The 250,834-nt window shown below is 38.8% G+C and overlaps 6 protein-coding genes across 22 annotated transcripts; 5 read left to right on the forward strand and 1 right to left on the reverse strand.

Moving 5' to 3' along the window:
• The first annotated feature begins 17,924 nt into the window (after window positions 1-17,924).
• plekha6 (pleckstrin homology domain containing, family A member 6) lies at window positions 17,925-172,631 on the forward strand. Of its 15 annotated transcripts, XR_008809379.1 has the most exons (28): window positions 33,154-33,495; window positions 54,899-54,982; window positions 56,927-57,059; window positions 57,880-57,984; window positions 58,171-58,243; window positions 67,046-67,146; window positions 77,649-77,845; window positions 78,948-79,394; window positions 80,254-80,752; window positions 81,238-81,327; window positions 81,637-81,690; window positions 82,968-83,048; window positions 84,478-84,546; window positions 84,661-84,741; window positions 84,830-84,979; window positions 85,121-85,216; window positions 85,732-85,843; window positions 88,821-88,960; window positions 90,311-90,493; window positions 91,460-91,535; window positions 91,926-92,029; window positions 92,267-92,443; window positions 93,262-93,411; window positions 93,552-93,685; window positions 94,042-94,184; window positions 94,931-95,027; window positions 98,812-98,873; window positions 172,622-172,631. XR_008809379.1 is itself a non-coding variant. In XM_056269844.1 (27 exons), the coding sequence occupies exons 3-26, from the start codon at window positions 56,943-56,945 to the stop codon at window positions 95,023-95,025; spliced, it is 3,474 nt and encodes a 1,157-aa protein (XP_056125819.1). In that variant the 5' UTR covers window positions 17,925-18,402; window positions 54,899-54,982; window positions 56,927-56,942; the 3' UTR covers window positions 95,026-95,027; window positions 98,812-100,301. The 15 variants fall into 15 exon arrangements, 14 of the variants coding, with proteins under 14 accessions (XP_056125819.1, XP_056125816.1, XP_056125815.1 ...); XM_056269844.1 differs by lacking the exons at window positions 33,154-33,495; window positions 172,622-172,631 and adding an exon at window positions 17,925-18,402 and having other exon boundaries at window positions 98,812-100,301; XM_056269841.1 differs by lacking the exon at window positions 94,931-95,027 and having other exon boundaries at window positions 33,153-33,495.
• On the forward strand, window positions 103,039-146,689 carry golt1a (golgi transport 1A). Of its 2 annotated transcripts, XR_008809381.1 has the most exons (6): window positions 103,039-103,158; window positions 103,364-103,455; window positions 104,117-104,295; window positions 104,522-104,585; window positions 104,700-104,809; window positions 146,674-146,689. XR_008809381.1 is itself a non-coding variant. In XM_056269854.1 (5 exons), exons 1-5 carry the CDS (start codon window positions 103,134-103,136, stop codon window positions 104,739-104,741), a joined length of 402 nt encoding a protein of 133 aa, XP_056125829.1. In that variant the 5' UTR covers window positions 103,039-103,133; the 3' UTR covers window positions 104,742-104,815. The 2 variants fall into 2 exon arrangements, 1 of the variants encoding a protein (XP_056125829.1); XM_056269854.1 differs by lacking the exon at window positions 146,674-146,689 and having other exon boundaries at window positions 104,700-104,815.
• kiss1 (KiSS-1 metastasis suppressor) lies at window positions 107,818-109,377 on the forward strand. Its single transcript, XM_056269855.1, has 3 exons — window positions 107,818-108,108; window positions 108,432-109,107; window positions 109,311-109,377. Exons 1-2 carry the CDS (start codon window positions 108,021-108,023, stop codon window positions 108,692-108,694), a joined length of 351 nt encoding a protein of 116 aa, XP_056125830.1. The 5' UTR covers window positions 107,818-108,020; the 3' UTR covers window positions 108,695-109,107; window positions 109,311-109,377.
• On the forward strand, window positions 109,727-113,840 carry LOC130103580 (uncharacterized). 2 transcript variants are annotated; one of them, XM_056269852.1, is made up of 6 exons: window positions 109,727-110,041; window positions 110,656-110,704; window positions 110,935-111,038; window positions 111,168-111,266; window positions 111,344-111,390; window positions 113,419-113,840. In XM_056269852.1, the coding sequence occupies exons 1-6, from the start codon at window positions 109,975-109,977 to the stop codon at window positions 113,692-113,694; spliced, it is 642 nt and encodes a 213-aa protein (XP_056125827.1). In that variant the 5' UTR covers window positions 109,727-109,974; the 3' UTR covers window positions 113,695-113,840. The 2 variants fall into 2 exon arrangements, with proteins under 2 accessions (XP_056125827.1, XP_056125828.1); XM_056269853.1 differs by having other exon boundaries at window positions 109,728-110,041; window positions 110,668-110,704.
• csf1a (colony stimulating factor 1a (macrophage)) lies at window positions 126,757-143,906 on the reverse strand. The gene is made up of 7 exons (XM_056269851.1): window positions 143,675-143,906; window positions 138,762-138,875; window positions 138,302-138,364; window positions 133,042-133,212; window positions 130,426-130,615; window positions 128,186-129,016; window positions 126,757-127,584 (listed from the first exon to the last, which is right to left on the reverse strand). The coding sequence occupies exons 1-7, from the start codon at window positions 143,705-143,707 to the stop codon at window positions 127,352-127,354; spliced, it is 1,635 nt and encodes a 544-aa protein (XP_056125826.1). The 5' UTR covers window positions 143,708-143,906; the 3' UTR covers window positions 126,757-127,351.
• optc (opticin) lies at window positions 164,948-169,563 on the forward strand. Its single transcript, XM_056269856.1, has 7 exons — window positions 164,948-165,378; window positions 166,193-166,321; window positions 166,934-167,099; window positions 167,222-167,380; window positions 167,565-167,767; window positions 168,475-168,570; window positions 168,670-169,563. The coding sequence occupies exons 1-7, from the start codon at window positions 165,352-165,354 to the stop codon at window positions 168,838-168,840; spliced, it is 951 nt and encodes a 316-aa protein (XP_056125831.1). The 5' UTR covers window positions 164,948-165,351; the 3' UTR covers window positions 168,841-169,563.
• Window positions 172,632-250,834: the final 78,203 nt, after the last annotated feature.

The raw sequence follows: 250,834 nt of genomic DNA on the forward strand, positions 1-250,834 counted from the left end.
AAAAAACCTTGGGAGAAACCAGACTCAGTCGGGGGGCCAGTTCTCCTCTGGCCAACGGAAGAACAGTGCATGATTCGGGCAGCATTACAAGTCAGATTGGATCGGAACATTTAGAGTATTTTTTTGGAAGTCCAAGTATGCACGCCGGTCTTAAGACGAGTTGTTGAGGATCAGTGCCGTCCACCATAGAGAGTCCATATCGCCCGTGTTGAGTCGTCACTTCATAGGCTTTGTGAAGCTCCTAATTAAGCCTATTGTTACAGTATATCAACGCTAATGTAATGCTAATCTCGAAAAGGATCCCAGGTCCTTTTCTGGCACGCAGTGAGTGATCTATTGGATGTGAGTCCAAGCTCTGCAGACAGTATTACCAGTCACACAGGATATAGACCCATTAGGATTTGAATGGCATTACAAATCCTCCTTCCTCTGTAGATTGGTTGAGCATTGTGGGACTAAACCAGACTCTGAGACGCTCTCCCTCTTCTCCCTAGGTACTAATTAAAAAGTTCTTTTAGTCTTGATTCTTTCCTCGTGATGACACACCATAGTATTACCCAAAATGCACTGGCAGTTGTCACAATACACCTACTTTTCTTATGTGTTTGAACACGTGTAAGAGTGTTTACATAATTAGCTGGAAGTCTCTTATCCGTTTTGAAGTCTCTTGAGTTATGACGGAAGTATTGCAGCTCAACTTTACTGAGATGTCGCATCTTACTCCGTCAGCTCATGACTGCTGAGTCTCTGAGGCCTGCGGTAATGTTGCTCACACGCTTCTGGAACATCATATTCTTTCACTGCTGAAGTGCAGTGACCCCAAAACATTAATGCAGACTTAATTGGACAGGCTGGCATTTGCAAGTACAGGGATGTGTTTGGAGGGTCAGTAACTAGAAAATCAGGTCACCTTTGTAGAATCTCAGCAACCTCTGAAGCCTTTTCTTCCCTGGTAGAAATTAGCTCAAAGTTGAACAGATCAAACAACAGACCTATTTTAAGGACAACAGGGTATTCACGAGAAAACCATAAAACTGTGTGTGTGTGTAAAATATATAGATTATGCCATCACTATTGGTTACATTTTAAATGCACAATGGAATACATTTTCCAACATTCATCTTTGTACCATCTTGCAAGTTTCATGTCATAAAGGGGTAGTTGTCATCACTATACTCACCCTCAAGGTGTTCCAAACTTGGATGAGTTTCTTTCTTCTGTTGAACACAAAAGAAGATATTTGGAAGAATGTTGATTGACGGTAGCCATTAACTTCCATAGTATATATTTTTTTTAGTCAATGGCTACAGTCAACTGTTTGATTCCCAACATTCTTTAAAATATCTTCTTTTGTGTTCAACAGAATAAAGAAACTCATACAGGTTTGGAACAATTTGAGGGTGAGTAAATGTCATTGTTTGGGTAAACTTAACTATCCCTCTAACTTCCTCCTAAGCTCCAAAAACAGCTCATTTTGAGATTGCGGGATCTGCGACGTCACATGAGCAAATTTCTTTGCGTATTTCTGCCTCCAGAACAAGACATCGGACAAACAGTCCTACTGGCATTCAGCTGCTTAACGGCTGATATTTGCCTACAGTGGATGTGAGTGTCGCGTCACTTTAAAAGCAAATAGAACCCATTATAATTCCTGACACTGTCTACACTGGATACAGTATACAGTGCACATTCAGTTTCTGACTCCACGCACTTGAGTCTGTCGACAAAGGACAAATGGGAGAGTGAAATGACATTTGCTTTGACGCGTCCAGTTTAAACGTCTCCTTTGCCTCTCTGTGCAGACTTCAGAAGGATCACCGTGTCGGAAATACGTTTATTTTAATGCCGTCCCGGATCGCGTCTGGGGACTATATGTTTGTTCGGAGCATTTTATTTTATAAACGAGGTCTTTTGTTGAAAGATGAAGCAGTCAACTGTATTGGATATGGGCAGACGTCCATGGAACAACTTATTGGAACAATTTATGTCAAGTTTAGGGTTTCAACCAGGGTAAGGTGCTTCTACATCAGTGTTATTCACCTATAATTTCATCTTGATTTTAGGGATACGTTATCGGTAGGGTTAGATTTAGGGGTAGGGATAGGGATAGGGCTAGGACTAAATTTTCAGACAGGAATGTTGTTCCTGGATCAAAAAAATATGTTGATCCAGGAACATGACTTACTTGGCAAAATCACAGTGACCATCAGTGATCTGACAGCAGCTGCATCACAAACCAAAAGTACATGATTTCATAATGCATTGTCTCTAAATGACAGTTTTATGGATAATGTTTTCAAAACACTTACTCACATGCAATAGCGAGTGGGCGTTGATGAGGTTTCCTATTCAATGACGTTAGCCAATCATAACAGTGGCCGTTTACTGACAAGCCTTAAAGGAGCCGTCCCTTAAAAACAGATCATTTTAGACAGAGGGTCAAAATGAGGGTTGAAAATAGTCTTTTTATTCACATATATTTTTGTTTTGGGTTTTTTTGTGCAAAAAACTTTATTAACAACATACGTGAACCTCAAGGAACATATTAAAATAATAATCCATATCATGGCCCATTTAAGTGGAAATAAAAGGAAAACTTTTTTGCAGGATACATGCTTGATGGATGTGTTAATTATAGACAATAACAGGCTTTGTTAATGTGTTAAATGTGTAATAAGAGCCTGATTTTGGTGTTGAGGTCTTCAGGTTAACCCAAAGACCCACATTTGTAATTAGCGTTGAATAGTAGGAGGAGCGTCCTGATCTGCTCTATGCTTTCATGCTTTTCAGATGTACAGCATCATGTAATTATCTCTGCTTACTGCATCATTATTTGGTGCTCTGGTTCACTTCTGGCTCTATCAGTCCTTACCATATGTTTTAGGAAGCCTGCTTTATGCCTCCACAACCTTCTGTTGCTGATTCTGTTTGTTGGGTAATTTCCAAAAGTGTGTGAGATCAAGAATATTTCAAAACCGAAAGTCCACGCCTGGTCAACCTAAAACCAGTAAGATTGTGTAAAGACCCAGTGGACCATTTTAAAACCATGTTATTACTGAGATTTGCTTTATCAACTGTAGTGAGGACTTGGCGAACAAAAACACACTTAAATGTTTTTCTCATTTCTTTTTTCAGGTCATGTTTGCGTGACCCGATTTATGGGCACTGTACTATTTCCTGCTTTCATTAAAGTGAGCATAGATAGAGTTTAATCTCATTGTTTAATCCTTCCTTGGAACATTTCCTCTGAATTGTTTCTGGCAAAACCTGGACAGAAAGCTTAAGGAGGCCAAAACTTAAGACTTATTTGCTATGAATGTTTTCCTTTGGACGGCAGGCTGCTTTTTTAAGTGCAGATTTGGTCTCAGTTAAGATAAATAGATTTTTAGCTCTGTAGCATTTTTACACCCAGTAGCAATTTTTTTTTTTTTTCAATGTCATGGCGAATAGTTGGATGCTGAAAATAAAAGTCTGAGTAACTTAATAAAAGACTTAATCAAAATTCAGTAGTTGAGTAAAGAAAGTAAACCAAAGTAAATTAAAGTAAATTAAAGTAAAGAAAGTAATCACTACGCCTATCTAATTGAGTAAAGAAAGAAAACCAATCTCAAAATCAAATTTTATGATCCCATCACTACGCCTATCTAATTGAATACACAATGGAACATTTTTCAGTGTTCATCTTAAATAAATATAAAAGCATTGTATGAAGCAGATGTGCCCACATTTTTCTACGAAGGGCCAAAATTTTTAAAGATTGAGGGTCATGGGCTAAAAGTAAATATTGCATTATAAACTATATTATATATTAAAGCTATATATATATAAATATATTTTATACCTATAATATATTCAAATTTACATTTTAAAAACCATTAAAATTCACTTAGATCAGTTACATTTAAAATGTCAAAATAAACTAGAGTTGAAGAAATATTCTTCAGTGACAGGTCATCACTGGTATGCGTGCCAAAAATAGATGCTTATAGCGACAGCTTGTCCCTTTACTAACAGCTTGTGCCAGCGCAAACCCTCTTTTGGTGTTTTGGTGTCAGGATTTTCTAAAGATTAAAAAATTAGTGCTCAAAAGGCGTGTGGACGGTTATTTTTGTGGCTGACATTATTGCATATGCATTTGCTAGGTGATTTACTATGCGCTAGTCAATTTACTGGTATTTTTACCATTATTTACCACCCCAAAAAAGCATGTCTTAAAACAGACACTAATTTGTTCTGCTCTTGGTAGATTGCGTTGGTCATTATGGAAATGATTCGTCTGCATCTGTGTTCTTTAATTTGTGTATCGTCAGTAGATCACGCGCAGAAGTTTCCACTCTCATCGGCGCGGTTTTGGAATTGCGCTCACGCTAATTTGCACTGTTTAGTATATCTGGCCCTTAATGTGTGGCTTTGGGCTGAATTCGTTGCTGAATGTGTCTACATCAAACCCTGTTCAGAATGTTTGATTAATATCAATTGACTGCACTGTAATTAACCAGAACAGATGTAAACAGTGATGTTAAGAACAAAAACAGGTAATATGATCATGAATTAGTTTACCCTTCCCTCAAGTTTTACAATTTGACAGTGACTGTACTGATTGTCTTCTGTCAAACACACTTGTGGGCCCCGTTCACAGATAAAACACAAAGCCTCGCCAATCCTTTTCATATAATTTAATCCTAATCCCTATGATCTTCACAGACAAAAATCACATCATGGGACCAAGTCTGAGGGAATTATAGCAGGGCGTCAAGTAAAGTCCTCAAATGGCAGCATTAGCCTCTATAGCTGTTATGAAGGTAATGGATGAACCCAAGCGCAGACAGTATGTAACACTCTCAACATTAATTTATTGACAAAAACAGGGAAAACAAAACCCACGAAGGGGGAAAAACAAGACTGGAACAGGAATCACTTAACTAGACTGAGACTTGACAAATAACTAGATGATAAACAAAACAGCAAACATAGAATCAGGATTTCTCTCTGGACAATACTCTTGACAAATACTCACAGGGACTCTCACAAAGTTTCACACGCAGATAAGAATCACAATGAACCAGCACAGGACAGCAAACACAAGAGGATAATAAAGGGAACACTAATGACAAAGACTGGTGAAGCTGACTAGACAAGGACAGGTGAAACTGACTAGACAACATACCTGTCAAGTATCCCGTTTTGGCCGGGAAAGTCCCGTATTTTACCCTTCTTTCCCGCCGTCCTCCCGTATTAGTGTTTTCCCGTAAATCTCCCGTATTTTAACCTGCGTTATTGAAAAATAATAATACCCCGGGCGGAGTAAAAAAAAAAAAAAAACATTCCCACTCGGAGCTCTGTCACTAGCCTCGCGATAACTACAGGTACTGTAGGTGGCAGTGTCGCGAGGTTAGTGCTCAGATGATGAGTGACAACGCGGAAAAAAACAAAAAAAACAAAAAAAAAAACAGAGTCGGATGATCTACGCTATGATATGACAGAGCAAGGCACTCCTGCCAAAAAAACAAAACCCTCATGTACTAAATACCGCGATCAATGGGATAGCGAATTTACTTTTCTGAAGAGGAGCAGGGTGGGGGACAGTCACGGTCACGGTTAGCATCTCACACGGGGAAGGAGCATGGTACGAAAGATTGTTACAGAGAATAGGATGACGTTAGACAACAGAACTGTTTGCTACTCTCATGTAAAATTAACCACTCTGGCCCAGCCCACAAATACACTCCTTCCAAAACAGTTAATACAAAGTCTGCAACAAATTTGTTCAATAACTCACTAAAAGAGTAAAGAAAAGTTATGTGAAATGAAAAGAAAAACTGCAAATGAAAAGCAATGTGAAATGAAAATAATGTGTGGAATGAAAATAAAATGTAAATGTAAAGACAAGCAATGTTAAATGAACAGAAAATATGCAAATAAGCCTTTAAATAATGCTCTTAATATATATATACCATATATATATGTGTGTGTGTGTGTTTTAATTAACACCTGTCTTAAAATGTAAGGGATACTGGAGCTTGGTTGGGGTGGTGGGACTGATCGAGGTGGGCGCCGGAAAATTTCCCTTATTTTCAAATCCAAAACTTGACAGGTATGCTAGACAATAATGACGAGACAAGGATAACAAGGGGGCGGGGTTACATAACGAGACAACACAAGCACATGGCCAAACAGCTGGCCATGCGCTTGCACACAAAACATGATTCTGTCATGATCCTGCCCTACGACCAGGGAAAATAAAGAACACGAAGGCAGAACCATGACAATAGCACCCTTCAGAGTTCTCTGAGTGGACTTTCTTTAATGTCTACTAATTGTTATAAAGCAGCTGGTTTTTGCGGACTTCATGTGCATTGTCCGATATTTTTCAGTGACTCACATATTTAGACTGCGATAAGCCAAATGATTTCCTGTTTTTCTCACGGTCTCTCCCTCAATCCTGTGTAGTTTTTCTTCATTCATCTGGCCGCCCACAATCTCATGGAGAGAAGGATTTCTGTTGAATGGATGAGAGATTCAACACATTCTTTGTGAGTCATCAGGCTCTGCTTTTAAAAAGTCTCTCTCAAGGATTCAGTTTATTGAGAAATTGTAGTGCATTGTGGGAAAATGCAACAGCCAATACCCAGTGAGTTGGGTATGGCGTTAGCATGTTGCTACGCTAAAGCAACAATATCTTAAGCATAGAAATACATCAATATACACTTAACTTTTTTTAATTGATACATGTCAGTATTAAATCTTTACCCGCCATTGGCGGAAATTTCCGTCAGTTGTGAGACAACGCTTCTCCGCCATTAACGGAAATTTCCGGATTTCCGTGTTTTCACTGTTATACAGTATGGGGCGTTATTAGGCATCTTCTGAAAGAGTACTGAATCTCCTGATTAAAACAGCTAGCATACCACTGACAGCTAGCGTAATATAGCATAATAAAAAACAATCGGTTTCAGTTACAGGTGGCACTGCAGAAACTGACTATTTGCAGTCATCATTCATTTCATGAGCAAACATGTCCAAATAGCAGGAGATTTTAAATATATTTTTTCTAGACTGTTCATTTCTTTAACTGTTAAACTCTTTAATGAGGGGAAATGATTTACAATTGGAGGGTATTAATAAATAAGATCCCAACAGGGCTTTTAAATTGAAGTTTGGAGTGTGAAAGGTCAGTTGAATAGCATGAGAAGGTTGTCAAATGACATAATAGCACATTTATTTGTCAGACAGTTGAAGCATGTAAAGGTGTGGTCTCCTTCAAGACATAAGAGACAAAAGAGTTGAAGAGCAAATATTCTTGTTTTCCAGAACTCCCTTGATTATTCACAGATAAGGCATAGAAGGGTGTAAGTGTGCATTTGCACGGAAGATGGAACAAACTGGACATAAAACTTTCAGATGATGTACCTTTGATCTATACATGATCTATAGTCTTGTAGGACATGAACTGACTGATAACTTGCTGACTCAGCACACTGCTAAAGCTGATAGCTAACACTTATCTAACCCGCAATGATTATTTAAAACTTTCAGAAATTTAGCCACCAGGATCCAGCTTCCGGATATTCTGTTTTATGCGGAATAACAACGATTCCTTTTAATCGCAGACTTTATGTATACAAGGTAAGGAACTTCCTGTTACTGATAAAAGTTTCATTTTCATCATATTCGTATCTCACTCTGATATTTTAATAGCCTGACTTCGTCATACTCATATTCTAGTCAGAATGTGAGTCTGATACTGCTTCATAGGGCTTTGATTATGAGGCGTGTCTTAACCGAACCAGGAAAAAAAAAACTCTGCACTCAATTGGATAGACCTACAACCAATGAGAGCAACGCAGTAAGTCAACTACTTTGCATAGCACAGTTGTCAACTACAGAACTCAAATGCACGCACGCTGGAAGAAGTAAAATAACGAGTGTTGCTTCTTTTACTTGGCCCTCTATGAGTGCGACCAAAGGAGAAACTACAACGACCACAGGGTTTTCATTGCGTCCCATATCTTAGTTACCATCGGAGCCAGCTGATAAATTAAACTTTTGCCGAATCCCGTAGGAAGGACGGCAAACACATCTTTCCGATCGACAAATGCCTTGATTGCAGTTCTCTGTTCGTCTTTTAAAATGAATGCGCTGTCGATTTCTTTTACAACAGACGCGATAGCGGAATCTCTACAGTTCTCCAGCTGCAGTCATCTGTGAGGGAAACCAGTTCAACCCAAGCGCTCTTTGATAACGTGACGTGAGGATTACGTCCCTGCAGATCATCTGTCCATCATCGTATAAAGCCCGCCCTGGCAATTTGATTGGCCCGACGATTTCTGAACCGATCATAATTACTCCTCAATGGAGCGAGTCCAGACCGAACTTCCCGATCAAAACATGTTGTGGGCGGGGTTCGGGCTGGCATCCAGGCTAATATTTTAATGATCACTCACGTAAAATGTATTTATGGAAAGTAGATTTTGTTTCAAATTCATAAAGGTGCATATTTAAACCTATCTGACAAGTGTTTTAGAATAATGTTTTGTTTAAAAAAAAAGTGTTTAAAATCAAGTTTAAAAAAAAACAAGTTTTTAGATTTGTCCTAATTGGCACTTTTATTGACAGGAACTGTGGATAGATCAGGAAATTATGGTAAGAAGAGTGGACTTTTGCTTATCTACATTGCTATCAGAGGCTTTCCTCCAAATATATTTTTTGCAGGACAAAGGTCTAAATAATTTCATTTAGGCTTCTGAAATTGCAGCTACAGGGTTGTTTAGAAGAATTTTAATCTGAAAGCCATGTGTCTCATTTACATGCACTGCAAATGACAAGCATGTCCCAAAGCTGCTCATTTGAAAAGCAGAACTGAACAGATAGTCAGCATAATATCCTCGTGGGGGTGTGATTTACTGTGAAATGACTAGCTGTCTGTGTCAGCAGAGAATGATGGGATGTGGATTCATGATGCCCTACTGGTTGAGCTGGAGCCAGTTAATCCGCTCCCTCAAATGAATGATGCAGACAGGCAGCGAACAGGAAGAATCTGTTAGTTACAAGATGCTGGAGTCTAAACTGCACAATCTGGTAGCCGTAGTAGCCTACAGTCGCATACAGTTGTGTTGTCTGCTCATGTCCTGTAGTAGAGAATGTTTTCAAATGAGTTACTTCTTGTTACTGCTTGTAATGTCATATGATTAGATTACATTTTGTAGCCTTGTCTTTAATTCTGACTGCATCAAAAAGGCTTTTTTATTTTTTTTAAATATATTTTCATTTATTTTATTTTATTTTTATTTATTTATTATTTATTTATTATTATTATTTTTTTTTTTAAATAAATAATTAATTTCTTTAAACAAATTGTTTTTATTATTTATTATTATTATTTATTTATTTTATTTTACCAGCTGGTATAGCATGGCAAAGCCAATGGCATGGGTTCAATTCTTAGGCACAAATAATAGCAAAAAAAAAAAAAAAAACTTTGAATGGATGTAAATAATTTTGTATTAAAATTTTGGCTATTTTATTTTTTAGCATATTTTATTTTATTTTCGCCAAGGTCATCTGTTGGTGCAAAATGCATACCTTAAATTCACTGTAATGCAATTTTGATTAAAATGACTGCATGCATTTATTATTTTATTATAATTTCCTCATCTACAGTTGTGTGATTAAGCAAGTGTGTCAACCACTATATCCAAGGCTTTTAGCAATTGCATGAAAATATATCAATTTTACAATTATAGCATGTTGTGCTAAAATAATTAACAATTACACATGAATGGGAATGAAGCATCCTTTCTTTGTCCTCTGTGTCTCTCCCTTTTGTGTTCAGTTGATAAGTGGGTGGGGCAAAGAGATTTGGGAGTGGCTGTCATTAGAGGACGGCACCAATAGCAGCCGCTAAAACATAATTGACTTGAATAGAAGCGCCTTCCCTTCCTCCACTTCCACACAAAGCCCCATGCTGTGATTGCCTCCTTTTGTTAAGCTCTTTTTTTCTCTGTGGCAGCCTCCTTGCCACGTGCCAAGTGTTTTCGTCACGGCAGATGTCTGACACAATCTGCTCTAATCTCTGCCTTGCTTCCTTGACGTAACTAGCATGTAGTGACTTTGCAATGACTCGAAACCTGTTTTGAGTTTGATGTGCACAGAAGGGAAGATTATGTATTTGCTTAATTTCATTTTAATCTAAAGACTATTGATTGAGCTAATGACCCGAAAAAATAAATTCTGTTTAATTAAAAGTGACAGGCAGGGAACACATCTCGAAATGGATCTTTCCGTAACGTTAAGACGCTGCTCACAGCAAGGACAAGGGCGAGTATAGTCAATAGACAGGGTGTGTATTTGCTACGGTCCTCGCTAATGAATTTAGAAGCCCTCTTTGATAAGGGCCAGCATGAGGTCTAATCATCAAAGATCCCTGAAAACACGCTGGCTAATTAGATTAGCTTTTTCATCCGCTGCATAAAACAGTTGCCTGTCTTTACTGATGAAACTGTGAAAGCAAGAAAAGGCTTCCGCTTTATTTTAACACCCTGTTCTACTTTGTTGTAGGAAAGCTGAAAACTGATGCTTCTTGAATGTTTCTTGAGGCTTTTGGAGAGGTTTGGTCTTGCATGCTAAACTACGGATATAGAGCAGGATGAACCATCGGATCGTATCAGATTTGTGTGTTTAAGGTTGTGAAATTGTGCACCCTCGCTCCCGACCTCCCACCTTTTCTGTCTGACACCGTCCTTCGTGGCTGTTCATCCTCACTGCGGGACTGTTATATAACTGTGACTCTCTGACTGATGATTCAGTAGATTTGGTCTCTGGTTATCTTTCCCAGAGGGATTTAGCCAGTGACAGTATCTAAGGCTATAGATTCGGGCCATACTACTACTATTTCAGCGGTATGTAGTATGTATACTCTGCAGTGTGTGAATGTCCTGTTTGCATGTATATTTGCCAAAATGTCCAGTGTAAACCATGCTAGTGTGTGTGTGTGTGTGTGAGTGAGTGAGTCTTCCACTATTATGAGCCAATCTTAAGCCTTTTTTCAGTCAACACTCCAAGTTTGAGGAGCAGTCTGTGGCCCAAGGAGGATTTAGATGGACTTTAACGGAAAAGAGGACATGTGTCTTTCATGTATTACTGCTGGCCTACTTTCGATAGTTCTTTAATTGCTCCAGGAAAATGTGCCCTTACTGTCGTTTGTCATTTAATAGAAGGAATTAACTGAAGGAACTGAAGGAAATGAAACGCATGAGAAGTGTGAGTCATACCCACTTATATGTTACTGTATATGGAGAAGATAATTGTTGCATGTCATTGGGAGGATTCTGGGAAATGGAGTTCATAAATGAGGATATGTGCACTCCTCAGGGAGGGTAGCCAGTACACAGTGATGGAGAGAATGATAAACAAGAGTCATCCTCACTGTTTCACAGCCCAAAGCGGAAGGAAAGAGGGAGGGGGAGGGGGAGGGGGAGGGGGAGGGGGAGGGGGGGGGGGGGAATAGCGAGGCAGTGCTAAGTATAGAACTGGAACCACTGGAGCTTCATCCCATTGGGCACAACCACAGCCAAACAGCCTCCCATGATGGCATCCTCTGGGGGAAAGAATGGGTCATAGGTTCAAACCGGGTGTATACTGTACGGTTTAAGACACAATTTTGCTGTGTGAAACAAATTTAAGGACCCATAAGAGATTTCATGTGTCGTTTAGGGCAGTGTTTTTTAACTGGGGTTCAGAATCCCACAGGGGGACGCAAAAGGGGTGATGGGGGATTTAAAAAAATAAATAAATTTGATGTAATGATGTTTTTTTCACACAATAATATTATTTATAATTTTATTCTACTTCTAAAGAATGGTGAGAAATGATGGCACGAATTTTTTGCAATAGTTTTTAATCCCTAGTGTTTTACAATAGGAAATTTGGTAACACTTTAGTTTAGGGTCCAATTCTCACATCTAGTTGCTTACATCCCTTAATCCTACCCAATACCTAAACTTAACCACTACCTTACTAACTATTAATAAGCAGTAATTATGAGTTTATTGAGGCAAAAGTCCTAGTTAATAGTGAGAATTGGACCCTAATCTAAAGTGTGACAGGAAATGTTTTGCTTTTGTAAAAAGCAAACTTAATATAAAGGTATTTTTAACATTTTGCAACGATAATATGAAAGCCAATTATTTACTTTCGAAAACAAATTTGTTGTCATGATATTATGCAAAAATATTTTTTACACACACTATCAATGGTATTTACTATGTAACGAGTTAGCTCAAAGGGGAAATATTAATAATAACTCATAACTTGTTATGATTAATTATAAATATTTGGGTCAGTTAACTGGATTAACTTGATGTAGCTAAAATAATATTGCAATCAATTAATCAGTTCGTCCAACGAACTCTTTTGATTATTCATTTATTCTAAGAAAAGGGTATTTTTCATGGCCACAGAAAAATAATTATTTCTTAGCATGTACAGCGCTTAGAGCGTGTAACAAGATCAAGATCGTAAAATTTACTTTGATACATGCCCACCTTTCAGGGTTGGCTCCACCAATAAGAAAGGGAGGATGGGAGGATTTGTGACTGTCTCAAGTGTGGTTAGACATAGGCCTTGCCGTTTTTGTCCATTTATACTCAGATAGATTCAACAAACACAGACTGCATTCTAAGAGAAGGTGATGTACACTAAAGTGTGAGTCACTAAATGAGGATTAATTAGATAGAAGACACGATATAGGTGGGGTTACATTGACCGTTGGTTGTATCATAAAATAAATACTGTAGTATCAAAGACATAATAGTACACAAGACAGTAAATTATTCACACAGTGTCCTGGGGTGCATGATCATTTATAGATCAGTTCGTCCATAAATGAATGCAGGAAAGTCTATGTTAAGGGATGTGGGTCTTTTCTATGGCCTCTGCTTTTTTTCATGTGACCACATTTTTAACAGTAATAAAACCAACTTATCTGATCGTAGTCATGGTAACCAAGACCCTTCTTACCCTTGTTGGGGGGATGGGACCATAGATCCCAGAGTGAGTTTTAAAGATTATTTGTTAAATATAACAAATAATTCTGTCTGATTTGTCTCAGTCGTTACAACTACCTGCTGTCATATTTTAAAAAGGGGGTTCCTCGTAGAAGATTATAATTGTCACAGTTAGTTCAGATGGAGATGATGAAATGGGTTTAAATAGGTTTTCTACAAACAAAAGTTATTTAATAAAACTAACTCAGGTAATCCAAAGGCAAGCATGCGACGTAACAGAGTTTCTACACAAACAATACCAGACAACAACTGAATGAAAAGGAGGAACTTAAATACACAGGGTGATTGAACTGAAATGATGAACAGGTGGTGACTCGTTAATCAGAAACCATAGTTACAAATGAGGAGCGGGAAACTGGAACAGAGAAAAACAGGTGACCGATAAAAACAAATAGAAAGTTCATGAAAATGCAACAAAAACAGGCAGTTTGTGACAGTAATATTTGGTGGTCCTTAGTATTAAAATATTTTAAAACACCAGGACATTATCATAAGTTTTGGATAGTTTTCCCTTTTGTGCAAGATCTCATCTGGCTAATATCGTACAATTTGAAAAGCAACAATCGTAAAGGACAGAAAAAATCACTCAGTGTGTATTTGCCTTCAACTGGAAATAACCAGACTATCCAAATGTCTGAGGCGGCGGTGAACTGAAGAACTATTTCAAGAGCTAATTTGCTTAATCATTCTTTGCTTTGGCCTCCAGATGCATCTGTCCTCATTTGCACAGTTGTTTACTTCTTCTGTGGCATATATGACTTCCATTGCTAATATGGCTCCCCGGTTGGGTATTATGTTGTTGTAAAAAATCTGACACTAAGAGAAATCAGCAATGAGATATCTGTACTGACTGCTGGTTATGCTTTTTGCTTTTTACTCCCCGTTTAGTTTTTTTATATGTCAGTGTTTTCTGTCCACTCCGAGATCTCTTGCCCTTGACGTTGCCCTCATCCCTGCGGCCAGCAGTAGTCATGGCACTGCAGTCCAGTGACGGACGTTGACGCTCAGCTTTATTAGCATGCAGTTAGCACATGTCCTGCAGCCCATGTCCTCCTCGCTTACAGACTCATCTCTGTCAGGCACTGAATGGTCTCTGCTCATCTGTCCTGATTTAGCACAGCTCTGCTGATAGGGCATGGGAAAAGAGCCTGCTCTCATGTCTTCAGAGACATTAAAGTCTATGGATGGCTTCCTAATATGGACAAATTTCCAACGTAATGTCAATGCCTCTGTATTTTTCCAACGAAACCCCTCTCTCTTATCTAGATTAACATTGTATTTTAAATATAATTGTTGATAGTTGATATAATTGATAGATATCCCACCGCCTTTTTTATAAACAAAGCCTTCCCTTTCAAATGAGTGGTGATGTGAATTCTCTGGTACTTTAATATTTACAATGGAAATGAATGATTTCCTTATTGATACATTCTATTTTCGCTAAGGAGACATAGTTTCTATCCAAAACAACTATTTGCTTTTGCATTTTTTCCCACTTTAAATCTGTTGATGCACATTCATTTTCATGCTAAATAAATAATAAAATCATTAGTATTATTATTATTATTTTTTTTTTTAGATTCTGTCTTCTCAATACAGTACTAAGTATCAATGTTTCCCATAAAATAAATTTGCTTAGACTACAGTGGGCATTTAATTTGAAAATGCATTAAAAAATAATTTAAAAAAAGGTTATATACAACCTTTCAAATGTTTAGAGTCAGTTAGATTTTAGACATTCATACTTTTTTTCAGCAAGAATGCAAAAAAGTGACTGTAAAGACATTTATCATTTTATGAGAAGTTGTTTTGAATTTTGAATGATATTAGAATGATTTCTGAAGGATCATGCGACACTGAACAGGGGAGTAATGATTCTTAAAGTTCAGTTTCGCATCACAGGAATAAATTACATTTTAAAATGTATTAAATATAAATAAGTATATTAAAATTTTATAATAATATCTTACAATATTTCAGTTTTTACTGAATTTCAAGTACATGCATGCAGCCTTGGTGAGCATAAGAGACTTCAAAATCATATCAACCCTACACTTTTGGGAAAAATAAATACTGTAATAAATATTTAATTGTTTAATTTCCTAAGTATGTTCATAAAGCTAAATTTCAGCTTTACACTTGAGAAAAAAGAAGAAAGAAATGGAGGTGGTAATATTAATTCTGTGTCTCTAAGAGTTTTGTGTCTCTGTCAGGTCAAGACTATAAGCCGTTTTGATTGATAAACTTTTAAACTTTGCCATGTTGCAATGTTGATCATGGCCATGTACAGCCTGTTCCCTGTATGACCTAGTTAATGATCACTGGACAATCCAAAAGGTCAGTTTTTTAACCTCTCTGGATCACGTGTGCTGTAAGTGACAGCATCTGGACACTGTCTAAACTTTATGGGTCATAATACTGTCAAAGCAGAGGACACCATAATCTCTCTTGCTCTGTTTTCTCTCCAACTAGAGACACGTGGTTGTTTTAATGTTAACTTCTACACCCTCGTAAGGGTGCTAAATGTCAACACTCTGTGGTACGGTTGACCTGGTCATCTGCTGTGGGAGAAAGAGGTCTTTCTTGTGTCTTTTTGTTCTGTTAAACCAGGTAAAAAGCAGATGAGAAAGAGAGAATTAGAGGAGCGGCAGCTGGGGGAACGCGCAACCTCCACAGAGCCGCGAAGATGCAGTAACAATAGACTTGTTTTACTTGAACAAAGAAGTTGTCATGGTATTTTCCCACCATTCTCTCTTGGGCAGAACACACTGATTTAGTTACAAAGCAGAGTAATACCATATACAGATGTGTTGTGTAGGTGAAGCTTTGTTTGTTCCCAATGGTAGCAAACTGTATTCAGAGCAGCAATATCCTTTTTACACAAAAAACAGCAAAAGCCAAAGCCCAGTTTATTGCAACAGAGAAATAGATGAGAGGTTTTTGTCGTAGCTTCATATATTGTGCCATTTGCCACAGTGTTCTGAAAAACAGCTTCATAAAATATGAAAAAGTGTTACGGCACTCCCAGCTGGCCTGCAGTAGCTCGTTGTGTATGTTGGCCATTAGAGACACTTTCCCGCAAACACGGCTACTCTACAGTAGTGGGTCCGACAACACTTAACCTCCGACCTTGCCGAAAACCGTAACGTTAAACACGAAGACAAGCGTGGAGAGTGTCGGCAAGTCTTGTGGGTGTTTGTGATTATAGGGAAATATAAAGACTCCAGCACTCCAGTAATTACTCACAGGCGCACTGACACATATGCTGATTTTTTTTAAGGGACAATTTCGGAAAAACAAATAGGACGGCTACTGATAATTTTATATAAGACTTTGTAATATTAGAGATGGTCCTCACTGCAGAACACGAAATCCAGGGGGAGGAGTTGGACCCAGATCCAACTCCTCCCACCTTGCATATACCTAAACCTACCCATATCCGCCCCCTGATCCCTAACCCCACCCCTAAACCTACCCATCTCCGCCCCCTGATCCCTAACCCCACCCCTAAACCTACCCATCTCCACCCCCTGATCCCTAACCCCACCCCTAAACCTACCCATCTCCGCCCCCTGATCCCTAACCCCACCCCTAAACCTACCCATCTCCGCCCCCTGATCCCTAACCCCACCCCGAAACCTACCCATCTCCACCCCCTGATCCCTAACCCCACCCCTAAACCTACCCATCTCCGCCCCCTGATCCCTAACCCCACCCCGAAACCTACCCATCTCCACCCCCTGATCCCTAACCCCACCCCTAAACCTACCCATCTCCACCCCCTGATCCCTAACCCCACCCCTAAACCTACCCATCTCCGCCCCCTGATCCCTAACCCCACCCCGAAACCTACCCATCTCCACCCCCTGATCCCTAACCCCACCCCTAATCCTACCCATCTCCACCCCTTAGATCTGGATCCAACTCCGCACCCTGGATCTCGTGTATTGCAATGAGGTGCTACTGTAATATTAGGCATACAATGAAAAAAAAAAAGTTGTTGAAAAGATAAAAAATAAAAGCAATGTGATGTACAGATGTATATGAAATATATATTTTCTATCTATCTATCTATCTATCTATCTATCTATCTATCTATCTATCTATCTATCTATCTATCTATCTATCTATCTATCTATCTATCTATCTATCTATCTATCTATCTATCTTTCAATCGGTCTGTCTGTCGGTCTGTCTGTCATTTTGTCTGTTATACCTAAACTCACTTGTTGCATTTAAAATGACTGATTTAAAAAAAAAAAATTGTTGAAATTTTACAAAATGGAATAGAATTTTTATTTTAATATCAGACATTTATCAGTTATTGGCTGTAACATTAAAATAATTGCCAGCTTATCATTATCAGTCAGAATTTAAATACTGCATTTATTTCTAAATGTAGATTTAAAATTTCCCTGTATTTGGGATTCCCTTTATGCTGGATAAAACAACATAGCTTTTTTTCTGTGATATTTTGGCTGTGCACATTCTCACTGCACGCACACACAGATCTGATTGGGTGTTTCACAGGGGCCTGTATGACATCATGTGTCTGTGTAATCAGTACATGTCTTTGTGTACGTGCACAGGCACGTGAGGAACAATGAAAAGCACGCTGGGAGAGCAATAAGAAGATGATGAAAAGTGTCCAGTGCAGTGTAATCACCTATCCCATAGTCCTCCATGCCTCTCAGGAGACCGCTGTCTCTAGTACGGTAGTTAGCCTTCCCCAAATGCTCAGTCAGACACTCTCATGGCCGGCCACAGTGCACCTGACCTCAGCCCTTTCCCTTTATTAGAAAATGTTGCCATGGCTTCTCCTCTCTGGAAGAAAAATACTTTTAAGAGCTGAACCCGAGTGTGGGAAAATGAAAACCGCTGCATTTCTGTATGCGAGTGTGTGGTTTAAAGAAGGAAGTCGAGTGACAGGTTATATTTTTACGTACGGCCCAGCTGGATGTACAATTCTCCTATTCATTTTCTTTATTGAATCTGGATTGGAGGGAAAAAATAGCTGTTCTTACGCACCAGGAAGGGATTTACTTCGAGGTTGATGAGTGGAGTAGAGAGAAAGGAGAGGGGGAAATGATTGTCTGAGAACCACCGGTGGTTTCAAGTTTCGCCGTCTTTACCCTGGAGCTTTTGATTCTTTGCTCTCCCTTTCTCTCTCACTCACTCACCCTCTCCCTTTCTTTCTCTTCACCAGCCACCCCCCTTCATACCACACCACCACGCTTCAGGAGCACAGTAACAGAGAGAAGAGAGGAAGGCAGTGAAGGAAGCGCATCGCGAGGACTTAACCGAGACCATTCTCAGACACTAAACCACTCTCAGCAAGGTAGGATCACTTCTTTCCATTGGGGAATCTAGATGGGTGTGAAAAGAGAAGGAAAGTCCTCCTTTCTACATCCAAACCGCTGGTTTCTGTTCTGTCATTTCTCTGTTGCTAGCTCCAGGACAGATGTGAAGTAATCAATGAGCTTGTGTGTGTGTGTGTGTTTTCGATATGTGATACAAGGTGTCTAGACAGAGAAGGGGGTTTTGATACATTGTCTAAAGACCAGAAGATGCTAGACCAAATGTTTCCTGTCTTAGAGATAGCATATCTTGCAGATTTAGGGTAAATATGAAAGATGTGGGGTCATTTTAGGAGTGATCTGAATGATTTAGATCAAGTGTAAATGAGAACACGAAATTGACTTAATCTAGTCTTCTGAAGTGTTCGAAAAGATCCAACATACCACGATTTCAAAGATTTTGAATTGGCATTTATTGTTATATTTTCATTTTCATTTTAGTTACATTGGTAACACTTTACAATAAGGTTTCATATGTTAACATTAGTTAATACTACATTAGTCAACATGAACTAACGATAAACAATACATATGATTTATTAATCTTAGATAATGTTAATTCCTACATTTAGTAATACATTATTAAAATCAGAATTTGTATGTTAACATTAGTTAATGCACTGTGAACTAACATGAACAAACAATGAACAATTAGATGTTTATTAACTAACATCAACGAAGGTTAATACATGCTTTAAAAATATATTGTTCATACACTTAGTTAGTTTATGTTAACCAATGTATTAATTTTTAACATTTGTTTTAAATGTGCTTTTGTAATTTTTAACATATTTTTTCAAACGTATATTTCATTTTAGTTTTAGTTTTTGTTCAGTTTTAGTTTTTTATTAATTTCCGGTTAGTCATTTTATTGCTTCAACTTTTGTTTAGTTTAAGTTTTTTAATCTAATGTTTACATTTGATTAAATTTTTACTTTATTTCTCATAACAACAAAAAGTTTTAGTGAACGATAATAACCCTCCGACACACATGAGTAGATAACTGACGAAGTTATGATTCATCACGTTAGCTTAAAGGCAGCAAAACAGATGAACACACGCTAAGACAGATGTTGTCTGAGGTTATCCAGTTGCCCAGGTGTATAGCATTCAACAGGAATATGCCCTCATCACCTCAAACCAAGCAAAAACAGATAATTACAGACGTGGATCATTCCTGAAGGGTGTTTCACCATCCCCTGCTTCTTGATTTACTCTTTCTGGCGAGGACAGAGTACCTGTAAACCTGCGCCTCTGGTATATGCCGGAATCTGGAAAACAAACTGATTTGAAGACTGCAGTTGGTTGAAGCTGCTGTAGGCTGTTGATATACAGTACATCCCGCCATTCTGAGTTTAAACCTCTGATTAGCATAAGCCATGAGGCAGCTTAAAAATTTTAATGGGAGACCGTAAACTCCTGGGCTTAATTTTAGAGAGTTTAAAATCTGGAGCTTAGTGGCATGCGGTGGAACTGCGGTGCTGGTGCGAATTTCAGACTTGCTCATTTCTACGCTATATTTGGATTTCAGGGGAAATGCAAAGATGCTCATTTGTGATCAGCAGGCTGCCATCATCTGCAGAAAAGACATAGATTAAACATTGAGAACGGTGCTACAAGTTATGAAACATCCCGCAAACCAGTTGCAATGCAGTGTGGGTTATAATTCCTAGTTTTTGCATCCAGATTCAATGAAAAGCTAAACAACAGCATACATTTCAAAGATCCACCCTTTTTGCATGTTAATATATGATTTTTTTAGCGTTGTTGCTATGGCAGAAGTCAGTTGGCAGAAGTTGGTTTGGCAGTCGTCAGATTGGCCGCTCTCTGGACCAGGCTGGCGTCCCTCGACGTGACTAGCACAGGGTGAATAGTTGCCTCGGTGTCTGGATGGACAGACTTGGCATTGGCCGACGGATCAGGAGAGGTGAACAAAAAGCTGGAAGATGACAGACGGGAGAGGGGAAGAATACCCCACTTGTGTCCCGTGTCTAAGGAGCTCTTCAGTGTTCAGTGTGGGAGTGTGATGTTTATCTGAGTTTGTGCCGAGATAAAAACCTCATTTAGACACACCTTTCCCCAAAATACCCTTGCAGCACATAATGTTTGAGGATAGTATCTACATTTTAGGAAAAGGCTTTCCCCCTAATTTGGTGTACATAAAAATAAAAAACCTGTCAAAGAAATTTCCATGTTTAGGCATATCAAGCTGGCAAGAAAATATAAATAACAAAGTAAAGGAAAACAATTGTTAAATAACTGTATGAATCTCATAAAAAGAAATATCTTGGTCATATTCCATAAAAAAGTAATAAGCAATTATTTCTTGCATAAATCATTTTTTAAAGGTTTTTTTAAAACTATTAACTAAGATTATTTTTGCATGGTGGCATTATTTTTATGACAGTCATAGACATTTAACTCCCTTTGCTCAATTTTAAGCTTACTGGATAATTACTGCATTAATGCAAAAAAAATAAATGTTGAAATTAAAAGTACTTAAGTTTTTTGTTGTGCTGAATTTATTGCGGTTTTAAAAATGCATTATGGTAATAACATTTTTGACAGAAATGCATCCTAAAAATTATTTTAAAATGCAATTTATTTAAGAATAATTTTTTAACAAACCTACACAAATTTAAATTATTCATTATTTCCATAACATAATACAGTAAGAATAATGATAAATATACTAAAGTAATAGAATAAATTATTCATAATAATAATGGTAATATTAATAATCATATTTTTTATTATTTTTTATTTTGAGGTGACATTTAGTAATATATTTATTATAATTATTATTATATATTTAAACAATTATTATTATAAAACATTTATTCATGAAATCTACAGATATTTAACAACTGTTGATTGATATTCTTACAAATTAAGGAGGAGAATGTTGGTGGAAAAATACCATAGAATTTTTTGAAGTACCATGTAATGCCATAGTAGATGAATGAACACATGCAGTACATTTAAAAGTAACCAAGTATCACCATTACTTTTCCAATGTACCACTACCACAGTATTTGTTTGCAAGGGTTATGAGTCATAAAGATTCCAGACAGAGATCCTTTGAAAAAGCCAGGACTAAATAACAAGGCAAAATTAATTTTTTTAACAAAGAACACAATCCCGATAAAGGGCTGACGCTGTGAGATGAAACCACAATTTGTATTGTCTGTTCTTGATTTACTGTGCAAGGCCATCTGGGGTCTTAATTAGCCACAGCATTATTAGCAATAGCCAGTTTCCATATAGCATACCCCCCCCGTCCCCCCCCCCCCCCCAAACACACACACACACACACACACACACACACACACACACACACCTAGTGTAAATTAGAGGCTTTAGTATCTATGCGCTGACTGCACAAGTCACTTCCACCCACCTCTGTCTCTGGAGTATCATTTAGATGGCTAATATGAGAGAGAGAGAGAGCAAAGACGAGGTGGGGCACAGGAAGTCATATCAGACATGGATTCAGGAGAGCGGGTTGACATGGTGCTTTAGTGATATGGTTCCTTTGTTCTCTGAACCACTTTGGCCAATTTAATTGCTCTTTGAGTGGTCCTGCACTCCTTCTCTGCTGGGCTGCTCTTCTGGCATGGAGATATTTTTGGCTGGTGTCCAGTGGGGGAGCTGTTATGACTATTATGCTACACAGAGCGTTGCTGTAAATGAATGCTTGTTCATAGTACACTAACCCTGACAAGTTTTATTTTAGGTTTTATAAATTGAACTTTAAGTTGCAGTAAAAAACATGCCTCATTAACTGAAAATGCTAATATACAAACGTACTGAAGTACTAAAATATGTTTTGTACCTTTTATAATACTGACAACCACCATAAAACAGGTAGTAAAGAATCAAAGCTCATCTAAAGTAGCTTTTCTTCAAGCTGATGTAAATACTAATATATAGAAGGTGCACGGTTTCATACACACAAATACACAAACACCATTATGGTAACAAACATGACATTAAAATAATGCAATAATTATTAAAAGTATAGTTTTGTCACTCCATTGACAGTGTACGCAACTCTACTTTCAAGCTCCAGAAAGTTAGTAAAGACATCATGAAAGTAATCCATGTGACTCCAGTGGTTTAACCTCAATTTTATGAAGCGATACGACATGCAAGTGCTTTGTTTACGCAAAAACAAAACATAATTTACCACTTAATTTATAAAATATTTATATCCAAGGCGTGTTCACGAGAGCACCACTACGCATGCGTGTTGTGTTGACGCAAGAGCAGACGTTGCATGAACGTGTGTTGGAGATTAATAATTTGTAAATAAAGTGGTCAGTTATGGGTTGTTGTTTTTTTGCGCAAACAAAGCACTTGCGCTTCATAAAATTGAGGTTAAACCACTTGGGTCACATGGATTACTTTTTGTTTTTGTTACACAAGGAGGAAACTTACTGTTTTTACTGTAGCATTTTTAGTCTTTTACCATAATTGTACAATTTTACAATAATTTTACAGTGCTGAATCCGAATATTCATACTTCCCTACTATAAAGTAGGCAAATTAAACAGTGTGAGAAAAGAGTAATTATGTCCAAATTTATAGTATTCATAAAACAGGCAAAAAAAGTATCCAGATGACAAATACAACTGTATACTGTTTTCTTTTCTGGATTACTGAAAGTAATTTTATGTGTCTGGCCAACTTGGAGCCAATCATTTCCACTGATCTGAAGTCAGCTCTTTAATTAGAGGTTACAGTAACGTTTAGTGTGGAACCTGGTCCTAAATCAGAAAACAAAGATGACATGTTTCTGGAAGAATATAGTTGTTGCTTGTAGAGACCTGTTCATCACACCTCCAGTATTTCGCCTCAGGCAAGAGGAGGAACAGGACAGAGTTAAATACCTCTCTGATGAGACGTCAGGCACATAGAATGCACCTTTGTCTAAACATGGTCGGATGTCATCAGGAGAGAGGTGTTGACATCTTTTTAAATTGCACACAGGACTCATACAAGCCACTAATACACACAGACAAACACGCGCTTGCCAAAACAAACCTACACCCCGAGATGGAACCTCATCCATCTGGACATGACTGTTTGTAACCATTTTCCAGTCCATAAAGAAATCCTTTTAATCATTTCCTATGACCTGCTACTAACCTGATCTGGTCACTGTAAAGGGTTCTGGATTAAAAGTTACAGAGAGCTCATTATTTTTTATTTTTTTTATCTCACCACTTGTTGTTACTGAATCGTTGCCAAGGAATGGTTTTCCCTCATGAAAACAGAATGTAATTAATGTGATCCCTATTTATCAAGAGAGACAGTTGAGTTATTCTTGCAAGATGGCCACAGGGTGTCGATGTTAAGCGTAATGAGCAAGTGTACATTCATAGAGTTTAAAAAAGAAACTGTTTGTAGAAATGCATTTGAAACCAGGTGGATAAATTATTAATTTTATTTTATTTTAAAATATATATCATTCAGAATATATATATATATATATATATATATATATATATATATATATATATATATATATATATATATATATATACCCTTTAATTTAATAATAATAAAAACAAATATTGTATTTTATATGATTTATTTTTAAAAGGAATTTAGGTTCTATTCCTGGGATGCTTTTAGAATATTATTGTTGGAGTTTCTATGCAGACTGGTCACTTGATGGCCGTTTGTGTGTCCAAACTAAGACTGATTTAAAACTAGAGGAGCTGAAAATAACCAATATGAAATTTTATTGTAGGTCAGTAACATTCTGTTCTCTCATGCTCTTTAAATCTCTAGCTGGTTATCGCCATTTAAACGCAAGCTCGCACCTCACTAGGGATTCCAAAATTAGCACCACCATCGACAAGATAAAAGGTTTAATGTTCTTTGCCTAGTGGTTTAGTCCACTCAGGGTAAGTGGCATACAGCCACAAATAACCTAAATTCTTCTTGTTCATGGAACCTGCCAGTACCTGTTCCATCTTAGTCTTGCTTAGGCTAGGAATAATGGGTCTTTCTGTGGCCCGTTTCATCCCTCCATCCTATCAAAGTGCGGTCTCAAATGGTTAATAAGAACCAAACTTGTCACAAGTGGCTTTAGACCGTTCTTGTTTTCTGTTTGTCAACAACCATAACTGAAAAAGAGCAGGTGTTTTTTTTTGTTTTTGTTTTTATTTAGTTCCCTACGGTTTGAGAAGAGATGCTTGTGGTCGTGTTGGTTTACAGATTAGTGGTGAATTACAAGTTAATAGTCTTCAATGAAAACAAGGGATTGTGCTGCTGGAATGTTTTAATTGGCCCAAGAAGGGGGAGATTTGTGGGTCTTACGAGACATTGGACCCCAGGCAATGAATCAAGCTGCTGTGTGGTCGGACAAATAGCGATAAATAACATTCCCCAACGGACCTCGCCCGAGCATGCGTGTGCCTCAGATTATCTCATGTGTTGAAAGGACTCAACGTGTGTGTGATTGTCTGTGTGTCCGTGAGTAGGTTCGATAGGCCGGCCATCTGTGTTAACTCGCTCTTGATAAAGGCGCTGGATTTTATGTCCAAGAGCCATGCCAGGTTGAAGGCTGACCTTGGTTAGTGTCGAAGTTGAAAGCATTCTAGACTCCTCCATCTGAGACATCGCAGACAAGAAGTGGACTGGAATACCAGATCACATCAATTCAGTGAAACCTCCCCCTGCTGTCCTCAAATATTTGCCTCTGGTTGTACTGTAGATAAAATATTCTGCAGGGTTTTAGTTGTACGCTTGAGCCAATTCAAGTCCTTTGTGTTTGATCCTGTCCAGCTACTTTTCTTCCTTATGAGCAGATTGTATGTTGACTGTGTGTGTGGACATTTGCATGTGGTTATGCTTATGTAACCAGAGCAAACAAAGTGTCCTCGCAGTGTTGCTCTGTCCCTCTGTTGGTTTCCCTCGCACCCCTTATCCACCCACACACACACACTGTCCATTTCCAGTATAAATGTGTGTGTTTGTGCAAGGCTAGAGAGCTGGCACTAACTCCATGGTGACCAGGGAAGCATAAAAAAGCCACCTGTCTAAAAGCTCTGCAGAGCATGTGACAGAGTGCACGTTTTGAAGCCAGTCTGTGTGGACTCTCACATGTAGAGAAAAAGACAGTTCACACAACAACAACAACAACAACAAAAGTTATGTCATTATTTACTCATCCTCATGTTGGTCCAAACCCATATTACTCTATTTCTTCTGTGGAACACAAAAGGAGATATTTTAAGGACTGTGCTGGTTGCTCTTTTCCTTGTGATTATAATAAATAGAGAAGTGAAGCTTTTTGAGCTCTTTAAAATTATGCTAAAGCACCATACAAAATGAACCATATGGCATGTGAACTATATTCCGGTTGTTGTAAAGTAAAGTTGCTTTTTTATTGTAAATCGTCCACATCTGTGATAATATGTGAGATTGGGTTATTAAACCAGTTAGAATTTTTGAACTGGAACAACTGATTAATTGCAAGAATCCAATTCAAAGCAATGATTTGTTCACAAATTGGACTGTCATATGGTATCATTCAATTCATATGGACAATTGTATGATATTTCTTATGGTACTTTTTTGTCATATTGAAGCTTAACATTCTTATTCACTTTTATTAATATTGAAAAGACTGGTCTGGATATTCTTAAAAGTTTTTGTGTTTCTCTTTCTCAGAAGTCTTAAGGCCTGTTCACACCGGGACGAATTTCGCGCGCGTTATTCGCCGACGTTTAACGCCTCGTGACTAAACAAAGGGCGCCTATGCGAGTGTGCACACCGACGCGTAAAACGCCACGCGTAAAAGCGTCATTTTTTAAAAAACGCCTCGGGTTCGTTTTTTTGGTTTGACGCGCCACGTCAAAAACTATCCGACCAATGAGATTGGCGCTTTTGCTCACGTGTCTGGAGCTTCTGAAGTTACAGTAAAACACAACTTGGGGGCGCTCAAACACAAAACGGTCTTGCTGAGCACACATACGTAATGGCGAAGAAGATATACAGCGTCTATACTCTGCCGGGAAGAAATAAGACGAGGAAGATGCAAGGCTAGATGAATGTAGAGCTGCTGGTCTTGTTGGTGTCTTTATAAAGAGACACCAACGACAATAAAGAAATATATGACAAACGCGACAAACTTGCTCTCTTCTTCTGAGTGACAAGCGAGTGTCAGAAGCGTAGTTGCGCAGCGCCACTTTGTGGACCGGGGTATTTCTGTTTTACATTAAGCGCCATCTAATGTCAGGGAATGAATTTGCGTGTTCACTCGGCTCATCGTCAGCAAAAATCGCTTGGGTGTGAACACAAAAAACGCGTTGAAAAACGCTGACGAATAACGCGAGCCGATATTCGTCCCGGTGTGTACAGGCCTTTAGAGGTTCGGAACAATATAAGTAAGGGTGCTCCGATTGATCGGTCGCCGATCATAATCGGCCGATAATTGCTTTGGGATGTGTGATCGGCGGTCTCTATAAAGGCCGATCCAGAAAAGCCGATCAGATGACGCAAAACTCGCGAGACAATTTTTTTACGCACTGGTAAAAATAGCTTCACCGGTCTGGCAATTCTACAACATGGCTCTCAAGTGTCAAGCATTGAGCGTGACAGTCACTCATTTCGGTCTTTTGTCACGCTCTCCCGCCACACATTGTATTTCTCACGCTGAAAAACTATTTGTAATATATTTAATATGCCGCAGCGGCCAAAACTCTGGCCGCGCCGCTCTCACTGTGGAACCGGCATGAATCAAGCGCGTTTCCTCTGGTGTTGTTCGTCGAGCTACACAATAGCCAATCAGAAAATAGCACTATTGTATCTGGGTAAGATTTAACGCAACAACCAATGACAAAAATGTATCCAACCCCCGTGCGTCCGTCAAATCACTCGTACATATTTTCTCTCATCAAAACTGAATATGTTCATCAGCGGTTACAGTTATATCAAGCAAGGATACGTTTGTGTTTTATTTTGTGATTACACCGGAATGAATAAGAGTCCGCAACGGCGATAGTTTGAAGCGCGCGTCCGAGTGAAGACTGCGCTAGACACAGAGCACTGTATCCATGCAACTGATCGCCGCGGCAACGAGCGCGCAGCTTGAGTTCAAAAACACATTTTAGCGCTAGATTTCTTATTTAATAGCGAACTAAATGAATGATCTGCTAGTTAACTGAAGATGTTTTATTTATTTATATTAGGTACATGGTGGGACAGACTTCACTGGATCTAAAAAAAAAAAATCTAACCATAGATATGACCAGTAGTGGTGGCTTTCTTAATCTGTTTAAAATAATTTTGCAAGGGTTCTTCACACACACACACACACACACACACACACACACACACACACACACACACACACACACAAAAGGTTTCTCTACCTCTCTCTTCCTCTCTAAATGCCCACAAAATCTGACAAAGCATCCCAGAAAAAAGCAAAGTTATAGATACAGATATGGAAGTTGTTATTTTTTTTAATTATTAATTTTTTTTTTTTGCTGTGCACTTTACTACCTGTGGTCCTTTAAGTGTATTAGAAAAACTGATGGCTGACTGACTCTAAACTAAAAACAGCAACAAAAAAAGGCTATAGTCAAAATAATGTTTAGTCTAAAGCTAAATTTAAAGACTCAGATGTTCTGTCTTTTATTCATTTTATTTTATATTCTACAGGAAAGTTGTATGTCAAGCCCTAAGCTGCTCCCAATAACCAAGCTGCTATGTTAATACATGTTGCTTGCAAATAAATACACAGGTGTCAATTCATTATGCATTGTCTTCTCTTAAATGTAATACTTAATGTACATTGTTGTTAAATATAGTTTAATAAGTAATGCTACATGATAAAAAGAAGTCTTCAAATAGACCCTGTAATCGGTGATCGGTATCGGTATCGGGTGATACAGCTTCCAGTAATCGGTGATCGGCCCCAAAAATCCTGATCGGAGCACCCCTAAATATAAGAGTAAGTTATGATGAATGTTTATTTTTAAATTATTTGCATTAGGTCTGTGCTTTGTGTATCACTGTGGTTCCATTTGGGCATCCATTTGTTGCCATTGCATTTACTATATTTAAATGCTGTTACATTATTAAGATTCCAATTCTCTAAGCCATAAATTTGAAGATAATTTTTAACATGAAAGTGGAACCATCTGTAAGTGGAACCATCTGCATGTATGGAAAAAGGTGTTTGTGCCAGAACTCCAGAGCACACTTTACCCATGGGTCCATTTGTGTACTACCAGTCTGGTTTTCAATGATGTGTGAATGAGGTGGTAATGGAACAGGAAATGGATATAACCTTGCATCATGTCACCACTTGATATATTACTAAGATTTTAAGGGGGTTTGAATAAATGCTTAATATCTTACTGAGAAGCTTTCGAACCCCATGGGCATAAAGGTAGATCAAGCCAGTAAACAGGTATTTTACACATTGTTTTGTACATTTTCATATCTTGTTTCATGTCTATATTATTATTGAGTAGTATATTTGCCTACCTCAAGTGTAAACCCTGACAATTTAAAAATACAGAATCAATATTATTTGTTTATTTATTGTTTATTTCCATTTTTTTCCAAAAATGACATAAGTCAGATGTTTTTTCATGAGACAAGAATCCATTAAAAAACAAAATCCGCATTTATACTCATCCTGTTGAGAGCCAGCTGGGTTTTGGGATGTTTTGGTGTTATGCCTGTCTCCCAGGTCTTGAACCTGAAGTGTTTGTGAGAAGGCAGCCAGAGTGTCTGATAAGAGGGAAGGAGCATCACTGAAGAATGTGCAATGATACGGCATGGACACTGGTAGAGCTTTGTCTGTAGATCAGTGTTAGAATTTTGGAAAACAAGTGGCCGCATTGCAAGCAGGACTAATAGGACATGCATGGCCATCAGACGCCAGGATAAGTTATGAGAACAGTCTTCATTAGAAGTTTGTTTTGGCAGTGAATAGCTGGGACAGAGGCCTTGTTGTATGTGAAAGTTGCAACCACTTATTGGAATCAGAGATGGACTTAAAGTGACAGTTCACCTAAAAATCCTCATGTTGTTCCAAATCCAAATGATTTTGTAGAACTCGTAGCATAGAGATAATAGACAGGATGTTCAGGATGCTCTTTTCCATATTATAAAAGTGAATGCTAACATGGGGCTGTCAAGCTTCAAAAGCAACCAAAAACACCATAAAAGTTGTCCATAAGACTCCTGAGGATGAGTAAATGATGACAAAATGTTCATTTTGGGGAGAAATATCTCTTTAACTAGGGCTGAGTATGTTAGGAACAGGGGAAGATACATTTTGTAGAACTGCTTTGTACACAGCTGATAAACCAATAGAAGACGAATAAAATCGTAACATCAACTAATGTAGCGATCTACACGGCTTTGACCTTGGAATTCTTGAAAGGCCAGAATGCTTGTTGCCAAAAGCCCTCATTAGTTTATAAACTGTAGCTGGTAATGGCTTGAAGTTATGGAGCAATCCTCAAGAACATTACATCCTGTTACGCACAAATCAGCCCATTTTGGTCCTGTAATTACAAATTAATGAAATAACCATTATAGGATTATAACTGAACCTTGCAGGCCAAAAAATAGAAATAACATTACCAATAATCCCTATGTCATTCCACATACTTTTTTCTCTGGCATTATCATTGATATTCTACTCTGACTACAAAGATCTCAATGCACATGACAACAATGTGGCTTGTCTCACTTTGCAGAAAGCACAGAGATGGAAGCTATTATAGAGGCTAAAAGCTGTCATTAAGCAAAGTTGAATTAGGGGAAAATCCCTAAAAATTAATTGTGCTCATTTATAGCACTGTTTGTTTGTATGATCTGTCTGCGTTTTTGCATGTACTAATGCAAAATCAGGAACAATGGAACAAGCGATTTGGAATATAGTGCACATTATTTAGACTACTTTTATGCTTTTTGTCATTTTTGGTACTTAACAGCTCCTACTCACAATTCACTTTTATTGTAAGGAAAAGAACATTCTGTCATCTCCCTTTTTGCTCCACAGAAGAAAAAGTCTTGCGGACTTGGAACGAGTTGAAGTGAGTTGATATTAATTTGGCAGACTTTTTTATTTTCATTAGTAAACAATCGTTTTAACTAGGGCTGATACATGTATGGAATTATAGAAAATAAGGTAATGGTGTAAACACGGCAAAAAAAATTTTTAAAGCAACTTGTGCAGGCTGGTTCTGAGCACTAGGTTGTGGAGGAAAAGTAGATACCGCATTTTGCCATAATTTGGGATTGTATCGCATATGCAAAACTGCTTGTAGACAAAAAATGTTTTACCGTTGATTAGTGTGACATTTCACTCGATAAATAGTACTGTGTTTGTGTCGTTTAGTGTGACATTAATTGCACAAAGCAAAAGTAAAAAAAAAAAGTTAACTGTTATTTAGTGCAGACAGTGTTAATTTCATTAGGGAAAAATTGTTGCATTTACTGCAGCAGGCAAATAGCGCTGCTTTTAAATGCAATTTAATTTACTGTCATTTAGTGTGGTGTTAATTTCAGGCAAATAGCACTGAGATTGCATGTTTGCACTAAAAATAATGAGAATTATTTCAATTATATATTGTACGCTGCCAGGGGCGTCACTAGGCCCTTTTTAGGGGGGCTTCAGCCCCCCTAAACTTCTGCCTAGCCCCTCTAAAAATGTGAGATTAATGTAGGCTACACAAATTCGTGTTCGCTTCAGTCTTGTTATAATCAGATTCAGCGCGTTCTTCATCTTCAATCCGCAGCGGCGCCAAGCAGAGAGCACGTCAGAAACAGAGGACAGGGTGTGTGTGTGTGTGTGTGTGTTCATGTGTGTGTTTATCTGAGCCTCATTGGTCTGTCACTGCTCGTCAATGTCAGAATATTTGAGATGACCAATCAAATCAAAGTAGGCGGGCTTTATGTTCACAGACGCAGCTGAGCACGAATTTTAACAGTGCGACTCGACGCGTACGGTCAAGTGCGAGATAAGATGTAAGTAGCTAAACTTAACATTTCATATTTTACTTTTTTTATGTCATAAATGTTAAACGAATGACAAAAAATAATCAGGCAAACTAATATAGTTGTGTCTAATTTCGCCATTTTGAGCTGAAAATAGGCCTTTGTAACGTGACTCATGTAATGTAATAATTAGTTTACAAGAAACATTAACAAAGCCGTTTTCATCATGTTAGGCACAAGATTAATACTGAATGTGTACATATTGAGAATATAATACAAATTGTAGCCTTTAGTAAATTAAAAAAGCTCAGCTTTAGGAGAGGAAGAGGGATGAAGAGACTGAGAAAAAAAGAAAGAGTGATGGAGATGAGAAGAGAGCAGCAGGTATTGACAAAAAATAATCTGCCCACTGACATGGTTTTAAAGCTATTTCTTATCCTTTTTTTTTTTTGGTCTTCAAACGTCTTGAAATGCACATATCAGAGAAATAAAAAATTTGAACCCCCTACCAACCTCAAATTTAGGACCTCTGTGATTACAAAGCCCTGTCTACGGCCCTGTATTAGGCATAAGATCAATAATAAATGTGTAGCCTACATATTGTGAATGCATTTAATAAACTTAATTACCTTTAGTTGCTTTCAGTAAATAAACGCGTCTGAGAAAATGATTCATAGGCAAAATCACCCTATCAGTTGACCCTAAGTTTACTTTCTTCACTGACAGACAAAAATGAAAAGCCTATATCAGTCAAAGCTCAGCTTTAGGAGGGGAAGAGACAGGGCAAGATAAAAACAAAGAGAAAAAGAGTGTGATGCTGATGAGGAGAGAAAAATAATCAGCTGCCCACTATCCAAGTTTTTTGGCCTTCAGAACATCTTAAAATGCACATATGTAGATCAGAGAAATCAAGATTTTCTCGGGGAGACCCCGAACCCCCGTATTTGCCCTGCCTCACATTTGGGACCACAGTTATTATAAAACCGTGCCTTTGCATCGGAATGAAAATGGTTAATAGTGAGCTTTAGATCCTAAATTAAAGTGTTACATTTTTTTATATTTTTTTTAAAAATCATATTGGGGGCTTAGCCCCCCTAAAATGAAAATCCTAGTGACGCCCCTGTACGCTGCACATCTCTGCACAATTTTTTTTGTGCTGAAAGTGGTGCAACTGTAACATCAAAACTAGCAAAAGTTAGTGTGTCTAATCGCTTGTTCCCTTCAACCTTTTGCGGACAGTCTGAGCAGTTTGGACAGGACATGATTACACTCCCACAAACCCATGACAACAGATTACAGGGAAGCCCTAGCATGATAGTCCATCCAAACCTCAGATGAATTGCCCTACTTCACCATGTTATGTAACATTCTTCAGCCCATTAGCACTGAATCAGTGGCCCTCATGTTCACTTCCACTATCCTAGTTGATGTTACAAAGTATTCCAGGAGTAAGAACAGTCTTTGTTTTTATAACCCATTAGGAATGAGTGGCAGGAGGCCACCGAAAGGGTTAAAGGACGTAGTGCCGCCCCAATCAGAGTTAATGATTAGAGTAGAAACAGCACCGCAGAAATGAGGGAGCGGACAGGGGCTGTGCTGTGGGGGGATTCGTAGGGGAGTATGAGAGAGAGAGAGAGAGAGAGAGAGAGAGAGAGAGAGAGAGAGAGAGAGAGAGAGAGAGAGAGAGAGAGAGAGAGAGAGAGAGAGAGAGAGAGAGAGAGAGAGAGAGAGAGAGAGAGAGAGAGAGAGAGAGAGAGAGAGAAAGCCACTGTGCTTAAATCCAGCTAGCTGCCTCCCTGGGAATGTAATCCATATGTGAGCGCGAGTTCAGCTGCAGGAGAAAGAAAAGATATTACCCGCAAAGAAGCGATTGTTTCTGCTTTTCTTGTTTAAATTCCACTCATTCTGGACCCTGGCTCTGGTTCAACAGCCGACACAAAAAGAGAGATATAGTGTGGAGAAGGACAAAGTGAGAGTTGAGAGAAAGTTGGAGAGGATAAAAACGAAGGCAAAAGGAACCGTAGAGAACAATATACAGATTAGGAACCCGAAAGAAGAATGAAAGAGGACACACAGGAGGAAGGCGTAGAGAGGTAGGTCATCTAAAGTTTTGTTTTTGTTTTTTAGTTAATGCTGGTTTAGGTGCAGAGGTAGTACTTTGTGCTGGGCTGTTTGGACTACTTCTGGATAGGAAGCAAGAGGAGACCATGAGTTATGTATGTGTTTGTATCGATGGATAGATGGGGGCGTGGGGCTTCTGTAGGATCCAGAAGCCTGGAATATAGCACCACAACAAAGATCGTACGATCTTACAGCATATTGGTACATGGCATTTTCTGTAAAGTTTGAACTCTTTTGATTCTTGTAAACTTCTTTCATATGTGTGCTTTACATCCGTGACTTCCTTCACTTTTCATTCAGGAGTAAACTTAGCATTGGTCTCTCTGTTATTGGATAACCAGTTAAATTCTGAATGTGCCCCATGGTTTATTTGCTAAGCGAATTTGTTTTTTTTAATCCTAGCTCAAGCGTTGAATTACCTGAATAGCTTTTTTTAAAATAGCTTTTCTTTTACTGTGGTCATTTTTTACTGTGGAGATTATTTGTGTTGCCTGGACACTCCCTTTGGCCATCTTGGACCTGGAACAAACCAGCTCATCAGTCATCATGCCACCTTGAGCTATTTAAGGTGGTTTTTGGAACATGGTGGCTGGTCAACCGGCCTCAACCAACTAATAACCAGCTTGGACCAGCTACCATGCTTTTAAAACACAGCTACCAGCTTAAGCCTTATATTTATACTAAAACTGGTAGAAGTTGTACACTCACAATGAGTTTCTAGTGTTTCATACCAGGAAGGTTATCAGGTTTAAGAACCACCTCCTATCCTTAACCCTTCACCTTCTTGTAAAACATTATCACTAATGGCTCAACTCTATGTTTACTAAAGGTGTATCTTCAATAAAATGTCTGGTTGCAAGGATTAGTAAACAAAGTGGGAATGGAGTTTTTCCTTATTGTTCCCAGATGGGAAATTTGTGTAAAGTGTGAGTTTGCTTGCAGACGTGAAGGTGAACCTCCAAGTCTTGATTACTCTTGGGAAACACAGGGCAGGCCTGAGTATTTTGACTAGAAGAACTTCTCTCACTTAAACAGTTCGCTTGCAGTAAAGTTCAAAGCGCGAAAGTGCTGTCAGGCAAGAACAATAACTTGCAGCATAAAACAATCAGTCTGGTGGTGTAGAAATAAAACCAAGTACTTGGTGTTCAGTAGCTTGCAAGGTTCAGAATGCTAAACAAGGGGTGTCCAATCTTCCTCCTTGAGGGTCAATGTCCTGCAGAGTTTAGCTTCAACCTGCTCAAAACACACTTGCCTGGAAGTTTCAAGCAACCCCAAAGACCTTGATTAGCTGGCTCAGGTGTGTTTGATTTGGATTAGAGATGAAATGTACAGGATAGTAGCCCTCCAGCAGCAGCATTGGACACCCCTGTGCTATAACTATCCCGAGGTATCTGTATCTGCTAAACGTGATTTTCCCATCATCCCATGAGTGGAACCCATCGATTGACAACTACCCAGGTTACCAGTTCTCTTATAGTTGAATAAAACTATGCTGACAGTGTTTGTAAGGGTGGAAAGACCAGCATTCCCTGAGGCTCAGTGTTCGGCAAGACTTAAGAGGTATTGTCGGGAATTTGTGTTGATTTGAAATTATCTAGTGTTAGCACAAGTCATCCTATTTGTTGAAAGATTGGAGCCTGCTAGCCTGTTTTCTGTCCTCAACCCTCACCAACGAGCAAGTATCCAAGGAAAGAAGTGTGTTTTGCCCACTGGAGGTGGTATTGTGCTCTGGAATGTTCTGGGAACGCCTCTCTCCAGCTGGTGTGAGTGTGTGCGAGTGACTAGGTCTCATCCTTCAATAAGGATTTGTCAGTGGAAAAAACAAGGGCACATTCAGGTGGTTTAAAGTGCTGCTTGAGGCTTCAGGAGTGTCAGGAACGTATCATTTCAATGTATCGTACGTGTCTGAAAGCCATTACCCACTAGGTGCATGACAGGCATTGCAGTCTTATCAACATATCTCACGTGAAATGTGGACATGCACGTCCTTACCCAGTTTAAAACAAAAGTAAGGCATATTTGTTGAGTACAAGTGTGTCATCATCTCTCATGTTCCACTGCAATCTTACTATAGTAGGTTATCTAGGAGGGGCATCTGTTGTCTCTGTTGTAGCTTGGCCTATTTCTTCTCTGACCTGACAAGGGAACAGATGCACAAATAGGACTTCTGCTGTATGGCCCAAGACCAATCTCATTGGGCTGTGAGTGATCTAGGCTGCCATGTCACTTGCCTGTTTCAGTTTTCCTCATCCAGTTCTTCTAAACCCCTTCTACTATGTAATTAAATGACAATACTGATCTCAAATCTGCAGAAAAAGAAAAATCTTATACCAACAGATTGTAGTCACAATGTGAGGGTCGACTAAATTTATCCCCTTTAAAACATCACCGCTGACTGACATATTAAAACTTAAAATTGGTTCACTGTTTTTAAATGCAATAATGCATCTTTTGTAAATGTCTCTTGAGAAACATTTTTGTTCAGGGTAAGGTGAACCCGAAACCAGCCTAATTATACAGGGACTCCTTAGCTGACTAGTCATTCAGGCAACCCACCAACTAGTCGTTTCATTGCAAGTGTCCTCTAAGAAGCACTTACAACTCTGTCATATCTTATTTCACGCAGGTCCCAATAGGCTTCCTCTGATAGCTAATTGAATTCTTGTTTTTTCAATGTTTGATATGTGCTATACACTGGGAGCATGTTAATTACTTAGCTTAGTCCAGAATTGCAAGTAATTGAATGAAAAAGTTGTTCAAACCAAAAATACATCTATGTGTTAATTTATTCGTGCTTAGGTAATGGAAACTTTTAATTATCACTTGTTTCCAGTATTAGCTTCGTTTGATTGATGTCATCACCCAGGGAGTTTTGAACATTAGTTTGTGAATAGAATCTGGTGCTATGTTTTTGCAACTCACTTATCGCACTTTAACTTGCATAGAAAAATGTACCATGGTAAACATAGTTTCTTTCACAATATTGTACTGCAGTAAATCTGTGGTAACTTGTTCTTAGCCAGCAAGATTCTGAAAGCTTCATACACTGTTTGAAGGAGATCCCATTTTAATGTGTTATGGTTCCACCGTAGTAAACAGTAGTAACTTCACGATTTTGGCAGCTACCATGGTAAATATTTTGTAAGAGATGTCTTGTGTGCTTGTATTCACATGATTTATTAAGCTTTTTCAAACATTGTCATAAACCCTAGCTAACCTGGAATTATTTTTTTTCTAGTATTGACTTGAGCTAATTAGTGTTGTTGCACTGCATTGAATTTATTTCCACACAGTTTCTGGAAAGTTAAATTAATTTTCCACATGTTATCAGCAGTTTCAATTTGGCCTCGACTCTATAGAGTGAGAATGCTTTGTGTTAGCGCAAGGAGGACATTAGATGAAATAATTATCGAGGCCGTGGGTGTATTTGAATCCTTTTTAAGCAAATTCCACAGCACATATCCTACTCTTATCTGTGAGTTATTATAGTTGTGTTTACATAAAACCCACCATAGCATAAAGAGCTCTGGAAACATTTTGAGTGTATGTCATTTGGATTAAAGCACGTGTGCAAATTTGGATCTGAATAAATTAAGAAAAACTATAATTTCTCTAGTATCCATCAGTAGTGAGATTATTATATTGCTAAACTGTATTCTCAGGCACAGCGTCATGCAAAGTGCAAAATTATTCAAAACGCTTTCTACAGGCCATATGTGTAGTTTTTGAACTCTATAACTTTATGATACTTGTGTCGTAATATATATTCTGGTCAAGCTCAAACACTTTATTAATTATAACAGAGTATTTACACAGTGTCAAGAAAAATATAAAGAAATTATGTGATATAAATAATAAGTAAATGTAAGTAAAATACTTTTTTTTTAAACAATTTTTTATTTAGATTAGGAAGGAGAAAAATACCTGGATTTTCTCTTAATGAATCATAATTTTTTTAGTGTTAGTTTATGGATTCTTTCGCCTATGATTTTCATCTTTACATTTTTTAAATATTGAATCTATTATGTTACGATACTGTATATTGTACTGTCACACCGACAGATGAAAGTTTTTTTTTTTTAAAGCAACAGTGGGCAGTTACTTGCAATCAAAGTTTGGAAGGAAATGGACTTTTTATAAACCTAATAAACTGTCGCTTTACTACATGTGGTCCCAAACGCATTTTAAAAACTGCACTCAACCACATAGCTGTCACCTTGGGGAACAGGAACCGTGCACTTTCCAACAATATTATTTGATTGAACTGAATTGTTTTTTATTGATCGCCTGCCTTTGTGGAAGTATGTTTCAGGTTTACAAATCTAATGTAAACCTGGTATTAACTAGCTTGTTTAGCTCTTTATATGTTCACTTCGGACTCCCCATGTAGTGCACTGTTGTTTTGCAGATAGAAAAATTGTGATGTTGAAATCTGGATTTGTCTGAAGTTGTAATTGTGTTTGTCTCTCTGAGATGCAGGTCAAAGGACACATTCTTTGTATGAAGTTGTGTTGGCGTGTGTGTACTTACATTTTTTGCTTTAACCACAGTCTCAGTCTTAAGCCATGTCTTGTGGTTGGGGATTTGCTAACTCCCTTGTGTTCCTAAAAGGATATTGCCTCATTCTTAATCTCTTGTCTCAAGTGGACGAGGTCCTTGATGGACCCTGGTTAAGTTGAAGGATCCTGCAACTCACAAGAGGTTACGAGTGCATTTTTCCAAAACAAATATGTTACATTAGCTTAACACCAATGTCCTATACTATTTCCTCTAACCTTACAGTATGCTATTCATTTTTATTTTTCAATTTGTTTCAATATTATTAATTATAACGTTACAGTTTTATTTTGACTCTTTTTTTTATAAAATGCCTATTGGACATTACTCTCAACTTAATACTTAATTCTGATTATACAACATTTTTCTCGAAATGTTAATTTTTTAACAATACGGTGTTAAAATGTTGCTTGTGTTTGATGAATTACAAATTCAACAAATTCAATTAGTTGAATTACAAACAATAACTACAAATTTGAAAACTTTTGTAATTGAATTACAAACTTGCTAAGATTTATAGGATAATGCTGTAAATTGTTTTAAGCCGATATTATTGTAAATAGACAACAAGGAGACATGGAAGTAATATTGAGACAGGCAAGTTATACTTTCACGTTTTGTCTTCAACACCGTCATTGTTTTGGCCTAATGCACACCTCAATATTCAGGTATGCTATTATTCAGCAAAGTGACAGTAAAGGTGTTTATAATCTTACAGAAGATTTGAAATAAATTCTGTTATTTTGTACTTTCAATTCATCAAAAAATCCTGGCGGTAAAAAAATAACAACTGGACAAATGTTTTCAACATTCATAGAAATAGGAAATCTATTTTGAGCACCAAATCAGCATATTAAAATGATTTCTGAAGAATCATGTTACACTGAAGACTGGAATAATGATGCTGAAATAAAATTTTACAATATTACTGTTTTACTGTATTTTTCCTCAAATAAATGCAGCCTTGGTGAGCATAAGAGACTTCTTTCAAAAACTGTTAAAACATCTTACAGATCCCAAACTTTTAAATGGTAGTGTATGTTACAAAAGGAATAACCTATGGACATAGTAAGTCTACACACATGATAGTATTCTCTCATATAGCAGTGATAAAAGCGGAGTTGAATTTTTGCCAACAGAGGGATTCAATTACCCATATCTCCTGATTTTACTGTAGCACCTGCACCTCCATCAACACTTGACTGATTTCTGCTTCAGTCAGGGCAGCGAATGCCAACTTTATTCATTCTGTCAAATCTAACTTTACTCACAGACCTTTTTAAGGTGTATGTGAGCCTCTGTGTCTTCCTATGATCCTCCTTTTGTAATGAAGCTCCTATTGTTTGTTTAAATGAAGCAGCAGGATGTGGCACAATAATCTGGCTAAAATCATAAATTACATAATGATCAGTGTTATCATAAAGCAACGTGTTTTATTGGAACCATAAATGCGCATATATCAGTGTAGAGTCTGAACGTTTGCCAGGTCTCTTCTTACGTAAACATACACAGTTCCACCTGAAATTACAGGAATATCGTAAGCACTGCTGAGCAATGAATCTCACAGAAGAAAGCAAGCACAGCTCAGCAATGTTCTGGAAAGTATTGTTTGACTTGGTCAGGGAGAGCACAGTGCCCGTCTGTGTTTATATCTCCAATAGAAAGAGAGAGAGAGAGAGAGAGAGAGAGAGAGAGAGAGAGAGAGAGAGAGAGAGAGAGAGAGAGAGAGAGAGAGAGAGAGAGAGAGAGAGAGAGAGGATTGAGCTTCGGCCAGCAAACCTGACAGTGGGCACTAAACACTCTCCACTGCTGTGATGTCATCTGGGCGTGTCTAACAGATTTACCGTCTGCTGGACGGCTAGAGGGATATTCGTCCCGTCCTGGAAGATCAATCTGTGAATCATTTTACCAAATGGTCATGTAAGCTTTGTGTTTTTGTGGCTCGGAGCAAGTTTCACCCATGTGATGTATCCCGCCATTGGGTGTACGTTAAATATTTCATCATTTATTGAGTCTGTGGCAGGCAGGCTGTGTGAAACTACTTACAATCAAACTAATAAACAAAATAGACAGTGGTGATAAAGCCTGAGTGATGAGTTTATTGTAAATTTTATAGCTTTAAGATTTCATTACTTTAGAGCTTACAGCGTAAACCTTTTCATTGCAACAGGGCTACCTGAGCAATTAAAGAGATGTATCACCTAAATATGAAAAATGTGGTCATTTATTTAGCCTCATGTCATTCCAAACTTGTATGCAAGTACTTTTTTCTGGAATTAAGAGTCAATCTCAAAATGAAAATGAAAAGTGAACAAAAAATGAAAAAAAAAAAACAACATAAATGCACGAAAAAAGTGGTCTGTATGATGTGTGCGCCAAGTGATTGTTTTGTGTGAGAAACAAACCAAAATTGTAATCTTATTCTCTGTTTTTTGGAATTCGACAGGTATGGTCAGTATGGAAAGAGTTGCGTAAATATCAATCAGAAAGTTTTACTTTCGTGTTCCACAGAAAACAAACTGCATATGGGTTTGTCACGACATGAGGGTGAGTAAATAATGACAGAGAGTGAGTAAATAATGACTGATTTTCAGGTGTATTCTTTTCCTTTAAAGTCAGGAATTAAATGCTTTTACGTTAGGTGAAAAGCAGTTTAATGGACGGCCTCATGCCACACTGAGCGCAGTACTCAATGGGATAGTCTTGAGAGAAAGCTTTGTCAGCAGCCCTTTTCCACATTGTGCATTGATCCATTTGGGTGAGTCTTAACAATCAATACTCACCGCAGCCCCATCATTAATTAGACACAGGTAAATTTCCCCACCTCTGCTCTTTTCCTTTTAGTACTGCTGCTTTCCTCCCTCTCTGTCTCTCTCCCTCGTTCTCTCACCGTCTTTTTTCCTCTTTCTCTCTACTATGAGATTAAACTCGTTGAAGGCAGGGAGCCCTGGGCAGCTCTTGGCAGTCAGAAAATGTAACCTTAGCTTTGAAGAACATGAAGGGAAGTAGTGGGAAACTCCCTTCAGTTCCCATGATGCATCCCCCTAAGGACAGCCCACTGAGAGCAACTGTATAAGCTGCTCTAGAATCACCCACTCTTGTTCACTGCAAAAAAAGACAAGAACAAATATTTAGTCTTGTTTTCCTATTCTTAAACCAAGATAAATTTACTTGAGGAGTATCCCTTTTTTTCTTTTGTACCCAACAGCCCCTGGCTTTAATATCCCAACCTTGAAAGGAAACATGTTCCTTTCAACTCATATAAGAGCTGTATTCAAAGAATGTGTTTTGAATTGAAGTTGAATTGAATATCCTCACTTAATTTTGTTATACACTATACTATTCAAAAGTTTGATGTCAGTACTTTAAAAAATAAAGTGAAGTAATACCAGTGGCGTAACATTGTTTTAAAAAGTGGGTGGGACACGGGGTGTCTGCTAATACAAGACTATCAGAAATGTACAATAACAAATGCACATAAAATAACATTATGATGTCCAGAAATCAATTTCAATAGTACATTAATTTTAATTTATCAACATATAGAAGATTTAGTTTTAGTTTCATCCTTACATCTACTATAGTATATAAGTATTTAATACAATATATGATTAGTCTCGAGTCTTTAAGTCAGTGAATATATATATATGTATATATATATACACTCACCGGCCACTTTATTAGGTACACCTGTCCAACTGCTCGTTAACACTTAATTTCTAAGCAGCCAATCACATGGCGGCAACTCAGTGCATTTAGGCATGTAGACATGGTCAAGACAATCTCCTGCAGTTCAAACCGAGCATCAGTATGGGGAAGAAAGGTGATTTGAGTGACTTTGAACGTGGCATGATTGTTGGTGCCAGAAGGGCTGGTCTGAGTATTTCAGAAACTGCTAATCTACTGGGATTTTCACGCACAACCATCTCTAGGGTTTACAGAGAATGGTCCGAAAAAGAAAAAACATCCAGTGAGCGGCAGTTCTGTGGGCGGAAATGCCTTGTTGATGCCAGAGGTCAGAGGAGAATGGCCAGACTGGTTCGAGCTGATAGAAGGGCAACAGTGACTGAAATAACCACTCGTTACAACCGAGGTATGCAGCAAAGCATTTGTGAAGCCACAACACGCACAACCTTGAGGCGGATGGGCTACAACAGCAGAAGACTCCACCGGGTACCACTCATCTCCACTACAAATAGGAAAAAGAGGCTACAATTTGCAAGAGCTCACCAAAATTGAACAGTTGAAGACTGGAAAAATGTTGCCTGGTCTGATGAGTCTCGATTTCTGTTGAGACATTCAGATGTTAGAGTCAGAATTTGGCGTAAACAGAATGAGAACATGGAACCATCATGCCTTGTTACCACTGTGCAGGCTGGTGGTGGTGGTGTAATGGTGTGGGGGATGTTTTCCTGGCACACTTTAGGCCCCTTAGTGCCAATTGGGCATCGTTTAAATGCCACGGCCTACCTGAGCATTGTTTCTGACCATGTCCATCCCTTTATGGCCACCATGTACCCATCCTCTGATGGCTACTTCCACCATGTCACAAAGCTCTAATCATTTCAAATTGGTTTCTTGAACATGACAATGAGTTCACTGTACTAAAATGGCCTCCACAGTCACCAGATCTCAACCCAATAGAGCATCTTTGGGATGTGGTGGAACGGGAGATTCGCATCATGGATGTGCAGCCGACAAATCTGCGGCAACTGTGTGATGCCATCATGTCAATATGGACCAAACTCCCTGAGGAATGCTTCCAGCACCTTGTTGAATCTATGCCACGAAGAATTGAGGCAGTTCTGAAGGCAAAAGGGGGTCCAACCCGTTACTAGCATGGGGTACCTAATAAAGTGGCCGGTGAGTGTATATCCACAGTTAGTGTTCGTGTGTCCTAATGGAGTGGTGGTAGATCTTTTGTTAAAGGTAAGGTAGGTATTTTTCAGAGAGCCTAGCAATAGCGAGCTAGCATTGAAAGCATAAGATCCCACCCTCCCTTCAGAGCGTCTCATAAACCACGCCTTCTCCAAAACACATGAATGTGTACAGCCAGAGCGAACAAAAGCATCATGAGAGACGGCGTTAAACTACCTCATGTCTAAAAGCAAGTAACATTACAATAATAATGACCATAAACAACTTAAAGAGCACTGACCTGTACCACCTGACTGCTACAGTTAATTTTGGGGTTGATAGTGTTGCAGTTGAAACGCATAAATTCGGTTTCTATATCTTCCAAATTACGGCAGTTATGGTGTGAACGCAGCAGAAGCTCATTGTTTTGGTTCAGGAGGAACTGTAAAAGGTGGCTGCTGTTTGTTTGTGGTGCTCGGTGACTGATGTCTGTGTAACTGCACGTCCAACACAACTTTCATCCTGTGCCACACGTTGTACTTACGTTTAAGGGCTCTGTCTCTGACATCCTCAGTGCGGGATGAGTCATTGCATGTGAGTGTGAACACGTGTGTGCAATCTCAGGATTGCTGTTGCTAGGTAAACAGCTGAAAAACCACATCTGCTCTTTCTCACTTCTCCAAGAAAACAAATTGAGTTTTAAATGACCATGAGTGATTTAAAGCAGTAATTGACATTGTCATATCATTATTATCCATTATACATTTAGTCTATGACATCAGTCTGTTTCTATTCACGTACATATTCTCTCTACAGACATTAGGATGCCATTAGCTCCATCTTTATCGTTGAAATAGACTCAGCGGAAATGTTGCTGTTGTGAGCTTCAGAAAACTGCCAGTGATCAGCGCATCGCTTTGTGGTTCGCTGTGCGATTCTGCCACTGCAAGCTCATTGGAGGCAGCACTCAAGTGTAATTATTCATCCCCCATCCCTCCCTCCTTTCCTCCCATCGTCCCTCCAACCCACTCTCGTCTTTCTTCCCACTCATCCTCTGGCAAGCGGGCTGGCGGTGAGGATGTGGTCGCTGTGATGTGGCAATTGTGATGTTGCTCGCCGCCACCATCTTGGTGGTGCTGAGGTCAGAGGTTTGGCTTGCGATTGCATCATCTCGTAGCGATGACAGAAAGAATGAAACCACACGTGCGCACATTTATATGCACAGGCACGTACACGCACATCCCACTCAGCACTGTCCTCTGTCTAATTAGCATCTTTTTAACAATGTGCATTAGAATGACATCACAGATACATTTAACGGTGTAATTGTTCCTTCCTTTGTGGTTTAATGGTAGTCCACGAGCCAGTGTGAGGCAGTTCTTTACACTCCTTTTTTTGCTTTATCTGACTTGTCTGATGCAATGACAGGGAGATGAGAAGCTTAATCCTGCTGTGCCATGCTTCTCGTTTCTCTCTATATGGCAGGGGAACAAGAGACTGTCAGGTTTAATGCTGGATTTTGTTCTCAGCTGAAACCTGAAAACCTGTCTATGTGCTGAACACCAGTAGCCAAAATACGGTGGTTCCTTTTACAGGAGCACTGTAGAACTGACATCATGAAATACTAGCAGTGATGTTCATGGGTATCTTGTCAAATATGTAGTTGGGTGTGTTTTAATGGTCTCAAGCACACAAAAATATAATAAATACTCAAATATGATAAAAATACAGTGGCACCCGACAGCTAAGTCTTCTATTTTGCATGTTTTTAATTTGATACAATGTTTTTCATTGCAAATTATGTTATCAGCTGGACAATTTGAGTGAAACATTGACATTTACATTAATTTCAGAGCTTTTTTTGTATTTGGTTTGAACCTTATTTGCTTTAATGATGTGTAAAAATCTGCATGGTTTGAGATGCATTTTTTGCTTCAGTGGAACCAAGAACATCTGACTGTCAATGATCAATGTCCAAATTTTAATTAGTGGCCTAGAAATTGTAACGTGCATGTTCAGTTTTAGTTTCGTTTTTCAGTCTGTTTGCACTGTTCCTGTTTGACTGAGTTCCTTTTTAGATTCCCTGTTTGTTAATTTGTTTCCATAGGTCATGAATCTATCACACCAGGGGCCTGTACCATGAAGCCGGTTTAGGTGGCTAGCCAGCTATGTTTCAGCTTAGTTTCCGCCAACCCTGAGTTTTAGGTACTATGAAAGTAGCTCGGCTTTAATCGGTGTTCGTTGCCATGGTATCTTACGCTGCACGGCTAACCTGCTCCGGGGCAGGTTAAGTTCTGGATTCGAGATCTCAGACTGAAGTTTGACCAATCAGCTGTGAGCAAAGAAACATATAGGTGACGTAACTAATTCCCAGTGTTTGTTGCAATGGCTTTACATTTTCTTTCAAATCCTGTGGACATCTCAGCGCAAATTTGTTAGACAAGCACATCGTAGAGAATGAGTTTTTAGCCGGACAAAATCCCCTTGCCTTTCCTGATAATTACTTGTATGAAAGATACAGATTTTCTGCGGAAGGAATTTCTTATCTTTGCGAACTTCCTGAGCCGCACATAAATAATTTAACACGTCGAATTCATGCATTTACTGTACCACAAATGGTATTGCGTTGCGTTTTTTTTTTTTGCAAGTGGTAGCCTACATACTTGCACGATCGGTGATGCACAGAATCTAGGGGAAAACACGGTTTGTCGAACCATTCGCAAGGTGGTCCTCGCTCTGCAGGAGTACATTAATAGTTTAATAGTGTTCCCCAGACATTTATTGACCATGTCCATAAGAGACATAATAAATTCCCAGTAAGATAATATATTGATAGGGTGACATCACGTTTTTTTTTCTTTCAAAAAGCAAATTTCAGAAATGTACTATACAATACAGTACATGTTAAGCATTATTTTAAATCTTTTTTTATTTTATTCGGTTAATCTTATGATAGGATTCCCTATAGAGTCATTGGAGCAATAGCCTGCACACATGTTGCAATCTCCACTTCTCTAGGAGAACATGAGGCAGATTATGTTAATAGAAAGTCATTTCACAGCCTTAATGTTCAGGTAGAGATTATGTGAACATGTGAAATTATTATTTTCTGTGAGATTAATCTTTAAATTAATAGTAAAATTAATAGATAACAATCTACTTTCCGTGAGTATGTTGTGTCAGCGCTTTGAGGAAAGCTAGTTAAATTTGGTACAGTACAAAACACTGTTAATTTGAATTGGGACAGCAAAACCTACACAATAACCCCCTATCATGACCCTCATGTGTCAGTAAAACCATAGTACAAGTTCTTTGGCATCCTAAAGGCACGTTTCAACTGTCTTCGGCGCTTAAGAGTCACCAGAGTGGGCATCACAGATAGTGTCTTGTACCATTCTCCACAATATAGCCACCATAGAAAGGAGCCAGAACACCACAGAAAGCTTCTCCCCGATGAAACTGACCCGAACACACTTGACCACCCAGCTGGTGCACATGTAGTTGCAATCACCATACAATATTACACTTAATAAAAGCACATTGAAACTGCAGACAGGTCTCAAACTGTTTTATTGGTTTTGTGGGATGGGGGGGAGAAAGAGAGCAATAGAAAGTTGCATTAATAAATATTCATGTTAAAGTGTTCTTGGTTAAATAAGTTCACATACTGAGATCAGTTTAATCCAGCTGTTGCATTTATTTTTTAAATGTGGAGCCTCCTCAGCTCACAGTCAGGCTCCTTTAGTGTGCAGTCTAGCTCTATAGGCTCCTTTAGTGTGCAGTCTAGCTCTATAGGCTCCTTTAGTGTGCAGTCTAGCTCCATAGGCTCCTTTAGTGTGCAGTCTAACTCCATAGGCTCCTTTAGTGTGCAGTCTAGCTCTATAGGCTCCTTTAGTGTGCAGTCTAACTCCATAGGCTCCTTTAGTGTGCAGTCTAGCTCTATAGGCTCCTTTAGTGTGCAGTCTAACTCCATAGGCTCCTTTAGTGTGCAGTCTAGCTCTATAGGCTCCTTTAGTGTGCAGTCTAGCTCCATAGGCTCCTTTAGTGTGCAGTCTAGCTCCATAGGCTCCTTTAGTGTGCAGTCTAGCTCTATAGGCTCCTTTAGTGTGCAGTCTAGCTCCATAGGCTCCTTTAGTGTGCAGTCTAGCTCTATAGGCTCCTTTAGTGTGCAGTCTAGCTCCATAGGCTCCTTTAGTGTGCAGTCTAGCTCTATAGGCCCTTGTTTAGTGTGCAGTCTAGCTCCATAGGCTCCTTTAGTGTGCAGTCTAGCTCTATAGGCTCCTTTAGTGTGCAGTCTAGCTCCATAGGCTCCTTTAGTGTGCAGTCTAGCTCCATAGGCTCCTTTAGTGTGCAGTCTAGCTCTATAGGCTCCTTTAGTGTGCAGTCTAGCTCCATAGGCTCCTTAGTGTGCAGTCTAGCTCCCAGGGTTCTCAAGTCTCACGCATTGGCCGTGAGACACACGCAATTCAACCAGTTCACACGCTCACACGCCACACCGTGTATATCTCACGCTGAAAAGGCAATGCCAACCAAGTTGTCCTGCAAGCTTTATATATAACGTTGTATACGAGGCGCATGCCATGCACACAAAGATAAGTTTCCTGCCGCCGGCGCGTCCGCATCTCGGCCAGATTGCGTTCGTTACTAGGCAACTTAGACCCGCGAACACACACGGAAGTTCGGCCACCGCGACATCGCGCGAACACACGTCGTGATGGAGAAAGTAAGTTGGAAGAAAGCTCGCCTAACATTTTTAGACTAGAACATTTAATATATAGCCCATCGTATACATTATTGATGCAGTCAAAAACTCTACAACTGCTTTGCAACCAGGCCAAAAGCTTTGGCTCAGTTTGGCTCAGGAAATGTTATTGGGTATGGGAAGGAATGAAGATGTATTTCTTCAGTTTATTTTAAATTCTATATTATACTGTATTAGTATTTCTAGTTACATTAAGGCTAAAGCAGAGTGCTCTTGGTAATATTGTATATCCTGTCAAAACATACATTAGCCTAATCATTGCCATTGCATTTGTATTTTTCAAAGATGTCAGGGAAAAATGCAAAAAATATTGTTTTTCCAAACATTTTGGAGCAATTTGTTATATATTTGTAGCCTAATTTTGAAATATAACATTAAAGAGTAGGCCTATATTTGATGTGATGAATTGCTCTGTCATTTATCAGATTTACCAATTGCTATAATTTCAATTTTTGCTGGTTAATTATGAACAATGGGTAAAATTGGGGGCGGGGATAGGCGGGGGCGGGGCTCCATTTAGGCTCCTCCCCTAACCGCATGTGATCTCACTCCAAGCTTTTGATAAAACTTGAGAACCCTGCTAGCTCCATAGGCTCATTTTGTAAAGGGCCCTGACTGAGTCTGTTTCCACCTGAAACATAATTCCACCACAAACATGATCATTACAAGTTTTTGGGAGGCTAATCAACTCACAAAAAGTTCCTTGACAAACACCTGTAATATATGTCAAGGTTTTTAAATCCTTACCTTGTTCACATTTCTTTTTAAGCCTGTTGAGGTAGAGGCTTCAGTTTCTGGGACAGGTTGTGAAAAATCCTACAATAAAAGAGATGTGTAACTTGGGCCAGTCCCTGTTTTATGCCACACATTCAAATGTTTGCCTTAATAAAAAGCCCAGTGCACTCACCTGAGCAACTGTCCCAGAACACAGACAGAGTGTCTTCATCATTTCCTCCTCCCTGATAAATAAAAGTAGGCCAATATGTTTCTGGTGTTCTGTCTGCTGCATACTGACCTCTGTGTGGGAGACTGTGTGTGTGTGCTGGCTTCAACAGGGACACTGCATTTCCCTCTACTACAGAACATACAGTCAGCCATATTTAAAACTTAAAATAGTAATGTATCACACACGTACCCAGTGTTACTTGCTTAGAGGAGCCAGCACCAGGGTCAGATTGTACAGCACCTGTAATCCCATCCATAATCGGCCGTCCCTTATTCCTATCAGAGCCAACTCAGTGTATTCTGGAGGAGTGGCCCTCCACTGGTTTTCTGAATTTCACTCTTTTTTCGGTTTGCCTCAAACAAGTGTTAATAATAAAATAATAAAAGGTTGTGTGTAAATACTTACTAGGCTACTTTGAATTATATTTTTATATTTTGTCTTTATCAGCTGCCAAGAACGTTTGGAGTTGCATCTAAAAATCAATGAATATTAATCTTTATTAGTATATGCAATTTTTTTTATATATTATAAAATATAGGCTATATTTCACACACACATACATTCATAGCCTATATATACATCATTTTACATGAATAAAGAACGTATTTATTTAGCTTACACATTAACGCAATCAGCAATCTTTCTCCAACAGTCTTCTCTTGCTTTGGCAGCAGAGACCGTATTGTTTCGAGCTTGTAATACATATTTAAATTCATCGTAATTCTGAATGATTATCTCTTGCTCCTCCGCGTAAAGAATATATCGCTCTCGCTCTATCCATATCGAACGCGATTGGTTGTTCGGTGCCAACGTCACTTTGGTATGTGCACGCGCTCGTGGAGTAATCATAGCTTAAGATCAAAGCCTGAGTTGACAGAGAAAGTTGATGAGCTGCGTCATGGTACCAATAAAGCCTGATTGCATCGGTTTGGTTTTGTCAACTCAAAACTAATCCTGTAACTCCGAGTTTGTTCAGCTACCTTCATGGTACAGGCCCCTGGTCTGTTTCACACTAATTACTTCTCATGTATTTAAGCCCTGAGTTTTCCTTAGTTCTTTGTCTGTTATCATCAAGGTTGTTGTGGTTGTGTTTAAGTTTATCTCCTGATATGTGCATTTCCATTGTGCATTTTTTTTAAATACAGTTTTTGTTCCTGTACTCCTTCGTCGTGCACATTCTCTACATCCACGCGTGACAGAAATAGCATAAAATCTTTAATATTATTTTTAAAAATACTTCAAAACTGTTTAGAGAACTATTTATGTATATTAGATTTTAAATATTATTTTCATATTTTTTATTCAGTTCAATAATATTTTAAATTCAGTATTTAAGTATTTTAATGATTCTTTGTTTTAGATTTTTCAAACCCGTTTTCTTTTTATCATTTATTATTTTAAATTAGATTTTAAATTCCACATTTTCATAAATTACATGTTCTCACCCCACAGTATTTTTTATTTTATTTATTTATTTACATGTTCAAACCTTAGTGTGACAGCAAAGATTATGCTATGACTCATAATTGACAAAAATAACACTTGCCAATCTGGAAATGAGTAGACATTATCATTCTTAACTGTAATCATAATTCCACCCCTGCACAAAACATAAACCGCATATTGTCTGCGGTGTTCCCAGATGATCTCTGAGTGGGTGCTGTTAGTGGAGACCACGTCATACGAACCATTTGGGTCCCGCAAGCGCAGATGACAAACTGGCTCTCTGGCTGACCTTCACTCTTCCACCGCGAGGACGCTTTTAGTTCGAGTGTGTTGCTCTCAATACTAAGCACAGCACTGAAGGACTTTTTTTTTACAGCACTAACGCAGCAGGTAAATTGTTAGCAAATGGATGTGCTGGTTAGACTCAGCATGCCACGTTTCATCCTGTACAGCAAAAATCAGACACATTACAGGCTTGTATGATACATTCCATACCAGCTCTGTGTCTTAGTGTTAAATTAATACTTGCTCTTTATATCCAAGGTTTAAGGAGGGATGGCAAAGGAACGAATGCTGAAGTCTTTCAAATCACAATATGGATTAGCAGGAATGCAAATAAGCTGTAGGCTTAGTTTAAATATTCAAGAGTTAAATTAAAACATTAAAAACTCATGGTTTAAAGAAAGCAAGAGATGGAGATTGGGTTTGAAATCCAGGGTAAAAAGAGGGTATCAATATGTAGGTAATCCCCTCAGAGGGGCAGGTAAGCTGCCGCCTTCTCTTTGTATGTGTCCCTGTCATATCTGTGTACAGTGGGGGATGTGGTACGGAGACCATCTGGTGAGACCACATATAATGGAAGCCCACTGATAGAAGAACTGGGATGACCGCCATGTGTTTTCAGCAGACTTGACAGCTCTGACATACCTCGATGAGGTAAAGCGTGAGACTGACCTCAGCAGTCAAGTGAAAAAGGGTGGGATTATTCTGGTCTCTAGATATGGCTTAAGTCCAACCCTCACTCTATGGGATTTATTAAAATCCGCCAACATATGAAAAACATCTGATCATTTAGGACAGTAAAGTGTCATTCATGATGAGATACAAGTCAAAGTTCAATACTTGAGGTAAGGGTCCTGCAGTAGTAATAGTGATACTTGCCTCATTTCCAATTAAACATCCTTGCTGTAGTTACCCAGGAATCCTGCTTTACTCAGAGATAAATGATTGAGTCATTAGAGTGGAGGGAATATCACCGGGTATATCCATAGACAATATTAAAGGGGATCTGACGTGAATATATGACAAAATTACATTTTAATATGCCAGACTCTTGCTTGGTGCTTTTAATGTTGAGCTTGTCTCAGTGTGAAATACAGATCTAATGATTTGGTGTGGGAGTGATCTGTGTGTCTCTGGGTAAGGCTCTGCAGGGGGCGGCTGCAGCTGTAAAGCCGTCTACCTGAGTGGGTAGCGACTTTTATTTTTTACCTCGGCCACTCCCCTTCACCACATCCAAGGCTGTCATGGCCGTCCCAGGGGAGTTCTGGTCATAATTTCTCCTCGGGTAGGCTTGGGGGTAGCATCTACATCTCAATCTGATCTGTGATAGGAGGCCCCACGTGTGTGAGGGAGAGAGAGAGAGAGTCCGACAAAACCAGTAACCAAATAAGCTGAGCTGAGCAGATCTAGAAGGCAAGAGAGCCAGAATGAGATATAGAGGTTGAGCAAGTGAGAGAGAGAGAGAGAGAGAGAGAGAGAGAGAGAGAGAGAGAGAGAGAGAGAGAGAGAGAGAGAGAGAGAGAGAGAGAGAGAGAGAGAGAGAGAGAGTGAAGCTGGCTGGCAACAGCACACATGCTCAAGGAGAGAAAAGAGGACAGCAATTATTGTATCCAACACCCTACAGCTCCTGCAATAAAGGCTCGCTGTTGTCGGCATCACAAACCTGCTATTCTCTCCACCTGGCCTCATCCCACTGATTTATATGATTGATCCGGGGGAAAATGCTGAAGTTCCGCGCGGACCGGCGAGTGAGGTAGGTAAGGCAGGATGATGTTGGGAGAGAGTTTATAGCGGCAGCCAGCAGTGTGAGGGGAAACTCTGAGCTGGAGGTCAGGCAGGACTGCAATGCAGTGCTTGCTTTCTCATGGACCATCTTTACAAGATATTGAGGTTTATTTGTGTAAAGTTTGCGTGTTTTGTTACCAGTGCATGCGTTGGCACCTCATTTGTGTCCTTGCTGGATTCCAGCGTGGTTCCGTTTACATGCTCCATTCCGATGCTGCTAAATAATTTCTTGTTTGCTAACAACTCAATCATTGATTAGTGGTCATATTAGCAACGCTTATGAGCAGATGAATGTCTTGTGCCTCTATGTAGGTTTATAGGTTACACACGAGCGAGCGTGCTCAGTGGCAGGACCACATTGGAGCGCGCACACGTGCACTCACACACCTCAACCTGATTTCAGTGGCTAAGCTGTTATGCTAGATTTGTTTAAACGTTTGTCCTCTGGTGTTATATGGAGCACAGAGCTCTGGTGTGTGTACCTTTTTGGTGTCAAGAGGTGGATGCCTTCAGCATGAGTGTATTCTTGGCTTATGCTTCTTGTCCCCGACCTATCAGGCCGCATGCGTTGTGTGTCAGTGTATACAGAGGCTACACAGACTTTGAGTTCTTGTGTTATCCTTAAGTGGTTGAATTTGGCATATTGTTCAAGTGCACAGTGCAACAACACTGAAGAGGTGAGTCTGCTGTATGTAGGAAAAACATCAAACTGAAGAGATAGGACAAGAGGAAGATGAATATAAGGACCTTAAGTCTAGTGTTTTTACAGTAGATCCAAGAAACAGGCTTTACACACTTGAAATAGTTAAACAAGGTTGATTTTTAGCCCATGTTTAATGCTGGGTTATCTTGTGCCATCATAATGCATGAATTGGTTCTGCGCAGTCAGGTTTTCATATTCCTCATTGTAAATGCGTTAGCGTAGGAGTTAAATTTCTTTTTTTCATATTTACAAGGTTTATGCCATTAGACAAGTGAAGCATGTGACTTGTACACTTGTGGAAATGTCGCCGCATAAATTCGCTAATACTGCTGGCAATGTTTTTAACTTTTTCTCTCAGACAGTGAAACTAAACAGAGTATGAACATTTGTGAAACTACACAGCATGAATATATTATGTAGCAAGAATTGTTTAGTTTAAGATTAGTTGTTGGTTGCTATCTGACACGGCGTAACATGTTAGCACCCTCACAATTTAGTCTGTGGCTCAAACAGTAGATAGCAACTGCAATAATTGATGTAAGTGTAAGTTGTTATGGACAAAAACATCTCCCAATTGTGTAAATGTAGATATTTAGCACTTTGGATCAAGTTAGCACAACATTTAACAGGGCTTCCTAATCTAGGGTTAAAAGCGGTGCTAACACCCTTTCAGTGTGAAGTATTAACTCAAGGTTGAAAGTATCCTTAACCCTGGGTTAACTTCTATTTAACACCGGGTTAAGCATAGTGTGAAAAGCCTTGTAGAGGTCATTGGTTCATGTTAGCTTAGCGATCATGTCTGGTTTAAATGTGGATTTAACTCTAGCTAGTTGATAGTTATCTTCGTGTGAAACTCACTACATTTCACAAGCAAAACAATAAATGCATTAAATTAATTGTCTTTACTTATTTACATTTACCATTGCAGACAGGCAAAATCAATACTAAATGCAAATAATGAAATACAATTAGCCATATACTGTGATTAAGCATAGGTAAATAGACTTATAATAATAGGCAAAATAAATAGGAAATATTTTCCTCTCCCTTTTAAAAGTTTATAAGCCTATGTATTTTACTGTTGGTGTCAAAGGCTGCGAATCCAATACTTTTAGCTTTTTGGTACTGTGTTGTTGGGTCACCATTTAATCAGTGTTATTTTATTATTATTATTATTATTATATATTATAGTATTAATTTGAGCTTTTATTTTTATATTTTCAGTTTTCATTTTATTTTAAGTTTAAGTAGCTAATTTTGTTATGTGGTTCCTAAAGCAAAACAAGTCTAAATTTGACCCTCACTGTAGCATGCCTAAAATTATACCTTATGGCCTGGATCTTTTCTAAATGCTAGTTTTGATTTGATGTCTGTGTATCCATGGTTCTCTGAGAGAAACCCAGAGAAAATGTATTTGCTTGTTCCCTCTTCTGCAGTTATAAAATCAATAGACAGAAAAATGACACGCAGCAATGAAAACACTTGTAGGATACACCCGAGAGACAAGCTTCAAGCGCACATCCACAGGGAGAACACACGAGCCGAGGTCAGAGAAAGTGTGACAGGAAGTTGAACTCCAGGCTTCATGGGGTTTTATATGGACAAAAGACATGTCTTTTCTGAATATAGACTGAATATAATAGGTGTGTATGAACTCTGACATGTTCTTAAAAACGGTTCTTGTTGATATTTTGGCATTGAGCGCAAATCTGTCCACACTTAACATGCTCTTTCACAAGCTCTGACAGCCATTAATTTCCACAGCAGTTGTCTCATGTGGACTTACAAAGAAAGTGGCCCTGTATTGATCGGACATGATGTTGTAATGCTGAATTATTAATAAAGAAGGGATGTGCCTGCTGTGAAACAGGTTTGAAGCCATAAGAACGAGTTTGGGAGCACCTTAAACAAATGGAAAATCAGTTCCAGCTGCTTTTGGCTTGACATTCTTCTAGACAGTTTTTGAAAGATTGTTTTGGCTGGTTTATAAGTGTTTGTCAATCAGTCTGAAGTGTGTCTTTTTTTTCTTATTTTCAGTCAAAATGACCCTAACGGAACAGTTGGACACCAGCAAGTGATCCAGACGCACCTGGAAGAGAACGGACCTTTGAAACCCTTGCTGTGAGTGATCTTTTGTTTATTCTTTTGTAAATATGCTGTTAGTTTTATACTGCCTTTGCTGAACCTGTGACATGTTGAATAAGAGTTTGTATTGTGATAATACATACCTTATTATTTCTGACAACAAGCTAACCAAGGGTCGTCTTTCAAAAGAGACCGCAACTATTCCTTCAGTCCAAAGGGCTCACAAACTCATTCATGTAATCATTTTTGTCTGGCTGTATTTTTTTCTTTTCTTTTATAATGCACAGTGGTAGCCATCCCCATGATATATTGTAAATGCAACATCAAAAAAATTTAGGGTCAGAGAAATTTCTTTTTTTAAGAAATTAGTACTTGTATTCATCAAAGACACATTCAATTGATCAAAATGTGTTACTTTTTTTCGTAGTAATGCTGCTATTTTTTAACTTTCTATTCATCAAAAGAATCCACAAAAAATATTTGAACGCAAAACTGGTTTCAACATTGATTATAATAAGAAATGTTTCTTGGGAGCACCAAATCAGCATATTAGAATGATTTTTGAAGGATCATGTGACACTGAAGACTGGAGTAATGATGCTGAAAATTCAGCTTTGACATCATAGGAATAAATGACATTTTAAAATATATTAAAACAGTTATTTTAAATTGTAAAAATATTGTATAATAAAAAAAATATTTTGAGAAGTGAGTTTACTTAAAACATGGTGTTCCCAACAGTCACTGTCAGTGTCACTCATGTAATACTAGTGTAAATAATCAACTCTCATTGAAAATGAATAACATCCGGCTCGTTGTTTCTGAAAATGTCAGTGTGAACGCCCCTAAGGAGATGAGGAGACAGAAAAACAGTTACTTGTCAGACCAGCCCTGTTCTGTCTGGCTTTTTGTATAATAGTCACTATACAATAATTGTGCACTTGCGGAAACACAAATACAAACAAATGGCGATGTCAGGATAAATTACGCTGAGAGCATTTTATTAATTAGTTTTAAGCTGCATCAGATAACAGGTGGAGGATAAACGTGTCAGAATTTCCTTGATTTCCTCTATAAATTTAGTAAAACGTTTCTCCAGGACAATGAGAATGCACTTACCTCTTGTTCTCCTCTGGATCAATATAATGAGTCGAGAGCCAATAGCACATTAATAAGAGGCGATGCCATTAAAGCTGAGATCCATCCAGGATTTAATTTGATTAATTTCCATTTACGAAGCAGGAAGCTGCTGGAACATTACCGCTGTTTGCAACGGTAGCTAAATAAAGCCTAGATAATTAGCACAAAGATGTTTCTATCGTGCCCTAATGTAGTAATTGTTACTGTCGTGTGCGTGTTCCCACTTTGCGCTAATGATTGTGTGTGTTTTTATGTCCTTATTTGATCTGTATGTGCATGCTCTGTTCCATATGTGTTTATGTAATGTTCTTTGCTTCAGAGACTCATAATGACTTGCGTATGGCTATAAACTGACTGCGGATGTTAGCATGCACTACAGTGAGCTTTCCAAGATGGAAGCTTCAGCCACCGGGCGGCTCAAGGGGATTGTAAATTCATCTTGCTGGTCGGTGGATCGAAGGCTGTTGGAGAGGGCCTGGGCGGCCCAGTAAGGAGATCAATACGATTGACCTGAGACTGCAGGCCTGCATCCACCAACTCTTTCTCTCTTTCTTTCCTCTATTCGCCACTCCAATCACATTCTTTGTGAACCATCGCCTGTTTTTAAACTGCAACCTCAGGGGTGCGGCCTTACGACGGTGCCAGTTGGGAATAAAAATAGCTGCTCCCAAATGCCTGTGTGCTTCCTTCCCATAATCCCTCAGTTTTCCACCAGTTCGAGTCAGTGTATTAGTTTGAAAATGATTTCTCTGCATTGGTGCGTTGAACGCCGGCAGATGAGAAGTTTGTTACGGGATCAAAGGCTGGGATGGTTCAATGGCTTTGTGTGTGTGCTCACAGGAGCTCTGATTCGGAAATGAACGGCAAGGCGGGTGGCAGGGGGCCCGTGAACAAAGCCAGCGAAGCAAACTGCAACGCCAACAATATCAGCATGGTTTCTGAGATGCCCCCGGACTCCCAAAACCACACACGGGTCAGTACAGCTGCTATAGATTAACTAGTTTCTAGAAATAGAATTATTATTATTATATTAATAATATATATTTTTTATTATTAAATATGAGTTTTAAAACAAATATTATATATTTTATATTGTTTTATTATTATATTACTTTATATTATATTTTATGTTATTTTTATTATATATTATATTATATTAATTATGAAGATACAAAGAGACAATTTTATTTAAACTTGTTATAAACAACAAGTCTTTATTTTAATATTATTTATATGCTATTATACAATTTTTGAATTAGAACATTTGAATTAATATTTTAAATTAGCTTTTATTTTTCTAATTTTATGTGCTTTAATCATTTTTATTAGTTGTTTAATGTTTCTGAGATTAGCTTTAAATGAAACTTGCCTTAGCATCTTACTAAAATAAAAATAAAAAGTTTATATTTAATTTTACTTTGGTTGCACTTTATTTTACAGTGCATGCACTTAAATTGTACTTACAGTGTAGTTACCCAAGAAAGTACTGTAATAAAAGGTAACTACATGGGTTAAGGTTAGGTTTAGCGGTAGGTTCAGGGTTAGTACTTAGTTATTACTCAGTTAGTGTCATTACTACAATAAGTACATAGTATGTTCATGCGAAACAGGACTGTAAAATAAAATGCTACCTTTATTTTTATTTTTAATGGTTTTATTTTTTGTTAACAATGGTCTGGCTGCGGTGGATGTCTTTCCTTTGTAATTCATTCACACTGTCATTCATTACCCAGATTGTGTGCGTTTGCCGTTGGTGTTATTGTTTTAACACTCCTCTGTGACTCTCCCACCAGGGCACGCGCACACCCAAGAGAACCGCCACGTTTGGGAAGCGTTCCAACTCTATGCGGCGCAACCCCAATGCTGAGGTGGCCCGGCAGGGTTGGCTTCACAAGCAGGTACTGTTGCTCATCCTTAAACCTCACCATCATCCACACAGACACAAACAAACACTCTCTCACAGCCTAAAGACATAACTCTATAATCCATACTTAAGCCACTCTCTTTCAAAAACGTCTAGGCACTTAGATGCAGTTTCAAGGCCTTGATTTTTTTCTTCTTCTTTTTTTTTTTCTGTAATGTAGGCAAGCAGTGGTGTGAAACAGTGGAACAAGCGCTGGTTTGTGCTGACAGATCGATGTCTTTTCTACTACAAAGGTAGGTTGTGTATGTAAATGCTGGTTTATGCATAAGTTCAGGCCTCGTTTATTTGGTTAAACATATTTTAGTGAGCTCCCCAGAGGCTCAAAAGTTGTATGATTTGAATGTATTTTTTAAAACCAGTTTTAGAAAACATTATTTGAATTTGTCCCATGGCATTGTTTCAGCACGCAGACTGTGTGCTGCCAGTAGCGAAGAAGAGAAGTATAAAAGTAGATCTATAATGACAGTCTAGCACAAGCACACTACAGTATGAAGCCTCTATGAAGGCCTTAGAAAACTGTATTATCTATGTTGTGTCAACAGAAAACGTACCATGGTACATATTTTGAAGCACTGTAAATCAATGGTATTTTTTTAAGAACCATAAAATACCATAGAAATACTACAGTACTGTTCAAAAGTTTGGGGTCATAACAGTGAAATTAACACTTTTATTCAGCAAGGATGCATTCAAGGGTTAGTTCACCCAAAAATTCATTTTCATTTCAATTTTAGTTTTTAGAAATTGTTATACTTGAACTTAAAAAACTTTCATGAGGATTTCATGTTTAGACATGTTTGTTTTGTTGTGTGTTATCTCTCATGAACTAGCTTGTGATGTTGTCTTGACAGCCACACTGGCTGATGTTGTCATGGTTTTACATACTGTAAACCTAAAGCATCTAACTTGTGGTTCCCTTCCAACCGAGGCATATACAAGACATTAGTAATTATCTTTAATTTGCTTTGGGGTAATTACACGTTTTTATAATGACATTTCAATTTGCACATATATTCAGCTAGTTTTCCCCATATTGGAAAGAAACTACTGAAGTGTAGCTGGATTCCTAAAGAGTGTGTAATGTTGGAGATTAAGGAAATAGGTTTTATATGAAGCCTAAATGTATTTTAAATGTTTACATAAATATACATAATGTGTTTGAGATTTAGCGTTAGTTAAAATACCCTGAATTAAATAGTAAAATCTAGCGCACTGAACATTGTTCTGCATCCCGACATTTGCTCAACCAGCTGTGAGTTTGGGATGTGATTTTCCACTGCCTATCTGTTTGTCTGGCCAATGGAAGACATTTTAGCAATTCAGTTTGGTACGAGAATGACACATTACAAAATTAAGTGTGACGCAAATTTGTAGTGAGTTGTTCCCACACATCAATCACGCACTCTCAGAAAGCGGCGTCTGTGATCTGCGTGACGAGAATATATGACCGTCTCCTTTAGACCAGCCGTGAAGGTCAGTCACAGCTCATGCGTGGAGAATCAACATCACCCAGAGGCATTGTGGGATAGAGGAGGGTGTTAAGATATTTGGTATGAAGCTTCGGCCAGATGTTCCTTCATGTTCTTCTCTCATCTTTTTTTTTTCTTTAGACACTGGTCACATCTGTAGTTTCAACCCTTTCAGACCTAATTTATATTTCAGAGACACCAACATTATATCTATGCTTTATTTGTACTCTAAATGATAAATTATTATGAATTATTATTATAAAAATACGTTTTTGTTTATTTAATTTTTTTAATTGTTAGGCTACTTATTTTTTAAGAAACTAAAAATATATATAGCATGGTCTGAAAGGGTTGAAGCTTTTTACCAAGGTACAAATTGTCAGCATTTTAAAGAATGAATTGTTTCGTTCAGAATAATCTTGAAATCTTGAAATATCAACCTACTAATCATTTCCTAGAAAAGACTGTCAAATATTCTATTTTTGGGTTTGCAAGATACTGGAACACTTCAAACCTCTCTGTCACCTAAGCCCCACCCACACTTTAATGGTTAAATTTAGACTCCATAGGCAGATAGTATTCTCTCTAAGATGAGTGGGTTTGCATTGGACACATCAGCATATGAGCGGTTGCCTGCAGGTGTGGATGATGCACATCAGCTGACCTCATGTCCAGCATGTGTCCTGCCCCCTTCCCTCCAGCCGCAGCAACACACTACCCCACTGCCATTTTTTCCAGTAAAAACATTCTTAAAAAAAGATAATTTGCTTATATACTCTTCAGAGAATGTCTTGAATGGGGTATCTTTTGAGTTTTTTTAATGCATGAACCTCACAAATAGTTTTTTCTTTACACAATTTGCTAAATTAGGATACTTTTTATGTTATTTTAGCATGTTTTTTCAAAACTTAGAGCTTCATTCTCCATTAATTGTAAATTCATGGAAAAGAATGACCACATTATATCTACTTTTGTGTTCTACGGTATAAGGAAGTCTTCTGAAAGGAATGAAGACAAGTAAATGATTAAATATTTTGAGTGAATTATTCCTTTAAGGTCTTAAAGGGTCATTTAAGGTGTATATGACTTTCTTCTTTCAGCCGAACACAATCAGACTTATTTTATTAAATAATATACTGGCTCTTCCAAGCTTTTTAATGGCATTGAGTAGTGCCCGAGTTTTCTTAAAACTTTAAACTATAATCACTGGCTTCCAGCAATGGCCATACGCACGTTGGATTACTTTTATGATGGATGGATGCGCTTTTTGGAGCTTCAAAAACTCGGGCACTATTCAATGCCATAGCAAAGCTGAGAAGAGCCAGGATATTTTAATATAACTCTGATTGTGTTCGGCTGAAAGAAGAAAGTCATATACACCTAGGATGGCTTGAGGGTGAGTAAATTATGGGATCATTTTAATTTTTGGGTGAAATTTTTGCAGTAAATTTATCTTCAGAATATTTGAAAACAAGACAAAAATACTGAAGAAAATGTATTTTTCATTGCACTCCTTTTTAACACTCTCTTTCTTACTTATTTATCTGCATATTTTCCTCTGTGTCCCTCATTACTTTCCTAAAGTGATTTAAAATCCACATACTTTACTGTCTGGGAATATCAGTCAGTGATTTGTCTTCATATTTGCTAAAGAATGTATAACTAGTCCATCCTTAAGAAGAATATAAATCAAAACATATTAAGTTATGTAATCATAGTGGGGGTTTTCTCCGCATCTTATTACGTAATCTTGTGGCAATACTCTTGTCAGTGATTCATTGTGCATTGTTTTAAAAGCAAACAACATTGATGGTGCTACTATTCAGACACATAGTTTTGATTTTAGATCCATTGACTATTTTTGTGTTTATGTGTGCACATGACCTTAGTTGACAGTGATACTGTCTGAGGTAATGCACATATGAGTCTCTCAACGTCTCCAAACATGTCAGACTTCCTGTAAAGTTCACTCTTCACTTGCTGTCAGTGTTGTTCTTAGTTGGTTCTCAGTTTTCAGACACTGGCTTCTTGTTGCTGTGTATCTGAACACTTGCGTGCTGTGTCAGAAACAAACTTGTTCTGTGAGGTTGCATATACCAATCATCCGTGTAAAAACAGCAAGGTTTTCTTGCACTGTGTTTGCTCAGAAGCATCATGCCAGTTGAAAGTGACGGGCCACGTGCCACTTCAGTTGTTGAGCCAAAATGGATTTAAAATTTCAACTTTGAAAGATTAATTGAAATGATATATAAAAATGCATGATTATTGGCTGTCATGTTTTGTGTATTTTTATGCAGTTCATTTAAAGGATAGTTTACCCAACAAGGAAAATGTCATGTTGAACACAAAGAAAAATATTTTTCTTCTTCATCCAAACAATGGAAATCATTGGGGTCCAATGTTGTTTTGGACCCCATTGACTTTCATTGTATGGATGAAATCAATCGAAACATTCTTCAAAATATATTTTGTGGTCCACAGAAGAAAGTAAGTAACACAGGTTTGGACGTAAACGATGACAGAATTTTCATTTTGGATGTACTTTAATCTCTTTAAGTAGGGATTTGAACAAATTCCATGCCAAACTAAATTGTACCACTAGACCTACACGTCTTTTCACTTTCACAAATATCCTCTGAAGATCATTCCTCTCCTTGAAGACTTCCTCATCCCTTCAGTCTTCCAGGCCTGTGTTATGGGCTGTGGTGCTTCCTTCTTTAAACTACTACCTTACTGTCTTCATACAAGCATCCTCCTTTGACAGGACTCCCATGCATTTGATCTCAGATTTTCTAAGGGAGTGTAGACGCTAGACGTCCTCCCGGCTCTGCTCAGATACGCATGTCATGGGGTTTGTTTGGGCTAGAATAAGTAAAGCTTTAAAGGCTGTTGTCTTCTTCCACAAAGCCTTTGGAGGATAAAGCTGTCCACACACATCCAACCTCCCTACGTTTTATATGTGGATTCACACATGTGCTTTCTGATCAGAGACAGTGTTTGGTGATTGATTGATTTAGCCCTGCTGATCAGATGAGCAAACCCTGATTTCTCACTGGTCTCCCTAATGCCTATTTGTTGTGTAAATTTGAGACCCATTAGAGCTCCATTACCCTATCACATTAGATCATAAAATGTTCCCAGCTCAGGCTGCAATTTAATCATAAACTTGAAGAACATCTGTGCATGCGTCTACCCTGAGGAGGAGGTCTACAGTAATGGTTCTTGGCTGGATCAAGCTTTCTGTGTGCAGCAGGTTTAATTATATCGGTGAATGCAGCAAGGCCTGTGGGGCTACGGCTGCATGATTCAACCCTGTTGACTTTGCCCATGTCTCTCTGGCTAATTACTTCACACTGCCTCTCCATTACCCTCATATACTGAAGGCAACATCAAAACGCAAAAAGTCCCCCTGTAGTCAATAGTTTTATCCCTTAAAACTCATCTTTGATCACCAAAATGACATATTTAAATATACAAAAAATATATCCATGCCTTAAAATAGCTTGAATGTAACTACACCCTTGCCTCAGTTAGTATACGCGGTTCTATGAAAATGCAAATTACCCCTGCCTCCAATCACTCACACCAGCTAAGAGATCCACACGTTGACGTGATTGGTTACAAGGTAGTTTGTGACGTTAGAAACACCAGCGATTTCAAACTGCATTTTGGTTCACAACAGTTTTAAGCAGAAAATATTCAGCAATGGTGTAGACTTAAAACATATTAAAAACACCACATACATAAACAACATTAAAAGCTTAATTTTCTCCACAGGGGGACTTTAAGGCATTATATGAGCACTCCTTGCATCCTTCATAGAGAAGACATTCCCAGAATGCATTGCGGCAGCTCAGTGAAAAAATAATAATAATCTGGGACGAAGTGGAGAGATCAAGAGAAATTGATTATTAATAAACTTTCAGTACTGAAAAATATCAATAAAAAAATTCTGTGATTTTATTATATAAAATGATTTAATATACACTACTCTAAGTTTGGTGTCAATAAGATTTTTTTTGTGAATAAATACATTTCTTTTTCAAATAAATGCTGCTCTAAAATTCAGCTTTGCCATCACAGGAATAAAGTATATTTGAAAAAATATTCAAATAGATTACATTTCAGTAATGTTTTACAATATTACTGTTTTTACTATATTTTTACTGGCCCCAGATTTTTGAACGGTAATGTTTATTTTTTACCAAATCTTAGTTTTTTATTCTGTCATTTTATGCCATTCTGAGAATTGTGTTGTTACCTTGTTAAACTCTAACTAAAAACTAAAACTAAAAAATCCAAGATGGCAGATGAGCTGATTATGAATAATCTTGAATATCATCAATAACAATAGCTCCGTGTAATTTAATTGAAATGTAATTTATGGATTATTTTACCCAATGGTTATTAGGTTTGTGCTTTAATTATTATTGTATAATATTATTATTAGTGTGGCATGTTGTTAGCTTAGCAACATGCTAACTATTGAAATGAATAGTAAGTCTCCTTGCCAATGTAGTGAGCAAGGAAGTGCATTCGGATACATTTTTTTTAATAGACCTATTCCTACTTTTGACCTCAATGTCTGTAGAAATCTGATATTAGATGCAAGGTCAAAACGATATTCGTGTTTCAGTATGCCGACAAACACAATGTCATCCCACTTGCATTGTAATAAACTTTGCAACTACTTTACACAAAGACCATTGTATATTCAAAAATGTAACGCATAACAACATAACAATATGAATGAGAGTCACTGCCAGAGGCATAACAAACACACTCCAGGAACACCAGGAAGTTTCTTTCCTTCCTTGATTTGCTCACTGGGGTGAGAGGGTCATTTATTTAAAAATCACAATCAGCAACACTCAGAAACTGGCTGTGTCCCATACGTCTCCACGGCTGCCCTTAATATCTTGGCGACGGCACTGTGTTTGGAGGCACTACACCCTACGTCCCCTTATCACCCCGCATCCATCTACCCAACTGTGCTGTGCAAAAGAGTTGGAGAACGTGTGACAGAGCAATTTAATGCCTCAATTGGTATTCTGAACGTGGGGGGACATTGAAAAATGGCTCTCTGTTGTTGTCACTGCAGATATAAGAGCTGTACAGTATGCCAAATAACAAGAAGAGAACTTGGATGAAATGATTGTTTACCCCTTAAAGGGATAGTTCACCCAAATATGGAAATTTTGTCAGTACTTACTCACCCTCAAAACCTGTATGAGTTGTCCACCATGAAATGTCACCATGAAATCAAAATCGATAATTCTTGTTTTTCTATGAAATATTGCAGAATATATTATAAATGATTTATCTGTGAATATCATTATTCTTTTCAAACGTCATATGCCTTTTTAATCTTTATTAATCAAAATAACTTCCCCTCCCACTTGCAACGAGATCACAGCGATAGCAAGCCACAATCTATTCAATCTAATCAATTCCCGATACACAAAATCAAGTCCCGCCCTACAATTTTTCTTGTTCGAGAAGCAGTTTCACTCAGTACTTCACACTAGGGAGGAAAATACCATTGCAACTTCATGTGTTTGATGCCGACTTTTAGGTGCGCTCATGTTAGTGAAATAGTTCGAGCCAAAAAGCTCCATTATCCATTGCGATGTAGCGTCACTTTCAAACCAAGCATCTTTCTGATGGCCAACATACAGTAGCAAATCTGCATTACCAACTTCAAGCTGTTGCGCAATCTTTCACTCCTCAGGCAAAATTCCTATTAAAATGACTGAATTTTGCATGCGAAAATCCACCAAACAACAGTAAATGCGACTGCACCTTTTGTCAAGGCTTTTACTATAAACTGTTTGAAAAGAGAAATAAGGATCTTCTCGAGCCTGTGATATCAAGAATTATTTTGAAAAGACAAACAACAGATTCTGAGAGAATTTGTAAATTAATATTGTTACATAAACAGTATCAAGACTCACCCCAATGTAAATATTGTCTCCGCTTTTGTATTGACATGTACCTGCCATTATGTAGTCAGTGATTTTGTGTGTGATTGATATGTCAGCCCACATTTTGTGTAACAGTTCTTGTGTAAAATTACCTATTAAAGTAGCCTATACAAAAGCATGTCAAAGCACTTGGACACAGTTAAGATGAGTTTCACAGTTTCAGAGTGATAAAAATAGGTGACTGCCAAAATAAAATCTTCCTTTATAGTGATCTAAAAATACATTGTCAGACAGTAAGACTTGAATATATCTTATGTTTCTCACTTATTTAATTTAATTATTATTATTATTATATCATGTTCTTGTTTTAAACAAAATTTTCTTAGAGATATGCTTAACACAATATATAGCAATATGCCAACAGGGTAAGAAAAATATCATTTATTCCCTGACACCATGTCTTATGCAATTTTACTTCTCATGTAGATTTATCTTGTTTTAAAGATATTTAGACATTTTTACTGGAAAATAAGACACAAATGCTGTATGTAGGGGGTGAATGAGTAAAGTAAGGATAGATGTTATGCAGACAACTAGTTTTTAGGATTGGAGAGGACTAAGGCTAATAAATGAAAGAATCAACCAATGAAAAAGCCTCACATCTAAACACACAAATCTTGGAGAGTGACATTTCTTGTCAATATCTGTAATGGTTACAACCCTGACAGACAGGTTTAGATTGTGTTTGTTGTTGTTGTGGTTGTTGTTGTTTTGTAACCCTCATTTATACAGTGTTCATATTTCATTGTGTTTTTAGGTTTGTCGTGGAGATCATGTTTTTCCGTATCAGTATACGGTTCTTATTCAGAATTGTTTTGCCTGGCCTTTTTGTTGACATAATACACTCTGATTGGTTGTTCAGTGCAGGTACAGCTGGTCGAGAGCCAGAATACCTGCAGCACTGAGTCACTGAGGGATGATAGCTATCTTTTGCTCTCTCTCTCTCTCTCTCTCTCTCTCTCTCTCTCTCTCTCTCTCTCTCTCTCTCTCTCTCTCTCTCCTATACAGCACAAACACAATCTTCTCCACCCCTCCTTTGCTTCCGCCCCTCCCTGTCTCTCTCATTCACACAAACACGCACACACAGTGCTGTCAGAACACACACACATGCGCGCGGGTGGGTTCACTGCATTTCCCCGGCAGCAGCTCTCAGTACGGGAGATCGAGAGCAAGAACACAGGATCTCCGTTGCCCTCCTCGCGCTGAAAATTTAACGATGTGCTCCATTATTTAACCAGCCCGAGCGCTTCTCTCCCAGGCTGTGCGCCGCTGCTTGCTTCAGTGTCATTAGCGTTGGTTTGCGCTGGGATAAAAATGGATATCTATTATGGGATTCACCTGCCGTTTACCTGCTTTTCCATTACCGCTGCCTATCATCACCAGTGTAGCGGCACACAACAGAAAGTTGGACTTTTCTGATTTAGAACAGAATTGTTTCTCATCTAATTTCTCATCAGCTTTTCTTTTTCTTTTTTTAAAATCCAGGTTGGAATGGTCTAATACAGATGTTTTATTTTATTTTTTTGTTTATGTTTGTCTTTAACATAATTTTTTGTTTCTTTTTAATTTTTATTCCATCCAGACGATAAAGAAGAAGGAGTCTTGGGCAGCCTTCCTCTTCTCAGCTTCAAGATTGGACCAGTTCAGGCATTGGACAACATCACCCGCAAGTTTGCCTTTAAGGTTGGTGATCTCTTTGCATTTTTAATAAATGTTTTGAATGCTGTCGGGACGAGGGATGGGAGGGGTGACAGGTAAACATGGTATTCGGTGTCAGTGTAGGTCATATGATGATAGGAAACTTTAAGCGATGTTTCTGAATTAATCATGATTAAATGACCTGTATCTGTTTTTAGTCAAAACCACGGACTCTATATTTACCCTGATTGCACACCCACACATGCAGTGGACTTTGCATCTTTGCATGCGTTCCCGAATATGTTTGCACACCATGTGCCAGAAGGACAAACATAATGCCAGATTATATTTTCATCAGGGTCCCAGGCGACTGGCTTTGAGTACATAGACCTTTAGAGCATACATATATGACAGATCACAGTATTTCTGAGTGTATGCGCCCCTGGTTGCACTGTGAGAGAACATTGTTGTGGTGAGTTATCATAATTTAGTGAGTTATCATAATTTAGTGAATAAGATTGTGGTTAGCCTGTGTGTGAGGCTCTATTAGATTAGACAGGGTGCATGCTGGGTAGCATGTGAAGATGTGTTTTGAGCTGTGTTTATAGCATACGGTTGTACTGTAGGTGTGCTCGTTCCACTTGTGGAGAATGTGAGACCGTTATGTGTTTGGTAACTGTGTTTATGTCTCTTGCCTCTGGCTCCACGGGGCCCCTAAGGGCTGGGCTGGAGATGTTCAAGAATCTGATGTCGTGTCTCTGCAGGTTTTGTTAGGTTTCTAGTAAAACTGCTTTTTTTTATATATAGCACCTGGCTTTTAAACTGACCAATTGTAAATAAGCAAGCAACAAACGTGGCACAGCTGAGGAGTTGATGACCTTTTGAATTTTTTTTTTTTATAATCAGGAAGGATGAATAAGCTTTGCTTCTGTCGGAGCTGTATTAAGAATAATTTTTGATTTAAGCTTTTTTAATATAATACTTTTGTTATTCAGTTGTACTCGTGTACATATATATATAAATATATAAATGTAAGTTAATATTTTGTATTTGATAAATGCTTTAATTATATTTATATTTTAAACATATTTTATTTAGTGCTTATTTGACTTGAATAAAAATGTTATTTATATACACTACCATTCAGAAGTTTAGGGTTGGTAAGAAGTTTTTGAAAGAAGCCTTTTATGCTAAGAAACGCTGCATTATTTTTGATCAGAAATACAGTAAAAACAGTAATATTGTGAAAAATTATTTCAATGACATATAACCGTTTCCTATTTGAATATATTTTAAAAGGTCATTTATTTTTGATGGCAAAGCTGAATTTTCAGCATCATTACTTAAGTCTAATCATTCTAATATTCTGATTTGCTACTCAAGAATTTTTTTTATTATTATAAATGTTGAAAACAGTTGTGCTGCTTAATATCTTTTCAGGATTCTTTGATTAACAGAAAAATTAAAAACTAAAACTAAAAAAGAACAGCATTTATTTTGAAAAATAAATATTTTATTGCATCATGAAAGTCTTTATTGTCACTTTTGATAATTTTGTTTATTTACAATATATTATTTGTGTTTAATATAAATAAATAATATTGTAAATATAATGACTTAAAGGGATAGTTCTCCCAAAAAATATTGTCATCATTTGCTTAAATTGCAGGTTTGGAACAAAATGTGGGTCTTTCTTCTGTTGAACACAAAATAAGATATTTTGAAGAATGTTGGTAGCCAGACAGTTGACGGCACCCATTGACTTCCATAATATATATATTTTTCCTACTATGGAAGTCAATGGTTAACATCAACTGTCTGGTACCAACATTCTTCAAAAATCTTCTTTGTTTTCATTTTTGGGTGAACTATCCCTTTAAATATGATTTATCTAGACATTATTTTATATTTGCCCCATTCTATTTGGATTAAATTCTATAATCTTAGACTTAAATTCCTTTCTGATATATGTAACATGTCTGTTGTATAATATTGTTATTGTCCATTAAATAATATTTTTTAAGAAGCAGGGGGTTTAACAGTAATTTGACTGTAAGATCACATTTACTTTAAAGCCTTCTTTATAGTTCTCAAATATCTCTTTTTGTATTTTACTTTGGTTTCTGCATCACACTTATACTTCTAATGTTCATCCCCTGTGGAAATGGCAGGTTTAGACACACCGCCACCACAGCTTTACTAAAACCCATGTCTGCCTATCCACGTGTTTTTGAAAACATATCCAAAGCTGTTCAGTCTTCTACAAAAGAGAGACTATTTTATACTCCAGAGATATGTTTGCAGAACAAAGCAAACCAACAGTCAGAGGGATCCAGTAGCCTCTTACAACTGCACCCGTAGGCAAAGGTGTGCAGTGTTTCTTTTTCATATCACAGAGACCCCTATAGTGTAGTTTCGGCGGGAGCCACGTCAGCGCAGATCAGGTTCATTTTTATGGCAGCCATAATAAAAATCATGACACCATCATATATGTCACACTATGTCTCTAAAAATACCTGTGTGTGTTTTGAACTTATAACCTAGCTTGGTGTTAATAATTAACCAGGAGATATTGAAATGTATTTGTCATGTGTGTGTGAGAGAGAGAAAGGAAGGTGTGTTTAGTCAACCATTCTTCATCATGCTCGGTGACAGTGAATGGTTACATGTATCATGTTGCCTTCACAAAAGAACCTGAAACATGTCCGATGCAGTGCATCTTGCCCTGGGTCTTTTTATTCAGACTCTTCTCCTGGAAGTGTTGCCAATTCTTTTATGAAATTCTTCTCCTGTTTGCAAGGATCAAAACTGGTGTTTGGCCTTTGGGCACAGGATATTCTTCAGTTTCACATAGGGGAGTTTAATACTCTCTTGCTCTGTGTGGCTTCAGGCCTTACGGCGCGCACACACACACACACGCAAGTATGTGTGGACACTTGGATAAACTTTGTGGACAAAACTGACCCCAGAAGTACACTAAAACTGACAAAATTCCATTTAAATTTGGAGTTGGGGGCCTGTTCACACCAAGAACGATAACTATAAATATATAGATAATAATAAATATATCGTCCATACCAATGGACGGTAACGTGTTTGTTTTAAGTGCACACTGCAGTTTCTTTAAAAGCTTGAGTTATGTGGATTCTAATTGGCTGCATCTGAAATCGCATTCTTGGCTGTCAGTTATTTTATTGTTCATCACCTGGAAAAAATATAGTATAACAATATTGTTCCAAAGATGAACGAAAGTTTTGAAAAGACATGGGGGTGAGTAATTGATGACAATTTTTTTCATTTTTGGGTGAACTAGCCCTTTAATGCTTTGGTCTGCAACAGTAATATCATTTCTTTCTCAGCCCATTTTTATTTTAGATGGCTACATAAATGTGTATGTGTGTTTGCTACTATGTTCTCTTTGAAGAGAGTTATTTTTCTTTCACTCCCTCTCTCTCATTCTTATGTCCCAGTATAGAGCCGCTGCAATATTAATGAGTGCTGGTTGTGTAACTGCTGTGTGCTTGGAACATTTTTAGCCTAAGATTCATCTTTTCTCTGAGGGATGAACGGCAGAAACATGAAAGATCATGAGGTGAGTCTGCCGACTCACGCCATCAGACTTCGAGATGAGAAATCTTTTCTGGAGGGAAAAGTCCTCAGCGGCTGAACCACTGGCATGTGGGATGCACAGATATGGCCAGACAGCTTTCATATAATTTGTAATAGATTCATGATAGACATATTTTCCCTATAGTAGCCATGAAAACAGGGTTTGCAGCCAATCTGGAAAAGCTATTGATGGCAATTTGGATGAAACCTCCTGTTCTCACCTGTCTCTGCAGTCGGTGTCGTCTGTCCTGAGTTCACTTTGTTCTTCCCAGCAGCCCTGAGCTGGTTACCTTGTCCTAGCGTGCTGGGCTGAGGTGTTTCTCTTATCAGACATGTGAACTCTGTCTGTTTGCTGTGTATGAAGTACACATCAGAGCGTTCAGAACAGACACACGGCATCCAGAGAGTGTGTTTGTAAAGTACGGTGGTAGACGGAACACACACACACGAGGAGCCATCCAGCCCTGTGTGACGCCTAGTCATTAAAGGTTGCTGCAATCATTCATTTTGCAGTTCTCCCCCATATTTTTGCTGTTGTTTGAGCTCGTGCTGTTAACTAGTTTGTCAACATGGAGAGCATCACACTACTGCTGTGGCTTTAACCTTCCTGCAATGTTGCATGTGCGCTGTTTCCAGCTGTTTGCCTTCACCCAGCTGTGTTGCCGAGTATAGTACGGTTGATTATTATAATATTATTAACTTAAAGGAATGCAAACTTATTGCAAAATACCTGAAAGGCTACATTACTTAAAAATATAGTAAACAAAAATATACATATGAACCAATTACTTTTTATATTTATATTTACACTACCAGTCAAAAGTTTTGTTGTTCAAATGTTTTTAAAAGAAGTCTCTTCTGCTCACCAAGGCTGCATTTATTTGATGAAAAAAAGTAATATTGTGAAATATTATTGCAATTTAAAACAGCTGTTTTCTATGTAAATATATAGTAAAGTGTAATTTAATCCTGTGATCAAAGCTGAATTTCCAGCATCATTACTCCAGTCTTCAGTGTCACATGATCCTTCAGAAACCATTCTAATATGCTGATTTGGTGCTCAAGAAACATTTCTCATTATTTTTAATGTTGAAAACAGTTATTTACATTTTTATTTCAGCATTCTTTGATGAATAGAAAGTTCAAAAGAACAGCCTTTATCTGGAATAGAAAGCTTGGGGAAAGAAATAAAAGAAATCAATACTTTTATTCAACAAGGATGAATTAAATTGATCAAAATTTACAGTAAAGACATTTATAATGTTACAAAAGATTCTATTTCAAATAAATGCTGTTCTTCTATTCATCCTGAAAAAAATTGTACACAACTGTTTTCAACATTGATAATAATAATGAATGTTTTTTGTGCATCAAATCCGCATATTAGAATGATTTCTGAAGGATCATGTGACACTGAAGACTGGAGTAATGATGCTGAAAATTCAGCTTTGATCATAGGAATAAATTACATTTTAATTAGAATAGAAAATAGTCATTTTAAATGGTCATAATATTTAACAATATTACTGTTGTGTTTTTTCGGTTTTTTATCAAATAAATGCAGCCTTGGTGAGCAGAAGAGACTTCTTTTAAAAACATTAAAAATCTTACAGATCTAAAACTTTTGACTGGTAGTGTAGGCTACATTACATTTATGTTGTTGTTGTCAACTGACATTTTTGGTATTTTGACAACCCTATTTGGTCTCATAGTTTTCTGAAAGCATGTTTGTCTACACTAGCATGTCTACATGCCCCTGCCCCCTGAACTCCAGGATCAGCAAACATAAGGATCAAAAACAAGCCAGTTCAGCCTAGCTCCGCATGACTGAGAGTGTACAACTACCTGTGTCAGAGGCTCAGAAGGAGAGAGACGGGCAGAATGACAGAAGCAGGGAGACTGGGAAGCAGAGGGCTGTCATTTCCATATCCGCTGAAGCTTGACTGTCTGCTTCCACTTCCGTCTGGCACTTCAAAAAATAAGGCAGGATTGCCCTGTTCCTTTGTTTTTACATTGAGCTGCTCTGGGCATCGGCACCTGCTGTAATTTGTGTAGACAGGTGAACTGCTCATTCTCTGAGCGTTTTTCTCCCAGATAAATCATATTTTATTTTATTTTATTTGGTAGCACTTTCATTTAAGGTGACGTTAATTACACATTACAACATGTACTTACTATAGTAATAACAGTAGATTATGCATAATTACAAGTAACTAACCCTAAACCAAAACCTAACCCTAACTGTAACTCTATAGTAAGTACATGTAGGTAATTAAAGCTGCAGTATGTATCTTTTTTGTGTTCAAAATTTACAACATTCATATGAGCGAGTAAATCATGAATCCATTTTCCAAACTGTTTTTGTCTTATCCTGAATAACTACGGTACACCTATAACAATTACTAGTACTTATTCATTAGTTACTAGTACTTATTATTAGATACTAGTACTTATGCATTAGATACTAGTACCTATTCGTTAGTTACTAGTACTTATTATAAGATACTAGTACTTATGCATTAGATACTAGTACCTATTCGTTAGTTACTAGTACTTATTATTAGATACTAGTACTTATGCATTAGATACTAGTACCTATTAAATAGATACTAGTACTTATTCATTAGATACTAGTACTTATTTCGATAGTGACTAGTAACTATTCTTTTGTTACTAGTAACAAATAAAAATGTTTGCCATTGACTTCTATGGGGATCTGTCATTCAGCATTCATCAACTATTCAGTTCTGACTAGTATCATATGTATTCCAATTGTGACTAGTACATATATATTAGATACTGGTAGTTATTCATTAGGTACTAGTACTTATTTTTTAGATACTAGTAAATATTCTCTTACACCCCTTCAGCCTGATCAACCTGTCGGGGTTGTATTCGCTATAACAACCGCCTCGCTCTACATTATCCCTTACATATCTAAAAATAAATAGCAACTGAATTGAATAGTTTGAGCTCTGTTGTTAATTGTAACCTTTAATATTATAGTAATGTGTAAGGGCTCCCTATACATAGTTTACAGCATTAGCAGAGATAGATTTTTTTATCCTTAAGAAAATTGTAATTATATTTAAATTTATTTATAGACAGAGATACAATTTGTTCAGTAAACCACTGTTTAATAATAAAAAAGAAGCTTTTTTATGTTTAGTTTTCTCATGTTTGTACCGAACCGTGACTTCAAAACCGAGGTATATACTGAACCTACCGTCACACCCCAGGAAACACGGTTCTCAGGTCGCACCTCTGTGCCAGTGCCATAGGAGACGGAGAGAGACATCAAAGCACACTCCGATTACAACAAGACTATCTAGCTTGACCTTCTTTCATTTGCAATAAAAGGGTCAAATGTATGTCATTCTTATCAGATCACCTGCTAGTCCAGTGTATTGCCTTCACTTGCATCAGCAAATGCACAAAAAGAGGGCGTCATTATTATATGAAATCCTACACAGATCAGGATACTAATACATACTTTCCGATTTTCACATGCGTAGGCTTATTTCCTCAGGCTAGCTGCAATAGAAGTGATCTTGTGCTAGTTCTTGTCTGTGGTCTGACTGAGCCTGTGGAATTCCTGAGGATGAGATTGAGCTCTCATGTTTCTCTTCACAGACCAATGATGACAAACCTTTTCAATTAGGACATAGTTAAGCTTTGACTAAATATAGTCTTGCACTGACATACTATGTGATGGGAAGTTCTTCTTTCTGATTTGTGAAGAAGAAAAGAAGGCCCCTGTGATTATTTGGGTAGAAGAGTACCTGGTAGTTAAGAGGAGGTCTGTAAAGATAGATCAGTCTGACATGTGATGCCACTCTAAACTCAAATGTCTCATCTGGAACATAAATATGTCTGCAGGATGCACCTTGGAGGAAGTGATTTACAAGCAATGAAGCATCACTAAAACCTGTTTAGGTTTATGTAAAGCGATAGTTGTGTTATTATTTACTAACCCTCGTGTCATGCCAAACCTGTATTACTACTTTTTCTTCTGTGTAACAAAAGGAGACATTTTTATTGTTAGTATTTTATTGTTTTATATATATATATATTTTTTTTTTTATTAAGAACATTTCATCTTTTTTGTGCATCCAATGAAAGTCAATGGGGTCCAAAACAACATTGAATGCCATATTATTCAACACCATATAACTAACTGCTCATCTGGGAAACCTACAGTATGAACTTTACATTGCCTCTTCACATTATAATATTACACTTGAATCATCATGTTAGCGACAACTTGTCAAATTAGTTCCAGATAAATCATGTCACTTCAGTTTAACATGGTTCATTTGTCATGCGTCGTCACAAAGCAATATCAAATATCTTTTACACACATACAAATTGCCAAACACCTCTTACTCCTGCACTTGTTTACCTTACATAAAGATGTGCTAGAAGGTTGGTTATGCTATAATGAAGGTTTAAACAAAGGCCAATGGCTCCCCTGTAAAAATAAAATGCGAACAGTAATCACAGAATTTGCCAACCCCTGAAATCAATCAATAGTGCGGGAGTGTTTGACGGTTTCCTCAGGGAGAGGTTCAATCAAAGGAAACGAGGCATTCTTTTGGCAGGTACAAAGGTAAGCGAAGGATTGGGACAGCATTACTGGTTTCTGTGCCAGATTTCTAAAGTTGAGCAACCTCCGCAATGCGAACAGCAGAACTTAAGGCAAACTTTTGTTTTGATACTCCACTTCCTGTGAAACAAATGACTGTCTCAGTTTCAAGAGAATTTTAGGCATGCAAACAACATCCAGCTTATTGAGAGACTGAACAAGAAAATAAATGATTACTTTAGTTTAGTCCAGGTCTGTTATTCTGGTTGATTGAAATCATGTAAGCTCAGGGGTCTCCCTGGGTTTTTATCCTTACTAGACATTTCACAGTACAGTATATGACTATAATTTGTTTGTGGATGTACAACAAATCTTGTTCATCAGGTGTTGTCTATTCAGAAATACAATTAGTTCCCTAATGATCTCTAGTGTCAATTAGCTAACTGTCCTGTAGAGCAGTTAACTATTAGTTTGTATGAAACTGATGGTAGCAGTAGCACACCCTTGGATGACTAAAAGTTCAGGTGTTTGTTTTAAGCAAGACTAATCGAGAGGATTGGCAATGAGATGCTGAATTACATCATTATATTTTTATGGTAAGATTATTGTAGCTTCCAGTGATTGTCAGGTTTCATCAGTGGTGACACACCCTCTCCATTCATTTAATGTGCTGTGTTTCCTGAAACTGTCATGTATGTTATAGAAATATGAGGTTGTGTCACAGGCTTCTTGCATCATAAATTGACCAAAAATGCCACTGAAAGTAAAAAAAAAAAAAAAGACCCTCGAGTCGATATTTACAATGTGTACAAAAAATACCCCCATAGTAATAGTTATTATATCCTGTACATTTTACAGTTATATTTGTTATTAATTTTGTTACAACAGATAGAATTCATTTGAATTTTTTTTTTTTCTCAATTGACTTGAATGAAGTATTTGGCATAAATGGACTAACACACTGTGTTTTTGTGTGGTTAGAAAAAAAATATTCCTGGGCAAATAGTGTCTCTTAATAAGAAAACTTAATTACAGAGACTAGATATAAGTTCAATCAGAGGCATTTTGTATATGCTTGTAGATTCTGAGCTTTGTTGAGCTCTTTTGAGATATTATAGATATAATAGCTTCAGTATTTTTGGTTTTAGGTGTGTAGTTGTGTACTACATTTTAAATCAAACTAATATATTCAGTTATCTTTTCTTTTTCTTTTTTCTTTGCTCTTTGCCACTTTAACAACCACTGAATGCATATTGTCCACAATTAACTCTGTAGTGCCCTCATGTGGTGAAGTTGTCTACTGCAGTGTTTTGGACAAGTTAAACTAGTCTTACTTTTTAAAGGTAGCCTAATCATTTATGCTATACTTACACATTCACACAAAGGTTTTACATTGTCAGGTGTCTATGTGTTTCATATAGCTGATGTTTTGTGTCTGAAATAACACAACAAAGCCCCATTCTACTAACCGCCATCTCTTTCAGGATATTAGTGCACACTATATCCACTCCATTATGATAAACCTAGCCACACCTAGCCCACATCTAACCTGCTCCTAAAGTTGATTTGTATACTTGATCTAGTCATCCTTATGTAGTCTTTTCTCCTCTGCCCCATCTCTGAGGACCCCTGAGTGAGTTTTCTCCAATGTGTCGATGATCCCCATTTAGTAGGTATTTCAGAACACCTATTTTTGCTCTATAACTGCATGACAAGTGACAAGATCAGATTCACATGCTTATGTTCTTAACATGAGCTAACAGTAATGATAGTCATGACAAAACTTTATAAGAATCTTCAAACTTCTATATTCAGTAGTCTAAATCAAATGTCGGTCATTAAATGGACAAATTAAACCGGACTAAATTGCTCACCTGTCAGCCTTCATTTACTATATTTGTGAGTCTGATCTGCATGTCCTATCTGCTATTTTCTCCCATGGTCTGCTGCATATTAAATAACAACAAATTTGGCCCTCTTAAATTCGAGGATATGAATTTACATGAAAATGTACAAAGTCGTTGCACGACTGATTTGTTTGTTTGCATGCACTGCAACCTCACCTACCCACATCTCTCCAGCTCTGAAAGGCCTTAAGCCAAATATTACTCCAAATAATAGTTCTGTGTTTATGCTTATAACTTTAACCATGTCCTTCATTTGCAGGCTGTTAGTTGTATACCTGTTCACATATGAGCAATTGAATGCACTATTTTGCATGAGCTGTGTTGAGTCTTTTTTTGCATGCTCTGTTGTTCCTGTGGTATCAGGTTTACAGTTAAGTTCTTGCGAAATGGGAGTGGCTATAGGACAGTGCAATAATATTCTCTCTTTCTTTCTCTTTCTGCTGCAGGTGTGGCGTGAAACAGAGGAAGAGGAGGAGGAGGAAGAGGGAAGTGAGGATTTAAAGGGCAGTATTGCGTTCTGTTTGCAGGTTGAGCACGCAGGAACTCGTACATATTACTTCAGTGCCGACAGCCAGAAGGAGCAAGAGGAGTGGATCCAAGTCATGAGTGAGGCTGCCAGGGTCCACATCCTAGCCACATCCAGGTACACACACACACACACACACACATATCTATAATACACACTAATTCACACAGAATTTGGTCCTGCATTCAAAAACAGCTTGACAAAGTGAAAAACTGGTTAATTCTGAGATAGAGATAATTCTGGCATTTACTCACCCTCCTGTCATTACAAACCCTTATGACTCTCTTTCTTCTGTGTAACACAAAAGGAGAAATGCTTTTTCCATATAAAGTGAATGAGAACGAAAATGCACTACATGGCCCTGTTTACACCTTGTATTAAGATGCGTTTTGGCAAAATATGTAGAATAAACACGTTTATACTTTAGATAGCAAATGCTTGATTCTGTAATCATATTATGGCCTTTTCAAAAATAAAGACATTTTTAAAAACATCACTAAATATAACACTGTAACCAATAAAACTTACCAGTAATCTGGTACTGTAAATCTGTGTGCAATGGGAATTTTAAAAAAAGCCCTCAAAGACCAGGAAATGCTATTTTTACGCACACTACAAAGTGAATATGACATAAGTAATATGACCACATAGTGGTCAACTAGATATATAGTGCACCATTATTTGAAGTTGCTCACTTGTGTGTATCTAGTGACAGCCAAACTCAATTCACTTGGATAGTTTGCACAGACAGACCGTCACGCACAGTACATGCATTTTTCCTGTGTGTCTGCACTTTGTCAAACTAAAAGTCCCACATACGACACTTCACGGCCTTGATGATATATCGGTCAACCACTACTTGAAATAAAGTACATGAGTCATATAGACTACGTAGAGTACAATAGAGTTGACTATAGAGTACAAAGAGTACATTCTTCAAGATTTCCACTTTTTGGGTTTCACAGAAGGAAAAAAAGTTATGGGTTTGGACAGCGTCTTAAAAACATGATTCGTGTGGAACGAAAACAGCAGATGCCAAAAAATAGCAGAGATGGAATGCAAGAGTGCGTCCTTAGCACTGCTACCCTGATACTCTGAAACAAACAGTCATGTGCACTCCTTATAAAACAACAGTGCATAAAGAAGATCAAAGGCATCACTCTGTTTTATGACAGTGTCTCACAGATGTTTTGTCTTTCTCTCTCCTGCTGTCCTGCAGAAATAAATCTGAGCCCATCCCTACAGCTGACCAAAATGACATGGTAGCTAAACGACTGGATCCCAACTCTCATGCGGAGAACAACGGGCAGAGGCCAGACTTTCACGAGCCTGTCAAACATGAGCCAAATGGAGTAGAGTCCAGAGACACCACACCCAGCACCCCAGTAACCCCTAATATAGAGGGCAGGATGGGGGAGAAAGGAGGCCTGGTACCCCATCACCCCAACGGCTGGGGTAACTATGGTCCTCCCAACGGTTCAAGATACCAGTCCCAAGAGAATGTGAGGGACTTGCGAGAGCCGCACGAGGAGAATGTGGTGTTGCGGAGGGGCTTTGTGCCCAGGACGGCACCAGAGAGACTCGCCCAGAGGAAAAGCTCCATGACGCAGCTGCAGCAGTGGGTCAACCAGCGCCGGGCCATGGTGCCTCAGGACGACGGGCGCAGGTGAGGCGTCACTACCTCGTCCTTTTCTTCTCAGCAGGGTTATTATAGTTGGGGTATTTATTTTATTTTCAATGAAGGATTTTGATTTAGTCTTTGTTATTTTTCTTTTCAATCTATCTTTGTTAGATCTACTTTAGGTTTGTAATTTTCAGTTTTTTTTTTAGTATTTAAGTATTTAATATTAATATGTTAAGCGTAACTTAATCACACTGGTACAATTACTAAACTGATTTAATTTCTCTGCTATTTTTCTCTGACATTTTTGTTTATAATGCAAGAACTAAAATTAGATTGCAAAAACTGAAATTAATGGGAATTGGAGTTCTTTTTGGAATTGTAAACAAATTATTTTAGTTTAGTTTCAGTTTTTTTTAAGTAATGCTAGTATATATACACTACTACTGTTCAAAAGTTTGGGGTCAATAAATTTTTTTTAAAAGAAATTAATACTTTTATTCTCCAAGGATGCATTAAATTATTCATAATGTTGCAAAATATTTCTATTTCCAATAAATCCTGTTCTTTTGAACTGTTTATTAATCAAATAATCCTTAAAAAATGTTTAAAGGTTTCCACAAAGATATTAAGCAGCACAACTATTTTCAACATTGATAATAATAAGAAATGTTTCTTAAGCACCAAATCAGCATATGAGAATGATTTCTGAAAGATCATGTGATGCTGAAGACTGGAGTAATGACTGCTGAAAAATAATGAATAAATGACTTAGAATAATTGACATATATTAACATAGAAACAGTTATAGTAATAGACTTTGACCCCAAACTTCTGACCTGTAGTCTATTTTTATTTAAATTGTCATTAATTTGTTATTAATTATAATCACTCTGCTTCTCAGTCCATCCAGGTACTACACAGTGAACCGCGGTATGCCAGCAGACTGTTACGGCGTGTACGGCGGGCCTCCGTTTATGGATGAATATCCCCTCTACCCACCCGGTGTCCGACCCGAGAGCATCTGCTCCATGTCGGCTGCGTACAACCGACCATCTCCTCGCTGGACCGTGGAAGAGAGACGGCGGTCATTGCGAGATGGACCCGTATACGGTCAACCTCGAGACCCTCAGTGGATGATGGGACCCCAAGGTCCTGCCTATTACCCCCAGCTGGACTCAGCACAGAACTCTATGAGACGGCTTTCCATACAGCCGCGCTCACGGTCAGTCCCTCGCTCGCCTTCTTCCTCATCGGGAGGACCCTACTCTCCGCACAGCTTCGCCTCTCCTGCCCGATCGCCCAGCGCCAGGTTTGATCGGGGACCCAGCCGAATAAGAGAGGAGGGTATTTATGCTGACCCCTCGGTCTACGGACTCCGCAGGTCACTGAGCTCACCTAAGGTAAAGCACCTGTCAACCAACTAAGCATACATATAGTGACAACAATAACCAGAGCACCTTAATTGAATGATTTTGACTGCCAACTTTCTTAAACTTTTTAATTCTTTATGTGAGTGTGCTGTCAAACTACTGTTAGGTTTCCATAGCCATACTTTGCATTGCACTTAAACTGCCCACTTGCACTACAAAATATATAATTTAAGATAACATATTAGCCAAACAATCCTGCAGTCAAAATTCAGCAGGCGTTTCAGTGTCACATGATCCTTCAGAAATCATAAATGTTGAAAACAGTTGTGCTGCTTAATATTCATTAATGTTATTTAGGAAACCGTGATGCAGTTTTTCAGGAATCTTTTGTAGCATTTAAAAAAAAAATTACTGTCACTTTTGATCAATTTAATGCATCCTTAGTGAAAAAGATAGTGTATTTTAAAATGTATATACAGCATACACTAAATTACCATATTTAATTCTTATTTTAGTATGATTTTCCTGGAGATCGTCGCTCTTACAGCCAAGGAATGTACCACTATAACTACCCAGCATCCCCAGCATCGCTCCACAGTAAAATGGTAAGTCAACACTTTTTAAGCATTTGTGAATGTATTTAGCATGGTGCAAGCCAATTACAGCCTTGTCAATTGAGAATCAGCAAATCATGTGATCATGTGACTGATCATTTGAATGTGCAATAGCTTGTAATTGAGGGCATGTACTTGTCTGTTCTTATGAGTATGAGCGTGATGCACCACGCTGTGTTGTGATTAGCAACGCCGTGATCAGCATGTGTGTGTCCTCTCCTGTGTCTCGGTCTCCATCTCTCCATCTGATGCTTTTGCGTGCTGTATGCTGCTGCTGCTGCTGGGTTTGACACACATCAGGAGGACATTTTAGACGTGCAGCTTCAGAGGAACCTGGAGTACCTAGATCAGCAGGTAGGAGGCTTGATCCAAAAACCACAACTTAGTTTCAATGCTGACAGCACATGCTCTGTTCCAAAACCGAGCGAGCTAGAGCTACCCACCGTGGCAACATTTTTTGTTCATGTGCTCTCATAATCTTTAGTCAAAATAGCTTTCCCTCCCTCTTTCAAACAACATCTCTTCTCTTCTCTGACAACCCGTTTACTGTCGTGAGGGCGGGACAACCTGTCACTCACATGACATCACAGCAATAGCAAACTGCAAAAATCCAATCAATTCTCGAATGACAAAATTAAGTCCCGCCCTACTTTTTTTTGTTTGAAAAGCCGTTTCTCTCTGATATACGTCACAATAGGGAAGAAAAGACTATCACAACTTCCATTTCACGTTGACGTTTTTTGACCACAAACATTTTGACCACATTAGAAATCTGGTTTTCAGACTTAGACATAAACTGAAGGTTTTCAAATGTTTGGATGCCCACTTCAAGATAACATAAACAACCACGTCGTAAATGTAGTCAAGGTCCTTTCAAACATTTCGTAAAGCACCACCTTCCGCTCTCACTGTCTTCTCCTCCCTTTCTCCCCTGTGTTAGTTCTCACACTGATCTGAAAGTGTTTTCTAATTTCATTACAGTTGCATGTTACGTTCACAGCAGCAACTGCTATATATAGCTCCTTCGTAGTTTTCACATGGGAAAGCTGTAACAAGGTTGTAAGGTTTCGAGTCAAGAGTTCAACTATACAAATATGCGTTTACTCTAGCAGTGGTTTTTAATTGTCTTTAATTGTTATTTTTTTGTCAGTTCTGGAAATTATTATTTTTAATGCCAGGTTAGGGAAGGATGCCACATTTTCATTGAGGCACATTGTCACACCTACTGTGAAATGTTTCTTAAATGTTTCTTCGATAAATGGTTGGCTGGTTACCACTGATTTATCTCCAAGAAGATGTAGTCGTGGAACTAAAGAACATTTCCAAATCTTTACTCTATTTTGAATCAAATGAATGCAGCCCTAGTGAGACTTCTTTCAAAAACATTTCAAAAAATCCTACCGACCTAAACTGTAGTGTAAAAACATTTGAACGGTAGTGTACCTAAAATAGAAAAGGACGTAATAGGAAAAAAAATCCAACTTGAGAAATATTCACTGGAGTACAAAAAATGTGACAACTAGCCCCGGTCTCTCTTCTACCTGCTGTGAAGTATAAGTTAGGTTCCATCGAAGTCGCCATATTCAAAGTCAGGTGTATAGCCAGATGAATGATGGTTTGTTCTGCCCTAGATGACAGATGGTGATCACCTAATCGGCATGGTCACCAGAATGGTTGAGCGTTCCTCTCCTCGAACAAAGCTATTCTCACAAGTAAGAGAGTCGAGAGTCCTCTAGAGAGGCAGGCTGCTGATCTACCTGGTATTCCTGCACCACCAAACCTCATTTCAGTCTCTTTCCGGCAAAGTTAGGCTCAAACGAGGCTGTTCTGAGGCTGTAATGGAGCCTGCCTCTCTCTATGCTTCCTGGTCGATGTGGCATGTTGGATGTTTTGATAGTGCTTTAGGTTTAAGTGATAGTTTTCAAGTTCAGTGATACAAGTTAAGCCACAATCTTCAGTTTGTCTTTGGTTTTCGATTGGTTTTCAACCTTTTTGCTTTATTTGTGTGCCAGAATCCCATCATTTCCAGTGCTTGTTTGCCCAATATCACTCCCTCCATTGTGTAGTCATTGTGTATCGTGTCGTCTTGCTGTTGTCCTCTGTGTATATGTCTTATCCATTCACATGATCCAGCAAGGAAGCCATTGTTCAGTATTTAGCCTTCACACAGTGGGGCTTATCATTGACACAGCATTTGGGATGGTTTTTGTTGCTGAATAATGCAAACAGCACGTTGCAATGGCTAATAGATAATGTATCTATCTATTTATTTATTTATTTATTTAAAAAGTGTTGGTAATAATAAGTGTAATTTATTCCTGTGATCAAAGCTGAATTTTCAGCATCATTACTCCAGTCTTCAGTGTCAAATGATTCTTCAGAAATCATGCTAATATGATGATTTGATGCTCAAAAAACATTCATTATTAATATCAATGTTGAAAACATTGTGTACAATTTTTTTCAGGATTCTTTGAATAGAAAGTTCTAAAGAACAGCATTTATTTGAAATATAATCTTTTGCAACATTATAAATGTCTTTTACTGTAACCTTTGATCAATTTAATTCATCCTTGATGAATAAAAGTATTGATTTATTTGATTTATTTCCCCCAAAAAATACAATACAAATTCTTACTGACCCCAAACTTTTGAACGGTAGTGTTTAATGTTATATTTCTGTTCTATTTCAGATAAATGCTGTTCTTTTGAACTTTCTATTCATCAAAGAATCCTGAAATAAAAATGTAAATAATTACACTGTTTTCAACATTGATAATAATGAAAAGTGTTTCTTGAGCATCAAATCAGCATATTAGAATGATTTCTGAAGGATCATGTGACACTGAAGACTGGAGTAATGATGCTGAAAATTCAGCTTTGAACACAGAAATAAATTACACCACCTTATTATATATTCACATAGAAAAAGAAGATGTTTTTAAATTGTAATAATATTTCCCAATATTACAGTTTTTATTTTTTTTATCAAATAAATGATGAACAGCCTTGGTGAACAGAAGTTACTTTTTTTAAAAACATAAAAAAATCTTAACGATCCAAATCTTTTGACTGGTAGTGTATATATATTCAGAAGACTAATTTTCACTAATATTTCCATTTTATTTTATCTGGTTATAGGTGCCTCAATTTCATGATGTGTACGGTGACCTACATCCCACACTGAAGCTTAATGAGATTGAAACCAGTGTAAGTCAATTTGTATGATCAAAGACATCATTTTTGGTGCATACATTTATAACTTTATAAATCATTGTCATTCACATAAACAGACCCTTGAACTTTCATTTGGTCTCTCTAAAGAAACTACTTGGCCGCTTGTGTGAGCAGAATCGTCTTGTGAAAGAGCAGGAGACTGTAGTTCATCGTTTGCGAATGGAAAAGGTAATTTCTGATTAAATGATAGTACTTAAACCATAAAATGTAAAAATACTAAACCAAACATTACTTGAATGTCTTCTGCAATCTCCAGGATAGTCTAGAGGGGGTGCTGGTGGCCACACATCAGGAGATGGAGCTGTACAGGAACCAGCCGCTGGCTATGGAGAAACTTCAGCTGAAGAAGGAGAGTCTACAAAACAAGCTGATAAACATCAGAGGAGAGCTGTCTCAGGCCTCCAGTGTAAGAAAACAGACAATTTAACAGTTTCATGAAAACACATTAGCACATTATCAAAGCTAGTGTTGTTGATTAAATAAATGTTAAATTGTATGAATTTGAAAATAGATCTTTTTTAAATATTCTTTGCATGTTTCTTTACAGGCCCTGACCACCACCCGAATGGAGTTCGAGGCACTAGAGGATGATGTGAACAGCATCCATGGTGACCTTTGGGAGCAGCTGAACGCTGGAGGGCAGGTATATTGATTTCCACGTTTGTCATCATCATCATTAGCGGCGTTCATGTTTTCAACATCATTATTAGTTACTTGAAAACCTTGAATTCTTACACTACAAACCCTTAATGACTTCTGCCGTCTTTTCATTTAGACAAATCATTTATTCATGGGCACATGCAATTACTCATTTGCATCATGCATTCAGCATGATCATTTTCACATGATTGATTTACCTTTATCCATCATGGGTGGTGTGATATGGGCATTATCATAGTAAAAAATGTGACCTTGATGATACAGAATTAATTAGTATACTAAATTTATTGGCTAGTAATGCAAATGCAAGGACTGCTCACATTTATTTAAATGGAAATGAATTGTGCAATCAATAATTGAATGGCTTGTGATTCTTATTAATTATTAATGAGAATAAAAATGCATTTGTATAATGATCCTGGCGGCACTATTCAATAATGCATGTGTCTTTCCGGTTTCAATGAATAGCTTGTCTAACAGAATCTCTTCTCCTCCCAGAGTGAGCTGGTACACAGGCACATTCAGAAAGAGTTCTGGAGGGTTCAGGATGTCTTGGAGGGGCTGCACAAAAACAACCCGTCTCGTGGAACGGACACGGCCAAACACAGAGGTCAGATGATCTCCATACTGGGTGGCGTCACACATAAACACTGCATATTTATTTCTGCTCTCAGCAACATTAATAACAGCAAAAAATTGGTCAGAAAGAAGAAGAATATTATAGTTGGCATGAGATGAAAATTCACCCTGTTGTTATTTTTCTAAATGCGTCCATGAATACGTTTCATTTAGTAAAACTGGCTTGTAATTGAATCAAAATGTCATAACTGGATTTTCCGGTGAAACGTCAGACCTCTCTCTGGTGACGTACGCCGGACTTCTCCAATCATTTAGTCAGTTTAAACCCCAAACCTTTCTTACAATTAACTGAAAGTTCACATTCAGATCGTCCTCCTTCCAATCAACAATCAATGGATAGAACCAAGTCCCTGCCCTCCATTTTCTTATCTGAAGTCATTTTTGCTTATTAGTATGGTTCAATGGGATCATTGAAGGTCAGCAGCAAAGACATTGGGCAATAAAGTGAGATTAAATACATAAAGTATATTTGTATTATTTAACATATTTAATTATTTCAGGTTTGTTTCATATTCTGAGTTTTACTGTTTTTATTTATTTTAAGGAATACTGAATCTTTGTGCATCTCACTTCAGTTTTTGTGCAAGTGAGATAAGTAAATGCATGTTCGCATTTAGTCTAGAACTACAATAACCATCATGTTTACACAGCGCACACAACACCTCTACACCTTTATTCCCAATTTCTCTCAACATGGGGACAAGAGAGTTGTCAGTCAATAAATGGAAAAACAAACTAACTTGTGTTACTTATTTGAGTAAGTAATGCGTTACTTTACTAGTTACTTGAAAAAAGTAATCTTATTACTTATCTCACGTTACTTTTAACCTGTTAAGCTTCAAGCCCATTTTTGAAAAATCCCCAGATATGGCATTCCCAAACTGAAACAGATACAGTTCATGAACCCTTTGTACTAAAAGCACAAGTAAGATCTCATTTGAAAGCTGACACCTGGAAGTTTATTGTAAATGTAGAATTAATTATTGTCATAATGAAAAAAAATAGTTATAAATAGCTTCAAAGTTTTGTAAAGTTATTATACATTTATTTTTATGAAACATCTTCATGAAAATAAAATTGAAGTTGGCATTGTAGCAATCTAGAAATGCACTGCAGCTAAAGCCACATGTCTAACCATGTTATATTTAAAATCTGAAGATGATAAGTCTAAAACTCTGTATTTAGTTCAATGTTTTTCAAGATCATGTCATATGACTTTATTTTGATTAGACTGGTGTTTATTGTTTTCTTATAAGCATCTATTCAGTCTATTGCCTCTATTGTTTTGTGATGCAAAAACGAGCCCCATTCAGTCTCAGTCTCCCCTGCACATATTCATACCTCTCCAGCCAGTTTATTGCTCTAAATATGCTTTTCTTTTGTCTGCATTATAATCACTAACGACTAGCAATTCACACTGTTTCAATCCCTCATTTATTTTATAAAAGTTCTCACTTCACAGTGAAACTGTATCAAATGCCCTTTTTGAAAAACGAAACATTTCAGTAAGCATTCTTATTTAGAAAAAAATCATAAAAATTACACCGAAGTAAGGTAGCAGGTGCTCAGTACTAGCTAGCATGTTAGCTTAGCACACCATCAATACACGACAATTTATGAGAATAAAACTATGTTTGTTCTCCAAACTTACTTTATAGCGCAAGTCGAGTGTTTTAAATAACTTTCTGTAATCTGATTTGGCTTCAGATAAAAAAATCAGATAGAAAATATATTATTTTATTGTATTCTGCACAATTTGAAAGTCTATCTCGATTAGCATTACATTATACATATAATCAATTATTATGAAAATACCTGACATGACTCGAAGAACACAGGTAAATCAAATATCATTGCAATCATGTTTATTGTCTTCAAAACATCTTTATCTGCACTTTACAGCGATCTCGGATAGCTTTGTTGTGGCAGGACTTCCTGAATGTCACATGATTATGGCTCTTCTTCATGTGATCCATATATGGACTTTATGTGCAAACAGCGCCCTCACTTTCAGGATGAATTGATAACACAGTACAGAGTATACAGCGCTCAAAATGATTACATCGACGCATTTGGGTATAAATTCAATAAATATTATTCCTGTCTATAGAAGTCTGATGTAAAGCTATGAGAATCTATCAATATTTCTCCAAATCTGCACATGTTTGAGCTAAAAGCCCTGAGGGACGTTGTTTTGTCAAGCGCTGTCATGACGATCGCACGGGAGTTTTTTTCTGAATGAGACCAGCTGACGCTCATAATTCATATTAAAGGTAACGACTCATTTTTTAATTTCATAACTCCTGACACAAATTAAGACATAACTGTCACTATAAGTTTCTCAGAATACAATAGTGGTCAAATACTGAATCTTGAGTCTTATATCTTTTTAATGATGTATAGTTTGTCAAGGTATAACATTAAATCTGATAGTATATTTGAACTAAATAAAAAAAAAACGCTTCAGTGCGCCGACGCTCTGGAGACGGTTAAGAGGTTAATGCTTGCCTCACAAAACTGCCTGAGACAACCTGTAACGATTCAATCAATTCCTGATGGAGCAAAATCTAGTCCCTTCCTACTTTTTTTTCTTGTTCGAGAAGCCGTTTCACTCGGATATACGTCACAAAAGAGAAGAAAAAAACTATTGCTACTTCCGTTTCATGACGACTTAAAAGGAAATTCTCAATACAATAAATCAGACATTTTTGATTAGAAATCTTTATTTTCCATTTTTATCCTGCGGCCCTTTCATACCTTTTGTGCATATATTGTGAAACAGGCTAAGTAATTGGGAAACACAGAAAAACATCATTAGTTTTATGATTTGATTATGTTTTCTTGTAATACAACAGCAGCAAAGTGGAGCACATTACAGGGAAGAATATTAGGTTAGTTTTGACGTCCTGACATAGGTCCTTAACTCTATTATCTGTCTCTGTCTCCAGCAGCCAGTGGAGCATCCGGCTCCTTCAGCACAAACAGTCCTGCAAGTCCCTTGAGTTCAGTGAGTCTGACGAGTCCTCTCAGCCCCTTCTCTCCCGTCCCTGGCTCTCACGCCTCTCCCACTAAACAGCTGGCCACAGAGGTATTTCACACACCATTATTCCTCAATGAAAGACATTGAAGACAAAACATTTCATTTAAATGAAGAAGGGGATATTCAATTATTCTGTTTCCCCTAATTAAATCAAGGCTGATCATAGGACTTAGCTTTTACATTAGAAGGATTTGCTATTTTTGTTTATTCAGGACAGCATGATTTGTTCCTTATTCACAATAATTAATATTTGCTGTACTGGGCTCATTTAAAGAAAACCCCTAACCATAGTCGAATGCCATGGAGGTAATAATTTCAAAAGACTTTTATTTTTAAAAGATTCCATAATAGAGTGCAACAGTGGGTTTACTGAAGTAAAAAATCCCATTTATTTTGTCCATTGGGAAGTTTGTAAATAAACGGTATATGTTTTTGTTGAAGCCATCAGCCTGCATTATTTCAATGTATTTTTTAAATGATCACGCTCAATAGTGGAATTCCTAGTGAAAAACAGAAACATTGTCCGCATTTTCAGCAGCCTTGGTTCCAAGAAGTTTTTCGTTTAGGAGTTATAAGCCATGGACCAAACCAACCAGCTATGGCAACGGTACAGCCGGTTGGTTTGGTCCATGGCTTATAACTCCTAAACGAAAAACTTCTTGGAACCAAGGCTGCTGAAAATGTGGACGGGCACTGTTGCACTCTATTAGCTTGTTAGCATAAGATAAAGCACAATGAGCTTAATCAGGAATTGAATTAATGTAATTGAATAATGATTAAATGGCCTGAAATGGGATTCAAAAACTATTTCTGTGTCTAATACCTGTTTTCTGGCTGTATGATTCTGTTTTTTGTTGTTACTTAGCTGTAGTCACTCTCAAACGTTTGGTTGTGCGTGTTTGCTAGTATTCATAGGCGAACCACTCCTACAGTGATACGTTACCAAAATATACCCAGAGTTTTATGCCTTTTCTGGCTTCTAGCACATACCATTTATTCAGAAAAATCAGCCCCTGACTGAACTGCACATTTTCAGACTTTAAATTGTAGGTCACAAAGGATTTCCATGTTAAAACAAATGACCTAAACCTTTTAAACTCACTCAAGTTGCCTTTGCTAGCAGTGATTTATCAAAATGCAAAGTACATGTGTGGGTCGTGTGCAGGTCAGTGTTGCTTAGCGTTTGTGGTGAGGGATCCATGCCTATATGCTTCCCATGATTCTCTCCGCCCTCCACCTGGCTTAGTCGCTCTTGATGCAGTGGTCTCTCTCTCCATTCCTTCTCTTCTCTCCTCCTCCCTGCCTTTCTTTCCCTTCTGCTTACTACCTTTTCTCTGTAAACTTTACTCTCTTTTCCCAACTTCCCTGTTTTTTTTTCCTCCTGCCTTTCCACTACAGGAGGTTGGTCCTCCGAGACCTCCACTTCCTAAATCTTACCAGCCCCTGGAGTCCTCCCAGTCCTTCCCCCCCTCCGTCCCTCCCCTCCCCTTAGACAGCAATGCCTGGCTGCGCAGTATGGGCCCCCATTCAGGCATCCAGCAGGAAGGCTACAAGAACGAGGAAGAATTCCGCAGCAGAAAGGTACCTCGGGAAGGCGGCCGCACTACGAGAACAAGGAATCATACTTCCACTGTGTCCATTTCCATCATCATTATTGCAACCTCAACAACATCTCCTTTTCACGCTCACTCATTAACTTGATAACTTCCCTTTCCTTCTGCTGTACTATTTAACTTAATATCATCTCTGTTTGCTTTTACTATTTATCATTTTGTCGTTTATCACTTTATCTCAAACCAAACGCCATCACAAATATAACATCTGTTGTAATATATAGAACATATTGGAATAAATGAATCAGATAGAGTAGCTTGTCTTCCATAAAAGTTCCCATTTTGCCCTCTAATGTGTGTGTGTGTGTGTGTGTGTGCTGGCAGACAGCTCAAGTTCCCTCATATACAGACTTGTGTAGTTGCACCATTTTTGTCTTTAGTAACCATTAGTGCTTGCTTGTGACAGTTCTAGTGTTGCGTTTATCAGTGCTGTGGTTTGTAAAAATGCTTCCATTGCTTTTACGTATAGTCATATTCGCCCAAACAGCTTCATCCATTTACAGGATGCTATCCATCACGCTACTGAGCAACCTGTAGAAGCCCCCACTGTGCACCATGCTGACTGTTTTTTTTCTTTCATACTTTTTTCCTCTATGCTAAGAAAACTGTTAGGATAATGAATTGCTAAAAGCTGTGCTAAATGGGGGGCGGTTTTGTGGGAAATGGTTCCCTAGTTGATAAATGTAGGTATGGGAAGGCATTTTTTAAATCAAAATCTGAATCTAATCTAACTGGATCAGATTAAGCATCTGCTAAGAATCAAATAAGATTGAACAACTAGATTCTCAATATGATTCTTAGAGGATTTTTTTTTTTTTTTTATCCTGTCAGGATCCTTTGGGGTGGCTGGTTTCAATTATGACAGAAATTCCATTAGCAATTATTCCTTTAGGATATTTTTATCAGGGTTTATATTTGCTATGTTCTGTTTCAGCACAACTACAACTCACAGGGAGAAAAGACCTGCGACTTTGAGACAGAGCAAGACCGGCTATCCAACCAGAATAAAGGTAAGAAGAATGACTGTCATTTTTAATCTTGACCTTTCTTGAGCATGTGAAGTTGGGGATAAATTTGGAATATTAGTATTATTGTTCATTGACCTTAGCATTATTACAGTTTCCTAAAACAGTTGAATTATTTTGCTGTTACAATGAAACATCAGTACTAAATAATTTAAGGACAATTTAAACAAAAAAATGGACCAATATTTAAAATATACACATTACTAATCTAACATCTTGTATTACAAAGCTAAATTCTAAAATCCCCAAATTCTAGGATGAATTCTAAAATGCTTATAGAATGGCCAACTGATAAACCTAGGAACCAACTAAATGTTATTGCCTTACAATGGCGCCTGTCTAAAATATAGTGTATAACTGACTTTTTCCTCGCAGTTGGAATTGTTCCACCTAGGACCAAGTCGCCTTCAGAAGAAAAAAACAACTCTGATGCCGTCCAACGGAGAAATGGGAAGGTGTCCAACGGTCACATTTCCAGGGTAGGTTAAATCTGTAAATTGTTTATGTTAAATGTAAAAGTTCTTCAACAATAGATATACATTTTATGATAAAGTATAATGCACTATAAAATATATTGCAGGTCCCATTAGTTTTATCAACATAAATTGGTTACAGATCCAAATTATATGTTTAGATTCAGTATGAATGGGACTATGTGGCATTACAAGTAGTCTTTTGTAAATACAGCCTATAATGGTGTTTGATGTGTGTCCCAGGAGAGGCCAAAGAGTGCGGTGTTCCCCGCAGAAGTGAAGTCGAAAATGAGCGTGGAGGAACAGAACGAGAGGATACGAAGAAATCAGAGCAGCTCCGTCAGAGACAAGAGGCGCAGCCTCAACCTCTCCAGCAACCAGCACATCGATGGCTTCAGAACCTCAACTAACTACAGAGTGGTTAGTCATACTCTTTAACGAGTTAATGCAAGGCTAGCTGGTTACCAGTGCATCTTATTACCAGTAGCTCATGCTTTTGAGTTGAATTCTTACCCCCACTTTTTATAAGGGTCAGATTTATTACATATTGAATTGTGTTAATTTAGACACTTCACCACTTGAAATAAAATGACTTTACTATACACTTACAAATAAAGGTTCCAAAAGTAGCAATGGCATACCATTTTTGGTTCCCCAAAGAACCTTTCAGTGAACAGTTGTTAAAAGAACCATTTTGTGTCTTAGTGTGAAGAACATTTTAAAAATCTAAAGAAACTTTTTGCGCTAAGAACCTTTTGAGCAATGGAAAGGTTCCATGGATGTTGAAGGTTCTTCATGGAACCATAGATGCCATTAAAGAACCTTTATTTTTAAGAGTGTAGTAAATTAAGTAAATTGATATATTACATATCTAATAATAATTGGGTTCCATAAAGCAGTGTTTCCCAACCCTGCTCCTTGAGGCACACCAACAGTGCACATTTTGGATGTCTCCCTTTTCTGACCCATATATTTCTGGTCTTGGAGTCTCTATTAACGAGCTGATGAGTTGATTCAGGTGTGATCGATTAGGAAGAGTTGGAAAATGTGTAGTGTTGGTGTGCCTCCAGGAACAGGGTTGGGAAACACTGCCATAAAGTATATGCTTAAAACATGAAATGATTTCCCACTGGTGTAAGACAAATAAAATTATTTCAAGATATGAAAACAATTGATTTTTTTGCAGTGTACTTTAAGTCATGCTAAGCATTGAGCCACTTGTTGTTCCTGTTTTCCAGGTGCGGAGGAGAGTAACAGCTGATGAGGTGGATATTAAGGATCTCGAGGCGGCCGTGAGGGGAGGTGGTGTGGAGTCACCCAGGCAAGAAATTGCTCGCCTGCGACGACACGTGGAGCCTGAACACTACGACCTGGATCTCAACAAAGAGGTTAGACTAGAGGACACATGGCAGCACTGATTTGCACTTGAACAACAATGTTTTTTTTACATAATCCAGCAATTTTACAGTTGTTTATTAATGGCTGATGTGAAGGATATGCAAGTACTTTTGTGTCATTGTTTCTCCAGTTGTCAATGCCAAATAAAGTCCTGATCCCTGAACGATACTTGGACATCGAGCCCAGTACACCGCTCAGCCCAGAAGAGCAGCGGGAAAAACAGAAGAAAGTTGAAAGAATCAAGACGCTGATTGCCAAATCAAAGTATGATACACATCATGTCCTAATCCACTGCACACCCAGTAACCTTCGTTTTGTTTTTGTTCTGTCTGGTCCAAACCCATTTGTTGTAATGCCATAAACCATACGCAGCACTTGCCAAACAACATGGGACTGTCAAATTTTTAAAATAAGGTCAAGCTGTGAAAATACAAGTACAAGAACACACCATGTAGAATTTTTTTACTTTTTTTTTTTTTACTTTTGTGTTCTTTGGAAAATATAACAGGTAATAGGTTTGGAACAACATTGAGAAAATCATGATAGTATTTCCTCTTAGGAAAACTTGAAATATATCTTCTTTATTGTATATATTAATGGATGATCTGTCTTTTCTCCAGCCTGCAAAATGTGGTGCCAGTTTTGGACGGGCCGGTGGAGGGATCCAGTAACCCGGAGCAGCAGCTTCATGAGCAGGAGAAACGCATCGAGATTTCCTGCGCGCTGGCCGCCGAGGCGTCCCGCCGTAGCCGGCTGCTCTCCGGTGAGGAAGCCTGCCGCCCTGAGGAGCCTGGCGAACTGTGACCCCTACTGTCTGATCACTGTCTGACCCTCATGCCCTTCTAATGTCACATGCTCCTCAATGTCCTCAATGCACACTTCACCACACTTCAGTGCTGAGGTTGCACTTTAATTAGAGCTATTTTTTGAACTATGAAATGATAATGTGATTTATTTTTATTATCACAATCTGCATTTGCAATATATTAATGAAGCTTTTAGATAACATCTAGATGTGTGACCTCTGTACTGAAGCACACTGTCTAATCCCATTTCGATTCACTGGGAAACTGCTCTAGAATTTAATGACTATGAATATATTCAGGTCTGTTACCTTCACTAAATCGTTAAACATCAGAACACATATGAATTGACAAAGGCAGAGAGGACAAACATAATTTATATAATCAATTTAACATGCCTTTGATCTCAATTGCTAGATTAAGATTTTTAAAAGCAGCCAAAATGCACAAATTCATGCTAATTTTAGGATCATGCATTGGACATTCCTTCATAGCTTTCTTTCATTTTATTCCATATTGTTTTCATTTTATTCTATATTGTTTTAAGTCAGAAATACAATTAGCATGTATTCATTTTACCTTCTGTGTTGTGGCTCCATGAGAGGACCGTATATGATCACCTCTCTGTCCCACAAATCCTTTTTCAGTTGCTTCATGGCATACATTCCTTTTGATATTTTCCCCCCATGATTCCACTGCATTGCAGCCCAGTGCGTCCCCAGTTCCCCTGCCTCCCCAACCAGCCTGGTCCCTCCCCCTTCTGCTGACTACTCTGACTCCTCCCACATCATGAGTGTGTGAAGGTGAGTCCCGCCCACTGCACAACAATCCCCGCCCCTTCCTTTCACTGCCAGTTCCTTACACAAACTCTCTTCCTGGGTCCTACTCATTACTGTCTTTGCTTTATTTTACTTTCAATAGAGCTAGAAATACAAACGCGCTTACACCATGCTGTTTTGGTATTTTTCTAAAAGAAAATAATTGATTAACTGCATATTTATTCCAGGATTTATGCCTACTCCACAAACACATCCTGCAATCGTGTGGACTGGCTTTCATTCAGTTTTGTCACCAAGTTTTGACACCAAGAGTAAACAGACTAACAGTAAACCTAAAAGCTGCAACTAGCTCATGACATTAGCCAGTGATGATAAAAACCATGTGACAAGAATTTTGAAAGGCCTGGGGCCTCATGTACAAAGACTTGCGTTGAATTCATACTAAAACATTGCGTACGGACAAAGCTGTAAATGCTGTAAAAAAAAATGCAGATGTATGAATCTCTGCGTACGAAGGATCCCACGCATATTCTCTTTGTACATCCCAATTAACGTAAAATTGAGCTCACATGCACGAGCACAACGCCCCACCCAGTCTCCTACCCCAATTAAATTAATTTAAATATGGTAATTAGTCCAATTTGGCAAAAGAAACCTGCAAGAACATGGCTAAAGCAAGCAAGAAACGAAATTTCACTGAAAATGTCTTCTATGTGAATATATAGTAAAGTGTAATTTATTCCTGTGATCAAAGCTGATTTTCAGCATCATTTCTCCAGTCTTCAGTGTCACATGATCCTTCAGAAATCATTCTAATATGATGATTTGATGATCAAGAAACATTTATGATTATTATCAGTGTTGAAAACAGCTGTGCTTCTGCTTCATATTTTCGTGGAAACCATGATATAGTATTTTCAGGATTCTTTAATGAATAAAAACTTACATCAAACAGATGTCGAAATCGTATAATCTTTTGTAACATTATAAATGCATTTACTGTCACTTTTACTTGTCACTTCAATGTGTCCTTGCTGAATAAAAATATTACTTTCTTTTTTTTTTATCTTTACTGACCGAATTAATGAAGTTTATTTTTTATTCCTAGTTAAGCCAACGCTGCCATTGCTAGACGGGTTGTATCAATTTGGACATGCTTTATATATGTTCTTACTTAATTGCATAATATAATATTTTAATAAAACTGGTGTGACAATATGTCAAATAATTTATCAATTACAAATTATAAGCAATATCTGACAGCTGGTGGTGCGATAGAACAATTCGTAGTGTAATGTTTCCCACTTCACTTTATTGCCTCTATGAGTCGCCAACGGACAAAAATCACGACAAATATACGTACGCCAGACATGAAGTTTACTTGGAGGAACGCACATTCTTACGTTAATTTCACTGTTAGTACATCTGGCCATGAACGTGAAAGCTGGCGTACGCAGTGTTGACACATGAGGCCCTTGGTGTTTGAAATTGCACATTTGAACCGTGTTGATCATATGATCTACAGTGGACTGTCTTTCGCAAAGTTTCATTAAGGAGCATTTTTATCTGCTATAACCACATGGAAACCAGATTCAGAATTGTATTAACTGCTAGGCCAGAAACATACTCAACACAAGTGTGCGAACGCAGATGCGAATGTTTAACCAGATGCATTGCAAAAGTGTAATCCCTTTGAATGTATTTAACTTGATTTCTCTGATGGTAGCAAACCTCACAGCTCAAAAGACAAAAAAAAAAGTGCCATTAAGCCAGACCTTATTATTCAAGTAGCTATCTATAAACAAAAGTCAATTTTAACTATACAGGCCCTGCCATAAACAGTGTGTTTAATGTAACTCAGTGGTTCTCAACCAAGAGAGCAACAGTGAGAAAACTTCAAGAGCAAACTTCAAGATGACTAAACGTGATTTAAGACAAAAGTAGTATTACAATAAGAAATATCTTTCTTTTTTTTTTTTGCTTTTTTTTAATTCCTACCCTAAACAACTTTTTTTGTCACGTGAATAAATGAAGGATCCAAAAGCAGAGATGACAGGTATAACAGTCTTTAATGAAGTAATAAACAAAGGCAGTCTGTCGTTAATGCACACAGAACTGGAGAGAATAACTAAAGAGAGAGCAGACTCCGGTCACGATGAAAAACAGAACAGGACTCCCTTGGAGCAGACTTGATGAACAGGAGTAGAAGTCTCAGTCAGGGAGAGAGAACCAATGAGGGTGACATGCAGCAGCAACAGCAGGGCACAGAAAATACTTTGATGCTAGACTGTTCAGATAAACAAGACAAGACAGGGTAAGCATATAACTGTTCAGACATGAAGGTCGCAGAAGACGTAACGTGTGACATGCAATAATGATCCGACAAAGATTTTACCAGAACAAACACCAGATAAAGGGTGAACACTTAGGGAAAAGTAGAAACAGGTGTCAAAGCAAATCAGCGCGAACGTGTGTGTGTGTGAGAATCAAAAAGGAAAAAAAACCTGACACATGACATTTTTTTTTCTCAAATACATTAATAATATCTTATAACTCACATGGGCATTTTTATAATAAATACAATACATTATACATTTTTCTAGTTAAGCCAAGCTCTAAAATCTTAGAGTAAAGAGTAAAATATAGTTTTAAAAATCCTTATCCTTTATCACGAAAAACTGGAAAAGTCATGGGGCCTTCAGAGATTGTTGTGGACAACAGGGGACCTTGGAGTCAAAAAGGTTGAGAACCACTGATGTAATTTGTCATTTTTGCAGTCGCTATACATCGTCAATATGCATTTTTTCCCCAAACCTACACTGTGTGGCCAAGTGTAGACAGCATTGGATGAGGTTGCATGTAAGACTGACTCATTCTTTTCAAATAGTTTCTCCAACATTACGGTAACTGACATGAAAAATTGTCCGTATAAGAAGAGTACACTCGTGTACACTAATGTCCCCCTAGTGGCAGCACATACTTGTGCTGCATTTTAAATTGTTGTTTGATACATTTTGACAAATTTCTAAGTATTTTCTTACCAAAAACTGAAAATTCTCATTGACTTTCTTTGGCGTAACACAAAATTGTCCATACAATGAAAGCCAACGGGGTTTAGTGTTATTTTGGACTCTTTTATTGTATGGAAAAAAACAGTTATAAACAAATATATTCTTTTGTGTTCTGCAGAAGAAAGTAAAGCCTCATTCAGACTCATTCCAAATCCTTTTTTTTGTGTGTGCATATCCGATTGAAATCCGATCAGATTTAGCAAGTGTGAATGGCAAAAATAATCCGATGAAATCTGTTTCGAGCTACATTTATATGTGGTTTGAAATCCTATTCAAATCGCATTTCTGGAAATCTGTTTCAGTCCAACTGCTCTGATTGGATTTCGCGTGGTTTATGTGACTTTCTCACACCACGTAAACTGTAAATGTCAGACGTTGTTATAGGAAACATGCGTTGTTGCAAAGAGTCGGACGAGCAGAAAATGACAATATTACGGAGACATGTTTTGAAACCGCTGGACAAATAATAGGATTTGGACTGAGAGTGTGAACGTAGCCTAAATCATACAGGTTTGGACCAATGAGTAAATGATGACAGAATTTCCATTTTTTTGGTGAACTATCCGTGTAAATCTAGCTAGATGCATTCACATACTTCCACAGAGTGTGTTTTTGGCCTTAGCATCATTTTTGTGTTTGAAAAACGTTCAGCTGAAGTTCTTTGAAATATGACCGTTTCTGACAATAAATTTATTCTCCTCTTCTCTTTTTCTCTCTCGCATCTCACATTTTCCCAGCTCAAGCTCTTGCAGCTGTCAAATTTGACGGTGAGCCCTTCTGAGTGTCCAGCAGACAAAGAAAAGATGGAAAAACCCCACTGAACACCGAGAACATATGTTTTGCCTTCGTCAAACATTGTATTTCTTTTGATTACTTACGCAATACCAAGCAGAGAAATATTTCAAAATGTTTGGATGTCTGCGGAGGGCTGTTCACGAGGTTATCCGCCTCCACATCTCCGCGCACTCCGCATTCAGAGTGCGTAACCCACGGCAGAACTACGTAATTGAATTAATCAACTGTTTTGACTTGGTTTCGGAGGATGGCAGTCATATTACAAAAAGCTACAAACTAGCCAGGAAGTGGACGATGTTTACAGATTCATATCTGCTCTCGGTCACATTAAGTGATTGGAGTACACACAGCAAATTCATGCTACAGCTGCTCAGGGCGGATTCTGCAGACACAAGCACGTTCGTGACAGGAAAGAGCGCGACGGAGAACGAGATGCGACCAGAGGAAAATAGCCATGCTTGAGGAAGTTGTAAAAACCAGACCAAGGACTACAGCAAAGTTGTCAAAGCCCAGTTTATCAGCAAGTCATTATGAGAGAGATTTGGAACCGCTGGTTTGATCATTATTTGTGTTCAAAACACTATAGCCTCGATCGGAACTTGGAACCATGGCAGACCGTGGACGAATCCGTTGTTGTTTTGATCCAAAGGATGTTGTTGATTCAAGAAGACTTTTAGCATTGGGCACTTCCCCTCCATCAATTTTTAGGCCAGACTCACTGTGACTCCTCCTGGCCTCCTTCTTTCCCACAATCCTCTCCGGTTTCACTATAGGGTTTGAGAACCCTCTTTCCGTCAACATTGCAGTCTCTCAAACCATTGTCAGGCCTTTAAGTACCGTGTGTATCTATAAAGAAAGCATATATATTGATATGACTATTACTCTAATCTTTGCATCAAAGCCATGTGGACTCATCATAGTGCTTTTACTGCTAGGACAGTTGTTACCAAATAATGGTACCTAAATACTTGTGAGCGTGTATGTTAGATTAATGAGAAAAGAAGCCCAAACATTGGAAGTGTCCTTAGAGTTGTAAGTCTGCTTGTTGAAACGATGCGTGTTCATGCGGGGCCAGCAACTTGCATTACAGCCTGTAAATACAGTACTGACATTAAATTATGTAACCTGTTGCCCCAACAGAATATCAAAGCCCTTATTTGTGGATCAGTGTGCCATTTAGAGATTCATCTGGCTTTCTTTTTCTGCTGTGGCACAGTTTTTGTGTAAATATATAGATTGACATGGAATTAAATGGAACAATATTTTGGATTATTTTTCTATCACTGGTTATTACCTCTGTAATCAAGCAGTTTGATTATAATGTATCGTAAAGTAAAGAACAATTTGCCAAACAATATAAATCTCCTGTTTTGTACTTCGATCTTTCACCATATCGAAACCTCTGAAATGCCATGCAAGTTGTTAGCCCATACTGTGCTTTCTGCTTGTTTTTTTTATTTTTATTTTTATGAAATCAGTCTGTCTTAGGTCTAACTCTTGAGCCTTCGCTCGTGTATGAGATATTTGATGAAAAATTGTTTGAAAAAATGTCATTTTTATTTCTCCCGTCGGGTAAAGTCATGGATTTTGTTCTTATTTCCCCCAAACCTGAATCAAGCTAAAAACACAGTATGAGATCTGGAAATGAAAGTCAAATTTCAGAGAAGTAGATTACTCATCATCACTTTTAAGCAAAAACAGCCCTGAACGGGAAGACAGAGATCTATTTTTATTATTTTTCAGAAAGAGAAAAACAAGAACAATGCATTGCATATTTTTCTATGATGTATAAATAAGGGTTTGATTGGTTACATTTATAAAATGATTAAAGAGAGTTTTGATCAGATATATTATGGGGAATTAAGGCTGATATATTTTTAATTTATTGACCGAAACTTTACAGCATCCTTTTGAAGGCCTTGTTTAAGTGTTATTTTGTATGTAATTGGACAAAATGGTCAAAAGTCGCAGTTGGACAGTCAAAGCAGATATGTCTAATATTTGATAAAATATGTAGCGTATAAAGTGGGAATATCTATAATTCAAAATAAGCACATTGTTCTGTGTAAATATTTTTAAATCAAAACACTGTATGTCTTCATATTTACTGCTATTTTAAGGGGGAAAAAAACAAGACTGCTTGAGCTATGCAAATCAAACAAATTAATACTTCATGTGCTTGCTTTAGAAGTACCCTCATGCAATAAAGCGAATGTATTTAAAACCTTCATTTGTAATTAAAACTCTTCATTTGTTCATATCACTTTTTGAACCTTAAACATAGAACAACCATCCTTTAAACATTACACTTTTCTTCATTCATACTTTCACAAACATGCAAATCTTTCTAGAGGTAGAAAGTTGCTGCAACTTGTGAGGTAAATGAATTGCACTCCCATTGAAAATAATTGGGAAAATACGCCACCCACGTGAACAAACGCTTTGCTGGACACAGGGCCTTAAGGTGATGATACACAGGGCAACTTTTTGAGCAATGTTGCCATCAACAGGCAACCAGATGAGACACAGGAGACCAATCTAAATGATCCAGTTGGAAATGTATTGCCCATTTTCAATGGGAAAGTGGCCAAGCAACAATCGCTCTGCAAGATTGCCCAGCAACATTGCTCAAAAAGTTGCCCTGTGTATCATCACCTTTAGTCTTGTTTTGGCAGTTGGAAATGGAATACTCCACAACGAACCTCATATTGAGCCAGACGCCAGTCAATGCATCTTTCCAACATGTGTTTTATTTCTCATAGAAATCCCATCATATTTATGACCACAATCATTCCTGCGCCACTTGTTACAGTTGTAAGTAATGAAGCTTAGTGCTGAACATTTTGCTGAAGATCCCAAGATCTTGGTAACACTTTACAATAAGGTTTCGTTTGTTAACAATAAACAATAGCATTTATTAATATTAGTCAATGTTAATTTCAAAATTGACAAATACATTTTTAAAATCAAATGTTGTATTTGTTAGCATTAGTTAACGCACTGTGAACTGGACAAACAATTAACAATTCAATATGTGACATTAATAAATGCTTCAAAAAGCTCATTGTTAATTCATGTTAGCAACACTTTATTCACTTAATTCATGTTGCTAACACTTTATTGTAAAGTGTTAGCAAAATGCATCTGAGCATTTGTTCCCACTTCCACAAGAGATGATGCTGAGTCAATAGAGATGTGAAAATTCAATAATCGAATTAAAAACGATGGAGAAATATAAAACAAATGTTGATTATATATATAAAAACAATATTTTAAGTTTATTGCAATATATATATATATATATATATATATATATATATATATATTGAATGGTGGAGCTAAACAGCTATTTTGGCTAGTGTTGCTTTTTTCGACTCACTGATTGGAGTAATTTTCACTACAGCATCATGGGTAATGGAGTTTTTCCACTAAGAATTCTGCTGTTAATAGGCCTGTCTTTAAAGGTTTAAAGTTACTGTTCAAAATCAATTTTCCTATAGAGAAAATGAATGGAGAAACAATGTCATTTAGCATTGCATTCTGGGTAGTCGCCGACATTTTTTAGGAAAACGTATGAAAAAAGTCAAAACTGCGAGTTTATATCTTGTAAGAATTGTTAGACATAAACTCAGTCACATTTGTAAGATAGTCACATTTACCTTTTTTTTTTTTTATTCTGTGGCAGAAACAAGGTTCCATACACGGGCAAAGGGGAATATTAATAAAATATCTGACCTTTGAATGCTGCTAGACAAGTCAGAATCAAGTAGGTCTATGCCAGAATTTTGTTTAACTATAGTTACCAAAAGGGTCTCTTATAAAATGACTATTTTTACACATGTTGTTTTGCACTATTTTCTTCTGAACACAGCTAATATGAATATACAATTATTTGTCATGCCAATAAAGCACATTACATACTCCAATTATTTAGATTGGGGGACAGGGGATATTACCAAATTGTGAAAAGGTGTCAGGGCGTACTTTTGGCAGCGTCAGCTCTCATATTAAAGATTAATTAAATTTTTTTTGTGGGATGTCAGGTTAGGAAATAAGGGCAGAGGTTGAGTGGACACATGCATGAGTGAATGGACTGTGATAAAGTGTAAAAGAGATAAAGTGATCATCATTCTAATACGCTTGGTTAATGTTCACCCTACGGTAGGGTTCAAAGTCAAGTATTTATGGGAAACATTCAAATCAGTAAGAACCAAGGAACCAAAACCGGGACATCTGAGCCAAGAAAGACAACAGAGGGGAAACCATGATCACAATCACTGAGTTTCAGAGTGAGTGTCTTGTCTTTCTTTCACTGAATATAAATGAACCGCAGTTACAACTGAACACAGAGACAGTGGTATATTCATTCTGACTTTGAATGTAAATTAATAAACAGAATGAGAATATGTTCTCCCTTTTAAATGACTACAGTAATAATTGCTTGATTAACTAACTAAAAATATAGCTAAACAATCTGTTCTAACTGGATTCTAGAAATCGGTGTGGGTCTGTCAGGATTCGGCATGTTCTTTGTGCTGTTTGGAATACTGCTGTACTTTGACTCGGTCCTGTTGGCGTTTGGTAATGTAAGTGCAAAAGCATGAGCTGTTTAGATATGACACAAACTAGATCTTTGGTCATGGGAAATGTTTTTTAAAGGGGTAGTTCTAAAAATTGGAGATCTGACCAACCATATGTCACTTTTACCAAATATGAAGCTTTTTTTTTTTTTTTGCTAAGCACAGCTAATCTATTCCATAAACTTTAAATCCAGAAATGGTAATAAGCGAGAAAGGGCTAAATACATGAATCTTGGGTGAGCAATCACTTTAAGTGTGTCAGAAAATGACATACAATACCATTCTAAAGTTTGGGTTGTTTTTTCTTTAATTCTGCAAGAATGCATTAAATTGATCAGTCAGAGTAAAGATTTTTTAACATTGTTACATAAACCTGTATTACAAATAAAAGCTATATTTCAAACTAAAATATTGAGCTGCACAATTTTTTTTAAACATTGATAATCAGAAGTCAGCATATTAGAATGATTTCTTAAGGATCATGTGGTACTGAAGTAATGATAAAAATATATTTTTTAATAATAAAATAGACAACAGTCATTTAAATTGTAATAAATGCAACCTAAATGTTTCTTTCAAAAGCATTAAAAAATCGGTATAGTGCACATACATAAGTTTATTTCTTTGTTTTGTGTACTTTCCGAACATTTTCCTTCTCTTGTATTAGATTCTGTTTCTGTCTGGTCTGGCCTTCATCATTGGCTTGAGGAGGACAGTCCACTTCTTTTTCCAGAGAGAGAAGCTCAGAAGCTCCGCCTTCTTTCTAGGAGGCGTGGCTTTAGTTCTACTAAGATGGCCTCGTATCGGCATGCTAGTGGAGACCTATGGCTTTGTGCTTCTATTTAAGTGAGTAAACAGTTGAATCACGCCCTGTCCATGTGTGCGGGGCAGGAGCCTCATTTGGTTAAGATATTCTTACTTTAAACCAACCAAGATGCATTTTGCCTAATCTCATTTTGAAACCTTTTATATTTTTTACTAAATACATGCTATTTGTCTGCTTGAATTGGCATCATTCTTGGATCGTTCCTCTCCTAAACTGACAAATAACACATATCTGTATTGTGTGTAGGTCATTCTTTCCAATGGCTTTTGGATTTCTCTCAACAGTCTTGAACATTCCCTTTTTAAATACGGTATGGAACAAAAGTTGGATCAAAACAAGCACAACCAAAGTATTTCTTTTTACAATACAAATAAACATTAAGGGTTGACTAAACATTCCTCATTGTTTCTTTGCTCTCTTTCAGATTTTAAACAAGTTATCTGGAAGTAGTTCCTCAATGGTGTGATGGCAGATGTTGGACATCTGGATGTGCTGCTGCAGTGCACTGTTCAAATTTTAGATTTTTTTCATATAGTATATATATATGGACTAAGGTATATGATTTATAGTTGTGTGGTTTATTTTATTTTTAATATTTTAGTAAATTTTTATAACAACATGTCCTATTAACTTAAGAAACTACTATATCATAACTTAAGAATGTTATTTTTGTGTTCAAAACATATCTTTTTCCATTTAAAAAAAATATAATATGCTGCAATATCAGGGTTTGATGAGCGCAAGACATACGTTGATCTGTACTTTTTACATTTCCCTCTTGAGATGAACACAAGCAAAAATAAAATGCTGGTGATCTTGTAAAGCTTCTTGGCCTGCTTATGAAAGTTATGAATATATATACAGGTCCTTCTAAAAAAATTAGCATATTGTGATAAAGTTAATTATTTTCCATAATGTAATGATAAAAATTAAACTTTCATATATTTTAGATTCATTGCACACCAACTGAAATATTTCAGGTCTTTTATTGTTTTAATACTGATGATTTTGGCATACAGCTCATGAAAACCCAAAATTCCTGTCTCAAAAAATTAGCATATTTCATCCGACCAATAAAAAAGTGTTTTTAATACAAAAAAAAAGTCAACCTTCAAATAATTATGTTCAGATATGCACTCAATAGTCAATACTTGGTCGGGAATCCTTTTGCAGAAATGACTGCTTCAATGCGGCGTGGCATGGAGGCAATCAGCCTGTGGCACTGCTGAGGTGTTATGGAGGCCCAGGATGCTTCGATAGCGGCCTTAAGCTCATCCAGAGTGTTGGGTCTTGCGTCTCTCAACTTTCTCTTCACAATATCCCACAGATTCTCTATGGGGTTCAGGTCAGGAGAGCTGGCAGGCCAATTGAGCACAGTAATACCATGGTCAGTAAACCATTTACCAGTGGTTTTGGCACTGTGAGCAGGTGCCAGGTCGTGCTGAAAAGCTTTTCAGCAGATGGAAGCATGAAGTGCTCCAAAATCTCCTGATAGCTAGCTGCATTGACCCTGCCCTTGATAAAACACAGTGCACCAACACCAGCAGCTGACATGGCACCCCAGACCATCACTGACTGTGGGTACTTGACACTGGACTTCAGGCATTTTGGCATTTCCTTCTCCCCAGTCTTCCTCCAGACTCTGGCACCTTGATTTCCGATTGACATTCAAAACTGAGCAACAGTCCAGTGCTGCTTCTCTGTAGCCCAGGTCAGGCGCTTCTGCCGCTGTTTCTGGTTCAAAAGTGGCTTGACCTGGGGAATGCGGCACCTGTAGCCCATTTCCTGCACACGCCTGTGCACGGTGGCTCTGGATGTTTCTACTCCAGACTCAGTCCCCTGCTTCCGCAGGTCCCCCAAGGTCTGGAATCGGTCCTTCTCCACAATCTTCCTCAGGGTCCGGTCACCTCTTCTCGTTGTGCTGCGTTTTTTGCCACACTTTTTCCTTCCCACAGACTTCCCACTGAGGTGCCTTGATACAGCACTCTGGGAACAGCCTATTTGTTCAGAAATTTCTTTCTGTCTTACCCTCTTGCTTGAGGGTGTCAATGATGGCCTTCTGGACAGCAGTCAGGTCGGCAGTCTTACCCATGATTGCGTTTTTGAGTAATGAAACAGGCTGGGAGTTTTTAAAAGCCTCAGGAATCTTTTGCAGGTGTTTAGAGTTATTTGGTGATTCAGATGATAAGGTTAATAGCTCGTTTAGAGACCCTTTTCATGATATGCTAATTTTTTGAGACATGAATTTTGGGTTTTCATGAGCTGTATGCCAAAATCATCAGTATTAAAACAATAAAAGACCTGAAATATTTCAGTTGGTGTGCAATGAATCTAAAATATATGAAAGTTTAATTTTTATCATTACATTATGGAAAATAATTAACTTTATCACAATATGCTAATTTTTTTAGAAGGACCTGTATATATTTTAGAGGAGTGTTTTTCCAATCATCTCATTTCTATTCCATCTGTCTGCTCCCCCCAACTTCAATGAACTGCCCTCAAATAGAAAATCAAATGATATCGAGTTCAAATATAAAGGCTTTGTGGTTCTGGAATGTTCCGGTGAAATGGATGGGTGGTGGACCCACCCCGGGGCAAAAAGACAAGATCAGAGGGAAAGAGGGGAAGCTTATGCAGGTCTCCCACCCACCGGGGAGGCTATGACGCAGGTGATGTTGTATGAAAAAGATAAATTGTGTCTGAAGATTGTATGAACCAAACACAACCTCCATACCAGCAGGTGTAAAGGTAAGCCATTTACTTTATTCTCCCACTGCCATGAAATGTTCATGTTTGCATTGAGTTTCATACATGTTAGTGTACGTGTGTAAGCACACATTTCTGTGTGATGGTCCATTTGAAGTCTTTAGGGTGTGTAAGCACACATTTATACATTTTGTGTGATGGTCCATTTGAAGTCTAGGGTTTGATTGATGGTTTTACATTTACATATGCATTTGACATATTTTTCAATGTGATTACAGATTACAGTAAGTTTCTTTCTTTTTTAATCAGGTCTGCGTTCACTGGAAATATGCATTTTTGCAATGTTTTTGTATAGGAAGGTAAAACCAACCCAAAAGGGTCTGAATGAAGAATCCACTTTTTTGTAGTTTCTATGCTTTTCAAAATGTTAACCAATCCACATTTTGATATCGCTAATTCCATGTTCAATTTGAGCCTGTGTGGTTTTGCAGAATGATTTTCATTTTTCTTACGCACCTTTTACATTGCTATTTTATCCTTGCTCAGCAGTTGATATTATTGTATTACTTTTTTTTAATCATTTACATCTATAAACAGAATAGGAATAGGGGTGAAAGGCTGATTTCTGATGCTTTTGATAACTTAAATTCTCTTTGAAGTGTGTGTCTGAGTTTGCGGTGTGTGTGTGTGTGTGTGTGTGTGTGTGCCCGCGCGCTGTGTTTGGTCCTTGTAAACCCTACTACAATACATTATGTATGCACAAGAATGGCAATACAATGATGGGACACTTTTTTTTTCTTTTTTTCCAGTAAGGAAAAAAGCTTATCATACTGAATTATGTGGTTTTGATTATTTAAAAATGCAATGTGTGTGTCTGAGCTCAAGAGTACGAAAAGATGCAGATAAATGTCGCTGAAACGTGTGATCTCTTAATGAGTCTTCTTGGTACCCATGATTCAGAAAATAACTATGTGTACTGGTTTCTAATTACATTTCTTTCTTACAGAAACTCATTTTGGTTCAAAACACATTCAAAATGATGCTACTTACCATCATTTTGATGATGTCAGTGGCGATTCAAGACACGTACTCTTCTTCAGTCCATTTTCAATATTACTTAAAAGGTAAGTTTAATGTTGTGTTAACTGGAATTAACTTCTAATAAATATATAAAAAATATAGCAAATATTAAAATGTGTTAAACAGTCTTAAGGCAACAAATGACAATGCAACTGAAAAGAAAATAGCCATCTAAGATTCTAGATGCATTGTAGAGGTTTTAAAATCTGTGTCTTACAACATTTACTATTGTCATAACAGTTATGTTATGTTTATAGTTATATGGAAAAACTTCATAATGTTGATCAAATATATCAAAAGCCTGTATTGGACATGTAAATACTGTAAAGCATAGTTTCACTTTTCTGAATGAAACACCTATCTCTAGATGAAACTCCTGAAGGAGCATCACTCCGGGTTCTCAGGAGAACTGATCCTCGTCCCACAGCTGGATCTCCTTCTCCCAAACTCTCGCACTTCTCCATGGGTGCAGATCCTCAGCGGAGGATGTGGTGGGTGTCTCCAGAAAAGCCTTACACAAAAAGAAGGCAGCATGTTGCATACTACAACCTCAATTCCTTCGGTCTCCGCTATGGGAAGAGAGAACAGAACATGCTTGCAGGATTTAAACAGAAGATTCATGTAAAGTGAGGTCCAGTAGACCTTTTTTTTTCAATTGTATATTGTTCTTTGTGTATTCTTTGTGATCCTTTAATCATCGGCATGTGATTGATTGTACTATTGGATGGATATGTGGACATAACATCTCAGACAGCAACATAGTGTCAGCCCAGATCCAAGCCCACATCTGGTACACGTTGATTCCACACGGCCCAGACGTGGGCTGCGTCTGGGCCAACACTATGTTGCTGTCTGGGATTAGTGGGATAGTTCATAATCTTCACTATAAAGAGGTGTATTGATAACTTTGAGGCCCCATTTTACTAGTAATTAAAACATTATCAAACAACCTGAATAAAGGGACTTTATTTGGTGACATTTAAAATAAATGGTAAAAATGTTATTTAAAATTACTGAATCGTAAACTAGGTTCAATACATTAGGTCAGTGTTTCCCAACCCTGTTCCTGGAGGCACACCAACACTACACATTTTCCAACTCTTCCTAATCGATCACACCTGAATCAACTCATCAGCTCGATAGTAGAGACTCCAAGACCAGAAATATATGGGTCAGAAAAGGGAGACATCCAAAATGTGCACTGTTGGTGTGCCTTAAGGAGCAGGGTTGGGAAACACTGCATTAGGTTACACCCCTGAAAGTGATTTGATTTTTGCGTGTGTATACTATATGTAATGTACTTCCTTTTCACACACTCTGATGATAAAAAAACGAACATGTTTTTTTTGTTTTGTACAAATAAACTGTGATAATACTTCATGTTGCCACATCCAGCAGAATCTGTAAGTTGTTAAAAAGTTCTCTGATTATTTCCGTATGCATAAACTGTTGCACTTACAACCAAAGTGAACTGCTCACTATTAAAATATACTATCTGTTAGTTTTGTTTCTGATCATCAAAATGGCACAAAGTTTGATCATTTAAAGACTGGAGTTAAAATACTATCTTTTCTACTGTATGTGATCTATACTAGGATTGTACATCAATAATAATACAATTAGAAATAATCTGTAAAATTGTATTTTTTTATTTTCAAGTACAAATTGTAACATTCAAAGCATCTCTTTCAATGAGCAAGATATTTTGGTGCTGTATCTTCAGTGTTTAACCTTATTTAAAACTGGTGACGCTCAACCACAACTTTCCACTGACTCTAGATGGTAATCGCTGAGCGTTTCCGTGGTTGTGCTTTTGAGAGGGAACTTGATCAGCACTTTGAAACAAATATTAAAGACCATTATCAGAAACAATTTGAAAAACGAAATAATTAGTGCGAGTGTCTGAAGTCATGATGTGGATCATACACCCTGTGTTCATTTTTACACTCTGCATGTTTCTCTTCAATGTGCTGGCAGGTAAGACACGTGGCACAAACTTTATTTTTTTCAGATATATTTTTTAATAATGCTCAATAGGATGATTGTTTAAAACCAGAAATGTAGGGTATCTAGCTTAATATAAAATGATATAATAATAATAATAACAATAAAGTAAGATAATGACTGTAAAATTCTTAAAGAAAATGTGCAGTGTGCAAAATACAAAATGATTATGAAATTAATAGAAACGTTTAATTATATACCATATGTATCACTATAATACAGTTGTTATTTAAACAGTTAACCCCCTTGTTTAAGATCTGAAAGTTGTGATCAAGTAAAACTTTTTTTGTGTGTGTGTGTGTGTGTGTGTAAATGATGAAGAGGCAAGCACAAACGTGTACATATATCATCTGGAATGGAAAAAAAAGATACAAAATATTTCTTATGTGCCAGAGAATGATTTCGAGTCAACAAATAGTATGCAATATATTGATGTAAATTATGTTGAAATGAATCTGTGATATGCAATTTGTAACTTTGTAACATATGAAACTGAATCTAGAATAATACAAAATCAGCACACATTGCCTAGTTGATCACCTGTATCAGTTTGTTTGAATCCAAATGAACTGTATTGATTCCCACAGATAATCACACAGTTCCAGCTAACAATTCAAGCACAGAAGACAGAGTTTGGTAATTCTGCAAACATAACAAACATTTTTGGTAGATTTACAATGCAACACATTATTGTATACTTTTAGCCTTTGAGTTGTACAGTAGCTATTTTGACTTCTGTGAGAAGTGACACGTTGATGTCGTACAAATCGGCTAAATGACTTGAAATAGTTTTTGTAATTGTGTAATTACACAACTTAATCTTGTGATGATTCCAGTTATCAACATTTATGTATGCATTGTTTTAGTGATGTTCCTCATCCGTTATTGTACGGCATCATCTGCTTCCTCGTTTTCTTGGTTGTCTTTCTCCTGATTCTTCTCTTTAAAATAGTCATCTTGATGCAAAGTGGTGAGTGCATTACAGTAGCTACTACGTTTCATTGCTTATTTATTCCTTAACATCATAGGAAACCATGATTAATTCAAAAGATGTAGCTTTATTTAGTATAGTATGTGTGTGATTTTTGTTTTAACTCAGGCTTTAGAAGAGACACTATCCACATAGCCAGCGACACAGGAGAATCAACCGCTTTGCGTCAGAATAATACATTAAGTGTTTCCCTTCCTTCAGGCGATGGTAAAAACACGTTTTACAATTCGTCTTACCGTTCATCCACTGAGGCTTTCACGCTAAACTTTGGCCTTGTCAATTAGGTGGAGATAATTCATCCTCTACTAGTTCTGGGACCCCTGAAGGCTCGGTAAGTCATTTGAAAACCATTCTCCTTGAAATACCATCCATTATGTATTCCAGATGCATCACGTGCCATTTTAATGGTGTTGCCATTCTTGGTAACACTTTAGAATACCGTATCTTACTTACTGCATAACTAATAAGGAATTATTAAAGAACTAGTAGGTAATTCTTCATTAACTACTTCTTCACTGCTGTTAACTACTATGTGTTAACTAATCAGTATGTAATAGAATTTTATGATTGTGTTAAGTTACAGTTATCAATAACTAATGAATTCTGTCATACCTCCTGAAGAACTACTAATTATCTACTAATTAAGGTTCAAGAAAAATAACTATGAATGAAGTAACTACTAATGAACAGTCATACACAGTAGTCACTACAATAATCCATTTTTTTTATAGCATTGTAGTGGTGGAAGAAGTACACAAATCAAGTGCTTGAGTAAAAATACAGATTATACCACAATAAAATATTACTCCAGTAAAGTTATAATTAGGCCATTTTCAAAATGACCTTAAAAGTACAAAGGTAATTAATTTTAAAGTACTTAAAAAGTAAAAAGCATATTATTATACTTAGTTCTTATACATTTTAAACTTATTTTGCACCATTCAAGTTCCGGCAATATCACGGTAGCCCACATTTTACAGTGATTTGGTGATGCAAGAGCGCGGGCATTTGCATCCTCTTCTGGAGAGTTCTCAGCACCGCGATTTGTTGCATTTCTTCTGCCAAATACAGGTTTGTGTGCATTTTATTTAACCTATAAAATCATTACTGTGCTGTAAATCATTTTATTTTTTTTATACAAGGATGCGATGTCAGTTAGCCTACCTAGCTAAGGAGTCGGTCTTTTTTGCGTGATGGAAACGCCTGATCCCTTGCAAAAAACAAATTATTTTATTCATAAAGATAGTAAATCTATTTACATCAGATGTTAAAATATGTTCTTAGAGCTGTGCACTGTTTGTTTATGGGCATTTGGGCAGGTTATGGAGTCAGTCACAGCATATTTCAGCTATGAGTGAAACGCAGGGCCGCTGCGGTCTGAAGTTAAGCAGTTTCCCTGCCGAACACGAGCCCAGCTCCCGCAGGAGATCCAGCAATCACTACCGTGGAAACGAGACCAGTTGATTGACGTTACTTGAATTACTTTTAAAGGTTTAACTTTTGATTTTAAAATGTTTGTTAAATGAGTTTAAATATAGACTGTTAAAACACATGTCATTAAAACAAAATATCATCTGAAATAAAGGAAGATAGTGTATTTTACAAAGGTTATAGATGATTACGTTAATAGTGTTTTTTTTTTACAGTAAGTTTTATTTGAGTCAGAAGTATGTGGTAATTCTTTATTAATTACTAATAATAAGTTCCCTATATTTTCACTTTAGAATACTGTTTCAGGTTATAAGTAGCCTAATTCCTGGATAGTTATTTGATAATTCTTTATTAATTACTAATGGGTTCCCTGTATTTTCACTTTAGAATACTGTTCCAGGTTATAAATAATTCCTGAAGAATTATCTAATAATTCTTTATTAATTACTAATAAGTTCCCTATATTTTCAGTTCCCCTCAGTTGTTGCCTAAAATACATGAATTTACTCAATGGCATTCTATGCTGAGGAAAACAGACACAGACAGTACTGTATATAAAATATATAAAAACTAATCTGAGGTTAGTTTTGTATGACTGTCATTAGTTACTTCTTAGTTATTTTTCTTGAACCTTAATTAGTAGATAATTAGTAGTAGTTCTTCAGGAGGTATGACAGAATTCATTAGTTATTGATAAACTAACAGTAACTTAACACAATCATAAAATTCTATTACATACTGATTAGCTAACACATCTTCCTTAGTAGTTAACAGCAGCGAAGAAGTAGTTAATGAAGAATTACCTACTAGTTCTTTAATAATTCCTTATTAGTTATGCAGTAAGTAAGACACGGTATTCTAAAGTGTTACCCGATTCTTTATTAACATTTTTGTTTAATATGGGATTTTGTTTTTGTTTGGGTGTCAGCTGGCAGATCTCTCTCAGCGGTATGCAAGCCTTCAAGACCGTTCTAAGACTTCTGACTACATAAATGTTGCAGAGAGTGCTTCACCTGCACGCGGGGACTTTCATAATAAAAAAATGGATATAGACTATGTGAATGTTAAAGAGTCCCAACGGAAGAAGTTCGACAGAAAAGGCCAAGCGAGCTGTGATGACGGTACTAAAAGTGTTAGCAGCGATGCTAGCGAGGAGTCTGCTGTGAATTACTCCAAGGTTGTCTTTACTAAGACGAACAGATAGGCCTAAGTAAAAGATGTGATTAGCTTTTGTAAAAAAAATTGGCTTAAACGAATCACTCACCCACCCAGAAATGAGAATTATCATCATTTACTCACCCTCAAATCCGTATGACAAGAATGTTTCAGTAGTTTTTGCCCATACAATAAAAAAAACTCCAAAGTAACATTGCTTGGCTCCAAAGTAACACTGCTTGGCTTGACATTTCATTTTATGGACAAAGAAATAGCCTAAAAAGTCTACTTTTGTGTTTCACAGAAGAAATTGGTTTGGAACAGCATGAGGGTGAGTAAATGATGACGGTGGTTTCATGTTACAGTTTAATAGTCCTTTTAACATTCTGTAAAAAGGAGTGCGCAAAAAGTTACAAATGTTCATATTTTCAGAATGAAAACATACCATTTTAAACATGGTTACCTACGCATAAGAGATGGGAGGCAATTTTCTTTTTTCCTGTGAATTCTCAGCCGCACTTTTTAGTGAATTTTTCAGATCATAAAACACCACATCCTGACAGGAAGGAACCAGACATGCATCTGTGAACAGTAATAAATAACTCATTTAAATGTGCAACCTGATAACAAACATGCCCCTTTCTTCACTATTGGCACTTGCTTTTCCACCGTCATGCATCATTTTTCATTTAGGGCCTGTGGGAGACCATAAAAATCTCACGATTCACCAGGAGTGCATCTTTCTTTGACATTGTTATAAGGACAATTTTTAAGTATAACTTTGATATTTCCCAATACCACCACACATTTGAAGCATTTTTGAATAATTGATATTTACAGGTTTAATATTTGATGTGCCGCACATCAAAATGTCAATGTTATGGGTGGTGGATCGCATCAGCTTGCACTGACACTGTCCCACCACTTCGTGGTAAGGCCAAATTTTAAGGCCAAAACATTTTAAGGCCAAAACATTTTTATGCGATAGCCTATAAACAACCCTAACCACACATGTGGATATCTGATAAACACAAACCCTCAAAGGAACCCAAAAGGACTTTAAAAGTCACCCTATTCTGATAAGACACAGATGTTTAAATAATTAAATAATTAGAAGAGACATCCAGGTTCCTAGAAACGCTTCTATTTTGAGTTCACATTCGAATTGAATTTATTACAAAATTACTTTTGCATTGCGGCACTTTTTTCAGGTGCTGCACAAAGTGAGCCTTTTGTGCAACTGCTTTAAATTCAGCAGCAACAGTTGTAGTTCAATGAACTTAAAGTGCATGTCTATTACAGTATGTTACAAACTTTGTGTAATAGAAGATGTGCTACAGACATTTATCAACACATCGCTTGCATGTGGTTCTGTTTAGGGATTGAAATAAATACAGTTCATATTGAAGGGGGGTTTATCTTTAGTGGCAGTGCAACAAAGAAATGCCTTTGCATTGCTCACATCCGACTAACACTGGATGTTCTGTCCACTTCATGGTTCAGCTGCAGGCACATCATGTTGTTAGTCCAAGATAACTAGATTGTTTTTAATAAATTATTTCAAAACCAAACCTTTTTTCTTTAAACAAAATTGGGATTGTCACATAATCAAAGCTTTAATAAAGAGTGTTTTTCCACAGACAATAACAAGAGATTGACTGTTACGAAACGTTAATCAATGCAAGGAGGATTCCAATCATTTTGGCACATCAACAGAGGTTTGGCGTGTGAAGTGTGGTGGCTTGGTTAAAAAGCAGCGCTCTGTTTCCACAAATCACCCCAGCACATGCAAGATCTGCGTTGTAGACAGAAAACAGCCTTATTAAGGTGGTGTGTCCCTAAACCTTTTTTCCTCCAATTTTGTTTTCTTCATTGTGGCTCTGTTTTATTCTCAATATAAACCATGCAAATGGCTAAATCCAGTTCTGACATTTTGCACAAAACAACAGCTTTGCTCCAAGAAGTTAACTCTGTGGTCATCGATGCATTGCTAATAAGCCAATGTCATCGAATTAAGTTGTAAAACGTGCAGTATCAACAATCGATGAAAGAAAAGGAAAAACAAAGGCCGGTGAGGTATACCAAATGTTAAAAGCTGTCATTAAAATGTCTTAATAGCTCTAACGTGTAATGGCTTCAGTGTGTCAACAGTTACAATGGCTTCATTATCGAATTAAATAAAACTGGCTGGTATGTTTTTAATTTCTTGTGTGTAATGAAAGTTTGACCACCAAACCTCATATCAAAAAACTTCTCTAGCCTTATTTCTACACTGTTTAAGACCTTTGATGACAGATTTCCCTTTTAAAACCAAAAGAATTGCATTTAAAATATTTAGGGCTGGAGGAATGGATTCATTTTCTTTTCTTTCTTTTTCTTTTGTTTATTACCTACCAGTGACAAAGTATTTTCAATAATGTATCTGTTTTTTATGTCTGTATATGTAGGGAGACCAGGACGTCTCTAGGGTTTTGCCTCAAATGTCCAGCTGCATAAATTATTGGTTTCAAACACTCTCTTGATTTACTACTTTTTGTGTGTGAATTATAGCTTCCAAACAATCCTAGTTTTGTTATAGTAACAATGTGAATTAAAAAGGAACTAATGTCAAATTAATGTCTCATTGACAGACACACCCTATTAGTCTCATTAAAGCTTCAAATAACAAGTGTGTGGGATTACAAATTTAAGAATCACTTTAAGATCTGCTTATCCTGTCTTGACATTACACCACATACAAACTATGGTGAAGTACATTGTATTCAGGATTATTAGCATCATTTACTTCATTTACTTACATTGTTCCAAATCCGTAAGACTTTCGTTCATCTTCGGAACACATATGAAGATGACGCCTCAAAAAGAGATAAAGAGATCGCAAAACTAATATGAATTGAGCGGTTTAGTCCTATTTTCTGAAGAGACTCGATCACTTTATAATGAAGAGATTGAGTTTAGGCTTCTATTCACATAGAAACATTGATCAGTGAACATAAACAGAAGCTCAACCATACTTGTTTGACTTGAGAGAGCAAAGCTCATTGGTTCTTGCAGAAGCTCAAATGTGCTGCGTAACACGAGAATGAACCTCATTGGTTCCCGCACGTCAAGCGTACATGCTTGAGCTTCCGTTTACCAGAACTGATATGTGAGTTGATGAACGCTTACATGTGAATAAAATGGTGGCCGTTGATCATGATAAATGCTTTATCTCTATGATTATGAAGTTGTCTGAATTGTATAGTTATACTGATTGGATAAGGACTGGTGAAACTCTTTGTTTACTTCCTTTGTTTAAGGTCGTCACCTAAGTGCTTTGTATCCACCTCTAAGCACCCCCTGGCCCCTAAATATATATATATATCTACAGATCATAGTTCTAACTCTAGTAAAGCCAGTGTTCGAATTGTTTCAAAGCTCTTGGGGGGTTCCCCCACGGAATAGATCCACACCCCACACACACGCACACACACACACACACACACACACACACACACACACACACACACACACACACACACACACACACACACACACACACACACACACACACACACACACACACACACACACACACACACACACACACACACAAGAAACACCAAAAACAAACAACCTAATAATATACATATTTTCATTTATTTATTTCATATAATAATATAATTTCATTTACTTAACTTTTGTGTTTCAGAACATGTTTTTGCAGCTGAGCATTTACTCTGCACAATTGATGAACAAAGACTTTTCTATTAAAATCTATTTAATAACAAACTTAACACATTACTTATAATATAAATTTATGAAAACTAGCCTACTATTAACACATTCAGGACTAGTATTGGAACAATCTTTCCCCAAAAAACATTACATAAAAATGATGAATGAAAACTATTTTTGCCGTATAAATGGCACGAGAAATAAAATTTGTGCTAAAGGCCTACGCACTTTCATAAGATCGTGTTGACCAGTCACACAGCGACGTCGCTGTCTGTAAATTCCTTCAGAAAACAGCGTGTGGCGCACTTCAGCGTATTTTCAGACGCAAATCTAATTTGGAGTAGCTTCTTGCGGAAGCGCAATACTTTGATAAAAAAAACGATACTCGGTTACTAACGTAACCTCGGTTCTCTCTAGAGAGGGAACGAGTATTTCGTAAGTTTAGCTTACGCTACGGGAAAGATTAATCTCCTCGAGATATTGAAGCCAAAAAATTATCCTTAATTTTGTATTCATTGTCAACGCAGTGCAGCAGCTAGCAGACCTAGAGCAGGCCATCTCGCGTGCTCATTGGCTGCCCTGCGGCAACTGCTGCAGCCTACCAGTGAGCCCGGCGTGACGTCACGCCCAATGAAGGGCGCCCGCGCCTTCATAGCGTCACAGCCCACCAGAATGGGCGTGGCTTAGCGTATAAAAGTAGGGGCTGTAGGCTGACTTCCCTGGTTTTTCGTCGACTGAAGCGAAGTCGCTCGTGGCGCGAGCACGGCCGGTTACGCAATACTCCTTCCCTCTCTAGAGAGAACCGAGGTTACGTTAGTAACCGAGTATCGTTCTCTTACGAGAGGTTCTCTCGTATTGCGTAACTTTAGCTTACGCTACGGGAACACTTTGTCAACGCCGTGCGCACCAAGCATCCACCATGAGACCCCGAACTTTCAGGGGAACCCTATAAGTGGAAAAAATAAGGTGGCCAGCCACGCGGGCCATCACTTGTACATAAGCACACATAGGGAATACAGAGCAGCGCGCTGGTCTGTATAGGCACATGGCACGTACCCTACTTGTGCAGCTCAACCAGGAGAGCTGAGTCACGTGAGAGTGATCTGAGCAGGGATATCTGGCCAGAATACACATCTCCTTCAAACTGACAAAAGGTTAGCCTGCAAGACAGGAACTTCTAGGTTATAAAACCTGACAAAGGTAGACGGGGAGCTTCAGCCCGCCGCTACACATATGTCATGGATAGAAATCCCACTGGAGCATGCCCACGACAAGGCCACGCCTCTCTTGGAATGAGCCCTGATGCCAGGGCTGGACTGGGACAAAAAATCGGCCCGGGCATTTTGGCCCAGACTGGCCCACTATATAACACAACCGAACTTTGCATGCCCTTGAATATGTATACCAACTCCTATTAAAACCACTAATGCCATAAGTGAGTAAGAGTTAACCGACGAAATAACTACTAAGTTGAACTATACTCCACAGTGATGAATCCTAAAGAAAGCTATAAGCTGGGATAGCAATACTGGTTTTTCCCACAGGATTTTGTGAAATCTGTGGTGAGTGCACCTCTGTCCCTCTAGGGGGGTTCGGGGGCATGCTCCCCCGTAAGAAAATGTTGTGCTTTTTAATGTTAAATTCATCAATCTGGTGCACTTTGAGAGTTAAAAATAAAGAGCTCCAACCCATATTCAGTGTGCAAATTGAACAAAGAAAAACTCAAAACTCTTTTAGTTGTGATATAGTGTCTGTCTACATTACACTACTACATAATAATAGTTATAATATTAATCCCATGGCAGTAATAGCCATATGTTGTAAAACAAATGCAGTGAAAAATAAAAGCAACTTTCATAATTAGTTTCGTACTAATTTCTATACAGAGATAAGCACATGATCTTTTATTTTGACGGAAACGGCATCGAGCTTTTATTTTGAAGAAAAACATGGTTTACAAACTCATTACTCATTATTGTCTCATTACAATTCTAATAAAATGCGTAATCGTCAAATATGCAGATGTATAAATAATGCTAACTGGGTAGTGGGTTCCTACATTGCCCAAGTGTTGTGACAGTAGCCTAGTTCTGCTTACCACAGTTCTCTGCACTCACTCATCTCTCTCCTTATCCTCCTCACTATCCTCATCAGACACTTGAAGGGCCTTTGAAGTTTCTTTTTTCACGCTATTTCTCTGCACATTCCTTGCGTTTCTTCTCCATTGCTCTGACTATTTTGACAGATACACACTGACACTGCTCGCTCACTCAGAGCTCAAAGGGGGAGGAGTTTAAAGATGTAATTGGACCAGCCCAGTGTCAATCAAGAAAATAACCAATGGGCCGCTGATCTACGCGTTTCATCATGTGCCGGTCTGTGAGAAAAAGAAAAACCTACGCTGACTTTTTTGTCCAATGCATTACACCGGCACAAAGATCCCAGAGCCGCCAATTAAACAAAACTAAACGCAATGGGCCGCCGATGTACGAGTTTTATGGGCCGTTCAGACAAAAAAATAAATAAAATAAAAAATTAAGTATGAGATGTATCGGCCCACAAAGCACGTCGGCCCACCGGGCGAATGCCCGGTATGTCCGATGGCCAGTCCAGCCCTGCCTGATGCCCAGAGGTCATTGCAGACCTTTTGACGCGTAAGCAGCTGCTATAGCGTCCACTATCCATCTGGACAGGCTCTGTTTCGAGGAGGCGAAACCCTTGGTGCGCCCACCAAACGAAACAAAAAGCTGTTCTGAACGCCTGAAGGAGGCGGAGCGCGTAATGTAAAATTTTAGCGCCCTGACAGGGCAGAGTAGATTTACATCGCTTTCGCTGTCAGATGCTGGCAGAGCTGACAGCGAAATAACTTGCGCTCTGAATGGAGCGCCCATCACTTTAGGAACATAGCCATGTCTAGGTCTGAGGATGACTTTAGAGTCATTCGGCCCGAACTCAAGACACGACGCGCTGACAGACAGCGCGTGCAGGTCCCCCACACGTTTTACTGATGACAGTGCAGTCAGAAAGACGGTTTTCAGTGATAGATATTTCAACCCCACGGAGTCTAGTGGTTCAAATGGAAAGGCTTTCAGGGCCTCGAGGACCAATGAAAGATCCCACATAGGAACCGACGGGGGGCGCGGCGGGTTCATCCTTCTAGCTCCTCTAAGGAAGCGGATGACCAATTCATGTCTTTCCAGTGACTGGCCGTGCGTCGATTCTGCGAACGCTGCCACGGCCGCCACGTATACTTTGAGCGTGGATGGGGACCTCTCCTTATCCAACAGCTCTTGTAGGAAAGTGAGCAGATGCGCCACCCCGCATATCCGTGTGTCCAGACCTCTGTCGGTGCACCATCCGGAGAACACCGACCATTTAGACGCGTAGAGCCTTCTCGTGGAAGGAGCCCTAGACTGCGTGATCGTGTTCATCACTCCGTCTGGCAGGGCAACAAGTACCCGTTGATCAACCATGCGTGCAGAGACCAGCGCTCTGGATGGGGATGCCAGATCGCGCCGCGAGCCTGAGAGAGGAGATCTGCCCTCACCGGAATCGGCCACATAGCTGTGTGTGACAGCCGTGCTAGTTCCGGGAACCAATTCTGATTCTCCCAACGCGGGGCTATGAGGAGCACCGAGTGGCGCGTTTCCCTGATTCTCTTGATCACCTGTGGCAACAGAGAGACCGGAGGGAAAGCATATAGCGGGAGGCTGGGCCAAACCTGGGCCAGCGCGTCCTCGTCCTTCGAGAAGAACGTCGGGCATTGAGCGTTGTCTTTTGACGCAAATAGGTCGATTTCCGCTCTGCCGAATAGGCGCCACAGTTTCTCGACCGTTTGGGGGTGCAGGGACCATTCCCCTGGGGTAACATTGTACCTGGACAGTTTGTCTAGGCCGTCGTTCAAGTGGCCAGGCACATGCGCCGCCCTCGGCGAGCGCAGGTGCATCTGAGACCAAATAAGGAGGCGTTCCGTCAGATTGCAGAGATTTCTGGATCTGACACCGCCCTGACGGTTTACATAGGACACCACAGACATGTTGTCCGAGCGGACAAGAACATGTTGGCCCTGCATGAACGGGAGGAAGCGCTTCAGCGCGTTCTCGACCGCTATCATTTCTAGACAGTTTATGTGAAAACACTTCTCTTGGTCTGACCACTGGCCGAAGACCGGTCTGCCCTCGAACAGCGCGCCCCAACCCGAGTTGGACGCGTCTGTCGAAATGACTTTTCGATAAGAGATGGTTCCCATCATCACTCCCTGCTGGTACCAGTCGGCCACTAACCAGGGCTGCAGAGCCGCTATGCAGGTCTGAGTCACTCTGATTTTCTGGCCGCCAGAAACCCAAGCTCGGCGGGACGTGCGAGCATTCAACCAGCGTTGGAGCGGGCGCATGCGCAGTAGGCCCAGCTGAAGCACCACTGCAGCTGATGCCATACAGCCCAACATCCTTTGAAATGATTTCAAAGGGAGAAAGCTGCCCTTCTGGAAAGATGCGGCTAGGTGGCGAACACGACGCGCGCGCTGTGTCGATAAACGAGCCGTCATGGCCACAGAATTCAGTTCTATTCCTAAAAAGGAAATTGACTGGCTGGGCAGTAATGAGCTCTTGGTCCAGTTGACCGTGAGACCCAAGCTTTCCAGGTGACTGAGAAGCACTGTTCTGTGAGATAACAGCTCTGTCTCTGACTGTGCCAAAATCAGCCAATCGTCCAGATAGTTCATTATTTGCAGCCCCTGACTTCTCAGGGGGGCGAGCGCCGCGTCCATGCACTTCGTAAATGTACGGGGTGCTGGAGACAGGCCGAACGGCAGGACGGTGTATTAATATACCTGACCGTCGAAGGCGAATCTCAAAAATTGCCTGTGACGGGGTATTATCTGAATGTGAAAATAGGCATCCTTCAGATCTAGAGAAATAAACCAGTCCCTCGGGCGAACGTGCGTGAGGATTTTCCTGGTCGTAAGCATTTTGAAGGGTCTTTTCGCAAGCACTTTGTTCAAATGTCTCAGATCTAGGATAGGTCTGAAGGCTCCGTCCTTCTTGGGTACGAGAAAATATCGGCTGTAAAAGCCTGACTCGCTCAGAGAAGGCGGTACCTTTTCTATAGCCCCTTTGCACAGCAGATTTGCTATTTCTGCGTGAAGTAGGTATGCTACTTCCGCATGCACTATCGTCGCGGTCCGGGCTCGAAAGCGCGGGGGACGGCGAATTAATTGAAGTGTATAGCCCTGCTTTATTGTGCTCAGCACCCATTCTGAAATCCCTGGGATAGCTTCCCACGCAGCTATGTGAGCCGCTAGGGGGCGAATGGCCTCCGGGTTCAAATCGCCGCCATTTGCGGGCTTGTGAAACTGAACCGGAGCCGAAAGCGCGGAGCGCGCGCTCTCGGTTCTGGGCAATGGCAGCTCGCTGAAGGCCGAAACCGGCTGATTTATGTGAGATGTCCCAATCATAAGGGATGGGGAACCTCTTCTTCTCACTTTTTGACGCGTGAGCTGCGCTCTGGGCGGAAAAGCTTCCTGTAAGCGTGAGCGCATGTGCGCGGGCACGAGACTTACAAGTGTATTTGACGCCCCGATCGTAATGGATGGGGAGCGTCTTATTAATGCCCTGCGTTTTGTGATAACACTCAAACGCGCGGGCGGCACCCGGGGAGAGGTTTGTGTTAGTAAGCGTGAACGGTCTCTGGCGGGCACGAGACTTACATTCATAACCTGCTTTCTTGACCGTGTAACAGAGCGGGCAGATAGTGGGCACAGACCTGTGGACACATTTCTTACATTCAACACTCGAGTGGCTTTTCTGCGCTTTATGAGAGTGTGCTCTGTGGGTGACACGAGATTTGAAGTGCTTGTGTGTAGGGTGAACACTGGGGCGTGGGCACTTTCACTACACTTAAAACACAGACGGCGTGAGCCGGACCAGACATAATACTCTTTTTGAGATTTCTCTGGGTCGCCGTGAAAACGGCGTTTGTGTGCAGGCGAGAGGGTGAACAAACCGGGTCGTTGGCTGCTAAATGAACCACTGCAGTAGCCTGTTTAAAGGGGACTGACAGGGAAACAAGCTTTGACGGCGGTCCGGCCGCAGCGGGACACGCGCGTCTTTTCTCTCTCTTTGGTAGGAGGGCTTCGCGTGCTCAGGCTTCAGCGTGATCTTTTGCCGAGGCCCTCTGGGGAGCGGCGGTCTGTGACGGCTGTCTGAGCGCGACCTAGGGCGGCCGCCCTGACGTCGCTGCGAAGGCTGAGGTTGTGCTGGACGCTGGGCGCTAGCTCGCACAGGAGGCTGGCTTTGTTTCTTGCGAGAGCGGCCTGTAGCGGAGCTCGAGCGTCGCGGCAGGAAGAGGTTCATGGCCTGCGTGGTCTTCTGTACCTCAGAAAAACGGTCAACGATCCCGTTTACCGCTGGGCCGAAGAGACCAGTGGGGGAGAGCGGCGGGTTCAGGAAGGTGGCTCGCTCAGTTTCCCTCATATCCGCGAGCGTCAACCAGAGGTGCCTCTCTGTTACAGTCAACGCGGCCATGGCTCGTTCGATGGCTTGAGCTGCGGTTTTGGTGGCGCGGAGAGAGAGATCCGTCGCGCTTCTCAGATCTGTAACCGCAGCTGGATCCTTCTCATCCCATTCACAGAGGAGGTCGGCTTGCAGGATCTGTAGCACAGCCATGGAGTGGAGAGCAGACGCGGCCTGGCCGGAGGCGGCATATGCGCGGCCGACCAAGGCGGACGTGGCTCTGCAGGCTTTAGACGGGAGGGCTGACCGTGACCGCCATCTCGAGGAGGGCGGGCAAAGGTGCGCTGCGACTGCCTCTTCCACAGGGGGAATAGCCGTGTACCCTTTCTCGGCGGCGCCGTCCACTTGGGAGAGCGACGCGGAGGCCTAGGACTGAAGTCTCGAGGAGAATGGTGCATTCCATGACTTCGTCAGCTCTGTGTGAAGTTCCGGCAGGAACGGAGCGGGCATGCTCACTGAAGCTGCAAGGCGGCGACTCTGAAGGAAACAGCCGTCGAGCCTGTTCGGCGCGGGTTCCTTTGGCAGCGACCACTCGAGCCCGAGACGGTCGACAGCCTGCCTTAGCAGGCGCATCAGTTCCGCGTCAGCTCCAGCGCGGGAACGGCTGGATTCCTTGATCGACGAGGAGGCGGAGTGAAGCGACCATTCCTCGCTGTCTGATGCCAGGATGGAGCAGCAGTCTCTCGTGGCGTGTCCCTCGGCCTCATCCTCAGATGCGACGGCAGTGAGGCTCGTGAGCGGCAGCAGCGCGTCGGTGAGGGGAGGCGGGGAAGGCGAAAGCGAGGCTCGAGGGAGGTTCTCCGGCGAGCGCGTCGCTGTGGCCACGGGCTCCGGCTGTCTCAGGGAACGGTGCTTCTTTCTGCGCGGTCCCACAGAGGGCGGAGTGGCTGCTTCGGGGTAGAAGGCTTCGAGTCGAGCCCGCAGGGTCGACAGCGGAAGCGCTTCACAGAGCTCGCAGACCCCGGACGCGAGGGCGAGCTCTGCATGTTCCAGGCCCAGGCAGAGAGCGCAGATCACATGGCGGTCTCCGACGCTGAGCGGGGCCCTGCACGAGCCGCAGGAAGTGCGAGGCATCTTTAAAAAGACACTCGCGCTCTTTTAGGAATAGTTTGCAAGGTAAAAAAGGATACGTCGCCGGATAGCGTAGCTTGCACGGATGGCTGAAGGTGGCGAAGACGGCCGGCTTCCTCAGCGCTGTCTTAAGCTGGCTGTTCGCTGTTCGACAGCGGCGGTGGCTTCTCTCAGATCCAGCGATGCGAAGAGCTCGCTGAAGAGATGGAAAATCAGGGAAGTCAGCCTACAGCCCCTACTTTTATACGCTAAGCCTCGCCCATTCTGGCGGGCTATGACGCTATAGCTGCTGCACTGCGTTGACAATGAATACAAAATTAAGGATAATTTTTTGGCTTCAATATCTAGAGAAGATGAATCTTTCCCGTAGCGTAAGCTAAACTTACGCAATACGAGAGAACCTCTCGTAAGAGAAATATATATATTACGCCATATATTATGTTTCTAGTATTTTAGTTTTAATGAAAAACCAGGGGACCCCCCAAGGTAATTTTTTGGGCCTTATGGCTATGGGAGGTCCCTTGATGCTAATGGGAGGTCCGGGACCCCCCAGCAAATTCGAACACCCCATCTCAATTCGAACACTGAGTAAAGCCCTAGTCTTGATGTCTAGGCTTGATGTCTGTGGCATTCTTTATTCTCAATAAAGAATCCTTCTGAAGACACACCGAGTCTCCTGGGCTTTGCTTTCTGAGTCAGTTATTCACCATTTCCTTTCCCAGCATTACACATCTTTTGAAATTTCAATCTTGATGCCTAAAAGTTGTTTTTTTTTAAAGGGACAGCTCACCCAAAAGTAGAGCTCTGTCATCAATTACGCGCTCTCATGTCATTCAAAACCTGTATGACTTGCTTTCGTCTGTGGAACACACGAGGAGAACTTGTTCCAGTTGCTCTTTTCCACGCAATTAGTCCATGTGGGGATGCACATGCACCATATGAGTAAATGGTTTAAAGTTAAAGGTGCTCTAAGCGATGTCACGCGTTTTTTAGGCCAAAACATTTTTTGTCACATACAGCAAACATCTCCTCACTAACCGCTGGCTGCCTGTCCCCTGAACACACTGTAAAGAAACGCGATCTCTGTAGACAACCCAGGCTTCACAAACAGCAACAAAAGCAAACTGCGGCGACCCGCTCCCCAAAACATAACAAACTGTTCCAGCCAATGACCGACAAGAAGGGTTTGGGGGCGGGGTTTGGGGGGTTAGTGTGCGGATGAGGAGGAGGGAGGGTCTAGCTAGCCTCCGTTTTGTTTGACAATAGTTCGAACGTCAACAAGAAGTGACGTAACCCAGGATCGCTTAGAGAACCTTTAAATGGGATTGGAGACACGAGGGTGTTTAAATAACAACAGTATTTTCATTTTCGGGGCAAGTAATTCTTTGCACATACTTCTGCCCTGACATCTATTATTATTTTATTAAAGTCATATAGAGGAGAGAAGCAGCATGTGACTCAAAAACAATGCAGTAATGCACATCTATGACAAGACAGAGACATGGACAAAAAAAAAAAAATCAATCAAACTAACCAGCTAACGTGGGATTGCTTTATTGTAAATGAGTAGTTTTAAGGACAAACACACTGCTAATGTTAACTGTTCCACGTTCTACAAAGCACTGAAGTCTCATTTGTTCTGCACAAATATTGTTGTTAGATTCCTTTTATCATTCCTTTTACCCAGCAAATCCTTAGATTAATTATTTGCTTCTGACATAAAGACATCACTTAGAATGTGGCTTAGAATCTGCCCTGTTTACACATTTTATTGATTTATTTATCTATATACACTCCATATATATATGTCTGAATATCAAGACAATTTAAATCTTGAACTGACATAAAAGAAAATGAACTCTTTTCTTTTTTTAAGAATTATTGATATTTTCCATTCAAGATGTCATGGTCAGTTTGCCAGGGCAAAATGTGCAAAGAGAACATGATTAATGCATCAAGTTTATTTTGTGCAATAATACTTAAAATATTTTCATGTTTCATAGGCTATATCATGTCAAAGGACCACCTGTCAGATCATTAATTTTCTTCTTTTAGTACTATATCCTGGTTGTAGACACCTTTGAGCACTTAACATGCCCTTTAAAATGTATTATAATATCACTACTGAATGAGAAAAAGCAACCTGCTGATATTTTGTCTCTCCATTTATAGTTTGTATTGAATAAATAATTAACTCCACATCTTGGTTTCTTGGTTCTTTTTATGTGTCTTTCCATCAAGTTGGAAACTTTAAAGAATGTTGATTTTTCTGTTTGACTGAGATCACTTGTGACACCCTGCTGAAAAGATCACCAGAGATAATCACCAGCATATGTTTTGGCTACTGGTCTCAGCAGGCTTCTTAGGCTAGACCAACACCACTCCAGCACGGACCAGGATGCCGGTCTAAGTAGGTCTTTTCAGCAGGGCCAAAATGCATTGTCGGTCACTTACTTTTTGCTGTCTATAAAATAAGAGAATTATGAGCAGAAGTCCACCGCACCCTAGTGTAATTATGAGCAGGGTGCCAAAAGAGATGGTTAAAATGCTGGATTGTTCTATGGTAGAGTTCCTCTGTGTTTCTCTGTCTGGATGAGTCTGGTCCGTCATTCCCTGCCTGTCCTCCTGGGATCTGCTGTCTGTTAAAAGCAATGGTATCTTTGGTGAATCATCACAGAATTGGAAACACATGACTCAAGCTACCTTGAACGCATTCTTCTCTGCCTGATGCGTCTCATCTGCCTGATGTGTTGAAGTCTACTATTCAGGGTTAATATTGTTACCTAACTAAAACTATTTTATTTTTGTTATTGAAATGAAGTTGATATAAAATTAAATACAAATATTAGATGAAAAACTTTAAATGAAAATTAGAAATGCTAGATTTTTTAAATTACTAAGTGGATATATATATATATATATATATATATATATATATATATATATATATAGAGAGAGAGAGAGAGAGAGAGAGAGAGAGAGAGAGAGAGAGAGAGAGAGAGAGATTTCTTATAAACATGATATACACACTAAAAATACCAATTGGAAATTAATAAAAACTAAAATATACATACATACTACAGGTATGACAAAAATGACAAAGGCACAATACAAAATTACTATTTAAAATGAAACTGAAAATATTAAAATATTAAAACATTGAAACTTTAATAAAAACTATAATAGTATATATAAAAATGAATAAATATAATATATTTATACTCTATCTTACTTCCTCACCCTTGCTGAGCTTTGTCTCATGGATGGTTCCCATGAAATTCCTTGGCACCCTCACCGGACTTTGGGTGGGAGTTTGGAAATTTTCAGGAGGGCTGTTTAGATGACCTGGCTGTTCAACAAGGATGCTCAGGCCTTCTGATGAATGTGCAGCTGCTTTCAAAGAAGACAGAACTGTGGTTGTGACTGGTACAATGTGTTTACTTATTTGAAGCATCTGGAAAGATTGGCCTTTTTTCTCTCTGCTCTTCATATCTTTATATGTTGGCTGAGATGTTGCAGTAATCCAGTTCTGGGATAATTTCACATAGGAACTGAATGGTCCTTCCTGGCTTTTGGAATCTAAAGACCTCTTTGCAAGTAAAAGCGGCGTGCTCCTCTCCACACCGTCCTGTGCGTTATCTCTTGTGCTTTTTTGATAGGGGCCAGACGCGGTCGACTGAACAGTTGAGTCAGTTCTGCTTGGAAATACATCCTTATAATTTGTAAATGAAGGGAACAGATCAGATGATGGCATATTCTCCATCTCTGAATTTGAAGTTTCTTCATGTAAAGCTGGAGTGCTACTAAAGAGGAAGTTGTATAAATCTCCTTGCATTGACCTCCATGTGGTAGGTGTCCCTGGAGATAGTGTTTGGTGTTGGGTTACTGGGACAGCAAACTTGACTTGTTTAGCTTTCTCATTAACACCCTGCAAGGTTACCACAGGTGGAAAAGTTGATCTTTGTGGGGACTGAGTAGATTTTAAGTAAATATTCCAATGGCTTGTGAATGTAGATGTCCTAGATGATCCACTGCTCACTGTTGGACAAATGCAGGGGCATTCAGAGGTACCTAGAGGAAATGTAATGCAAATGTCATGTGAATTATGATAAAAGCAACTAAAAGTGAGTTTTGCTGGCTTTTTGCTAATATTTTGCTAATTAAATTAATTTCGAGAGCCTGTTTTGCTCTATTTTGTTTTCTTTCCCTGTATTTAATGAATTCCTTTGTTTGTTTTTTACATTGCTGTCTGTGTTTTTTACATCTGTCAATCTGTGTGTATAACAGATGAGGATTTGTGACTCTTATGTTATTATACCATTAGGTCTTTAATGAGTGGGCCATTTTGATTCTAAAGATTCATTCAAAAACACAGATTAAATTCAAAAATGAAACAAATGACTGTTTATGAATCAGTCTTGAATCATTTACCAAAATAAACCTTTAAAAAGTTCTAAACAGATTAATTCAGGAACGAAACACCACTACTGTGTGTTGCTTGGAGGCACACAATGATTCTTCTTCGGCTTTCAGAACTATTTATGGTGGCAGTGCAAATGTAGACAAAGTAACTGGCAATATTGTGTCTAAAATATAAGTTACTCAGTATTAAATGGGTTATTCTCTGCTGGCATTATTAAAAGGGCCCTATCATACACCCGGCGCAATGCGACGCAAGTGTTTTTTGCTAGTTTCAGCCCGACGCAGTTTTCATTTTCATGTCCTGCGCCATGTTCTTTAAATAGCAAATGCATTTGCGCCCATGGGCGTGCTGGTCTGAAAATGAGGTGTGTTCAGGCACATTGTTGGCGCGTTGCTATTTTGAGGCAACTGAAATAGACTGCGCATTGACCAATGGCACAGTATTTTTTTGTTATTTAAAGAGCGAGTTAGTAATGTGCGCCTATAGGTGGGTCCACAACGCGCGTACACTCTGCTTATTACACACACAGCAGCAGCACACAAACATGCCAAATAAAAATATTGTGTACATAAAGACATGGTGGAATCCAGCTTGTTCCATAGATGGTCTGCTTGTGCGCTTTAACCTCGCTCACAAGCAGATCCGTTTGCGCTCTGGGGACGCGTTCAGTCTTTCCGTTTGCAAATTGCGCCATATAATAGCGAATCCGCCAAGGTGCGAGCGCAACTGGCTTTTAAAGGGAATGGCTAGGTGTTTTTAAAATCGATGCTACAGTACATGACAAAGAAATGGGCCATTGAATTCCCTTTTGCTTCAACCCCCATAACGCACTAGTCACAGCCCTTCTGTCAGTCCGACTGTCTGTGAGCGGGAAGTACAATCAGTAGTTTTAACAAAAGTGCTGCGTAGATCTGGGTGCAGGTAACATGGAGAAAGAGTACACAGTATTGATTTACATATTCTACAGACATTGTTGCAGCAATACAAAGCTTGTGCAATCTTGTGAGAGTGATTGCTTAATTCTAGATGATTTTACTGGACTTCACAGTTATAATACCTGCTGTTTGGCTGAGAGGTTCAGTGGAGGATTCTGGGTAATCCTCTGTGAACTCTTCTTCACAGTTCCAGTCCACAGGTTTGTCGCTCTGAGTCATTAGACCCATATACATGTGAATCACTTCCTCAGCTTTCTCCAAAGCTGCCCTCGGCAAAGTCATGTGCATTCTTATGAACTTCGTTGGGCTATCCTGTAAGGTGTAAAACAGAAAACAATTTAGGTATTGGGCTCTACCGTGTCTTGAACCCCTAGTGATTGGGTGTAGGTGGTAGTCTCCATGGGTCATTCATTGTAAAGTTATTTTAATGCAACAATTTCACCCATTTAAACCCATTTAATAACATCTACTGCCTTTTAAGGTTAAATCAATTGTGTTGGGGGTTTTTTGTAGCTGTTTTTTAAAAAGACGTGGTGCTGATGTCTGACACTAGGGGTTGCACTTGGGAGCCCCAAACACCTGTGATACTTTGAGAAAGGGTCAATGAGAATTGGCAAGTGGAATTTGCATGCCACTCCCCCATACATACGGGTATAAAAGGGAGACAGAGTGCATCACTCATTCAGGTTTTTTAGGAGGAGCCAAAACAGTGTCCCGGCCATTTCAGCAGTCATTTCAGCATTGTGGTAGGAGGGACACCACATATCGTTCCCTCCATCAGGGAACGGATGTTACAACAGTAACCAAGACATTACCTATCTATTAGTCACTTCGACGTAGTGTCGATGACTGACACTATGGGTCCCCCAGGGAAAATGCCACAACAGCTAAACCTTGTTACTAGGTTTTGGCAGTGCAGATGTCGGCAAGCCCTTGTGTGCCGGGTTACAAGCGCACTCGCATCATCGTAACCTACCCAGTCTTTTGACGTTTTCTCTCTCTTTTTTCCAATAAAACTCTAGCTGTGCAGACCAGAATTAGTGTTGGGGAAGCAGAGACAACATCCTGCCTTAAGGGAGGTTAATATGTGGAGAATACATCACATGGACTTACCAATCGGGAAGTTATACATGTGGAAAGAGGACCCTGCGGTAGGTCCTAGCTGAAGAGGGATGAACTACTACAAAGGAAGAGACGGAGCTCTGCCGACTGCGCATCTCTGCGTGTCTGTCCCTCCCTGCCTGGGGATGGATTCTCCACTCCCCCTGAAGCATAACTCATTGCGAGAGCGCATCTGCTGTGCAATTGAATTCACCTGGGATGTGAGTGGCCCGCAGCGACTTCAGTCACGGCTGACTCCAGAGGAGGAGAGACCAACACGTGCTTGCCCTGAATCAACGGTCAAAACCTCCGCAGGGTCAGCAATATCGCTACCAAAGCAACCTCTGTACAAAAGCTGAAGAATAAGCGACGACAAATCGGCATGATGGCCATGCGATGTGTGCAGCTGCGCAATGCCAATCTCGGTACTCAAGTCTGTAGCCAATGCTGAAACAGTCTCATACGCATCAACCAAAGCAATGTAACCGCCGCCATTGGACGCCATATGCCCCAGGAGCCTCTAAAATTGTTTCAGTGGAACCGCTGCTTTTCCCCTGAATGTCTTCAGGGAGTTTAGCATTGACTGCGCGCGGTCGTTCGTAAGACATGCTGTCATAGTGACCAACACCATGGAGTCCAACACCATCCAGAGAAAAGAGATGCTTTGCATCTTTGTGTGAGTTGTGTTCGAACATGCGGAGGTGGAAAGTCTGCGTCCATCATCTCCGGGCTGTGAACTGTGTGACCCAGAGAATGAGGAAATGGCTCTTTCTTTGAAAATTTGGTGGAACAAAAATAAAATTAAACCAAGGATTCATCCACCCAGCCCTCCACTGGATGAAGGACCGGTGCACCTCCTCTCATCTCTGGGTCTCATGTCTCAGGGACGCTTCGAAGCCTTCCTAGGGTTCTTAGCGCTCACCATTTCAGAGGATGAATGGATTGAACTTGTGTATAGACAAAATCACTCGGCTCCGAAGAACAAATCTGAATGGGTGATGCATGCAGTCTCCCTTTTATCCCCGGGGAAGTGGCATGAAAATTACTCTCTGCAATTCTCAATGGCCTTTTCTAAGAGTATCATAGGTGTTTGGGGCTCCCAAAAGTGACCCCTAGTGTCAGTCATCGACACCACATCGAAGTGACTGACAGATAGGAAACTGAATTCCTTATTACAAAAAACCCCCCAACATTTTAGTATGTACAGTCCAACCCTACCACAAGAAAAACTATTTTAATAAAGACCACTGTTGCCAAACCACTAGCTACTGTCCAAGACTCTTGGTTACTTGACTTTTTACCCTTGAAACTTTATACAGTTCAATTTATGTACATACAAAACAATGCCAACTGTTTCCTTTTGCTTAATTCGTGCACCGTTTTACCTCAACTGTTTTGTGATATTTGTCATTGAAAATACTTGATATATTCTATATCACTATCATTTGCAGCTCCACAAAATGATTACTCTTTCATTTTGCTCTTTTCATTTGTTTACTAGTGTTTAATTTATAGACATTTAGGCTGTTAAACACAGTCAAATATGAAACGGCAAAAATACTTTTCAATAACCCTATTTATAACTTACAGATAATTGCACCACAGCTCTCCTAGAGAATAAAAAAAAAATTTGTTACCTCCATCTCCTCATTGATTGGAGGGATGCATCTCTGGGAGTAAATGTTGTAGATCATGTTCTTCAGTGAATTAGTATAACGATAATTGTCGGAGTCCTTAGCATATCTGAATTGGGTGTTGAGTAGCTCCAGTATGTGAGGAAATGCTGCTTTAACATAACACACAACACTCTGAAACACACAAACATATGACAACCACAATGAACATTTGACATCACACACACACTGATTTTGTACACCCTATTGTATTCAGACCTGAGTCACAAAACACACAAGGCTATTTTTAATGTTATCATACACCACATTTCTATAAGTTCATTTAGAAAAGTATAAAAGTTTCTATACTTCATTTTGTGAGTTTTTATTCCTATTGTAATACAGCACACAAGCTTTCCAAATGGCAATGCTTGCAAATGTCATGGTTCATATCAAATGCGCTCTTTCGTAAAGCTTGTGCTCCATTTGAATGCTGATGGGGCATCTCAGATCTCTACAGAATGGTAAATGAGAGGAAATGTTCAAACATTCCCTAAAAGAAATGGTTACTGAACAGAATAAAAATATCAATCACCCAATTTTTTTATTTATTTACCTGTTTTGTTAATGGCATTTTCTGCAAAAAACTTCTCATCTAGTCTTTAAGTGGAGTGACGGTGGAACTTTATTCATAGAAATTTACAGGGAAATTTAAGTCCCCTCAGGGATAAGTTAGTCAAGCACACAATTTCAGCAAAATTATTGCTGGTTTTCCTTGTTTGGGAGCCTGAAATCTTTGAATTGTTAACTGTTAACTCTACTCTCAGTCGGTCATTCAAGATGCATTATTCAAATATAAAGGACATCAGGCCATATGTACAATTCCTGCTGAATAGCAGGGATCCCAAAACACGATCTGTGTCCAGAGCAGTCTTCAAGCTGTGATCTTTCAAACTCTTAACATGACTAATGGCCTTGTAAATTTCCAAAAGAACGTGTGACTATTTCACTGTTTTTGGTCTTCCAGTGGGAGCTCCAGGATTTTTTTCTTGACAGATTTTTTTTTTTAACTTCACATTTCAAAGGGGGGTGCTAAGGAAAGAAAACTTGAAACTTGTCGCCTTACAGTCCCATAGACATATAGGTGTCACTAGCTGTGTCCCAATTCAGGGGCTGCATTTTCCGAAGGCTGCATTTGAAGGCCCATTGCGTCACAGCAGCGCGACAAAGGCAATCCTCAAAGGGTCCTTTAATACGGCCTACCGCCAGTGTTGCCAAGTCCGAGGTTTTACCACGGAATTGGGCTACTTTTATGTTGTTGCTAGCTGTGATATAACTTTATATAGGCTAAGCTAGGCCCTATTTATAAATATAGTTATAACTGCCTAAAAACAAAACAGGGTCTAAAACCGATCTAAAAATGTTCACTATGGTCAATTTATGTAGGCTACATAATAAAGTCTAAAGGGTATTTAAACTATCCTATTTTTTTCCATTAGATTGCTCGATTAAATTGAAACCCAATACTTACATTTAAAAGTGTAATCTGTCAATTTTGTCTCCAGCGCGCAATGAATTCTGGGGTAGGCAAGGCTGCGAAGAATCCTTCTGATGAAGGACGCATTTGCAGGCTGCATTTTGAAGGACCTTCGAACTGGGACAGCCTTCGTCGCGCAGAGGTGACGCAATCGGCTATACTTTCCCCTTTAAACGATTTTCGGTGCACACTTCGAAGGACGCGGCCTTCAAAAGATGCAGCCCCTGAATTGGGACAGAGCTTATGTATTTATTATGTCCATGGATGGTTCCACCTATTGGCCAGAACAGATCATGAAGGAGGGGCTAAATTGATTTACAAATGTGTACAATGTAAGGAGCTCAGACAGCCAGTAGAGGAACAGAAAATGGCGGAGCTTCCTAAAGAGCGGGATGAAGCCTCTGCCCCTTTCGGGGGTGCTAAGCGCACTTCTGGTGGGGCCCCAGCAAGCAACCCGGCCTACCACCTCCACAGGCCAGTGGTCTCCTTCAATAAACGCTTCCTCTTCACACTTCACAGGCAACATGCTGACCTTTTGAAAGCCTTTAAAAAAAGACTCTCTTTGACCTGAAGAATCAGTAAAAATAGCTTAATTTGGTTAGGTTTAATGCCTTGAGCTAAAGAACTTCAAACTTCATCATGTGAAAACACTGGCAGTATAATTAAGGCTTGACAAATTCACACAGATGTGAGAGGTGATACTTTTGCGTGTGTTCATTTTAAGGTTTTGAAATTATAGTTGCTAGCTGACAAGCTGAAAAAAATTCTTGTCCACTTCCAAAGCTAATTTACTAAATCTGAACCACTTTGCCGGAACAATTAAATTCCTTTTTCCAAGGCTAACTGTGGAAAAATACTTAAAGTAAATAATATGGAAGCTAAAAGACAGGAATATGAATACATATTTATTTATATTGTTACACAACAAACTTGCAGGAGACAACAGCATCTTTACTCGTTATCACGTAACTTATTATGAGTGTGCAACCATCTCTCACGTTGCCCCAACATTTACTTGAGACTGTAAACCACGGAGGCCTGAACAATGCATTCCAAACTATTTTGGAGCTCTGGACCAGGTGAGCAAGTGGGCTGGTTTGAGGCAGTAATCCAAGTTAGGCTTATCCAGACCCACAAAACAAGCCAACGAAATAATATGACAACAAACACAATATACATATAACATAATGTCAACACTAGTTACGTATGGATCAGCATCTGTGCAATCCGTCAGTACAAACTAAATGAGTGTAAGGGAAAAAATTAAATGTCCAAACAAGCAGTCCCTGTTGAAGCAATAAAAATAAACCACAAAGACCTACAGGAGCCACATTCAAGTGAGAACAAGAAGCTAGACCTCAAGCACAAACATACAATGGTCACAGATACCACATTCCAAGACAAACCCCAGCTTCCACAAATATTTATTTATTACATACACTACTGTTCAAAAGTTTGGGTTCTTTTACAGCCACCAAGGCTGCATTTATTTAATCAAATATACAGTAAAAACGAATTATTCCCGTGATGTTAAAGCTAAATTGTGTCTAAATCAGTGTCACATGATCCTTCAGAAATAATTCTAATATGCTGATTTGGTGCTCAAACATTTCTGTTGTGCTGCTTAAAATTTTAACATTTCATTTCAGGATTATTTGATGAATAGAAAGTTCAAAAGAAATACCAAGTTCTGGCATGAAACTCTAGATGGCGCAGGCTGATAGGACCTTAGCTCATTTGGTAGCAATTGCATCGTCCAATGAGCTGCGGCTCAACATTCAAATACCAGTAGTGTTGCTGTTAGCAGTCTGCAGCGCACTTTCAGAAACCCTCCCTCTTCCCCAGCTCCAGCTGTATAGATCTGCTATTGGGGGTAATTTCATGTATGTTACATGTGCAGCAGCAGCACGTCTTGAATGTGAATTTATTGGCAGTATTATGTCTCGGTATACTTGCTCTGCAACAGCAGTAGCAGCAGCGTTGCAGATCTATTCCGCCAAGACCAAATACATTAACATTGCCATATCCATAACATTATCATGCCAATCTCTCAGATAGTTGTCATGACAGAACCGCCTTTATTTGACATAGAAATCTTTTGTAACATTATAAATGTCTTTACTGTCACTTTTAATCAATTTAATGTGCCCTTACTGAATAAAACTATAAATTTATTAATAAAAAAAAAAAATCGTATACTGACCCCAAACTTTTAAATAGTAGTGTATATAAATGCGTATATTGAAGAACACAAAAGGAACAAAGCAAGGAGGAACAAAGGCAGGCAGTTATTAACAAACAAAAGGAAACCGTAAATAAATGTCATGCCTTCACACCAGTAGGTGGCAGTATAAAGTCGAGAGGCGGTATTAACATTAAGTGACATGGCATCTGACGCAGAAGCCAATGGCACGTCACTATGCTCATTTGCACATCCGGTGGCTCACTTCATTGGCACGTGTCAGTGGATAGTAGCATGTGCCACTGACATTATCGCGGAACACTGACACTGTGCCTCGGAAAACGTCTCTTCGTATGTTGTGACACCTCCAGTAGTGACTGACAGATGAGCTCAGCAGCTATACTGACATAATTGTGACACCAAATCCTAAATAAATAACTTACTTTAGTGATATTTTTAAATAAATGTCAATTAAACGAATTAAAGTCGGTAATATTAATTCAAACATGTTGTCAGCTTGTGGCACATCAGTATCTGGTGGCATGTGCCACTGAATGTTATATGCAATGCCAATGATGTAATGCACATTCTAGGAAACACAAGGAATAAATCCGAATGCAATGATTAGACGAAAACATTTTGGTCATGAGCCTTCCACAGAAGATTTATGTACATATTTTAATATTTAGACCAATTCTATTATTGATTACAGATGAGAAGAGAGTTCCACAAGAAAAAGTGATTTAAAAAAAACTGCCTACTTATCCTTTAAACAAACACTCGCAAACTTCCCTAAGCACTTGGAAGGATATACAAATTTGTCATAGCAAAATCAAATCTCCAAAAATGACTTAAGCACCATCACATAATTGAAATATATAGTAAAGTAAAATGACGTTTAGAAAAGTGATCAGCAAGGAGAGACAGTAAATGATCCATGAGTTGACTCTTGGGTACTGTAGATTTAGACAGGCCAAAGGTCTCTTTTAAACAGGCCCTCAAAGCCGTTTATTTATTTAGCTCAAGAGGATGTTGAAATCATAATCCCCCATGCTGCAGTTGAGCTAGTAAGAGACAAGACCAGAAAGTGACCTCCAGGATAATTTCCCTAAGGATGAATTAAGCTTCTGCTTGTGCGAACTGTACAGTCATGTTCCAATAATTCAGAGTTCCAGCGCAACTACATTGGCTGCGTCATAAAAAATGTAACCATACCCATTTAATGCATCTGTATATAACCTATGGCAAATAACCAACAATGATACATCAATTATATAGCTGTTGAACTATATAGTGTTACTGTTAAACTGCCTAAACAGCTTATTTCATTGAACTGAGGTTTGCGTCAAATTGGTTTGCTGGCTCTCTGGCTTAAAACATGATCTTATAGAACATCTGTTTCAGATCAGTCTGAGTTTGTGGCATGGTAGGAAGATCTATTATACCAGAGTGTCAGGCTCTTTCAAATATCAGGCTCTTTTATATACTGTTCATATCTGTTGAAATACCCATAGGTTGGTTAATCCATACATGCCATTATATGAAAGGAGAGGAAATGTGCATACCAAGTTCTGGCGCTCAGTGAAGGCGTAGGTTAGAGAACAACCATTTTGCAGCTGATTCTTAATCTGCAAAGGAAAGCATTCAGTGAGAAAAAATGTAGTAGTTTTCCATCTGTTTAGCACATATTTATCAGCATCAAAATAAATCTTAATAAGGGCTTCAAAAGCGGTCAGACAGTTTTATGCACTAACTTTTTCTCATTAAAATGGCATTTAGATTATCAGGACTATTTAGTGACCTGCGACTGCATGCCAAATTCAGTATTAACTTCCACCAGCAGTCAAACAATCCAAATAAGTTATGCATGAGTGATCATTACAGACAGCTGTGGATTTCTGTGGGATTTGATTATAAATGAACTATAATAAACTATAATAAATAATTTTCCATGTAATTAAATAATAGAAGTACATTTTGGTCATTTCACAGGGGGATTTACTTGCCAGTAAAAGCTCATCTTACCAGACGTTTTATATTCAGGAGATGGTCCCGTGTGACCGAGTGCTTACATGGACCTGGCACACCAGCACAGACCAAATGAAAGCACAGGATAAGGAAGAAGCACTGATGCCTTATCTGTAAATCACAAATTAATATTTTTATTTAGTTTTATTTTCAGAATCATTCATTTATAAATACAGTAGAACATCTTTTTATTTTATGTTATATTTTATTTGATATTTATGGTAAATACAAAGACAACCAAAGTGCTGGACTGGAGGTGTATTGTAAAAAATATTTAGATGAAAAATAATTATCACATATATAATATAATAGTATATCAAATATTATCTGTGTTTTTTATGTTTTACGTTTGCTATATTTTTTCTCCTGACCATAGATGACACAAAATCTCATCTCAGCACATTTGATGAATGGCTAGGCAATTTTCAATCTTGTCATTTAATATGAATATCAAAAACATGCAGTTTTGAGGTTAATTGATCTAATTTTGTGTCTCTGAAAAACAGTGATCTACTGTATGACATAGTATTACATTGACCATCACGGTTTTTTTTTTTTTATTTGTTTACAGAATAAAATAACAAGACAAGCTTCAAACCCCCCACCCACCTCAATCACTGCATTCATACCACAATCACAACAACAATCATCCACACATTCATAGTGTTGTGACAGGAAAGCAAACGAGAAATGAAGCACAAAGCAAACAATACATCACATCAATTATAAATTAAAATAAATCAATAATACTGATCAAAAAATCAATAAACAAATACAATACAATTAGCAAAACATTTATAACATAACACATGGCACACAATTAAGTACACCTAATATGTATATCTCTAACTCAAGCAAGCAGACATTCCATTTCTTTTCATGCTCTGTTATTCTGTTGTTATTTGTTGCTATAATTGTTTGCAGCATAATACTGATGGTAAACTCTATTCTTAAAGTTTTTATACATCAATTCGATATAGTTTTAGCTTTTAAAATAAACATTTTACCCATCAAGATAATCATATTAAAAAAATGTGTGCATTTACCCTCAAAGACACATAACAAAATATTCTGAGGTGTGATTCGTAAAATAATATCCATAGACCTTAACCATGACTGTATACTGACCCAAAACTTAGCCACATATGGGCAAAAATAAAACAAATGCATCAAGTCCTCCTCCTCATCCCCACAGAACCTGCAACAGGGATCCTTTTCTATATGTCATTGGAATAAAGATTTTTTTGTTGCAATAATTTTATAAAAGATTTTAAGTTGAAATATTCTGGAATATGAATCAATTGTAGTTCTCTATAAATTGTTCTAAAGTAATCCTTCCACAAAATTGGATCATTAAATTCATCTTCCCCAAACTGGCAGGTTCTGTGTGGAAAAAGTGCAGTGCCTGTGATATTTAAATTCCAAATATATATTATTTTATTTATCTTTACACCAGGACAACCATTTTAGGCATCTTATTGGTGGTTATTTTTCTTACCATTTTGCAATTTTATTTTCCAAATTTTAGGAATTGCTGAAATCAGCTGGTTGAATTGTAACCGATTGAGAGAAATGCCCCAAAAAATTCTCAAATTTTCATAAGAAATAAAATCTCCAGATAAGTCTAAAAGGTCATTGGCAAAAATTGACCCATTTTTGACACATTCCTCCCACAACAATGGCTTGTCTCCAACCGTAATGTTTGAATTCATCCATAGCAACTGTGTCTGAATATCTTGAATTGTATCTGGAGGGTGGTACTGGAAATTCAACCAAGCTTTCAGTGCATCCTTGAAGAATGGTGATAACTCTTTTAAACTGTTTTGAAATAGTTTATCAATATGTATTGTTTTTAATTGGTAAAAAGGGAATATATTGTTCGAGAAGAAGGAAAAGGCTGAATATAATCTCTGGCTCGTGATCCAGTTTGTTGTGATAAATTTTAGCAACCCAGGAGGCTTTCAAGGAACAGACCATCATTTGAAGATTTTTTAATTTCAGTCCATTATCATAAGAATTATACAGGTTTATTGTTCCATATAAATTTGAAAAAAAAATTGTTCAAAATGTTTAAAGAACTTTATGCTAGGTGAAGGAAGAAGCATTAGTAAGTGGGGGCAAACTGTGGAATTACCAATGTATTAATCAGAGTTACTTTTCCTTGAATTGTCAGAGAGTTCCCCCTCCAAGGTTGTAAAATTCTATCTGCCTTTTCCATCCTTCTCTCATAATTGTATTTAACAATTTCTTTGAAATTATCAGGTAAATGAATCCCTATTAACTTCTCCATTAATCCATTTAACAGGAGCAGAACTGTTTAAAATAAAATCGGTGTCTTTTAATGTCCCAATCCGCAAAATTGGGTTTCAATCCAGATATTTTAGAAAAAGTATTTAATTCCTTTACTAGTCCTTCCAAAGTGGATTGTGTTGGTTTTATGAAAAAGGTTGCATCATCAGCATACATTGTCAACTTAATCTCTTGACCGTTTGGAAATAGACCTGGTATATCTGGATTGTTCCTAATTTTAATAGCCAGAATTTCAATACATAAAATAAAGAGATATGGTGACAAAGGACACCCTTGACGGACTCCTTGCGTTAATAACCATCAAGTTTTTTTTTTGTGTCTGTTTGTAAATGAGGGATTTGTGGACAGGGTTTTTAGAATTTTAAAGTAAAAAAAAAAAAAAAAAAAATCAGTGTAGTGATGGAGAAGGTAAAATGGTATACAGTACAGATTATAATTAAAATAATATAAGACATCACTTAATCAATAAAACAGCCAATGCGACTTGTCATTAGTAATGTTGTTGAACAAATACACATTGCACTTGGTGCACTCACTGTATATCTTATTAAGAAAATATAACATAAACAGCTTGATCTAATTTTTTTTCAGCTTACATGCAACTTCGAACACATCCAAAGATACTTAATATGATTTTAACAAGAGTGAGAATTCCCCTGGAGCAACCCGGTGTTGAAAGGCTTGAGAAGGGGGAATGTTGATGGAAAAGGAATGTAACCTCAGTAACTCCCCAATTCTCACTAAGTCACTCCAACCTGGGTTTAACCTGAAAACCTTATGTTTATAATTCATATTCATAGATCTTAGCCACATACAACACAACAGGGAATTATCACATAATACAATACACTGTATTATAACAATTATATAACAATTAATATAGCAATAAAGAGGGGCTAAGTACTTCTCAACCTCTCAGAACCCAAATTCCACAAATCTCTGGAGTGCAAACACATTGAAACTATAAAACGGTGTAAGGGAAAGTGTTTATAATGTTGGCCAGATCAGTATACTAGTAAAGCAGGAAACAACAGATGACTATGTCTTTGCTCATCTTCATCCAAGCCTATCTCCACAGGAGATCTGAATGGACTCATAGTCATGTGTGACAGATGTGTTTCAACCTCTTAGAGTATGATAAAAGCCAGACAGCATGTTAGCAACATCTTGAAAAAATCTTACAAGCTTCGTCATGCAGCACTGCCTTATCATAGACAGAAAGTGTCGAACAAGGCACATCTATGGGAAGTAACTGCAATTATTCTGTCTCAGATTCAATTTAATTATAGATGTCTATGTGACAAATGTTGCTGAACTAGGCAATGAAATACCAAAATCAACAAGGAAATGTAAGCAATTCAGACAGTCTGTCTCCATTTCATGCTTTTGATCTAACTAATGAATAAATAATCTAGAATAAATATACTGTATCCTTTTTGTGTTAAAAGCACCTAATAAATATACTGATAAATAAATAATTTAGGGTGTCAAATTTTTTTTTAAATAGGAATATATCCTTCAGGGTCTTGAGAATACTAATAATATATATATATCTCATTAAAGGTGTTGAAAATAAATAAATAAACATACCATATTATTCAGGGTGTTGAAAACTCATAATAAATCAGCATACTAATAAGTATAATATATCAAATATATATCATTCAGGGTGTTATTAAAAATTAATAAATATACTAAAAAACATAATTTAGGGTGCTGAAAATAAGTATATAAAAATGTATTGTTCATAGTTAAATATACTAATAAATATATCAGTCAGGGTATTGAAAACGAATAAACATAACATTCAGGGTGTTCATAATTAATAAATATCCTTATAAATATAACATTAAGTCTACCATTAGAAAACCTTGATCTTTTTAACAAAACTGTATGTAATCCAACATTAAAAAAAGAAAAGAAAACTCCTTTCCAAAAAAGCTTTAATGACACAGCTGTATTTAAAATCCTCAGAAATGCTGCTTCCTGCCATGTGTCTGTGAAGTCCTGGGGTATTTAGCCAATAAAGCATGCGGTGATAACAGGTCTAAGAAGCCCTAAGACCCCATAAAGTGCAGGTTTCTACAACCCGATCTTCAATGGCTGTATACGTGATCAAATAAAAAATAACAAGGAATAAATGTGGACACAGCAACTCAACAATCAACAATCATAGAGCCAGAAGAACTGGCTTTTTTTTTTTTACTCAGCAGTTGCCTAAACGGACAGCCAACAGAAGCAATGAAATTTCACAGACCACAGTTTGCTTCAGCATGCTCCACGGCTCAAGAAATTTGCCCCCAGTTGTTTAATGGTTTGGCATTCTTACATTGAAATAGCTTGATGGCCATAAATCAAGGAATAGAAAAGGTCTATGGGAAAGGGTTCAACAAGAAAGGAAAACAGTGTTCTGAAGTTTCACAAAAGGAAGATCAAGGCTCCTCAGAGATCATATCTATTTCTAATGAAATACATTAATCATGCAGAGGCAGAAATTGAAAGCTGGTTTGCACAAAAACATCAATTGAGCTTCAATTATCAAATGGCATGAACATTAACTACTACAACAAGCATATGTCAGAGGAGACCAGAAGTCTTACCTTGGCTTTGTGGGCTGTTATGTGTGTGTTCATCTGGCTGGACTGAGCAAGTAGAAAGCAATAAAGTTCACAAGTAGATTCATTGGATTAGTATTTTTGTTTCGCGTTTGATCCTAATGAAGATAGTGTCTTGCCCTCTGAAGATCTCTGCACGATTCAAGCATCCAGGCTGTCTTGAAACAGATCTTCGTGTGAAACAGTTGAGACATGCCACCTTGAGAGGGTGAATGTTTCTGCCTGAGGACTATGGTAGACAAATAAAGTGAGCTTTAGTAAAGACCTCCTCCTCCTCTTTTCCCACTGCTGGGCTTATGAAAAGACCTCTCTCACTTTCTCTTTACTCAGACCATTCTATTGATGAAGGAAGTTTTAGCTCACCTCAGGCCAATATATGAAATACATGTGTTTTTACCACTCAAAAGTTACATTTGTGGATGAGTTGAAAATCCTACCGGGATGGTGAATCATCTGCTCATTCTACAAGATTTGATGATGTTTAAATACAAGTTTCCATATAGAGAGAAACCTGCTGGTCTTTAATCTTGATCTTGGCAAGAAACGGAAGTTATGTTAGCCTTTTCTTTCCTATTGTGACGTAGATCCGAGTGAAAGAAAAAATGTTGGTAAACAACAGAGAAGAGAAGATATGTCGCTGACAGAGGGATATGCAAAAGCACAAATGAACACTTTAAAGAGCTATGTTGGATGGGAATAGGGCTGTCACTTTTGTGAAAAAAAACCTGTTCGATTTTTGAGACATAAGTGTTCATTGAATCAATTGTAAAATCGATTTTCCATGTCTAAAGACGTTTCCATTTTTTACGGATTTAGCGCAAATACGCAACTCGTGAGTCCTCATGATATATTAAATACAACGTATTGCGCAGAATCTGCACATTTCTGGCTTACTTGAACATACACGTCACCACGCAACAAATAACGGCGCGCTTGTTCACTTGCATTGAAGTAATAGCGAATACTAAAAAGCATTTGGTTAACAGAAAAGACATTGTTATTTTCCAGCATCCCTCATGTTCTGTGTGCTGTATTGATCTGTCCACCTAAAACACATTTTTGGTTAAAAAAGAAAAAAGGCCGTTAAAATCGATTCCCTATTTTTCTTTTTCGAAACTTGTGTTGGTTGGTCCGATCGATTGTGCAATCGATTTTCGAACGTAAAGTGACAGCCCTAGATGGGAATAATAGCCTACCTTTTTTGTTTTTTTGTCAGTTTTTTAAAGCTTGACAACATCTGTCCCCATTCACATTTATGTATTATGTATTATAACTGTGTGGATATCATTCAAAAAAAATTATCTTGTGTTACAAGGAAGACTGAATTCAAAGAATTCACTTGTCTTCACTTGTCTACATAAGTTTCTTTCTTCTTCTGAACACAAAAGAAGATATTTTAAAGAATGTTGGTAACCAGATAGTTGACGGTGGCCCATTGACTTCCATTGTATATTTTTCCTACTATGGAAGTCAATAGCTACTGTACCATCAACTGTTTGATTACCAACATTCTTTAAAATATCTTCTTTTGTGTTGAACATAAGTAGGAACCTCAAACAGGTTTGGAACAACTTGAGGGTGAGTAAATGATGACAACATTTTTGGGTGACCTATACCTTAAATGTCCTTTGGTGCACAACATGTCCTGTTTTGGCTTTAAAGTTGTTTAAAAAAATGTTCGATTGATCTTGGAAATTAGTCAAACTTATTAAGCTGTTTTCAGGGATTTACTTAATCACCACACTGGCCAATATGTGCTCATGGTGTGGTGGTTGTGGTAACGGGCCAGATTAATGGTTTGGACTGCTACGCTCTCAGAAGCCTTGGGCATTTGGCTTGGCTTGTCTTGTCTTGACTTGTCTTCACTTTCTCTGAAGGTGATGGGAGATGTTCGCCACACATTATAGATACTGTTTTTACAAAGTTTAAACAACATTCTCCCCAGCTGCGCCTGTGAGAACTGGAACACATATTTGTCCCAGATATATTTGAGTAAGAAAACAATTCAAATAAAATATCATTACACAACACTATCGAATTATCGTCCAAAAATAAAGGTTTGCCTGATCATGCACAATTAATATACAGTATGCCATTAGCCATTAAGCTGTGCAGGAAGGATAACCTTTGACTTGTTATCTAGAGAGATCTCCTTCAGACGAAAATACCTCAAATAGACAAGACTTTACTTTTACTTATCTAATTAAATTGGTTCTAAACATCAATTCTGTCTCTGCTAGAAATGTGTGTCATTGGTCATGAAATAAGCGGATTCATGGCAATTATATATCAATTAGGTGATCAATGACACATTGTTCTGTTCAGACATCCAGTCTTAACTGAAGCACACATAAATGCATAAAGGATGGGAAAGTGTGTGGTTATATAAACAAGCTGAGATGCTGCTAAAACAGGGATTTATCACATAATCTTATATAATACAATATTCTCTATTATAACAATTATATAACAATTACTATAGCAATAAAGAGGGGATAAGTACTTCTCAACCTTTCAGAACCCAAAGAAAAATTCCACAAATCTCTGGAGTGCAAACACATTGAAACTACAAAACGGTGTGTCTCCGCAAGAAACGGAAGTTACGATAGCCTCTTCTTTCCTATTGTGACGTATATCCGAGTGAAAGAAAAAATGTTGGTAAACAACACAGAAGAGAAGATATGTCGCTGACAGAGGGATATGCAAAAGCACAAATGAACACTTTAAAGAGCTATGTTGGATGGGAATAATACCGTTTTGGTTTTTGTCAGTATTTTGAAGCTTGACAACATCTGTCCCCATTCACATTTATGTGAAAAATTAAGATTGGAGCAGTTCACATTTTTATGTTTTCTATTTAATATTGAACTGCCTGTCATTTGAGATCTGGGACGTGAAAAAAAAAGAGAATTATATTAGTCATTACAACCACAAATTTAAAATTATTTGATAAAGAAACATGTAAAAAAAAAAAAAAAATCTAGATAGATAGATATAACAGCTTCAACATGGAGTCAAAGCAGAATTAGAAGTACTATTCTGTGTGACAGTAAAATACTTTATGCACATCTCCCATATGAATATCTTCACACCCCAGTAATCATATGCACATGGGTCACACATGTGTCGTCTCTTTCAAGAAGCAGAGAGTGAATCCATTACAGGCCCAAAGTACATGTCCTGTCAGCAGATCACTGCTCTGTTCTTCCTTTGGGGCACTGAATGGGGATATACCATTAAAACTGGATCAGCTAAAAACAATGATTTACTTAAGGTGAGCCTGGTTATTTCACATATGCAAGTAGCAACTCTAAGTAGACACTTTTAAGCACATGCTTTTAAAAGTAAGTGACTAAGATAATAGAAAGTGACATAATTCTGACAAAACCTTACATTTTTGTGGACAAGCATTGGCAATGTAATCAAACTTTTTAATGATTGTACATTAACATGTCACAGATGTTAACACGTCAGTTTCCCTATAGTTCTGACGTTTTGAGCTTACTCTTCATGTGATCTTTATGATAAAACATTATTTGGCATACAAAAAAAAGCCTTAAACTATGCACATAATTGACATGTGGATTTAAATGTTTTCAAGCTGCCTTAGTAGTAATGTCCAACATTACAAGTTAAGTTCACTCAAACTCATTTGAGTGAAGAGCAAACTTTAAAATGAATTTTGTTTTGTCCAAGTATGGGAATCTAAAACATCGCAACAAACATGTAGCCAATGGATCATCTTGTGCAATGAACTGGTGAAATGTATTTGGCAAAAGATCTTTCCATCACCATCCTTGTACTAGTTGGATGTTGATTCCCTTTGGAGACTTGGATGGATTTATTACTTTACTTCATTAAACTGTAGATGTTTCACACATGGCTTTCAAAATGACATCTAGCTTAATGATTTTAATTATTCCAGTACTGTTAATAAAACATTCATTCAAAGTTATCTGGTGTTTAATAATGATCTCTAAAAAATGTAAAACGTTTAAAAAAACTGGACATTTTGAACATTTAGAGAACTTAATGGAAGCATTAGCAAAACGTTCTTAGAACATATTTTTGTCAGCTGGGTTGAGTCATTCCGACTCTCTGACACACTCTTGCCCCTTTAACCTTATACCATCTGATATTCTTTTGCCTTATTAAATTTCTGAAGTAGAGTGACAGTGTCACAAGACTTCCCAACATTGTACGTTTCAGAGACTGTAGCACATAAAGGGATAGTTCACAAACAAATTTTTGACATCATTTACTCACCCTCATGTTGTTCCAAACCTACATAAGTTTCTTTCTTCTTCTGAACACAAAAGAAGATATTTTAAAGAATGTTGGTAACCAGACAGTTGACGGTGGCCCATTGACTTCCATTGTATATTTTTCCTACTATGGAAGTCAATAGCTACTGTACCATCAACTGTTTGATTACCAACATTCTTTAAAATATCTTCTTTTGTGTTAAACATAAGTAGGAACCTCAAACAGGTTTGGAACAACTTGAGGGTGAGTAAATGATGACAACATTTTTGGGTGACCTATACCTTAAATGTCCTTTGGTGCACAACATGTCCTGTTTTGGCTTTAAAGTTGTTTAAAAAAATGTTCGATTGATCTTGGAAATTAGTCAAACTTATTAAGCTGTTTTCAGGGATTTACTTAATCACCACACTGGCCAATATGTGCTCATGGTGTGGTGGTTGTGGTAACGGGCCAGATTGATGGTTTGGACTGCTACGCTCTCAGAAGCCTTGGGCATTTGGGACTATGTGTCCAAAAATATTTTCTCTAACCTCAAACCCTTTTCCCCCACATTGTATGTAGTAGCAGCAACCACGTGTGGCCCACTATAGTCTTCTATCAAATGGCAGCATTCATTGGTCCCATGAGAGTGGGGCCAGCCCATAAAAATATCATGAATTTTAACATCTAGTCGGTCCACAGTCTAATTCTGCTCTTTTTGGTTTTAAGCTATTGTTTTTGTCTGGCTTTTATTATGAAGTTTTGTCTGTGGGTCATAATTTACTTGTGACCGATTTCAGATGCATATCAGATGAAACTGCAAAGTTCACTTGTTCATTATTTCCTATATAGTGAATGGCACATGTACTATATGTAGAAAAGAGAAATGAAATTGAGTGAACGGATTAAGATGCTGACGTACTGTAATCTGTGTGTGCCAGAGAGCAGAAAAACAATGACGATAATAATAACTTTATATGGTATGATGAAAATAAATTAATAACTTGTTCACATGTTCTCATATTCATGTCATATTTAATATATAGTTCATTCATTTTAATAGAATAATAAAAATAAAAAAACTACAAACAAGAATTAACACAATGATATAATTGTATTATTTTTTACTTATAAACTTGCCCTAAAAAGCCATAAATAGAGCAAATACATAATAGAGGAAAGCTGTATTCCTTTCAGGGTTATCTGGTATGTTTATTTTTAGTTTTCTCCACATGGTATCTGTTTGTGTTTTCACCTTGGTTAGTTTTTCTTCATGGTTGTTAATTTGATTCATTACTCAGTTCAGGTGTTCATGTCACATTATCCTCTAACTACTTAAGTTCAGTTCAGTTTGTGTTCCGTGTCGGGTCTCGTCTATGTGTAGTTGTGTTTGGATGTACCTCTTTGGATTACCCTGTTGGAGCATTAAAGGCTGTTAACTTTCATCGTCATCTTCCGTATCTCCCTCACAACCCGTGACAGAAGACCCGACCCAAAAAGTAAAGTAAGCGGCGATTCTTTGGTGTTTTTTTTTTTTTACGTATCGTTTGTGTTTTTTTGGTTCATCATGGACTTCCCTGCTGTCAAGCTGCTTTGCCTTGAGCAGGGCGACAGCTCCCTCGAGGAACGCCTGGAGGTGTTCCTGGATCTGGCATATCAGACCACTTTCCTGGACAACTGCTTCTGCACGTTTCTACGTGTGGAACTTAACAACACCACCTTTTCGAGGGAGCTTTGCCGACTTTGTTGAGTGGGTGCTGGTTTCCTTTGGATCGTCCTTCACCAGCCCCACTTCCAACCCAGTGCCCAGCCAGAACCCATCGGTAGGAATTAAGCAGTTTGAGCCCACCTCAGACTTCGAGCCCATCTCTGCCGCGAGCCCACGCCATTGAGGGCGTGCGTGCCCAACATCACCGCGGAGCCTGAGATGCGCGAGTCTGACCAGGTGCGCGTGTCGGCTGCATCATCCACAGCTGAAGGAGCTTTCGTGGAATTGGAGCACTGAGTGTAACACTGCCCACTGCCCTCTGGACCCACACCGTCATCGGAGGAGGTCGTCGTTGATGCTCAGTCCCGGTCGCCAGGGCCTTCGTCGTCACTCCCTCGCCTCGGACCTTCGGCTACGCGTTGGGTTCTCACTCCATCGTCATCGCCTCCGACTGTCGCTCTGGTGGTATCAGGACTATTACCACCATGGCCCCTTCCTCTGTTGACGCCACCATGGAGCACAGTTCTGGCTGTGGCCTGGGCACCTGCCATAACACCTCTGCTCAAGGCTTTCATCACCGTCTGCAGCACCCTGGACCCTTCAAGGGGTCGCGCCTACCAGTAGATGTAAGCTACCTCTTTGAATTACCCTGTTGGATCATTAAAGCATGTTAACTTTCATCTTCATCTTCTTTGTGTGTTTTGTATCTCCCTCCCAACCTGTGACAATAATATAAATCAGAGTGAATTGTATAATTACACCTCACAGAATAACCAGCACCTGATTTAGTGCACTATATAGGGAACAGGGAGTGATTTCAGCTGCGTCTGTCACCTCATGTAATTGTGCCCAGATGTTGTTTGATCATGATTTAATGTACTCTCCAGTTTCCTTAATCAGCTGTTAGGTCTTGCTTTACAGGATTGTTATGTTGGTATGTTCAGCTTTTTTAGTTCACATCTTGAATTTAATTCAATTTAGATCATTTCAACCTTTTGTGTGTGAGAATCCCAGGCAACAAGAAACCAGGTCTGACGTAGTTCCTGTGACGCAGGGAGCCCATTAAACATGTATTTACACTGCTCAGAGTATTGGGTCTGGGGCCCACCCTTATAATTTTCTCTGGGGCTCCATGAATTCAGGGTAACTCATAAATATTTTGTCCTGGGCCCCCCGAATTCAAGCAAACTACACTCCAATCTGGCAGCAGCTACATCTGCTACATCTGGTCATCTATCTTTCCTGTCTCTTCCTTTGAAAGGTACACCCCTAGTCGAAAGATTTCTCAGTCTTTTCCTCACACCTGAATGTACTTGAAAGCAGAAACTCAACCACAGAGTAAAGGTCTTTTTTTGTGAAGGACGAATAAAGAAAATCTACTCATGTTTCTCCCATGATTTTGTGTGAGGAATCCTCAAGCCTTGCATGACAGATATGGTCCATCATCTTTGGTCATTTTTACTCTGAACACACATTTTGAATACTGAATGAAAAAGAAGTCTCTGCTTTCTAATTTCTATTCCAAACCATTGTCAATATATGATTATTTAAATGGTGGCTGTCATAAAAAAAAAAACATTTTGACAAAATGGCCTCTAATGATTTTTTTTTTTACATCATTTGAATTTGACACAATTAGAGATTTACTGAAAGACACATTAAATAATTAACATCAACAAACAGGCTAAGTAAATATTATAGTGCAAATCTCAGTCATCAAAAAAATGTAAAAGAAATAACCAGTAGCGGAGTGCAGCCTTACCGAGGGACTCAGGAAGAGTTTAGACTGCACCTGGACGTTTCTGAATGGTTAGTGGATACATTTATATAGTTGTTGTGTTAAATTGATTCATCTCATCGACTTGCATGTACCATCATGTTAAACTTTTACACAAGTTGACACTTTATAAGACCGCTGTGACATTTTTTTGTCAAATAGTGTTCTGTGCTCGTCTGTGCAGCCAACGACAGAACAGTTTGCATGCTTTGCTCGAACTTTTGCCACTGAGTTAGAACTGGTTACACTGTTGTCGCTTGTGAAAACCAAATGGCGGCACCGTGAATGGAAATGCACAACCCACGGTGGAAGGGCGGTAATATTATAATAAGATCCCCTTCCTACGTCAGCAGGGGAGCGAAATCTGATTGATTTATTTTTTGACATGCTGGCAGAGAAAGGCTCACCAAAACAAAGTTACTGGGTTGTCACTTCACGTTTTCTGGGTTGGTAGATGCACTGGGGACCCGATTATAGCACTTAAACACAGAAAAAGTCAGATTTTCATATGTCCCCTTTAAAACAGACATCTGTTGGGCTGTTATCCACCACAATGCTGGTTTATCCTGTGACAACTTCTTACTCAAAAGAGATCGAAGGAGATGTTATAAATTGATTTTATAATAATCAATTTATAACATCTTGACAAGGAGGTCAGACAACATTTTGACAAGGAGGTCAAAGTGATTTGGACATGATTAAATTTTAAAATATCTACATTATATGCATATTTGTCGAGTTGAAAATATAATTTATTTGTAAAAATAAATATAGTTGCATCATTCAATCGAAGAAAAGCTTCGGCCATGACAACAAAACAAAACATTCACAATAACATTGATATCATTTGGAGGCTGAAAATGATAGCCTTGTTTTATCTAAAACTATAGAAAACCCAAAACAGCAAAGTTCATGTTTTTTCAAACTGGCTTATGTTCGTGTCACATATGAACAAATGCTGATTCATAATGAAGGAATGGAAGGAATTTGTGTTATAAAACAGAAAGGGTTTTGACAAGGAGGTCAAAGTGATTTGGACATGATTAAATAACCAAGCACTGTCCTCACATAACTGATTATGCACTGACTGCAGAGCATCTGTAGGGGTGAATGGAATATCATTGAAACAGTATTAGGTTTCAGATGATCCCAGTTTTCTTCCCACTGTGCAAGGACGAAATGCTGAAACTAAATCGTCTGAGAATGGCTTTTTTTTATAATGTCCCTCTGAGTGAGACAACAGGAATGGAATTTTGAATTGATTTACCTGAACATTGGGAGATAGACAAATAAAATCATCTTTTCGTGCAATTTTTCATGCAGTTCATTTTTTCCACTAAAATAAGATTTATGGATGAGACAGGAAAGAAAGACATGAAAAATATCCCCATATGTTTTGGGATTACTCTAGTCCTTCAGACATCCTTCATGATTAGACCAACTTGGTTTTGTTGACTAAGGAATAATTGATGACAGACATTTAATTTAATGAAACCACGATGTAGGTGTACATTCAGTTTTCAATAATTCAATGTCCCAGAGCCAATTATTCTACATAGCCTATAATGCCACATGTTGATGTGTGTTTCACAAGACATTTTTAAAGTTTTCATTCCTAAAATATTTTGTAGAACTACTCCCCTACATCGCCTTGCTTACAAAAAGTGGTGGCGGCGCTGTTTTGAAAACCTGAAAAATATTCCGGAAAAGAGAAGAGAATGTTGAATTCTTGTTATCATTGGTGTCTAAAAACAGAATTTTCCATATGTTCTTTAATACAGATTATAATTTCTCTTAATTTACCACTGAATCATGGGGTCCGAAGAGCTTGAAACAGCGTACAGAGCGTTGTTTTCTTCCGTGTGTATCTGTTTGGATTCAGAGAGCTCATTCGCTTTCACAATCCTATTATGTGATCATAACTCCTGCCTGAGTTCCGCACATAAACAACTGAGAGAAGCATTTCTACAGATGTCAAATAAATACATGATTACGACGGTATATGTTCTGTATGTGTTTTTCATGCGTCTCGGGGTATTTAACAATAAAGAAATACATGAGAAATGCTTAGAAGGTGTAGTGTTCAGTTTATTATAAAACACTACAAATAATGCATGTTTATATATATATACTGACAAACCCCATAAAAAATGGTTGGTTACACAATCATCATGACTAATCTGTGTTCACGATAATTGGTTGTGCATTTACTGAGAAAAAAGTTTGAATCAGTTCCGAGCAGAATAACAGCGACCTTCATAAATAATATTGCTCATTGAGTTGACATTCACTCTGTAGGGAGTTGAGTCATGAGTCCATTATAGACGTGCAGCCACAGCAATGTGGCCTGACATTATTGCATGACACCTGTCTCTAATTTGGAAGAACATGCGGTCAACAAATGTGGAGCTTCAGTTATGCAAAATAAATCAATATCCTTGGAACATATGTCAACCAGAATCACAAATTTAACAATATTGTGGTATAAAGAAGCCACATGATGCGCAGAAGAGTGAGCCAATATTTGTTTAATTTATGGAACTGTGTAGTTTATTTCTGTGTGAATTCATAGTTAAAGTATATGCTGGTAATTTACAGTGCTGGGTAGATTACTTACAAATTATAGTCTATTACTGACTTCAAATTATGACACAAATTGTAGTTTGTTATATATTGATTAGTAACGTAATCCATTACATTACACATTTTAGGTAATCTGAGAACTTTTAGATTACTTTTGACCTAACTTGTTTATCACATTGATTTGAATAGAATAATATTGTACCATATTGATATAAAAATACAAAGAGAAAGAAAATGTATTCCGTTCTTTATCAAAAACATGAAGTTCATTAAATATTACGTCAGGATTTCCCAAACTGGGGTTTGTGAATTAAAGGGTTAGTTCACCCAAAAATGAAAATTCTGTCAGTATTTACTCACCCTCATGGTGTTCCAACCCCGTAAGACCTTCGTTCATCTGCGGAACACAAATTAAGATATTTTTGATGAAATCTGAGAGCTGGATCACTCCTCCATACTAGTCCATAGGCTTCTTCAGGGATTGAACTTGCCGGCCTCGAAAAATTATTAAAGACATCGTTAAAATAGTCCAAGTGACTACAGTGGCTCAATCTTAAGTTTATCAAGCGACGAGAATACTTTTTGTGCGCAAAAACAAACAAAAATAACGACTTTATTTCAACTATTCATTTCCTTCTCTGTGGGCCTCGAGTCAGTTAACGTAGTGTGATTCCGTAGAGCTACGTCACACGTAGGCTCACTATTGGCCGACGCTGGTCATGTGCGTGATGTGTGTGACGTACAACAACAGAAGCTTACGCTATTAAACTAGTGAACTGACTCGAGGCCCAAAGAGAAGGACATGAATAGTTGAAATAAAGTCGTTATTTTTGTTTTTTTTGCGCACAAAAAGTATTCTCGTCGCTTGATGAACTTAAGATTGAGCCACTGTAGTCACTTGGACTATTTTAACGATGTCTTTAATAACTTTTCGAGGCCGGCAAGTTCAATCCCTGAAGAAGCCTATGGACTAGTATGGAGGAGTGAACAGTGAACAGTGAACACGCAAATGTATTGTTAGATTATTGATCTTAATTATTATCTTATTACCTTAAAATCTCCGAGTGTACTTCAGGTAAATATATTAGGTCAAAACGTTTCGGCTAAAAAAAGTTTGCGAATACCTGCATTACATGAAAATAAGAAATGATGTGAATTTGTGCATTTTAATGCATCTGAAAGACAAAAGCTGATGAAAAGACATACTGTAGTTCCATACATGGATAATTGACCCACGGTGTCAATAATCATCTGTGGTATACCACATTGCTGTTGAGTACCACAGAAAATAATATTGACTAGGCCTAGTCCATCATTTTGTAAAAATAAGCTGAAAACATGTTTACAGTAATGCACTTACACTGAAAGTCCAGTACATACAAACCTTATTTTGAATGGGAGGAGAAATGTTTAAGAAATTTTTATTAAGAAATTCGTAGATTATGAAAAAGCAATAGTATCCATCTTAAAGAAGTTAAGTAACACTTCACAAGAAGTGTTTGATAAGCTGAGGTAAGTGTATCCTCCATGTCTCAGGAGCAGTGTGTTTTGGAAGCAGTTCAACAATAGCACAGTAGTCAGCATGTTTGTTATGGCTCTCAGCAGCGGTTCATGAGAAAACCTTAAAACACACACACACACACACAAACTTCACTGTATAAGCAGCAGTGTTACTTTTAAAAGTAATGCGTTACAATCTTTCATTACTCCCTAAAAAGTAGTGTCATTACGTTACTTTTGCATGACTTTTTCTCACATGGGCTGGGCTTGCTTGTTTGTTTGTTTGTTTTTTAATAACAGAAAAAAGTTATATTTTTGCAAATGTAAAGGCCCTTTCACACCATAAGTGAAATGAATAAGCCTCAGACTGAAGGAAATGCAAATTTACGCCTGTACAGCTACAGCAGCTCAAACAAACCTTTCAGCTGTGCTGCCATTCTAGACTGCAGAAGAATAGAACGCAGGAGAAAGTTCAAAACTCTGACTTCAACAATAAAATAAAAAAAATGAAGTACAAATGTGGTTTATCTATATGAGGCTTTCTAAACCCTGGTCCTCGAGGGCCACGGTCCTGCAGAGTTTAGCTCCAACCCTAATTAAACACCTGAACCAGCTCATTAAGCTCCCCAGGATTACTAGAAAGCTACAGGCAGGAGAGTTTGATCAAGGTCGGAGCTAAACTCTGCAGGAAAGTGGCTCTTGAGGACCATTATGGTAAAATGTTTGAAGGTCAGCAGCAGCAAAGTAGCCGGGAAAACCCAGACAACTTCCGGCAAATTTAGATTTGCTCTGAAAGTTAGTCTGGCAAAGAGCTCATTCAAGCCCATTTCCAATCTGTCGAAATCAAGGCACCAATCAGAAACGTTGAGGCGGGCTTTACACGATGACGACAGCGCTGAGATTTTGAAGCAGATTTTGTAGCCTACATTACAAAGATGGATGCCGCCGTCGAACATCACTCGTTCGAATCAGCTATCGCGTCTGTTTTAAGCGATTTGAACGTTTCCTTTTTGTTAAAAGCCGAGCAAAGAACAACACTCGGATACGTCGGATACCGCCGCTCTGCATACGTCATCTCCTTCATCACCGCGACGTCCGTTGGTGACGCCCCTCTGGAAATGATTTGTCTATGACGCTTTGCCAGACCATAACTCAGTTAAAACTGAGAATGGTCTGGTTTTAACCAGGCTAGCAGCAAAGACATTGATGAACAAAATCAAGCGTAGCATTAGTTCTGGCAGGTCACATTATTCAAGCTCAAGTCAGCTGCATCTCAGCCTATCCACGTCTAGGAATACAACACCTATCACAGTATCCCTATCAGGCCGACTCTCCATGAGAGGATAAAGAACAGGCTGCGGTTGACGATGGGAGCAGCCAGGTTTTCTTCTCTTGCGATCCTTCACATCGAAAGCGACATTACGGCCAAGCTCTCACCTGAGACCATTATCGACGCAGGACGCAAAAAAACGAAAATTACTGTTGCACTAGTCTGAGCAATATCTAGGTCTGTAAGTTTTATTTCTCTGCCAAATAACTGCTTAAGATGGAGAAAAACTCAACACACTGCTTTCAATATGCTGTTCAATATGTTTCAAAAGTGGAGAGTAGGCTATGTGACCGTTAATTTTTCCCGTGTCTCAATGTTTTAAATGTTTCATGAAATGGCTACAACAAAATGCGAAATAACTTGTTTTTTTTTAATCGCTCTCATTGCCACAATGTGTTTCAAACGTGGAGAGTAGGCTATTGTGTGACTGTTCATTTTTCCCGTGTCTCAAAATGTTTTAAATGTTTCATGAAGTACAATAAAATGCGAAATATAACTTTAATCACTCTCATTGCCACAATGTGTTTTGAAAAAAGGAAAGAAAAGAAAAACTAAAAATCTTTTTGTTTTGGTTGAAGATAATATTTTAACAGTGCAAAAGTGGTCCACATTTCATTTATCCTAATTGTGTCCGAACGACAATGATTGCTACATGAATGAATGAATGAATGCTACAATGATTTTTTTTTTTTGCCCCCCCTGGCTCGAATGTCAAACTCCGCCTATGCCCTATCAGTGTTTCCCCTACCATTGTTTTGGGGGGGGGCCCCCCCCCAAAACGACCCCCCGCCCCCTAAATTGCTGACGAAATCCAGTCATAAAAAATAAATTTACTGTATAACACGGAATTTCATGGAATTTGTCAATCTTTTGAGGAATAAATAGAAAGCAGTTCAGTATACATTTGAAATCAAATCGCGATGTAGACTAGTGTGTGTGGATATTAAATTACAAAGACAATTTAAATACGAATCCTGCTTGTTCTGTGTGAATGAATGGTGCCGCCGACGCGCAGTTTCATTTAACGTTACCACACACACACACACACACACACACACACACACTGAAGCACGTGTGACGCTTGCGCTGTTTTTTGGCCTATATGAAGACACAAATGCATAAACTTCCTCTCCAGGCTCTAGATCCACTCCGAAAGTCACTTCGTGGTCATTTCACGCTTCATTTGAGAAAAACTATCATTATGACATAAACACACAAACTCAAAAGGTCTTCACGGCAACCCGTCAAAATAAAAGTTCGGTTTAACTTGACAGAAATATATTACCGTTGTACAGTAGAATTTAGATATGTCCCAATGTAATAATATACTAACACTAATCCAAATAAATTATCATCAAAACTGAATTTAAGGAATAATCCATGTTTTAATTTTAACAGTAAAGCTCATTGTGCAGCACGTTATTTGACAAAAAGTTGATTTAATTCCATATGATTAAAATTGATGATAAATGATAAAATTTGTGTTTTATGTCTTCATTTTATTACCAGAAAAAACACAACACAGAATTAGTGTGATTTTTTTTTTCATATTTTTTTTTTAAATGTTGTATACGTTTAATGATTCATAATACACTATTTCAATTAATTAGACATGCTTTTTGATTGCTAAAAAATGTACACCACGTATCCGTAACACGCCCGCTCCGCAACACTAGCAGCCACCCCCCCCCCCCCCCCCCCCCCCCCCCCCTGAAAAAAAAATCCTAGGGGAAACACTGCCTATATAAGGCTCATTCAGTATTATCAGCCGCTTTGGCAACTAAATGAAAAAAATAAATAAGTGTAAGTACTAAAATTTAAATAAAAATAAATTAAAACTAGAGGAAAAATAGACATCAATAAAAACGAATAAAAAATGGCACAACAAAATTACTAAACCTGATTTAAAATAAAAAATAAAAACTGAAAATATAAAAATTAAATTAAATTCCAAATATTAATAAATATAAAAGTATACTATAAAGGTCAAAGTAAACTTAAATAACTTCAAATGTCCTTACAGGTTGGTTCGACATGTTTCATGATGTTTGTGATGACAAATTTGACATCTGTGATGATTAAAATATAATTAATTTTTCCACCTGCAACCAATCAAATTCTTCTGTCTAGAACTAAACAACAGTTGTGTGCCTGCAAAACAGATCAAATGTCCTGTTAGTGGACTATTGCAGTGTTCCTCAAAGTTTAACATGCTATGTCATTGTGATGCATCACTAAACAAAGTGAGACATCTATTCACTTACACTTTTATGGAAAGTCAACCATATATTTATAGTGAATCATTATTGCGGATTCATCTATATATTGCATGTTTAACACAATTGATGAATTATCTGCTGACCTCCTGGCTATTTTAGGGACAGAGTTTAGAGACAGAGAAACCATTCTCATAAGCTATACAGTATGTGCATGAAAATCAAGTGAACTGTTAACATTGTCATGCTGGGTAAAGGACAACAGACACCATATCGTGTGCTCATGAAAATAAACATACGCAGGTCAGTCAGGAAAAAAGTGTAAGTAGATACTACATTGTGTTTGCAAAAGCCCATACTTTGATAATAGTATACATGCTACATTTTGAGGCTGTTCATTCTTTGGAGTGAGCAGATCTGTTAAGTGTACGATTCACTGCAAAAACACTCACTGGTTGCCACTAACTAGTGTAAACCGTTATCAGAGAATTAATCATTTTAGAATCAAAAGATTTGAGTCCTCAATTACAATCACCACCAACATGGTAGTTAAAGGGGTCATATAATGCCATTTTTGTACAAGCTAATATGATTCTTTAGGGTCTAAATTAAAAGTTTGTAATATACTTTAATTAAAAATTCTCATTAGTATTGTAAGAAAACACTTATTTTACCTGGTAAAAAACAGCTCTGTTTTCAGCACGCCGTTTCAGTGTATATGACTTTAAATGATCATGAGCTTTGCTCACCCCGCCTCTCTGTTCTGTGCGTACACCAGAGCCGGCTCTGGCGTACACCGTTTGTAACACAATAACACAATAACCATAACACGTTGTTCAGTATAAACGTGGGATTATGAATTATATTGAGAACGTCATACATAGAAAACATGCCGTAATGTACCCTGAGTGTAAACCTTAGACGCATTCATTGTGAAGCGTGCAGCTAGCGATTTACAAGGATTAATATAAATATTAATATAAAGTTTAATAAAACCTTACAATCACTTCAGTTCTTCTGGAGCAGCTGCAGGAACACGAATAGCTGGTACCGATCTTTTTTCAGGAGCAGCTTCTTACCAAAACCAGCTTTATACCTCCTCGTTTATAAGCAGTCTGGTGTGTGAAATGATTCGCGCAAACATGAGAGCATTGACGTTGCTCGTGGGGAATATTCCCTTCGAAAACAAACTCAGCCACTGCGTCTTCGGCGGTTCGGATTTAGGAACATTAAAATGACTGCTGTGTTCGTTATTACACCCAAGAACAGAACACCACAATCGCTTAGACGCCATTCTGCTCATAGACAGTGCTCCAGCATATCAACAATGACCGCGCCGGTCCGCGCGGACTATGATTGACAGCTAGCTCACGAGCGAGGGCGGGTCTGTGTTGAAACCCTTCTGTCATTCAACAATCGTGGGAGGGGCGTGCGAGCTTGTGACGTCACAGGCTCAAACGGCTCGATTTGAGACAGGGGAAAACATATAAGGAGATTAAAACAAAACCACTGGATGGATTTTTATCATTATATGATGGCTGTGTATGTACAGACACTGCCAACACACATTTCAGTACAATCAACTTGTAAAAGTGCATGTACCATTAGCAACAACTTAAAGCCAAAGATTTTACCATTTGGGTGTGGAGTGTCATGATGTTTCCAGTTGTATCTTGTCAGTTAAACTTGTTTTCCTATTAGTCAGAGTAACTCCCTAATTTGCTTTGCTCTGTCACGTCTTGCCCTTTAACATTGTTTTGTTAGTTTTAAAATAATAGTTCATCCAAATATGAAAATTTACCTTAAATTAATCATTTACAGTACACACCTCCATGTCATTCCAAATCACTCATTCTTCTGTGGAACAAAAGAAAATATTTTAAAGAATGTTTCAACTGTTTTTGTTCATACAATTCAGAGAATCATAAGTCATTGGGACCAAAACAACACATGGATTTTCATTGTGGACAAAAAAAACATCTTTTTGAGTGTTTAAGGCAAGACACCCCAGGTGAATAGTGTAAAAAAAAAAAAAGTATAGATATCCATACTTCCCCAGTTGATTGATTACATTAAAGGGGACATATCATGAAAATCTGACCTTTTCCGTGTTTAAGTGCTAATCGTGCAACCCAGAAAACGTGAAAAGTGACAACCCAGTAACTTTGTTTTGGTGAGCCTTTCTCTGCAAGCATGTCAAAAAAATAAGCCGATCAGATTTCGCTACCGCCCCTTAATCTGCACGTTTCCACCCACGGCGCCGCCATTTGGTTTTCACAAGCGACAACAGTGTAACCAGTTCTAAATGGAAGAAGTTCGAGCAAAGCATGCAAACAGTTCTGTCGTTGGCTGTACAGACGAGCACAGAACACTATTTGACCAAAAAATGTCACAGCGGTCTTAAAAATAAAGACCTCGGTGAACTGTGTCATAGTGATGTTACGTATGACACTGAAGCTTCGATGTGCGTATCGCGAAAGCGAAGCAATTTCTAGTGAAGCCCCGTATCGGAGTGTGTATTGGTTTCCCAGAGGTCACGTGATCGATGACAAACGAAGCCTCACTTTCTGTCCAATCACGTGCGCGTTTCGCTTTGGGCGTCAGAAGGCTCGAACGCTCGACCCCAGATCTTACTAAACGAGTCCTTGTTGGCTCAGTCTGGTTGATGGGTTTGTGAGGAGAGTGCTGTACTTTGAAAGTTAATCAATACATTACATTTAAATAACCAAAACTACTTATTATTTTGTTGTTGTTGTTGTGTCTTTTTGTTTTTGTAAGACTGTTGCACTTTTGGTGTTTTTTAGGTAATTTGGTGTTGGTATTTGGGTGTTTGGTGAAGGGTTTGTATTTAGGCTACAGCAATGGCAACAGCCAAAAAAGGAAGACTTCCCCTAACTGGGAATATTTTGAGTTTATGGCTTCCAATTAATGCATTAAAAAAAAAAAAAAAAATATATATATATATATATATATATATATATATATATATATTTATTTATTTATTATCATTTTATTTTTTATCATTGACACATCAACGGTCAACAATTATACAATTGTATTGTATAATTGTTGACCGTTGATGTGTCTTATATTCAGTCAATGTACATACAGTAATTCCCAACACAAAAAATTCTCACACTTCTGAGGTGGAAACCTTTGTCTTCTGTTGGAAAGTGCTGTAGACCAGCACAGACAAAGCTCAAATGCCACTTCTGATGCGATCGTAGAAGTGGATAAACACCTTACAGAGACAAACATACAGAGCTGAAGATCAACTTGGATACTGGAGAATGCAGAAACATGTCTACCCCCGTCTATATACATTGGCATTACAGAATAATTAAAATCTTTATCACCTTTCTGTCATTCCTACAGTTACATAAGCACTATCACTGCCAAGTGTCAGATGAACAGATGATCCTATCACACAATGTACTTATTCACTATATGTATATGTGTGTGTGTGTGTGTGTGTGTGTTTGTATAGAGAGAGAGAGAGAGAGAGAGAGAGAGAGAGAGAGAGAGAGAGAGAGAGAGAGAGAGAGAGAGAGAGAGAGAGAGAGAGAGAGAGAGAGAGAGAGAGAGAGAGAGAGAGAGAGTAGGCCTACATTAGATCTCATTAAATAATATGCTCATTTTATATTTTATTGCCACACTTTAATGGGTAAAATAATGTATTTATTAATGGACAAATCAAACACAAACGTTTAAGGCTTTTTATTTGTACACATACCATTGAAATTATGGAGTGTGTAGTGGTTGCTTCATCTGAGCTTTTAACACAGGCTTCTGGCTGCTTTATTTTAAATAAACACCAGATGGCGCTGTTCTCGACACTCTCGAAGCTTTGAATCTTTTCCCGGAACAGTCAGGGGAAAGCCTCATTGCTTCACGAGGCTTCATTTCCCCATCCCTACTGTGTCAGCTTGTGTAAAAGTTAAACATGAGGTACATGCAAGTCGATGAGATGAATCAATGTAACATAACAACTATATTATAAATGCATCACTAACCATTCAGAAACGTCCAGGTGCAGTCTAAACTCTTCCTGAGTCTCTCGGTAAGGCTGCACTCCGCTACTGGTTATTTCTGAAATCTGACTGAATTCGCGTTAATGCCGAGTATCCGAAGCTCCTGTAAAGGATCGGCCTTCTTCTGAACGGGGGCGGGGAGCAGCAGCTCATTTGCATTTAAAGGGACACACACAAAAAAGGCAAGTTTTTGCTCACACCCAAAAAGGGGAAATTTTGACAAGCTATAATAAATGATCTGGGGGGTATTTTGAGCTGAAATTTCAGGCACATTCTGGGGACACCATAGATTTATGTTATATCTTATGAAAAGGGGCATAAAATGTGAATAAAATGTTGTATAAAACCAGGTGAATTTGAACAACCCCCTCTGTAAAACCCTTCAGAATATAACAATAAAACTGTAAAGTTTGATGTATGCAAGTGCTACTAAAGTGAAGATTTATGGCTCAGTGCATGCGAAAAAAATAATAATTTTGAGAAAACGGCCTGTATTGTAATTTAAATCCACAGATGCAAATAGATAAAATGCAATAAAAAACACACATAAAAGTGTATTTAGGATGTTTTCTTTCCACTAGTCTGAAATAGCACATTATGAAAAGCCAAATAGCCCAAAAATCTCAGCTTCCTAAATGCCTTCCTAAAAGTCTTAGAAGTAAGCTTTCTGTAATTGTATACATCCTCCATGGCTTGACTAATGTTATTCAGGTGGCTGATGGAAACCATTTCCTGAAATGCTGTACAATAGGACAATGAGCGCAGCACTCTTGCTCCCCCAGCAGGTGGATATGAAAACATAACAACTGTCATTATAGATGAAATTAGTCAGGCAAAACACTGTTCTGTTAGAATGTATCAATTACTATACCTAAAAATGTTTTTTCATAACTAAATCTCTATATAAAAATATTGTCCAATGTTTTATAAAAGATTTCAATTATTGTAGGCTACATTGATGTTGCACTGTATTGTGGAAGCAAATATATCTGCATCCCATAATTGTGCTTGAAGTAATTCTGATTTGTGAAAATAATGAATTTTATAAATACGTATTGAAGAGTTTCTGAAGATATGCACACAGCGGCTAAATGAAATTCAGACTTTGTGTCTTTAGTGTGTGCTTTTTAGTTTTTTAGTTTCGTAACTAGTTTAATGTGCTTTAGGCATTGTATCTTAGAACAAATGTCATTTATTGAAAAGCACCTTTGAAACCCTTGCTGCACATTTTTCTCTTACAGCAGTGTATTTCATTATTAAACATGAGAACTGAGAACATTTCAGTAAGAAGGAAAAAAGAACAGGCACCACAGGATTGTGCTTTGCTGACAGATATTTACACTACCATTCAAATGTGTGGGACAGTAAGATTTTTGAAGAAAAAAAATACTTGTCCATGAAATACATTATAGGAGAGAGGAAAAGTTTTCATATACCTTCTCTTCTGTTAATCAGTGCTTCCTTCTGAGCTAGTCATCATCTGTACAAAGTATTTAGCAATGGAATTTTGATATGTGAAACATGGTTGCTAATTGAGAAGTGACGCAAGATCTCTTACAGAAAAGGAATGAAACAGGAGTGTCTGTTTGAGTCTCGTCAGTCAGACGCCAGTAAAAAATCAGAGGATGTCAAAGGTCGTCCACTAGGTTTGCTATTGGATGTCAACCTAAGTCAAAATCACAAACAGCTGACCTCACTGACCTGCTTAATACACCATGAAATAACATTAAGTCCATTAGTTTAATTCAGACTTTAAAGGGTGTTCAGTCAGAAACAGTTCCGAGGCTTCAGCGAATTGAGTCAAACAATTATGACATGGATTAACTTCTCACTATATTATGGGAAGTATACTTGAATGGGCTGGAATCCACAAGGGGTGAACTGACCACTCCCAAAACAATCAAAGATGATTCCTGGAAATACAAAATTGTCTTCTGGAACACCAAAGCAATGTAAAATGTCATGGGAAAAAAAGGAAAGCTTGCATCTCGCTAGGACACGTGTCTGAAAACCACATGAAGTTAACAACCTGCCAGCAGGGAGCGGTAAATTACCAAACCAGGCCGGGTCAGAGACTTCGGCAATGGCAGCGCTGTAAAACTAGTGACAGCTGAGCAAACTGACTTGGCCATCCCCCAGCTGAGCTCCCACCTCTCCCCCTCACCTAACCTGCTGGTGTCCTCAATCCTGGGTCAGCAATTCATTGCAAAAACCTCAGGAGAACACAGGCCAGCTTCCATACCACTGTTCCCCTAAGGTCTGCTCTCAGGCCATGGCTGTTCACAGACAAACATCAAAGGTAGGTCTCTCTCTTTTCCCCCCTTCTTGCTGTATGAAGACTCCTTGGTAATTAGTCTTATTCCGAATACTTTCATAACGGGGTTACGTGAATAACTGAATAGGCCCAGGAGAGCTCTGAATACTGATGTGTCAGGCTGGAGTTGTTAGGAGTTTATGGGAAAGCAAGGTCGGTGTGGTCCCGATTGTGCAGCATTGAGAAACACTAGATGACGACCATGTAGATGTGCATTATGGACTCCATCTGTGTTGATGTAGTATGGAGGAAGACGCATGATTCAGATTTTTGTTATATTTGTATATATTTATATATACTTACTTTAGATCGCACACCCCTGTCAGCCTTCTTCACAAAACTCTGCAGGTTTGGCCAACTTCCATAACCATAGAAGACGGATGATAGATTACCATTGCGAACCATACAACAACTTAATTTATGTTTTCAAATGCGTGGAGGGTCTAAAGTGTATGAACTTTCACACTGTCATGCGTGATGTTTGTGGCTAATAAGAGTTTACGTGTCTGAGCAGCCGGTAAGAAATGCCTTAAAGGTTAAACAAACACTGGTGTGACAGGCATCTGGGGCTGCAGATACTTATAAAATGAAAAAAAAAAAAAAAAAAAAAAAAAGAGAAAACATTTCCAAAACCCCAAAATGAAAGCACATTTTTTCAGCTAATAAGAAATCTAGAGTATAAATTGCATAATCTGGATTATCTTGACACTCTGTGATGTTGAATTCATAACGAGTCCCCAATGCATATCACAAAAGTACTAAGTACATATGCACAGATAATTCACTTTGTCTATTATAGATGGTGCTGTATCTTGTTTGGACCCTATTGGGCTTCGGTCTTTGTGCCCCTCCAACTGATCTGGACCCTGAAGCATTTGGATACGATGATTTAAACACGTTGGATCTGAACTATGAATATGATGAGGAGGTGAGAGGAGGTTTCAAGAGCTGATCAAGTTTGTCAGTTCTGTCATCGTTTAATCATCATCACGTTGTTCCAAACCTGTATGACTTTTTTTCTTCCATTGAACAAAATGAGAACGTTTGGATGTTAGGCATGACATCAAGCTACATTATTTTCTATATAATGAAAGTGAAGGTGGATGAGCGCTATTCAGCACCAAAAATCACAAAAAGCACCATGCAACTCAACACTATATTGCTAGAAGAAATAATAATAAAAATACGTTTTGTTCTAAATTAATTGTCATTTTAAAAGATCAATTCAATTGTTAAAATTGTATGAATTAATTTCATTAGACACCATTTTTGATGTTACAATCTATTATATAAAGCATATCATTTTTGGGGGAAGAAGGTAGGGAACAAGATAACTTTTGAGCCCACTGACTTCCATTGTATGGACAAATAAAGCAGAGACATTTCTCAAAAATATCTCATCTTGATTCTTGTACGAAATGAGGGTGAGTAAATGATGACTGATTTTTTATTAACTATCCCTTTCAGAATAGAGTCACTATGAACCTGCTTATGTATATAGTTCTGTTCCGTTTCTAACCTCTCTTTCTTACTGACTGAGGTTGAGACACTGGCTCCTCCTCCAGCAGTCACTCCGCCACCTGCTGTTGTTCCTCCTGAGGACTATGTGGAGGAAGTCACACTGCCGCCCCGTCCAACAAAGTCTCCTGTCCCATCAACTTTAGACTTACATGGTCCGGGCCTGTTTGGGCCTGACACAGGCTTAGGTAGATGGATAAATGGTTTGAAAGTGATGAAAATGCTTTGTTTTTTTATTTCAGTCATAAATCTTGCGGCCTCTAGTGGTACGAAACGTCATAGCACAGTCCTCTCTCCCTCTTTTCTGTAGGGATGCCCTCCTGCCTGCTGTGTGTGTGTATCAGCGGCAGTGTTTACTGTGATGACTCAGAACTGACTCAGATTCCCCCTCTTCCCAAAGAAACCACACACTTCTACGCTCGCTTCAACAAGATCACCGAGGTCAAGGCCACAGACTTCATCAATCTCAGTAAGAATCAAACAGACTTCCCTCTTTCTTGAAAATACAAACGTGGTTTTTCAAACATATACTGTATTACACAGTTTACACAAGGCCTGAAATGCATAAAAGACTATTTAAGACTTTTAAATCAATTTAATTACGAATCAAACTGAACAATGTTTAAGAAAACTGCACTTAATGGTGTTCTCAGATCAGCTGAAACGGATCGACCTGAGTGGAAACCAGATAGGTAAAGTGAACGAGGCCGCTTTTCGTTCCCTGCTTCAACTTCAGGATCTCATGTTGGCCGACAACAACATCCAGGTACTCCCAGAACTCCCAGCTTCCCTGAAGCACATTGATGTTCGCAATAACCAGCTAAGGAGTTCAAGCATGCACGCAGAGGCCTTTAAGGTACGTACAGAACCATCCAAAAGTTTGGGGTCTGTAAGATTTTTTTTTTTAGTAAAAAAAACAGTAACAATACGGTGAAATATTCTTACAATTATGTATTCCTGTGATGACAAAGCTGAATTTTCAGCATTATAACTTCAATGTCACATCATGATCCTTCAGAAATCATTCTAATATGCTGATTTAGTGCTCAAGAATTTTTTTCATTCTGCCATTTAACTGCAAAATAAAGATAGATAGACATAGTCAGACAGAAAGATGTTTATGGCTTGTTTTGCAGTAAAAATGTCTAAAGATCATTAAAATGAAATGTATTTACTTGAAAAGAAACACTGCATATGATACAAAAACCTTGTTTACACTGAAAGGGATTGTTCATCCAAATCATTTAATTCTGTTGTCATTTACTCACCCTCAAGTTGTTCTAAACCTGTATGAGTTTCTTTCTTCTGTTGAACACTAAAGAAGATATTTTGAAGAATGTTGGTAATCAGACAGTTGACAGTATCCATTGACTTCCATGGTATTTTTTCCTACAATGGAAGTGAATGACTATCCCTTTAAAACAGTGCAGTAAAACCAAATTCAGTCGTATTATTTTTCTATTTCAATGTGTATTCACGTCTAATGATTACTTTTCCACTGACAAATAATAAACGGAGCATGATAATGTTATGTTGTTTGTGTTAATTTTCTCTCGTGAGTAGGAGATGGAAGAGCTTCAGTTCCTGTACCTATCAAACAACAAGTTAGACTACATTCCCGTACCCCTACCTGACAGCCTACGATCGCTCCACCTGCAGGTAAAAACAGGAAAAACTCCTGCTACTCTCCTCAATAGTGGGCAATAATGTCCTCACAATTAATGCTATTTCTCTCCCTCTCTTCTACATTTTCTCCAGAATAACAATATACAGAGCATAAGCCAAGATACTTTCTGCAACATTCATGACAAAAACTACATACGGAAAGCCCTGGAGGACATCAGGCTTGATGGCAACCCGGTGGACATCAATTTCTACCCCCAGGCTTATATCTGCTTACCACGACTACCCATAGGAACTCCAGTCTAGGAAAATGTCCCTCTTTTTTTCCACAGTTTGTGTGTGTATGTGTGTATTTTCTGAACTTCTAAACTCCTCTGTGACCACAGCAAAATAATATGAAGCAAAAAGATCAAATAATGTCTCAATCAATATCTAGGAGAACGTTTTTATTTCCGAGCTTTGTTCTCTTTTAGCCAGTCACGCTAGGCATGGACTCAGTGACTTTGCACTCATTACAATACATGTAAAAATGGCTCTGTTGCAAAATCTAGTGAGCTATCTCACCTACATAGGCACTAAGAATACACTAAGGAATGATCGAACTAAAATTCCACCATAAGTGACCAATTTGTAACAGTCTACATAGAGGCAAGCTAAAGTTACCTAGTTGCAATAGTAAATGCGTTTTTATCTCACTCACGTTTGCTTTTGTTAACACTATTGGTTGGGTTACGAGCACGTTTTTGGGATGATTTTTACCGATGCTCTATTATTGAATGAATTCTAAGCATCTATACAGTAAATGTCAATTCTTTCAATTCATCCACCATTTTTGGTGCACTTTTTCACAAAATGCATTGCAAAATATTAAGGGATAGCCTTCTCCATGGAGGATATGGGCTAGGTGATGCTGCCTCACAATTTGTCCATAAAAAGGCAGTGTAAACATGCTAACTACCTTTTGGAATACTCTTCATGTAGAGAGCATGCCTATGATTTTTGTAGGAAGCTTACTTGTTTGGAACAGAGCTGGAGATATTGATCCATCATGACAAATTCGTCAGAGCAAGAGATTAGTGAATACAACTACTCTTGAATAGTTGTAGTGCCCCTTTTCACCACAATGTGGCGCCCTTCTCCAGTACTTTCTGTCTGCTATAAACATACTTCTGCATTTCTGTAGACACTCAGCTCCATCTGTCAGGTGTTTGTGTCATTTTATCTCAGATCTTTGAGGATGCACTGTTCTTTATTAATAATGTTTTACGTTTGCTTGATTTATCCATGTTTCCCATTCAACAGTTTTGATGACGTATATACTACAGTGACAACTCAGCTGCATCTATTTTTAAATCAATTCGTTCATGTACCACTGCAGGTGGTTTCTGAGGTTACTTAGCAACTGTCAAATATTTATAGTTTGACATTTACTTGTGTGCACAATGTAAAGATACTCCTAGATTATTTGCACTGGACTTTAAGCAACTGTAAAGACACAACAAATGTAATCCCATGACCATGAACAGGTTTTCTCTCACCAAAACGTGTGTGCTCATTCTTTCACGGCTTTGAAGCTATGCCATAAGCGGGATGTCCAATTGGACAAAGTGCCTGGACACAGGTCTTCAAACATCCCACACACATCCATGTAACAACGCATTTTGAATGAAGCCAGATTTCTGTCCAAACACTAAATTAAACACAACAGCCAAAAATTTAAAGTTTGGCTCTCTTTCACCGCGGTGAGATCAACAGCAGTGGCAACCCGGCATAATAACAAAATGTCCTCAACATCAAACATTCAATTCATGGTAGCACTTTAGTTTTCAGTCCTGTTCCTCATGTACATACTGTACTTATTATACAATTACTATAATTGGGTAATAACTAGGTACTAACCCTGAACCTACCCCTAAACCTAACCTTAACCCAAGTTACCTTATATTACCCAGTACTTTCTTAGGTAAGTACACCAAGTACACACAGGTGCATGTACTGTAAAATAAAGTGCAACCCAATTCATTTAAAGAATATTACAAGTTTACGGCTCATATATTGCTCAAGTTTTAACAAAAGAATTATTGTGTATTGAACTCAAATTATTCCTTTAATATTACAATGACCTGTGTAGACCCAACACTATGCAATATTATTAACATGATATATGCTAAATAGTTAATAGGATAGTTCACCCAAAAATGAGAATTCTGTCATTTCCCTCAAAGTGTTCCATACCTGTATGACTGTGGAATCTGTGGAACATAAAAGAAGATGTTTTGAGAAATGGCTCAGGTATTTTCCCCTTTCACATACAATGAAATGGTTACCAACATTCTTGAAAATATCTTCTATGTTCCACAGAAGAAGTAAAAAGTCAAACTGGTTTGGAAAAACATGAGTATTTAAATTTTAGGATGAACTACCACTTTTTAATTCATAATTTTGTACATGCATAAAAAAACAACAGAACTTAGATTTTTTTTATATATTTTTGATGAATTATTGTCATATTATTATTAATAACTGCATTCATTAGAAGATTGCAGTGTTCAGGCCCAATTGTTTCCTTTAAAAAAAAAACTGGAAAGGACTATCTTTGTATCTTTTTTAAAATGTAAATTTGTTCACGGTTTGAGGATAAAGGCATGTCACAAAACGGGTTCATCTTGGTATCTGCCTAAATTTGGTAACTTCTACGTGAGATGAATTCGTGCATAAATTTGACTCGCTGCCTTTTACGTCAACAACTGAAGATATGGAAACCGTTTCCATTTCATTTGCAAAATGGGTCATAGGTTTGAGAGCAGGGAATGCTATTCGCAACTCAGTCAGAACAAACCCACGACCCATTTTTGGTTTGCAACCCACCAGTTGAGAACCACTGGTCTGCAGTCCATCAATGAACAGAAGAGATAGAGAGCAAGGCTAAGCGCTGCTAATCTCCCAGTACGGTCAAGCTTTATGATCGGTACCATTCCTCCTCCTCCTCCTCCGGCTCCATTCTCCTCGCCCGAATGATCCTCCCATTGTTATTTGCTTTCACAAGGACTTATATCATCCATCCTCTCCTCTGTCGCATATGACTCTTTTTTAACCTCTCCCAGGCAGCCATTGCCAGTGACTCACTTGATGAATAAAGACGAGAGAAAACTCAATCCCTTTCCCTCCAGCTGCAGGAGAGTTTACAGTGAGAGAGGGAAGGGGTGTTTGAAGCCCAAGCACTACCAGCGGCTAATTGGTACATGAAAAGGAGGAGTGTCTGATATAAGAAAGCAAAGAAATAAAGCGCTTTTGTAAACAATGATTTTGAAAAAACGTTGCGTTACAGCGACTAAGGCTATGCGTGCACCTGCATTAATGCCACAAATTTTACATCCCCGTCTCTGTTTCTTTCCTGCTCTGCGCTGGGTCCATGAAGGTGACCTTGCATTCTGCCTGAGCTCATCCATTGATCTCATAACTGAAAGGACTTGCGGGCTTCCCTCCCACATGATTCAGAGGAGGGAGGGGCAGTAGATAGGTGCATATGCTGTGGGGGTGTATTTCAGCAGTCAGCGTGTTTGTGCGTGTGTGTGTGTAGGTAGTAGGTGAGGAGAGGGGCTAAGGCAAGAGGAATGTTTAAAACACTCATACAAGCTCCTTTCAGCCACCCAGAGCCAACGAATGATTGAGTTGAGCCCCCGCCTGAACAACACACACACACACACACATTATCCAGCCTCCCACATGCAGATAAACTCAATCAATTGCTGTGATATCTGAATCTTAGGAGGGACTAGTTAACATTCTGTAAAGCAGAGTTGCTCCTCTGCATTAAATATGAAGGAGAGTGGAGTAAGATGTGCCACTTCTTTGTGAAATGAGACACATATAGAGATACAACTACTTGTTTGCTGTCAAACCAAATTGAAAAGAGGGCATTTATAACATCAAAGAAACATAACCTCACAAGTGTATGGCACAGCTTACCCCAAAGAACTGTACATACTTTATGGCCAGCAGCCATATCACCCTTTATAGCCCAAGACTGGTTGCCCACTGAAGGTAAGCAGGATTGAGCCTGGTCAGTATCTGGGCAAAGACCTCCTGGAAAAACCAGGTTGCTGCTGGAAGAGGTGTTAGTGAGGCCAGCAGGGGGTGCTCACCCTGTGGTCTGTGTGAGTCCTAACGCCCCAGTATAGTGACAGGGACATTATACTTTAACAAGCACCGTCCTTCGGATGAGACATTAAGCTGAGGTCCTGACTTTCTGTGGTAATTAGAAATCCCATGGCACTTCTCGTAAAGAGGGGTGTATAATAATCTTGGCCAAATTCTCTCCATTGGCCTTTATCAATCATGGCCTCCTAGCTGGTGTATGGTGAGCGCACTGGCGCCGTTGTACTGTGGCTGCCGTACATCAAATTGAATGCTGGACACTGGTGGTGGTTGAGGGGAGACCCCCTGATATGATTGTAAAGCGCTTTTGGTGTACAGTATAGTAAAGCGCTATATAATTCCCTCATTATTATTAGGGGCAAAGCACTGAAGGTTGTATCCGTTGGCGTTCTTGTTATTATTCTTCCAATTCTTCTGCTCTGGAAGTTTATGGCTTTTGGGAAAGTTATGAAATTTGGCACACTGCTATGGTGACAGTTCAGACTGTCTTCTATCTATTATGAAGTCTCTAACTCAATCCCTCTAGTGCCACCAACTGTCCAAATTTGGACTCGTTTTACCGTCATAGAATTTTTCTAAAATTGACCGTTGCTCCAATTTTCATGAAAATTTAACCAGATCATCTTCAGAACATGCCAACAAAAAGTTAAGGAATTCAAGTTGATTCGTCAAACCGTCAAAGGCGCGAAAGGATTTGACGAAGAACACGCCAAAAGGAATGTGAGGCTATATCTCTGCAACACTTTCGCGTATTCTGACCAAACTTGGTGTGTGATATGACAACCATGACCTGAGGCTACCTGCATAGTTTTAGATGAAATTTTCAAAAATGCATTTTTAGCATTATTAGCATTTTCAAAAATGCTAATAATGACGGATTAAATAAAAAATTAGACTAGTGTAATGAAACTCATCTTAATAGATTCCTTGCCTCATGCAGAGAACTTGGATACCAATTTTGCCATAGTCAATCAAACTACCGGTACGTGTCCGTCATTTCGATTTTCTTTCAAAACCTACTTTTCTAACTCCTCCTAGACCGTTTGTCTGATTTTCACCAAAAACGAATCGTATCATCTTCAGACCGGCAAAAGGTTGTGGATTTAGTGTTGGTAGATGAAACGGCTTACATATACCACATTAACATTTAACATACTGACACCAAACTTTGTCACCTCACTCAGACCACACTACATCAATTTGGTCACAGCGCCACCTATTGGTCGAAAATTATAAACCATTAAATCATATTCCTAGTGCCTTTATGATTTTTCAGCCATTTTGCCTAAAATCATCTTAATATGTCTTTAATTGCTCATTGGTGCACTTGGTCTGATGCTCCTAGCCATTCTGGCATGACTTTTCTTTGTGCTTGGCCCCGATAATTGCTGCTTTTATTATTATTAATATCCCACAGCTATCATTGTATTAAAAATTCTTCATTTATTAATTTGTGTTTTTACATTGGAAATTCACCAACATGATATATATTTTAGACCTGGAAAATTCAATTTTTACATAAAATCTACTTTACCTGCCGAGTAAAAAATGTACCTTGAAATGCAAAAATGAAATGTTAGGTATGTTCATATTTGTAATTAAAATATAAAAAGTTTAGGAAGTTTAAGGAAAATTCCCATATGGTTCAGCTTACCCCATAAAGGTGGGGGTAAAATAATTTATTAATGTAAATTGCTAAATAACAATTTATTTAACATATTAATTGATTCACATTATTGCCATTTTCATAAACCAGCTAGGAAAATGTTTAATATTCAGTATACTTGAATATAGAAAAATCATTTTCATTATTGTATTTTTTTAAAGATCACTAATGCACTACACAGCTTACCTCAAAGACATGCTTTACTCCACACTAATTCATTTAATTAGTAATGAAAAATATTTAGCCAAATTAAGTTTTTACACGCTGGAAATTCACCAACATGTATGATATATTTTTAGACCTGGATAAATTTGCTTTTACATAAAAATGTACCTGCCAAGCAGAAAATGTACTTTGACATGCAACAACTTTTCTTTTCTTTTTTTTGCATAATACTTATCGCTTTTCTTGTGTGCATCAGTATACACAGCTAACAATCTCGGTTCCCAGAATATTTCTGGCAATGCTAGTTTTTGGATATTTAAACAGGAATACAATAACATTAGAGGAACGTTCTGAGTTTGCTGGGAATGAGAGGTTTTAGAATTACCCCATTCTCCCTACTTCTGAATGATCAAATCATAGATGCATGTATACGCCATCCCACGAACTCAAATTCAAAATGTGTCTTAATAATAGACAGCTGGTTCCTAATCAGTGTAAAGACAAAAGAGAGAAAAAAGCCATTGAAACTTCAAAGCATTGTTTCTACTGCAGCAGGGTAGAGTGACGGTTGTGCTGTAGCAGAATGGGGGGAGGAGGAGAAAGAAACAGATGAAAAGTAGAAGTATAAGAAATATTAAAAGAGAAAGAGAGAGAGAACAGAGGGAAATAGCTGTACGGCAGGCAAGAACACTGGGGGGCTGGAGTGGGCGTGCGATCAATGTTCTGCCGACAAAGAGAGAGAGTGAAAGAAAGAAAGAGTGAAAGAAAGAAAGAAAGAAAGAAAGAAAGAAAGAAAGAGTGAAAGAAAGAAAGAAAGAAAGAAAGAAAGAAAGAAAGAAAGAAAGAAAGAAAGAAAGAAAGAAAGAAAGAAAGAAAGAAAGAAAGAAAGAAAGAAAGAAAGAAAGAAAAGAGAAAGAGTAGTGAATTAAAGCACACTCTAGCAGTAGTTCACTTTAATGTGGCACCAAGATGGAGAAATAAATAAATTCTGAGGCCATTTTCTTTTCACAACTCTGCGTTTTATGAGAGCACTGTGGTAAATAAAAACACTCATCATTTGTACCCGTGTCATTGTCCATCCATTATGAATCTGAATCTGAGCCAAAAGTGGTAGACACTTGATCTGATTTGGTTTGCATAAATTCAAACTGGTGTAATGGCTCCTATGAAAATAAAATGCTGCCCACCACCCGCCAAACACAAACAGCATCAAATTTCACTGACAAAAAAAGGGTCATGTCTGGGGCGACAAATACAACCCGCATTTGTGTGGAGACAGCTGTCTCAGAAGTATGGAAACATACGAACGAACGCTGGATCCTGCAACTTGCTCTTCCTTTTGTGGTAGAGGTATGCAGTGAGCTGAGGCCAACCTTTGAAAAGATACTCACTCCCCCAGAGAGCAACAAGACGGGAAGAGTAGAGAAATGGAGCGAGCCAGACTTAAAAACATGCTACCCCCTCACCCCTTCATAGCCAAGTATGGAACATAGCCATTATCCTCCTTCTGAGGAGACATCTGTTTTCAAAGCCACACTGATAGTTGTGAGGACTGGAGTAAGCATGTTGCTTGGCCATTTAAGGGAAGGTTTTACCCAGCATAAAGCCACAGGAAATGCTGTTTATAAATACCATTATACTTTCCTAAGATGATTAACAATGATCCCAACTTGAAACCTGACAGCATCTAAAAAGTGACTGCATGGCATGCACAAGAATATACCAACATTAAACTGGAATTTGTTTATATTCCAACTGTAAATTGCCTCAACTTGATTCTCATAACCAGATTAGCACTGTAAATTTGAATAGTGACAGGGCAGGCTGTATATATAAAATATGAATGCATATCAGTTCCCATTCTAAATATATCTTAGTAAAATTAAAGTAAAAATGAATTTTTAATTAATCAAATTGTTAAATTATTTGATTTGTATTGTGCTGGGCTTAAAATGGTGACTGAAATACGTTTAAGTCACAAGTTTTCTATAAATAATGTATGAAATTTCAAGCAAGGAAAATTTGCTTATATCCACTATATATAATTAAATTTTAATGTATCAATAACAATAGCCTATAAAGTTATTCTTGCAATTGCTTTCATAAAATCAGCAAAAAAATATAGTACATATATGGTTAAGCCAATATCCAGATGCCTGTATTTAACTGAATTCTGGGTATTTAGAATATCCACCATAACAGAAACTTTATATGAGTATGTACAAAACTAAGGTAATTCTGGGTGATGGATACAGAAGATTGTGAAAAGTCAAATTATTTAAGAAACTCTTTTCTGGATGTTAATTTTAAAATTCTACATTTGTAAGCCTCGTGAGTTAAATTTCTCAATTCATTGCTCCATTGTGTGTTATTATTAAAGACATGAATGAGAATTGATTTATTTAAATTGCTGAACAAAATTACTAGTAAATGGAAAGTGCATGCATTTCCAGAATAGCAGGAAAAGAAAATCAATGTTTTTTTTTTCTGATTAGCCTACTTGTCAAGGCCAATAAATCTTGAAAATCCCCTACATACAGTATCTCATGAAAGTGAGTACACCCCTCACATTTCAGCAAACATTTTAGTATATCTTCTCAAGGGACAATACTATAGAAATGAAACTTGAATACATTTTAGAGTAGTCAATGTGCTGCTTGTACAGCAGTATATATTTACTGTCCTCTGAAAATAACTCAACATACAGCCATTATTGTCAAAATAGCTGACAATAAAAGTGAGTACACCCTAAGTGATAATAGCTGTACTTCGTTTAACCAAAGCCACATGTCCTATTCATCATTTTCATGTTTTAGTCTGCTTGACAGGACCACACAAATTTGTGTATCTTGTATTATTAGACCAGTTCAAATTTGTGCTTTGAGTACAATTCTCTCATACTGACCACTGGATGTTCAACATGGCACCTCATGGCAAAGAACTCTCTAAGGATTTGAGAATTAAAATTGTTGCTCTCCACAAGTTTACCTAGGCTATTAGAAGATTGGTAACACCTTGAAACTGAGTTACAGTACAGGCCAGGGTCATACAGAGGTTTTCCAAGACGGGTTCCACTTGGAACAGGCCTCGCAAAGGTCAATCAAAGAATTTGAGTCCTCGTGCTGTGCGTCAGGTGCAGAAGCTGGCTTCAAAAAACAGACGCATGAGTGCTGCCAGCATTGCTTTAGAGGTTGCAGAAGTAAGGTCAGCTTGTCAGTGCTCAGACCATACATCGTAGACTGCAACAAGTCGGTTTTCATGGCCGTCGTCCCAGAAGGAAGCCTCTTCTGAAGCTTGCCCACAAGAAAGCCCACAAACAGTTTGCTGAAAGCAACCTGTCCAAGAGCATGAAGTACTGGAACCATGTCCTGTGGTCTGATGAGACTAAGATAAACTTGTTTGGCTCAGATGGTGTCCAGCATGTGTGGCGATGCCCAGGTGAGGAGTACCAAGAACATTGTGTCTTGCCTAGAGTCAAGCATGGTGGATTGGTGGTGGTAGCATCATGGTCTGGGGCTGCATGAGTGCTGCTGGTACTGGGGAGCTGAGCTTCATTGAGGAAAACATGGATTCCAATATGTACTGCGAAATTCTGAAGCAGAACATGATGCCCTCCCTTCAGAAACTGGGCCGAACGGCATGATAACGACCCCAAACACACCGCCAAGATGACAACTGCCTTGCTGAGGAAGGTGCAGGTGATGGAATGGCCAAGTATATCTCCAGACCTGAACCCTATTGAGCACCTGTGGGGAATCCTCAAGCGGAAAGTGGAGAAGTGCCATGTGTCTAACATCCAGCAGCTCCGTGATGTCATTATGGAAAAGTGGAAGAGGATCCCAGCAACAACCTGTGCAGCTCTGGTGAATTCCATGGAGGATTAAGGCAATGCTAGATAACAATGGTGCTCACACAAAATATTGACACTTTGGACACAGTTTTGACATGTTCACTTAGGGTGTACTCACTTTTGTTGCCAGCTATTTTGACAATAATGGCTGTATGTTGAGTTATTTTGAGAGGACAGTAAATATATACCGGTACTGCTATACAAGCAGCACGTTGACTACTTTAAAATATATCCAAGTTTCATTTCTATAGTATTGTCCCTTGAGAAGATATACTAAAATGTTTGCTGAAATGTGAGGGGTGTACTCACTTTTCTGAGATACTGTATGTTCAGAAACACAATAAATTGTATTTTGAGAAGAGTAAACCAAAGATCTGCCCAGGTGACCGGCTTATGTCTATGCATGCAATCAAAATGATTTCTTTGAAAGCATAATGTTTAATGTACTGTGGGCCATTTATCATCAGACATCATGATGACAGAATGGTTTTCATCAAGCTATTTCTGCCTCTTCCCCACCACCTCTCCCTCCTTTAATGCGAGTTTCTCAGAGAATGACATGATCCTCTTTAAACTGTCTTACCTTTAGAAAGGAAAGGTTTATCGTTTCATTGACTCCAGCCAGAGATCTTATCCAGTCTGTGGCTGGAACAAAAAGATCAATGTGATGCTATTGGAAAACGTCTCTCTCTTGCACCTTCCCCTTCTCCTCTCTCTTTCGTTTCTTCTCATTTAAAAAGAACAACAAAGGGAAATCAGGTATTTGGACATTATTAACATGTTTTCTAATCAAAAGAACATTAAACATGCTTAGGTAACACTATATTGGAATCAGATATCAGAGCTGTGTAACACATCAGTCAGTCAGATTAGACATGGAGACCACTTATTTGATTGTGCTGATTAATGCAACTGGATTTTGAATGATTGACACATTTGCATTTATGCGTTTAGCAGATGCCTTTATGCAAAGTACATTCAAGACTTTGACATGCCAAGCACCATGTTTCACCTGCTGAGTAACAGAAATACTACACACACAGCAATGGTGAGGCTACATAGCCCACTCAGATTGGCGGCTGGCCCACCCAACCAAATGTGACAAAATTATTTTTATCGAAAAGGAGAAAAAAAGAATCACGCATACATGACAATAATAATTGCTCAAATACACAAATTTAGCAGATCTCTCCCGAAACTTTGCAGCGTGTACAGCTGTCACTCATCTTAGTTGAGTTCTGTTATAATCAATGAAGCTGTCTACACTGCACAATGAATCTCTTATTTACATAATGTCTACACTTTGTTATAATGAGAGGATTTGCAAACGTGCAGAACTCAGCACTGGACAAAAACTAGTGAGTGGATTCTAACTTAAACATCTCTGATTAGCCATCGCGTAAAAAAAAAATCAACAGACATGTCTATGATTGGATACATTGCTCAGCGCTGTAAAAACATGTAGTAAATAGAAACCTTTGATGCTCTCCAGAGCGCAGACACAGATACTCATGGTCTCTTTTGCCAATATCACCAATATGCTATTATTACTGAGAAAACTAATCCTAGACCAGCAGTTATGGGCATCTTTACCCTCTAAAAACAATCAGAAGCAGCAGCAGGCTCTGTCTATAATTATTTATCTTTGTTCGTTGTTCTTATTCTGTTCATTGGTTATTTTATAAATGTTTTTGTTTTTTTTGAGAGTAGGCATTGGTCCACCCTATTTCACCATAATATACATTATTTTCTCATAATATACATCACATTTTTCAAAGATTCTCAAACGACTCGTCCGAAGATTCTCTCTAAACCTCTTTCTAAAGCTCTCCTTTCTGAGAGCCTGCTCTAGTCTGATTGGTCCGATGGCTCAGTCTGTTGTGATTAGTCTACTGCTTACAGTGCATGTCAGAAACGAAACACCCATTACCATAACTTAACTTCTGCCAGGACCATTATCGTCAAAGATCATTGACATTCATGAAGCCTAGCATAGATAAGATCAGGGAGCGCAGTGATAACCCCCCTTAGGGTAACAAGAACAATCTACCATAGACTACACCATCCCATTTAACAACGTTTGCTCCGACTTTCGCGCTAATCGAAGGATGCAGCCTCTGAAGTCCAAGTCCTTTGAAGGATGCAGTCTCTGAATTGGGACACAGCTAATGTCTCCCTCATTGAATCAATCGATTCACTCAAAACTTGAATCATTAATTTAACCGATTCGTTCAGTGACTCACTCAAACAGACAGTCAGTTGTCGCTACATACTGGAATACTGATGTATATTGCAGAAAGAGTCACAGAAAATAACTCATCCTAAATGCATTCCACTACACTGTTTTTCTATGTAAACATGCTGTAGACGAATATGTTTGTTTGCTGTGCTCATGTCTAGCGTCATTTGCAGTATCTCACATATGATACAGCGTTTAAAAGTATGACAAAACTTTTTTTTAAAAAGCCTCTCTAGACCTTTTTATTTTATTCCACTGCCCTGCATCTCGCATTTTTAAGCACAAAACCGTATTCTGTGTGAATCACCTCTCAAAGTTGAGTTGGAGCGCCGTTCAGTCAATCAAATTCGAGGACCAGAACTAACTGTTACATAGCAAAAATAAGGCTGACAGATGTTGTGCTTGACAGCTACTTAATAGCTAAAGGTGAGGTTTAAAGGTAGGTGTGTGTGTGTGTGTGTGTGTGTGTGTGTGTGTGTGTGTGTGTGTGTGTGTGTGTGTGTGTGTGTGTGTGTGTGTGTGTGTGTGTGTGTGTGTGTGTGTGTGTGTGTGTGTGTGTGTGTGTGTGTGTGTGTGTGTGTGTGTGTGTGTGTGTGTGTGTGTGTGTGTGTGTGTGTTGCGAGATAAAAAGCATGCTCTGTGCATAACTGGTCAAGAACTTGGTTTGGGTTGGCCAGAGGCTGACAGACTTTGTGTTTGACAGTTACCGGACAGCAAAAGTTTCTACCTAAACCCTGATGTGTGTGAGAGAGCATCCATGGCATGTACACACTGTCTGGTGTCAGAATGGTTTCCCAGCAGGTGCATGACTAAGCAGGTGAAAGATTGTGATAAAAATGTGATTTCTTTAACACTGGTTTTCATGTCTATAAGCCCCGTGTGGTTTGTTTATGAACTTTCACCTGACTGCTCAACAGAGACAACAAAGAGACACTTAGGCAAGGCAAGGCAAGGCAAGTTTATTTATATAGCACATTTCATACACAATGGTAATTCAAAGTGCTTTACATAGGAGGAAATAATTAAAACAGTTTAGAATAAAAAATAAAATAAAGTACAGTAAAAACAGTCGGACGAACATTGGCACAGTGCTCATTCAGTAAATGCATAGCTAAACAGATGTGTTTTGAGTCTGGATTTGAATGTGACTATTGTAGGAGCACATCTGATCTCTTCTGGAAGCTGGTTCCAGCTGCGGCTGGCATAATAGCTAAAAGCAGACTCTCCTTGCTTAGAGTGAACCCTTGGTATTTCTAACTGATATGATCCTAATGATCTGAGTGATCTGTTGGGTTTATATTCAGTGAGCATATCTGCAATATATTGAGGTCCTAGCCCATTGAATGATTTATATACCAGTAATAATACTTTAAAATCAATCCTTAATGTAACTGGGAGCCAGTGTAAAGACCTGAGGACTGGTGTGATATGTTCAAATTTTCTGGTTCTGCTCAGAATCCTGGCAGCAGCGTTCTGTATAAGCTGCAACTGTCTTATGGTCTTTTTAGGAAGGCCAGTGAGAAGTCCATTACAATAATCCACCCTGCTGGTGATAAAAGCATGCACAAGTTTCTCTAAGTCTTGACTGGAAACAAAGCATCTAATTCTTGCAATATTTTTCAAATGATAGTATGCTGATTTAGTTATTGCTTTGACATGACTACTGAAACTAAGGTCTGACTCTAGAGACACACCAAGATTCCTGACTTGATTTTTAGTTGTTATACCCCTAGCGTCAGGGTATGCATTTACCTTGAGAACTTCATCTTTGTTTCCAAACGCAATGACTTCAGTTTTGTCTTTGTTTAACTGAAGAAAGTTTTGGCACATCCAACCGTTTACTTCATCAATGCATTGGCACAGAGAGTCAATGGGGCTGTAGTCGTTAGGCAATAGGGCTAAGTAGAGCTGTGTGTCATCTGCATAGCTGTGGTAAGAGATGTGGTTCTTTCTCATTATTTGGCTCATTGGGAGCATGCACAGGTTGAATAAGAGTGGTGCAAGAATTGAGCCTTGAGGGACTCCGCATGTCATGGGTGTCCACTCAGACTTATGGTCTCCTATACTCACATAATAACCTCTCCCTTCTAAGTATGACCTGAACCATTTTAGGACTATCCCAGAAAGCCCCACCCAGTTTTCCAGCCTGTCAAGAAGTATGTTGTGATCGACAGTGTCAAATGCAGCACTGAGGTCGAGTAGTACCAGCACTGATATTTTGCCTGTATCAGTATTTAAGCGAATATCGTTTATTATCTTTATGAGAGCTGTCTCTGTGCTGTGATGCGATCGGAAACCAGATTGAAAATTGTCAAAGTATCCATTCAAGCTTAGGAATTTGTTCAGCTGATTGAAGACAACTTTTTCAATGATCTTGCCTATGAAAGGAAGATTTGAGATCGGTCTATAATTGCTTAAGATGGTCTTATCCAGATTGCTCTTTTTCAGGAGGGGCTTGACAACTGCAGTTTTCAGGGAGTTTGGAAAACTCCCAGAAAGAAGTGTGGCATTTACCACTTTTAGGAGATCTGCTTCTAAGCTGTTTAACACACTTTTGAAAAAAGATTTGGGAAGTGTGTCAAGGGCACAGGTTGATGTTTTAAGGTGCTGTACGGTTTCTTCCAAAATGTTGCCATCAATTTCTTCGAAAACAGGCATAGTAACTACTTTCTCAGGTAGTGATCTGATCTGTCTGACCCCAGTGCGGCTCAATAATAATAATAATAATAATTCATTACATTTATATAGCGCTTTTCTTGGCACTCAAAGCGCTTCACATAGAAGGGGGAATCTCCTCAACCATCAATGATGCGCTGATCACCTTTCTGATATTATTGATTTTCTCAGAGAAGAAAGAAGCAAACTCACTGCACTTGCTGTCTGAGAGCATTTCACTGGGAATCTGGCTTGGGGGGTTTGTCAGTCTCTCTACAGTAGCAAAAAGAGTGCGTGTGTTGTTTAAGTTGCTGTTTATAATATTCGAGAAGAAAGTCTGTCTAGCTTTGCCTAGTTCCATATTAAAAGCATGGATGCTGTCTTTGTAGATGTTATAATGGACTACAAGTTTTGTCTTCCGCCACATGCGCTCTGCTCTTCTGCATTGTCTTTTCATGTTTTGCACTGCTGTTGAGTTTCTCCAAGGTGCTTTTTGTCTACCACTCTTCCTGACTTTCACAGGAGCAATATCATCAATTACACTTTTAATTTTTGAGTTAAAAGATTCAAGGAGAAAATCAACAGAGTCAGCAGATATGCTTGGTTTTAAAGATATAGCCTTCATAAATAGCACACTAATGTTCTCATTTAAGCATTTCTTCTTGACAGACACAGATCTAGCTTCAATGGCAGGAGAGATCAGTATATCAAAGAAAATACAGAAATCATCAGACAGTGCTACATCCTTGATAACAATCGATGAGATGTTTAGACCCTTACTGATAAGTAAATCTAGAGTGTGTCCACGATTATGTGTGGGTCCATGTACATGCTGAGTCAGATCAAAAGTTTTGAAAACAGTTTTGATTTCTTTTACCATATTGGTTTCTGCATAATCTATGTGAATGTTAAAATCTCCAGCAATGGCAAAACAGTCAAACTCAGAGGAAATTGCTGATAACAGTTCTGTAAAGTCCTCAGCAAAGGCTGGAGAGTATTTTGGAGGCCTGTAAATAATGATAAGTAAAATACGTGGAGCACCTTTTAACACAATACCCAGATATTCGAAAGACGGGTTATTCCCAAATGATATTTGCTTACATTGATAGACATCTTTAAAAAGAGCAGCTAAGCCCCCGCCTCTCTTTCCCGCTCTGCAAACACTCATAAAAGTAAAGTTAGGAGGGGATGTTTCATTGAGGACTGTTGCACTGCAGCTGTCTTCTAGCCAAGTTTCATTTAGAAACATAAAGTCCAGGTTGTATGTGGTTATTAAGTCGTTGACTAGAAGTGATATATTTTTAAGTGAGCGGATGTTTAAAAGTGCTAACTTAACAGTCTTACTTTTTGTCCCCACAGCGATCTTAGTTTGCCGTGTGATAGGCACCAGATTAGATGGGTTTGCTGTATGGCTTTTGAAGGCCTTAGATTTTCTATCATGTAATTGAACAGCAATAGAGAAAGATACAGGCACACTGGGTTCCCGCTTGTTTTGTAAACATTTAAGAAAGTTACTGTTATCATAGCGGGGACCCGACATATATCATTGAGAGTTGGTATCAGTTGTTTTTGGTGCACCGCGAGCCGCTGGAGGATGGTGTGGGCCCTGGCGCTGTGGCAGAGGCCGAAGAGCTCTCACAGGAGGAGGAGGAGGGCGAGCTGGGCCCGCAGGCTTTGGTGGTTGTGGGGCCTGCCGTTTTTTGGTTGACATCTGGGGGCTTGCAGCAAAAGAGTGGGATAGTTTGGTTCCAGCATACACCAGTTGTTCCATTTTCTCTGAGAAGCACAGAAGTGGAGTTGCTGGAGAGAGGGATAACGTGTCTGGTGAGAGGGGCTGTTGTTCTGGTGTTATCGGAGGCTGTAATATGCTGTCCTGTATTCCCTGGCTGTTTTCAAGAAAGTCGTCCTTGGGTGCTGAATCTTCTAGCAGTTCTAGTATGTCACAGTCTGTCTGTGGTGAGCTCTGTGGGCAGGGCTCAGCTGAGATTGTGTCCGTGAGCAGAGGTTGTTGTGGCTGATTGGTGTTATCATTGTCCTTGTGTGATGTGTCGGCCGCATGTCCATTTAGGTGCATAAGTGAAGTCCTGTGGTCATTCATACTGTGTCCAGGTGTGTGTGTGCCATTCAGGTTGAGTGGATTGGCACACACTGCAGAAGGATGATGGAGGGAGAAGTAGATATTGTCCTTTAGCACTCTTGAGCCAAGTTTGTTTGGGTGGAGCCCATCCTGTTGAAACAGTTGCCTCTGACTCCAGAAAAGATTGAAGTTGAATGAAGTTCACTTCTTTTATATTGCAGGTTTTTTGCAGCCATGTGTTAAGCCCAAGCAACCGTGAAAACCTGTTTGTTCCTCTTGCTGGGAGTGGTCCACTGATGAATGTCTGAACTTTCAGTCTTTTAAGTGTTTCAAAAAGTTCCTTGAAATCCTTCTTAAGGAGTTCTGACTGCTCTTTATGAATATCATTCTTCCCCACATGAACAATGAGTCGATTTGCAGTCTTATGTTTCATCAGAATGTTCTGAAGTTCCTTGTTTACATCAGAAGTCGTTGCTTGTGGAAGGCAGCATGTAGTTGTGTCCCTGCTAATAATGTTTCTGATTATCGAGTCACCCACTATCAGAGTCCTGGGCTCGGCTGCGCTCTGAGCTGAGTGCCGCTGTCTGCTCGACCTTGAGCGCCAGTTAGCATTAGTGTTAGCTACTGGCTTATTCATTCAGTGTTCGATCACATTCATCACATTCAGGGATTCCTCATTCATTAATACTTCAAATCTGTTCTCAAGATGTATAGGCGGTGGTAGGAGACCAGTGTTTGCAATCCTTGTCAGAGCCGTATCTGGGGTAGAGGATGCTACTGCGGCATTATGTGATGCTCGTGATAATCTGATGTCTCGAGTGCCTTTGGGTCTCGAACCCTGTTTGTGCCATCGATTTGTAAGTCGATCGGTTTGTTTCTCTGTTGTGTGTTCCGTCTGGTTTGGTGGTCCCACAAGTAACTTTGTTTCAAGAACTGCAATCCTTTGTAAAAGTCTCTGGCAGTTAGTGCAGCAAGTAGATTCCAGAAGAGGCATTTTCTCTTATCCTTATGAATGTAGGGAGTTGTGTTTTCTCTTCCCCGGAATGTAAGCTTTCAGTGGGAGGCTGGTCGGAGAAAAGAATTCTGCTTTTTTCTAGTAATCAAGCGTTTGAGCACTGTGCTGATTTGCTGAAGTTAAAATTAGGTGATAAAAGGAAATAAAATATTAAAATATAAACGATAGAGCAATAAAAAATATAAAAGCGATAGAGCAAAGCACGGAGCAGTAAGCAAGAGCGTCCGAACTTACAGATACATATTCATGCTTACTAATTACACAATTATGTAGAATCTTTCATTCAGTGAAAAACGCAATGTGGTTAAACTCTTAATTTGTTCTTTTTGTGCAGACCTGAGATGTGCCATCTCATAAGACTGCAAAAAGACTTTATGAATTTTCTTTTATCAAGGGTAGTCAAACATAAAATGCACACATCTCAATTCTATCTCTGCAGAATATTATAGCATTCATTATGAATTCTCCCCGCGCTGTGAGCTTTGAACACTTTTATCTTTTAGTAGTCAGCAAAGCCAGGCGCTTCTCCGCTGTGAGATGCATTTAATTGAATTCATTTATCCTTCAGCATGGCCACTGAGGAGATGGTCACTGAATAAAACACTGCAGATGGAGGGCTGCTTGCTGCTAAAGCGGCTAGCTGTTGTGGTGACAGAACAGGCGATCCAACAGATATGACTTCTGGAGGGCTGCTTAGGATGGAGTGTAGTGGACAGACGATCACTTTAATACACTGTTTTCACTCACACCATTAGCACACTGATGTAAAGTGGAAAATTGCTGTGGGTTTTTAGTAATGGGTGTGCCTGCACTAGGTTTCTTTCACAATTGCATGAGTTTAAAATGATAGCTTGATAATAACGGCAGAATCATTGCGGCTGCATTTCTGTGTTCCATGATTCGGTGTTTGATCAAATACTCCAAGCATGCAGTTTAAAATTGTATCCTATGTACTACATCCAAGAATTCCAGTTTAAACAGATAGAAAAATTTCCAGCACAGCAAAATGAAATTGAATGAAAAATCGGTAATCTTTTTTTACTCACCCTCAAGTAGTTTCAAACCTGCATACAATTCTTTCTTCTGCTGAACACAAGATATTTTGAAGAATATGGGTAACCAAACATTTAATGGGCCCCATCGCCTTCCATAGTATGGGGGGAAATAAATACTATGGAAGTCAATGGGTCCCAGCAACTGTTTGGTTACCCATATTCTTGTAAATATCTTCTTTTGTGAAAGAAATTCAGGTTTGGAACAACTTGACGGTGAGTAATTTTTGGTAACACTTTATTTTTAAGGTGACGTAGTTACACGTTACTACATGTACTTAGTAACAACAGTAAATTAAGCATAATTGCAAGTAACTGACCCTAAACCAAACCTATAGTATAGTAAGTACATATAGTTAATTAATATTACTCAGTACATATTTGAGTAAGTACAATGTAACTACCGGTATCTCACCTTAAAATAAAGTGTAACCAAATTTTTATTTTTGGGTGAACTATCCTGTTAAATAGGGTAAACAATATAAAATGATATTTAATAAATATTAACTTTGACGGCCCAGAAAACACTTCTAAATATATATATTTTTTAAATAAATATTTTTCCCCCTCACAAATGTTCTAAAAAAACTAGTTTATATCTGTCAAATGTCATTTTTATTGCAATCCAATTTATTGTTTTTTATTCGAATGCCATTTTAAACATGCAGATGTTTTTGTATTAGCGTGTCTATATAAATTCTGTCTTCAAAACACAAAACAAGATGAAGACACTGTACCATCCTTTTAACCATAATCATTAATGGGACGGTGCCACTGGTTTATTAGCGCAGCAGTGGCTGGGCTGTAATCCAATAATTACAGTCAGAGGACCTGACAAGGCCATCACTCAGCCTCTTAACGGATCTGACCCATCCTTTCCACTCCCCTGCTTCCCAGTTTACATTCCCCTGAGCCTATAGCCACACAACAGGATGGGGATTCTCCACCCAATGTCCTTGGGGCTTCTGAGGCAGAGGACAATTGCTTAATGGTCCAAGTTACATTAATGGATTGGGTGAGTTGGAGTTCTATTGACTTTGGAATTAGATTTTAGCCAGTAAAATAACCCTGCATTCCATGCTAATTGAAATGAAACACACTAGCATTATAATCATGCCAAACATCAGAATAACAGTCACCCCAACATGTTCAGTCTCACTTTTTACCTCTACAGTTTCAGCTATTCTCTTGAGAGCCATATACAACTGTCAGCCCAAGAGTGATAAAATGGCAAACCAGATAGTTTATGCTTTTCTGACCCAGTATTCCCCTGGCATTTGAGCCGCAAATTTCCCAGTAACTGGGAACATCATCTCACTGACAGTACTGCAGCAAATTGAGTACTTTTTGAACCTTTTGTCCAGAGTTGCAAAAGCTAAAGTCTCTCAGAAATGTTAGAAAGTACAAGTAGCGACAAAACAGTAGACACATTTCAGATGACCTATAGCCTGGGAAAACCCAGACAACTTCCGGCAAATTTAGATTTGCTCTGAAAGTTAGTCTGGCAAAGAGCTCATTCAAACCCATTTCCAATTCGTCGAAATCGAGGCACCAATCAGAAACGTTGAGGCGGGCTTTACACGATGACGACAGCGCTGGGATTTTGAAGCAGATTTTGTAGCCTACATTACAAAGATGGATGCCGCCGTCGAACATCACTCGTTCGAATCAGCTATCGCGTCTGTTTTAAGCGATTTGAACGTTTCCTTTTTGTTAAAAACCGAGTAAAGAACAACACTCGGATACCGCCGCTCTGCATACGTCATCTCCTTTATCACCGCGACGTCCGTTGGTGACGCCCCTCTGGAAATGATTTGTCTATGACGCTTTGCCAGACCATAACTCGGTTACAACTGAGAATGGTCTGGTTTTAACCAGGCAAGATGACCTATCAATCTCCAAATGAAAGTGGCATTTAGACTTCTCAAAATTCACTCAGATATTTTTGGTAAAGCCCATTTTTATCTGAATTCTTTTCACAGTCTATATATTGTAATCAACAGTTTTGTCTCCACAACATCCTTCTGTCTACCATTCTGTTAACTCTAGTTAGCATGGAAATACACTCTAAGAGAAGGACCCTTAATTAGCAAACTATGCATTTACATAATGGGATAAGCAATCAGAAAAGGACTGACAACCGTATTTAATATGCAATAGGTTTGTGCCTCTGTGTTTTTTTTCCCTTTGAACGTTAAATTCTTTCGCATCTTTAAGAGTAAAGAGCTTAATACAAACTAAATCTTTTTCTCTAAATGCTCAGGGGAATAATATCAAAGAATATACGTGTTTGATTAGTTGTTGCCACATGCCACATGCACAGAATCTTTCTTTTTAAAAGCAGTTGCCTTATAAATGTGTATTGATGTGTTTATTGACAAATAAAGGAATTTTTCAGCCAAAAATGTATAATTCGGTCATCATTTACTCACCCCCATGTCATTACAAACCTGAATGACTTTCTTTCATCCATATAACACAAAAGGTGAAATTTGGTTACATCTTTTAGAATTTAGAACATGAGAATCACATAATTTAAATTTCCAATTTCTCTTTTTTTAAATGATCCCTTTCATACATTTATAGCAATGAGGGATATATTAATAAAAAAGAATGTGCAGTTACTATCTATCTATCTATCTATCTATCTATCTATCTATCTATCTATCTACAGTATATATATATGTGTGTGTGTGTGTGTGTGTGTGTGTGTGTGTGTGTGTGTGTGTGTGTGTGTGTGTGTGTGTGTGTGTGTGTGTGTGTGTGTGTGTGTGTATATATAGATTCATATGCTAAAAACATCAGACATACCACAATCCCCCACCATTCCCATCATGTCAATCATCAGAAACATTTTCCTCCCACTTTACTACTAACCTCACCCACTGGGCAACAGGGGTCAGTAGTGAGCAGCAGTGAGAGCGCGTTGTTCATCAACATTCAGGATGTTTCGTAAATAAGCAATCCGCTGAGAGCGGAGCACTGGCTGTTGGGGCTGTCTGGCCACGTCCCCCTGGAGTAAAACTGACATGGTGTCTGGAAAGCGGTCACACACAAGCCCCATCCTACAGGCCTGATTCCTGACTGCTGAATGAGACAAAGAGATACTTTGATAAGTGACAAACTAGCACGGCAGGTTCCTGGCTTCATACTGCAGCAGTTACGTATAATGAATACATTAGCGTGACACAAACAGCACTGCACCACTACACATGCACAAGATGTCTTAAGCACTATCCGGACAGGATTAGTGTTCTAAATTACATTTGACGTCAATTCAGTTGCAGATTTGGTCAAAAATGGAATCTAGATAATGAATACAGTACTGTTGTCTGGATGTGGCTGTTATGGAAAGCCATGCACTCTGAGTGCATGTGTTTGTGTGATTAATTATATAACTATAATATTATATATCATTAAGGAAGAAATTAATTATTTGAGGATCATGCTTGATGCTACAACTAGAGCTTCAAGTACTATATCATCCAACTCTCCTGGTTGATTTAATTTATTTTTATGTTAAATGAGATGCTAGCAGTAGGACAACTTGAACCACAATTGTTTTTAAGTGGGCAAAAAAAAGTCTAAATCCCTAATAAAGGTACAAAGAGAAATGTAGCTTTAGTTTTAGACAAAGAAAAATACATACTGCAAACAAGGGATACTGGGATCATCTGGTTTGCTTTTCAGTGTAAATTATTGAACCTATAGCCTACTCGACAATTAAAAACATGGACAGCAAATATTGATTTAAGTTTAGATTCTTATGTAATATTACTTGTATATAATTTAAAACTTTTGCAATGTACCAAACAATCTGCCTCATATGAACACGGCACAAATATTAGGTATATTTTACATAACATTACATATTATATAGGGCTGGGTATTGACACAAATTTCACAATTCGATTCGATTTCGATTCACAAGCTTGCAATTCGATTCGATTCCGATTCGATTCGAAAAACAAAGCACACCTGACGCACATTTCTTTGTTCTTCATTATCTAGAACTTTAAGAACCTTGCTGTATTTTTGTGTAATTAATTAAGAGAAAGTCCACCGCCATCTTACTCCGACGAAAGTGACTTGACGCACCTGCCGTCGTGAACACAACTTCCCACCTCGTATGTACGAACTTCCCAGGAGGACTTGAACGCACCATGATATACACACTGTTGCCAAAAACAACAGGGAAACGTCTAACTGCTGATGGCACGATTGGCCAATCAGAATCGAGTATTCCAGAAAGCAGTTTAAACCAGTGAAAACCAGTAGGTAATTTGCTCTGAAATTTTTACTGAGGTTGTGGAAGAAAAACAGACATGTTTGATTCAGACGTACTTAAAATGACAAAACATCACAGTAAAAATGCTGTCAAGTTAGAAAAAAATGCTTTGTGTGGTAACATCTAAAATAACCAGTTTGATTTAAATCAGTTATTGTATTTAATAATTCTAAATATAGGTTACACCAACAAAATTAATTTTTAAAGGCCAAAGGTAAAAAAAAGTTATTTAAATGTAACATGTTCTTTTTTTAGTGTACATCCATAGCACAAATTTCTCTAACCTCCTCAGTGATTTCTCTTATTTCTCTCTTGAGTGCTTTAATCTAATAATATATTCACCAGTCGCACACACCTATACAATGCCTAAAAATTGATTTCTTCTCTCTCTCACTCTCATACCCCTTATACACACACTGCTATCAATGGGAAATCATTTACATCACTCCAGCCAATCCAGCCTGGCTGGGGAAACCCTAGAAGAGAATAAGAGCCTAATGGAGTGGACTCTTTAAAAAGCAAAGCATCATCATTTGGGGAAAAAAATGAGTAATATCATTCTGGCCTTTGAGTCATGTGCCCTTCAGACTCACTAGGCTTCCTATTGTACTGATAATCTAGGTGTGTGTGGCTCTGTGCCCATATCCAACAAAGCGTGTGAAATGTGTCAGGGCTGATGGACCCTGGGTGTGTTGATTAAAACCACTCAATACTCACCTTCATCTTTCCCTCTCCCCCCATTTCACAACCCTTATTTATTTCAGACACTTCACAAATGCCTTCTCTACTCACACCTTTTCCCCAGCACATTGGTTCCTGCTTGATCTCATTAAAGCGTCAGCACTCATTCATTGATCTGCTCTCTGGGCTGGTTATGCAAAGGTCAGCATGGAGGCTATATGGACAGACCCTTCTCTGACCTGTGATCTCTATCTAAAGCTATTCTCAGCTCTCAGAAAAGTGTTAAGATTCACTGGCAAAGAATCTCGTTAAATACAGTACGCAAATAATATAGATAATATATCACATATATATAGTCAAACAGTAACTGAAAAAGGTTCTTCGGTTTAAGTAATATTGCGTAAACTTCTAAATGTATTATCTTATGTTTGTTGAAATGGGTCAGTTTCATCCGTTTTGTACTTGTAATGTTTTACAACAGTTTGACCTTTCTAAATGGCAAGTAGTTTAATATTTGATACTGTGCCTTTGAATGGAAAAATGTGAGGGCGAAAAAAGTTGAGAAAGTTGTGAAAGGTGAATTGCACAAGGGTCATTCCAGTCATGAAAACAATTTAAATATTCAGGAAGCACCATAAAAGATATACATGATAAAATCATATAAATGGTTTGCCTCTAATTGTTCTGCACATTCGTCACATAAAATGCAAAATAGCATAATATACCACTAATATTCATTCCTTTATTAAGATTTATAAGATATAATATCAATTAATGAGTTATATATATATTATGAAGTCTCTTAATGCCAGCCAAGGCTGTATTTATTTGATCGAAATGCAGTAAAAATACCAGTATTGTGGTATATTATTATACTTTAAACGGTTTCCTGTTTAAGATTTAATTTTTTTTTTTTTTAAATTCTGTGATGGTCATTCCTCTAGTCTTCAATGTCACATGAAAATGATCAGAAATCATTCTTATATGCTGATTTGGTGAAACATGTCTTAATTGTATCAATGCTGAAAACAGTTGTACCGCTTAATGTTTTGTGTAAACCAAAGTAAAAGTCTTCTCATTAGACTACTTAAGACTTTTACTTAGGTAGACTTAGAAATAAGTCTATCTCATCATTTTTGATCAATTTAATGTGTTCTTGCACTTTTGATCAATTTTATACCAAGTTCTGACATGAAACTAGATGGCACAGGCCTTAACGCAACTGATATTTACAGCGTTAACACGGCACAAGCTGATTAGTTATGTCGCATCTGCAGCCAATGAGCTTGCGGTTCAGCATTTAAATAGCTGGTTATCATTCACTATAGCAGTTTGCAGTGAGCTTTCAGAGTTCCTCTGAAACCCGCCCCTTTCCCCAGCTCCACCTGTATAGATCTGCTATGAGTAATTTTATACATGCTATCTGTGCTGAAGCAGTATGTCTTACATGCAATTTCCCATACTTGCTCTGAAGCAGCAGCGTAGCAGAACTATTCCGCCAAGACCACTTACATTAACATTGTCATATTCCTTACCGATGCTTAATCTCTTCAGAGTTGTCATGATAAACATGCGCCCTTGTTCTGCCTTGAGGTAACTGAACTACAACTGACAGATTGAACCTGCGATCTCAAGTGAGCATCTGAGCAAGCCCATTACATATTTATATTTTTCAGCAATTGTCATGCAAACCCTACATTACCATTACAAGAGGATTCAAATTACAACATGAATGAAAGCGATGGTGGGATTCAACTTCCCAGATGAAGTCAAGGAGGAAACTCCACAAAGGTAAACACATACTCCATTCTGTGAAGGACTTCAAAGCACAATAAATAACCCCTCTCCTGGTCCGCTTGGACCAGTCAACAGCCAACCGACATTAAACTACACATCAGACCTCCTTTTTACAACATCAAGGGATGTAATTCTGCCATGTTGTCTTTCCTATTTTATGGGGAGCTGTTTATTATCTATATGGCAGCCATCCAGACCTTGATGGAAGAGCGATTAATTTTTTCCCATTGTCTTGCGTTTGATCATATTACAATGCAGTGTTTTGTGAGAATTCCAGCGTGACTGCATATGGTCATTAGGACAGAAGAGTCTACTGGACAGAACATGAAAGTTCAGACCCTCTGGTTCCCATGGAGACCATGTTCTTTACCTTGAAAGAGAGGATGATTCAAGAAAGAATTCCATGGTGCCATAAAATGAGCCAGGCCCTTGTGTGACCTTTCATTTTCCCCAGCTACTCTTAAAAAAGTGGGGGGAAATGTCCATTCACAAGCAACCATCAATTATACTTTTATAGGCTGTCCACCGTTTGCTAAAGAAGCCCGAGACAAAATTGCCAGTGGGATAGGGATGCAGGTGGTAGGCTACTCTGTTTTGTACAGGTATATGTGTGTGTTTGATAATGTGTGTGTGTGTGTGTTGGAAAGGGAAAAGGTCACTCTTGTAAGGGGTAAATGGCAAATATCCTTTCTAAATCACAGCTTTGCTCAGAGGGTTAGAGAAAAGCCAAGTACGCTGTAGTCGTGTAGATTTTCTTATCCAAACTTGATTTGTGGCTGCTCTCTGTCGGTGTAATAATGTCCACAGTGTTTTCAATTCTAGTCACTTGCCTGGCTCTGTTGTGCATTTACATAGAAATTGCATTGGCCGATTTTTTTTTCTTATTTAATGGCACACAGTGTTTAGTGCTGCTGCAGGAGTCTAAAGGCATCTGGGATGATGGCGGTTGGAGTGCACTCTAAGAAATGTCTGTAAAAATAAGGCAAATGTACTGTTATTATATAAAGGAACTTTCCATATTGATTTCTCAGAAGTGTTTCACCTGTATTTTGAATTACTCATTGCATTGTGTTGTGTTTTAGTCTGTAAACTTAGCGGTTAAGCTTTTTTTTTCTTTCTTTTTTTTTAGTGTAGAGGCTCTCAGCAAGTCTAATGTCTATGACATTAGCATACATTAAAATTACATTTCTAATGAATATAATTAATAATTCCTTCTATTACAGTATGTTGCTACTGATATCTAAACAGAGTAATTACAGTTAATTATCCTTTTTAATCATAAACTAATTATGCAAAGTACAATAATATTGCAGAAAAATCAGTACGTATTTGTGAAAAGTGTTCAAATAAAATAACACCACTAGTGTTGCTTTTAATAAGCCTACAGATGATTTGATTCTGATTTGACTCATTTGGGTAGGCTGTATTTCATTTTGCTTATATGACGTTCTCTCTGTCTGCTAATGCAAACAGTCAACTCTATAACTATTTATTAAAAGAACCAACTTTTAAGAGACATTTGTTTCCAAATTGTGCTGTTTTGACTCAGTAAAAAGCACTGGCTCATAAGTCATTTATTTTGGAAATCATACTACATTGGTACCATCATGTTTTGAACCGGCTCATTTGAATCAGACCGTGCTGTATGTTTCAGAGTAATTTGTTCATGAATTGGAGGAGCACACAGAGTCGTGCTATGTATTTTTAATTTAATAAAAAGAATCTGCTCTTATGAGTCATTATTTCAATAAATAAGAATATTATATTGGTTGCAAGACTCGCAAACTATGCTTGTTTTTGTCTGTGCAGCCCGTGAGAATAACTCAGTATAAAGATGTTTCTTGCCATCATTTCGCCGTACTTTTTTATTTCATCACAATCAAACCAAACTGCCAACCAGCATTCATAACTCTATATGTTGTGAAAATGTATTTGTCTTGCGTTAGCACTGAAGATTCTGCATTTCTTGAAAAGTGGTGAAGAAAAACACTGATACAAAAGGAACCTTCTAATTTGGTTTGTATCAAAAATCATTCATATAAAAAAAACACAGGGCCAAAACTAGTTAGTCTGCAAAACATAGTGACACCTGCAGGACAGAAAACTCATACATAAAAAGCTACTAAAAATAGCCAGAGTTAAAGATTGATCTTGGGAATTGAAGATTCTTTTAATAAAACTTTCATAATGTAAATGCATTCACTGACATTTTTCTCCAGACTAAATTCTTTTTCTGAAAAACGCAGTGCCTATATCAGGACGTGATATTATGAAGACTTCCAAAGACTTCTGAGAGTATGTGAAGCGTTTTATTAGATCGTAATGTCAGGTTGTCATCCCTATGGATGTTCCACCTGTTACAAAATGCGAAAAGCCACATATTGATTGGAGCGACTCCCGGTTTGCCTGGTGTGCTCACTAGCACAAAATAATCACAGGGCGGGACCGATGTGTCCTCGCCAGCTCTGCTGTCCTTCTGGAGGCACAGACACATATGCACATACGTACATACTCTCTTCTCAGGGCTGGCCGGAGTCTCTCAGGATAGGCATACGATGCCAGGGGATTTGCTGAAAGGTCATAGCAGATAATTGTGTTAGTTCCTACTGTGCACCTCAACGCCACTGAGGACGGATGAAGAACATGCTCTGCTAGAGCATGCATGCTTATAGGGCCCAGAGTATTGCCAGTCCTAATTAGCAGGGACCAGAGACCACTATGGAAGCCACTGATAAATAATTTAGAGATAATTCCAACTTTTTCGCAATTATGTCTTTTTTTCTCAGAATTACAAGATTTTTTTTCTGCAGAATTTTGGGATATAAACTTGCAATTGCAAGAAATAGTCAATTTTAATATAAACTCGCAACTACCTTTTTTTTATTTTTTATTTCAGTGGAAGAAACAAGCTTCCACAGAACACTGCTCCAGACAGACATGACTAAAACCCCTCGATGAAGTTCAGGTATTACTTCCACAAACGTCGACGTCACAATGTGAAATATTAGCATAATGCCCGAAAAAAGGCAAATGCAAAGAAAGAAGTCAAGGCTTCAGTGATATGCAGAGACGGTGTGTGGATGCAAAAGCAAAACCCCTTTCTTTGACCATCCAAAATGGATGAAATTGGGAATCAGTGGTTAAGATTTATTTATAACGCTGTTCCTGAACAGTAACCCAAAAGTTAGCTTGTGTAAGTTAGCCTACAGTAGGCTACAGTGCATTTTACAGAGGACAGCTTCTGAACCTTGGAGAGTACAACGCTGGCTAACGTTACAGTATACACACCTAAATAAATACACACATAGCGGTAAGTATGTTTTTTAAACTGTATTTTATGTTGACATCTCAGGACTTAAAGTTGTTTTGGTGAAGAAAACTAATTAAACCATACACATTGTATCTTAATTGTAAGAGAGTTGCGAAATAAAAAATAAATAAATAAACACTTACCACTGCTCAAGTCGTGCTTGCAAAATTGGTTCCGGTCTGCCTGATCATCCGCATTTTCCGAATCCGACCGACGCAGGTTCGAAATGATATGGTAGCCTACTAGGCCTACCGACGACATTAACTACCTTGGAAACTGAAGTTCGCGATTATGGTAAAGTTGCGTTACATTTCCAACCCACTCTAGAGGTGTTTGGCCATTCGGAGCTTTCAAGCATGACACCAGCCCGCCATTAAAATAAAAGAAAAAGAAGAAGAGCTTGCACGCTTCATAAAAGTAGCCCAAATGATTCGTGCAGTCATGCACTATGCGAGTCATTGTAAGAAACAACCAAAATGTAAATTATTATTCACTGATATTATTCTATGCTAGTGATCTGTTTACCGCTGTGACTGAATCATTTAGTTTACTTCGAAGATTCGAATGAGTCTGATTTAGGAACGAGTCATTCAGACCAATTTTGTGTTTCATTAAAGATTTGATGGTTTGTTCACAAATCGGACAAGTGTTATTGTAAACTAAAACTATAATAAAAAAATTAATTATAATAAAATAAAATATTAATATTATACGAAAAATAAAGAAATAAGTACTAAAACAGAAATAAAAGAAAAGCTAAAAAATAATTATTTTTAAAATGCTAATAAAAATGACAAAAGCACATAACAAAAGTACTAAAAATTAAAATTAAAACTGGACATATAAATCTAAAAGCTTAATCAAAATATTAATAAATATAATATTACAGAAATAATTCTAAAATAATAGAATCAAACATTGCTACTTCCATCATAGGGTGATTTTCAGTGGTTATATTCTGTGTAACAATTTTATGGCTTTATAGCGCATGAGTTGTATAGGCTACAAACCACTTTTATGATGCTTTTTTTTTTTTTGTCATTTGTAGCCTCCTATACAAATATGAATATTTATCAATATAAATGCACCATTTGTGTTCTGCAGGTTTGGAATGGCATGGGTGAGTAAATGATGACAGAATTGACATTTTTGCATGATCTGTCCCTTTAAATCAACAGAATTTTTCCCATCTCTGAGCTCTTGCACATATGAGCTATATCTTGCATCCTCTCTCCTTGATTCTTGTTGTTCTCACTCTTCTTTATCTCACCCCCTCTCTCTCCTTCTGTCTCTCTCCCTCCCTTTCTTGTGCTGCTGCAGTCAGTGTTAGAACGTACTCAGCCCTTAGTCATAACCAGCCTCCTCTCACCCCGCCCCTTCTCACTAACATGTTCTATTTATGTGATTTGCGTGCAAGCATGTGTCTGAGTGTGCGAAATGTGATATCATTTTAATACTAATTACAAAATACACCAACATATCCCATATTAATTGATTCTCTCTATTTGGTGGCGGGGGCTTGGAGGGGGTAGATAGAACCTTGAAAGCAGGTTGAGAAAATGTGCAGTAAATGGCTTCATTTCAGGAACATTTTTTTTTTTTTTTTTTTACTTCACATAGTCAACATTTGTGCTTGTGCCTGATGAATAACTCCAAACAAAAACAAAAGCCAGGGGGGAAATCCTAGAGAAAATGCCCTAGAATGCTAAAGTGAGCACTTTTCATTGTTTTGGTCCTATCGGTTTGTCCTGAGGGTGGAATCAGGTGTCAGACCGATGACTGTGTGAACTCTGCAGAGGCGTAAACTTCAAGCTTTTGTTGACACCTCCGGAAATGGTATTTTTAATGAGCTTCATGTTGTTAAACCCAAGGGTCAAGGTTTGTCTGGTTAGCACACATGGTTGCCAGGTCTGTGCAACAAAAGTAGCCCAATGGCCAGTCAAAAATAGCCCAATGCGATTTTCTCCATCGGGCGGCCGAATTTTCCACTGAATTTGCACATCTATGGGGTGTTTTGTCAGAGCGGCCAAATCGTACTTACGGGGGTAGAAATCAACCCGCAGAAAAAAAAAATTATAGGCTACCTGCGGTAATAAACTTAAAAGTAGCCCGATTCCACTGGAAAACCGCGGATTGGCAACAGCGTTAGCACAGGCCTATTAGCCCCTGCTGGTAGATGCTGTTAATACATCTTACGTCAAGTCAAGTGCTTTATTCAATACGGATTGTTTCAAAGCAGCTTTACTGTGGTAGACAGGAAAATAATGATTAAATTCTGCTGCAAAGCAGCTCTAAAACGACAATAGTGTATTTTTCAGCTGCGTTCAGTTCAGTGTTGGTTCAGTTTGGTTTGTAAAATTCATCAATTATGAAATTATGGTGTGTGCGTGTGTGTGTGTGTGTTTCAGTGCCATTTTTGAGGCCTCTTAAAAGTGTAAAGTGTGAAATGGGTTATGCTCTTATTGAGCAACTGCCATTGAGATGAATGGGAATGCTAGCTAAGCTTTCTCCTTGTGTTATACTTCCTTCCTTGTATTAAATCATACTGCAGTGAGGACTTGAGGGTTTTTGCTTTGAAAGAAACAGTTGGGAGAGCTTTGTACACAGTGCATATACATACCAACTGCTGCTGGTGGACAAGATGACACATTGAGTTGTGGTCCCCTAGCCTGAATTATGGCAGCACATGAGCCGTTAATCTGGGAATGTCATCAACAAGAGCTGGCTAGATTGTCCATCAGACTTTGCCCCTCACCAGCAGAAGCATCTCATCTCAAGAGCTCATGGAAGGATTTATATCTGCTATGGTGTTGGAGGAGATTATGGAGAGGCTTTTCTAATTCCCAATCCTTCATCTCAAGCCCAGGCTTCCATCAAAAATGAGCAGAAACCAGTCCATATCTTCTACCCACTGCTTCACACTGCATGCAATGGCTCAGCTAATAGATTTCTCTGCTCTTTCTGTATTTAGCAAATAAATTTCCTTTTTCACTTGGGTGCTATATTTATAGTTCCCCATTGTGTACTAAAATAGAAAAATGAGACCGTTTTAAAGGCCACAGCTTCCACTACTGTAATGTATAGGGTAACTGCTCTGTTCTCTGTTAATATTGCATTATGGCAATATTAAAAGAAACAGACTTTGATCACAAACAGCTGGAGATGGTTGCTCTGTTCCAAAACCTGAGCTGTCACTAGGCAGCATTTTAAGACATCATAGGCACTGTTTCTATACAAAGGGTTTTTGCATCTTGCATCAATAATGCATCTTAAAATACTTGTTTTTGCCAAATTCTATGGCAGCATCACATATTCATAGAGAAAGTACTCTCATAATGCATCGCAACAAATTAATCCAAAATGCCAGAGAGGGACAGATATCATTTATAATTCAATCAGTATTGAAAACATTTTGAAAGAATTAAAATCCAATCATATTACCCAAAAATTTGTGTGTGCTATATTTATGCACATTGTTCCTCTCATGTCTCCTGCACATTCAGCACTGAATTAAGAATTTCTTTTAAATTGCATTTAAATTTCTGAATTTGAATTGATGTAACAAACAGGATGCAGATATACATTTCAAATTTGAATGTAAGTAGAATATAATTGACATTTAACTATAAGAAAAGTTTGTTAAGACAGACTTTAAATGTTGATTTACCTTGTTTACAAGTTGAAAATACTTAAAGTTTAAAGCTTTGTTGGCTTTAGGTAGATAGGACAGATAGAACGATAGACAGACAGATCGATCGAACAAACAAATTGTAGATCGATAGATAGTATAGAATCATATCAAACAGATAGACATCTAAATTATTGATAATCAGTAAATTCCTCTTTCTGTCATTCCAATTTCTGTTGGTAGTGGCCAATTTAATTCAAATCCAATTCTTTAATTGAAAGGGAGATAGTTCATACATTCTGCATCTGTAGTGTTCCAAATCAATGACTTATGGGTTTCCATGCATGCTGCCATAGAAGCCAGCTTTAAAGGCAGAGCACAGTCAGGCAGCTCTATAGTTTTTGAAACAGAGCTAATAACAGCCAATGCTTACAGGAGATAAAGACTGTCCTTTTTCAATGTATGTGTCAAACTAAAGATAAAGCGGTTTCCTTGTATCTGTATATGTACATGTCAGCCTTTGTGCTTGTGAGCATACTAACATTATTGTGATTACTAGACATATTACTTAGCCCTCGTTCTTAGTATTTGTTTAGTTTGTGAGTGTCTGGTGTTTTATTCATAGTAGGAGGGTACAAAGCCAGAAAACACAAAAGCCCTCATCAAGCAGAAACTCACTGCTCCTCATCACAGCAAACAAACTCCCTAAGAGAGAGAGAGAGAATAACTATCATGAGAAAATTAAAACAATATCTCGTTATGGTCATGAGAGGACTATGTGCTACTGAATCCAAATCATATCCATCTCTGCAGACTTTTACTGTGTTAGGTCCAGAAGGAGGCGTCTTTCCATGTTTGTGCTTTCTCAAAAGACACACTGTTGTGTTCTTTAGATGATAGTGGAATAGATTCAATTTAGATATAAATGGAAGGTTGATCGCCCCATCTGTTAATGCTGCCTCTCTGTCCTTATCACCTCTCCCTGCTTTAATTTAGAGAACTACACAGCTTTGTTATTTTGACATTGCACTGCTGACAGCAGTGTTTAAATGGAGCTTTACAGCTAAAGCAACTTGTCTAATACTGCAAGAATCTGAGCAACATTCAGAAATGTTTCATAAAGAAACACTGCATAAAAGTTAGCATGGGTGACATGTTTTGGTGATGTAATGCTAGACCTTGGGTTGCTGTGGAGTCGCAAATGTTATTTGAGGTTGTACAATAGCACTCTTAACTTAGCAACCCTTAAGAATCATAACATGACAAATGATACACAATCCAGTCTTCACAGATATGGTATTCACTGTAGTATTCACTGAGATAGCAAATATGCATCAAATACAACATTTTACAACTGTAATCTGATGTATTACCAAGTAAAACAGGAAGAATTGTAGGGCGGGACTTCGTTTTAATCATTGGTATTTGACAGGTTGTGAAAAGTAAACATTTCCAGATTGGAACTGAGGGGATAAAATAGTAGGTAACATTGCTGATGTCATCAGAAAAAGAAAGATGTTTCAGAGGTTATTACAGTTGGTAATATTTATTATATAACATTTAGTAGTATAACATTTATTATTGCTTTTTTTTAAAAAATAAGATCCAACAACGGACAATATTCAATAATGTATTTTGAAATATGGTGAATTTTGGTAAAATATTGGGAATACTTAGTATGTAACATTTTATATTGTAATATTTATTATCAAATAATATTGATTTTTATTTTATTTTTAGAATAAGGTGCAAATCATGAAACATAGACTTTTTAAATATAGTACAGTAGATTTTGATTTCATCTTGACTTTAAATCTGTAATTATATTTTTGATACTTTTATAAACACTCTTCATATGATTTTTTTTAATATAGAGACTGAATTTGTTTCACTACCAAAGAAGAAATTCTATATGGTTTTGACCTTTGCATCCAAAACCCAATATAATGTCAAAGATTGTTGTGAGGAACCAGAGCCCTGCATGAGACAGAGATGTAGAGAGGAATGAAAATGAAGTTAAGTGGCACAGAAAAAGAATTAAGGCGAGAGGAGAAAAAAATAGCCAAGGAGAGCAGTATGTTAAGCAATCAAGCAGAAAATGGAGGAACAGATTTATGCACTCTTTCCTTTTCACATACCATTGCTCTTAATGAAGAACAACCCTGTTTCAACAGGTCAAAAGCTACATTTTACTTCTTGATCAGTGCGCCTTTTGTGCTCACATTTTCTTCTGTGCCATAAAAGGCACATTAATTAAGTCAAATGAATTATACTGCTTACCTTAACAGGCTTGTTTCCATTACACTTGCTCTGTGTGGGATCCACCATTTTGTCCAGTTCACCATATATTTGTTTGGCGGTTCCAGCAGTATGTAGCTGTTAAAAATTGATCAAAGTGCATTTATTATTAATATGTAGCGAGTTAATTATGGATAAACATTCCTGCAGAAGGCCTAATGATATTCAGTTGTGGTGATAATTAAAGAGGTTGCCGATTCTCTTTGACCGTGTCCTCTTTGGTGTCGCTCAGCACCTGCCGTGAGGAGTCTTCCCGCCTGCCAACGAGAACCTCCATCCATCAGCTGCATTGGCATTTTCACAAATGTCATCAGTTACGTTCTGCTTCTTTTCTTGCCTGTCTTTCCACAGTTTTTTTTCCACCTCCCTCTCCCTTGTTTGTCGTTTTTTTTAAACCAACACACATCTTTTACAGAGTGATATTTTCCTCTCAGTAATCAATAAAGAATAATGCCATTTTCTTTTTGCTCTTTTAGAATAAATGATGCATGCCAGCATTTGTAGACAGACCCTATTTAAACAGATGCATGTATTTGTTTAACACTCTCCATTGAAATGACAAAAAATGTGCAATCAAATACACCAGTATTGCAGGCAGTCAAGCAAGAACTCGGGATCTCTAGCTCGTAAAGCAAAAAATATTTCTCTGAACCACAACAGCTCATTTTTCCAGGTAAAGGCTAAACCCTCCTAAAGCGGAAATCCCCACCATAAAGATAATTATCAATGGGAAACTGGGGATTTTCCTTAAGCCCAGTCATTCCAATTTAAGGCCATTTCAATAAATAATCAAGGCAGATGAATTGAATATGTTGTAATTGTGTGTCTATGTTTAAACTAACTTTAGTTTAGCTGTAGTTTTAGCTCTGGGGTAAGATTAATTTTTAAAGAAATTAATACTTTTATTTAGTAAGGATGCATGAAATTGATCAAAAGTTACCATATAAAAACTTTTACATTGTTTTTACAATGTAAAACACTTTTACATTTACAAAATGCTGTTCTTTAAAACATTTTATACATCAAAGAATTTAGAAAAAATATTAAGCAGCACAACAGCTTTCAACATTGATAATAATAAGAAATGTTTCTTGAGCACCATGAGGGTCATGTCATGCTGATGTTTTGGTTTCATTTTCAAGGACTTTTAGTTTGCTAATTTTCAGTTTTCATTTTGTTGTCACAGTCATTGTTTCATTGATTAGTTCACACCTGTTTCATATTGAGTTCATTTTATCTTGTGTAGCCTACATAATGCCTTTTTTCCTCGTAGTTCATTCTCTTGTGTTGGTTGTGTTTAGAGCACAGTTTTTTTTTTCTTTTTTTTTTGTATTTCATCTTTTCTTTGATTTAAAAAAGTAAAGCTGCAATTAGATCCGCTACGCCTCTCTGCGTCTTAATCTTCATCGTAACGTGACAACCAGGATCTGAAGGATCATGTGACACTGAAGACTGCTGAAAATTCAGCTTTGCCATCACAGAAATAATTACATTCTAAAATAAAATATATAGGTAAAAATAGAAAAAAAAATTTTTATTGTAATAATATTACATAAAAATAATATTTCTGTACTTTTGAGCAAATAAAAGCAGCCTTGGTTAGCATGAGAGACAAAAATTTGAAAAAATCTTACCAACCCCAAACTTTTGAATGTGTATTTTGTTAAAATGCTGTATGCTTCTTTATAAATGTCTGTCAATGGACACAAATGCTTTTTGCCATTATATTTATGACTAACTGGACCAAGCTAACTAGCTAAACCTTGACCCTTTCTGTGCAACCAAACTACATTCCCTAGCATGAGAACAAGTAAATCCGTACAAACATCAAATTAAACACCTAATGGGCATCGTTTGCATTTTTGTTGTATTAGCATTAGCACTAAAATACTTTCTGTCATTGTTAGTAAATGAAAAAGAGAGAACAAAGTATGAAATTGCTAAGTCATTTCATTCCAGCCAAAATCACTTGAATGCACATCACGTCATAATTACTATTTCCAAACCTGTAAGGAACTTCCCAGAAGAACTTGAGCACAGTTATAGAAAGTGGTAGCATGCAGCGAGCTCTGAATGTTAGCTAGCACTGAAACTGGGAATTTTCTGATCTGGGTTTCTCAGGGGAACTAGGAACACAAGAGCAGTGCAGTAGTCGACATTTAGCTTTAACACCATTCTGTAAAATAGCTGACGAGTTTAGGGTTACAGCCTTCCCTTTTGAATCCAAAGATTTCAAATGGCTTCCTCTCTCCTCCTGCTCCTCCCATCTCATTCTCATTCTCCTCTCCTCTCTCCATCCTCTCTTTCTGCACCACTTCACACAGACCTGCTCTCTAGCTATCTGGACACATAATCAATAGAGCGAATGCCAGGGAGAGAACTACTACATGGATTTCCAATGGGCTGCCACTGGCATACACAAATATATAGATGGAAAAGGATAAAATATGAGCACTGTAGCAGCACAACCACACAAGCTCACCTTTCACCCTTCACTCTAATTGGGTCGAATGGTAAACTGGGGTCCTCTCTGCTCTTTAGCGGGCAGTGATTCAGAGGAATAGATGTGAATACTATGGCAACAAGTGAAACTGGAAATTGTTCTCAGCCTGTGGATCTGCTCCATGAAGCTCTGCAGACTATAAACAGTGCTCCGCAAACAGTTCAGTTTACCTCAAGAACAGTTTCCATTTAAATTTGTGTTGAGATAGTTTCTTCCATCAAGAGGGTTTATATTACTACATCGTGTTGTGTTTGGATGAATTGATGCCAAACCGCAAGTCCTGCAATTGTCTTATCTCTCAGAGGCTGTAATGTGGATTAAATGACTCATCAAGGCTGTTTAAATGGTTTTTAATGTAGACTGTGAGTTGTTGATGAGTTCTATTCCCACCACAAGGCCGATTTTGGATTGCTGATTGGTTTGGTTAAGTAACATTAGTGTGATAATGGTCTTCAACAACCCTTCTGTCGTCTTATCTGGAATTTCACGAAACAAGCTTGTCTGTGAATGAGTTAATATCTTTTTTTTTATGACATGAGAGAACGGCAGAGAAAGGGGAAAATAAGGGCAAGCAGATACGATCTGTTCCACTTCTGGATAGGACAATGCCAGAGGAACCTGACATTTCTGTTTTTGCTGCATTTATACTGTGTTGTACCGTTTACTGTAAATTTAAGAACAAACACGGCTTTCATATAAAAATCTTAAAGTCTATACTAAAATGAGGTGTTCATACAACGTTAATAAAAGAAAGCAACAGTTTGCATAGCTTTTTTTAGAGTTTGTTTTGAAGATGTCTTGACTGAAAATGCCATTATTAAAACAACCCTAAAGAGATTAAGATTTCAGTTGCTTGATAGTTACAGTTCTTTGCAAATTGATCAAGATTATCCCCCTCTTTCAAGTCAAGTCACCTTTATTAATATAGCGCTTTTTACAATACAGATTGTTTCAAAGCAGCTTTACAGAAATAACAGGAACATTATTTAACAAAGTTTGTGTCTAAAGCCATTCCCAGACTAAAATGCATGTTTGAGCTGTTATAACTGAAAGCAACTTGCACTGACACATCTTAAAATATGTCAGTGCCATTGTTTTGTCTCAACATGCACACCAGTAATGTTTTTTTTCTAAGGCACACTTATAAAAGCTAAATGAACTAATGGAACTAAGGCATAATCCTGGCTTAATCTAAACCCTGTCTCTGGAACCAGGCATGTGTGTTTAATCTCATGCAAGATAAAGTAAGCTATACACAACTGAAGACACTCAGTAAAGCCTTGAAATACTCAGTATTTTTGAATGAATCGTTGACTGACTGGCTGCATCCGAAATCGCATTCTTCCCTACTATTTAGTAGGCAAAAAACTGTATATAACAAGTGTAGTATGTCCAAATCCACAGTAGGCTACTCATAAGAGAAAAAATTACCTGGGTGACCATACTGTTTCCATTGCGATTCTGAAGTGCACATTAAATGGACTCTTTACTATCCCATGAGGCCACAGGAGAGAATTTATGAATGGCAGTGAAGTAACGCATCTGACGCTGGTAGGTCCAGTGACAATGGCCCTCATTTATCATTCTTGCGTAGAAACGGGCGTATATGTTGGCGTAAGATTATGCTTACACTCCTCTCACCGCCTGATTTATGAAGCTGTGCGTACCTTTGAAATCCAGGTGTACGCAATACCTGCCCTTGATAAATCCCGCGGCTAAAAACGATCGTCATTAGACTAGCACGCCCCTATATATTCAAGTCTCCGCTTCCCCCACGCCCTCATTTTACGCCATGGACACACGGAAGACGGCAAAGAAAAGAAACTTCTCTGACGTGGAGCCGAAATGACCTATCACAATGCAATATTTTACAGCACGTCTTTTGAATTAGCATCTTACAGTCTATGATTAGCATTCAATTTCGAATCACGTTACATGTATTGGTGTGTACAATAGTGATGATGATGATGTGATGTGGAGTACCATTCATTCACATTAATAATTGCATGACAATTTGTAATATTCTTCTTATTATTAGTATGATTTGTATTATTAATGACGCTTTTTGTTATTTAGAAGAAGAATGTCATTATTATTATTTGTATTATTATTATTATTTAAAAGAAGAAGAATGTATTTTTTATTATTTTGTCAGTCTGAATTATTTTTTGGTCATTGAAAGCCTTTCGTTACCGAACCCAGTCCGTGCGCACCTGCCGGGCCTAACCATGAAACGTCAGGGTAAAGCGCACAGGCTCGCAACTGAAGGAATACACATGGCTACAAATCAAATGCTTTGGTAAAGTCACACAAATTAAACATTGAAGTCCATGTTGCACAAAAATAAACACTGAAGTTTATAATTACTATGTTGTTGTTTTTTTGTTTTACAGTGGGTCATAATATATAATATCTTTTAGTTTGTCAGTGCGTTTTGTGGTGTTAGGAATTGTTTTTCTGCACATTTCCGCACTAACTCAAAACGTGCGTACACCACCTAAATAATAATAATGACATTCTTCTTCTAAATAACAATAAGCGTCATTAATAATACAAATCATACTAATAATAATAAGAATATTACAAATTGTCATGCAATTATTAATGTGAATGAATAGTACTCCACATCACATCATCATCATCACTATCGTACACCCCAATACATGTAACGTGATTCGAAATTGAATGCTAATTCAAAAGACGTGCTGTAAAACAATGCATTGTGATAGGTCATTTCGGCTCCACGTCAGAGAAGTTTCTCTTCTGTGCCGTCTTCCGTGTGTCCATGGCGTAAAATGAGGGCGTGGGGGAAGCGGAGACTTGAATATATAGGGGCGTGCTATTCTAATGACGATCGTTTTCAGCCGCGGGATTTATCAAGGGCAGGTATTGCGTACACCTGGATTTCAAAGGTACGCACAGCTTCATAAATCAGGCGGTGAGAGGAGTGTAAGCATAATCTAACGCCAACATATACGCCCGTTTCTACGCAAGAATGATAAATGAGGGCCAATGGCAATTAGCATTCAATTTCGAATCACGTCACATGTATTGGGGTGTACAATAGTGATGATGATGATGTGATGTGGAGTACCATTCATTCACATCACATACAAAAAAGTACGCACATTTCCGCACTAACTCAAAACGTGCGTACATGTACACCACCTCCTGAGCTGGTGTAGGATTTGAGCGTGCCGTACGCCACCGTCCATATTGATAAATCTCAAAGTCACCGTGGTTTTGGGTGTACGCCAGGTGTACGCTGGAAATTTGGTGTACGCACTTTTGATAAATGAGGGCCATTCTCACTATATAGAACATACCTACTCAAGAGAGTATGCGATTTCGGACGCAACCAATGATTTATTCAGTGACTCGACACTTAAGAAGACTTGCAGGTCACCACCTACTGTTGTAATGATGTAACATCACTAAACGAATCAGTGAACCAATCTGAATGGATCTTTTTAGTGAACAGAATCAGGGAGTTGGCCATTGAGGGTTATCTCAATCGCAAAATCCTTCCAGTGCACTGGAATGTTTGCTCCCTGAGAAATCCCACAATGGGCCGCAAAAACCAGGGAGCATCGATGCTCAATATGCTCCCTTACCGGAAACTACGTCACATTCAGGGCTTAATTTGAGCCGGAACACGCCGGAACATGTTCCGGCACCTCCGACGTTGGATCCGGAACCCTTTTTTTTATTGGATCCGGCACCTCCTGTGTCACTATGGCAAATTAATAATTACTGTTTGTGTAGTGTTCAATGTTGTTATCTGTCTTGTTAGTTATTCCCCATTGAAGTTCCACAAAAATCTTGTGTTTGCAGTTTCGATGCGTTTTTGAGGTGAATTTTCAGGGTAAAGTGGGTCGCACAGCGGACGAGAAGCGCAGCGCCAAGTCTTTAAAATTCTAACACATTATTCTCTACACACACCGGCAGCGCCATTCGGCGTTGTTAATGTAAATACTGTTTGACTTCACCCTGTGCTGCATGCAATATACATTTAGTTTTACATTCATTTACAGAAATCAGTTGCTTGAATTAAAATTGCTGATGTTATCGGATTTTCAGGTGAGATTCTCGTTATTTCGACATAAACAGGGGTTTTCCAGCATTTAATTTTTTTGGCGGTCACCAAAGCAATTTTTTGTCCCGCCAAAGCCTTTTTTGATCGGTGAGTGATGTAGAATAGAATGACTGCTGCGCTTGACAGGGCGCATAACGAGCAGAGAGAGAGAGCGCCCCGGCCGCGCGCGCGCGCACTCTCACGTCTTCAAACAGCACGAGCGCTGTTTTGCTCTCTCTCTCGCGCGCGCATATTAATCAAAATCAATTGACACGATAGTAAAAGGTCGGAAGATCGTATTTTCACGTGGAGCATTTGGAGATTTTTTCTCCTGAATTACCGCGGTGTGTGAATTGTGCAAAAAAACAAACAAAAAAACACGTTGCCTTTCTCTAAAAAGCGTTCCGTCCATTCAGCTGACATAAACCACATTTCAATAACCGAAAAAACCTATCCAGTGATTAAATGTTTTCTGTATTGACGCAAATCTTGTGCGATGCCCTAAACTGCCGAGATAATCACACAAGCGTGCCATGGCTGGACGTCCACTAATGACACGTCCGATACGCAAAATGACTCATTTTAACTATTCACTTTATTGAATAGTTAAAACAACTGACCTGTCCAAGACTGAACTCACGAGACCTCTGAATCGGTGTATAAAAAATCGGTAGGCTAACACTTATAGATTAGTTAACATTTAGCTCGTAACAAACTGCACTTCTACAGCATTGTTAATGTCAATGTCAATATTTAGAGAGTATATGGCCCACTATGTGTTGTTGTAGCCATTAAATAAGCGCATTTAGTTTAATTTTTGTAAAAATATTATAATGTTATTTTTTTACATGCTGATTATGAAAATTGAACAGCATTAGTAAGATGCGCCCCTCAGCACCTGCTTTAAACTTATCTGGCGCCGCCCCTGCTCGAGTTGTCAGACGCGACGCGGCGCTTCTCGTCCGTTGTGCGACCCCCTTGCTGCTTGTGAAAAGTTTTTTTTTTTTTTTTTTTTTTTTTTTTTGCACCCATGTAGTGCATGTTCTGAAATTAAAATAAACATTGCCCTGATACACACACATCGTTGTTAAGGTTTTTTTTAGTCAGAGAACGAAGAGAGAGCTACGTAGGTTTTTTTTTTTTTTTTTTTTTTTGTTACCTCCAACCCCCGTTTTGAGTCGCCGGATCCACACCCCCCCCCCCCCCCCCCCCCCCCCCCCCCCCCCCCCTCTACGCTCCGGGACCTCCCACTTTACAAATTAACCACTGGTCACATTCACAAGCGCGAAACATAAAATGCACGAGCCAACTCAATAAATATAATGACACGTAATAGAAGATTTGAAATGACAAACCGTTTTTTATTATAACTTTTGAAAGATGTCATCGTTGAATGCATTTTATGCCAAGGTAATGATACACTTTTTAGCCCACATAGACTGATGTTCTTCTCACTGTGTAAAGAATGTTGGAAAATAAGTATTGGGAAATGGGTCCTAGCGATTGTAAAAAATAAATAAATAAACAAATGTAATAGCCTACTGTGTCTGTGTTCTCTAATTTGCACGTTGTCAGTAGATCACGCGCAGAACTTTCCACTACCATTGGTGCCAGTGTTGCCAGACATATAATTATCGTATTTGTATGATAATTTTGACCTCTGTACGATGTATAATCAATAATGAAAAAAATCCCATAATGTACGATAATTTCAGAATTTTGTGACACTTCAAATGATGGTCTTTGTAATCATAGGGCTTCTATACTAATTGATCTAGCTGTGGATTCTACGTCTACCATCATGATTGTGAGGAGAACGTCAATGTGGTGTTACGCATGTCTTCCATCTTTATGTCTTCTCGGCCAATCATCATGGAGAATGACTCTCTCACAAGTAAAAGGTTTAATTCACCCCAAAAAATAATTTTGAGCTTCTGGATTGGCGCTATTTTGGAATTGCGCTCTCACACTAATTTGCCCTGTTTAGTAAATCTGGCAACTCAATTTTTGGTTGACAATCTTTGCTAGTGTTATGGAAGAATGGTGTCAGAGTTGATATGAGTCATGTATTAAGTGTTTTGGTAGTTTTAGTTGATTTTGAATGTGATATTCACTGCTTTGCCAAGATGAAATTTGGTTAGGAGAAATGTGTGAAGAGTTTTGAAAGAGTAACGTATTGAGATTTAGCATTACATATCGAATAATAAGGGATTCTAATGTTCAATATTGTTAAATGTGGATGTGATTGCAAGCAACCCTTGAGATTTATGAATCGGAAGTGTGATGGCATCCTCATTATAAATTTACAGCAGCCTGAGACATAGAAATCCAGCATATGTTTTGCTCCCGCAGGCTTAGCTGGCAGTGGAACTGCTGAACAAAATGTGTAGGTCCTCTTAATCTAGGTTAGAGATTAATAAATCTCTTTACAATTTAAAAGAGCAGCTGAGATAGTTTGATTTCTATCAGCTCAAGGATTTGGCATTAAAGCAACCTAACCATTATTTAAAAGCTATGAGCATTGAAGCTAACTTATTTGTGCATATATAGAATTTTCATATTGTGCTTCATAGCTCTTTAGATTTATTAATCAATAAAAAATCCACTGTACTTAATGCAATAAGCCGAGTACTCATAATATTTGAGAGGAGGGCAAATTGATTGTCACCTGACAGTTGCTAATAAATGTTAAATAGCAAATCAATACAAAAATGCCCACTGTGGTATAGTAGCTATAGTCAGCTATGGTATAGAAGTTATATCTCAGAGGCAATTAGAAAATAAATGCACAATGATAAACCCACAACAGGGAGTGAAAACCTTTTGAACACAGACTTTAAAGGAGCTCCATTTTTCTTGCTTCACTACTTGGGCATAGAATGATCTGAATTTCCCCGGACCCAAAATGAAAGACTTCTTCCTCCGAGGCATAAGGCATACAAATCAATTTATGCCGTATTTCTTTTATTGAGACAGCACTGCAATTTAAAGGGGTGGTGTTCACGACAGCAGACTGTAAAAGGCTCTCATGGTTTCTTTCAGGTCATTTAGGTTTAGGGTATTGATTTTTGATGGTGCTGAGGGAAAACCAAAAACAGCGTAAAAAGGGTTCCGCGTGCAAATGACGTATAAAGGTAGGAACTGTATGCTTTCAGCATCATCACAGTTACCCGAGATTAGTGTGCAGAGAGGCTAATGATCAGATGTTAAATAATATCAAGAACAGGGTTTTCTAAGGTGTAATAGATAACAAACATGTGTTTCTCAATGTTTGATTTATTTATTTATTGATTGATTGATTGGTTGGTTGACTGACTGACTGACTGACCCCCAATTTCCACCAACTGCGGAACGGCTGCGGATCCGCTCCGGAACGGCGGCGGAGTCAATAGGTTTCCATTCAAGTCAATGTGTGTATTTTCACTGACTGCGGAACGGCTGCGTTCCGACTCCGTCCCAGCTCCGGCGACCGCAGCCCTCCGGAGCAGATACGCAAAGTTTCTATTTTTGCCGGATCCCGGAGAGCATCGCAGGAAGTCGATAAACAAAGATAACAGAACAGAACACAGAAACAAAATAAAACATCCGGTAATTTTCAAAATAAAAATATACTTTTTCCTTTTCCAACAAGAACAATAGTTAACTTTATTTACACAGCCTACTACTTTCCCAATTCATTCAAAAAGGAACCCAAAATAAACATTTAGCATTTTATAAGTTGATTATATAATTATAAATATTGTAGGCCTACTAGAATCACAATAATCTCCACAAAAAAAAGGAGATCAGCAGGTCAGCACAGAGTTGTTTCCCCTGTACTCCTCTGGATGGAAACAAACTGTTGTTGGTTTTGTGGTTCTGTTTATAGAAACTAAATCCTGTTATATCGCGCGATCAAACGTAAATTCGCGAGATATCGTATGTCCTCGTGACTTCAGCTGTCAGTCATGGCCGCAGCCGTTCCGCAACAAATCCGTATCTGGTAGGTATTGAAGGACGGCGGAGCACGGATCCGACACGCAGCGGAGCCGATCCGCAGCCGTTCTGCAGTTGGTGGAAATCTGGGGTGACTGACTGACTGACTGACTGACTGACTGACTGACTGACTGACTGACTGATTGATTGATTGATTGATTGGATTGATTGATTGTCAACAGCTATCAAACTATTATTTCGTATGCTTTTTTTATAGCATGACAAAAGGGTTCAACGCTTTTCTTCTAAACTCTATTAACTCTTCTGAACACTTTTCAACTATCTAAATATAAAATATAAAGGCAGCTATGCAAGTTTGTCATGTATTCAGATTAATTTGTATAGTGTGAGAAAAATAGCAAGTTGTTTGGAAAACGAAATAAGTGTTATAAGTGTAATATTGTCATTGTCAAAAGATGAAATTACAATCTGGAAATGATTTATATATATATTTTAAAGATAATATAAACCTGATAATGTCATGGGTCCTGTTACCTTTGGACTTTAGATCCATGTGTCTATCTCGTGTTTCTGTGAGTATTTGGCTTTGGGGTTGTTCTCTGGACCATGCACTCTTATATCTGTCTTGCATGTTCGGGGCATGTCTGGATCCTGACACTTCTGTCTATCTTGTATTCTGTTTGCGCACATGGCGGATGAGCGTGTTTGTCTCCCATGTGCTCTTCTTCTGTCCTGTGGGTTTGTGTGCACATGGCTTTTGTCTTGTTTTTTTTCCATGTGACCAAAAAGACTTGTAAAAGTCCACTGGTATACCATCGATGCCTGGTGTTTTTCCAGACACCATCCCTTGAAGTGCCTTCTGTAGCTCACTCATACTCAGAAGGCCAGAAATGCCAGTGTTGATGCTTTCAGGCACCTGAGGTAAGTTTTCAAAGAAGAACTCACCCTCATTTTCTAGCTCTACAGCAACTTCACTCTTATATAAATTCTCATAAAAACCAACCGCCCTCTGGCGAATATCCGAAAGATCTGTCAAAAGAATTCCAGATTCAGATCATAAAGCATGAATGGTTCTTTGACCATTCTTTTTTTTCTAAATTAAAAAAGAATTTAGTTGAAGCATCCATTTGATTCATATTTGGAAATCTCGACCTGACCAAGGCCCCCTGTGTCCTGGAACCAAGTAGATCAGCCAATTGTGTTTTTTTTTTTATCTAAAAGTAAGTCTAAGAAACCTCTTGTACCAGTAGACTCATCCAATTCTTGGACTTTTAAAATATCAGCCTCCAAGATACTCATTCTAAAATTGTGATGTTTCGAGTAATCTGTAAACAAAGCTGCTTAATTTTGGGCTTTTCCTACATCCCACCATTGTTGTACAGAGTTATAAAAACCTTTCTTAGTTTTAAAATCCTCCCAAATTTTTTTAAACATTCTTTAAAATGTTTGTCAATTAATAATGCAGTGTTGAATTGCCAATAAGCAATTTTGGGTTTTAAAAGATTTATAAAAACTAACAGGTACAATGTGACAGTTCCTTATGACATTATAATGGTGTTTGAAAACGTCTGTCCAAATCTGTCCAATCTTGCCATTGAAATGATTCTATCACGCACATGAGTCCAAGTATACTGTTTTTGCATGCCCTTTAATCGTCTCCAAACATCACACAGTTCATGCATCTTAACAAATTGAATCAATCGATTTCTAGAAGGTATATGAGGTTCTAAATGATTCCTATCTAGATTAGATTCAGTGCAGGTCAAATCACCTCCCAACAAAAACTCTTCTTGATTACATTTTTGTAACACAGAACACAATATATTTAAAAACACCATTCTCTCTATTGCTGAGACAGGACAGTACACGCAAATAAAAATAATAACATTCTTTTCATAGTATGCTCTTACTTTTAAAAGTCTATTTCCTATTTCTTCTATTTTAAAAGAATGTGGGTTAAAAATGTTCGCAAAAAGAATGGCTACTCCACTACTAAGTGAAGTATTATGACTTAAAAACGAAAGACCACCCCACTCTCTAGCCCAATCAGAAGCATTTTTTTTTAGATCACTATGAGTTTCCTGGAGCATCACCGCATCTAACTTATTTTGTTTCACAAATTCATAAATTTCTATTATTCTCTTAAAATCTCTTGCTCAATTAATATTCAAGGAAGCAATATTAATTTCATTCATTTTTAAAAGAAAAGAAGAAAATAATAAACAAGCAAAAAATGCATCATTTACAAGATCAGGGTTTAAAATTCTTACAATTTTCTTTAACCGATAAATTTCCTTGTTTGTGAATAAGCTTTCCGCCATGAACATCTTGGTTTTGTCAACAAATTGTTTGATACCTGGAAAATATTCACACACAACACCTTTCCTCCTCTCTTATTTTTCGTTGCTTTGAGGAATAGTTTAATGTTTTCTACCTCATAATCACGACTGAATTAAGCTCTTTGAGAAAAACTGAAATTTGAATCCGAAGATTCATTGCCACTTTCCATCCCTTCTTTGTCGTCATCATCATTATCTATATTTGTTTTTTTTTTCTGTTTAACACTTTGAACTTCACTTGAACTTTTCCTTTTACCAATTTTAAACTCAGTTGTATCTAATTCTAGATCAACATCATCACACAGTTCGAATGATTGACACTTCACATTATCACTTTTATCCTTTGTCAAAACTGACTCAGTAATGACATCACTAACTCCATTCAACTCATCTTCCTGCAAAGACACTACTGTTCACTGATATCAGAAACTACATCCTGAGCCTCAGAAACACAACCATTATTCTCTACAACAGTCTCATTTTTCACACTCAGAATAGGAGCATTAGAAGTCCTGCTTCAACCCTTTCCTCATCATCACCATTTAGACTAGCCTCCATCATGCTTTGCCCATCAGTCGATAAATGATCCTCTTTATTCATTTTGGGGCAAGTCCGAATCAGATGGCCTATATCCCACCACAGTTAAAGCAATTCATCTTATCAGTTGTGGCATAGAAAACATAATCAAAGTTGTCAACCTTAATGTTAAAAGTCAAGTCAATCTCTTCGCTGTCTTTCAGAATCATGTAGGCAAATCGTCTAAAAGAAACTACATGTTTTAACAGTGGTGAAGCAGTACCAATGAGGATTTTCTTAATCGGTGAAACCAGCTTTCCATAGCGGGACAAGATCTTAACCAGTGTATCATCAGAAACAAAAGGTGGAATATTAGAGAGTGTTACTTTTTTGAGGGTGTTGAAAGCGGAAGAACTGGAGTGAAGAGATTATTTACAACGATTCCCTTTTCCACTAATTCGTTTGCCTTTTCGACCGACTTAAAAAAAAACACAACAGCACTAGGCCTATTCATTTTAGACGCCGACAAAATCCTGTCGTGTCCAACAACTTCTCCCATTGCCAAACAACAATCTTCAAAACTCACCGCGGACGCCACTTTAACACCGTGACGCCGCGTGAGATTCTTTAGAACACCAACTCGTGAGTCCGCCATGGCCACGCAAGGAGAAAAAACCCAGGCGACTCAAAATAAACAAATGTAACAATCCAAAAAAGAAAAGCAAAAAGAAAAGAAAAAAAAACTCACACAGAAAGACATGCTCCACACTCAAAAAACTCCAAACGCTCACACTCACACTCACACCGGAAACGAGAGAGAGAGAGAGATGTTTGCATTTTGCACGTGACTTTTTATTTGTTTCTGTGTGCAATGTGCTCTTCTGTCAGTCTCTAGTCTTGGCCCCACTCTCTTGTTACTTGGTTTATTTGCCCCGCCTGATCTCCCTTGTTACCCTTCTTATTTCCTTCCCTATATATTCTCCTTTGTTTTCTGTCCTGTGCCAGCCCATCATCTATGTTTCATGTGTGGAAGTCTTGCCTGTTTGTCATGCCTTGCTCCAGTCCTGCTGCCCTGGACTGTGTTTTTTCCCCATTAGTGAGGTTTAAGTTGTGTGTTTTTTTATTTTATTAAATAAAGCCCTTCAAAGCTCTCTGCACCTGAGCCCTCACAATTCTTTACCTACCTGACAAATAATGAATATTTCCATTGAAAAATTTGGTAAATATACACCTTTTGTCCCTAAAAAAAACAAAAAAAACCCTGCTCTAGAATACTGAAGAATAATGTTAACAAATTGCTCAAGGCCAGCATGTAATCAAATTTTTTTAGCAAAACTCAACTAATGTCGCTCCCAAGTCATCCCCTCCAATCACCTGGCTTGATTAAATGGGTTGCGAACGCATCATGTTGACTTTAAGCTTTTGAAGCTCACAGAGATCGCTGGGTTTGTTTCTATCATTTATGAGTGAGACAGAACTTCTACTCACCTATACAATTATCAATATTTGTTGCCCGTGTTAGATGGCAGCTGACATATTTTGCATAGATTTTTCCACTGGCCGTAATTCTCCCATAGCTGATGGACATTGTGTCCATCTAAATAAAAGTTACTATTTGTAGTTCAGTATTCTGTGTGCAAAAAATAAATTTCACAGTGGTTTTCTAACTGGGGTTCGCAGACCACAATGGGGTCCGAGGATGTAAGACCACAGCCAAAGATTCTAGCCCTGACAGAAGAAAAAAAAATTGGAACAACCAATACATACCAATAGGCTACATACATTCTCGAATTGCTCACTTATATTTATATTAGCCTATATCTTCAATAATTGTTTCCTGGCCACTGGTGTTACACCTGACCTGCCCACTGAGAATTAATACTGCTTTGTAATGACAATTTGTATTGATACATTGAATAGAATTTTTTCTCTTCAGGCTTTTAGATCTACACCCATTATCAATGGATTTTTATACAACAATAACAATATGAACATTTGCCACATTATGTTCATTTGGTGCAATGTGACTCCTCCAACACTCTTTCAAGTCCTATGCAAAATAATCAGAAATCATCTGCATATATAAACTCAGATTTCACATTTCACAACTACATGTATCTCTCTAGTTTTGTTATACAATCACCTGAAGGGATTCCCAGCAGCTCTCATCTCTCTTGTTATCGTCATAACTTGGCGAGCGCTGGACCATCGCCAGGCTCCAGGGACGATGACTCCCCTCCCCATGCTGACTCAGTCTGTTTCCTGGCAGGTTCTCTCTCTCTTTCTCTCTCTCTCTCTCTCTGGCACTGGGCATAAACAGTTGGACATTTGGAAGCCAAACAGCTTTAGGACAACAGTGGGGTGCTGCGGATAATGTGACAAATACAGACTTCATATTGAGCCGCAGATTGCAGCGGTACTGAAAAGTAGTAAAGTGGATACAAATTTAGAAAGCAAGAAACGAGGGGGAAGCAAATGATCCTGCAAAGCTGAGGGGCAAGTTGCCTCACTAGCAAGGTAAACTAGGTGCCTTTTGCAGAGGAAATAAAGAATGAAGAAGATGAAAAAAAATGTCAACATGAAAAAAAATGTCAACAGAGGAGTCAGATTCTACAATAGGTGCACCTGTAAATGGATTTATTAATATGAAGATTCATGAGCCAAAAGCATTGCTGTAATTCAATAACTCCAACAGTGCTGTGTGTTTTCTGCATGCTGATGTCTGCCTTCATCCACAATCGTTTGTTTTGCACTGTCACTTTTATCTAATTTTAGGCTTGAGAGGTAAACAGATGTGTACAGAACTACTCTTTTAACATATACCCTCTGGTTACAATTACCCAGAATATAACTGCGTGAGTATTCTCTGACATTTCTGTTGTGTGTAGTATAGAAATGAGTTTTATTTGCATACATTTATTTATATTTCTCTTAGGCTTATGTTTATGTCTTCGAAAGACATGGTGCACTCTTTTATTCCTACTGGAGCATAAGCTTTACAAGAACTCCATATGATCACAAATGTCAAATAAACAAAGCCATCCATCGGAACGCGTTCTCTAATTAATGCCCTTGGTTTACCCCCTTTCGATCAAAGAAATTGCGGGAGTAATTAGAAAATCTCATTTGCAGCACGCACATCAGCCTTGAGACTCACTGACTGTGGTGATGAATGGCCGCAGCCCTCTCAGGCCAGCGAGTGTATATAATGAACGCCACAGGCGTGCAATGTGTCAAAGTAATTGATAGCCTGGATAACTGTCATTTCTCCTGTTCTCCGAGATGGGAGACCTTCTGAGAAAACCAGGTTGCTGCTGGAAGAGGTTTTAGTGAGGCCAGCAGGGGGCGCTCACCCTGTGGTCTGTGTGGGTCCTAACGCCCCATTATAGTAATGGGGACACTATACTGTCAAAGAGCACCGTCCTTCGGATGAGACGTTAAACCGAGGCCCTGACTCTCTGTGGTCACAAAAAATCCCAGGATGTCTTTCGAAGGAGTAGGGGTGTAACCCCGGCATCCTGGCCAAATTTGCCCAGTGGCCTCTGTCCATCATGGCCTCCTAATCATCCCCATATATATATACCAATTGGCTTCATCACTATGGGTGCTTCTCAATATCCCTCCTCGTCTCCTCGATCCTCCGTCCTCCATCCTATGACCCGGAAACCGATCGAGCTCAGCCATCTTGAAGGACATCTCAATTCTCTAATTGCACCGCGAGGAGGCGAGGATCGAGGAGTGAGGAGGCTTCCAGAGGAGCTATGAGCGAGGATACACAGTTGCATGCTTTGCGGAAGTGTTTTATTGACTAAACGTGACTCACGTATACATTCTCCTCCCCCTTCACGTCGGTCACAATCATTTTAATTTATACTTTACCATTGCAGTTTAAATAAACCACACATCTCACATATTTCAACAGGGTATCTTGCTTTATTATTATTTATTACTAATTTCTTAAATAACCAAACTTCAACAACATAAGGGCAGATCCTTTGAGCGCTGCTGATGACGCAGTGAAGTGACGCTCGAGTGATCAAGTATTCCAAAGTATAAAAAAAAACTTTCATTCGATTCCTCTGTCCTCATTTTCTTTCCTTGCAGCCTTCCCTCGCATCCTGCAGGGGGTGGAGCTGAGACGCGAGGAAAGGAAGCGAGGAAAGGAAACGAGGATGCACAAATAAGAATTGAGAAGCACCCTATGTCTCCTCTCCACCAATAAGCTGGTGTGTGGTGGGCGTTCTGGCGCAATATGGCTGCCGTCGCATCATCCAGGTGGATGCTGCACACTGGTGGTGGTTGAGGAGATTCCCCCTTCTATGTAAAGCGCTTTGAGTGCCAAGAAAAGCGCTATATAAATGTAATGAATTATTATTATTATTATTATAAACAGCAATGCTTGAACCATCAATCCAATCAATTCCTGATTGACTAAATAAAGTCCTGCCCAACATTTTGTTGTTGTTGTTGTTGTTGTTGTTGTTGTTGTTCGTGAAGCTGTTTTACTTGAAATACTTCAAAATATGGAAGAAAAGACAATCACAACTTCCTTTTCTTGACGACTTTAACACATTGGGCCCTATCTTGCACTCGGCGCAAATGGCTTTGTACACTGACACATGTATCATTCCTATTTTGCACCCGCGCAAATCGGGCTTTTCCCTCCACAGACACACGTCGGAAATACACTTGCGCTCCCCGGGGCGGTTCAGCGCAAAGTGTTCCGGCGCAAACTTTCCCTCATGCTATTTTGCTGTTCTATAAAACAATTACGCCACTGACCAGAAAAAACTAGTCTAAAGTCAGTGGCGCGTTGCGCGTTGTTCATTATGCTATTTTAAGGGCGCATGCTTGGCCATAATCAATGTAGCGTGTGCACAACGCGCATACACTTTGATTCTCTCGTCTAAGCAGCAGTTTTCATTTTTGCAAATCATACATTATTAGATAGATAGATAGATAGATAGATAGATAGATAGATAGATAGATAGATAGATAGATAGATAGATAGATAGATAGATAGATAGATAGATAGATAGATAGATCGATAGATAGATCGATAGATAGATAGATAGATAGATAGATAGATAGATAGATAGATAGACAATTTATTATAAAAGCATACATGTAGCTTACACATTTACCCAAATTATCATACGCCTGTTTAAGTTAATTTGGGTGGGTTTCTCCATCCCCAATGTCACTTCTCTGTGTTTTACGGCCCTGACGAGAATGTTGCTCTCCTCGGCTGTGAACAGCTCCTGGCGCGCGCCTGGCAAATCCGCCGTTATAGGAATCCGCTTTAGAACAAGCGCGCCTGCTCTTAAAGGGAATGTGAGATGACGTTCTGATTGGTTTATTTCACGTTACGCCCAAACCACACCCATGAATAATGAAGCTACTTCAGACCAACCCCTTTTAGATTTGCGCCAGGCGCAAGAGGCATTTATCCCGCCGGGAAAATAGCAACAGCGCCGGGATCCGCCCACAAAGTTACTTGCGCTTTGCGCTTTGACACTTGCGTTTCAGATCGTTAAAATAGTGTCACATGTCTGTCCTGTCTTGGTTATGCACTTGAGTGTTTTGTTATGTTGGGCCATGTGCTCTTGTTATTGTCTGGTCCCTCCCCCTTGTTATCTGATTATTGGTTTATTTGTCCCACCTGTTATCCTCGTTACCCACCTTATTTGCCTTCCTATTTAGTCTTCCTGTGTTTGCTGTCCTGTGCTCGTTCGTTGTATTTGTTACGTGTATTCGTCGTGTTGAGTTCTGTTCCTGCCCTGCCTTGTTTGTTCTGGATTAAGGTTGTACGTTGTAGTTTTCTTTTGTTTATTTTATGTTTTGGTCCTTATTAAATATTTCTTACTCTGCACTTGAATCCACGGATTTATTCCACACCACGCACCGTGACAGAACGAACGAGCCATTATGTGGATTCAGCGGAGCGAACTTTGTCCTGCAGAAAGGGAGAATGGGATTTCTCTTTTAAAATATTTCTCCCTGTGCGCTCAAAGGAATGAGGAGAGGAGGGCAGCAGAGTCTTCTCCACTGGCCTCTTCGGAAAGAAAATCATTGTCACTGGATCCGTCCAGTGTTGGTACTCCGTCGATGGTTTTAGCCAGCCCCGAGTCTGCGCATATCCGTCAGAAGGGACAGAGGAGGAGGAGGAGACCTGCGCCTGTCCATTCGGAGACTGTTCATGTCACGTCTGCCCAGCGAGAGACTGTTCACGTCACGTCTGCCCAGCGAGAGACTGCTCACGTCACGTCTGCCCAGCGAGAGGCTGTTCACGTCACGTCTGCCCAGCGAAAGACTGTTCACGTCACGTCTGCCCAGTCAGAGACTGTTCACGTCACGTCTGCCCAGTCAGAGACTGTTCACGTCCCGTCTGCCCAGTCAGAGACTGTTCACGTCCCGTCTGCCCAGACAGAGACTGTTCACGTCCCGTCTGCCCAGTCAGAGACTGTTCACGTCCCGTCTGCCCAGTCAGAGACTGTTCACGTCCCGTCTGCCCAGTCAGAGACTGTTCACGTCCCGTCTGCCCAGTCAGAGACTGTTCACGTCCCGTCTGCCCAGTCAGAGACTGTTCACGTTCCGTCTCCCTTCATGGACCTGGACTATCTGGAGCGTCTGGCTCGGATCCTGGACATGCCAGTGTCTGCTGTTCCAGAGCCGGAGGCAGAGCCAGTGCCCGTTCCAGAGCCGGAGGCAGAGCCAGTGCCCGTTCCAGAGCCGGAGGCAGAGCCAGTGCCCGTTCCAGAGCCGGAGGCAGAGCCAGTGCCCGTTCCAGAGCCGGAGGCAGAGCCAGTGCCCGTTCCAGAGCCGGAGGCAGAGCCAGTGCCCGTTCCAGAGCCGGAGGCAGAGCCAGTGCCCGTTCCAGAGCCGGAGGCAGAGCCAGTGCCCGTTCCAGAGCCGGAGGCAGAGCCAGTGCCCGTTCCAGAGCCGGAGGCAGAGCCAGTGCCCGTTCCAGAGCCGGAGGCAGAGCCAGTGCCCGTTCCAGAGCCGGAGGCAGAGCCAGTACCCGTTCCAGAGCCGGAGGCAGAGCCAGTGCCGTCTGCCTTCATGGACCTGGACTATCTGGAGCGTCTGGCTCGGATCCTGGACATGCCCGTGTCTCCTGTTCCCGAGCCGGAGCCAGTGTCTGCTGTTCCAGGGCCGGAGCCAGTGTCTGCTGTTCCAGGACCGGAGCCAGTGTCTGCTGTTCCAGGACCGGAGCCAGTGTCTGCTGTTCCAGAGCCGGAGCCAGTGTCTGCTGTTCCAGAGCCGGAGGCGGAGCCATTGCCCGTTCCAGAGCCAGAGGCAGAGCCAATACCCGTTCCAGAGCCGGAGGCAGAGCCAGTGCCCGTCCCAGAGCTGGAGCCAATGTCTGTTCCAGAGCCGGTGCCTGTTCCAGAGCCAGTATTTGTTTCTGTGTTTGTGTCTGTTTTTGTGACTGTTACAGTTCTTGTGGCTGTTCCTGAGCCGGTGTCTGCTGTTCCTGAGCCGGTGTCTGCTGTTCCTGAGCCGGTGTCTGCTGTTCCTGAGCCGGTGTCTGCTGTTCCTGAGCCGGTGTCTGCTGTTCCTGAGCCGGTGTTTGCTGTTCCAGAGCCTGAGCCACCGCCCTGGCCGCCCGAGGGGTCTGCTTCGCCCTGGCCGCCCGAGCCCGAGGGGTCTTCACCGCCCTGGCCTCCCGAGGGGTCTTCACCGCCCTGGCCGCCCGAGGGGTCTTCACCGCCCTGGCCGCCCGAGGGGTCTGCTCCGCCCTGGCCGCCCGAGGGGTCTGCTCCGCCCTGGCCGCCCGAGGGGTCTTCACCGCCCTGGCCTCCCGAGGGGTCTTCACCGCCCTGGCCTCCCGAGGGGTCTTCACCGCCCCGGCCTCCCGAGGGGTCTTCACCGCCCCGGCCTCCCGAGGGGTCTTCACCGCCCCGGCCTCCCGAGGGGTCTTCACCGCCCTGGCCGCCCGAGGGGTCTTCACCGCCCTGGCCGCCCGAGGGGTCTTCACCGCCCTGGCCGCCCGAGGGGTCTTCACCGCCCTGGCCGCCCGAGGGGTCTTCACCGCCCTGGCCGCCCGAGGGGTCTTCACCGCCCTGGCCGCCCGAGGGGTCTTCACCGCCCTGGCCGCCAGATGGACTCTGTGTTTCGCCCTGGCCGTCGATGGACTCTCTGTTTTGCCCTGGTCTGTCCGTCCCGCCCTGCCCTGGTCTGTCCCGCCCTGGTCTGTCCCTCCCGTCCCGCCCTGGTCTGTCCCTCCCGTCCCGCCCTGGTCTGTCCCTCCCGTCCCGCCCTGGTGTTTCCTTCCGCTCCCGCCCCGGTTTTATGGAGCGTCTGGTAGCCGCTCCATAGGGAGGGGGTAGTGTCACATGTCTGTCCTGTCTTGGTTATGCACTTGAGTGTTTTGTTATGTTGGGCCATGTGCTCTTGTTATTGTCTGGTCCCTCCCCCTTGTTATCTGATTATTGGTTTATTTGTTACCCACCTTATTTGCCTTCCTATTTAGTCTTCCTGTGTTTGCTGTCCTGTGCTCGTTCGTTGTATTTGTTACGTGTATTCGTCGTGTTGAGTTCTGTTCCTGCCCTGCCTTGTTTGTTCTGGATTAAGGTTGTACGTTGTAGTTTAAGCAAATGCAATGCAATAAAGCAATACATTATTTACTTGAAACACCCCAAAAATTTTTTAAATTAGTATTTCAATAATTTAACAACACAATTGCTTGTTCATGGTTCTCTGATGTCTATTAATGATCCCATGACATGCAAGTAAACAAGTTTAATTTCCTTCCTTTTTAAAAAGTATTTTATTTATTTGGTTGACTTTTTTTTTTTTGATTTGCATCAACTCATGAACCCCCTGCAGTTTCCTTATGAACCTAGTTTCGAAAATCCTGCAATGAGGCAACATGGATGTAACGAGGTTAGATGTTGTAGGAAGAAGGAGGCTGGAACCGGCGAACATTCATCAAACTTTAATACTCAAATAAACAAATACAAAACGAAAGTAGAAGACATCAGCCCCTCGCGGACGACTGCTGTCACATATAATTAAACAAACAAACAAAACACAACACAACATAAATCCAGGCCTGGCCTCTCTCGATCTTCACTGTCGTCTACGAGATCGGTGCGTCGCGCAGGTGTCGCTCATCAGTAATCACTGCACCGGCCTCGCGCCGCTCTCTCACGGCCCTCGCCCTCGTCCTGCTCGCCACAATGGAAAACAGCTGTCTCTTGCAAATAAATCTGAGTTTTAGACTAAGCCAGCCATGAATGCAGCAAGCGTTGATCAAACATCCCAAACATAAAAAATATCCTGTTCACTGTTACAGAATTTCACACAAACTGTTATACATATTTTTGTCCAAAACAATTCTATCTAGACTGAAACCTCTTCCCCCCAATGCCATCTTCCACCAAATAAGTAGCAAACCGAGTTTTTTCAATGTCCCATCCCACCTTTGTTATAATAGAAAATTCTTCCACACAGTAAAGCAAACAATTTTGTTTGTTCTTTTGGTGAAATCTGAAGGAGAAGTTGCTTCTAAAGGTCATCATACCCTCTTTTTTTTATTTTGTGGGTTTATAAAGTCTGTGAATTACTATGATTAAACTGAGAGAGAAAGATTGGACACATAGGTGTTTGGAACTGCGTTTCTCTGTCCGTGACCTCAACAACCTAACACCGCGGTACACTTACTACTTATCAGTAGCCCTCAGAGAAGCAGAACTTCCACTAAGCACATTATTCCGTGGAGATTGTTTCTCTCGTTTATCTTTCTTCCGGTGTAAACACGGGATAGTTTGAGCCTTCGCAAGAAACTCCTTCTGTATCCTTTCCCCCTCTCTCTGTAATAATGTACAGTCACAATAGAAGCAATCTTTGTGGAGCAGCCACTCCATTTCTTTCTTACACCCAAAGGGCATCATACTCCATTCTCACACCAGTTCACATGACTAGTTTGCTTTGCCAGGCCAGAAAATCATCTCAACACTATTCATGTATCATGTTAATCTGCCATTTCTACAATAGACTGTGATGGTAAAACTGTGCTGCATTTACATTTATGACTAACGTACACCATGACAACTAGAGCGAAACAGGGTAGCGACGCAGCGGGCTTCCTGTGAGGATCTGAGCCTGGCATGCGATTCAGAGCATGCCATTATTTTGTTAGTCATGCATTCAGGGTCACATGGATCACAGCTGTTAACAAGAGTGAGAGTGCTTTGTGGTAACCCCCCAATATCTTCCATTACACAGACCTGAGCAGCACAATAATAGTTTGATTTATATTATTGATCTGGTGCAACAGACAGAAGACGAAGCGTGAACGACGTGAAAACATTTTAAGACAGTATCGACAGAGCACAGCTAGAGACAGGAAATAAACGATAAAGATGCACACAGCCATGATCTACACTTATTTACCAATACTCTCCCAGCTAACAAGGAACATTCTCTGAACTTTGGCTAACGTTCTGGCAGCAACGTTTCGTTCAAAGTTATCTGGTCTTTAAAAACTTGTTAGCACAGAACTGTTAATTATACGACATGGAATGTCTTTTTTCTAAAAGGTTTTTAAGGTTAAAAAAAATATGTTACTACTTGTTTTTAGAATGTTAAAAGTTAAAGAAAAACATTAAAAAGTAACGTTTCCTGTAATGTTTGCAGCATGATAAAATGGAATGTTTGCATAACTCAAAAGAAACCTGTAAAAAAAATAGACATTTTGAACATTCAGAGAATGTTCCAAAATACTGTTTTTATAACTTAAAGGGATCATTAACAAAACGTACTCGGTTACTAACGTAACCTCGGTTCTCTCTAGAAGAGGGACCGAGTACTGCATAAAATCTTACGCTAGGGGAAAACCTCTTTTCCATTATCCTTAATTTTGAATTAATGTAAAACGTGCAGCAGCCTATCGAGAGAGGCCCTTGGTGACGTCAGATCCAATGGGGACACTTCGCGCCCACCGCCGTCACCTCCCGCCAAAGCAGGCGTGGCCTGGGCCTATAAATATAGCTCGATGGGCTGATATAATCTGGGTTTTCAAGGCCGAAGCGAACCAGAGCGTGTTTCAGGCACGGCAAAGATACGCAGTACTCGTTCCCTCTTCTAGAGAGAACCGAGGTTACGTTAGTAATCGAGTACGTTCTCTTACGAGAGGTTCTCTCGTACTGCGTAATATCTTACGCTAGGGGAACACAGTGTAAAACGCTGTGCGTGCTGGGATCCAACACCAAAGTCCCAAGGGCAGGTGCCCGGGGCTCATATAGTGCATAATCACCAGGGACTCACAAAGAGTCTGAGAAAAGAGGCTAGAAGCGTCATTCCCAATAAGTTAGCGTCCTAAGGGAGCTAATCGCATTAACAGTGTTCCACACAGTCGGGGTGAAAATGTTCGGCCTGAACTGTGTAACAGTATGGACTTACTTTTGCCCATGGAGTAATTTTATCAATCAGCGAGCGGTGCTCAAGCGGTTATAGTATTCTGAGCCGAAGCAACGGGTCAGACAATACTGATTTTAGACCGAAATTAGTTTAGCCTGTAAGGCGGGAACCTCTAGGTTATAAAACCTGGCCCAGCCTGCCGCCATACAGATATCCTGCAAGGTAATCCCGCTAGACCAAGCCCACGACGAGGCCATGCCTCTTGTGGAGTGCGCTCTAACACCTAAAGGACACTTCAAGCCTTTAGACGTGCTCTGTTTCGATGCGGCTAGTCCCTTAGCACGTCCGCTGAACGAAACGAAGAGCTGCTCAGTCTGTCTGAAAACAGACGAGTGAGACACATAAGCTCTTAATGCCCTGACTGGGCAAAGGAAGCTCGCGTCCTTTTCCTCGTTGTAAACTGGCAGGGCTGACAGGGAAATAACCTGAGCCCTGAACGGTGTGTTGAGGGATTTAGGCACGTATCCGTGTCTTGGTTTGAGTATGACTTTTGAGTCATTTGGCCCAATTTCCATACACATCGTGCTTCACATTCGTGTTTAACACTCCCTCCGGGAGGTTTGCGGGTACCCGTTGATGGCCCATGCGTGCAGGGACCACAGCTCCGGGCGAGGATGCTAAATCGAGCCCTTGGCCTGAGAGAGGTCTTTCCTCGTCGGTATTGGCATTGGGGCAGTGCTTGTCAGCTGCATCAGAACTGGGAAACAATCCTGGTTTTTCCAGAGCGGAGCCACAAGTAGCACTGAGTATCCGTTTTCCCTGATTCGTTCCAATACCTGAGGCAGGAGCGAGACGGGGGGAAAAGCAAAGAGTGGGCAGCGGGGCCAGACGTGGGCCAGCGCATCCCTGCTCTTGGAGAAAAACTTCAGACAGTGAGCATTTTCTTGGGACGCAAATAGGTCTACCTGCGCTCTGCCGAATGTCTCCCACAGCAGTAGGACCGTCTGCGGGTGCAGAAACCATTCTCCTGCTGGAACATTGTTTCTGGACAGTCTGTCTGGTCCCAAATTCAGGTGACCAGGCACATGTGCTGCTCTCAATGAGCGCAGATTGTGCTGAGCCCAGACCAGGAGGCGTTCCGTCAGCCTGTAAAGGTTTCGGGACCTGACGCCACCCTGGCGATTTATAAACGCTTTTGTTTATTCGGGGACAAAAGCGCCTCAGCGCGTTGTCGACTGCCATCATTTCTAGACAGTTTATGTGTAGGAGCTTCTCCCGTTCTGACCACTGGCCAAAGAACGGTCTGCCCTCAAGCAGCGCTCCCCATCCCGAGGTGGAGGCATCTGTGGACACAACTCTCACACTCGAGGAAGTCCCCAGGTTTACACCTGACTGGTACCAGTCGATTGCTCTCCAAGGTTTCAGAGCTGTGACGCATTTCTGATCGACCTTGAGGCGAAACAGACCGGAGGCCCATGCCCGAGGTGGTACTCGCGCTTTTAGCCATAACTGCAGCAGGCGCGTGCGAAGTAGACCCAACTGGGAGGGCTAGGAAGACTTTGAGGCCTCGGGCTTTATCTCAATCTTTTGCCAGGGCCCACGCGGAGGGGGGAGGTGGCCGGCAGAGGCTCGCCACGGCCTGTGAGAGTAGACGCATCAGCTCGGATTCTATGCTGGCCCGTTTCCCTGACGACTCCTCTACAGATGCAGCTATCTCGTCGTTATTAATGGCGGAAGCGGAAGCGGCGGCGGACGGCGCCGTTGTCCGTCGGTGAGCGACTCGAGTGAAGCTGGTGAAGCTCGTGGGCGAACCGGCAAGCTTTCACGAGCTGGAGAAGGCTCGGGGACCCGCTAAGTATGGCGCTTTTTACGGTGCGGCACTATAGCGGGCGGAAGTGCAGACTCGGAGAAAAATGCCAGGCGAGTCCTCAGAGTCACCATGGCAATAGCTCGCAATGATGACAGCCGGCGTCAGCGAGCGCGAGAGCTGCATGATCCTTACCCAGGCAGGAAACGTCCCCGTCGCTGAGTGCGGCTTGGCACGAGCCACAGGAACGAGGCATCTTTAAAAAGACGCTGCTCTTTTAGATATAGAGAGAGAGTGTGAGTCGCAGCGGCGAACATGCACTCGGCAGAGTAAAAGGATATAAACGCCGGAAAGCGTAGCAGGTACGGCGACTGAAGGCGGCGAGATGAAGGCTAGCGGCTTCAGATGCAAAGGCTCGTCCCGCAGAAAGCTTTTCTCAGATGGCGCGGCTTCTTCACTCCAGATCCAGCGATGTGTGAGCTTCGCTGAAGAGATGAAAAATCTGATTATATCAGTCCATCGAGCTATATTTATAGGCCCAGGCCACGCCCGCTTTGGCGGCAGGTGACGTAGTGGGCGTGAAGCGCCCCCGTTGGATTTGACGTAGCCAAGGGCCTCTCTCGATAGGCTGCTGCAGTTGCCCCAGGACAGCCCATAGGCACGCGAGCCGCCTTGCCTATGTCTGCATGCTGCCGCAACGCGTTTTACATCAATTCGAAATTAAGGATAATTTTTGGCTTCAATATCTTGTGGAAAAGAGGTTTTCCCCAAGCGTAAGATATTACGCAGTACGAGAGAACCTCTCGTAAGAGAACGTTTATTTTTGTTTGATGGGTTATAAATACTGCACATTTTTGTGCATGACTTTAAAACTGAGGCAAAAATGTTATGTTTTTGTTAGATATTAGATATCTTTGATAAACTATTGTCACATAAAATTAGCCTGAAAATCAGCTTTAAACGCATCAAATCTCTGTATCACCCCTTAAAAAGGTGATTTTAGCCTGCCCCCAAGATCTTGACATTTTTTACTTAATTTATCAATTAAAACCATACAACAATGTAATTTTGGCACAAACTGTTAAATCTTCAAATAATTGTAGTAAATGTTCATTTTAATAATCAACAAATTGCAAAGACCAAAAACATAATGATTTGCTGTGATCCACATTTTCTGTGCAAACCTGTTACCAGGTGATTATCCCCTATTTCAAAAGATTTGACATTTCTTAAAACTGTGACCTCCCCCCCACCCCATCATTCTTAGTTATTACCAATATAATGGTGTCTACTGCATCCATCAAGCTCTAGCTTCAGCGCTTCTGTAAGAAAAATTACCTATCAAATATTTGGCTTTAATTTATGGTAAACATACCCAGCGAGCAAAAAGTCGTCTAGAACACGTCTAAAAGACGTAATAGTTAGACATCCAGAAGACGTCCTCACGGGAGCCAGAATGAAAGTTTTTTATACGTCTTTTCAGGACATTGTTTAGACGTCAATTAAAGACGTCTAAAAGACGTAATTGTTAGACATCCAGAAGACGTCCTCACAGCAGCCAGAATGAAAGTTTTTTATACGTCTTTTCAGGACATTGTTTAGACGTCAATTAAAGACGTCTAAAATACGTAATTGTTAGACATCCAGAAGACGTCCTCACAGGAGCCAGAATGAAAGTTTTTTATACGTCTTTTCAGGACATTGTTTAGACGTCAATTAAAGACGTCTAAAAGACGTAATTGTTAGACATCCAGAAGACGTCCTCACAGCAGCCAGAATGAAAGTTTTTTATACGTCTTTTCAGGACATTGTTTAGACGTCAATTAAAGACGTCTAAAATACGTAATTGTTAGACATCCAGAAGACGTCCTCACAGGAGCCAGAATGAAAGTTTTTTATACGTCTTTTCAGGACATTGTTTAGACGTGAATTAAAGACGTCTAAAATACGTAATTGTTAGACATCCAGAAGACGTCCTCACAGGAGCCAGAATGAAAGTTTTTTTATACGTCTTTTCAGGACATTGTTTAGACGTCAATTAAAGACGTGCTATAGACGTAATTGTTAGACATCCAGAAGACGTCCTCACAGGAGCCAGAATGAAAGTTTTTTTATACGTCTTTTCAGGACATTGTTTAGACGTCAATTAAAGACGTCTAAAATACGTAATTGTTAGACATCCAGAAGACGTCCTCACAGGAGCCAGAATGAAGGTTTTTATACGTCTTTTCAGGACATTGTTTAGACGTCAATTAAAGACGTTTAGACATCAATTAAAGACGTGCTACAGACATAATTGTTAAGACATCTAAAGGCAGCCAGAATAAAAGTTGTATTAGACACATTTTCTGTAGTAGAAATGTCAAAGACTGTTCAAGACCCATACTGACATGGTAATCCCATCTGTGCATATTTGCAAGGATCCTACTTTAAAAAATGTTTACTTCAAAACAGTGTCAGTGAGTTAGTTTTCACTGAGAAAAACCCAATTACTCATTGTTAATGGTTGTCGTGTCATGAAATTGCAGACACACAGACCTAAATTAGATTTTAAAGAATATTGATAATATTGAATAACTGTGTAGTCTATATACTAGTCTTGCATTTTTATATCTTATCAATATAATTGTAATAAACTGCTTACCATTTTCCTGTAAACCAAACTGATCACTCCAAGAAATCAACTATTTAAATCTCAAAATATATTTTTATTACCAATTTTACACAAACTTAAAACCAGAACAGTAAAGTATAAATTAACATGATAACATAATAAAACTTAAAAGCCAGAACAGTAAAGTTTAAGGGTGTCACGATTTTGATTTTAAATCGAAATCGATCGAAATTAATTCACAATCTCGAACATCGAATTAAAAAATGGAATCGTCGATGCTGTCACGTCCGGTCGGCGTGCCAAGCCGAAAAAACACGCGTGTTGAAGTGCTGGAAGTTTTTTGGATTTCCAGTGAGTTATGTTGACAACGTTCGCGCTTCAAAAAAGCCACAGTTTGCAGACATCCCAAGTCTCGCGCATATTGATAGCAGCTCCCTGATGCCTGCAAATTAATTAAAACTCCCGGAATCTAGAGTGAGCGAGCATGAGAGACAGAAAAAACTGTGCTCCAAATAGGGCTGGGCGATAAAACGATAACGATAATTATCGCGATATAATTTTTCTCGATAAAACGATATCAAGAGGTCGATAAATGTTCGATAATGTGTATGCGCCAAAAGCGGAACGAAACTCATTTGAACCGCGCGCCACACGGACCGTTTATCCGCTCGGCTCAAAGTCCAAATGGCAGCGCGAGCTCACTAGAGCAGACGCGTTTACTCTGATCGTCTCGATCACGAAATCCAGTGAGAAGCGCTTAAGTTCAGCGAAGAACACAAATGTCCAGTTTAAAGGCAGATGAAACACCGCTTACAAACAGGAGAAACACTGTACGCAACGATACAGTCAGAATCTGAATGGAAACTGAATCCATTTAGCCTACCAGGGATTTACTGTAACGTTAGCCTAGTAATATTAACTGCACCATGAAATGTGGGATATACATATTGAATTGTATAATATTATTAATGTAGACAATGTATTAAATGACTAATGGAATATAATTACAGTATTTAATAATGTATTTAACTGTTTGTACACTGTAAAAAAAAAACCTAATTTTACAGAAAATAACTGTGATTTTTTGACGATCATTTTCTTTCATTTTAAATTGTACTCAAAACACTGTAAAATTACAAATAATATCTGTCAAATAAAAATTCAGCTGTTATTTTAGGTATTGTGACATTAATGACAAATTGCAGTAATTCACATTTTTTATACAGGAAATTGATTGTATTTTTCATACAGTATTTTTTCTGTTTTCTTAAATTACATAAAAATGTATGTAAAATTACAAATATAATCTGTAATTAAACAGTAACAAAACAGTTCAATGATAAAACGGTCAAATGACTGGCAGCCCCCAAAAAACTGTAACATTAAAGTAAAAAATCCTAAATTAAATAAACTGAAAAACACTGTGATAATTCAGGATATACCTGTAAAATAACAATCATATACCTTCAGTGGAAAAAAAAAATCGTAAAAAAAGGGTCAAATGACTGGCAGCTACGGCTGCCAAACAAAAACCATAAAATTAAAGTAAAATCTTCTAATTCAAATAAAACAAAAAAACACTGTTATTTCACAGGTATTTCCTGCATTATTATGATCATATCCCTTTATTGTAAAAAAATCGTAAAAAAAGGGTCAAATGACTGGCAGCTACGGCTGCCAAACAAAAACCATAAAATTAAAGTAAAATCTTCTAATTCAAATAAACAAAAAAACACTGTTATTTCACAGGTATTTCCTGCATTATTATGATCATATACCTTCATTTTAAATAAATAGTAAAAAAAGGGTCAAATGACTGGCAGCTACGGCTGCCAAACAAAAACCATATAATTAAAGTAAAATATCCTAATTTAAATAAAGTGTAAAAAACTTTAATAGAAATGTGATGTCACCATGATTGAGATCAGTGTTTGCTTTAGTTGGGCTCATGACTCTTGAGTTTCAACATTACTTTTTCTCTGGTTGCTTTAACTGTGTTTTGATGCACATTTATTATGGCAATAATTGCAAGAGAAAATATAAGATGATCTTGGTCATTTATTGATGATTTTATAGTCATCATATGATGATCTGATTCATTGATATGACAGTCAAATCTCTATTGGCTGTGAATACATTATATATAGATGGACTTTAGTGTTATACAAAGTTATACTTTTTTTCACATGATTTGTTGAAATATTGTGGGATCAGTATTAATGCAATCTCAAATTAAAAAAATTTATATATTCTACATACATTTTTTTTGAGTTGGCTTATTTTGTTAGGAGTATGGAGACATCAAGAATCAACATATGAATCTCAACAATGGTGACTATCAACAAAGCCTTTTTGTGACTTTATAATAGGTCAGAATTTTTTTTCATTGTCACCATTGTTGAGATTCATACGCTAATTATTGATGCCTGAGTGAGTCTGTATGACCCTGTCAAAATTTTTTTACATAATGACTTCATAAAATCTTATATCAAAGCGTTGTAGGATCTTCTATAGCAATACTGGCATTCTAAATTAACAATTAACATTTTACAACTTATTCAGTCATTAAAAAGTCATACCAATCAGGTGGTATCAATACAGCAGACAACTGCTTGATGAATATTATCACTATTAAGTGACCAACATCATCTGATCTGAGTTTCTCTCGATTTCCTACAATAAGAAATATGCATCAAAGACATGCACAGTTAAGAGAAAAACTAATGTTAATATATGAAGGGTCAAGAGCCCAACTAAAGCAAACACTGACCTCTATCATGGTGACATCAAACTTTATTATTTTCAATAAAATATCTACTTCTAAACCTCTGTTATTTCTCAATAGGAATGTTAGTATGAAAGAAGTCTGGATTGTAATAAGTGAAGATGCTGAGATCTTGAGAGATCTGTTAGTGTTTAATGTTCTGCTGGGATGTAAAGTGTTTCTGTATGGTGTGTTTTGTGTGTCACCATTGTGTTGAAGAGTAGAGCCTGAGCTTCAGTCCAGGATGAGCAGAGAAACACTGATGAAATGTTGTGTGTTGCTTTATTTAACAGACAGTAACTGTGTAGTTGCTGATGACATATAATCAGTAAATCATGCGTGTAGTTTATAGCAAGATATTTACTTTTTACAGTGAATATGTTTTTTAGTAAAAATTCAGTAAATATATATATGTGAAAGAACTGTGTTTCTGTTAAAAAGCTTAATGAAGATTTCTGCAATAGTATTTATTATTTAAATTAGGATATTTTACATTCATTTTATGGTTTTTGTATGGCAGCCATTGCTGACAGTCATTTTACTTTTTTTTTCACAGTGAAGGTATTTGATCATAATAATTCAGAAAATAACTGTAAAATAACAGTGTTTTTCTGTAAAACATTTAAGGACAAAGTTTGGAAATGTTTTTTGCACTCAATTTAAATTAGGATATTTTACTTTATTTTTACGGTTTTTGTTTGGCAGCCGTAGCTGCCAGTCATTGACCGTTTTTTTACGATTTTATTTTTTACAGTGTAGGCTACTGTTTTTCATACAAAAACCATAGAAACCTTAAAGTTACATTTTGCCATGATAGTGAGGTGCTAAGTTATAGGCTGTACCTGGCTTTATCTGTGGTTATCATGATCTAAATCCATGATACTGGATGACCAATGGTTAATTTTAATAAAACTCAAACAGTCAGAATATTACATTTTACCAAATAAAAGTGTGGTCCTTAAATAAAAAACAAACAAACAGATGTTACTGTTTTTGTTAATGAACATAAATTTAACAGAGTAGTATTAGCTTGAGTTAGGATGTAGATTTACTGTCAACTCACTGTCGAATATGCATTTAGAGACAAAACATGTAATTTAAATATTGCAGCCTGCACTGCAAACTGTGCTGAAGAAATATTTTTCTTTTCAAATATTTATTTTGTTAAGGAAAAATGACAAATGTTTGAATGTTCTACCTCAGATTTTTAAAACCACAATGCTCTGGTTTATACAACTTTCACTTAGGAGCAAAAATCTGCCTTTAAACTTGAAAGAAATAAAGATTTGACATTTATCGTGATAATTATCGATATCGACTGATATAAAAAAAAATATCGTGATATTTTTTTTGGGCCATATCGCCCAGCCCTAGCTCCAAACCGTATAGCGCGCCCACGGCAGAGAGGGAGAGAGCGAGAGACCTTGCGTGTGTGCCTCATGAAGCGCATGTAAGACAGAGAGCATCCTGATTGGCCGGTTTCGGCTTTAAAAAAATAAATGTAAAAATCAAGAATCGAATCGAACCGTGACCTTAGAATCGAAAATGTAATCGAATCGAGGATTTGGAGAATCGTGACACCCCTAGTAAAGTTATAAATAAAATAAACAATTAACAAAATGTGGCTGCTATAAGGTCCACAATAGGCACAATAAGGCTATTCATTTATAGCCACCACCAAACAGGCATGTTTCAGATGATGAGATGCAGCAGACTTTATTTGGGCCTCTGTAGCAGCTGGGTCCCATTTCATGACAGCAGCTACAATCAAAGCAAAAAAATCCACATGTAAAATAAATAAATACAAATGCCACTGTTGTGGTTTAGCTTGCAGCAGAGATGCATAGTATACATAGATGAAAATTCGAGTACTCGAATCAATTAAATGAAATCGTTATTAAATCACAAATCAAGTCAAATTACATCGAGCCTGATATTAAGCATTCCACACACACACACACACACACACATATATTAGGGCTGTAGTCAACCAAAGAAATCCTTAGTCGACCAAAGTCCTGTCCTGCGCAACGATCAGTCGACTGAAATAAATAAATAAATTAAAAAACGCGATGTTTTGCATTTTGATTGAACATTTATTAAACAATTGTCATAGAGCATTTATAAAACAACAACGAAAAAACATCAATAATACATAAAACTATAATAATAATACAATTCTTTGAAAATTAAGTGATTTTTTTTTTAACTGCAAAGTGAGAAGCTCTGTCCTAGGTCTATAGTGACAGTCACAATTGCGAACCTGACCACACCACACACTACAAATTTTTTTACTTTTAGCAGCCAAATAATGAAAAATCCTAACAAAACAAAAGCTCTCGTTTATACAGGCCGTATATTCTTCTTTACTTTCGAAGCTATGGGTTAACTTTTGTCCAGCCGATCTAGGCGTTTTAAAACAAACACACAAAAAAACCAAATAGCCTAAAAAACAATCCTAATAATAATAGGCTGTATTAGGAAGGCATATATTTTTATTTTTGTTTTGTTACATTATTTAGGCTATTTTCAAACGTATCAAGTGTACAAATAAAAACATAAGAAAACACAATCTATTGAGTCAGCATAATAAAGCCGTTAAAGGGCCTGCTCACATATTGCGCCTTTTGTGCGCTCAAGTTCGTTATTTCAAATGTAGGCCCATGGTATGTGCGCTCATAATGGAAGCTCGTTTTTTTCCAAGCGCGTCCGCGCCGCAGCAGCAGCGCAGCCAGCCACAGGTGCGGTTCCCGAGTGCTCTACGTGTGTGCGCTAAACTGTCGCGCTGTTACAAAATAGCCTAAATTACAGCATTTAAAGTTGGGGATAAAACATAGGCTAATTAATACAGTAATATATAACTGCTTATAAAGGAATACATATCAAGGAGTAAATCAATGAAAATGTATTTCTATAAAAAAAAAAAAAAAAATGCAACTGGTCGACCAATGAGAATGTCAGTCGACCAAGACGGCATCGACCGATTAGTCGACTAAACGACTAAAGTTTACAGCCCTAATATATATATATATATATATATTTACACTCGTGCTGGGCCGTTATCGGCGTTAACGTGCTGCGTTAACGTGAGACTCTTATCGGGCGATAAAAAAAATATCGCCGTTAATCAAAGTTGGGTTGGGATCATATAAATAGCTTTTTCGAATATCGTTATATTTTCGCGCAATTCTAATGTGTAGTATGACGCCGCGCCTACTGTCACAGATCGCGCAGTAGGGTATTTTCCTGTCAGGGACACAAGGTGTACTTTTACTTTGTTACGTTGGGCGACGTCCTCTCGTTACTTTATTTTAATGCAATACGTTGTTAAATGAGTTTATTCCAAGCGCGCTGTGTCCTTTGTATGGGCATGAGCGATGCTCATTTACAAATGAATCACTCTTTTGAGTCGATTCTGTTCAAAGACTTCATCAAACAAGTTGTCAGATGATCTGTCTAAATCGGTTCGCGAATCAGTTGATCTGTTCAGTTCCTCGCGCACTGAATCGTCTGAAGCGCTTTCAATTCACACTCGGAGTCGAAACAGGAAGATTTAAGAGCATCAAGAGCGTTGGATGAAGTGGCCGATCTACAGTCTAGTCTAGTGAGTGCAAATCTGCAAATGAATCATATTTTTGCCAGCGATGAAGATCTTTATTAGTTGAACATCTTCGTAAGCTGTCTGTGAATGAATGATTCCACAGGACGATACATTCGATTTCATTTCATTCAGGTAATACATTGTGTGTGTATTGCGCGTGTATTGCGCAGTGGCATAATCACACGAATAGTTTACATTGATTGAAACTAATTTGTTTAAAAATGAGGCTATTGCAACAAGGCAGGTTCACATAAAATTCTTATGACATATGATGACATTATTTTTTGATCTAGCGAGCATTGGCGATGCAAAAACGGACTGTCGTGCGTATTGTTTTTTCTTCTTCTTCCAATTAGCCTACTATGTTAAAAAAAAAGGACGAAAACATGTTACTTGTTCAATTAATAAACAGTTTGTTTGATGACAAATCTCTAAAGATGAAATTGGCCTCCCTTTCTGTCATTGCGTTTTTTTTTGTTTTTTTACGATATTCGACTTTTTCTCCTCGATTGTCGAATGGCATTTTTGGCAGAAATGCACATCCCTACGCGAGGCAAACTATTCTCAAAGACTTACTTTTTGTCATTATTTGGGTAGCACACATATTCTGAATGCCTTCGGGAAAATTCAAATGAGCCATTTTAATCTAGATTAATCTCGATTAATTTCAATGTTAATCTAGATTAAAAAAAAAAATCTATGCCCACCTCTAATTTACACACACACACTTTTTTTATTACCATAATATGAAGCTTACCTTTTATTGCTGAAAACAATTTCTTGTCTTCAATTCTAATTTCATCTTTTTTGCCCTTCCCCTTCATATTGAATAGGGCCATCAGCTTATTGGTGAAGAGCCTAATCCAATCCAAGACAAAAATAACATGCAATTATTACACACACACACTTAACTTTTTTCTGCAGGAATTCAAAATAAATTACAAAAAACAAACAGTGATTTTGATAGAGAGCATTGGCATTATGCACAGCCATACTATTTTACCTTCCACTGAAAACGACAATATAACCATACAGATCTCTACATACATCAGACCTCTTGCTTGTCTGAGATGGACATCGGGCTGCATAAATTAGCCAGCGTCAGCCTTAGGCTGGCTACACACTGGCTGCGTCGCATGAGCCTGGCGTTTCTGTTGTGTGGCTGTGGCGTTTTCTATGTCTTTGCACACCAGAAACGTGTCTGATTCTGCGCTGCTGCTGCTAGACTTGTCTTTCCAATTGATTTACTGCACTCAAGCAGTAGTACACTTCATGTTAAACAAATACTGATTTGATTTGAAGACAACTTTGGAAGTATTGACGGCAAAATAGGCTACAGAATATTTTGTTCTGTATTGACAGGTGCAATTACATTTATATCTCCATTTAGGTCAAAACCTAGAGACTTTCAAACATTAATATGTCATCGCGTGAAAAATAAGTGTCGGTTCTATTTCTAGCATGTACGCGTTTTCGGCGCGGCATTCTGGGATTGCAGAAAAACGTGGTTTATTGGCACTTCTCTTAACTAATCACAATCGTCTTGGGCGTCGCTAAGCATGAGGCAAAGCCATGGTGCAGCTGCAAAATAGCCTCGGGAAGGAATTTATTTTGGTGGAACGTGCACGTTCAAAAGTTGTTTTAGTCGTGCGACAGATAGTCTAGCTAGCTGTCTGGTTACCCTGCAGAGATCTGAGGAGCAGTTTACATAAATCGACCGGAGCTTAAAGGGATAGCCTAGTTCACCCCAAAATGTAAACTCTGTCAGTAATTACTCACCCTCATGTTGTTCCAACCCTGTAAGACTTTCGTTCATCTTCGGAACACAAATTAAGATATTTTTGAATAAATCTGAGAGCTGTCTCACTCCTCCATAGGCTTCTAAGGGATTGAAATATAAATATAATAGTCCGAGTGACTACAGTGGCTCAACCTTAAGTTTATCAAGCGACGAGAATACTTTTTGTGCGCAAAAAACAAACAAAAATAACGACTTTATTTAAGTGTTAAATAAACACACACACACACACACACACACACACAAAACCATGCAACGTGCAGCAACGCAGATTTGGAAAAATATTCATAAAATACATCAAATATACATAAAATTAGGGGAGAATAATACAAATGATGATCAAAATGAGCATCTATTTGCAAGACAAGATTAAAAGACTATGATTCAATAGGCCTGCCTACTGTATGTAGAAAACAAAGTATACAACACGACTATCCATTCTAAAACACCTATTTGATGTATTCAGATGAAAATTTACACAAGCGATTCTTCAGAGACCCAAGCTGGAATTGTAAAAAATGTAATATTACACCCATGTGTCAGTTACGGTTAATATAATCATAAGGTCATGATTTCATCCTTAGATGAAGAAATCAACAAATTTTGGTGTTAAGCTGAGAGGGTAGTGGTCTGTTGCTCTTTGACTTATATATTTCAATGCAGGTTTATATTGTTTCAACAATTTTTGCCTGACCCCTGGGGGCTCTGTAATGTCCGTATATTTCTGATAATATTTGTGGAGAAACATTACACTGTTTTAATTCAGAATCCTAACCATAAATTGTACTAATTAAAAGTAGTTTATTAAATAAGTAAAATAAAATAAAAAACACAAAATGTCAATGAATACTTACCAGAAGTGATAGTGATATGTAGCAGCTAAAGAATACTCCTCCACCTTTCCCTCAATGTTTTCCAGTGAATTAAATAAAGGACTGATGAAGGTGACATGATGAATCCCCTTTCAATGCACCACTTCAGCAGAAGAAAGACAAAAGGACAAAAAGTCACTCAGACTTTCTATCAGTAACGTTAAATGTCTTTTAAAGATGAAAATCATACTTAATACTATTAATCCCAGTGTGGGTTTTCGAACAGTGGGTAAAATTGACTTACTGTAAGGTGGTGAATGGGTCTTTCTGTTGGGTGTTCTCCACCGATTAAAATTTTATTTCTTGATCTAAAAAAAAAAGTAAACATATCTTTTCAATATCGTTATTAGTGTTTGAAGAGGTTATGTAAACATACTTCTAACGAATAAATGACGGTTTTATCACTACTCATTCCCACGCTTTTTTTTTACTTCTCATGCGTTTCATTAAGTTAGCTGACAACATTAACACAACACAGCAATGTCAGATGGTACTAATGTTACGTCGAAATACGTGCTAATATCGCGCTAATGGTGAAGCAGTACAAAAACACACACAGAGATAACTTATTTAACGTTATCTTATGACGTTTGGTTTTAGTAAGCCCGTATACATGTGGACTGAAAAATGTTTTCTTACCTGATATCGCCAGTATTTTTACAGACCACATACGACCCAGCTTCCTCTGTTTCACATTCCAGCGTTTGTTCTTCATTGACTTATCAACTCAAAATTTAAGAATTTAACAAGCAGATATAAAATAATCCATCGAGGTCTGACCGAGTAATCACAACGCAAACACCAGCTGCTCACACCGACCGACGGACCGAGTAACGGACGTATTTTCAAACCTAAAATAGGCGCGCAGGGCGCGCACATTCTCATTGGACAGTTTCCTGGAAGACAGACAGATTAACCAATCATGCTCAAAGTAAAACAAAAGCGTAAACTCAAAGTGTAAACTTTTTGGCAAGCAGAAGAAATTGTAAATTCACACAAAATCACATAAGGCAAAAGGTTTCTGCTGTACTGCTCTCTTGAGGGTGAAACTATTATTTTTAATGATAACAATTATATTTTAACATACATTGAAGAGTTATGATCAAAAAACCATTAAATGCTAATTATCATGATAATACTTTAAAATGCAGATATTTCTGTTGTATGGTGTTGAAAACATTATGTTGTTTCAACGTACAGATCTTGTAAAAAATGTCAACGTTGATTTAGAAGTGTTTTTGTTAACCTTTTTCAACCATTTAATATTAAACATTATTTCAACCATTTCAACGTTGAAGGTCGGTCATGTGCCGGCTGGGATTCAATAGGTCTGCCTACTGTAGCCTACTGTATGTACAAATACTATTATTTAACCTTAAAACTCACTTTAACACCCACATGCTTAATGATCTTCAAGGAAATGTTAAATGACTGCTGATTTCTGCAGTTATAGGCCTACCTTCTTTTCTTTGTTTTCTAATTTCACAGAAAGAATCTGTAAAATATTACTTAATATTTTATGTAAAATTACACATAATAACCCTGTAAAAATACAGACAATTACCTGTAAATTTAATTGTGGACCATTAAATTACAGCAAATATCTGTAAAATATTCACTGTATAATGACAAAATGGCAAAATTCTTTAAATAAAATGAGACCGTTACCTGTAAATTCCTACTTCTTTTTTTTTCTTTCTTTTTTTTACAGTGGTTGAATGCAATACACAATAGTGATACAAAAAAAAAACATTATAGCCAAGATGCATAGCCAATAAACCACGCTCGCGACCCTTTCGCATAATGCGAAAGGTGATAATAAATGCAGATAACGCTAGGTGATAAGTGTGAGGTTATTTGCAATAATTGGATAAAAAATTGGATAAAAAACTTTATTAAGCCCGCCTCTATCTGGAATCTGATCCTAATGTTATGTTTTTCCAAACTAGGGGGTTTAAAATTCTTGTAATTATAATAATGAATAACCCCATCAAATTATTCCTTTAGGCAAATGTCGTCCCTCATCTTATATACTCTAATATAATTTGGAATAAGGACCTACTGTATAAACATAAATCTATTTTCTTTGATGGTTAGTAACGGAATTATTTTTGTATCTCAACTTTTCAATCAAAATGGTTCAATTTGTAATATTCTGAGTTCTTGGTAAAGCATGGAATTCCTGTTACTCCAAAAGAGTTTGCAATCTGGCTGATGCAGTGCCACAAGTTATCATGCTTTATAAAGGATTTTCTTTTTCCATCTCTTTGTTGCTCAGTGGATCTGTGTAAGACATTTGTAGGTAAATCATGCCTTTCTTCATCTAAATAAAAAAACAACAAGAAAATTTTGTCTTGTTTCGGTAGGCGTCTGTTTCTATGCCATATGTAGCCTAATTTCTTATTGGAATGGTTCTGTAAGTGACATTCCGTGGAAAAAAAGTTTGAACTTTACCTCATAAATACTAACAAAATGAGAGAAATTATACCTTTAAGTTAATTGTAGGTTTGATAAGTGCTCTCTCAAAAGACTTAAGAATGACATTACCCTTCTTTCTGTAAGAACACTGTGTTTAAGGACTTGGCACTTAATCTGGATTGAAAGATATAGGAAATTAGTCTGGACTGAGGGACTCTGAAGTACGGTTGTAATGTTATGACAATGACGATGGTTGTTAATGTTTTTGTGTTTTGTTGTAGTTTTCTTCAAGCATTTAATAATAATTTAAAAAATCAGCCTTTAGCCATGCTGTCTCTTCACCACTGCCATTTTTCTTTCTTTTTTCTTTTTTCCTGTCAATTCTGGTTATAGCCATCGTGAATGTCTTTTTTTTATTTGTTGATGTTTCGATTAACATATTTTCTGTCATTTATCGACTAAATCTGGATGTCAACGGACGTATAGATTGTGGCCAGATTGGACATCTTTATTCAAGTGGTTTATTGACTTTTTCTGGATGTCAACTGACGTCCAGATTATAGCCAGTATGAACGTCTGTTCTCGACTAATTCTGGATGTCAGTGGACGTTTAGATTGTGGCCAGATTGGACATCTTTATTCATGTCATTCATCGACTAATTCTGGATGTCAACGGACGTCCAGATTATAGCCAGTATGAACGTCTGTTCTCGACTAATTCTGGATGTCAGTGGACGTTTAGATTGTGGCCAGATTGGACATCTTTATTCAAGTCGTTTATTGACTTTTTCTGGATGTCAACGGACGTCCAGATTATAGCCAGTATGAACGTCTGTTCTCGACTAATTCTGGATGTCAGTGGAAGTTTAGATTGTGGCCAGATTGGACATCTTTATTCAAGTCGTTTATTGACTTTTTCTGGATGTCAACGGACGTCCAGATTATAGCCAGTATGAACGTCTGTTCTCGACTAATTCTGGATGTCAGTGGACGTTTAGATTGTGGCCAGATTGGACATCTTTATTCACGTCATTCATCGACTAATTCTGGATGTCAGTGGACGTTTAGATTGTGGCCAGATTGGACATCTTTATTCACGTCATTCATCGACTAATTCTGGATGTCAGTGGACGTTTAGATTGTGGCCAGATTGGACATCTTTATTCAAGTCGTTTATTGACTTTTTCTGGATGTCAACGGACGTCCAGATTATAGCCAGTATGAACGTCTGTTCTCGACTAATTCTGGATGTCAACGGACGTTTAGATTGTGGCCAGATTGGACATCTTTATTCAAGTCGTTTATTGACTTTTTCTGGATGTCAACGGACGTCCAGATTATAGCCAGTATGAACGTCTGTTCTCGACTAATTCTGGATGTCAGTGGACGTTTAGATTGTGGCCAGATTGGACATCTTTATTCAAGTCGTTTATTGACTTTTTCTGGATGTCAACGGACGTCCAGATTATAGCCAGTATGAACGTCTGTTCTCGACTAATTCTGGATGTCAGTGGACGTTTAGATTGTGGCCAGATTGGACATCTTTATTCACGTCATTCATCGACTAATTCTGGATGTCAACGGACGTCCAGATTATAGCCAGTATGAACGTCTGTTCTCGACTAATTCTGGATGTCAGTGGAAGTTTAGATTGTGGCCAGATTGGACATCTTTATTCAAGTCGTTTATTGACTTTTTCTGGATGTCAACGGACGTCCAGATTATAGCCAGTATGAACGTCTGTTCTCGACTAATTCTGGATGTCAGTGGACGTTTAGATTGTGGCCAGATTGGACATCTTTATTCAAGTCGTTTATTGACTTTTTCTGGATGTCAACGGACGTCCAGATTATAGCCAGTATGAACGTCTGTTCTCGACTAGTTCTGGATGTCAACGGACGTTTAGATTGTGGCCAGATTGGACATCTTTATTCACGTCATTCATCGACTAATTCTGGATGTCAACGGACGTCCAGATTATAGCCAGTATGAACGTCTGTTCTCGACTAATTCTGGATGTCAGTGGACGTTTAGATTGTGGCCAGATTGGACATCTTTATTCAAGTCGTTTATTGACTTTTTCTGGATGTCAACGGACGTCCAGATTATAGCCAGTATGAACGTCTGTTCTCGACTAATTCTGGATGTCAACGGACGTTTAGATTGTGGCCAGATTGGACATCTTTATTCAAGTCGTTTATTGACTTTTTCTGGATGTCAACGGACGTCCAGATTATAGCCAGTATGAACGTCTGTTCTCGACTAATTCTGGATGTCAGTGGACGTTTAGATTGTGGCCAGATTGGACATCTTTATTCACGTCATTCATCGACTAATTCTGGATGTCAACGGACGTCCAGATTATAGCCAGTATGAACGTCTGTTCTCGACTAATTCTGGATGTCAGTGGACGTTTAGATTGTGGCCAGATTGGACATCTTTATTCAAGTCGTTTATTGACTTTTTCTGGATGTCAACGGACGTCCAGATTATAGCCAGTATGAACGTCTGTTCTCGACTAATTCTGGATGTCAGTGGACGTTTAGATTGTGGCCAGATTGGACATCTTTATTCAAGTCGTTTATTGACTTTTTCTGGATGTCAACGGACGTCCAGATTATAGCCAGTATGAACGTCTGTTCTCGACTAATTCTGGCTGTCAGTGGACGTTTAGATTATGGCCTGATGGGACATCATTTCTCAGTGTCATTAATCGACTAATTCTGGCTGTCAATGGACGTTCAGATCATGGCCTGGACGGACGGACGTGATATCAACCTGTTTTGTATGTCCACAGACGTCGCTTGCTCAGTGGGTAAGTTTATAAATAACTACCAACATTTGGTCCCAGAGCAAACTATAGTCCCTATAGCAGGGGTCTCAAACTCAACTTAACTGGGGGCCGCTGGAGGTGGAGTCTGGGTCAGGCTGGGCTGCATCAAGTATTCCACAAAAAAATAGTATTCAAGTATTTCAAAAACAGGAGCACAACTGATCCAATCTTCTCAATCTTTATTATTAACGTTTCTTCTGAACTGTTCCTCTGAATTTGAACATCCCTTTCTGTACATGATTGGTTCTTCATGAGCTGTCCTTCTGACAGTTGAAGTTAATTTTACAAACTTTCTTTGTCTTTTCCTTATACACAAGGAAAATTTGCTCATATCCTTTTTATTTTCAATATGATATTGAATGGTTTTTTGGAAGGCACATTTCCTTTTATTATACTTAGAAAAACAATTATTGCTTTTGAAATACAAATATATTGCAGTCATGTCTGCCCGTCTTATTGAGTTCTTTCTACACATGTATAGTGTCTCAGGCAAATTACTGACCTTGCACAAATCAAAGCAAACCTTCTTATCAACCTGTTGGCCACATATTACAAGCTCAAAATTATTACTCTCACATTGTTTTAGAGCAGAGGGTCTCCAACACGTCGTTTGTGAGCTACCAGTAGCTCGAGGCCTGATTGGTGGTAGCTCGCCAAGGGGCCGTTCACATATCGCGCTTACATATTTTGCGCGCTCAAGTTCGTTATTTCAAATGTAGGCGCGGCAAGCGCGCTCATAATTGAAGCGACGTGCTAATTTTTTCCAGGCGCAGTACGTATGTTTGTACTTCGCGGTTGTCTATGACAACTATTGACAACAAACCCACCCGTAAGCTGTCACGAGACTATCTATGGTAGCCAATAAGGGATAAAAAAAAAAAAAACGCGGCAAACGCAATGACGGGCCGCACTAACATTAAACTTTAAAGTCAAGTAGGGTGCCACAAAATATCACCGGCCCGCGGGCCGCGAGTTTGAGACCACTGCCCTATAGTGATGGCTTAATTTACGCTTGTGCAATACTGTTGTTGTTTCTTTTATACATATTTCTTTGATGTCTCTGAAAAGTACTGTTGTTTACAACGAGCGAGTGTGTCGGTGTTCTTCTGGAAAACTCTCCCAGTGCTGGTGGTTTCTACAGCGCGAGTGCAGCGGTGATTGCGAGCTTTGAGCTCTCAACTGCTGTTTTAACAGCAACACATTTCTAGATGTTTGTGTTTGTTGACGCCTGGTTAGAGGGCAGAAAGGTGAGTGCTTCACTGTTTCAGTTCACTGTTCAGTGTTGCCGCGGTCATTCCCCTCTGTGCTCCAGCACTGGTGATGGGTCCATTGCGGGAATATGACTGTCGCGGTGTTGAGATCGAGACTCGCCTTCGTCCACGAAGCTGGAGTCCCCATTACCATACCCCACCCCCGGGTGCCGATGTCTCGCCCGGTAACCATTCCCTGTGGGCTCCTCACTCCTTCATCACACCACAGCCAATGGAATTCCTGTTGAACATGCTGGTCCCTCTGTAATGGACCGATCAGCCGTTTTAATTGGGGTTCCCCCAGAGGATAAGGTGTCGATAGCAGCATCGGAGGGTGAGCTGGCCTCTGGAGATGACGACTCGGCTGCGTTATCTCCCTCTGGGAGTGTAACATTGCCCGAGCCAGATCCAGAAATGTCAGCTATGCTGAAAACGGGCCGCCGAGGCTGCTGGGCTCGAGTGGAATCCTCCACCGTGTCCCGCTCAGTCTCGGTTGGAGGATTGGTATCTCGGGGCGGACCGCGCTGGTTCTCAGCTCGCCGCCCCAGTGCCTTTCTTTCCTGAAGTGCATGGAGAGCTTACCAGGTTGTGGACGGCACCTTTCTCTGCCAGAAACTGCCTGAATAGATTTCTCCCCCTCACTACTCTTGATGGAGGAGTGGTGCAGGGTTGCGAGGCTATCCCTCCAGTGGAGCGGTCTGTCGCGACACAGGTGCACCTGGGTCCGGCGGCCGCTGCCCTTTGGGGGGGATCCTCGTCTCCCCCAAGGCCTCTTCTCATCCATTCCGACGGGCAGAGCTTACAAAGCCTGTGGGCAAGCCTCCTCCTCTTTGCGTGCCATGGCGTTGCTACAGGTCTATCAGGCCAGGGCACTCATGGACATGCACGAGGGTAGCCCAGACCGTGCACTCATAGGTGAGCACCGCACTGCATCCGACCTCACCCTCCGGGCAACGAGTGTCATGGCATTCACGATCGGTCTGGCGATGTCCACCTTAGTGGTTCAGGAGCGCCATCGTTTAATTCTTGCAATTCCTTTTCGCTCGGCTTCCGCCCAAGCTCAGTGATACTCATCACACCTAGGTGTTGAGCAAATTTGCTTCTAAAAATAGTGACTTTAGTCACACCTAAGTGTTGAGCAGTGCTCCTGTCTTGTGTGCGCACATCGCAGTCTACTGGCGAAGACACGATGCAGCCGCTCCCTCCAGCCGCTCGGCTTCCTCCATATGAAGACCGCTTCAGCACTGACTTCACGGCCGAGTCCCAAGGTGGCCGTGGCAGAGCGGCACGCTCCGTGTGAAAGCACCCTGGCCTGCCGCCAAACCCTCAGTCTGTAACAGACCTTTTGTTTCTCCGGGCCAACGGTCCCTAGAACAAGTGTCCATCAATACTGGCTGAGGGGCCACGTACAAAGGGCATGCAGTAACGGAGGTCTGGACGGCCCTCCGACTGCATTGGCATCCATTGCCTCGAGTCGCTTGCAGTTCATCTCGCTTTGAGACACCACTACTCAGCGAATTTGTTCTGGTCTGAAAAGACAACATTGCGACCGTTGCCCTACGCTTCCCTCGCATGTCACAACTCGCCCGCCACCTCCTCCTCGGAGTCAGAAGCATCTGAGCTCGCTTCTTTCCACTTATTACTTCTGGCCTGCTCAATCGTGCCGCTGATGAGCCTCACGACAGCCTATGGCCCAAGGAGAGTGGAGTCTCTCTCCCCAGGCGGTCCAGCTGTTTGGGACCACTTCGGGGCCGCACAGTTACATCTGTTGCCCCTCCGGACTCGTCCCTTCCGCCAGTTGTTTTTTCTCCTGTCTGAGTGAACATTCTTCGACAAAGAAAAGATTCTGGCCACAGCTGACCCCAGGGCCCTCACAGAAATGTGTTAAAACCCCAGTGAGCCTTCTTACACAAGACTGTGCTAAGGTCAGGGAGGAGATGGAGCAGGTCTTGCTAGTTGCCCCTTATTGGCCCAACCAGACCTCTCTACTCTTTACAGCCCTTCCTGACTCCTTCCTCTGAGCACTTTCTCAGAGATGGGGCACAAGGCACCCGCGTTCGGACCCTGGAGAGTCTCCGGGTCTGGTTCTAAAAAAGAACGGGACTCGGAGGTTCTGGTTACTATCGCAAGGTTATGCCGTAGAGATCCTCACTTCTGTTGAGCACCCTCTCAAAATGAGGCTTGCTCCCCCTTAGAAGTGGAACCTATTCGTTGAACAGAATCTTCTCTCCGTGAGGAGATCCAGAATGTTTTCAATCACTTCAGTGTTTTCTTCCTGCTAGATGGCTGTCTCTTCCACCCTCAAAATGTATGTTGCCCCTGTATTGACCCACATCATGATGCAGTAGGGTGCAAATCCTTTGGAAGCACGATTTGATCGTTAGGTCCGCCTTGCTCTTTTTCCCCGCTTGGGATTATCTCTGGTGCTACTGCACTCAGAGACCTCCCCTGAGCCTCTTCAGGCAGTGAGTTAAAAGTCCTTTTTTTAAAGAAACAGTTCTCCTGCTTGCTTGGTCTCTACTAGAGGGTAGGGACTTGCTTACATTTCGGTCAGCGAATCGTGCCTGGAGTTCGGGCCGGCTACCTCTCACGAAATCTGAGACCCCGGCCTGGATATTTGCCCGAGGTTCCTACCTCTCCTACGGGACCAGGTGGGGAGCCTGCAAGCTCTGCCCCGGAGGAGGCAGACCCAGCCCTGGCTTTTCTCTGTTCCGTCCACTCCATTGCG

Source organism: Rhinichthys klamathensis, unplaced genomic scaffold (genome assembly GCF_029890125.1).
Source record: "Rhinichthys klamathensis goyatoka isolate OS25496 unplaced genomic scaffold, OSU_Roscu_1.1 h1tg000291l_1, whole genome shotgun sequence".
In the NCBI taxonomy this organism is placed as follows: Eukaryota; Metazoa; Chordata; class Actinopteri; order Cypriniformes; family Leuciscidae; genus Rhinichthys; species Rhinichthys klamathensis.

Bases quoted from the DNA above. Each gene is read 5' to 3' on its own strand.
- plekha6 (XM_056269837.1), top strand. From the start codon at position 33,461: ATGAAAGAGGACACACAGGAGGAAGGCGTAGAGAG. The intron at 58,244-67,045 runs GTAGGTTGTGTA...TATTCCATCCAG, and splicing joins ATGTCTTTTCTACTACAAAG to ACGATAAAGAAGAAGGAGTC. The intron at 88,961-90,310 runs GTATTTCACACA...TTTCCACTACAG, and splicing joins CTAAACAGCTGGCCACAGAG to GAGGTTGGTCCTCCGAGACC.
- golt1a (XM_056269854.1), top strand. From the start codon at position 103,134: ATGATCACAATCACTGAGTTTCAGA. The intron at 103,159-103,363 runs GTGAGTGTCTTG...ACTGGATTCTAG, and splicing joins CACAATCACTGAGTTTCAGA to AAATCGGTGTGGGTCTGTCA. The intron at 103,456-104,116 runs GTAAGTGCAAAA...CTCTTGTATTAG, and splicing joins TCCTGTTGGCGTTTGGTAAT to ATTCTGTTTCTGTCTGGTCT.
- kiss1 (XM_056269855.1), top strand. From the start codon at position 108,021: ATGATGCTACTTACCATCATTTTGATGATGTCAGTGGCGATTCAAGAC. The intron at 108,109-108,431 runs GTAAGTTTAATG...ACCTATCTCTAG, and splicing joins TTTTCAATATTACTTAAAAG to ATGAAACTCCTGAAGGAGCA.
- LOC130103580 (XM_056269852.1), top strand. From the start codon at position 109,975: ATGATGTGGATCATACACCCTGTGTTCATTTTTACACTCTGCATGTTT. The intron at 111,039-111,167 runs GTGAGTGCATTA...GTTTTAACTCAG, and splicing joins AGTCATCTTGATGCAAAGTG to GCTTTAGAAGAGACACTATC. The intron at 111,391-113,418 runs GTAAGTCATTTG...TTTGGGTGTCAG, and splicing joins CTGGGACCCCTGAAGGCTCG to CTGGCAGATCTCTCTCAGCG.
- csf1a (XM_056269851.1), bottom strand. From the start codon at position 143,707: ATGAACACACACATAACAGCCCACAAAGCCAAG. The intron at 130,616-133,041 runs GTAACAAATTTT...TACACCTTACAG, and splicing joins CAATCAATGAGGAGATGGAG to GATAGCCCAACGAAGTTCAT. The intron at 127,585-128,185 runs GTGAGGAAGTAA...TGCTTTTAACAG, and splicing joins TGAGACAAAGCTCAGCAAGG to ACAGCAGATCCCAGGAGGAC.
- optc (XM_056269856.1), top strand. From the start codon at position 165,352: ATGGCTGTTCACAGACAAACATCAAAG. The intron at 165,379-166,192 runs GTAGGTCTCTCT...TGTCTATTATAG, and splicing joins TTCACAGACAAACATCAAAG to ATGGTGCTGTATCTTGTTTG. The intron at 168,571-168,669 runs GTAAAAACAGGA...CATTTTCTCCAG, and splicing joins TACGATCGCTCCACCTGCAG to AATAACAATATACAGAGCAT.